Raw genomic sequence first — 288,358 nt, 5'->3', positions numbered from 1 at the left:
TTTTGCAAAAAAAAGAATCATACGAAGTGTTGGAAATCTGTCTGAATTCCACATGAAATGAGAGCCAAAGTGGTATAGTAATTAAGGCCCTGGACAAAAAGTTGTCATCCCATGAGTTCTAGTCTTCCCTGGATTGGACTAGTGTCTCTCTGTCTCTATCTCTCTATCTGTCTACTTCTCTCTCTCTCTCTCTCTCTCTCTCTCTCTCTCTCTCTCTCTCTCTCTCTCCCTCCCTCCCTCCCTCCCTCCCTCTCTCCCTCCCTCCCTCTCTCTCTCTCTCTCTCTCTCTCCACAATCTAGCCTTTGTCATCTAGCCTTTGTGAGAAAATAGGAGCCAGGACATTACATATACAATATTCAATTGTATAAAATAAAGTAGGATATATATCAAATAAATAAAGTGTGATGGCTAGTGCCTTGGTGGCCTTCCCCTCACCTTTTTAACTCCTGCTATTTTATCCCTGTTTTAACCACCTCCTATTGGAATACAACATGTATATGTTTTTAATGTTTTAATTAAACACCACTCAGAATCATTCTATGAGTGAAAAAGACAATTTCCAAACTTCATGTATAAGTAAATAAAAAACAATTAAATAAATAAGCAGACAGGGCTGTCCTGAAGCAAACTTCACCAGCTACCCAACCATGTTAAAGAGAAACAGAGCACCATTTCAATATGTGCCCTTTTGCTAAAATATCGGCGGAATGGGATTGCCTTTTGAACTCTTCCCAACCTTTTAAAATAGTATAACATAATTTAGTGAAACTTATTAGACCACCATCTGGGAGAAAATCCTAAAATGGTTATTAATCTAGGCTGCAAAGAAGCTAACAGCCCTACATTAGTATGATACTGAAGTATCAATGGGCTGGAAAATAATGGTATTTGAAAGAGTTTTTTTAATGAAAATATTCATTGCTTCATAAAGGGAAGTATATTTATCCAGACAGAACTTGTAGTTATTCCATTGAGGCTCACTCTCAAGTAAAAATGACATCTACAGTATAGCCCAGCATAAGATAATCAAGCAACGGATCTGCAAACACAGAAACAGAAAAACAAAGAAACAAGCAAAGCTATTACTAGAAGCCAGCATGGGTTTGTCAAAAACAGATCATGCCAGACATACCTTATTGCATTCTTTGACAAAGTGACTAAATTAATGGATCAGTCAGCTACTGTAGACATAGTTTACTTAGATTTCAATAAAGCATTTGACAAAGTAGACCACAGTGTACTTCTCGGTAAGTCAGAAAATGTGGGACAGACAGCATTATTACCAGAGGGATTCATAACTGGCTGATCAACCACATTCAATGTGTAATCCTTAATGGAACTCATCAACCTGGAGAGAAGTATGCAGTCTAGTCTAATGAAGAGAAAGATGAGAGGTGACATTAGATCAGTCTTCCAACATTTGAGGGGCTGTCACAGAGGAAAAGAGGTTGACTTATTCTTCAAAGTACCTCTTCAAAGAGGTTTTCAAAAAGAGATTGGACAACCATTTATCTCAAATAGTAAAGGGCTGTGATGGTGAACCTATGGCATACAAAGCCATGTCTCCCAGTACGTGCAGCCTTGCCTGTATGTCTTCCGGGTTTCTGGCACATATGCATGCATAACGATCAGCTGTCCTTTGCGTGTGCGACAGTGCCGAAAACCAGTATGTGCATGCACGCCGGCTAGCTGATTGTCAGGTGCACATGACAATCAGCTCAGCCTTTCCGGAGCGCGATAACTTCACACACGTGACAGTGCCGAAAACTGGGCTGTGCATGCATGCCGGCCAGCTGATCGTCAGGCATGCATATGTGCCAGAACCTGGAAGTTCAGCTTTTCCAGAGCGCAGCCACGATGAGCACGCACACACATGATGTTTCCATGTGATCTTTTTGGCACTTGGTGCTGAAAAGATTCATTATCGCTGGTATAGGGTTTATGCTTGAGCGTGTGGTTGTACTAGAAAACCTCCAAGGTCCCTTCCAACTCAGTTATTCTGTATTCTTTACTGTATAAGTAAAATTGCACAGAATTCTGGTGTTTGTTGGGGAAGTTAAGGAACATATTCTTCACTAAGAAAACTGGAGGATGTTCTGTATTATCATGGGAAAAAGAAAAGTTTTGCAAAGCCAGAAATGTGCCCAGTGTGCTTTATAAAGCTCGTGCAATTCCCTCTTCTTTTTCATTTCACTTTTAATCTGAGATGTGGGTAACAATTGCTATGGTTCATTTCCAGGGGTTTTCCAGGAACATCTCAAGTTATTATTATTATTTTTTGCTATCACAAAGTCATGGCATTCACTTCTTCTAATGAAAATATATGGCCTGCAAATTAGCCCAGATAGCCCAGTTGCAGCAGCCAGAAGCTAAGGGAGAAAGCTGTCTCGTACTACTTTTTAACTGAAGCATCTGCTTGACTTTAGCTCTCAATACTAAAGTCATATGTTAAAAGCCTATTCCTGCTTAAGAGGTTGCTCTCCAATACTTAGCCTGCTCCCCTTCAGTAAACACATCTTGAGAATTATTTTGCAATAATTATCTGTGACCTGCAAGTAGTTAGGTCTCATCCAAGGAAAACAATGAGGGTAGGATTATTACCTGATTTAAGGAACAGAATCATTTTAGTATTGGAGCTAAATTAGCTGCACTAAATTATGGTGCCATGTCCTTATAACTGACAATGGTCACCTGCTGTTCCTTTACTGCAACTCAAGGATAAAGCTATTTCATTTTTTTAAAGAAATGAACACAAACCCCTCCTGATAGATCAAGCAATATATTTTGGGCATGTAAAGACAATCAAAATTAAGTGTCCTTTTTCATAGAATATAAGGTCAAGTAGAATATTAAGCTTTTCATGGGAAGAAAATATGTCCTTGTTCTGCAGGAATTAAAAACATGGGCCTGAAAGGTCTTTCTGACTTTTAAGAAAGACAATAGAACTGTGGGCTTTATCTGTGGGAACAATAATTGCCATTTTATGGAAGCTGTTTCTCTGAATGGTTTTGGAAAGGTGGATAACACTATTCTCTTCACTAGAACTCAGCACCATTCATTGTTCCAAACTATGCTATAATCTTTAAATAATATTGTAACGGGCAAAGGTGATTTGATTTTTTAAAAAAGCTCAGTAATTGGAACATTTGTCCACTTATATTCTTCTTATTTAAACATTTCTTAATACAAAGCCTCTAAAATTCTATTGCAATGAATAAGTGGAGTTCACTGCTAAAAAGGAACAATACACATCCTTTCTTACAATTATATCTCATTGCATAAATCTACCAGACACTGTAGAAGCTGAACACAGAAGTATTTTGAGGACTAAAAAACAGTAATGATTGAACACTGCTTGGAATTAGCTCAGGCAACTGTGAATTTTCTCAGTGAGCTATCGTAAAATTTCCCAAGAGTTCTTGTTCAAGCTTGTGATATTGGTACACATGAAAAGGTCACATGCTCCTTCCTCATTGTATAACTGACTGGGAATTGTATTTCTAAATGCAGTCTGTATCAGTCATAGCAGAAAATTGCTTGGGAAGTCAATTCCCAGCTCCTAAAATAAATATAACTCAAAACAAGAGAGAGTTTTAGATACGAAAGGGAGACACTAGCTACATATACAACTGCAATAAAGTATATCATTACTGAGACAACCATTTGGTTGTGTAGCCTAGCTGGCAATGGAAATCTCACTGAGGAATCTCAAATGAAAAATAAGGGAGAAGCTGACAGAACTTTGTTGATTTCATCTCTGTTTCTTTGGCTTTGACTCATGAAGGAAACTTCATAAAGAATTAGTTTGGGCTGGAGAAAGAGCTGGAGAAAGAGATGTGCCAAGTGTTTCTTCTACTCTAATGATCACAGAGTTTCAGGACTTTGGATCAGCTGCCAAAAAGAAATGACAGTCTAGTATCACAAAGTTGTGAAAGCACAAACCCCCCATATGGAAAGGCCCACACAGACCCAGCAGTGGCATCCAGATGTTGGTATAAAAGATGGACAATATACCCAATAATCCTTAGTCAATAAAGTCATATCTATATTGATAAGTCAAATTTCTGGATAAATATGCATAGGATAACACTTTTGAATAATAGCTACAATTATTTTTAAAAATCACAATACATAGAGCACAAAGTATTATTTCATTCTGGACATCAAATAGTAATTAACTTTCATTATCTGACTTCCATACATCCCAATTTCTATGCTTGATCTTCCATTGAAGTAATCCTCCTTAGGTAAACAAGTTATTTGGCTGTTTTCAGCAAGTTTTCTACATAAAGTAAAACCCAATAACCAATAAATGATAAAACTGTGGGATGAACATAACTAACATTTTTAATGATCCAATGATTAACAAACTCTTATATCTCTATTTAGCAGAAAGAATGTATCATTTAAATAATGGGCAGCTCTTTCTGTTTCTTGAGAAGTGAATGAATTATTTTATTTTCTTTTGATTATATCTATTAAGTTTATTTAAGCTTAGTGACCGTAGAGATAGACCTTCTCTAAAATTATTTTCTCTTAGCTTTTGGTATATCTTCAAAAAGTTTAAAAGTTCTTGAAATTTTTAAAAATGCTTGAACACATGATCATCGTTATACCACTAATAACAATGACAGCAATAAGGTCCTGTTTTTTTGTTTTTTGTTTTTCTTATTTGCTACCTCCATTCTTTTTTATGAGTTCACTTATAAAAGTTGTTTCACTCACACCACAAAACTTACTGTTTCAGTAGATGGAATGCTGAAAGCCAGTTTTCTTCTATCTAGGCATGCTCCCGATGAATGAATTTCAATTGCCAAAATTTTTAGAAATGGCCTTGATGCTTGGGCATTGTGGGAACTAAAGTCCACAACTGCGAGGTGTTGGAGAAGGCTCTTCCATGCAACTCAAAAACCCTAAAAGCAGAACTAGCCTGACAAACTATGGAGATTCTCAGTCATCCAGGTCATGGTTGTCCGAAAGTCGCTTTTTTTTTTCAAGAAGCAACTGGACTTTTTGTTTTTCTTTGAAGACATTTCGCTTCTTATCCAAGAAGTTTCTTCAGCTCTGACTGGATGGCAGGAAATAAAAGGATTTATGTTCCTTGTAGACAGCTGGTCATTTGCATTCTTTTAGAGAGTCATTGAGGCTACTTGAAGGTGTACCTGTATGTCACAAGTAAATGCCTTATTCTCTAATAGGGGAATTGTATATACACGGGGTATCAGGGGTTAATTTATTCTTCCTCCCTTAATATATTCATATGTAACCACTCCCATCCTTTACTCCGCCTTGTTAATATAAAAGGGGATGTATGCACCTCCTCATTGCTTCTATCTGCAATCATTCAGAGAATTTAGAATGCCTACTGTAAATAAATAGTGTTATGTTTGAATACTTCATACTTGAATCATTTATTGAGTCTGATCCTTAAAATTACGCAACAATCTGGTAGCACAGGATGGTTTGATTGACTCAATAAAAATCAGATATGCCTAAGAGAGAAAACTCCACAAACAAGAGAGAAAGACCCAACACCAGGGCACACAATAAAGAGATGGAAACGGATCAAGAAATGATCGATGAATCCACAACTATAATAACAAAAGAATCTGAAGACTGCACTACAGACAACGAGGAGATGATCGATGAAACTGATGACCAGGAAGAGAACGAGATAGAAAACAACGAACTCAGATCAGAGATACTGAGACTTTTGAAAAACCAAAAGGATGACGAAAATCTCATCGCGAACCTCCAAGACATCATAAAAAACAGCGGAGCAGCGAGAGAAAAACACATCGTAACAGATGAATCTAAAGAACTAAAAATGGTGAGCGAATTGCCTGTAGATAAGAATATAACAAAAAAGAAGACTAACGGTCCAGCACAAAATTTTGAATGGCAGCCATCTTGGTTTCAACAGACCACTAAGATGAGCAAAGCAGAGCCAATCAGAAAACAGAATTCAAAATGTCTGGCGCGAAAAGCCCTACATAATGCAAAAAGCAAAAAAGCAAAAATCTACTCTTCAGAAGAATCTGATACAGACATCGAAGAAACTTCAATCGAAATGCAAATAGAATCAGCAGTGAAAACTCTCTTTGCAACATTCGGTCCAAAATTAAGAATCACGAAAGAATCAACGAAAGCTAGCAATCAAGGAATAAAGAAAAGACAAGCAAGCAAGCAAACATCTCAGAATCTACCCGCTTCTATCCAAACGACGAGAGCACCGACGCCTGAACCCAGAGAACCCTGTAAATACTCCCCCACGCCACAGACGATTCCAGGAACCAGAGACCTCAACAAGAACTATTTCAGCAAAAAAGAAACAAGCGCCAGTCGTCACCTGGACACCCAAGATCGAACCGGAGACCGAATCATCGGAAGAAGAACACTACGAGGGAGCTGCAGCAGCGAGAACCTCTCCCGACAGCTTCAGAAGCGAAATGAGCAACACGCATGCGCAAACACACACAGACAACTACGGAGGACATGAAGAACAGAGAGAGCCATTCAGACTCATTGCAAGCATACCCACAGGATTCTGCAACTATCAACATTTACAAGACCACGGACTACCTCCAGTTGTAAGTAATGGAACAAATAATATTGGGAACTTGCCTAATGATTTCCCAAAACTGAGAATAGATGGTATTAATTTGCAGGAATGGTGTCAACAACTTCAGGTTGTTTTTCTAAAAGAGAACTTATTATTCTTTATAACTAACCCTCCCAAAAGGCCTTGGACTCTAAAATTGGACTGCCTGCACCACAGGGCATTCTACTTATTAATATCCAGTATATCTCCTGCTATGTACCATAGTATTAAGCATAACTTGACTGTCTCAGAAATTGTTCAATGCATGTTTAAATTGTTTCATAGTGAAAGCATAGCAATTACTACAAGAATGTCTAAAAATTTCTTCTCAGCTAAGATAAAGTCTGGGGTTACCATAAGTGAACACTTGATATCTCTAAACAAAATCAGAGCAGAGCTACATTTAAGGAGAGAGATAATTTCAGATCAAACAATGAAAAGTGTTATCATTAATTCATTAGACCCATCGTGGGATAACTACATATCACATTTAGACACAATTAATTTAGGATACTTATCCATAGAGAATTTATCAAATAAGCTAATAGCTGAAGATAATTTAAGAAGGAGTCGCTGTAATACTCACATAGAACATAGACAAAGTAAGAGAGTAGTGTTTCAAGAAAAATATCGAGAATCAATTGAATGTCATAATTGTGGATCAAAAGAACATTGTAGAAGAGATTGCCCTAAATTTCTTAGAGAAAGGCAAAAACATGACTATAGAAGCAGATACCATAACAGACAATCATCCATTGATAGACATAGATATAGAAACTCACCTAATTATAGAGAGTATAGAGAGGGCAGAGATAATTCGAGAGATAGAAAGTCTGGATCACTAAATGGACTAAATAAACATAATATAACTAACATCCAGGGGATAATGATTGGCTCATTGATTCTGGGGCAACTAATCACACAACACATAACAAAAATATATTATCTTCCTTTATAGAAGATAAATTTGTAATTAAGGTAGCCAATCAAGAAAAAGTTCAAGTTATTGGTAGAGGAAATGTAAACTTACCCGGTCTAGGAAAAATAGAGGGGGTATTATTGATACCAGAAATACCTCATAACTTACTTAGTGCAATAAAACTAAGTAGAGATTCTGACATAAATATAGTATTCTCAAAGGGAAAAGCAACACTAGAGAAAAACAAAACAAGCTTGGGTAGTGTGATTATCAAAGGGGGTCTACCTTATTTAGTCATAAAAGAAAAATGGTTACACAATATTGATTCTAACATGGAAGATGACACTAACATAGAAAATGAAGACAATAGCAATAGTGATAATGAGGAACATGAAACAAATCCTAACCACAAAGACACATCTATTAATGACACATTCAATAACAAAAAACCTACAATTGGAAAACCAATCCACGATGAATGTGCACATATTTTACATAGAAAATTGGGACATGCTAGTTTTCCTGTAGTACAAAAAATGATTGAACATGCTGAAGGTGTTAAAATAAAAAATTGTAAAAATTATTTGGAATGCTCAGTATGTAAGTCCACAAAACTCAGAACTAATCCCAAGCCAAGAAAGGCAACAAGATCAACCAATCAAATTTTTGACCTGGTATATATGGATCTGGTTGGTCCATTAACCCCATCAATCACATATAGAAAACAATACTTTCTGACTATTGTAGATGACTATAGTCATTACGGATTTGTCTATACTTTGAAACACAAAGATGAAACATTTCAAAAATTTAAAGAGTTTTACAAACATGTAGAAACACAACATAATATTAAAATAAAACAAATCATGACAGATAGGGAGTCTGAATTCACGTCAAAAGAATTCTCCCAATGGCTAAAAAACAAAGGGATGCTACACTTCACATCTAGCCCTTTCTCTGCATTCCAAAATGGAGTGGTAGAGAGAAAGAACTCGACACTACAAATCATGATTAGGTGTACATTAGAAGATGCTGACTTAGGAAAACAATTCTGGTCAGAAGCATTACTATATTCCAATTATACACAAAATAGAACTTGGTCCAGCATCATAAACAAAACGCCATACGAATTAATGTACAATAGAAAACCCAAAATAACACACATGCACATATTTGGAGTCACAGCGGATGTACACATACCAAAACAATTGAGGCGTAAAGGAGAGAACATATCCAGAAGACTTAGATTCATGGGATACGAAACAGGTACAAAAGGGTATTTTGATTTATTGATAATAATAACAAATTCATAATTTCTAGAACAGCTGTATTTCATGAACAGGCCAATTGGTCTAAAATACATCTTAATGAAATATTCCCAACCACAAATTTAGACACTAAACATCAAGATAAAGTAGTTAGAGAAGAACTCAATCACAACACACATGGAAACAAAAGTAAAACATGGACAAATAGACACCACAGAATAAAAACAGATTCATTAACAAAAAAGGAAGCTAGATACCTACACGATAACGATAGCAAACCAGAAAAAACAATCAGATGTAACAGAAATCAAGTGCCAAGTAAATACAAGGATTACATAATGTACATGAATGATGAAGCATCAACACCAAACACATACGAGGAAGTATTAAAGCTCCCCATTGAAGAAAAGAAAAAATGGGAATTAGCCATGGCCAAAGAGATGGACAGTTTACAAGAATTAAGTGTATTTACACCTACCCCTGCACCTAAGGACAAAACTATTATAGGCACCAGGTGGATATTCAAAATTAAAAATCTGGAAGAAGGCAACACATTATATAAAGCTAGACTAGTCGCATAAGGTTATGCTCAAAAATATCCTGAAGATTACACAGACACATATTCTCCCACAGTAAGGACTGAGAGTGTTAAGACAGCTTTAGTTATAGCATCTGCACTTAACCTTGATGTATTTCAATATGACATACAGACTGCGTATCTACACGCAAAACTTGATAAAGAGATATATGTAAGAGCACCTCATAGCCAATACACAAACAAAAATGAAACTTGGTTATTGAATAAAAGTTTGTACGGATTAAAGCAATCTGGCAAACGTTGGTATGAATGTTTAGTCAACGTACTCAAAACTATGAATTTCAATGCCACCACTGCAGACAACTGTTTCTTTGTCAAAAAAGAGGGTGATTCTCTACAATTTGTGTTAATTTATGTGGAAGATATTTTATATATCGGTAAACATAAAGAAAAAAGAGATACATTTGTAACAAAACTAAATGAACATTTTTCTTTAAAATCATTGGGAAAGGTAAATAAATATCTTGGAGTTCAAATCAGTAAAACCAAAAGAGGATTTAAACTCTCTCAGAAAGATAAAATTATAGAACTCCTAAACAAATGTAATTTGAATGATGCTAAGACTTGTGATACTCCTATGCAAACAGATTTCCTAAGAAACATGGATGAATCATCCCCTGAATTTAGAGATAATACACTTTACAGATCAGTTATTGGTTCCCTTTTATATATTTCTAATTGGACTAGACCTGATATTGCTTTACCCCTTAATCTGTTATCCAGGTATGTTAGCAAACCCTTAATGTACCATTGGGAAGCCGTTAAACGAATATTAAGGTACTTAAAGCACAGCTTAGACTTCTGCCTACTACTGGAACCTAATAATGTTAAAGAGCCCGTTCTCACTTGTTACGCTGATGCGGATTGGGCAGGTGATACTAAATGCAGAAAAAGCACATCAGGCTATATATTTTTTCTTAACGATTGTCCAGTCTACTGGTATACTGGAAAACAAGATTTAGTAGCTACATCAACAACCGAGGCAGAATATGTTTGTTTATCTAAAGCCTCCAACAATCTTGTATGGTTTAACGATTTATTGTCAAATATTTGGAAAAATCCCTCATTACCATTTATCATACATGAAGATAACAAAGCTGCTATTGAGATATCTAGATCTGATGCTATTGGTCAAAGATCCAGACATATAGATATCAAATTCAAACACGTAAGACAATTATCTCAAGATGGATTTATTAAAGCCGTTCACTGCGAAACCTCAGAACAAATAGCTGACATATTGACTAAGCCTTTGCCATCTAAACAACACAAATATTTAACTTCTAAATTACAAGTTTTATATTGTTCTGAATCTGAATGTAATTATTGTTGTATATCGAATCGGCATTTAGAGGGGGATTTGTCACAAGTAAATGCCTTATTCTCTAATAGGGGAATTGTATATACATGGGGTATCAGGGGTTAATTTATTCTTCCTCCCTTAATATATTCATATTTAACCACTCCCATCCTTTACTCTGCCTTGTTAATATAAAAGGGGATGTATGCACCTCCTCATTGCTTCTATCTGCAATCATTCAGAGAATTTAGAATGCCTACTGTAAATAAATAGCGTTATGTTTGAATACTTCATACTTGAATCATTTATTGAGTCTGATCCTTAAAATTATGCAACACTGTATCCTCAGGGTCACCTGAGTCATTGACATTATCCTGCAGAAAGCACAGGTTCAACTTCTTAATGGCTCAGGTCACCCTGAGAACACAGATAAACCACCAAATAGCCTCAACAATTCTCTAAAAGAATGCAAATGACCAGCTGTCTGCAAGTAATATAAATCCTTCCATTTCCCACCATCCAACCAGAGCTGAAGAAGCTTCTTGGATGAGAAGTGAAGCATCTTCAAAGAAAAGCAAAAAGTGCCTCTTCCAGTGCCTCTTGGAAAAAATAAGCATCTTTGGGATAGCCTGACAATGTATAACTCATTTGAAAATCTACAGAGCACAATTTACAAAGATATGCAAGACATTTCACTGCTTGGTTACTCATTTTGAATGCAGAATTTAATTTCCTGAAAAAGAATTAAAACTGCTATTTCCACTTGGAAATTCAAAATTATGCTTTCAGTATGTTCTTGCAACTCTCTCTCTGGATGAGTAAAGTAGAAATACTGGGATTAACGTCTCTGTGTGTGAATTAGAATAAATCCAAAATAAACCTCAAGTTCACGCGCTTCCCTTTTTTCCCCCCTTCCCTTCAGCTGTGGAAGAACTGCTACTGAGCTTAATTTCGCTTTTACAAGAAAACTGTCTTGTTAAATTCATACCAGAAATTAATTCATATAACTCTCACATGAAGGGGGGTCGGGGAGAGAGATTTCTGACAAGTAGGTAAAACATATCATGATAATGATTAAACAACAGAAATAATAATGCAAATATAAATTACAGGAGTTTCTATAATGGACACGTGATTTCCCTCTCCACTCTCAAAATCATTTAAGTAGGAAGAATTATTGGCAGAATTATATACAGTTGTGAAAAAGAAATAAAATAACAGAAAAGCTTTACCAAACTAAATAAGGTATAGATGGTTCTCAACTTATGAACACAATTGGGACTAGAATTTCCATAGCTAGGAAAGGCAGTTGTTAAGTGAGTCACATTTAATTTTATGAACTTTTTAAGTGAATCATATAATTAAGCGAATCTGGTTTCTCCCATTGACTTCATTTGTCAGAAAGTGATTAGGAAGGTCACAGTGGAGGTCATATGATCCTAGGACACTGTAACCATCCTAAATACATGCCAGTTGCCAAGCTCTCAAAATTTAATCACATGATGATGGGGATGCTAGGACAACTGTAAAGACGATGAGCAGTTATATGTCACTTTTTTTAGTGCTGTTGTTAACCTTGAACAGTCGCTAAATGAATTTTGTAAGTTGAGAACTACCCGTAGATAGGAAAATGTATATATGTAAAAAGTAGATGAAATTCTCAGTTACACAGAAAACAATAAAGGAGAACAAAGAAATGTAGGAGGCTCACACTATCTAATATAAACTAATATAAATACAGACACAAAAAGTAATAAAGATATTCAGCTGAAGTAGTGACAACAGCTCTTGTCTCTACCCATGTTAGATTTAAAATAAGAGAATGGTTAATATATATATATATATATATATATATTATATATATATATAATAAAAGGAAAAACACTGCTAGGTTTCTGCCAAGAACACTAGAAGACAAATTTTGTAACATCTCCTGGAATAAAGTACAAGCCAAAATAGATTGATTTTAAATTCTAAAATGTAAAAAATTATACTCAGGCGAGACATATAGGAAAAAAGCTAAAATAATATAATGCAATCCAAAGGTCACTGACCAAGCAAATGAAAACTTTTAAAAATTATCCACAGAGTATAATGCAAATGTGGACACATTTGTTATCTTCAGTGAAGGCTGTTCTTGAAGTTATAAAAGAATAACAGAAGGAGGAGAAATCTAATGCTAAAAAAGCAGGAATGCTTTTGAGGCAGACTGAAGTAATGTTTAACACTGTTGTCAAGTGACAATATTAAGACAGATAACACAAATGAAACGTAGTCAAGCAGTGAAAAACTGGAGGAATAAGACAGCTTGGCAAATCCAGAATATGATTATTTCTCTTTTTTATCATTTGAAATTATTGGTGTGTCAAACTTTGACTCAGGGACATTTCATCACATAGTTCTTATGTTGCCGCCTCTTTGTCTTTGAAAGGAGTAAATTCAACACCAGAAAAATAAAATAAAATTATGATTTAGAATGTATTGCTCCAAAATCAACCATGAGGACTAGAAACTGTGATTCTAAGATATTCCCTTTCCTTCAATGGCCCTGTTAAGTGTTAAAACCATTACCGCTGTGCTCCTTTTTCATTAGGCACGTGCAATAGTACACTTTAATTATTGTTCTGTTTTACTTTATTACAATAATTACCTTTATATCTGGCTTTGCCACATAAAATTATACAGCATTCAGCATTCATCTTCTTTTCAAAATGAGTTCTTTTTCTGTTCTTAAATTAGAATGCTTATTTACCAGAAGAACTATTTCAAAGGGGAGGTTACTGGTTTTAATTTAATTAAGATATTTTGGCCTTCCTTTTAGGCTATAACTCCTTCCAAGATGGCTTAAAACAATGTTTCTCAACTTCCTTAAGCAAGGCTGGTTAATACCAGAAGTTGAAGTCCATACATCTTTAAGCTGCCAAGATTTAGAAACACTGCCCTAGAGACTATATAAACAAGAAAAATTCTCCAGAATTAGGAAAGTCTTATTGCTTTGCCAAGATCCTTCTTTTACATAAGTATTGGTCCAGAGTCTGTCCTAGATTTATTTCACTATGGACAAGTTGTTTGAAGCTGTAGGACTCATTACAATTAAGGACTTCTGTTTTCTATTCCTGGGAATTCTTGTATTAAGATCATGAACAGGAAATTTCTTGTCCTATAGATAGTGCTGAACTATAGCTCCCAACCAAAGCCTTTCTGAGACTCAAGAGTCTTGTAGAAAGAACATTAATCTGCCTTTTTAAAAAAAGTCATTGAATTTAACGTTACATTGCACAGTAGGAACCCAACATTTCTTAACTTTTTTTAATGCCATTAATGAAGAATTGAACAGCTAAAATTGTCTAGGTCAGAGAAAGAACTTGAGTTCAGAGAGGACCACTATCAAACCATGTGCAGAATCCCTTAATGTTCCAGACCAGAAATTGGTGCCAAGAATTTTCTTATTCCAGAAAGGGAAAGAGCTGTAGGGCTGTTTTATATATATTTTGTTTCCCCCAAAATAAGACCTTGTCTTATTTTATTTTATTTTTGCCACCAAAAAAGGCATCAGGTCTTATTTTGGGGGGGGGAGGAATGTCGTCCACTGAGTCACCTCACTTGCGTGTGTCGCTCCCAGCCTCCTCTTCCCTGTCAGAGGCCTTCAGGAACTTCTTTGGCCGGCAAGGCTTTCCTGAAGGTCTCTGAAGCCAATAACAGAGTTCTGGATCGATCTGTTATCAGCTACAGAGGCCTTCAGGAAAGCCTTGCCAGCTGCAGAAGAAATGGGCTGAGGTGTGAGAAGTCTGGCTGAAACTGTCTGAAGGAAAGTAGTAGGGCAGCTCCACATACTCCCATCCCCACCCTAGCTTAAGCTTTACCTGTGCACCCTGGAGTTGGTGGGGTCTTAATTAGTGCTTATTTGGGGGGGAAGGACTTATATTGGGTACACATGTAAAAATCCAGCTGGGACTTACTTTCAGAGTAGGTTGTATTTTTGGAGAAACACCATAGCAGTTTAGATTGTTAGATAATGTATTAAGGAATCTCTATTATTATGCATAGCTGAATATCTATGGAGATTCTAAGTCATCCAGATCATGGTTGTCCCAAAGATGCTTTTTAACCTGGACTTTCTGGTTTTTCTTTGAAGATGTTTTGCTTCTCATCCAAGAAGCTTCTTCAGCTCCATTATTATGGTTTATAACTGCAATAAAAGCAACTTACCTACTGAAGCCTCGTCCTTAAGTGTCCACTGTCATTTCCTGAATGTTGGTTGAGTTTCTAGACAAATTTATTGGATTAATATCTAACAAAGAATATCAAGCCATCTGCTATATTTAAATACTGGACCATACCATGCTCCATATGCAGGACCAGAATAATTGCTTCTTTCACTTCCTGAGAAGGTCCTGCTTTGAGAAGACCTATCTAGCATGTCCAGTGATAAGAAATGTTGGCCATTCATTTGGCAATATATGGAATATTGCAGATTCACCAGCCTTGCTAAAGATCAATATATTTAAATTATACTTCTCTGTGAACTGCTTTTCTACATTGTAAGTGACAGATGGTTAAACTTATTACTTCCCGACAAGTGCAGCTGTGTTTGTACCAGAGCTATCAAGAAAGAAAGGAAGAGAAAGAGTGATCACCTTATTGGGGATAGCAAGTTGTGAGGTCAGTGTTTAAATGTGACAGTGACTGTTTTGGAGAAACTGGCCAGGGGCATGGTGAGTTAGTGAGGAAGATAGACAACAGAATCCAAAGAAATAAAGACAAGTCAAAAGTAGTACAGGTCAAGAAAGGTCAGGAGACAGGAGGCCAGCATGAAATCTGAGTTTTACAAAAAAAAATCAATCAATGTCAACAACAACAAAAAACACGGTTCACACCATTGTAAAAATGGAATGAAGAGTGATACAGAATTAGGGCAATGATAAAAGAATGTTATAAGGCAGGAAGGAAAATTCAGTTCAGCATACATCCAGAGTAGTAAAATGGGCAGAAATTTGGATTTAAGTCATTGTTTAAGGCACTAATAAGAAAAAAAAAAGATTTAAACAAAACCTCTGGTTTTCAGATGCAAGGGTATGTGTGTTCATGGTAAGTATATCTCCAACAATACTAGCCCAGTGTATGTAATGTCACAGCCAAAATGCTCATAATAATTGTTCTAGCATTTTATTAGTCTCAGCCTCTGAATTTAGACCTGGTATTTCTTGTCTTTATTTGATAGATTGTCTCCTCCATAATAATTTTTTTTCATAACATTAAGGCCCAGGAACCTTACTATGACACTGATGTCTTCATCCCTTTGCCAGCTATTTTGCAATCAGCCAGGAATAAAGCAAATGATTTTGTTATAGGGTTAATTAGGCTTTTGTTATATTTATGTTGCTGCTAGAGTATTGTGATATGTGGGTAATTGCCGTTTTATGAAATATATATATTTTTTCAGAGACTGTCAAGGGCATTCAAAATTAGGAACAAGTAGCACTTTCTATACTGTATAAACTGATTAAACAGTGTGGAAGATGCATACTGATGATACCTTGCTCTTTATTTGTTTGTTTATTTTTATCCCACCTTTATTATTTTATAAGTAACTCAAGGCAATCAAATATATAACAGCATCCACTTATATACTGTATAGAGCTGTGATAGCGAACCTATGACATGTATGCCAGAGCCCTCTTTGCTGGCACATGTGCCGTCGCCCCTGGTCAGATCTCTGTGGCATTTCTTTTGGGAGCTTCTGTTTCCCTGCAAACGATGAAACAGAAGCTCACAAAAGAAAAAAAAATTATCTCTTGCCACACTGCCGGTGTTGGGATGCCCTGCCTCCCACCGGCTAGTTGGTCTTCGGGTCTCTGCTGCACATGCACGCATGTCTGTGTATGTCCGTGTCCACGCATATCCACACATGCACACGTGTGCATGTCCATGCATGCACGTATTTATGCACACCTTTCCATTTGGGCATGCGCGTGTGTGCAGTTTGGGCACTCGGTGTTTAAAAGGCTCGCCATCACTGGTATAGAGCATCCCCTGTAGACCACGCAAAAGCAACAACTAATCCAGAATGCATCTGTTTAAGTAGTTAAGAGCATTTTACAGTTCTGGACCTCTAAATTTATGAAACCATTTTCACCCAGCAGTTTTCTACCATCCAGTAAAATCAATTAGGAAAAGTACACCCATCTTTGAGGGATTGTGGCCATGCCTTTACGATAGATGTTCATCTCCTTTGGAACAGTGCTCCATCTGACATCAGGTCAATACCAACCCAGTTAGCATTCAAGAAAGCCAGTAAAGCCTGATTTCCCCCTTAGTGACTGATGGGGTATCGTTTCCCTGCAGGACATAATTGTTGCTATTAGTACTGTTCTTCTTGGTATTGTCAATGTCTAAGAAATTGGTTTCACTTGATTTTAGTGTATTTTTTCCCTCTTTAATTCTGTTTTACCTTGCATTCTCTAAACTGCTCAGAGACTTTTTTTTTAAAAAAAACTGGGTAGCTAACAAATTGCATAAACAAATTGATAAATATATAATATATCAAAGAAGAGTGATTAAAGTAACAGAGGATGGAGAGAATAAAGAAAAATTCCATTGTTTTGTATAGAAGCTGCTAGTAGGACCAGCTGACAGTTCTAACTGTGTAATTTCCCCTGAGGTGAACTGAAAAAAATGGACAGCAGAGAACACACCTAGAATCTACCAACCTGTTCAGAGGAAGCAGATGTCCCAAACTTGCTAATTGCAGTATTTTTTTCTTCTTCCCAGAAATATGAAAATATGTGCTTAAACAATTTGCTCCATAAATGCATGTTTACTTTGTAAAGCTATAAGCTGCTCAGTAGCTGTGCTATTATGTTCTATTAAGGGTGTCATTGGCTTCTTTAAAGAGTTGCATAGCCTATAATGGAAGCAGTTTCACAATGAATTCCATCAATTCCAAGGAAGCTGTTTTGTTCTAGTAAGTCTATTATCAGTGGTTATAAAAGAGCTCCTAAATATGTACTTGGCTGACAGATCATAATGACTCCTGCTATTCTATGCCAGCTCATGCGCTGCTGAAGAACAATTTCTCTCCTGCTCTTTCATCGAAGCTTTAAAGCTAACCACAGCTCAAAGACACAATTGTAAAACTGGTTTTGCATAATGCTGACAAATGAAATGAAAACGAAGGCTGGGGGGGAAAGTTTCGTCACATAGCCATTTTTTATTACTGCAATTTCAGGACAGAAGAACCCTGCTTAAAGAAAGTTCCTTGGTTAGTAAGAAACCATTTTAAGAATGTAGAAAGAACATTGGTAGATTAGGGAGAGAGAGAGAGAGAGAGAAAGGGAGAGGGAGGGAGGGAGGGAGGGAGGGAGAGACAGAGAGAGAGGGGGGTGGGGGGAGAGAGAGAGAGAGAGAGAGATCCTGAGATAGTGCAACTGTCATCAATGCAGTGCAACTGTCATCAGTTGTCAAATACCTGAATTTTTATCATGTGATCATGGGAATGTTGCAATGGTCATGTGTGTATGAAAAGTGGCCATAAGTCATTTTTTAGTGCCATTGTAACTTTGAACATTACAGTGGCACTAAATGTTGTAAGTCAAAGACTATGTAGTCCCTGTGCTTCGGTGAGTAAAACCTTCAAGAGATCACTCATTATGAGCTGCGGTAGCTCAGTGGTTAGAGTGCAGTACTGCAGGCTACTTCTGCTAATCACCGGCTGCCAGAAGTTTGGCAGATCAAATCTCATCAGGCTCAAGGTTGTCTCAGCCTTCTATCCTTCCAAGATCGGCAAAATGAGGACCCAAATTGTTGGGGGTAATATGCTGACTCTGTAAACTGCTTAGAGAGGGCTGATCCCGATATCCCGATCCTGGTGATTGCCTACATACCAGATTTAAGGGAGCGTGCAATTCTGAACTGAGGACTTCTGATGCAGTTCTGAGTTCTATTTCACATCCTCTTCTTTACTTCCTTTTTTACTACTTTGGGTGTCAAAGGCTATACAAAGTTTTGTTCTTGCACTTCTTCTATTCCACATCGACTTTCATACATTCATAAATATTTCACAAACCTCACCAATGATAAGCATAATCCTTCCTATTTCAATGGGAATTACATTAACCTCTCAAGAACAAACTGCAGGATGAAAAAACAAATTTTATCTACTCCATTTTTTCCATCTTAATATCCCACCTCTCATTTATTTCATAATAAAGTCTTCTTGGTACTATTTCTATTCAAAATAGAGCCCTCTCCTGATCTTTTTTCATCTCTCATTCTACAAGTCTACAAAATCATTCTGAAAAAGCATCCCTAATCCAACTTAAACTCGCATCAGACAAATCAAGTACTTAACTGAATGCTTTAAAAAGAAAGAAAGAAAGAAATGCTCATTATAGAAAATACTATATCTAAAAACGGGTATATAAAGTCTTTGTTAAATTTAATGGCTTTTTGTCTTTAAATGCTACTTGGCAACAATAGAAATGAGTACAGAAATTTCTTTTAAGCATACCCTTTCATACTAACAATTGTATGGAACTGTACCATTCTTCCATTTTGTGTTCTAATCCTCTTTTTTCTCTTTCTTATCTAGGCTCATTATTACTCTAAAACAAATTTCCTCAACTTGATGTCCTCCAAACAAATTTGGATTACAATTTGGAAGCTACTAAACCATGGGTATCTGAAAGAATTATGGAATTAACAAGGTTTGAGGGCACCAGATTAGGAAAATGTTCTTTAAGCTTTTTATGGTATCCTTTGTCATACTTTTTTCTTTCTCTCTTATATTTGAGATTACAGATTAAGTCACCTAGTCCAACCCCCCGCCCACGCAGGAGACCCTACACCATTTCTGACAAATGGCATTCCAATCTCTTCTTGAAAGTCTCAAGTGATGAAACTCCCACAACTTCCAAAGGCAAGCTATTCCATTGGTTGATTGTTCTCACAAATTTCTCCTTATTTCCAGGTTAAATCTCTCCTTGTTCAGTTTCCATCCATTATTCCTTATCTGGCCTTCAGGTACTTTGGAAAATAGTTTGACCTCTGTGGCAGCCCCTCAAATATTGGAACACTGATATCATGTGTCCCCTGGTCCTTCGTTTCACTAGACTAGTCATGCCCACTTCCTGTAACCATTCTTCATATGTTTTAGTCTCCAGTCCCCTAATCATCCTGGTTGCTCTTCTCTGAACTTTTTCTAGAGTCTCAACATCTTTTTTATAGTGTGGTGACCAAAACTTAGGTCTAGAAAGACCTAAGGCTTTCTAGAGTGGTATTAGTACCTCACTTGATCTTGATTGTATCCCTCTGATAAGGCAATTTAGGATTGCATTGTTTTTTTTGGCTGCCGCTGCACACTGCTGGCTCATATTTAGCTGGTTGACAACTAAGACTCCAAGATCCCTCCCACAGTTACTGCTATTAAACCTGGTTTCACCCAGTCTATATGTGTACTTTTGTTTTTTCTTGCCTAAGTGTAGGACTTTACTTTTCTCTACATTGAATTTCATTTTGTTAGATAGAGCCCAGTGTTCACTTCTATCAAGATCTATCTGGATCTTGAGCCTATCTTCTAGGGTGTTAGCTATTCTTGCCAGCTTAGTATCATCTGCAAATTTCATAAATTCCCCTTCTATTCCCTCATCTAAGTCATTTATGCAGATATTGAAGAGTACCGGGCCTAAGACGGAACCTTGTGATACCCTACTGCTTACTTCCCTCCATGTAGACTTAGACCCACTAAGGTCTACTCACTGAGTACAGTTTGTCAGCCAGTTGCAAATCCATCTGGTGGTGATGCTATCTATCCCATTTTTTTCTAGCTTACTAAGAAAATAGATTGTGGTCTACTTTGTCGAATGCCTTGCCGAAGTCTAAGTATACTCTAAGTATATTATTTCCTTCTCATTCCTGGAAAGACATGCAGGTACATCTTAGCATCTTTCATTTACTTGGTAGAATCATTTTCCATCCAGCATGTCTCTCCTTGCCTATGCAGTGACAAAATATATGATTCTAACACTGAAAAATGGACAGCATTAGAAGCTCATTGACCTTTCTAAGTAGCTTTTAGAAGCATGAAGACAGCTCATACATCATGACATCATTGAGAAATGATATGACTTACTACCTACATCATAACATCTGACACAAGTATATAAGTCGTGTTGTTTGGACAATGATGTCATCATGAAGTATATGTCATTATTTGCTCCTTCACTCCCCCAAATCTTCGTATTTTCCATTGTTTTGCTGGGATTGGGATAAAATATTAAATTAAAAATATTGGGACTTTTATGCCTGAGGTACTGTAACAATTTCAGTAAAGTTGTATAGGTATTAAAAGATTCAACAGTATGTTAACTGGGGATTAGGGAAACATATTACTAGAGTGATTTAAGATATTAAGGCAGGTCCCATTTCCTTAAAATGCAGCAAAATCTGTCAAAATATTGCATAAATGCATGAGTAAAATCAGTCATAACTTGAATCCAGCAAACTTTATTCTATATTAATTATTTAGGTGAAAGTAAATATAAACATCTTTTGTGTAGATTTAATAGTGATAAAATACCCCAATTCCTGTTCACAACTCATGATTAATAATGGTGTGATCCTAATAATTAATTAGTAATGAATAATTAATAAAACCTAGAGATATCTTCTCAAAAGTAGGTATGTATATATAAATGCACACAGACACACAAGGACACACACACACACACACACGTGTGTACGCTTAATCCCAATATAAGATTAAGATGTTAAATCTATTTTAGTGTTTAGACTAAAATTTTAATGCTGCAAAATAGCAGGAAAGAGTTCACCATTAAAATTTTTATTAATTTCTCAAATTTATGTGCTATCTTTCTTTCAGAAGTTCAAGAGTATAGTGAGAACTCTTCTCCAGATTTCTTCCTTTTTCCCACTGCACTGCGAGGTAAAATGGGATGAAAGAGTGATTGGCCCAAACCTATTTGGAGAATTTCCACAGCTGAGAGTAAACTTGAGATTCCTTCACTCCTATCTGAATAATTTAACTTTAAAAAAATTATAATAGCAATTCCACACATATTCTACATTTCATAATAACAAAAGTAGTATCCTGCTGGATCAGACCTCTAGCCCATCTCATCGAGTAATCTGTTCTCACAGTAGCCAACCAATTGCACAAGGAAATCTACTAATCTCCCAGTAGAGGGCTTTCAAAGGCAGAGACATTGCCATCATAGTTAATAGCCCTTGATCTGACTTCCATGAATTTCACTTTGATTCAGCATAAATAATCATTTTATTGTCAATACTATTTCTATAAAGATTAAGTCTAATCAATGTATGAACAATTTATGTATTGACTCCATTATATATGTCTTCATCAAGGACCAAAGAATCTTAGAAATATTGCTGTAAAATGTGTGCCTGCCCACAAATGGTCATTTTTTGTAAGATTAGTATTGTCAAGGCCACTAAATTTAAAATTTTTAAATATCTGACAAATCCTTTTGATATTGTATCAATAGCTCCAATTATAATTAGTATGACAATTTTCCTTCATAATCTTTCCACTCGTAAGTATTCTGTTATTTTTTTCCATGTTCTTTTCTCTTTTTTTTTCCAATTTCATGTTGTCATGTGAATTAACCATGCCTTCTTCTTTTTGGTAACAGTAATGTGTTATGTTCTATGTGCTTATCAGTTTGAATTTTGAAACCCACCAAAATTTGATCTTACTTTAAAAATTTCCCAAGCACATGATCCCTCTAGTTTCATGCAAATAATCAATCTGAATTCTTTAATTTTTTCAGAGGATAATAAGTTTTGCACTGTTTGTATTCTGCTTGAGTTATTCTGCTTGATTGTAAATGCCAATTTCCCAATCTATCACCATTGACCAGTAATTCTGTTTTCACTGAGCCTCAAACTTTCTGATATTTCTACTGACTCCTGTCATATTTAGGCATATGCCTAAAATATGCATTTGCATATTTGGTTTATGCAATCATGTAGAAGGGAATCAGACTACAGTATATTAAGATTGTTCTTTCTTGGCTTGCAATTTTCCAAAGACATCTTATCAATTAATTAAAAGCTGAACTTTTGGGGGGGGGGTTTGTTTTGTTTTGTTTTGTTTTTGCTGTTTGGGTATTTTCTCATGAATATACATATCCCAGGATAATGTTGCAGGATCCAATCTGCATTGGTCACTGGGACCAGAGATTTAGTCTTCCAAAATTTCAGATTCATGCTGAAGCCCATCCTCAGGGAACTTCTCTCCCACCAGAACATGTGAGAGAGACGTTCCCTGAGAATGAGCTCCAGCATGAGTCCAAAATCTGGTAAAACTAAATCCCTGGTCCCGGTGACTGTCCCAAATTGGATCCTGCAGCTTTTTTTTTTTTTCTGTTCAGCTGGACAGAGCTTGATTTCAACTAAATGTTGTTCAGATTGTTGTCATACCAGTTAGCAATTTGAAAGTTGTTGATTGGTAGATTGCCCTGGAATTGCCTGATGCTGCCCCTTTTATTGGGTCTTTCATGATCAAATAGGTTTTACCAGATGTTAACCAATCTTCAATGTCATCCTTCTTGCAGTATGCTGTTAAACTGTTTGACAATGAATGGGTGCTGATCAATTCAACCAAAACACATGCAATTCATCTTCACCTGACCAATCCTTGATTTCCCTTTTCTACACAATTTCTGCTGTTAGTACTAGTTCTTCCATTTTAGCTTTTTATTATTCCTATCCTCTTTTATTATTTATTTATTTGTATCCTCCAGCAAGAAGAGAAATCTGTCAGTCCCTCTTCATTCATTTCCCTAGAGGTGACCTTAGGCCACAACCAAACATCTGAACAATCTCAAACTCAGATACATTTGGCTACAGAGCAAAATTTCTTCAGCTTCAAGCTGTCTTTAATTGACAGATTTGGGTTACACTCTTAGGACATGTCTTTGTTATGGGCTGCTTGTTGTTTGTCCATAATAGAGGATGCTGGCTTATCTCCAGCTTCATTATCATAATTTATGGATTTGTATATGATAGGAGTTGGCAACTGGTTGCCTTGAAGCTCAATCCATCCCGAAGCGGATATTATTGTCCCTGCTATCCCTGGTTGCTACAAACGTTTTTCTTTCTTCTTTTTTCCCCCTCCTAGGCATCTTGCTCAGAGCAAAAGCAAGAAGCAATGTACAAAAAATTAATTTCTCATTCTCTCCCTGAACTTTTCAAGTTTAAATTCAAATTTAATAATGCAGATGAGATGGAAAGAGGGCATTTCTTTTTGCATTATTATCACAACCTTCCTTCCACCTGCTTGAAAAAGTAAAATGAATGGCAAATGCAGGAGCAAAGAGTTTTCTTTTCTGCACCTCATTTGATACTAATATTGAGCTGTAGGTAGCTGTCAGTATGAGTTAAGAAGCTGCATCTAATGGAACAAACCAGGAGGGAGTTCCAAACAATGCACAGAAATACAAGGAAATGCGAAAGATCTTACCACTTCAACTTCAGCTGGTTCTTAAAAAGAAAAAAAAAGTCCAGTTGTGGATCAAACTAAAAGTTTTATTCTGTGGGCTAATCACTATAGTGCGGGAACAGTAGAATTTGTCTAAATATGGCGTGTTCTTTCATTTTTTTTTTTCTGATTCATTTTCCTCAGTTGTCCAAATATTTATTTTTATTAAACTTTTGTTCATGCTCCAGAAAAATCTTTGATATTGTTGCTTTTTTAATCCTTTCTTGGAAGGCTTTTCTTGATTCTTGCTTCACAGATTGAGGTAGCACCTTGTCTCTTGTTCCCTCTCTTTAATATTTTTGGATGTGCTCTAGATAATTTCTGAGTGACCACCAGTAAAGCATTAGCTGAGCCTCGGTTCACTTAGTTTTTTTTTTTTTTTAAAGGAAACTCTTTTCAGAATCTTCTTGCCTCACTGGACCTCATTCTTTTCCCACGACCAAACAAAGCTTATATTGATATATCATCAGTAGGGAGGCCCTGATCAAGGACAAATATTGACATGTATGCCTATAGATGAGACATGACAGAGGATGGATTGTGTGAACTCAAGTCTGGAGCAAGAAAGTAGCAGCAAAACAAATTAGTTTTGTGATAATTTATCTCACTACCTGCCATGGGAGGTTAGATCTATATTTATTTTGTTGTCATGTATAAATACAGTTCAGTACTGTTCATACAGAGAAGAGCTGGGTTGGAAGCAAATTGGCTTTTAAAAACTGACGAGAAAAAATACAAAGCTAATTAACTTTTAGATAACAGTTGCTCATATTCTCAGTATGATAATATGAGATTCATATTCTCTCTCTCTCTCTCTCTCTCTCACTCACTCACTCACTCTCCCCTCCTTCTCTCTCTTTTTTTTTTTTTTTGTTGTTGCTGATTTGAACAAACCAGACATAGGGATTATTTGTAATTTTTAATAGGAAAGATCTCTGGTGTTTTACTTATCCCTGAACCTATTTGTTAGAGAATTACAATTAGTGAATTAGAAGAATCATCTTGTTCTTTTAAATTCAGCATTCATGGGGCAATAGTGTGGATTGGATTTTAAGAGTCCCAATATATCATGTGAAGTATGAATTCAACAATTTTCTGTCAATGCCTATAGGGCAGGCTTTTTGTTACATGCCTTTCTTCATCATTAGCAATGAAAACCTAAAACCGAAAGGAACTAAGTGAAGGTTTTCTTTTAAAAATTACAGGGATATTCCCCATGTGTAGCCCTCTAAAAAATATAGAGGCATTTCACTCAAATCAGTTGGTATGTTGAGAATATGGCAGTACATGATGAAACAACTCTGAGCCAAGCAGGGGACAAACTTTTTTTCAGTTTGATTCAGGTAAACAATTTTAGATAAGCCTTTACTCTCTAATCCTTGGTCTCTGAGGGCTCCAATGTGATGGCCATGAATTGTCCTTTTTTCTGCATGAGGATATTTTGGTGTTGTTTTCTTTGAAATAGCTTTATGTCCAGGAAGAGGAGGGGGGATGAGGAGACCAAAAACTTGCTGCTTCAGCACTTAATTTGTGGAGAGCTCTGTGATGGATGTGTTTTTTTCAGCACCTCCAGTGTTGTGGTCCTTAGGTTGTCCAGTACTGGTGGAAGGAAGGAAGGAATTTTCCAAGATCCCATCCAAATCTTATATTCCATGATCTTGTGATGCATACATAAGTAGGTTGTATGATGTAATTCTGAGTAGTCCAACTGATATTAGGGTTCTTGAATCAGGAAAAAATATATTAATACAACTCTGTTATATTTCTAGGACTGGAAGTTTTAGTCAAAGCCCCATTTTTTTTAAGGAAACCTTCATTTTGCTCACTTCTGTTCTTAGGTATTTCCCCCTTGGGCCTCTCATTCCTGGGCTTTAGATCTTTGCCCTAAAATTCCTGGACTGCTTCATGGTATCTTTGTACCAGTCCTGCAGTTTATTAGGGTTAACACCACTTTCCTATTGCAGATAAATTAGCTAGAAACGGCTGTAACATTGTAGTAATGAACCCACTTTCTGGGGTGACCATTGTCTATCAGGGGTGTAAATATTTTGCTGCTTGTTATCTATTACTGTGGATTGTGTGCCTTTGTTTTCAAAAAGCATATACAAGCAATGCTAATTTGTGTATTGGGGGCTCTCGATTTGTGATTTAGTTACAAGAGCACACCTCTTTCTGCAGAATGAAAAGGTTGAAATTTCCTACCTTGTGTGATAACTAATTACTTCATACTAGGAGAAAACAAATCTAATGTTTGGGTGGGCCAATCCATGGTTTGGTCAAACCCCCAGAGCATACCTTTACTGTGTTGGACAGTAATTGCTGTCCTCAAATTTCCAACAATTGGTGAATTCCCTAAAATTACGGGAATGAGAAGTTCTGAGTGAAGAGGAAGAAAAAACTATTTCTAAAATGAAACAGCTAAAGTCTGGGCAGCTTCAAGGAATGAGTTAGGGATGATATAAAGAGGACATGTCCCTCAAGATAGGGTAATAAAGCATCTTTGGGTTACTAAAGCAGGATATGTGCAAATTGTTTATTCGCTGCCTCATTTTAAGTACTGAAGGTTTATATCTTGCTGTGTTTTTAGAACTACTTGTCCTACAAAAACTTCATTGATTCTTTTCCTGACTGAATAACTTGCCAAAGCTCCAAAATACATGCCAGTGCACCCAAAGAATGCCAGGTTGAAAAGGTACCTTTTAAACCATTTAAGACAGCCTCGTTTTGTGATAACCAATCCATAATTATACGTGAATTATACATTTTGTAAAATAGTCTTTAAAAGTCTTTCAAAATAAGAAGGCACCTTACATTATACATGACTGAAAGAAGTACCCAATATTCCTCTGGTGGACCTGTTTCTCTCTTATCTCTGAAGAGAATGAGTTTTGTCACAAATTGAGAGAGGATAAGAAACATTGCCTTTCTTGTTCCTTAAATTTCCTGATACCAATTAAGCACCTCATTTGGAGCAGATCATGACTCCATCAGGGTTGTATTAGAATCCTAACTGGCAGAAATTCGGCAAGTACTTTTTTTGCTTTCCAGCCCTTATTTTTTTTTTTTTTATTCTGTCAAGCATATATAAGATAACAGATTTAAGTATAAACATGATTATGAATACAGGATAAGGATACAAATAAATGGGGACATTAGGACAGGGAGAGTAGGCACATTGGTGCGCTTATGCATGCCTCTTATAGACCTTTTAGGAATGGGGTGAGGTCAACAGTAGACAGTCTAAGGTTAAAGTTATGGGGGTTTGGGGCAGTGGTGAAATACTATTTTTTTTGCTACCGGTTCTGTGGGTGTGGCTTAGTGGGTGTGGCTTGGTGGGGAGGTCATGTGACTGGGTGGGCATGGCCAACTTTTTTTTTTTACTTTTCAAAGCATTTATATTATCTATTTGCCCGAACAGGTAGTAAAAAAATGCTTTAAAAAGTTGTTAAAAGGTTCCAATGATTGCACGGCACAGCTGTGATCGTCGAAACCTTTTTTTTTTTTACTTTTTAAAGCATTTTTTTACTACCGGTTTGCCCGAACCTATAGTTTTTATCACTACCGGTTCACCTGAACTGGAGTGAACCGGTAGCATTTCACCCCTGGTTTGGAGATGAAAGTGTCAAGTAGTGCATGCAGGCATTGACCACTCTGTTGTGCCAAGAATAGAATAGAATAGAATAGAATAGAATAGAATAGAATAGAATAGAATAGAATAGAATAGAATAGAATAGAATGGAATGGAATGGAATGGAATGGAATGGAATGGAATGGAATGGAATGGAATGGAATGGAATGGAATAGAATAGAATTTTTTATTGGCCAAGTGTGATTGGACACACAAGGAATTTGTCCTGGTGCATACACTCTCGATGTACATAAAAGAATCATAAGGTGTAACACTTAATGATAGTCATAGGGTACAAATAAGCAATCAGGAAACAATATCAATATAAATTGTAAGGATCCAAGCAACAAAATTACAGTCATACAGTCATAAGTGGAAGGAGATGGGTGGTGGGAACGATGAGAAGATTAATAGTAGTTCAGACTTAGTAACTAGTTTGACAGTGTTGAGGGAAATATTTGTTTAGCAGAGTGATGGCATTCGGGAAAAAACAGTTCTTGTGTCTAGTTGTTCTGATGTGCAGTGCTCTATAGTGTCGTTTTGAGGATAGGAGTTGAAACAGTTTATGTCCAGGATGCGAGGAGTCTGTAAATATTTCCACAGCCCTCTTTTTGACTTGTACAATATACAGGTCCTTAAAGGAAGGCAGGTTGGTAGCAATTGTTTTTTCTGCAGTTCTAATTATCCTCTGAAGTCTGTGTCTGTCTTGTTGGGGTGCAGATAAACAAATATTAAAACCTGTTAAAATAATAGAAAACCCCCTCAGTCCAGGCTAGGTGCCGCGAACAGCCATGTTTTTAATTCACAGCAGAAGGTGTGGAGGTCAGGAGCCAGCCAGAGCCCCAGGGGGAGTTGATTCCAAAGGGTGAGTGCACCCAGAGAAAGCTCTACCCCTGGGGGCCGCCAGCCGACATTATCTAGCCGATGGTACCTGGAGCAGGCCCACCCTGTGGGAACGCACCAACCAATGGGAAGCTGTTGCTGGTTGCAGATGGTCCGCCAAGTATCCTGGGCCTAAGCCATGTAGAGCTTTATAGGTCATTACCAGTACCTTGAATCTCACCTGGAGGGCAACCGGCAACCAATGCAAGCCGCTCAGGAGAGATGTTACATGGGAGTATCGGGATTCTCCCATCACAACCCGCACAGTTGCATTCTGTACCAGCTGAAGCTGAGTGGTCCACAAGGGCAGCCCCATGTAGAGAGCATTACAGTAGTCAATACAGGAGGTGACTAGCGCATGAGAAACTGTGCGTAGGACATCTTGGTCCAAATAGGGGCGCAACTGGCGCACCAGACGAATCTGGACATATGCCCCCTGGTCACGGTTGTTCTATATCTTCTAGACTCAACCGCAAATCCAGGAGGACACCCAAGTTGCGTGCCCTGTCTATGGGGGGTAAAACCTCACCCCCTATAGCCAATGATGGAACCTCTCCTTCGGACCGAGATGCTGGTATCCACAGCCACTCAGTCTTGGCAAGGTTGAGCCGAAGCCTGTTTCTCCCCATCCAGATCCGCACCGCTTCCAGGCACCGGGACATCACGTTGAGAGCATCACTGGGTTGGTTCAGGGTGGATATAAAAATCTGAGTATCATCAGCATATTGATGGTACCTCACCCCGAAACCACGGATGATCTCCCCCAGCGGTTTCATATAAATGTTGAACAGAAGGGGTGAGAGAACCAACCCCTGGGGCACCCCACAAGTGAGGGGCCTCATGGTCAATTTCTGCCTCCCTGTCAACACCGCTTGCGTCCGCCCCGAGAAGTAGGAGGAGAACCACCATAAAACGGTGCCTCCCACTCCCAACCTCTCGAGGTGCCACAGCAAGATACCATGGTCAATGGAGTTAGTAGGCCTTGTCCTGTTACTGGCCCTACCTCTTCCTCATAAGTAGATAGATTGCATAAAGACATAATATCTTCCTGAGGTGCTTTTCTGGAAGCCCAGGGTGTCCTTAAAAGGGGACTTATGCTAATCATAAATTAACAAGCTTATTTTTGTGACCTTAATTAGTAGCTGTTGCCTATAACTGACAATATTTTAATCAGTTTCAAAGTATCAGTTTTTGTTTGCTTCCTAAGTGACTAGGGGCTTGAAGCGATGAGTAGGCTAAGCAAAGCACATTCCTTTCAAAGTGTATTCCACATAGTGTGCCTGCTTACTCTCTTGTAATCCCTTTCTCTTCAATAAATGCAAATACAAACATTAATTCCATTCTTGCTTATTATCACTGTGCTGCAGTGAGCATTTCAAAGGACAGGAGTAGGGAAAATGGTAAGCTGAAGTAAAACCATAAGCATAGTCACAGTCATGTAGTTTTCCACTGACTGCATAATCTAGCAACCAAAATGCTGCTCCTAACTGTGGTCGCTTAACAAGTGCTCATAATCTTCCACCGAATCATCTCTACTCTTCCACAGTGTTCATGGCAAGAAATAAAAATTTATCTGCCCTCTTTCAGGCCTAGGCAAACCACAAACTGTGGTTGAAATAGGCATTGAGAAGGAAGCTGTAAAGTGAATTGTATCTATCTTGGATCATGGGTCCAATGCAATGAAATACAATAGTTCTGTTCAGCCAAATACGGCTAACGTTCCATTTTTGATATTCCATGTCTACTTGAGTTGGGCATGGGAACATGAGAGCTCTCCAGCTTCTGAGTGGGACAGGGCAAAATACACCCACCATTCCCTCTTCATTTCTAGTATGAAGATACTACAGTATGTCCTAAGTCCATATAGTGTTTTAATCTTTTTAAGTTTTGTCTCTTAGTCTATGGCTAAGGATATCCGACAATAACAAAAAAAAAAGAGCTATTATTGTGACCTCAGTTGAAATTCCAATGGATCAAGAGCCTACCTGAGGTATAATAATCAGACCCAAATGAAAGTTCAGAATTGTCCAGTCTGAGATATGATTTAAACTTTCATCCCAATTCTGCATGTCTGGACTATTTTGCCTTTGGGTACACTGGCAAGAAATTTTGGGAGGATGAAGTGTCTGTTTGGGGAAATCAATCAGAGGGGTTTTTTCTTTGCTATTTTTGTATGTAACATAAACATACTTCAGCACAGAGTTTCTCAAACTTGGCAACTATAAGATATGTGGATTTCAACTCCAGAATTCCCCAGTCAGTCATGTTGATGATCTTTGTGCTGACACAGGTCATCTGAAACATGTGAACATAGACTTTTAACTCTTCATTTGACTAAAGTCCAAATTAAAATCACATGGAAAAAGTCAATATTCCATGCATGCATTAAAAGAAACAGCATCAAATGATTATTCATTATTAAGCCCCTTCTTTATGAATTTTAAAAAAGAAAACAATATTTACAGGAATATTTGCTGTCCTCTGCCCTTCCCTTTGCAAATTAACTTTGAACATTAAACCTTTTTATTTGTTGAAACTGGATTTAATGTCTCATCTCTGGATTTTAATTTCTAATTTCTCAATGTCTATGTAGATTCTCAGTCATCCAGGTCTTGGTTGTCCCTAAGGTGCTTTTTCAAGAGGCAACTGGACTTTCTGGTTTTTCTTCGAAGATGTTTCACTTCTCATTCAAGAAGCTTCTTCGGTTCTGAAGAACCAAATAAGCTTCTTGGGTGAGAAGCAAAATGTCTTCAAAGAAAAACCAGAAAATCTCATTTCTCAACTTCTTTCAACCAACCTATATGTGCTTCTTAATTTATACCTGGCCTATGCAAAGAGTAAAGGGAAATTAAAAAGAATGGCTAGAATAAGAGATGCTCTGGGATGCTGAAGGCCATCTTTCAGATTATTAGTAGAATTCTCTTCTTTCTTCCTGGTGGGCAAATAATTCTTTCTAGTGATCAGAAATAGATATTTATCAATCTGCAACCTTGCCATCAATAAGCCTGAGATAATGATGACTGTCAGTTTGTGTTATTTGAGAAGCACAGAGAAGCAATAAAGAAACTCTTTATTGATCAGTTTAGGCCTGCTGTATCATTCATATTTCTATAATGAAATATATTTCTATAATGAAATTTCTATAATTTCTATAATTCAGGTGGCCTGGACCTATTACAACATCCATTCACAATACAGGACTGGGCTGTTTGCAGACTACCTTCTTCTAATGATATTAGCCCTCCAACAAGATCTAGTAGATAGGTTCTGTCCATTTTCCTTCAATTAGAGATTATCATCTACAGAAATCATGCCTTCTCTATCACTGCCATTCTTTGATAGAATATTTTAATATTCCCCAAGATATTCAAACAATTCCTGTCTCTTGGCTTTTAGAAAGTCAGTTAAGATCATCCTGCCATGAGAACAGACTCCTTATGTTTATCCTTCTGGACAATGAAATAATTGTAATGTTTCTTGAGTGTTAATTCCCAGTGTTTTATATGACTACTTATAATGGTTTCAGTTTTAAAACTTGATTTATTTAGCTGTCTATTTTAATATGTCACTAACAGTTGGTTGATTGGAACAGCTTATAAATCCCATGCATGTGTAAAAATCAATTAAATGTAGCAATTTAGTTTGCAATAATGGTTAGACTTACTTCCTAGATCCTCTATCTTTATGAGAAAACTTGGGCACTTTTCCTTCCCTTAACCATCATTCACTCTTTTCCTATCCTAGTGTAAGCTAGGTAGGAATAATGTCATTGAAAATTTCTTCAGTTTGGTTGATACAGAATATAGAAATCAGTCTTTTCACAGAGGTATACAGAAGGAAGGATGAAAAACAGAGGTCACTCTTCAGTCTTGCCCTGCTTGTCAGTTAAGAGCTTCTCAACAACTCTTAGAAGAAGTGAAAAGAGTTAATTGGAAATTGGTTAACAGTTTGATTTTTTCTTCTTCAGTATTTCCTTTCCCAGCCCAAATGTAAGCAATAACCACAGCCACCAATTTCCTCCAGAATACCTTCCTGGATGTCCATCTGGATGATTTTAATTTTGTATTATTTCATTCTTTAAAATGATTGGTGGCTAAACCTACACTCAGTTTGGAACTATAATCAATGGTCCAGAAAAAGAAAAAGAAAAGATGGAAGAAAGCCTGGTTTTAAGTCTGAAAATAATCCCAATGTCCAATCACTTTAATAAGCAATTTCTCAGCCTTAGTTGGCCTAATAAACCTTAAGGTAATACATTATATTTTTGAACTGAACTGCCCAGAGTCATTTATTGAGAAGGATGGCCATAGAAATTGAATAAGGGAAAGAAGGGAAAGAAAGAAAGAAAGAAAGAAAGAAAGAAAGAAAGAAAGAAAAGAAAAGAAAAGAAAAGAAAAGAAAAGAAAAAAGAAAAGAAGAAAAGAAAAGAAAAGAAAAGAAAAGAAAAAAAAAGAAAAGAAAAGAAAAGAAAAGAAAAGAAAAGAAAAGAAAAGAAAAGAAAAGAAAAGAAAAGAAAAGAAAAGAAAAGAAAAAGGAAGGAAGGAAGGATATGGGCAGTCCTCCAGTTATGACCGTAATGGAGCCTGCCCATTATGGTTGGAAATCAGGACAAACATAAATGAACTGCCTTAAATAATGGCCGACCATTCCTACTTTCCACAGTTCAATCTTTATACAAATGTATGGATTATTAAGTGGACCATGGGGTGCCTCAGGGTGGAGGAGATCCTGGAAAGCCTAGTGCAGGCACAAGTTCAGATTACTCAAGGTCTCCCCCACCCCCTGAGATACTCCATGCTTCCCATTCTTGGCGTCGCATATGCTCCTTCCCACTCATTGTTCATTTACCTTTTAATGGAGATATTCCTAGGTAGGCAGCAAAGAACTTCCCAAAGATTTCCGGGCTCATTTCTTCTATATTATTATTATTATTATTATTTATTTATTAGTCCAATTTATATGCCGCCCTTCTCGGTAGACTCAGGGCGGCTTACAATAGCAATAGCCTGCATACTTTTATGTATATACCTGCTTTTTTAGGACTTTTGGGCCCCCCTAGCGGAATTGTTCTGTACAAAGCTGGCTTATTGCTCCCACAATCCGGGTCCTCAATTTACCTACCTCGAAAGGATGGAAGGCTGAGTCAACCTTGAGCCTGGTGAGATTTGAACTCGCACTAGTTGCAGGCAGCTGGCAGCTAAGTGCTAGCACTTAACAGCACTTAGTCCGCTGCACCACCGAGGCTCCACCATATGACCTCCCTCAGGACCCAGCTTTTGCTGTGGTTATTTGGTGCCTGTTTCTGCCTGAGCTTTTTCTTCGGCTGCAGAAATATTTTCTTTGCTTGTTTGCTTCCTTTCCTTTTCAACCTGGAGTCAAAGTAAGGTTTTTAAAGGGAGAAAGATTGGAGGACAGATCTTCTTTTCCAGCTTTTTTAAAAAATGTCTTTATTGAAGAAATGTGGCTTTCTGAGGATGGAGAGGCTTAAAGTAAGGGAAATATTTTGGGAAGGTCATTTTGAAGCTGCCCGCTTTGCATTGCAAGGGCTGGCTTTCCAAAACTTGATGTTAGAAGAAAATGAAATTTAATTGTAAGCCAGGGTTATATAAGAATGACATTGCTTGAAGAAGAGGTAGTTTATTTGAGGGCATAGAAAACAGCACTCAAAAGTAGTTACAAATTTGGGATGTTGAGAAAAGGTGGTTCTTTCTGAGGAGTGTGAACGTACCACTTGAAATATTTGTTCTGATGAACCTGCAATTCCAGTGGAAAGGTTCTTATCTTACTTTCTTACTCTGCAGATATTTTCGCTTTGGTATCTACTTACATTCTGACTTTGGGATGCCACATTTGTATGCTTTGTATCTTGAAAAGACTTTGCCTATTTCCTATTTTTTGTGAATGGTGCAGTTTACTCTGTTTCATCCTGGCTGTCAATTCTCAACTGAAAAAAGTTTAAGCAATTCTCACAACATTGTAATATCTTTGTGTACAATATAGCTTCTTCTGGTTTCAGCTACTTGCAGGTTATGTTGAGGATTAAAGAAGTGTCAAAAATAGTGAACGAATAAAATTATCCCTAAATATAAATTTCATCTAACACTAAGAACAGCCAAGAGAGGGTTTGAAGTCTCCCAATGGCCAGCTGATTGAGGCAGAAACCACCAAAACAGCTTCCATTTCTCAAGGAATTATCAGGAGTGCTGAAAATCTTAACTACTTCCAGAGGCATGGGGAGGAGGAGCAAGTGCTGCAGGGATCCAGGCAGCGGTACTACAGCATTCCCATGGTCAGTTGTCAGGGTGAAGATGGGTGAGATCCATGGTCAAGAGCTCTTTTTCTGACTTTGATGTCCTACAAGTAGAACCCCACACCACTGCCTGTATAGCTTTCCACTTTAACACAGATGGCAGGTGCCCACTTTAACACAGATGGCAAAGATGGCAAGACACAGTAAAGGCAGGCATGAAAATTTGGTTGGACCCAGATGCTGCATTTGATCATCTATCCTTGCATCTGCAGGAATTACACTAGGAAGATGATGATGATAATGATGACGTTGATGACAATATATCAGGCATAATTGTTTATTCAATGAACTGCCATCAAATAACTAAACAGAACTACAAATAAAGAAAAGTTACCAGAACATTTTTTTGTTTATTTGCTGCTCATCTGATCTAGTGGTGACTCTAGGTGGTTCTCAAAGAAGTAAAAGCAACAAGATAAACCATTAAAATATTAAAACAATATTAAAATTGAAATGTATTTAATTTTTGGGGTGGTTGGGTTTTTTTTGTTTTTGTTTTGGAACTTTGATCTTATATATGTTGACAGCAGCAAGACTATTGTATGCACAAAAATGGAAGGACATTTCAATTCCCACTAGAGATGAATGGCTACAGAAATTGAGTGTTTTGATTAAAGAAAATAATATAAGTACTTTTTTTGCTATATGGCGACAGCTTCTGGACTTTGTGCTTGAGGTGGAAAAAAATAAAACTTTGATTATGGGTTTTATTGATTAGATTGATTTATTGTTATAGAAATGACTAATTTATATTATTATGGAAAAGTAAAAAGTTGAGGTTTGATATTAATGCTTTATTCTACTGCCATAGAGGGAGTCAGAAGACAACATATTTTTTTCCCATTCTCCCTCAAACCCCTCCCTCACTTTTCTTTCGCCTTCTTCCCCCCACTATGTCTTCCTATTTGCTTTTGTATTTTTGTATTTTATTCTATAATTTAATAAAATGTTTAAAGACTTGGGGGGGAAATTCATTTAAAATTAACAAAAATGGCAAGGAAGATAACAAGATGCACATGGTGTGGAAGTAGAGGTTTGGTCCATTCACCATCTCTGATATGACATACCAAAGTTACATTTACTTCTTCAAAATTTTCAGGTTTGAACTTCTTGTTCTCTGGTATGTGGTCCAACAGATTTCTAAAGGAACACCTACCATCCTGAAAAAAGGCCACCTTATTCTCATTATATTCATAGAATATAATGGAGCTAGGTTTAGACTGAGTTTATTTTTTATTTTTCTGGGTTACGTTCCATTTACTCTCCTGGTGTGCTTATATTCAAATCTATGTGGCTCCTTCTTCCATCGTAAACTTTTGTTCTTAAGGCATAAGAAGCCAAATGAAGTCAGTTCCTGATCAAGTCAGTTCCAGACCAAGCATATTTCTCTCATTTGCATTAGAGAGTTTATTTGAAAAATTTAGCTCTTTTTCATTGTGATTCAAGATGAGCTCACATTGAACTCACCTGTATCAACTCTAGCCCATTCTGTCCCATACTCCCTCTGGGGTCCCAGGAGGTTTAAAAATAAAAAACTGTTTGGATAATTATTTACTGTTTTATAACTTTAATGAAAAATACTAAGACTTACAGAAGGGAAAAAAGTAAATTATCATTAAGCTTGCAGCTAAGGTACGCTATCTCATTTTTCTCTCATGATAATCGTAAAGAAGATATATTTATCACCTTTGCACAGAGCTGAATTTTACTTCCTCACCCCTCTTTTAGGTCTTATCATGTCATTTACAAACATTTTATCTCTGTTGCAGAAAATAAATGAAATTCTAAACTTTTCAACAAAACGCCTTGATGAACTGGATAGTCCAAATACCGTATTTTCCGGCGTATAAGACGACTGGGCGTATAAGACGACCCCCTACTTTTCCTGTTAAAATATAGGGTTTGGGCTATACTCGCCGTATAAGACTATCCCTCTTCCAACGCACACCAAATAAAAATTAAAAAAACATCAACTGGCTCACCCACAATGTAAAAGCAGCTGTGCTAGACCCAAAATGGCCCCTGAAACAAGCAGGAACCTCACACAGCCCCAAAAAGCCCCAAAAAACAACTTTCACGCTTTACACACACACAACACAACACAACACAACACAACTGGCTCACCCACAATGTAAAAGCAGCTGTGCTAGACCCAAAATGGCCCCTGAAACAAGCAGGAACCTCACACAGCCCCAAAAAGCCCCAAAAAACAACTTTCACGCTTTACACACACACAACACAACACAACTGGCTCATCCACAATGTAAAAGCAGCTGTGCTAGACCCAAAATGGCCCCTGCAACAAGCAGGAACTTCACACAGCCACAAAAAGCCCAAAAACCCAACTTTCACACTTTACACACACAAAATTCCACATACAGCTTTGTGAGATTTTGTGTGTTTGTGTAGTTAGAGTGAAACACTACAGAAACACACTAAATCTCAGAAAGCTGCACAAATATTATTTTATTTTATTTTATTTTATTTTTATATGAAAGCTAAATTTAAAACTTCCTAAACTTTAAATGGCTAGGTCTAAAAAAGAACTTAAAAAAAACCCAATTAACTATTTTTTTTTAAAGATCCCAAAGGGGAAAAAAACTTACGTACCCAATAGAACAGGGGTCTCCAACCTTGGCAACTTTAAGACTTGTAGACTTCAACTCCCACAATTCCTCAGCCAGCTTTGTTTTGCTGGCTGAGGAATTCTGGGAGTTGAAGTCCACAACTCCCTGCCTGCTTGGTTGTAGGCAGGGAGTTGCTTGCTGATGGAATGGATTCAGGCAAGCGAAGCAAGGCAAGCAGCTAAGGCAGTGGTTCTCAACCTTCCTAATGCCGCGACCCTTTAATACAGTTCCTCATGTTGTGGTGACCCCCAACGATAAAGTTATTCCTAAAACCATCAAAAATATGTGTTTTCCGATGGTCTTAGGCCAGGGGTCCCCAACCTTTTGGACCTCAGGGACCACCAACTTCATAATTTTAAATTTCGCAGACCACTAATACGAATCCAGTGCCCCGCTTGCTGAAGCACCTGGACTCCCAGTACGGGATGGGGTCCTTCAGGCACTCTCCATCCTCTCTGTCTCTCTCTCTCTCTGTCTCCCACTCTTTCTCTCTCATTCTCTCTTTCTCTCTCTCTCATTTTTGCTTTCTCTCTCTCTCCCTCTCTTTCTTTCTCTCCCACTCTTTCTCATTCTCTCTTTCTCTCTCCCCCTCTCTCATTCTCTTTCTCTTTCCCCCTCTCTTTCTCATTCTTTCTTTCCCCCACTCTTTCCCTTTCTCTCCCCTCTTTCTCATTCTTTCTCTCTCTCTCCCACTCTTTCTCTCTCATTCTCTTTCTCCCCCCTTTCTCTCTCTCTTTCTCCCACTCTCTTTCTCTCCCCCCCACTCTCTCTCATTCTCTCTTTCTCTCTGTCCCCCTTTCTCTCCCCCCCTTTCTCTTTCTCCCTCCCGCTCTTTCTCTTTCTCTCTCTCCCACTCTCTCTCTCATTCTCTTTCTCTCTCCCCCTCTTTCTCTCTCTCCCCACTCTCTCCCTCTCATTCTGATTCTCTCACTCTGATTCTCTTTCATTTTCTCTCCCTCTCTCTCATTCTCTCTCTGATTCTTTGGTTCTCTTTGATTCTGTCTCTTTCTCTGTCTCTCATTCTCTCTCTCTCTCACTCTCTCTCTCTGATTCTCTCTGTCTCTTTCTCTCATTCTCTTTCATTCTGTCTTTCTCTCTCTTTCATTCTTTGTCTCTTTCTCTCTCTGTCTTATTCTGATTCTCTCTTTCTCTCTCATTCTCTCTCTCTCTCATCTCATGGGCCAGCCAGTGTCTTGGGGCTGAGAGGAAGTCAAGCATCTCCCTGAGAGACTGAGGGCCGGAAGAAGTGTGGGAGCGAAGCACTACTTGAACTTGTGCGGCATGAGCATTCGCCTTGGTATATTTGCGCCAGCCGATGGCCAAGGCAGCCCTCATCTGTCTGCTGAAAGTGCAGCATCAGGATTCTGCCTTGCTATATTTGCGGCGCAAGGCAGCCTTTGTTTCCTGCTGCTTGGGACTCAGAGCGGTAAATAGCGTCTGATCCGGAGAGCTGCTGGATTTTGCTCTCTAATCCGGATGCCAAATCGGCCCCCTGCAAACTCTCGTCTCTCGAGGAGCGCTCCCTGAAGCGGGGCTGGAAACTTTGGTTGGACTGCTTGAGAGGAGAGCTTGCAGGGGGGCGATCTGGTGTCTGCAATGGAGAGCGGCATCCGGCTTTTTCTCTCCGCTGTAAGAGCACTGTAAGAACGGCAGCCCTCATCTCCTAATGTTTGGGACTCGGAGCGGTAAATGGTGACTGGTCCAGGGAGCAGCTGGATTTTGCAGTCCCAAGCATTAGGAGATAAGGGCTGCCACTCTTACAGCGCTCTTATAGCGGAGAGAAAAAGCCGGATGCCGCTCTCCATTGCAGACATCAGATCGCCCCCCTGCAAGCTCTCCTCTCTCAAGCAGTCCAACCAAAGTTTCCAGCCCCGCTTCAGGGAGCGCTCCTTGAGAGACGAGAGTTTGCAGGGGGCCGATTTGGCATCCGGATTAGAGAGCAAAATCCAGCAGCTCTCCGGATCAGACGCCATTTACCACTCTGAGTCCCAGGCAGCAGGAAACAAAGGCTGCCTTGCGCCACTCCTGACACAAATATACCAAGGCGGAATGCTGCTGCCGTACAAATGAAAGTTGTGCTTCACTCCCACAGCTTCCAGCCATCGCAAACGCCGCTTCTTCCCGCTTCTGCCGCCCCCTCCCCCACCGCCACAACAGCACCATTCATTCCGGATGGCGAGGGCTGCGCTCGTTTTTCTGTATTGCACCACCATCAAAACCCCTGTGAAAGGGTTGTTTGACCCCCCAACCACTGAGCTAAGGTAAGCAAGCCAGGAAAATGCGCTGCGCACTCCCACCCTTTGCCTGCGAGCCCGGACGCTGATCCGGACGGCTGCAGAACGAACTGGGCACCGGCTGTCATGTCTTTTCTGCTGTGCGGGGTTCGGCACCTGGGCTCCCGGGGTTTAAGCCTCTGGGCCAGCCCGTGCTGCTCCAGGATGTTCGCTTCGGGCTCCTTGGAATCGCTGCCGGGCGGTTCTTCCCTTTGGGGCGATGGTGGGTGGCTGCGATCAGCGTCGATCGCTGCGCACTCCCACCCTTCGCCTGCGAGCCCAGGTGCCGATCTTCTTGGACTGCGGGAGCCACGGCGGTGCTGGCCGGGCTGGGTCTGGTGCGGTGGGCAGAGATGAAGGAGCAGCCTCGGCGGCAGCAGCAGCAGCAATTACAACGGGAAAAGCCGTGGGGAAAGGAGGACGAGGAAGATCTGGCAAGGCGGTGCGAGCACTTCATGGCTCCTCCGGTGAGCGGATTGCGAGAGCTGCGCGACTGGGGCGGAGACATGCGAAGTCGCATGGAGCTTCTCATAATGGAGACTCAGAGCCAGGTGTGCAAGGCGCTGGCCCAGGTCGACCGCGCCGCCGCTTTCACCGTGGACTGCTGGGAAAGGAAGGAAGGTGACCCGAATTCCGGGGTAGAGTGGGGACGCGTTCCTTTCTCGTGGGCCGCGCACTGCCTGGCACCTCTTGTAGGTTGGAACTAATTCAGAGTACAGCTTCCCCTCAATGTTGCCGGCGCTCCCAAAGTGTCATCGGTCAGCGCCAGCAACTCAGATTCGGGTACCCGGCGTATAAGACAACCCCCGACTTTTGAGATGATTTTCCTGGGTTAAAAAGTCGTCTTATATGCCGGAAAATACGGTAGCTATATATCGATGGCTAAACCTTGTTTTTTGTAGAAGACATAATAAATGTTTCATAAATATAAAGTGAAAATTGATTTAACAATCATATAGCAATAGCAATAGCACTTAGACTTATATACTGCTTCACAGTGCTTTACAGCCCTCTCTAAGTGGTTTACGGAATCAGCATATTACCCCCAACAATCTGGGTCCTCATTTTACCCACCTCAGAAGGATGGAAGGCTGAGTCAACCTTGAGCCTGGTGAGATTATGGCAGTCAATGATCAGCAGAAGTAACCTGCAGTATTGCACTCTAACCACTGCGCCACTGCAGCTCTTATAACCTATATCCTAACTGGTAGAATGTTTTCTTGGGATAATTAAATGTTCTACATTTGCAAAGTCTAAATACAGTAGTTCTTTGTTAACCTGCATTTCTGTCTGTTAACTGGCTCCTCCAGTTTGTGAAAGAAATATATTATTGAAACAGTGGAACATATTATCAGACTTTTTGTGCATGTCCAGCTAATTACCTATTTTAATAGAACCTTGTTTGTCTCCATCACATAATATAATTTATGTATGTATATCTTTCACAAAAGAAACACATGACAATAATTATTAAATAACGCAAAATAGATAACTCATTTCAAGAGCAAAGCACGCTCTGTATTTGTACTTGAAAAGCCACGTGATTTATTTAAGCAAATAATGAGCCAAAAAAAACTATCACATCTATTTTTTTTCTTTTGTTTAGATCGAATGGTTTTGACATTTTATTTTTATTTGGAATTTTAGTACTTATCCAAATACAAACAATAACAGTGGAACTATAGCCACCAAAGTTATGATTTGGTCATATAATCTGATTCAGACTTGGTTAGAAGTAGACTGAAATCAGTGGCACGTAAATTAATAATTAATTAAGATTCATTAATTCCAGTGAAGCTAAGACTATTCCAATCCTATACTCACCAATACAATTGTATTTGCAGAAGGTGTTCTTCCTACTACCAGGAACTTATAAAAGTAAATTTTGATTGTGTTGGGAAAAGGCATTTGAACAAAACATTTGTGCATTTAAAAATCCATTGCACAGCATTGAATACTTGGAAGTGAGCCATGAGTTATCCCACTTCTTCCTTTCTGTTCATTCATACAACCCACAAAAATAATTACTGTAATTGAAGGCTAATGAAAAATCACTTACTGGATTTACCTACCATGTGGTTGGCTTGGTTTCAGCTTTGTGCGCTATGCAAATCGAGGCATTACTTTGTATATCATAGTTCTGGATATGCACAGAGTATGAACTTGGCAATGTGGCTTATTCAACAAGCTATTGGGGCTTATGTAGCAAATTCTAAAGTGTTTAGTTTATTATTCAACAAACAATATAAACAACAGTAGTAGTAGTAGTTAGAACTTAAACCAATTACGCAGTATCTCTGAATCCTTGTTTAAAGTAATTCTCCAGTTGTTCCAGGCTTCTGATGGTCTGATGAAGTTGATTGCAAATTGAATTATTTGTCTCTCAACCCTGTTTTTGTTTCATCATATTACATATATTGCATCTTCATGGTTGCATGGAATATAAATGCAATATAGATAAGTATGCAAATATATTAAACCTATATTGTAAAACAGTAAAATAATTCTTTATTCTTTTTTTTAGTGTTTGTGAGATTTGGACCTGAAGAATTTCTGTACAATTGCTCAAGGATATTCTCAAACTACAGTTATGAGATAGTGAATTAAACCGCTTATCCACAGTCATAAAAATTTAGTTCTATATTCTACAGAAATAGGTTAATTGCTTCTAAAGGCATCAGCATGGGATTCACACTGCCACAATTCTGTGAATTGCAAGATAAGCCTGAAAGATAAACAAATTGAGATGTTTAAGGATATTAATGACATAATTATTTATAATAATGAAGATAAGCTTGTTGGACACTATTATTTTTAGTTTAAATCTTCTTACAGTTTCTAGTACATTAATGAGTATTCCTCAGATCAACAAATTTTCACTATTTTTTCTCTTTGACTAGATTTCCCTAATCTTCCTTTGAGCAAATGTATTAACATACCACTCTATGTCAGTGTTTCTCAATGTTGGCAATTCTAAGATGGGTAGATCTCAGCACACTATCTGAGGAATTCTGGGAGTTGAAATTCATCTATCTTAAAGTTGTCAAGGTTCAGAAACACTGCTTTATATACTGTTTAAAGGCATTTATTCGGAAACATCTTTCTAGCTAGTTCCCCAGTCAATATGTGAGACCCAGCATTCTAAAATCCTTCACAAAATGCTGGATCCCAGTGGTAAAATTAAACTGAACATTCAATATTACAAATGAGGAGGTCTGAAGCATCCATTGTTAGAACTGATGATTTGGTAGCAATAAATTTAAGTCATAATGAGATGGAATGCCAAATAGAGCTAAATACTGTACAATTTTTTTGGAAAATAGGAAAAATGGAACTTCAGTATTATAAAAAGATGTTTTATTGAGGCAACGAACTTTGAAATATCTCTGTTCTTCTGGAGCATGCAAAATACATTACTTATTACATATTCTTCTCTCTATTGTTCCTTATAAATGTGTCTTCTAGATGTGTTAATTCTAGAACTATTGATATTACCTTACTCATTAGAAATTCTGGAATTTGTAGTTCCCACACATCTAAAAGCACTGGTCTTTTAGAGATGCTGCAGTGGGTAATTTCCAATTAGGACGACATGTTAGCCATTCACACCAAACCCACCAAAGAATTAATTAATTAATTAATTACATTTATATACCTGCCTATCTCATATCCAATTCTGGACAGCTTCCAAGCAATGTGAATCTCCAGTTGTATTTCAAAACTTCACTTGGCCAACAACGACTTATTTTTGGACTGAGATTTTATTTTCCATACACCCCATCTTCCCTGTTACGATTTTGATTACTCTCCTATTTTAATTTCTTCCAGATTTGATTTTCCTTGTCAAATATTTATTTTAAGCAAGAGATCATAAATGCTGACATTAAAATGTTAACATAAATTAAAGCATTAAAGTAATTTTTAAAATGAATAGTCATTTAATACAGCTCCAGCAACAAAAAAAGTAAATACAATTGTAGAGATTCACCAAGCTGTAAGAGAACAGTTTAATATGCTTAATATAACTATATAGCTGCTTCTTCTTCTTCTTCTTCTTCTTCTTCTTCTTCTTCTTCTTCTTCTTCTTCTTCTTCTTCTTCTTCTTCTTCTTCTTCTTCTTCTTCTTCTTCTTCTTCCTCCTTCTTTCTTCTTCTTCCTCCTCCTCCTCCTTTCCCACCCCCTCTTCTTCATCCTTGTCCTCCTCCAAGTCAGTATTAATGTCTTGCAACTGTTAGAGTAGTTTTCTTGCTCTCTCAGCTGGCTCTCTGCCTAAGGCAGGGCTGAAACTTATGGTCTCTTCTAGACTTAACTACTATAGCAAACTAGCTCTCTGCTTCTTGCATAGAAACCTGGAATTAAGGAGTTGCAGATCATTCCATATGGTCATAATCTGTTCTGGAGGCTCCCAGGTCATTGTCATAACACTAAAAGGTGTCTCAGCTGGCCCTTGAAAGAGTAGGAGGTTTATTTGACACCACAATAAAAGGAAAAGTCTGTTGGCTGTGCTATTAAAAAGATGGATGTTTATTGCTACAATGAGCTTTTATGGGGACTTTATTTTTAATTACTCTTTTCTAATTCCAAAGTGTTTTGAAACACTAAGGTTATGTTTTGAGTCTCAGTTAAATATATGGGTAGATTTTATCAGCTAGGAAATTCTGGATTCATAATGAAAAAGCTTTTTGTATGGACAGTGCTTTTTTGCTCAAGTTAATTAAATATTTGAGGAGGAAATCAAATTATATGGGAGGATGGGCAAATTCCCTGCTTCTTTTATAGTAGAAATAATATGTCTTTGCTATGATTGTCTTTATATACTGAATTCAGGCAATACTCAAATGGGATTATTGTCTATGAATGTCTGCAGTCCATAGTATTTTAAAAAGTAAATAACATGTAAATATGGTGTTTTTAAGAGATTTAACAGCATCTCACAGTTAGGGGTGAAATCCAGCAGGTTCTGGAGAACCGGTAGCAGAAATTTTGAGCAGTTCGGAAAACCGGCAAATACCACCTCTGGCTGGCGATTTTGCAGTATCCTTCTCCTGCCATGCCCACCAAGCCATGCCCACAGAACCGGTAGTAACATTTGGATTTCACCACTGCTCACAGTGGCTTATTCTGTATCTGCAGAGACAATGGATAAATGTAATGTATATGTAAACAGGACGGGAAAATCTTATAAGGTGATCAATAGATGCCCAAAAGATTTAACTTTAGCTATTTCATGAATTTCAGGGAGAAGAGGGTAATTGAAAATAGGCATTTGGGTATTCTGGAAGTTGAAGTCTACACATATTAAAGTCCTCCTTTAATATAAATACATTTGATGTGAAAATTGGAACTCTGTTTTATTTGCTCAATACAAGCATATAGGCTCTAATGAAGCTATCCATCCCTGTACTTTTTGTTATGGGAAGTGGGGACCATGCATTCATTCTTATGTATGAATTAAGAACTTTCAGCAGGAAACCATTAGTCATGCTTGTAGCTAGCCTTCAACACATTTTCCTTCCTTCCTTCCTTCCTTCCTTCCTTCCTTCCTTCCTTCCTTCCTATCTGCCTGCCTGCCTGCCTCCCTTCCTCCCTTCCGTCCTTCTTTTCTAATATTGCCCATCTCAGCCAAGTGACTCTGGGCAATTCTAAAAGTATAAAATAGTTAAAACAATTAAAATGAATCCATTCAAAAATACATTCAAACAGCAGCCAAGATGATTATCAACTAAATCCATGAAATAGGGTCCTTAATACATTTCAAGCAAAATGGCCTGAATACATAACAAGTTTTTTTAAAAAAAACAATATTAAGTAAAACAAGGCTGCCTACCATGGGATACCTATTATGTATGTATAGAAGACATTCATAAAAACTTTGGAGTTCATAAAAAACAAAGAAAAATATTCATTTCTCTTCCACCATCACCACCATAACCACCACCAAAAAAGAGGCGGGGGGTGGGGAGCTTAATCAACATTGTCTGTTCAGGAAGGCAGAAATGATTACACAAAGTAATAAACAAAACTATTCAGCTTATCTTCCCTCCCCCCCAAAAAAAAAACTTCCAAGCAGAGAAACAGCAGGGGGAAAAGTGCTGTTTGAGAACAAAAGTCCTGCCAATTTGGAAAGTTTTAGAAGAAAAACAAGGCATAGGCATGGGTAATGTTGAGTAGAGGTGACAAGATAATAAGCCAGAACCCAAAAACTCTTATAGAATCCAGAGAGGACTGTTTGTTAGTGTTGTTCAAGGGATTTCTTTGTTACTCTGAAGTCATTTTCTCTCACCAAAGTTAACAGTGATATGCAAACTAACTCTATCTGGTATCTTTCAAGCCATAACTTTGGGACTTGGAAGACTCTTCTCTAAAGTACAATAAAGACCTTGTTCTTAATACACAATGGTTTGAAATATTCTTTTTAATTTGATGAACAATCCTATAGTTGTTCTTGTTTTTTTAATTAAAACCCTGTTTTGGAAACTTTGGGACACTCAAACTTTAGTAATGAATATGCTAAAAGTAGGTACAAGTTGTCCATGGTTTAAAGTCTCACATGATCTCACAATTGCAATCACCATATTTCTGACTCATCACTCCAGCCTGTAGATAACCCCAGCAAGCAATTCTTATGCTTGCTTTTTTAATATTTCTGACTTCAGAAGACTCTGGATTTCCATTGATTTTAGTAGAATTCATCTAAGACCAATCCTTCAATCTTAATTTAATTAGCCCTAACATATCCTCTAATGATCATTAGAGACCTATCAGAGAAACTGTCCAGCTCAGTAGCCCTGACCCAAAATTGGATATTAAAGACAGATCATGGAAAGTATTTCCATCAGAACATACACCAATCAATTGGAGCATCAGAACATACACCAACCAATTGGAGTAGGAGAAATGAAGTTCAGTAGATAGACCAGAAAAGAGAACCAACTGGTATAATGGTAAAGACATCAAGCTAGAAAGTGAGAGACCATGAGTTGTAGTCCCAATTTGGGCACAAAGCCAACTGCCTGATCTTGGGCCAGTCACTTTCTCTCAGCCTTGTGAAGAAGAAAGTGGCAAAGCACTTCTGAAACCTTGCCAAGAAAACTGCAGACTTATCTAGTCCAGAAGTGGCTACCAGAAGTCAACACTCACTTAAAAACAGAGAGAGGGGGGAGGAGGAGGGGGAGGGAGAGAGAGAGAAAGAGAGGGGGAGAGAGAGAGAGAGAGAGAGAGAAAGCAGAAGAAGAAACTTCTATTTCTGATGCAGAGCAAGAGAGCATGGTTAATTAGCATTTTCCCATTATCTAAGGATTGGCTAAGGAATATCATCAGGTGTTGATATCATTCCGTGTTTTTGCCTTTCCAAACTAGTTGATATTTCATCCTTTCAATCAGTGATCTCTTAAATATAAGGTGAAGGAAAGTTCCAAGTTACACAATGTCTGCATAAACTGGAGTACTACTTTCTTCATGAATCTGTTTTAATCCAGATACACTGAATGGTGCCTGATTATCCCAGTATGAGAGGGAACCAGAAAAAAACTTAGCTTTTCCCCTACTTTATACTGACAATCTGTGTAGAATTATCAAACGATTTAAAAGAACAAAGATTTGAAACCATGTAGGACTAAATAGAGAAGAATAATATCAGAATAAATGAGCCAGCTTTTTTAGCATAGCCAAAACAGTACAGCCCCATGCGGAGAGAGAAAACTACAATAATACACAGATTTAAGAAAAGTCATATGTTGCTTGACAGTTTCTCCATTTCCATTCATCTATTTTCATCAGAAAGTAAGCTGGCTGAAATAGTCTATCAAATAACTTTTTTCTTATCATGGATAGCCAGAGTTTCTTTTATGCTCACATATGCCCTTTTCAATTCCCTCAGAAAGATGTTTTTACATTGGCACTCTCTGAGACGAATATGGTTTCTTTAAAAATATATTTATATCTGCTATTTTAGCTAGATTACTTGCATCTCATGGTCATCTCTTTCAATTTCATTCCTCTAAATTCTGATAGGTCTAAATAATAGCATTATTATATAGCATTATCTTATTTTCAACCCACACCTTCCTGTTAATGGCACTTCATCATGTTACAATGGAGTATCCAACTCATTCTTTAACTTAAAAAGAGAATTTTTTTATGTTTTCTATGAATTATCTCTTGATTGTATTTTTTTTCTCCATGAAGCAAATTACTGGCACATTAATGCCCATGTGCGAATGCACATGCTTGATTTTCACACAATAATAATTTTATCTTTGCCCTTCTGAGGGTTAAGAAGCTCCAGGGAACCAGAATGAACATCCACATTTTTTTTCTTTTTCTTTTAAAGTTTCCAGTTTAGGTCAGAGAACTAAGAGTTCAGAGTGTTATTCTTAACCCTCAAGTGCCAATCAAGAGAAAACTAAGGACAGCTTTAAAGAGTTCTGAAGGAAAAATGTATACATAATGCATTGTTCCTAAAGCAGATTAAATTATTGGGTTTCTTCAACCTTTACAGTGCCCCCTTATAAATAATTTGAAGTCTGCAATCCAATCACTGTAAGATTTTGTCCTTATAGTTTATCTTCAGATTTCTTTTCATAGAATCCAAAATATATCAAGAAAGAGAATATTCCCAACTGCAGTAAAATATGATGTGAATATATAGTTAACTGAACTATGATCAAAATAAAGACTTATTTGGAAACTAACTTTTATCTTTGTTACTTTACTTATTTATCCATCACTCATTTTATTTTTTCCCTGATAAACCAAACCTGATAAATTAACTAAATAAATTTACCTACATAACTCTATAGTTAAGGTGAGTATTTTCCAAAAGGGGTTCCTGATATTTTTCACACTGAGAGGGACCATTTTTAATTTGGGCTGTCTCTTAAGAAAAAAATTGTCCTACTTTCCCTCCGGTTTTAACTATAATGGCCTTTGTCACTCTTCAGATGTGTTGCAACTTCATCTCCCAGAATTTATCAATTCCCATACTTGTTATCTAGCCTTAAGCAAGCCAGGAACTGAGTTTCTTAATATAAGAGATTTGAAGCTACTCAATGCTGAAGCATTGCATATGGATATTATTATTGCTATTGCTACCAATAGTTTTCTATAAAATACATCCTATCATTATCAATCATCATCATTATCAGGCATTTTATATAATAGAAATGCCAGATCATCTTTCTCTTCTTCCTGGACAGTAGACATATTAGCTGCTGTTTTGATCTTCTGAAGATACTTTCAGGATATGTCTTATTATATAGGCATTCCTTGGAAACAGGTTAATACTGGTGGGTGAAACTATGGTCTCTTGCATTGAAACTTTCACTTATTTCATTATGGAGAAGGAACAGACCTTCAAGCTACATTACATGATTTCTCCATATTTAACAACTGCAGTAGAATTGACAATTTATCATAACCTTAAAATAGACACTAGTTATCATATCAGAAAGCATATATTTAATGTTATGTTTTATCTGTACCTCATGTTATACTGGTACTATGATAAAATGCTTTCATCATTAAATTCTACACATTTTTGGCAACAAGTATTAAATATTTTCAGGCTTACATATTCCTTTGTGCATTCCTCAAAATATGCTATCTTTTTTCTCAGATGCTACAGGTAGTGCTCAACTTACAACCATTCACTTAGTGACCATTTTGAAGTTATAATAACATTGAAAAAAAATTGACTTAGACTGTCACAGCATTCCCATGGTCAGGTGAGTCAAATTCATGTGAACATCATTTGAGGTCTTCACACCAGCTTCTACCAAGCAAAGTCAATGGGAAAAGCCAGATTTGCTTAATGACTGTATTGTTTACAGTGAGTCACTTAACACCTGTGGCAAAAAAGCAAACAAACAATAACATCTACTGCAAGTCACTTAAGCAGCCTTGTTTAGCAATGGAATTCTAGTCCTAATTCTGATCATAAATCTCCCCATAATTAGGGATATTTATTTTTTCACTTTGGAAATGGGCAAGTGGGAAATTTCTAAGTTATTAGTAGAACCAGTCTGATATAGTTTTTAGGTGCTGCCCTAGAAATCAAGAGCCTGTGAATTTGAAGCCTCCTTTGGGCATGAAAGCCAGCAGGATGACCTTAGACCAGTTGCTTTCTCACAGCCCAATGCATCTCACAGCCCAACATACCTATTTTCCATGGGGAAATAGGGGGCAGGAATATTAGGTATGTTTGTTCACTTGAATTGATGAGAAACAGAGAATTAATTAATGGATAGATCTTTAAAAATAAAGTTAGAAATTTATTATCTAGCTAATTTTGTAAAATAATCTGCAATGTCTGTGTCCTTCAGAATGAAAAAATATATCATTTAAATGTTGTTAGAAAGATGCTAAATGTGGTATGCAAAAGTTTAAAAGATTGCATAGATTTTTTTTGTATTGAATTATGCCATTTAAGCAATCACCTACAAATAGGGAAAATAATGCAGTACTTTGTTTTCTTAAACTTTTATTAATATATGAAGTGGAAGGTTAAGTGGCAAGTAAATCCAAATATCTGATTTTCCTTCCTTTAACAAAATAGCCTTTAAAAAATGAGCTTTAGAAAAAAGCTTTTCCCCCCCTTCATTTATATTGATGGACTGAGACAGTCAAAGACAGATTGATCTTCAGAGCCCAGTAAAAATTAGAAATAAATTAATTAGAGTTGTCCAAATCTGAAAATCTTCTAATCCACTTAGATGTTTAATGCTGGAGGGAAAATGTATCTGCAGATGACTAGGATTACCATATCAGTATATAACTCTAATTGAGTAATTCACCAGTAACCATTCACCAAGTGGTTTCAAAAAGTTTTCGTTAAAATCCTCATATATTAAAAACAAGTAGTTTTCCTCTCTAAATTAATAAAAAAATAATACTATAGTGCACATCCAATATAATATTCTGGTTTTATAACCTAAAGCAAATGTAAGGGTGTGTGGATCAGGTCAGCCTCAAGAGCTACAAGGGCTCTAAAAATAAGGACTATGGAAGATATTTAGTTATTAAATGTTTAGAGCAGGGGGTGTTAAACTAGATTTCATTGAGGGTGGCAACAGGGTTGTGTTGTTGATCTCAGGGGGGAGTGGCCATGGCCAGGGTGTGGCCAGGTTGATGTCACTCGTGTCTGGGGTGCCTGTGATAGCCTGAGCACTCTGCCAGAGAAAACAGGCTCCCAAGCTCCGTTTTCAGCTGCAATGGCCTCCTTCAACGCTCTGCCAGTGAAAACAGAGCTCTGTTTACTGGCAGGCCAGTCCTTCACTGTTTCCAGGGCGGCCCCATGGGCCAGATCTAAGCACCCCTTGGGCCAGATCTGGCCCCTGGGCCTTGAATTTGGCACCCCTGGTTCAAGAGCATTCATCTAGCACTCACCACAAAAAAGTGCTTTCTTGGCCCCTTCTGTATAGAATATCATTCCCCCAAAAGTATAGTTGACCCCTACTCTGTGGCTTTTCCAAAAAGCCTTAAAAACATGGTTTTGTCAGCAGGCCTGGGAATAACAAATAGGAACAGAATCAATCCAGTGGCTGATTTGATTGTATCGTTTCTGGTGTGAGTTATTTTTTAAAATAATTTTTATTATAAGGTAGATTATTTTAAATTTTGTAAACTGCCTTGACGTCCCCTATGTGTAAGCAGAGTAGCTATATAAATTTGTGCAATAAATAACAATAAATACATAAATAGTTTAAGTAGACAGATGTATAGCTATAAATATTAATATAAATGTGTTTATAATGAAGCTATATTTCCATGACCAAAATCACCAGAAAGTGAAAATCTGCTTCCAGGTCAAAGTCAAAGTTCAGAACAATGCTTTTAACAATAAACTGTATTTTGAATTTTAGGGCTATTGCGTTTGTTCTAAATGTATATAACGTACACTTGAGTTCCCTTTGGGGAGTTCTTTGCACTATTGGATTTCTTGCAATATTTTGTGTGGGCAGCCTGCTCATCATGACAGATATGATGAGGTGGTGGTAACTAATGCCAAGTCAGGCATTCTCACTGTCCAGAAGGACTTTCCTAAACTGCTAATAATTCAGTTCATTCTCCCACATGGGTAAATTTCCTATGACTCTAATAAGTGCATATTAAATTGGGCTGCAAGAACCATATTCTACAGAAAGTCATACATGATCCGTCCCTCTCCCCCTCCCCTTTTTTTAATGTTTGACTCAAAACATTTACATAATCATGAATTTAAAAATATAGGATCCATAGCAACTTCTCCAAAATTCTGATAATGCATCACAAATTAGGCTATTAGACTTAATAATTCCCAGTAGTCATTATTAAAATTACTACCTGAAGACTCATAGTATCGAGTCCTCTTTCAGATTGTAAAAGACAGGTGAATTGAAGAAGGGGCCATGACACTCAAGGCAAGGAAAATCCAATGGATAATTAAGCTCACACAGGCCCTTGATATAGCTTGCACTGAATGTAAGACAAGTAGATGTGATATTTTACAGTTTTAATGATGGCAAAGAACCAATCTAACTTTACTGGAAACGTCAAGAATTGAATACTGGCTGGTTTTCTGGAAGCTAAGGCTAAAAATCCACTTCCAGCAATTCCAATGCATACCAAACAACATCTAACATGGTGGGTGATAAACAAAACCAATAGAATAAAAGCGTCAGCTGAAAAGTTGAGCCAAACCTGTAGGAGAGGCTCGGGAAATTGTGTCAAATCTTGGCTGCATTTCTCCCTTTGCTCATTTAACTCAGAAATGCAATGGCATGCTGTTTCAAGTAAAAGAAGAAAACCGCATTATATGGAGGCCACAGTGGGATATAATCAGGGGACAAGCAAAGAAAGAAATAGTTTATTTATGAAAATGAGCAGCAGAAACGAGAAAAAAAAAGAGCAATGGTAGAAACTAAGTAAGTGCATTGAAATGTAACAAAGAATAGGAAAACCTGAGGTGAGGCCATGGTTATTAAGAGTCCTACAAAGGATTCTGAAATATGCCAAGGTAAAACAAAGTCCTGGCTTGACAGTTTCACTTAGTTTAAGATAACTATACTGAGCCTAGCTCTTCTGTCAATGTTATATAATAGTATATATTTGTGCATAGCAACTCTGCCATTAATCAAGCTCTTTGGGGATAATGGATGTTGCGTCCAATAGTTCTGAACAACATCAGGTCAGGAAAAGATGCTCTTCAAAAAGGGTAATCAAAATCTATAAATAAATGTAGGTGTGTGATTACACAAATGGCATATACGAGATCATTTTGAACACTTCTGAAATAATAAGGGAAGAGAATGGAGAGAAATATAAAAGCATCTTCTATATAGTACTGAGAACTAGTTATTATGAATCATGCGATTGTTCCATATCATGAACAATCATGCAATGGTTCCATACCATGAACATTTCTTGAAAAACAGAAAGAAATTGACATCAGATCATTTTTCTTTCAACAAGTTTTAAATTGCTAAGAGCAGGTAGGGGAAACCAGAAATCACCAAACCCATGCTATCCTCAGAAGACCAATAGGAGAATGCAAAACCATCGCCTTGCTTCTTTACTCTATGCAAAAGAAAATGGACAATTATTTGTACGTCTTATTAGCTACTTGACTCCCAGCGACTCTGATTAGCTTATAATTAAAAATCCTCAAAACAATCATAAGTGGCCCCAGAAACATGCAACCAAGAAATTTTATTCATTAGGGACTTGACCTTCCCTCTGTCTCAGAGCCTAGAAGAGTAGCCAGATCTTTAATAGGTTCCTGAATATCATCAGGATCAAAAATACTCTACTGCTGTGGCAGAAGCACCAATGCACTTCCATTTGAAAGGATCAGCCAGTGATATCACTGTATGTCTAGTCTATATTGGAGTATGTCCAGTCCTTTCATGTTCCTGTTAAGTTGCCCACTATGATATCCATTCATGGTCATCCGCTTTTGAACTGCTGGGTTGGCAGGAGCTGGAGCATGTGATAGGAGCTCATCCTGTTGTACGGCAGCAACCCAGTCTCAAACGCGAGCCTGCCTGTCATCATTCCAGCATCTTAACTTCATGAGCCACCACATTCCTTAGGATCAAAAATAAATTGTTATTATCTTCTCCCCATCCACATTTTAGTATAGAGTTGTTGGGATGATAAAGAAGGTGAGGATCCTTTTCCGGAACTTTCTTTAGTTCTCCACAAATACCAAATGGATATGGTCATCAGCATGGCATCTCCCACGCCAAGCACAAAGACTAAAGCAACTCAACTTCTGGATTTGGTATATTTTCTAAAGCAGGGATATCAAACTCAAGGCCCAAGGGCCAGTTCCGTCCCATGGGGTGCTTATATCTGGTCTGTGGGGCTGCTCTGGAAACAGCAAATGACTGGCCCTCAATGCCTCTGCCAGAGAAAATAGAGCTTGGGAAGGCTGAATGCTGCCCTCCTGAGCACTGTTTTCCCTGGCAGAGGGTTGCAGGAGGCCATTGCAGCTGAAAACAGAGCTTGGGAGCCCATTTTGTCTGACAGGCCTTCAGGCCACCACAGGCACCCCTGACACGAGTGATGTCAAGCTGGCCATACCCATTCTCCCCCCCGAGGTCAAACACAACCCTGATACAGCCCTCAATGAATTTGAGTTTGACACCCCTGTTCTAAAGAATCCCACAGAAAAATGTTAGAAATTGTTAGCTGCGGTTTAGAATAACACACCGTATAAATTCTGTAACCAAAATGTATAGATTTATCAGGAACCTTTGTCTTTAAGGATAGTTAACAGGCAAATTCCTATATCTCCACAATAAGGACTAGCCTTTACTTTTCACCAGCTTCCTGGAGACAAAACTAGTTCACCTTTCTAGTGGGTGCGATTAGCTTGCAAGGAGAGAAGTTCTAACTAGCTAATAGTGCATTGGATGAATGTGTTGATGATATGTAAAACCAGGGGTGAAATGCTCCCGGTTCGGACCAGATTGCCCAATCCGGTAGTGATGGCGGCAGGTGGTTTGGAGAACCGGTAGCAAAAATCCCTGCACTGCTCCCCCCCCCCCCGCACCATGCCCAGCTGAGCCACACGATCATCAAAGGCTTCTCTTTTTTTTTACTTTTAAAAGCATTTTTTCTACAACCTCTTCCGATGAAAAAATACTTTTAAAAGTAAAAAAAAAAACGCCTCTGATGATCGCGTGGCTCAGCTGGGATCCTCAGAGGCTTTTCAAAGCATTTTTTTTCTGCAACCTCTTGGCTGAAGAGGTGGTTAAAAAAATGCTTTGAAAAGTCTCTGACAATGCCAGCTTAGTTGCCTGATCCTCAGAGAGGCTTTTCAAAGCATTTTTTAAAAAGCCTCTCTACAATCCCCGGTAGCAAAAATCCCTGCCCCCCACCACCACCCATGCCCACCCAATCGCCCAGTCACATGCTTGCCGCTTCTTTAAAAAAATGTTTTAAAAGTTAAAAAAAAGCTCTGACAATCCCAGCTGAGCCGCATGATTGTCAGAGCTTTTTTTTTAACCTATTCGGCTGAATAGGTTGTAAAAAAATACTTTTAAAAAAAAAGATTGCGTGCCACAGCAGATTAAACCACCACCACCCCCAGCGTGCACTGTTCTACTTACCCCATGTCTCTTTTTAGCGTGTGTGGTGCACACTGCACATGCGTGCACACAGCGTGCATGCGCAGCCAGCGAACCAGTAGTAAACTGGTTCAGATTTGACCACTGTCATGAAGTCATGGTGCCAGGTTTTGATAAAAGAACTTGGGGTGATCTTGTATGTGAGGAGCTTCTGCACAGGCCCTGGTAGAAATTGGTCACCATTAGGATATTTATGCTGTCACTATTATTTATGCTGTCATTATTAAAGGAGTTCTAACAGCTTATAAGAGATTTGGGTATCCTGTTGCTTGATATCTATGCTTTTAATGTTATACTTTTGAATATGTTTAATATTGTAGAAAAATACATCAGCACTATTAGAAAATTGGTGTAGTGTAGTGGCTAAGGCAATGGGCTAGAAATGGCAGGCTGTCAGTTCTAATCCTGCCTTTGGCATAAAACCAGTTGAGGGACCTTGGACCAGTCACTCTCTCTCTCTCTCTCTCTCTCTCAACCCTAAGAAAGAAGCAATGGTAAGCCGCTTCCAGAAAGCCATGCAAAGAAAACTGCAACCACATGCAATTGCCAGGAGTTAAACTGTTGACCCAGAGGTTCAACACCATTCTGTATAACAATAGCAATAGCACTTAGATTTATATACCACTTCACAGAGCTTTACAGTCCTTTCTAAGCAGTTTACAGAGTCAGCATATGGCCCCCAACAATCTGGCTCCTCATTTTACTCACTTCAGAAGGAGGAAAACTGAGTCAACCTTGAGCCTGGTGAAATTTGAACTGCCAAATTGCAGGCAGCCAGCAGGCAGCAAAGGAAGCTTGCAGTACTACACTCTTAACCACTGCGCCACCATGGCTCATAAGAAAACAGCACCAAATAAACTTAAGCAACTAAACCAGTGGTGGGATTCAGCCAGTTCGCACCACTTTGGGAGAACTGGTTGTTTACTTTCTGAGCAGTTTGGTGAACTGGTTGTTGGAAGAAATCATTAGGGCAGAGAACTGGTTGTTAAATTATTTGAATCCCACCACTGAACTAAACTAAATAAACTTAAGCAAATCAGTCAAATAGACATGAAGAATTGGGTCACGTATAAAATAATAAACAAAGGAGAGATAAACTATCTCAATAACTCTGTAACTTTTCATTTGTACTTTTTTTTTTTAAGATGCCTACCTTTCCTGCAGTGGGAACACCTCATCCAATCAGTATGCACCATGTGTTTGCTTGCATTGCACATGTGTAAAAGTTAATAAAAGACTCTGCTGATGATAGCATTGGCATCTGATCCTGTGGGATAGGACCAGTGATCACTGCTAAATAAGTTTCTAATAAAGAAAAAATTCTCATTACGTGCTGGCATACTTTTAATTGAATAAAGAAATCAATTTTTCTACAAGAATTGGTGTCAGCATTGAGATGGAAACTTTGATTAGTCAGTATCTGAGAGACGCGGGAATAAGGAACTCATGGACAATTTTGTCCTTCCTTTGTTCCAACTTTTCCCTGCGGGCCTCACCAATTTGAAGAGGGAAAGAGAAAGTACAGGTCATCCAGGAAAAAGATAAGAATATGAATACCTAGGCTTGTACCTGACAGATGACCCCAGTTCATTTTCCCTATTATATGGTGAGTAGCCTATTCAGAACTATGTGTTAATTACAAAAGAAAGAATATAACATACGCCCACCAACTATTTTGAAATATAATAAAACTGGTAGGTTGACTACTATCTTCCACATTTCCTTCCGAGGTGGGTAAAATCATAATCATAAGTTTATTTGTCAAGCATATATAAGATAATAGGTAAAAGTATAAACATAATTTGAATACATGAAAAGAATAAGTAAAAAGGAATATTAGGACAGGGACGGTAGGCACGCTGGTGCACTTATGCACGCCCCTTACAGACCTCTTAGGAATGGGGTGAGGTCAACAGCAGACTGTTTAAGGTTAGGGTTAGGGTTAAAAGGCATGTCAAAAGGCATTTGGACCTTCTTGGTTTTTCCTTGAAGACATTTTGCTCAGTGGTGAAATCCAAATTTTTTTATTACCGGTTCTGTGGGCGTGGTGTGGCTTGGTGGATGTGGCTTGCTGGGCGTGGCAGGGGAAGGATACTGCAAAATCTCCATTCCCTCCTCACTCCTGGGGGAAAGATACTGTAAAATCCCCATTCTCTCCCCACTCCAGGGGAAGGTTACTGTAAAATCCCCATTTCCTCCCGATCAGCTGGCCAAGTTATGGCCGCAGTTGAGATCAGACTTTGGTTGCTAAGCAACAGTCATTAAGCAAGTCATTATGTGATTGGACCCAATTTTATGAACATTTTTTATCACAGTTGTGAAGTGAATCATAAGGTCATTATGTCATAAGTTATATGTCAAGCATATATAAGATAACAGGTAAAAGTATAAACATAATTTGAATACATGAAAAGAGTAAGTAAAAAGGAATATTAGGACAGGGACGGTAGGCACGCTGGTGCACTTATGCACGCCCCTTACAGACCTCTTAGGAATGAGGTGAGGTCAACAGTAGACAGTTTAAGGTTAAAGTTTTATGGGTTTGGGGAAGAAACTACAGAGTCAGGTAGCGCATTCCAGGCATTGACCACTCTGTTACTGAAGTCATATTTTCTGCAGTCGAGTTTGGAACAGTTTACCTTGAGTTTGTATCTATTATTTGCTCATGTATTGTTGTGGCTGAAGCTGAAGTAGTCATTGACAGGAAGTACATTGTGGCAGATAATTTTATGTACTATGCTTAGGTCAGACTGAAGTCGGCATAGTTCTAAGTTGTCTAAGCCCAAAATTTGAAGTCTGGTGGCATAAGGTATTTTATTGCGGTTAGAGGAATGAGGACTCTTCTCGTAAAATATCTCTGGACTCTCTCAATTGTATTTATGTCCGATATGCAGTGCGGGTTCCAGACAGATGAGCTGTATTCAAGAATTGGTCTAACAAATGTTTTGTATGCTCTAGTTAGTAGTACAACATTACCAGAGAAGAAGCTATGCAAGATTAGGTTAACAACTCTTAATGCCTTTTTGGCAATGTTGTTACAGTGAGTTCAGGCACTTAGATCTTTAGAAACCTAAACTATCGGGGGCAATATGCTGAGTCTGTAAACCGCTTAGAGAGGGCTGTAAAGCACTCTGAAGTGGTATATAAGTCTAAGTCTAAGTGCTATTGCTATTGCTATACTCACATAACCACTGTGTGCACCGGCATAAGCTAGCTGCGTGTTTTTCCAGGTTGCATTCCACAATGGTGCAGCATAATTCTAGGAGAAGATTTAGTTTATATTTTAAGGGTTGCTGACAAATGCTGTGTTCGTGCTGACACATGCTCTAAACCACTTTTCCCTCTTCAAAAGCCACAGGATAGCAGAACCCTAGTGTTTAGAATAAGGCTGGTTTCATGAATGCTTAAAAACCATGAGAAAGGACATATGGCATATACAGTCAACATGGTGTGAATGAGAAAGATTTTTCCCAATGTCAATTACACTTTCAGAAGAGGGGGAAAAAATTTCAGACTGCTATGGGTAGGAAAGTGTTCACCCATCTGCTTGTACAACACTTTTTAAAATTTTGCATAGCATTAAAAATGTACATTAATTGCAAAATGCTGATATTAGTTCTGGCTTCTTCTGCTTCAGTTATGGACTACTTTAGGCACTACAAAGGCCTCTTCTCTTCCCACTTTCAGTAAAGAACATTTTAATTGTGTTCCACTGTTATGATTGTTTTTTTTAATTGCTTTACTTCTGCTCTAATGCTTTATTGTCTTATTCTTTCATAGCCATTTTTAATATTTGCATTTGGTATTAATATTGCATGCTCCATTGGGTGTATGCCTGGATCAATGAGCATGGTAAGGATGGAATGAATGAGTAAAAATAAACTGACATGAAAACCGCACTTTACAAAAAGTGTGATCTCTCCAAGAAAGACAAGAAAAGAGATTCTGAGAACACCAATTCAGGAAGGCTGCTTCAAATGACAAATATTTAACCTGACTTAACTTTATGGTGATGGTATACTTCTTAAGTAGCAACCTAGACAATACTTTTGAGCAGATGCAAAGTGCCGAAGTATATATGGTACACAGAGATGGTTTTTAGTATATCTGTATATATACTTGCAGCATTAAGCAACTAATTATTAAACAGCTAACTTTCAACATTAGGACTTCTGAGAAGAGTTTGGTATCAGAGAATCTGAATTCAAAGAAAACCTGTTCCGGGTGATCAGCCTGGGTGATTTTCATTTCAGAAATGAAAAGTCAGAGCTCTATAAAAATTTACAGTGCAGAATATTCCCTTCTCTTCCCCTTCATGATGTTGATTCTCATTCCATGGTTACCGAGCATATTTAGTCTTTATTGCAAAATTCCTATCTCTGCAGAGAAAGGTGCTCCCTAAAGTATTTTTTCCCTGTTTTCTACTTGTGGGCCTCTCAAACCTGTCAAACCCATACCATTTTGGCTACTTTGTTTTATTGATTACAGTTATATTGACTCATTCAATTATAAGGTTGCAGAGCTGGAAAGTCTATCTAGTCCAATTAGTCCTCTCTGATGCTCAAACTCAAATTAAAGCATCCACAGAAGGATGGATGCCTAACCTCTGCTTAAACACATCCAGTGAAAGGGAGGTCACCATCTATCTTTGGTTAACTGGGTTCACTGTCAAAGTGTTTTATGGGTGGAAGTTTCTGCTAGCATTTAATCAAGAATTAATGGACACAAGTTTGACATTAGGACTCAAAACAAGGGCAGAATAATAGCAGGGCATTTTAACCTTCCAGGACTTTCCATTACTGATCTCAAAAGTAGCTGCTCTGGAACAAAGGTTTCAAGCTATCTCAGGAGGTCTTTATACAATGGGTTTTTAACACTTCTACTTGTATAACACTATATTACTTGCTAGAAACGGGGAAACTATGTCCTAATCCCATTTTAGACATAAAGCCAGCTAGTGACCTCAGACCAGTCACACTCTCTCTCATCCTAGAAAGAAAGCAATGGCAAACCACTTTCTTGCCAAGAAAAATCAAGACACCCCCCCATACACATACACACAAAGATATTTGTAATTTGTCTCACACATAGCCTGTATCTACAAAACCACCTCTGCCCTTTTCCCCTCTATAACACCCCAGTTGTAATCCTACATCAGTTGAGCCACTCCATGCATCTGATGAAACAGGCTGTTCTTCACAAAGGCTTACGCCTTTTAATAAAATGTGTTGATCTGAAAAGATTTTACCTGGCTCCTGATTTTTAATCTATCTTCCAGATTTGATTTGATTTGATATGATATGATATAATATATATATGATGTGATGTGATATGATATGATTTCATTACTTTGTTTCCTGCACTCTGGAATAATAAAGAACAGCCCGTATTCTATCTGAAATGTCATTTCAGGTTGTTCTTATGTACTCTTTCAGTCTAACCATGCCCAGTTTCTGTAGTCGTGCTTGTCTCTAATCCTTTGGTCATATGCATTGCCATTCTCTAAACCTGTTCCAATTTCCATTGATGTTTTCTAATCTCATTCACCGCTCAGTTTAGGCCACAGCACCCAGCCATTTCTGGAGAAAGGAAAAGGAAAAGTAGGAATCTCCAAGGGGGTGGGAGATCTTAGCCAAATGTTCCAATTCAATATTGATTGTGAAAGAAGTAGAAAAACCTATTTGGGGGGTCTAGTTTTGGAAAAAGCGTAGAAGACTGATTTTTTATTGAAAAGAAAACATTGGCCTTAAAAGATTTTTTTAAAAAAACACAATTTGCTCCCTTAGGATAGTTGGATGGTTGCCTCTGGTGTTCTGAATTAGGCAGAAAAAAATGCAGCACAAGAAGGCTTGAAGCTCTTGATATGGCGACAAGTGAAAAGGATGAAGTGTTCTTTCTAAACTACTGTTTTTCAACCTCAGCAACTTTAAGATGAATGGACCTCATCTTTGTTATTTCTTCATTTCTGCCATTCTCTGCGGCCCTCTAAGATGTTCTCTATTATCTCACTGATCATTCTTTTTTCAAAGCAGATGGAAATTAAACTCAACCACCTACAATTTGGTGTTTATTTTGTATGACATTCATATCCATGAACAATGGTTTTAGTACCTAAGAGTACCTAAGAGATTGTTATTATTGGTTAATCAGCCAGATGTTTAAACTGGATTTGGCATTTTTATCAACCTTTCAAGTCTTTTTCAAGGGTCTGGGATAGGCTTATGTTCTTGTTTGGTGGTGTTAAATGTATCATCACAGGATGTAAACTGTGGCTAGCAAAGCTGTCTTTGCAATTGGTTGATGGTGAGTTTGTCAATGCCAATGGTGTTCAAATCATGCTTCAATTTTTGTGGGAGTATACCCAAGACACCTATTTCTATTGGTGTCTTTGCTTTCTTTTGCCACAGCCACTCTATTTCTATTTGCAGGTCTTTGTATTTTGTGATCTTCTCCAGTCTTTCTCATCTCGTCTTCTAGTCTTGAGGTACTGCCCCATCAATTGCCCAGCCTTTTTTGTCTTTCTTATCAACAATTGTTAAGTTTGGCTATTATGTGGACGATATCTGTTTGAATTCTAAAGTCACAGAGCAGTTTAGCTACTTCATTTTCTATTACTTCCTCTACTTTATGGTCCCACCAGTTCTTGCTTGCAGGCATATTTTTTTCAGATCTTCCAATGCACCATTGTTGCTACTTTGTCATGCCATTGCTTGTAGTCAGTCTGCCTGATCTTGCAGCACCTAACCAGATGATCCAATATTTCTTTAGGTTGTTTGCAGAGGCAGCATTTGCTGTCTGTTTCTGTTTTTCAGTTCTGGCTTTATATGCATTTGTTCTTAAGAATGGGTCTTGTACAGCCAGAATTAGCCTCTCATTGTAGTCTTTCTTCATCTTTCCTGCTGTTAGCCATTGTCAGGTTTTGTTATTGTCTGCATTGCTTGCTATTTTTTTAATTTACTGGTTATGTAAAATTTCATCTTTCATCTTACTCACTGTCCTTCAGATATTTTTCCAATGCCCTTTTTTCTTCTTCAATTATCTGATGTACTTGCAACATTCCATGTTTACCCATTTTCCTTGATAAATAGAGTCTGTCAACATTGCTGAAAGGATGAAGGCCATCATTCACTGTCATTATTTTTCTGGTCTTCCTATTCAGGGCTCTAAATTCTCTTTGGGTTCATTTTTCCATCTGTGTATCTAATGGCTGGAATTGCCCAGATGTTAATTGACTTGCTGGTATTTCCTTCACTGAATTTGGACTTTATTATTATTAAATTTATTTGCTGCCCATCTCATGGTTCAAGGTGACCCTGAGTAGCTTATGCAAAGTTGTATAAAAGATGGCTAGGGTCTATTTTCTGTCGTACCACAATGAACAGGAAAACAGGTTCCTGCTGAATGCTTTAAAAAAAATCTTCCTGAAGTTTTTTTTTTATTATTATTATTTTTTTATTTTTTTAATTTGATTTATATGCCACCCTTCTCCGGAGACTCAGGGCGGCTTACAATGCGTTAAGCAATAGCCTTCATACTTTTGTATATTTATACAAAGTCAGCTTATTGCCCCCACAAACTGGGTCCTCATTTCACCTACCTTAGAAAGGATGGAAGGCTGAGTCAGCCTTGAGCCTTGGAGAGATTCGAACCAGCAGTAAATTGCAGGCAGCTGTGTTAATAACAGAGTGCGTAGACCACTGTACTATCAAGGCTCTTTAGAGAAGTTTAGAGAAGTTTAGTATTTTGTCCATGAAATGAACTACACGGGAAGATTGTACACTCCCTTTCTTTGAATGTCTTCAAGAAAAGGTTGGAGAGCAATCTGTCCAAATCCATTTATCTGAGTTTACATAATGAGTTGGAGGTTGGAATTATGGTCCTGAATGGTCTTTTCCAACTCATTATTCTGTGATTTTTGCACAAAGACTGATGGTTAATTCTGAGTCTAGCATTAGTATATATCTGCTTCCCTCAACATTTTGGCCTCTGAAGCTGTTGAGCTGCAATATCCTGATCCCACAAGACAAATGGTAGCATACCTAGCTGAAGACGTCATAGATAGGCACATATTACTATAATGAAAGAGATTTTGTATTTTATAGCATTTTGCTTCTATAACATTTCTCCTAGCAATTATTATTAAGAACTTCTGGAAGACAATCCAACCATAATTATTTCCCCCCTCACTCTCTGCCAAGCCTAGCATTAAGCAAAAGCAAAGAATCAACCAATATCAAGTGACTGCAGTTCGTAGCATTTATTTAATTTTTATGCTACAATTTCCATGAGGGATTATTTCAATTTCTTCTTATAGGATACAGTTAGAAAGCAGTATGAGACTCTATCAACTGCCGCTATAGTGGGGTTTTTTATTATTTGGACAAGGACACTCTTTATTTCCTCGTAGATCTCTCAAAGGCCTAAACTAATTAGCACTTATTAGAAAACAAATTAGAATGCATTTCATTTCTCCATATGGCAAAAGTGCAAACTACAGCACAAGGCTAGGGTGGTGACAGAGCTAGCCTAATGACTTGCAATGAATAATTTATTTGACAAGTTGTGTCTTTCTGTCTGTTTTTGGATTGTACAAGAACAGATTATTTTAAGAAAAACATTCAATATTCAGAATGATTTAGCTGCTAAATTCATGCTAGCATGCAAATAAATGCCTACACATAAAGAACACTTACATATGAAAATCAGTCTTCATGTTTTCATTTGTATGAAATGTCATGTAAGATTATCCAAGGGATAAAAGCCTCAGAAGTGGTGCTTGACTCCTGAAATTAATTAATAGACAAGTTGTAATGTCACAAAAGAATAGAGGGGGGAAAAAACCTCAATCAGAATAAAGTTAATGTGGCTACCTTGAGATTAGCTATGATGCAGTGGTTAAAATTTTGGACAAGGACCAGGAAAATCCAGATTTGCATCCATCCTTAGCTGTAGTAGCTCCAGAAGTGACTTTGGACCAGTCATTTTTAATAGAATTTTTTTTTACTAAATTGTTAGAGGGGAAAAAACTCCTTTTTCTCTTTATGAAAAGGTGAGATACAATCAAAACAATTTCAGAAATAAAATAAGTCTATATGCCATTAATAGGAAGCAAAAGAACAAAGAACTCTGAGAAAAGAAAACTGCAACTTGAGGAAAATAATGGAAGACATAAATCTATGGGGCTGTCACATTCCACAAACTGAATGGTCATGGAATGCAGAACCTTATCCCAAACCTATAATTTTGCAATTGGACAGGATTACTCATCAAAGAATGTGAAAGTGAAGACACAGTTATGTAAAAAAAAAAAAAAACATATCAAAAACAGCAGTATAGAAAGGACAAAATTACCATAACCATGAATTATACATGTAAATATTGCTATAATTCAAATTTGGTACAGCCCAAGTACAATCCACAAGAACCTACATAAAACATACTGAAATGAGTGGGAGTTGTACCAAAGCATAACATACATCACCGTCATCTTCTTCACCCACCCACCCACCTCCTCCACCCCAGGAGGGTGGACAGAATAATTTCTAATGAAGCTAGATGTGAATGTGTAGTTTAACATTATGGGCAGGGCATTAAGTACATTGATCTTCCAGCACTTCCTAATTGTCTGAAGTAGAGTCTTGGGAATCTCCTACTAGTGTATGACTTCAGGTTAGAATTCAATTCTTGTTATGTTTGTTCGTTTATTTGTTTTGTTTTGTTTTTCACATTTCTAACCCATCCATTCCTCTCCTTGTGAAGTTAAAACAATCCAACACTCTTAGCAGTTTTGGGTTTGACTAGTCTAGAGAAAAGAAAGACTAGGAGTGATATGATAGCAGTATTCTAATATTTGAGGGGCTGCCAGAAAGAAGAGGGGACAACCTATTCTCCAAAGCATTAGAAGGCAAGACAAGATACACTGGATCAGTGATGGAATTTATTTATTTTTTTTACTACCAGTTCTGTGGACATGGCTTAGTGGGCGTGGTGTGGCTTGGAGGGCGTGGTGTGGCTTGGTGGACGTGGCTTGGTACACGTGGCAGGGGAAGGATACTGCAAAATCTCCATTTCCGCCCACTCCAGGGCAAGGATATTGCAAAATCTCCATTCCCATCCCACTCCAGGTGAAGGATACTGCAAAATCCCCATTCCCTCCCCATTCCTGGGGGAAGGATATTGCAAAATCTCCATTCCCACTCCACTCTGGGGCCAGCCAGTTCTCTAAACTACTCAAAATTTCCACTACCGGTTTTCCAGAACCTGTCAGAACCTGCTGAATTTCATCCCAGCACTGGATGGAAACTAATCAAGGAGAGAAGCAACTTAGAATCAAGGAGAAACTTCCTAACAGTGAGAACAATTAACCAGTGTAATACCTTGCCTTCAGAAGTTGTGGGTGCTTCATTATTGGAGGTTTTTAAGAAGAGACAGGATAGCCACTTGTCTCAAATTGTAGAGGGTCTCCTGCTTGAGCAGGGGGCTGGACTAGAAGACCTCCAAGGCCCTTCCAGCTCTATTCTAATTCTGATTCAATGTACAGTTCTAGAATAATGATAGCTGGAATTGGTAGAAAGTTTGTAATAACAGAATTTTAGCTGCCAAAAAAGTCAATGCTATCAAAAGGCTGCCTCAGAAGGAGAGTTTCAATATCTGTGAAATGATAGTATTGTAGCTTTATACTGCACTACTGAGACCACGCTTGGGATACTAGCAATAGCACTTAGCAATAGCACTTAGACTTATATACCGCTTTCAGTGCTTTCCAGCCCCCTCTAAGCAGTTTTATAGAGTCAGCATATTGTCCCCAACAATTTGGGTCCTCATTTTACCCACCTCAGAAGGATGGAAGGCTGAGTCAACCTTGAGCCTGGTGAGATTTGAACTACCAAATTGCAAGCAGCTGGCAGGCAACAGAAGTAGCTGAAGTACTGCATTCTAACCACTGCACCACCATGGCGCATTCTGATCAATTCTGTCACCATGATACAAAAAATATATTGAGACCGTAGGAAAAAGTGCCGTGAAGAGCAACAAAGATGAATAGGGGACTGGAACTAAACCATAATCAGTTAAGAGAAATAGGTATATATAATCTAACAGAGAGAGGTGTGACACAAGAGCAGTCTTCCAGTACTTGAAGGGCTGTCACAGAGAAGAGGGAGTAACTTATTCTACAAAGCAGCTGAGGACAGGAAAAACAAGTGGAGGATTCCTAAAGAGAGACCCAACTTAGAACTACAGAGAAATTTCCTGACAGTGAGAATAATTAATCAATGGAACAACTGGCCTCCAGAAGTTATGGGTGCTCCATCACTGGAAATGTTCAAGATGAGATTAGACAATCATTTGTCCATAATGCTATAGGATCTCTTGCTATGGGCAGAGGTTTAGACTAGACTAAAAGCCTCCAAAGTCACTTCCAACCTCTTGTTCTATGATATCTCCAAAATGTCCAGCCCAATTTAGTCAGATAGTTGAGTCCCATGAGAATAGGTTATGGTTGTTGTTCCATTGTCTTTTGTTATGGTTGTTGTTCCATTGTCTTTTGCTGAAATTTATTCTATTAATCATGAAAAATAAATACTTGTTTCTAAGCTTTCATTATAGTAGATGGGTGTAATAGAATTTCATAGTGAACAGACAATGAGTATCAAATAATCACGTACACCATTTCTTTTTTTTTTAGAAACAAACTTCTTTTTGTAAATTGGCAACATATGAGGATGTACATTATATAAGACCCCAAGTAAATTAAAATAGTCACCTGTCTTAGATTATGTTACTCAAGAGATTTTACTATTGACAGTAAACAGCTGAGCTCAATCTCTGGCTGCAGTGTGACATAACTCAGACTGTTGGAACACAAATATGTTTAATTCAGCCCAGTCCACCAGCAGTTTAAAGATACCATTACAATAAACTTTGGGCTGTCAGAATATTGCTCTTCTCCAATGATGTCTTTCATTAACCAAAAAAGTGGAACAGCAAAGTGTCTATTCTGATAGCTTTGACAAAGCACATATTTCACATCTGCTTCAAACAAGATGGCACGTATCACATGGCAGGGCCAACCTCATAGGACAATGGACAGAATACAATTAAATTAGAAATTTATAGACCAGTATAGACTATTTAATAATCATGGCAATCAGATAAAATGAGCTATCTTTGAACAGGTCAATCTGATGCCCATATGTTATCTATAGTATAATTATATTAAAACTCTGATACAGATATGACCTAATTCTTTTAATATAGGTTGAGCTGTGATGTTCTTGGTGCTCTCTGAAGTTAGTTGTTTGCTTGCAGACATTTCATAACTCAGATAGGTAACATTATCAGTGCAAGTGAGTATGGGGTTTCCCTGGCAGCTTTAGTAGGGGCATGATTTTCTGCTTCATAGTTCCTTGATTGGGGAAGTGTTTTCTGCTTGATTGTTTGCCTGTTGCTAATCCCTATTTATTTGGGAGTTGGTAGCTTTTTGCTTTCTTCTTAGGTTTTTTATTTTCTCTTTTGAATGGTGTATATTTCTACTTAAGCCTTCTATGTTTAGTTGCAGAATCTGGACCTAGGGTCCAATGTCAGCGAGTTCTTAAAAGAACTATTGTAATCTAGTTGCTGCCTCTGTAGATTTTGATCATGAGATCAATATCCAGTTCATCTGCCATGTGTGTATACTTTTAGCCTCTGTCTGGGGTTTACCATCATGGAGTAGTCTACACTTCATACCCATATGTATAATCATCCAATGCCATATGCTAAATTCATAAAATAAATAAATGGTGTGTAAATATGGTTTATTTCTATGTGTCTACTGTGTCTGATTTATCTGAATGTCAGATATTCCTTAGCATTTTTTAATTTAGCTTGGTCTAAGATCTGGATCTTTTGGTTTACTTAAGAAGTTTTGGAGGGCTTTAGTTAGTTTGTATGCTATAATGATGCCATATGGTTTTAATAGTCCACCAGTTGTTTCAGAGACATTTTTGATGTATGGTAATGTTGTCCTTTTCATAGCTTGTGTTGATTGTGCTTTAGTGGGTTGAGTTGTCAGGCACTTTTTGGTCAAGTTACATGGGGCCCATTTTGTTGAAAGATGTTGCCTAGGTGGTCTTTCTTCTTCTTCTGGTGTTCTGGATTGCTGCAGAGTATTTGTCCGAATAATATTCCTACACAGTTCCTCTTGTGAGAGGTTGGGTTTAGAAATGGTGCACTTTAGTGTCAGTTGTTTTTCAATAAATTTTATTTTCTAATTTCCCACTGTTTCCTCTGTTGGTGAGGATATCCAGGAAGCTAGTGTGTTGTTGTTTTCTTCCTCCCCTGTGAATTCCTTCAAAGAAATGTTATTCCTTTGAAGATGTTGTTGATAGTTTTATGTGCCTTTTCTAGTTTTCTTATTATGACAAAGGTATCACCTACACCAGATTCATACTTTTGGTGTCTGAGAGAGTTCTAGATGCTGCATTAGAGTCTCTGCTATGCATCATAAGAATAGCAATAGCAATAACATTTAGGCTTAAATACATCCCATAGTGTTTTATCACATTCTCTGGGCAGTTTACAATATAGAAGCATTATTTGCATATTGCCCCTAACTATCTGAATCCTTAATTTACTGACCACAGAAGAATGGAAGGCTGAGTCAACTTTGAGCTCTGTCAGGACCAAACTTTACACTGTGGGCAGAATTAGCCTGCAATCCTGGACATTAATCGCTGTGCCACCAGAATGGTGAATCCATGGATATTCCTTTGATTTGTTGAACTGTATGTATACCACACTCATATTCACTCACACTGATGATATTACCTAGTCACTAGTGGATACTGAAACAACTGCAAGCAAGCTCAGAGAGCATCAAGGAATCCACACAATCCATTTAGGAAATTAGGAAACTGTAAAGTTGGAGGAGGTACAGAAAGAAGTGGCCAAAATAATCAAGAAATATGTTTAGAACATATGGAACTGTTTGTTTAGGAGAGAGGGGGGGGGAAGGGGAGAGAGGGAGGTAAGGAAGACGGTGGAAGTAATTATAAATTAGTTTATTGAGAAAAGAGATTTTTAATAAATCAGTTTTCTTATGGGTGCTGCATGGTGAACCAGTTTGCAGTCCTCTAAAATTTCAGAATAGAGATCTGGAGTAAAGGAACAAAGATGTAAAGCTTAGTCTTGCTTTATCCTATGGCAACAGCTGTGAAATCTACTTTTCACACAGAAGGCACACAGTTTCATCTCAAATTATAGAATCATGGGGCAGTCCAATCACTTGTCCAAGGCAGGAGAAGTTATACCATCCTGGACAACAATGTCAAATCTTTTCTTAAAAACATCCAATGATGGACCCACAACTCAGAAAGGCAAGCTGTTCCAATGATTAATCATTCACATTAATCACATTGTTATAATCACTATATTATATTATAGTTTATATATTACATTTATATAAAATTAGGTCCTGTGAAGTATTCCAGCATTAATAAAATCATCCTATAAACAGTTCAAGTACTTAGAAAAATGCTACAAGTAAACTTTTAAAAAAGCAAATATAAAAACAATTTGTGCTAAGCAATGGATCTGCTTACTATGGTATTAAGCAAATTAGGCAATTAACTTACTGAACCACTCTGCAAGGAATACAAACATAGCACTAATACCCTTTAGTAGACTGCATAGCAATTCCTGAAATTGAGATGCCTGAAAGATGTTATACTCAGAAGAATTTAAAATTATTAGTTTTTCATTGGTTTGATGCCTGCAAACTCAAAGAATATGACTGGAAAAGGACAAAGGCAATGTTTTAGCAAATTTTGACTGCAATTTGAACTTCATTATGTCTCAACAATGTGCATAGGATAACAGCACTTATTCAGAAGTTTGAAAGAACAATTATAACTACATTTCAGTTAGTTCAAGTTGAATAAGAAAGAAACCTTACAACCTCAAAGTTTTAGGGATCAACAATTGTGAATCATAGTCCCGCATATCATAGTTATAGAATAGAATAGAGTAGAGTAGAGTAGAGTAGAGTAGAGTAGAGTAGAGTAGAGTAGAGTAGAATAGAATAGAATAGAATAGAATAGAATAGAATAGAATAGAATAGAATAGAATAGAATAGAATAGAATTTTTTATTGGCCAAGTGTGATTGGACACACAAGGAATTTGTCTTGGTGCATATGCTCTCAGTGTACATAAAAGAAAAGATACGTTCATCAAGAATCATAAGGTACAACACTTAATGATAGTCATAGGGTACAAATAAGCAATCAGGAAACAATATCAATATAAATCATAAAGATACAAGTAACAAAATTACAGTCATACAGTCATAAGTGGAAGGAGATGGGTGGTGGGAACGATGAGAAGATTAATAGTAGTGCAGACTTAGTAAATAGTTTAACAGTGTTGAGGGAATTATTTGTTTAGCAGAGTGATGGCATTTGGGAAAAAATGTTCTTGTGTCTAGTTGTTCAGGTGTGCAGTGCTCTAGAGGAGGGTAGGAGTTGAAACAATTTATGTCCAGGATGCAAGGGGTCTGTAAATATTTTCACAGTCCTCTTTTTGATTCGTGCAGTATACAGGTCCTCAATGGAAGGCAGGTTGGTAGCAATTGTTTTTTCTGCAGTTCTAATTATCCTCTGAAGTCTGTGTCTGTCTTGTTGGGGTGCAGATGACAGACTCAATAATTCCTCTGTAGAACTGTATCAGCAGCTCCTTGGGCAGTTTGAGCTTTCTGAATTGGCACAGAAAGAACATTCTTTGTTGTGCTTTTTTGATGATGTTTTTTATGTTAGTTGTCCATTTTGGATCTTGCGATATGTAGAACCTAGAAATTTGAAGGTCTCTACTATTGATACTATGTTGTCTAGTATTGTGAGAGGTGGAAGAGTTTCTCCTAAAGTCTACCACTATTTGTACGGTTTTGAGTGTGTTCAGTTCCAGATTGTTCCGGTCACACCACGAGGCTAGTTGTTCAACCTCCCATCTGTATGCAGATTCATCATTGTCTTGAATGAGACCGATCACTGTTGTGTCATCTGCAAAATTCAATAGTTTAACAGATGAATTGTTAGAGATGCAGTCATTGGTATACAGAGAGAAGTGGGGAGAGCACACAGCCTGGGGGGGGGGGGTTGTGCTAATTATACAGGTATCTGATGCGATTCTGCTTAGCTTCACCTGCTGCTTCCTGTTTGTTAGGAAGCTTATGATCCACTTGCAAGTGTGTTCAGGTACCTATAGCTGGTTTAGCTTAGTTAGAAGTGTGTCTGGAATGATGGTATTGAATGCTGAATTAAAGTCTACAAAGAGGACCCTTGCATAGGTCTTTGGAGATTCAAGATGTTGTAGGATGTAGTGCAAAGCCATATTAACAGCATCATCTGTCGATCTATTTGCTCAGTATGCAAATTGCAAGGGATCTAACATGATGGTTTTCAAGTGGGCTTCTTCGGCACTGGAATGATAGTAGAGCGTTTGAAGCAAGAAGGAACATAGCACATCTCTAGTGATTTATTGAAGATACGGGTGAAGATGGGGGCCAATTGGTCAGCACAGATTTTTAAGCAAGAAGGAGTTATCTTGTCTGAACCTGGAGCTTTTCCTGGCTTTTGTCGGTGAAATAGGTCTTGCACTTCCTTTTCTGTGATCACTAGGGGTTGTGAACCCAATGGGATGGGGTCAGTTGTAGGAGACTTGGCTGTTGTTGGTGTGTCTGAGATGGGGGTCGTGGAGATAGGTGGCTGTAGTTTTCTTTCAAACCTGCAGTAAAACACCTTTTATGGGTTACGTACAATATATTGCAAATACTTAGGAATTATCACCAGGAGAACCCACAATAGCACCCACAAGATAGCTTATCTGTGTCAAAATGCAGCACAGTCCCTGCCATGAACTCATGATGCCTAGATAGACAGCAAACATTTTTTAAAAAATAATTAAATGTACAGTGAATAGATATTATTCAACTAACTCTGAAGACGTTTGTGACTTAAACCTTATTTATTTATTCTAGATTGATTCAAAACATAGTGACTTTTTACAGAAATATTAATGTTAAGCAATTTAAAATCACTAAATAAATAATCATAAGAGGTATAGTATTAATCCAAATAGTCTCCTTTCTTTTCTAGTATCAAATTATTTCTGTATCCTTAATTTCAAAAAGCTTTGCATTAATAAATAAGGGATATCAGTTATGACAGGATGTAAAGTTTTCAGAGTTGGAGGATTGAGATATTGACAGGCCATCCTTCTTCCAGCAAGACAATGAGATATTAATGGGAATTTCAAATATTACTAACACTGATATTAATAATTATAGCCATAGTGGTCCATGAACAAGTCCAAAATCAATAGACAAGATTCAGCTTCAGGAGAGAACTGTTAATAGCTGCTTCTGAAGCATGACTTGAAATTAAAATCCACCAAAAAGGAAAAAGTGGCTGTAGTAATGATGCTACTGACAATCCTGTATAGGATTCCATGGAGAGCCATTCAAATGTCCCAAAACAAGTTCATTAGCAATTGGTGACCCAGCAGGGTGTCTAAGTGGCAACAAAGTCAAGTGATATTTTATTAGAAATAGATGCTGCTCTGCATTTGCACAACCTTCTAGAAAAGGATTCAATCTACCCCGTAAGACCTGGTCAATCTTCAATAGGTTTAGGACTCAACATGGGAGATGCACTAGTTTTCTTCATTTATGGGGGAAGCTCTCCTCTTTGGGATGTAGTTGAGGTGCTCCAAAGGAAACAATGCAACATATTGTGGAACAGTGTTGTTTGAGCACATATCAGGGAAACCCAAGAGATTTTTTAGTATGCAACTCCATCATTCAGAAGAGGTTGCAGAAATTGGGTTTGTCTAGTCTAGTAGAAAGAAGGATGGGGGAGGACACACATGATTGCAGTGTTACAATATTTGAGGGGCTGCCATAAAGAAGAAGGGGTTGTAGGAAGTCAGCATCCACCCCTCTCCTAGAAGAACGAAATATTTTGAGGAATATTTTTTAAAAAGGCAGAATATTATATTTTCCCAAAGGAGGAAATGGAGAAACATGTTTTTTAGAGGCAGGGAACTCAGTCTTTCTTAATAGCCCCAGCAGGTACTGAGGAGGCAGCTTTTAGAAGTGCAGATTTGGTAGTCCATTCAAGACAGGAAATTTTGAAACTCCCTGCAGCAAAGTCTGAATAAAATGGTAGGATTAGCCCTCACTCAAGACCCAAACCAGGACAAAGCCATTAAGCCACAATAGGAATTGCCTAACACCCTTTCAGAATACAAGCCTCTTCATTGCACCATCTCAAAGCAGTCCAAACGTCAACCAAACCTGGAAGCTCAGACACCTAGGGTTTGCATTTCCTCTTTTGCCTATAGAGCCAACTTTGGCCCATACATAACCCCTACATGACCACATGAATCTGACAACAGCCAATAGAATACATGTTCTTGCACAGCTACAGGAAGCTCAAATACAAAACCCAGAGAAGGTATTTTAAAAAGCCCATTCTCAACTCCATTTTGTCAGCTGCCCAGAACCACAAACCCTTTTCATCAATAAATGGACCCACTTTCCAATCAGCGTCCAGCCTCCATTTTGTGCCTTTCTCCCAGCTTGGAACTGAACCACATGGATATTTTTTCCCACAGAGTCAACTTATTTTCCAAAGCACCCAGAAGCAAGACAAGAAGCAATGGATGGAAATTAACCAAGGAAAGAAGCAACTTATAACTAAGGAGAAATTTCCTGACAGGAAGAACAACCAGTGGAACAGCTTGCCTTCAAAAGTTGTGGGTGCTCCAGCACAATATATATAGTCTACCTTTGAATTTGTAAATAGAGTAAATAGTTTAATATTTGCTCATTGAGAATGTAATTGCAATGTACTTTTTAACATTTTGCTATATGGCGAATGAATGAATAAATGAATGAATGAATGAATGAATGAACGAACTTAATATTTGGCTCCATCCCTAGGAAGAGATTTCAGTACTGAGAGTTTGTATTCCATTTTTTTAATTTCAAGTCCACACATAGGATATTTTTCATACTAACAACTGTTCAGACAACCTGTTTTATGGTTTGGGGAAAATGATATATAGGCAAACCTCAGCTCCCTTTTAGAACAATACTATTTTCCATTTACGTTTCTAGTTTCCTGTTTGTACATTCTGGTCAGACCAGTCTCGTATTAAGCTAAAGTGAGGAGAGTACAGGATTTGTAATCATCCTTAAAATGTTTCTTGGCCAGAAAATGCTCCCAATTTATATGATGCATTACCCATGCTATGTTCTAAAACACCGTGCTGGCCTACACACATAATTTATGCAAATTACAACCATATACAAATCCTATTCCTTGCATCCTGAACGATTCCTTGACCTTTTCCCCCCCTCTGTTGGTTTCTCTTAGCAAAAACATAGCTGCAACCTTCTTATCACCTCTTTTAACAGCATTTCCCTAATCCTTAGGCAGCATGTAAATCCTTTTCCTTTCTTTGAAAATGTTTTCCATATTACATCCTGCTTTCAGAGCTGTATTTCAAAGTGTCATTTTAATCCTTTCTATTTTAGTGATAACCTGGAATATTGTCCTCGTCTTAGGCATTCCAATCACATGCTGCTGTGCTGCATATGAAGCTTTCGAAGAGGAACAAATGCTTTGGCAAAATGAACTCTGAACTCCGGTGACATCAAAATTCTCACTGTGGATATATTGAATACAGCCTGAAAAGCTTAACTTAAGTTCATTAGTAACACATTTACATTATAGAATTTGCACTGGATTGCTTTTCAAATAAGAAGTTGGAGTTGGAAGAAGAGGGAGAAGAAGGAAAGAAGGCTAAGACATGAGCTAAGAACAGATGTTAAAAGCCCACCCAAAATAATTTGATATTTTGTGGGATACTACAAACAATATAAATACCATTATAATAACTATCCATGGGATATTGATTGATATGGCATTCCCTTGATTTGACATATCTGAATACACTCAGGTCATGATAACCCCTATAAAAGTTAATGTGCATTTTCCTTTTTAAATACCACTTTTATACTGGAGAACTAGTACCTGCAGTGAAATTGCTTTTAAAAAGTGAGCTTAATGCCCTTTTAAAATATTCTAAGAGTAGAAAATGAGATTATTCTTGATTGCTAGGAAATGAGAATTTGAAAAAAAAAATAATCTGATGTTATTTATAAATTATTTTTTAAATTTTATTAAAACTGATCAAATTATAAAATACCAATGAAAATAAAAAAATAGAGGGGAAAGAGGGGATGGGAAAGAAAAAAGCATAGGGTAAGGAGAAAGGAAAGCATTGACTTCCAGCTCCTTTTAACATATTAACATTACAGCCTCAACATTTTATTTTTACATACTTCATATTTAAATGCTTAGATGGAGAAAGCCAGTTTGATTCAGTGGTTGAAGCATCAGGTAAGAAACTGGAAACCATGTGTTCAAGTCCAGCTTAGCCATTAAAGCCAGCTGGAAGTATCAATCAGTCATTTTCTCTCAGCCCAACCCACCTCACAATGTTGGTGTTGTGGGAAAAGTAAGAAAATGAAGGAGTGGTAGATATGTTCTCTGCCTTGAGCTGTTTAAATAAAAAAAAAGAAGATGAAATTTAAATTAAATACTAATAAAAAATATGTCCTATTCATTTCCATAACAACAAACTTGTCAAATCATCAAAACTCAAAGTCAAAGTTCCATTTTTTTACCGTCTCAAAAACAAAATTCATAAGCAGTTTCCAAGTAGAAACAGTTTGATGTATTATTTTCTTTGAGTATAGCAATTAATTTAACCATTTTTGCTCTTTCTATTGGTTTTTTTCCATCATTCATCCATTGTGGGAATTAAAATATCTTTCCATTTTTGTGTTCTCAACATTTATTTATTTATTTATTTATTTATTTATTTATTTATTTATTTATTTATTTATTTATCAGCAAAGCTCCAGATTTTTTTCAAGCTCTTTGTCAATTAAGCCTAAACAAAAAGTTTCTGATTTAATTTTTATATTCATTTTAATATTCTGTTAAAATATTAATCTTACCCTAGCATTTCTTTGTTTTGTCACAAATGCATGAAAGATAGCAAAAAGTTTCTTCTTTGTATTTACATTTCCAACATACATTTAAAAAAATTCTGTACCTCTTTGATAATCTATCGAGTGTTAAATACCAACAGTACATCATTTTATAAAAATGGATACATATATGTACCCATTAAAAATCTCCTTGTTCAGTGGCATGTAATTTTGAATGATCACTGAACAAATGGTCACTGAACAAGGACCATTTGTATTTAAATGCTTACAATTTGCATTCTTACAACCTTTACATACATCAATGTGTGTGTTGCAATATTTTCAGGATCAGACTCAATAAAGATAATAGGAGTTAGAGCTTTAAATATATTTCTTTTTAATTATGATAGGCATTCTATATTCACTGAATATTCAAGGTAGAAGCGACGAGAATGGTGAGGGTGGCTCCTTATATATACAAGGGGTGGAGCTAGGAATGGGAGTGGTAAGTTATGAATACATTAAAGTCCAAAGAATAAGTTAACCTCTGATGTTCCATATATACATTATTTACACATTGGAGAATAAGGCATTTACATCTGACAAATCCCCCTCTAAATGCCGGTTCGTTACACAACACCAATTACATTCTGATTCAGGACAATATAATACATATAATTTAGAAGTTAAATATTTGTGTTGTTTAGAAGGTAAGGGTTTTGTTAATATGTCAGCTAATTGTTCAGAAGTATCGCAATGTATTGCTTTAATGAATCCGTCTTGAGACAGTTGTCTCACATGCTTAAACTTTATATCAATATGCCTGGACCTTTGTCCAATTGCATCGGATCTGGATATTTCAATGGCCGCTTTATTGTCTTCATGCATAATAAATGGTAAGGTGGGTTTCTTCCAAACATCAGTGATCAGATCATTGAACCATACAAGGTTATTTGCAGCTTTGGACAAACAAACATATTCCGCTTCTGTAGTAGAAGTGGCTACTAGTTCTTGTTTACCAGTATACCAGTAAACTGGACAATCATTCAATAGAAAAACATAACCAGAAGTACTCTTTCTGCATGATGTATCACCAGCCCAATCTGCATCAGCATAACAAGTAATTTTTGGTTCTCTGTCATTATTGGGTTCCAACATTAAACAAAAATCTAATGTACCCTTCAGATATCTTAGAATTCTTTTGACAGCTTCCCAATGATACAAGGTTGGTTTACTAACATATCTTGACAATAGATTGAGAGGTAATGCAATATCTGGCCTAGTCCAATTAGATATATAAAGGAGTGAACCTATAACTGATCTGTAAAATGTGTTGTCTTTAAACTCAGGGGAAGATTCATCAGTGTTTCTAAGAAAATCAGTTTGCATAGGGGTGTCACAGGTTTTAGCATTATTTAAGTTACATTTGTTTAGGAGTTCGATGATTTTATCTTTCTGTGTAAGTTTGAATCCCCTTTTAGTTTTGTTAATTTGCACACCAAGGTATTTATTCACTTTACCCAGAGATTTCAGTGAGAAGTGTTCATTTAACTTATTTACAAAGATTTCCCTGCTCTCTTTATGCTTTCCAATGTATAAAATATCGTCCACGTAAATTAATACAAATTCAATATGATCATTACTCTTTTTTACAAAGAAACAGTTATCAGCAGTGGTGGCGTTGAAATCCATGGTCTTAAGTACTTTTACCAAGCAATCGTACCATCTTTTGCCGGATTGCTTTAATCCGTACAGACTCTTATTTAATAACCAAATTTCGTTCTTATTAGTGTATTGACTGTGTGGTGCTCTTACATATATTTCCTTATCTAATTTTGCATGTAAGTATGCGGTCTGTATGTCATATTGGAATACGTCCAGATTGAGTGCAGATGCTACTACAAGGGCTGTTTTGACACTCTCTGTTCTCACTGTGGGTGAATATGTATCAGTATAGTCTTCTGGATATTTTTGTGCATAGCCTTGTGCAACTAGTCTAGCCTTGTATAAGGTATTGCCTCCTTCTAAGTTCTTAATTTTATAAATCCACCTGGTACCTATAATTGTTTTATCCTTAGGTGCGATCGCAGGTGTGAATACATTTAATCCTTGTAAACTTTCCATCTCTTTTTCCATAGCTAGTTCCCATTTTTCTCTTTCTTCATGTGGAAGTTTCAATACTTCTTCATATGTATTAGGTGTTATTTGTTCTCCATTCATATGCATTATGTAATCTTTGTATTTATTTGGTATTTGGTTTCTATTGTTTCTAATAGTTCTTTCAGGCTTGCTATGGTTATCATGCAAATATCTAGCTTCCTTTTTTGTTAATGTGTCTGTCTTTATTTTATGCTGACTATTAGTCCAAGTTTTGGTTTTGTTCTTACTTTTGTTAATATTTTGATTTTCTGTTGTTCCTTCCTCGCAAGATATCGTATCTTTACATTTATTAGGAAATATTTCATTAAGGTGCAATTTTGACCAATTGGCCTGTTCATGGAACACAGCTGTTCTGGATACTATAAATTTGTTATTACTATCAATAAATCTGTACCCTTTGGTTCCAGTTTCGTATCCCATGAATCTTAATCTCCTGGATACGTTTTCTCCCTTTCTCCTCAATTGTTTAGGTATGTGTACGTCTGCAGTGACTCCAAATATGTGCATGTGTGATAATTTGGGTTTTCTATTGTACATCACCTCATATGGTGTCTTATTCACAATACTGGACCAGGTTCTATTTTGAGTGTAATTCGAATAATGTAATGCCTCTGACCAAAATTGTTTGCCTAAACCAGCATCCTCTAATGTGCACCTAATCATGGTTTGTAGTGTGGAATTTTTCCTCTCTGCAACTCCATTTTGAAATGCAGAAAAAGGATTGGACGTGAAATGTAACATTCCTCTATCCTTTAACCATTGGGAGAATTCTTTAGACATGAACTCACATCCCCTATCTGTCATAATTTGCTTTATTCTGATATTATGTTGTGTTTCTATACGTTTGTAGAATTCCTTAAATTTCTGAAATGTTTCATCCTTGTGCTTTAATGTGTAAACAAAACCATATCGGCTGTAGTCATCCACTATTGTTAGGAAGTAACGTTTTCTATAGGTAATTGAGGGACTTAATGGACCAACTAAGTCCATATGTACCAAATCAAAAATATTGTTAGTTGATCTGTTAGATTTTTTTGGTCTGGGACTGGTTTTTAGTTTGGTGGACTTACATACTGAGCATTCCAAATAATTTTCACAATTTTTTATTTTGACACCTTCTGCGTGTTCAGTCATTTTTTGTACTACAGGAAAGCTTGCATGTCCTAACTTCCTGTGTAAGATGTGAGCACACTCATCATGAATTGGTTTACCTATTTTTGGTTTCTTTTCCTTGTATGTATTTTTGTGATCATGAGTTATTCTACACTCATCATTGTCACTGTTACTGACATTTTCATCATCTGCTTCAATACAATCTTCCATATTTGAATCAATGTTATGTAAACATCTTTCTTTAGTTATCAGATAGGGTAGACCTCCTTTTATCATTACAGTACCTACATTTGTTTTGTTCTTTTCTATAGTTGCTTTCCCCTTTGAGAAAACTATATTGATATCAGATTCTCTGCTTAATTTTATGGCACTTAGTATGTTGTGAGGTATTTCTGGGATTAATAATACCCCCTCTATTTTCCCTAGACCAGGCAAGGTCACATTTCCTTTGCCTAGTACTTGAACCTTTTCTTGATTAGCTACCTTTATCACAAACTTATCTTCTATAAATGAAGATAATATACTTTTGTTGTTGGTGGTGTGATTTGTTGCACCAGAATCAATAAGCCAATTGTTATTCTCATCCTGCTGTGTTCTGGTGCTGTCTTGTTTATTTAGCCCATTCAGTGACCCAGATTTCCTCTCTTTTGAATTTTCTCTACCCCCTCTACCTTCTTTGTAATTTGGTGGGCTTCTATATTTGTGTCTATCTGTGGAAGATTGTCTGTAATTATATTTGCTCCTATATTCTGGTCTATGTCTCTCTCTTGAGACTTTGGGGCAGTCTCTTCTACTATGTTCCCTGGATCCACAATTGTAGCATCTAAAGGCCTCATTATGTTTATCTTGAAAGACTACTTTCCTAAAAGGTTTGTGGTCTGTTTGGTTACTGGATCGATTTTTTCTTGAATTGTCTTCTGCTATCAATTTGTTAGATAGACTTTCTATGGATAAATATCCCAAATTAATGGTATCTAAGTGTGACATAAAGCTATCCCATGATGGATCAAGTGAATTGATAATAACACTTTTCATTGTTTGATCTGAAATCACTTCCCCCCTCAATTGTAGCTCAGCTCTTATTTTGTTTAGATTTATCAAATGCTCACTTATAGAAACCCCTGGTTTTACTCTAGAGGAAAAGAAATCCTTAGACATTCTTGTGGTTGTAGCTACGCTATCGCTGTGAAATAGATTAAACATGCATTGAATTATTTCTGATACAGTTAGGTTTGGTTTGATGCTATGATACATTGCAGGAGACACGCTAGATATTATTATGAAAAATGCTCTATGATGTAAACAATCTATTTTTAAAGTCCAAGGTCTTCTTGGAGGGCTAGTTATAAAGAATAGTAAATTTTCTTTCATGAAAATAACCTGAAGCTGTTGATACCACTCTTGTAAATTAATGCCATCAATTCTAAGTTTTGGGAAGTCACTGGGTAAGTTACCTACATTATTCTGTCCATTACTTACAACCTGGGGCAGTCCGTGATCTCTCAAGTGCAGGAAATTACAGAACGGCATTGGGATGCTTGCAATGAGTCTGCGCGGTTCTCTGGCCAGTTCAAGTCCTTCTGGGTCGTCTACGTAGTTTCGCACATGCGCGTTGCTCATTTCTTCTTTGGTGGCGTCGTGGAAGGTTCTCTCCCTTTCAGCTCTCTCGATCCGCTCCTCCTCAGATGAGTCGGTCTCTGGCTCGGTTTTTGGGGTTCTGGTGGTGGTGACGGTTCTTTTCTTCTTTTTGTGTGCGTTGGTATTCGATTTTGTCTGTGGTGTAGGGCGAAATCGGCATGGCTCTCTGGGCTCGGGCGTCGTCGCTTTCGAAGTCAGGATGGGAGCGTGCAGGTCTTGAGTTGCCGGTTTGATTTCTTGCTTCTTCGTAGATGTCTTGGTAATTTTCAGTCTTGGCCCAAAAGCAGCAAAAAGCGTTTTCATTGCTGATTTTACTTGAGATTTTGTTAAATCGTCTTCACTTTCTGATTTTGGATCATCTGAAGAGTTTGAGACTTCTTTCTCACTTTCTTCGTCTGATAGTGTTTTTCGCGCCAGAAATTTTGAATTGAGCGTTTTGATTGGCTCTGCTCCATTCTCTTTTGAAGTTCGTTGAAACCAAGATGGCTGCCATTCAAAATTTCGCGCGGGATCACATCTTTTCTTTTTAACAACTATTTTCTCAGTAGTCATCTCACTTACGATTTTTTGATCTTTGGGTTTTTCTTTAATGACGTTTTTCTCTCTCGCTGCTCCGCTGTTCTTCAGCATCTCCTGGAGGTCCGCGATGAGACTTTCATCATTCTTTTGGCTTTTTAGTATCTTTAATATCTCTGACCTGAGTTCGTTATTTTCTATTTCGATTTCTTTCTGGTCATTATTTTCACTCATTAGTTCTTCTTCTTCAGTGGTGTATTCTTCGGATTCTCTCGAAATCGCATTGGTGGATTCGTTGATCATCTCTTGATCAGTTTCTATTTCTTTGCTGTAGGCCCTGGTGTTGGGCCTATCTTTCTTGGACATTTTTAATTACTTATTGAGTCAATTAACCATCCTCTGCTACCATTTTGTTGCAATATTTTCAGGATCAGACTCAATAAAGATAATAGGAGTTAGAGCTTTAAATATATTTCTTTTTAATTATGATAGGCATTCTATATTCACTGAATATTCAAGGTAGAAGCGACGAGAATGGTGAGGGTGGCTCCTTATATATACAAGGGGTGGAGCTAGGAATGGGAGTGGTAAGTTATGAATACATTAAAGTCCAAAGAATAAGTTAACCTCTGATGTTCCATATATACATTATTTACACATTGGAGAATAAGGCATTTACATCTGACAGTGTGTGTATGTGTATATTTCAGAATATTTACTTTCAAAGTATATATTTCTCTACATATTTCTAAATGGTTGAAATCTATATTGTGATTAATTTAGTTCAGCAAAATTATATTCAACAAGCCTGAAAGCTCTCACTAAATCCCAAACTTCACAGTAGTTTAGAAGGTATAGATCAGGCTTTAAAGGCCATTAAATGGATGGCTGAAGTGAAATAAAGGTAAAGGTTCCCCTCGTACATATGCGCTAGTCGTTCCAGACTCTAAGGGGCGGTGCTCATCTCCATTTCAAAGCCTAAGAGCTATCGCTGTCCGAAGTTGTCTCCGTGGTCATGTGACTGGCATGACTAAACACCAAAGGCGCACAGAATGTTGTTACCTTCCCACCAAAGATGGTCCCTATTTTTCTACTTGCATTTTTTACGTGCTTTCAAACTGCTAGGTTGGCAGAAGCTGGGACAAGTAACGGGAGCTCATCCCGTTATGCGGCACTAGGGATTCGAACCGTTGAACTGCCAAACTTTTGATCGACAAGCTCAGCATCTTAGCCACTAAGCCATCATGTATACAAACACAAATACATACATACATAGAAATAAAACAACTAGCAATGATTCTGTAGTTTCACTTTGCTCGAGAATTACTGGCTAGGATGATTTTGAAAAACAAACTTTGCTTAGTCATAAAATAGAACTAGTGTTAGGATTAAACATTAGTATTCTGCTAAAGTATAAATAAGAAAAGAGCTTTGTAAGTGGAAAAAGCAAATACAAGAATATAATCAGTGCCCTCCTGGCTTAGACCCCTGGCCCTAGCAATCTAGCTGTCTGCTCTCACAGTAGCTGCAGAAGAAAGTCCTCTAGTCTCCAGCAGATGACCCTGCCAACAATTTTAATAGCCATGGATCCCCATGACTTCTATGAATTGGTTCAAACCTTTTTTGAAGTCAGCCAAGCTGGTAGCAGTACCAGTTATCACAGTACAGTGGTACTTTGGTGTATACCAAAATAATAGTACCAAACATTTTTTTTGCCATAAGGAATAATGCAATGAATTACAAAGCAGGCAACACTGACATGTTTGAGCTTGTGCATTGAGTACCAAATGAACAATGAATACCAGGATAAAAATTTTCATGCCAAAAATTCATTGAGTACCAAATTTGATGAGTTTCAAAGCAGCTGAGTACCAAATACAGGGTTAAAATGGTTAAAGCAGAGGAAACAAAGAAATACAGGTAAGGTAGAAGAAAGCTGAAAATGATAAGAAACTTAAAAGAAAGAAGGTGTTCTGAAAAGGTGCTCTTGAATACCAGGAAACAGAGCATGAAAGATGCTAAGCTAAAGGAATGTGAATAGGATATTGAAAGGAAAGAAAGTTATGATACTGTACATGAGAAACATCCTTTCCATGGGCCAGAAAATTAAAAATGTAGGAACTGATTTTAAAAAACCTAAAATACAAGACATCAAGAGAGAAATTCATGGTCTGGGAATAAGGACACTTTCAAATCTAAGCTGCTTCTGTTCTGTGCTCATGTCAGTTTGATTATAAGCCAGTTTAAGAAATTGCTGGATATACTAAATCACTTTGGATCATCTTGCATGATTCAGTTGAGGACTGCCACATTGTTCCATTGGACAATTCCCTGCTGTTATGCCCCTAATTTTTGTCTTCCAAGAAAGTCATTTTCCTGTAGGCATTTCTGGATAGAAGAAACAGTACAGCAGTAGGGTGAGTTTGAAAATGCATTGCTAGATGGACCATAGAACGTTGGTTAAGACATTAGGTTTTGTGCTTTATTGTTTCTTTGGGTTTTATTAGCATTGTGAGCTGGGAGTTAAATTTCATAAAATGACTATATATATATCTGCCAGAAAGGAAAAAAGGCCAGAATCGAGTGAATGTGATTCCACTGAGCTAGGGCTGCAGAAAAATCTTGGTTACGTAGGAAAAACCTGGCTAGTGAAAAAACACACATAAATCCTACAAAGAAGTAAGAAAATAGATATTGTAGCTTTACAGGGGGGATACATGAGATGTGGGTGTGGCTTACTGATGATGGCTAATGAGCCAGAAATAGATCTATATAAGTCTCTCACCTGGCAGCAAGAACTTGCTGGCTGCCAGAAAGGAAAAAAGCCCAGAATCGAGTGGATGTGATTCCACTGAGCTAGGGCTGCAGAAAAACCTTGATTACGTAGGAAAAACCAATGAAATCACAATTCACTAGTTTCTGGGCTTTTTTTCTTCTGGCAGCCAGCAGACCCTTTGCTGCCCATTGGAAGACTAAGATAGATCTATTTCGGCCTTATAAGGCCTCATCAGTTAGCCACACCCTCATCTCATGTATCCTCCCTGTAAAGGTACAATATTTGTTTTTCTTTCTTTTTCGTAGGTTTTATGTGTATTTCTCTTTAGCCAGGTTCTACCTACATAAACCAAGATATTATGCAGCCCTATATATGCAGCTTGTGTGTGTGTGTGTGTGTGCAAGTCTTGGTGTATTTGAGTCTTTTCCCGTGTAAGATTGAGAGTATCTTGGTGACATTTCGACGAGGTTCCACTCGTCATCTTCAGGCTGGTATCCTCGGCTTCGTGCATGTGCGAGCAAAGTGTGATCGGAGATGCCGTCTCTCTATAAATACTGGTGGGGAGGTGGGGAGTGCTGGCTTTGTTGTTATAAGCGGGTTGGTTGGCTGTGTTGTTACATCTTGATTAGTTGTTGGAGTTGATGTTTGCAGATTAGTCGGCTGTTTCGTAACATCCTGTGTGGCCGAGCTCCTAGCTGTGTGCCCATTAGGCTTTGTGTTGTAACGACCTGGGTAGTGGGCCATATCACAGCATCCTGAGCTCTAGTGTTGTGACATTCTGAGTCCTGTGCTGCAACATCCTGGGTAGTTGGCTGTGTTGTAACATCCTGAGTTCTGTGATGTATTGTCTTGAGCAGATGGCTGTGATGCAGCATCCCGGGCTTTGGTTTGGCTCAGAATATATATATATATATATATATATATATATATATGTGTGTGTGTGTGTGTGTGTGTGTGTGTGTGTGTGTGTGTGTGTATGTATGTATGTATGTATGTATGTATGTATATGTATATGTATATGTATATGTATATGTATATGTATATGTATATGTATATTCTGATGGCTGATTGCAAATCAGGGTATATATTATTAGAACCCTACCCTATTTAGATGTTTTTGAAGTAAAACTAAATAACATTCCAATAAACAAGGTTAATCCAAATGTCTCATCTGTATTTATCTTGTAAAATATTTATATTATGTTTCAGTGTCCCTATTTGGACAACAACCTCCCAAAACTACTGGCAAGTTTATTTGTTTGTTTGTTTGTTTGTTTGTTTGTTTGTTTGTTTGTTTGTTTTATTCCACTTGTAATATTTTTTTTCAGGGCTGCAAATATATTCAACAAAATTTCTCCTTCCATTTTCCTTTTACAGTGGGTTGGGCTAAGAAAGAGTGACTGGCCCCAAGACACCCAGCTGGCTTTCATGGCTAAAGTGGGATTTGAACTTATAGTCTCCCACTTTCTAGCTAACTACCTTAACCATTAGACCAAACTACTTCAGTATTATCAAATCTTAGACTTACAACAGTATATGAATGGGGGAGAAATGCCTAACATGGATATTATGTGTAGTTCCAAGGCATGTCACTCCAGTAGTCATTCTAGAAAAAGAGCAGCTCCCTATGCATACATACATGGACTTATCTTTTAAAAGCAATTACTTCCCAAAAGAAACTATAGCAATAGCACTTAGACTTATATACCGCTTTACAGTGCTTTACAGCCCTCTCTAACTGGTTTACAGAGTCAGCATATTGCCCCCAACAATCTGGGCCCTCATTTCACTGACCTCGGAAGGATGGAAGGCTGAGCCAAGCCTGAGCTTGATGAGATTCGATCTGTCAAATTGCTGGCAGCTGGTAATCAGCAGAAGTACTGGACTCTAACCACTGCGCCACCACGGCTCATCTATAAATATAATTGTTGTCATACATTCATTCACTTCATCATGAATTAGAGGATTGTAACCAAGTGCTCTCTATGCCTGTTCTGTCTATGTTCTGTTCTGTTCTTAAAATTATTTGGGTCTCTATGTTCTTTCAAGCAGACAAACACCTTCCAAGTGAATGTAGTCTAATGACAATTCCAAAAGAGTTTTCTACTCTAGAAAGCAAGATCCAAGGCTGTCTTAGCTTGAGATTGATTTCAGTATAATACTAAAACCTTCTTATCGCAGCAAGAATTGTATATGTGCAGCAGTGGAAGAATGAAAACACCCCTTTAGAGGAGGAGATGATAAAGAAGATACTAGAATGTGCAGAAATGGACAGACCAACACTGAGAATAAAAGATAAAGGTGATACCAGTGTTGGGTTGCCCCCGGTTCGGACCGATTCGCAAGAACCAATAGTAAAACCAACAGGAGGCTCCACCCACCACCCCAGATGTCATCATAGGCTATCTGCGCATGCGCAGAAGTTTGACACGCGAGCGAGTAAAGCAATTGCATGTGCGTGATCCTGTTGTGAACCGGTAGTAAAGGTAAGTAGAACCCACCCCTGGGAGATACAGAATACTATTCTAACATGGAATAGAGTCTACCAATGGTTAGAAACACGAGGTAGAAGTTGGAATGCGAAAGAATCATGTTAGGTGTACATGGAAAGAGATATTATCTTTAATATCGATATAGGAATTAGATATAGGAATTAGGTATTAGAATGATAGATAAGTTGACGTACTAGAATATGATGGTCAGAAATTATTGTAGCACTGTTTAAAATAATATATATGTTATTCTGTTTGTTTGTTTTTACTTTTGTTTTAGGGTAAGTGGAATGCCAGGACAATTACACTATTCAATATATTCATATGTAAACAATAAAAATATATCTTAAAAAAAACTTTTTTACTTAAGATAGTAATAACCAGTGGTGGGATTCAGCCAGTTCTCACCACTTCGGGAGAACCAGTTGTTAACTTTATGAGCAGTTTGGTGAACTGGTTGTTGGAAGAAATCATTAGGGCAGAGATCCGGTTGTTAAATTATTTGAATCCCACCACTGGTAGTAATCCAATTCCCAGTAGCAATTTATGGCATTTTCATACTATTTCCCTGCTGAAATGATTCAAAGGAGATCTTTCCACTGTTATTATGGCAAAATAGTGGCTGAAAGATTGTAGAAGTTGCTAAAAAGTGCTATTGAACGAACAGAGACTAACTTCTGTATTTAAGACATTAAGAGCCCGTGGTTTGGAAGTACTTGTTCAAACATATTGTCTTCTCCTTTTGTCATGACTACTTCTGCTCTTAAGTGAACCCTGGGCTATCAGCTGATTTTCCTTTGGCTACTACTTACACCACTGAAATTTGTATCCCAAATTCCAGTAATACTGATTTAGAAATTATGACTGGAGCTAAAAAGCCAGAAAGGAAACATGAATTTTAATAATAAGTGGGACTAGCAATGTGGATACAGGGCATTACTAAACAGTTCTGGAAATAAGTTTTGAGTTTCAGAAGGAAAAGCTAGAGGCTAATTCAAAGTACTTTATTTCTCACACGAACCTGGAGCCCTTGTAGCTATCTTCAAAAGGAAATCATAGCTATTACTTGGAGTGAAAAGGATGGGACACAGAACCTGTATCTTTCTCTCATGCTTGTTTCTAAATCTATATCTATTCCTCAACTGTTTTTGGATGAAATAACCTTTGAGTTTAATGTCACATGAAACAAACCTTGTTTTCAGGCTCTGAAAACTCAAAAGGTCCTGGATGTAAGCTACATATCAGGAAAAATAAAAATCAGCCCACAGTGGAAGTGGTAATGTAATCCTTGACAGTGTGTTCCTTAAAGTTAAACTCTTATCTTTCTGCAGCATTAGAATAAGACTTTGATCATTGATTGAGGGACTCCAGCTTAAAGGTAAGTTTAATGAATTTCTCCTTTCTCAAAACCAGTTTTTGGGTGATTGAATACAGTAGGTAATTAAATAAGCTCATCAGTTTCTAAATCCCAAAAACAAAATCATAATGAATAACCAATCAACATAATATATTAAATAATATTTGAAGCTAATTTGATTATAACATAATGAGATAATCATTTGATATGCAATACAGGTACTCTTCCATTTATGATTACAATTGAACCCAAAGTTTCTGTTGTTAAGTGAGACATTTATTAAGATAGTTTTACTCCATTTTACAACTTTTCTTGCCATCGTTGTTGAGTGGATCACTGCAGTTAATAAATTAATTACTCAACTGTTAAGTGAATCTGGCTTCCCCATTGACTTAGAGGGCTGGTTGGGTGGGCTTGTATGGGTTGGTTGAGGATTGATGTTGCTGGTTAGCTGTGTGGTTGATTTGGATTCTGAGGGGTTCTTAGGCTAGTTGTAGGTCAATATGTCAATATGTCTGTTGATGGAATTGCTTGTGGAGTACCAGCATTTGATGAACTCAAGAGCATGGTAGGTGGTGGCCAATTATTTTTGTGTTGCTCCAATCATAATGTGCTGTATGGTGTCGGAATGGGTAGAGATTAAGGATTTGGGATCATGTCATTGACTGCCATTATTCGCCACTAGTGCAGAACTATTGTAAATCAAGAACTACCTGTAGTTACAATTAGTCGTTTACAAGTTAACACAACAATCTTAAGCAGTTAATACTCAATGGGCAATTTAATACATTGAATTCAATGAATAAGTAATGGAAATGTGATGTGAAGATCTTTACCAAACTAATAAAAAGTTTAAACATGCTAACAGTTTTCATCTTAATTTGGAAATCTAAGTCCACACAGTTAGTCAGAGGCTGATTACACAGGGAAAGAATAGGAAGACTAATGGACTAGTTTAAGTGAAGAAAATGTGAGGGTTTTTTTTTTCCCCCCAGGAATTGAGTCTGAGAAAAAAAATGCAAGAAATAGATAAAGAAAACATTTCATAGCTTCGGAAAGAAAATGAGTGCTCTTCTTTTTTCATCATATGGTCTTCCACATCACCATGTGTGTATATGATGAAAGCTGTCTTAGCAACTTGGAGGATACAAAAGGAAAAAGGAGGAAGAAGAAAGGGTGCCATTTTTTCTAAAGGAATGCTGCTTGTTAGAAACAATGTTTTTGATTTTGGCCGTTGCCAGAATATTGAGGCTCACCTGCCCTTGAGCCAAGCCTAAAAGTGCAATTCAGAAAGGTAGAAGAGAGACCCAGTCCAATAACAAAGCAACTCTGCAGTAGAGTAGGATTACTGTTTAGCTGGCATACCGAGTACAGTATTTTCCTCTTAAATATTCAGTCTATTTATTGTTGAGTAGTGAATGAGTTGCCCAGTACATTTAAGTATTTTTATATAATTGCAGACAAAATACTCAGACATGATTATTTATATTCTCATAAAATGCAGTAGTTACAGAAATACGCTGTGTTTTGGGTAAAAGGAATAGTTGGAAATAGTGGAGAACCAAAGAACTCTACAATAACTATTCCCATGTCCTCTTTTCCTATGAGACATACATTTCTAAAATAAACTCTAAAATAAACTCTAACAAACTAACAAAGCCCATAACATAGACAAACACATAAACACATTTTGTTCAAATATTCTTAACCTTCTGAACATTTTATTTTCAGAGAATGAAAGAATTGCCTCCTTAAGCTTAAAAAAAAAAAAAACTACATGGTTCTTTTCCAGCATCAGCCTTCTCGTAAAACTGCTTTCTCATATTTTCATTCCAATTTAGTTGACACTCGTCAAATAGATTCAGTATTAGAGAGATAATTTAAATGATGGTCCGTCTCTGAGGAAAAGGGAGGTTCAGAAATGTGAAAAACAAATAAAGAAATTTAAATAGCCTGCTTAATTTTCTGCAGTATCTATGCAAAATTTGGGTAACAGACTTCATATGTAAAGATTTCTAATTTCTCTTTCAGATTGCAGGGAAATTACAGGACAATTGCACAGTGCAACTGTTTAGGAAATAGGGGTCTGGGATCCTTTGCAAAAGGAAATATGAGACATGTATAATTTTCAGAAGAAAATAGAAAGTAAAAAGGGAAAGAAACTGAGAATCTGTTTCTGGTTACTCTGAGTCCAATTCAGGGTGCTGGTTATTACCTTTAAAGCAGTGGTGAAATCCAAATTTTTTTACTACCAGTTTTGTGGGCATGGCTTGGTGGGGGAGGTGTGGCTTGGTGGGCGTGGCTTGGTGGGCATGGCAGGGGAAAGATATTGCAAAATCTCCATTCCCACCCCACTCCAGGGGGAGGATACTGCAAAATCCCTATTCCCTGCCCACTCCTGGGGAAGGATATTGCAAAATCTCCATTCTCCAAATTACTCAAAATTTCTGCTACCGGTTCTCCAAACTGCTCAAAATTTCCACTACCAGTTCTCCAGAATCTGTCAGAACCTGCTGGATTTCACCCCTGCTTTAAAGTCTTTCGTGGTATGGGCCTGTTACCTCAGGAATCATGTCACACACACCGCATGAGATTGGTCCATCTTACCCAAAAGGGAAGAAGGGACCTGCTATGGACCCTATTCGTCAAGGAATTCCATCTGGCGAGGTCCAAGAAAACAGCCTTTTCTGCTTTGGTTCCCTCCCTATGAAACATTGTACTTCTCAAAGTGAGATCCATTGTCACCTTCTTGGCTTTTCAGAAAGGCCTCAAACCTAACTCTGCCAATTGACCTAGAGCCTTGATGGATGCACGTCATACTGGAGTGGTTAATGGACTGAGACTTTATGCATATCTTGCTCCCTTCCTTCCCATCTGTATTAATAGTAAGTTAAAGTTAATTTTTTGTTGTTGCTGTTGCTGTTGTTGCTAATACATGCTTATAAGTTACCTAGATTTGCCTCTAGGCAGGATGGGCAGCATATAAATTTAATTAATAAATAATAAATAAATCTTAGATTCCTAAACTGTTCGTGTGAGATGGATGTGGCAACCAAGAAAAGATTCATTAAATTTAAATACGTGAAACTCCAGTACTGATACTGTATTAATCTAAAACAAGTGTATGTGGAGAAGAAGAAAATAATCCAGATCCTGAAGGGTACTTAACTGTCAAATAACAAGGCAGAATGTAAATCCACATCTTGTAGAGGACGACTCTTTTATCAATTTCACCCAGACAAAAGTTTTACTGCCAGTTTTCTCCAGATCTTCTGCAGCCTTGGATATTTGATTGTTGCAGTAGTGACAAGCAATTAGCTTGTACTTTTATATCTTGGATTGAAAGACAAGCATTTAAAAATTTAGAATCTACAAAGACAGAGTGAGAATGCACTGTTGATAAAAGAGGCAGTGAAATCATCGGGACTGACAAACCAGTGGACTATGAAGACATATACTGTAGTTCTAACAAGTCTGATTTTCTTCAATCCAAAATGGAATAACACTCTGCCCCATCAGAGTGTTTTTTGACTACATGCGGGATCCGTTGCACACTAAACTTGGTTACGTTCTAGGAAAGTACATTCCTCTGCCTCATTCTTTCTCTGTTATGGGTAAATCATTGCATATTTTGCCTGCCTGGATTCAGCTTAAATGTTTGAGACTAGACACTTTATTTCCTCTTTCATCATTGTTACTTAAAAGGTTTGCATCAGGCTTAAGCAACAACAGGTTGGCAGCAGTGCACCGTGAAGAGCCATTGGTCCCAAAAGTAGTTTTCCAGGATCGTTAAAAGAACTTATATTTGTATACAAAGCCAATTCTGATTTTTCTAAAGTTTGGTACTTTGCAGTCCACGCCAAGATCTTATAACTCTAACTTTACAACTGTAATATATACAGATATACAGATTAATAGAGTTGGAAGGGACCTTACAGATCATCTAGTCCAACCCCCCTACAGCATTTTTTACAAATGGCAGTCCAATCTTTTCTGGATTAAACCACATGAGAGCAGTTAAAAGAGTTCTAAAGAGTAAGTAGGAAGAGTAAATGCTTATGAAACTTCCCTCAAATTGTATTACATGATTATAAAAATCAAAATGACAGTACTTTGTACTATCATTTACATTTAAAAAAAATAATTACAGATAGAAATTACAGCTAAGGTAATAAAGCCACAGTGATAAAATAAAAACTTCTCTGTGTGTTTGTGTGTCTGTATATACAGTTTCTCTATATATAGAATAGTTTTTCAGCTATTCTGTTAGCCATCTGTCTTGGATTCTCAGAAGGAAGGACACGACAAGTGGCTGCTACCAGCAGAGAACTATGATCTGTCACAATTGGGTGACATCCAGCTAAGCCATTACATTTTCTTCCTTCGTAAGTCCAAGCATATAACATTATTCTTCTTATTGGAATAATGCCATGTCTTTGCATAACATAAGGTAGCAATCCCAGTAAACTGGAAACTTGCTTTGTAAGATTTTCTAAGATCCAAAGAATGATCTTTCTAAATCATATTCTAAAGTATTCTCTTTTCAGCAATGTTAGGCTACAAATATTCACTTCATAAATTTTAAATGTATAAAACCTAAGATTTGTTCAAATTGGAAACTTGAATCATAAGTTTCTGATGTAGAACTAGCAGGACACTCAAAGGTTAGAAGGGATGGTGAGTTTATCTATTATTAAAAGTTGTTAGAGCATGCCACAACAAAGCAAAGTCTCTCTTGCTTTTTTTCTGCATTGTGAATATGTATAGTTGAAAGTTATTCTTCACATGCTAGCTTACTTGTGCCAGATACAAGCGTCTCTAGCCAGCTGGTCATATTATAGATTCCCCCTCTACTATAATAGGCTATAATGGTTACCCTGCCCCCAGCCATTACAGGCTGGAAAAGGGTGGGAAAAAGAAACTCAGATGTTAACATTTTGAACATGAAGTTATATATAACTAGATTCTTATATGCTGATCCTAGTCATTACTAGGTCTATAGAGTAGTCCTGCAATAAAAGCTACTCAGGCAGAGTCATTGAGCTTCCCATGAGAGTTCTTAAGTGCAGTTTGAATTCCTAGGGAGAATTATTACAGTAACTTCTGACTATTTCATATATTGGAAATCATGAGAATTTGAGGTCAACTACTATTTCTCTTTTCAACCTATAAAAATAAGTAGGTTGAAAATCCATGCTGTACTACTTACTAACTGAATTGTAGAAAATTTAGTAAAGAGAATTCTTTTTGAAAACATTAAATTTCCATAGGAAATGGTGGGAAACAGTTCCACTCTTATCCACTACAAATATATTTAGAATGTATAGAAGCTATATGTAATTTTCAGGGATTTAGGTGTTACCAATATGCTTATGACAGCAGCTATAATCCTGGTCATCAGACTGAGACTATATCTAGAGGCTGAATGGAATGGATTGGAAGTTCATGAATGTTGGTTTCTGATTCTGGATAAGATTGAAGATCCCTTTTCATTGAAGGACAAGATATATATGGACAGGAGATACATATGTATTCCAGTGGTGGGTTGCCCCCGGTTCGCACCGGTTCTATAGAACCAGTAGTAAAGATAAATAGAACCCACCCCTGATGTATTCATCCCTTTTTCTTGAGATCCATTAGAGGCTTGTGGTGCAATTGGCCAATGATACTAGGTCCAGTAGATGCAACTCTTCTTAGAAAGGGAGTGCCTTATTCCAATTGGTGAAGTAGGTTCAGTTACCGGTGACAGCAGCTGCTACCTTGCTCACACCTTCTCATCCAAGCTGCCAGGTGTTGCTCCTGTTCTTTCTGTCACAACTGTGTAGCCTTTTCTTCCAATTCTAGTTATGCCTTGGCACTTGCAGCCATGGGAGCCCAGCACTGTGGTTCCCTTCATTCCAACCAGCAGCCTCTGCTAGCATCAAGAAGCCGGCATCCAGGTGGGAGGAGGCTGAGGACAGATGCAAGGGAACGTGCCACTTCTGGGCCAGTCCGGCTGGTGGGTGGACAAGCAGGCAGCCCTCAGGGGAGAGTGCTGTGCTGGGCAATGCGTTCCCCCAGTCCCAAGGTGGAGGGGAGCGCGAATGTGCGACAGGCACCTGGAGGCCCTGTGGAAGCCAAGAGGCAGGCCTGAAAGGCAGCTGAGGCTTGCCATCCACAGCCCCCCCTGAGGCCACCATTCAGCCTAGGATAATGGATCTGGGGTGGATTTCCCCTCCCTGCTGTTGTCCTTATCTTCCAGTTCCAGTCCATGGAGCTCACACTACTCTGCTCACCATGGCTGCCTGCAAAAGTAAGGCCCGCGCTCAGCTGAAGGTCGTGGGCTGGGGGGAAAGCCAGCTGGTAGAGGGGTAATGCAGGCAGGGCAGCCTCGTGTTCCCTGGCTGCTGGCAAGTGACACCCAGCAGCTGCTGTGAATCTGGGCAGGGGACGAGATGTGGGCTTGTGGGGGCAAGCAGCAGTGGCACACCTTCCTTTGTTCCCCAACCATAGGAGAAAGGGAAGAGCAGGCAGGGATCGGGGGTCATGGCCAGCCATGAAAGCCGAACCACTGCTCAGAGCAGAGCAGAGCCCGAAAGGCAGCTGAGCCTTGCCATGCCCCCCCCCAAGATTGCCCTTCGGCGTAGCATGGCGGGCCCAGAGAGGATTTCTCTTCCCACCATTGGCCTTACTTTCCAGTTGCAGCCCATGGGGCTTGCACCATTCTGCTCACTGTGGCTGTCCATGAAAGTAAGGCTTGCACTCAGCCAAAGGGTGGGAGCCGATGGGTGGGTGGGGTGATGGGGCGGGGTAGCCTTGTGGTCCCACGCAGGCTGGATTAATTGCTTCTGTGGGCCATATCCGGCCTGCAAACCATAGTTTGAGGACCCCTGCATTAGGGTTTTAGTAGGCCTTTAATACTATAGAACTTCAGAACTTGAAAGAACACTATTCTCAGTGTGTACCTATACGAGAGTAGAAGGGATGTCTTAATATCCCATGGTTGGATAAAATACTTTAAGTAGGGATGAAATAAAGGAGCTTCTTTATTGTAGCACCTTAGTTTTTTAATACACTTTCTTGGAGACCAGACTGGTCCTGATGTCATTTATCTACTGATATTACATATTAAATTGTGCTATTGCTCTCACATTCAAGATTCCACATTCACAGCCTGCATTTAGCTTCCATGACTTTTTTTTTTTTTTTGCCTTATCTTACTATTCCTTTTCAACAGCAAAGTTGCCTGGAGGTGAAGATGTTTGCCTCCCACTCAGAATGTTGAGAGTTCAAACCTAGGCAATGGCAGCTGTTTCTCTATAAGGGCTCAAAGAGAAAATATCTGCTGCAAACTCCACTTAGGTGTCGCGAAGGTGCCAGCCAGTAAGCACTCAGCTCCATCCAGTCACCTTGACTCCACCCCGATAAAAAGGAATTACAGGGTTACAAAATGAAAAAAAAATGCTGTTATTGCTTTTACTTAGTTTTATTCTCTTACTGGTTTTTAATGGATTGTAAGCAGTGGTGGGTTGTCCCCGGTTCACTCTGGTTCTATAGAACCAGTAGTAAAACCATTGGGAGGCTCCGCCCACTGACCCTGATGTCATCAGAACGCTTCTGCCCCATTGCGAACCAGTAGTAAAGGTAAGTAGAACCCACCCCTGTTTCTAAGCTATCACAAGATCTTCTTAAACTGAGACTCTGATTTAGTGTCACCTTTCCTAACGTGTGACATGACGCATAAATATTCAGTTCTGAGATTTGAGGTATAATCTTATATCAGTTTAGTATAGCATCCTAATCCTAATCTTATATTAGGAAGCACTAAACTGATGTCCTAACAATCTAACAATATATATGGTTACAAATATACATGCTCCAGCCATTATTAATTATGGCTAAATCAATTTATCTTTGTCAGCAGCTTTGGTTTTTCAAAGAAACCATTGACAGGATACATTCCAGCATCATAAAGGTGTGAAAATCCATTTTATGGCATTATGCCTAGAAGTAAAATATACCTATCCATTGTGCTACACGTTCAATGGAGACATACTTCGAACATTCAAGATATTTCTGAAACATCTTAAAGCAATGATGCTTAGATATTTTACAGTTTTATGGAATGGAAAAAATATAGTTTTGGCATAGACTATTGGTACAAAGCAATTTGAAAACACGACAGTATCACCACAAGAAATAAGGACATTTTTATTCTTCAATTATTATTTTTTATTTTTTACTTACTTGGTTTTATTTTTCTGGAGATATTAAAACAACTGGTCAATTTTGATCAAGTTCAAAATCCATCATTGCTTCTAAGACTTTTTTTAAAAAAAACACACACAGAGATCTTAATCTTTCTATGACAGGCATATTTTGGAAACTAGGAACAGTAATTCCTCAGTAAGATATGTTCATCAAAAATGTAAAACCTTATAAAAAATTCAAATGTTTTGGTGTAATAGAGACCCTCAGCTGGCATAATGTCATCCTCGGAATTTACATACTGTGATGTTATTTCTAGTGCACTTTTTTTTCCCATTCATTTACAGTGCTTCTGATTTCAAAAGTTCTCCAGGTCTTAAAAGGAACTATGGTAATAATTATTTTGATCTGTTATCACCTTGCCAGATCATGGTATTTCAGGTTTTTTGTTTTGAGTAAATTTAATTCCTTATCTTTTCAGCTTCATAAAACAGAAATTCATTTTGAACAATAAAGTATAAATAATGCATTTCTATTTTTGAATATGTTCTTGGATATGACTGCAGTGTATGAGAAAAGCAGCTATAATTATGAATGCAAATGATTTCACAGTTATTGCAACAGATTTTGTTTATATATGTTAAACTGTCTTGAAAAAATAGCCTGCTTTCACAAGAAGAGCTTAAGCATCTTTTTTCCCCCCTTTTTTTTGAGAGAGAGACAACACTTGAGTAACAACTATGAAAAGTAGGACATTTGCAGTAGGAAGGACTGAAATGTGCTTGTTTGGGTCATATATATGTTTCTCAGATAGTAAAACTGTTAACTTGAAAATGAACAGAAATGTTAATTATTTTAGGACCCATTATTGTCAGAAACACCATTCTATTCTACTTCTTGATGAAGTGTAGGCTGCCAAAATCAAAAATAGCTTACAACCTGAAAAACAAGGATTTGGGATGATTTTAACTCTTTATCACCCACAATTATTTCCCCAAAATTCTTGAATGATGCTATGTGTGTATACACAGAAATAATCACAATTATATTCAATGACACTTAGCATCAAAGACTTGTAGGTGTTCCAACAAACATTGGAGGTTTTAAGAACAGATTGGACAATGATTTATCTGAAATGGTATAGAGCAGTGTTGGCAAACCTTTTCGGCACGAGTGCTGAAACGGGAGTCCGCGCATGCACACAAGGGAGCTCTGGAAACCGAATGCCCGCGCTGGTCACCTGATCTTCCAGTTTCTGGTGTGCATGCGCATGCGAAGATTAGCTGGCCGGTGCTTGCACGTGCCAGAAACCAGAAGCTCAGCTTCCCTGCACGCGCATGTGCACCAGGGAGCTGCTCTTCCAGTTTCCGGTGCTCCCCCATGCGAAGACCAGCTGGCTGGCGTGCCAGAACCTGGAAGAGCAATGGGCAATGGCTGGCACGCCAAGAAAGATGGCTCTGTGTGCCACTTCCATCACATGTGTCATAGGTTCGCCATCAGGGGTATAGAGTTTCCTGCAAAAGGTTGGACTAGCAGACTTCCAAAATCCTTTCCAACTCTGTTATTCTGTTAAGAAAAATGCGTATAGGCTTTTAGATTAAATGGCCTCAATCCAGGGCAGTTCATTTTATAATTTTTTATTCTTCATAAATGTAGTAGTTAACTATCTGGTTATTAAGAAAAATTAAAAATTTGGTAGCTATGTTTGGAAGTGCTCTATGGTTGCATCCAAAGCTTTTAGAGTTCACCCATCTGCTTAGTGCCTCCAATTGGGCTTTTCCAGGGAGATTTCTGGGAAATTAGCATACTGTATTTTGTCTTCTCAATAGTGGCACTCCAGATATAGTATAATTTCCAAGGAAGTGTTTATTAAACTGTAGAAATTAGTGAAAACATACCTCTGTTTTTCTTAGCACTCCTGGGTTGCCACCATCACAGTTACCATATCACTATGTATTTTTATAACATAATTATGAATCTATTGCTGGCATTTAATTTTACTTTTGGTAGAACCTGGATGTATATTTTCCATTTCCTTGGACACTTTCAGCAAAGATGATCCATAAAAAATAAGATAATGGTTGACTTTTTGGCTTTGGAAACATATCACTACTGAGCTGCTTTGTCAAGGAAATTGTATATTACTTATGCACCTCATTCTTCAAGATATGAAAGTTTATATTTCAAAAGAAAGAATGTTTCATGTATTTTGGCTATCCCTAGCAATCTTCTTCCTGTTGTTTAACAGTAAAGAAGAAGTCTCAAAAATGGCATTCAAAGATTCAAAAAGAAGTAGTAGGCTGTAACTAAAGTGACCTCTTTAGCTTGTAAAGATAACAGTAATAGCACTTAAACTTATATGCCATCTCTAAGCGATTACACTTAAACTTTACAGCCATCTCTAAGCGATTTTACAGAGTCAGCCTATTACCCCAACAATTTGAGTCTTCATTTTACCGACCTTGGAAGGATGGAAGGCTGAGTCAACCTTGAGCCTGGTGAGATTCGAACTATCAAATTGCAGGCAGTCAGCAGAAGTAGCCTCTAGTACTGCACTCTAACCACTGTGCCACCGTGGCTCATAATAGTCTCATAAATTGTTTAAGAAATTAAAGGCACAGCTTATTGTCCATTTGAAAAATAAATTCTGTTGTTTTATCCAACAACGACATGATTTTAACCCCACCTGCCAGCTTAAGCTCACCAGTTGTTCTCGAAACTCAGCTTCTAAAACTGCTTGCAGACTGTTGCTGTTATTGGAGGATCTTGGATGATGATTCTGCGACTTTTCTTAACTTCCAAGAATCAAGTAGACAAATGGAAGCCTGTTTCTTCTGTTGTTGAGTTGGAAAAAAGACAATCCAGAGAGAGGAGATTCTCTGGGCATGACAGGTGCCTGCCATGTCTTCACAGGAAGTCCCGTGAAATTTAAAAAGTATGTTGTACTACTTCCTCTAACATCTATACCTAGCATGACATTGTAATAAATTAAAATTCTCATTTAATAAATAGTTTAGTTTTAATATGTTTTTCCCAACTAATTTCAAGTCAGAGGGATGAAGGCTGGAATAAATCTGTTTATTTAAGGCCAACACAGACGGATATGCAGACAAGTGACATATCATGCTAGCAAATAACACTAGTAAGAATATTTAAGGCCAACATATTTCAGTCCATTGCCCATTGCATAGCACTTTGTAATCATTTTCCGTTTCTAATTCACAAGCTATTAAAAAAATAATAAAGGTGAGAAATATGTTCCATACCAATAGTCAGTATTTAAAAGTGAATTTAAGAGGCATATCTACATGTTGGGCTTATACTGTAACCATTAGAGAATAAAATAGTAATATTCGTATTCAAGAACCGCATTGGATCATAACAGTTATTTGGTTAATATTTATATTACCACTTTTGCAAACTGTAAAAGCTGATTGTTCTACAGCAGAACAGTTCTACACACTTGAAAAGGAGGTGGAAGTGCTGTTTATTAAAGTAGCCCAAAGGTTTTAGGCTTCTGTGAAAACATGAAAAAACAGATGCTTAATCTGCTTGTTAAAGTTAATACTGTTTTTAGGTTTAAGCAGAACTCAAGTGAAATTGAGCTAGTAGGGTTAGCTTGATGAAGGACAACAAGCTCCATTGTTTAGGGTCAATCTTATATTCATCAGGATAAAAAACACAATAAACAAACAACCTGAAATGGTATACAGTTATACAAATGTTTGAAATCTTATACAAAATGTTTCCACGTTTGCCGTAGCTGGGGAGAACAGGCATTTGTAACCTAGGAAACAATAGCAATATTTGAAAAAGTGGCCATTCTCTATCTATTGATGCAAGTTTGGTTAACTACACGACAAGTTTCTACCTATTGTTGCAGTTCTGTTAACTGTGTGCCAAAAAAAATGAACTGCCATCATGTGTAATGTGTGAATATCACTGAATCTGTAATATTTTCAACAATTATGTGACATTTAGAAAGCATGTAATAAAGCATACAGTAATGGGACAGCAATTACTTTGAAACTATAGGAGACATGGTTGGAAGTCTCTTAATCTTCACTTACAGATCAACACAATAACTTTCACTGAGGGTGAAATTTAACTGAGGGCGAAAGGAGCCTGTAGTACAGTGGACTAAAGCACTGTTATTAACAACTGTTGCTTGCAATTACTGCAAGTTCAAATCTCACCAGGCTCAAGGTTGACTCAGCCTTCCATCCTTTCAAAGGTAGGTGAAATGAGGATCCAGATTGTGGGGGCAATAAACTGACTTTGTATAAATATACAGAAGTATGAAGGCTATTGCTTAACACATTGTAAGCCGCCCTGAGACTCCGGAGAAGGGCGGCATATAAATTAAAGCAAAAAAAAAAAAAATTAACAGAATAACACGGTTGAAAGGGACTTTGGAGGTCTTCCAGTCCAACCTAATCGCTGCAATCGTTCTTCATATGTTTTAACCAGAGGTGGGCTTCACATAATTTAACAACCAGTTCGCCCCAGCACCGAAAATGTGAGTGCACATGCATGCTTCGCTCGTGCATGTACCTTCTGTGCATGCGCTTTGCTCTTTTGCACGCACTTGCATGCATGCACACGGCTGAAAAAATGCAGCTAAATAGGATGGCATAGTGCTGCAGCGGGGGGCAGGGGCGGGCCCACATGCAGATCACAACTACAGGTTCACCTGAACTGGTCCGAACCGGCTGAATCCCACCCTTGGTTTTAGCCACCAGTCCCCTAATCAACTTTGTTGCTTTTCTCTGCACTCTTTCTAGAGTCTCAACGTCTTTTTTATATCCTGGCAACCAAAACTTGATGCAATATTTCAAGTCTGGTTTTACCAAGGCATTATAAAGTGAGATTAACACTTTGTGTGATCTTAATTCTATCCTTCTATTAATGCAGCTTAGAACTGTGTTGGGTTTTTTGGTAGCTGCAGCACACTGCTGGCTCATATTTAAGTGATTGTCCCCTAGGACTCCAAAATCCCTCTCACAGTTACTACTATTGAGCCAGGTACCACTATTCTATACCTGTTTTGGTTTGGTTTTTCTTGCCTAAATGTAGAACTTTATTTTTCTCACCATTGAATTTCATTTTGTTATATAGTGCCCAGTATTCCTGTCTGTCAAGATCCTTCTGTATCTTAAGTCTATCTTCTTTACTAAATTATATCTGCAGAATTTCACTGGCCCACAGAATTTCACTGATCCTGATAAATTTGTTTTTGACAAACCTATGTTGGCTTTTCTGGTTATAACTTTGCTTGCCTCTAGCTGTTTGCAAATATGTTGCTTGATTTTCTTTTCCAGAATCTTTCCAGGTATTGATGTCAGGCTAATTGGTCTCTAATTTCATAGATCTATTTTTCCCCTTTTTTGAAGATAGGAACCACATCAGCCCTTTTCCATTCACCTGGTAGTTCCCCGGTAGATCCAGGATCTTTGAAAGATATGATTCATTGATTCTGAGATCACGCCTGCCAGTCCCTTCAGAATCTTGGGGTGTAAACTATCTGGTCCTGGTGATTTGAACTCATTTAGAATAGATATATGTTCTCTTACCATTTTCTTGTTTATTTTGACTTGCATTCCTAATCTGCATTTTACAGGGATTTTTTGTTTTTTTGTTTTTGACATTGGGCTGCTTTTTTTTTTCTTTTGTATAAAGACAGATGCAAAAAAAAATAAGTTAAGCAGTTCTGCTTTCTCCCTGCTGCTAGTCAGCATCTTGCCATTTTCTCCCATTAATGGACCAATCATTTCCTTGATTTTTCCTTATTTGTTACATGTTGACAAAAGCTTTATTTGTTATTTTTGATTTTTGTCACAAGCCTTAATTCATTTTGAGCCTTAGCTTTCCTGATTTCATCTTTGCAGGCTTAGGCTGTTTGCTGATATTCTGCCTTAATTATGTGCTCGTCTTTCCCTCTTTTTATACTTGTCCTTTTTACTTACAGTTCATCAGAGAGTTCTTTGTGCAGCCATGCTGGTTTCTTTTGAAATTTCTTTTCTCTAATTTCTCAGATAAATCCTTCCTCTCTGCTTGGTTATCAGGACTTGTGAATTGAGTCAGGGGTGGGATGCTGCCGATTTAACAACCGGTTTGGTGAGTGTGTGCTTCACGCTGAAAATGAAGCATTTAGAAGCTCAGCTGCTTACCTTCCAAGTCAGCAACGGTAAATAGAACAGTGTGGGAGGGGGAATCAGCTGTGCCACGCGATTGAGATGAACTAGAAAGCAGGAAATAAAGGACAGGATAGGGCAGGGAAGGTGGGCGGGGCCAGCTGATTGTCAGAGCTACAGGTTCTCCTGAACCCGTCTGAACCGGCTGAATACCATCTCTGAACTGAGTGCAGGCATACAAAATGTATGCACATAGCCTTTATGTATGTGGTTTAGTTAACTATTGGCACTGTTCATCAGGCAAAATGTAGCTAAGAGATTAAGAATAAGATTGTGAGCCACCAGCTGACTTCATCTTCCATGTGTTGAATTAACACCTATTTATTGTGTGAATAGAGCTGCAATGTGAGTGGGTTCAGAGAGACCCAGGTGTAACCAATCTAGGGAATCATCATCACCTAACTGTAATTCAAAGGCTTAAGGGAGGAAAAGGACAAAATAAACTACATATTTTGCTAGTAAGGGACTTTTTTCCTTGTCTATAGTTGATTATGGCTGACAGCATTCTCATTTTTTGGATCAATAGGGCAATAGGTTAATATCATGGTTAAAGAATAATCATTTAGGAGCAGAGCTGCACTGCAGTAGTTGACAATGGCAAGAATAAGGCAAAATTTTATGATTATTATTTTTTCCCTCAGAGGACAGATAAATAATTTTCTGTGCTTTATTTTACATGCACAGTGCATGATATTTTCCACAAATGCAACACTGAATCTTTGAAATCACTTTAAATTTAAATAACATTGTCTTTTAAAACTTTTCAAGTTTTTTTTTAAAAAAGCTTTACAACTTTTCAGCAAGTGCATTATTTTTATAATTTGCATACGACCATATAGCAGAATAAATTAATTAATATTAACATTATTAACCATATGCCTGATTGAACCCTTTTCCCATTCAAAAAGTATTCAATGTTAATATTTGAAGACATTTTAATTGGAAACATAACAAATAAATTAAAATAGTATATGCAAATCAAGAACGGCATAGTGAGCCTGCATATTAGTAAAATAAAGTAAATAGGTGGTGAATGAGTTTGTTTATCCTTCATGTAGTGCAAAACTGAATTTTTTATGAACAATTATATATATTTGAAAAAAAGTGCTTGGAATATACTTCTAATTTTAAGGAAAGCAAAGCTTGAATAATAAAGCCAGGGATAAATCTTTGTTTCTCTCTGCTTGTTCTTTTTGATATTTTATTTATTATTTCAATTTATACAGTTGCCCATCACAAATATCCGACTCTAGATAGAAAGAAATTAAAAAAACAATGTAAAACCTCCCAACAATACAAAATCAATAATTTAAGAACAATAAAAACCATATAAAACTATACAACAAAATCCATACATAAGATACTCTAACATCCATCAATAACAATCATTACAACCAGGCTCTATTAAGTCCTAGGTCCCCATGGCTGTTGGCAAAATCATATTTTCAGGAATTTATAGAAAGCTAGCAAGGTTAGGGGCAGTCTGGTCTCTGGGGTGAAGAAGTTCCAAAGGAAATAAGTCACAACAGAAAAAGGTGTCTTCTTAGATCCTACCACACAACACTTCCTAGGTGATAGGACTCGTCATGCCTCTTCTGCTAGACCTGATGGGACATGTAGCAATAGCACTTGGACTTATATACTGCTTTCCAGTGCTTTCTGACCCTCTCTAAGTGGTTTACAGAGTCAGCATATTGCCCACAACAATTTGGGTCCTCATTTTACCCACCTCGGAAGGATGGAAGGTTGAGTCAACCTTGAGCCTGGTGGGATTTGAACTGCCAAATTGCAGGTAGCCAGCAGTCAGCAGAAGTAGCCTGCAGTACTGCACTCTAACCACTGCACCACCAAGGTTCATGTATGTTAAGTTCCGCTATTGGCGTGGAATAACGACTGAGGCAAGCTAACTCAAACACAGATGTTTATTGATCAACAACAAGCAACCAGAATGCAACAAGAACAACTTGCGACAGAACCGCTATTTATACCATCGGCTGTCAGAGATCTAGCCAATGGTTAATACTTATGCCTCCCACCAAAAGAGCTGTCATTTCGCAGCCAATCAGAGACACTTCCTGGTGGCAGGCGGCAACAGGCAGAGAATGCTACACTCCTTCCCCCTTGGCCTGGAGTCCCTGGTTCCTCAAGTGGCTGCGGTCTGACTTCGCTGGGAGACTCCACCGGTGGACTAACGACCGGATCCTCAGGTATGTCAGCCAACGAGAGTGCAGATCTAATTGCCCTCTCAGCCAGACCATTCCCAGCTGGATGAAAAGGGGCCACCGTGGCATGGCGGATGCCCAGTTCGGCCAGGAACACCTGGAATATGGCAGAGGTGAACTGTGGGCCATTATCAGAAACAATCAGGTCCGGCAGGCCATAGGTAGTGAACCACGTACAAAGGATCCGGATAACGGCCTCAGAAGTGGTAGAGGACATGCGTGCCAACTCGACCCACTTGGAATAAGCATCTACAGCGATTAATATGGTCTGCCCATGGAACGGCCTTGGCAGATCAATATGAAGCTGAGACCAAGGGCTCCTAGGTGTCTCCCACTCTCAGGCGGGAGCTTCCAGGGAAGCCGGGTGGGACTGTTGGCAACTCTGGCATCTACCTATCCACTCAGCTATAGACTTGTCCAGGTTAGGCCACCAGACATAACTGCGACCCAGAGCCTTCATGCAGGCAATGCCCAGGTGCCTGTCATGGAGGCTATGAAAAATGGGTGTTCACAATAGGTGAGGACCACCACCCTGCATCCCCACAGAAGGCACCCTCTCAAGACAGACAACTCATGCTGCCTCTTTTGATATGGCTGGAATTCCTCGGGTATGTGTTCACTAGGCCATCCCCAATGTACTCAATCCAAGACCTGGGCTATCTTTGGGTCTTTCTGTGAGGCTTTAGCTATGTCTACTACATAGCTCAGGGGCCTCCCATTCATCTACCAAGAAAATGGGAGCACCTGGGGTTGGGTCAGAGACAGGTAAAGGCAAGGGACAGCGACTGAGGCCATCAGCATTTCCTAGGGCCTTCCCTGGGCGGTATATAAGTTGGTAGTTGTATGCAGCCAAAAATAATGACCAACAAGACAGGTATGGTGGCATGATCTGGGGGGGAGTCTGTTTGTCCCCAGACAAGAGACCCAAAAGAGGCTTGTGGTCAGTGAAAAGTTGGAAAAAATGACCATATAAGTAATCATGGAATTTTTTGACTGCTGATACGATAGCCAAAGCCTCTTTATCCAACTGACTATAATTACGTTCAGCGGGGGACAAGGTCCTAGAGAAGTAAGCTATGGGAGCCTCCATCCCACTTGGCAGTATATGGCTCAGGACTGCGCCAACGCCATAGGGAGAGGCGTCACAGGCCAGAGAGAGAAGAAGACAATCTGAGTACTGAACAAGGATAGCATCTGACGTTAGGAGGTCCGAAACAGCTGTGAAAGCGGAGGCCTGCGCCTTCCCCCAGTGCCAGGGAGTTCTGCTGTCCAACAACCTGTGAAGGGGCTCAGCCACAGACGCCTTATGGGGCAGAAAAATACTATAAAAATTAAGCAGGCCCAGGAATGATTGCAGCTCAGCCTTGCATGTGGGAGTTGAGGCCTTCTTTATAGCCTCCACTTTAGAAGGTGTGGGGTGCAGGCCATCTGCATCAATCAAAAACCCTAAAAATTCTGTGTTGGAGACACCGAATCTGCATTTGGTTTGTTTTTTTTTTTTTAGTTTGAGGCCAGTTTGTCTGAAATGGGTCAGGATGAGGCACAAACGGTGAAGCAGTTGTGCCTCGCTGGTTGCGGAAACCAGAACATCATCGAAATAAGGTATGACCCCAGTATTCCATGCAACGAACACTCCATGAGGCTCTGGAAAAACCCTGGGGCCACACTTATTCCAAATTGGAGGCAGCGACATTTAAAAGCCCCTTGGTGAGTTACAATTGTTTGGGTGGTCGCAGTGGCATTGTCCACTGGAAGTTGCTGGTAGGCCTGGGCCATGTCCAGCTTGGCGAATATGGTGCCCTGACCCAGGGAATATAGGAGGTGCATAGTGAGTCCTCAACTTGGCTAAAAGAATGTCCCAAGGCACAGTAGAAATGAGCTGAGGTGCCAACAGAGCCCTAGCAGTTGTGAAAATCTCAGGGCCGCAGGAATTTAAGAAAGGAATTTAAGGCAGCCCATTTCCTTTCACTCGAGAGCCCCACATAGTCATTTGCCTGTAAGAAGCATTCAAAACGCTCCATGTAGGCATCCCAGGACTCCGTAGAGGGTTTGAAATGGGCGAACCTGGCCGGGGTGGACATTGCAACGCAGCAGGACAGAGCGGCTGCATACCTTGAGTTTTTCTCAGTCTCTAAACTTCATCGCCAGTGTTAAGTTCCGCTATTGGCATGGAATAATGACTGAGGCAAGCTAACTCAAACACAGGTGTTTATTGATGAACAACAAATAACCAGAATGCAACAAGAACAACTTGCGACAGAACCGCTATTTATACCATCGGCTGTCAGAGATCTAGCCAATGGTTAACGCTTACGCCTCCCACCAAAAGAGCTGTCATTTTGCGGCCAATCAGAAACACTTCCTGGTGGCAGGTGGCAACAGGCAGAGAACGTTACAATGTAGATGTGATTGGACAGAGGTGGTCCCTAAAATAGTCTGGTCCCATGCCAAGGGAAGGCATCGTTAGCATCCTGAATTTTGAAGTTCATTCTATCTTATTTGTGAAACATTTTGTGCTTCTTTATAAGAAAACAAAGTACAATTTTGTGTGCAGGTTTTTTTAGTACACACATCTTCAAATTTCCTTTAACATAATATTACACATAATTATTATTTTTTTTGTAATTCACAAATCGTGTCAAGCTTTGACATACTATATTTGTTTGAATACAAACATTCCATTGTATTTTTCTATAATAGAAAAATTTTACCCACCTCTAAAAATAAATAAATTATTTGCCTCTAACTCTAAGATTTTAAAATATCTTCTTACAGATGTATTTTCTGTTACTTCTATTTAATCTCGTACAGTTTGTAAAGACTGGCTAAAAAAATTCCTTAAGTTTTCTTGGCAAGATTTTTCAAAAGTAATTTGCCACTGTCTCCTTTCTAGGGCTCAGAGAAAATGACCATCCAAAGATCACCTACTTAGTTTTGTGCTTCAGGCAGAACTAGAACTCACTCTCCTAGGTTCTAACCTGATATCTTAACAATGGCACCAAACTAACCCTCTACCAGGGGTGAAATCCAGCAGGTTCTGACAGGTTCTGGAGAACTGGTAGTGGAAATTTTGAGCAGTTCAGAGAACCGGCAAATACCACCTCTGGCTGGCCCCAGAGTGGGGTGGGAATGGAGATTTTCTGGAATGTTTCCCCTGCCACACCCACCAAGCCACGCCCACCAAGCCACACCCAAAGAACCGGTAGTAAAAAAAATTGGATTTCACCACTGCAGCTGGTGCCATCAAGTTTTTTCTGCCCCCAAAAATATCCAAGGCAGGAAAAGAAAAAAAAGGTGGGGGGGAGGAAGAAGGAATTAAAAACAGGAATGGAGAAAAAATATTTCCCCAATTGTTCGCAGCTTGAGCAACTTTGGGAAAATGGGAAAGTTTCTCTGTCAGTGAGAGTCAATCAATTTTTTCAGCTGGGAGGCTGCTCCACCCCCCCCCCACCCCACCCCCCACAGTCCATTTTTAGCCTGGAGAGCTTCCTGCAAACTTCTACATTCGGAGTATAAAATGCACCCAAATTTTCACCCTCTTTTTGGGGGGTAAATGCATCTTATACTCCAAAAAATGCGGTACTAGTGGCTTCCCCCTGTTAGTGTTGATCAGTTGCTTCACAAAACAGTGTTTTGATTGGTGCCAGGTCTCTACAGCCTCAGGCAGAGAAGGGCTATTCTACACCCTTCCCTCAAATGTTCTTTAAAGCATTCCTTTAGGAACCTCCAACATGGCAAACTGTGGTTACTCATCCTAAAATGAATCCTCTTTATCTGGAGCTTCAAAGTTTGCTGTTTGCTAGGAAGATGTGTAGCTAAAAGTCAGTCTACATTTAGTGTACCTCTGACTTTGGGGATATTTCTTCATATATCGGTGCAGTTCACACCCCTTGCTCACTGGGTCTGGATGTCACAAAGCAAATCCCACATTTTGTAATTAACCCCCGCACCCTGTTTTGACTGGCAGAGTGTTGCAGGAGGCTGAGTGCTGTCACACCCCTGCCCATGCCCACCCAGCCAGTCATTAGGTCACAGAACCAGCTGTTAAAAAATTTGCAGCCCAACACTGGTCTTAGGTACCTTCTGATTCTAAAGTCTCCAAAACAAGGGAATTTGCTTAAATTGTGTGTGTGTGTGTGTGTGTGTGTGTGTGTGTGTGTGTGTGTGTGTGTGTGTTTCTCAGGAATAATGGAATAACAAAGGGATATCTGGAAGGGACATCTGAGGTCTTCTAGTCCAACCTCCTGCTCAGGCAGAAAAACTGAGGATGCCAAAATCTGAGTGGAGGGCCTGGGAAAGGTTTCAGAAGAACACTTAGAAGGGACTTTGGGGGGGACCCAATACCCTTTCAGAGAAATGGCTGTCCAGTCTTTTCTTAAAAACTTCCAGTGATCGAATACCCAGAATATCTGGGGACAAGTAGTTCCACTGGTTAATTATTCTCATTGTCAGGAAGTTTCGCCTTAGTTTTAGATTGCTTCTCTCTTTGTTCAGTTTCCATCCATTGCTTCTTGTTTTGCCTTCTGCTGTTTTGGAAAATATATTGCCCCTCCCTCCACTTATTTGTGGCAGCCCCTCAAAAGCTTGTTTTGTGACCTGCCTATCACGCTCTTGGGGAAAGCATGTAAACCATTTCCTCCTTTCATGAAAGTACATCTATAGTATGTAGATGGAGATAATAAAGTCGAAAAAAGGTGAACAACATTTTTACAAAACTATAGATATGTTGAGGCTGGGTGTGACAAGAAGTGGCTGAGAAAGGAGGGGCCAGGCGAGGCGCCCCTCATTATAAGTGATATCAAGTTGGCCACACCCACTAGTCACATGACCACCCAGCCATGCTCACCCAGTCACATGACCACCTAGCCACTCCCACCCAGTCACAGGACCACCCAGCCATGCCCACCCAGTCACATGATCACGTAGCCATACCCACCAAGCCACACCCGCAAAACTGGTAGTAAAAAAATTTGAATCCCACCACTGGTTATATACATATATGTATATGGGAATGTGTGCTAGTTATCTGGGTTTTGGGATTTCCTTTTATTTTGAGTTATTGAGATGTAGTCTGTGTTTTGGAGGGGGGGGCTGCGCCAAGGGAGGCTCATTCAATCTCATTGTACACATGTTGTGCATTGACAATAAAGATTTGATTTGATTTGTAAAATGGGACAAAATGCACTTCCTTAGCAGCAGAAATTTTGGGTTCAGTTGTAATCGTAAGTCAAAGATTACCTGTAGTATGATCTGATTGCTTCATTCAAGTCCACTTGTTCTCCAGCCTGAATTTATGCAGACTGGAAAGAGGCAATGGCTACATGTGTTATATCTTCTGAACTCTGCTTTCAGCTTTCTGTATCTTCATACATGCATCTGAAAAGGGCTATTTTTTACAACACGGAAAATAACAGCGTGGTTTTCATCAAGCCTGTCTCAGGTGCAGCCTCTGAAGTTTATTAGAACATTACTGAGATTAAAAAAAAAAAAAAAAAAAGAACGGTACTCTCCATGGATGACAAAACTTGGATCCAATCCATTGTAATCATTATTCTTGGGATGTTTTTAAATATTTCATGTGAGTTCCTTTTCTCAAATCCCCCCATTTTGGCTCTGATGGTTTTGCTAAAACTTTTCTGAATTGGGTATGCTTAGAAGCAAGTGATACACTTTTGACACCTCTTTCAAATCCTCAAAGTGCATTTCTTTTTTATTCTTTTGCTGTTTCAAAACCTATGCTTTATACTTCCTTGACAGAACTTGATCCAAAGATAGGTGAGGAATTTAATATTTATGGTTGGCCAATAATACTACCTCTAAGCCATGGACAAATAGCAGGAATTCTACTCTCTGCAGGATATTTAAACAAGCGCTAATAATGGAATAGTTGGATTTCAGACAGTATATAATTTTTTCAGATTCAGTCATTCAATGAAAGTTGTAAAGCTGAGATGATTTCTAAAGCCTAGGGAGGATTTCATTTTAAACCTAGCTTTATAATATACACTCCTAGTATCACATTTTTCCCTTTTTACAACCCACCAAATCAAATAAGTTATTCACTATCAAAGGTCTTATGGAGCCTGTCCAGATGGCCTTTCAGAATAAAGCAGTCTACTTGTTAGACATATAATTTACAAATAAGCCTCTTGAAGAGATCCTTCATTAAGCTAATAAGGTGTCCAGTTACACAGTACATAGAAGCTAAAGGATAGATAGCATTTTCATAAAAGGGAATAGCTTGTAGCTGCTATGGCAACCTGGATGATTCCCTCCATAAATTTTTCTTAATTATCCAGACCTCATGAATTCCTCAGTTTTATTGTCAAAAGGAAAAATGTTTAGAAAATTAACATAATTTCATATTATTTGAAATAAGTATTTTTATTAGTCCTATGTGGGAGCATGAATATAGTATCTATATTGGCTGCTCATTAAAGCATTCACATCTATTTTCAGGTTCATATCTGGAAAGAGATTCAATAACTTTAATTAATCACCAATCAGTGCTATGTTCATGTACCTACAAGCTGTGAAGTATTTTTTCAGAATCGAATCTCAGTCACCATACAAGCTTACTTATTTATTTTAATCCCACTCTTTATTTACATTGCCGGAGTAGTTTACAAAATTATAAAAGTTAAAAAAAAGCAAAGTCGATGCAAAAAAAATAAAAGTTGTAAAAAATCATAAACCAACAAGCAGGATTAAAATTACTTAAAATTACCATTTTTTAATGACTTGAAAAATGGCCTGCCTGTAATACAAAAATGACAATAAAATAAATGTCATACAAAATCCTAGGGTTTGCATACTAAAGAGGCCACTATAAAGGTAGAGGATGTTTGTGTGAATTCGTAATACAAATGCTGCAACTTAAATATCTCCAAATGCCAAGTTGCAAATATTCAATGAGAACATTAGTTTGATGACATCATAACATACTCTACTGGATTTTCTGCTGACTATTCCACTGCAAAGAACGGGCTTTTTGCTAGTCACCTCCTCAATTAGAGTATATCTTGGTATAAATACTCCTTGAAATGCAAGGAGTTTGGCAACTGTTCCAGATTAGGACACTGAAAATAATTACTTATAACCGGTCCTTGCACTTATGACTGTTGCAGCGTTCAGATGGTCGTATGATTAAAATTAAGATGTTTGGCAACCAGCATGTATTTAGGACAGTTGCAATATCCCAGGGTCATGTGATTACCATTTGTGACCTTCCCAATTGGCTTCCAATAAGCAAAGTCAATGGGGGAAGATGGATTTGCTTAACGACTACATAATTCATTTAATAACTGCAGCATTTGCTTCACAACCGTGGCATAAAATTGTGCATGACTCACTTAACAATTGCCTTGCTTAGCATTCTGGTCTCAACTGTAGTTGTAAATTGAGGACTATCTGTATATTAGTAAAATATCTAAAGAAAACCTGATAGTCCACAATTATCCCTTTGCTGATTTCTGTCTCCTAGTAGTAATTTGTTAATGAAATAGTAACAGAAAAGGTTTTGCCATCCCTGGAACCATAAATGATGAAGCCTGACCATTATTGCAATCTTGCCCTGACAATCATCATCATAACCAAAGCTTCTTTTCTATGTTTCCAATATAATGATCTCTTTAAACATCTCTAGTTTCTGGTTTTTCTAGAATATCTATTTAGGTGACTCACATAGTGAATGTAGAATAGTATCATCACTCTTCCACAAGGCATATCGGGTTTTGCTAAGTTTGTGCAAGAAGAGAATTTTTGCTCTGAAGGAACTTAATATCCATATCAAACCTTTCTCTTTGCAACTATAACCTCAGTTTCTCAGTTGTCAGAAAGGAGTAGTTGATATTGTCTTGGTCTTTGAAGCTAAGCAAGACTCTGTATGCAGCAAAGAAAATCAAGAGGATTTCAGCTTGACATGGAAAATTTTTAGATGTAACCTCCACTAGCAAGAGACAGGGGATCATATCATCTCCAATCTTTCTTAGCTCCTGGGATAGGATTCTTTCTTTATTAGCCATTCTTGTATAATTATTGAATTTTCAACCCTAACCAATCCTTGTTTAGATCTATGCATGACTTTCCATTTGTTATTTATGATTTCTATTACTTCCATTTATTCTTCTGTCTTATTGTAACTTGCATTTTGATCTTTAATCTATAAGAGCTAATTAATTCCATATTAGATTTTGATTGCTAGCTTCCCCAAAAGAAATCATTTGTTTGCTAGCTAATTCCTCCGAAAAGAAATGCTTTTGAACATTGTTATTCAGGATGCTTTTGTGTGGCTTTGTAAATTACTTTTCTTCAAAGTGATTGTTCCATGCACAGTTAATAGATAGATTTATAAAAATGAACTATTGCTGAAGAGCTTACTTACATGTCTGTCAGATTATCATCTGAATTCTAGTCATGCTTCATGAACAACTGCTATATGGCTGTGCAAAGCTTGGGTGAGTTGATTCAATCTAAGGGTGGTTTGAATCAGTAACTCAAAATGAATTGGTAGTCTGGATTGGAGCAGGCATATCATTGTTCTGACTGTTATTTTTCCCCCTAAATCAGGGGTGCCAAACTTGATTTCATTGAGGGCCACATCAGGGTTGTGTTTCACCTTGGAGGGTCAGGGGGGCATGGCCGAGGTTGGGGGTGGCCATTGTACACATGGCCAGCTCGAAGTCACTCATGTCGGGGCACTTGTGGTAGTCAAGTGCTAAGGCAGAACTTCCCTAAGAACCCTCCCTCACTCTCATTATAATCTCCTTCCTTCCTTCCTTCCTTCCTTCCTTCCTTCCTTCCTTCCTTTCTTCCTTCCCTCCCTCCCTTCCTCCCTCCCTCCCTCCCTTTCTTTTTCCTTCTCTCTTCCTTCTCCTTTCTTCTTCCTTCCCCTATTTCCTTATTTTTCCTTCTTTGCTCTCTTCCCATCTTCCCATCTTTTTCTTTGTCTTTCCTCTTTCCCTTTCTCCTTTCCTGTCCCTTCTTGCATGCCCAAATACAGAAAGGGAAACATTTCTCCTTTTGTTTTGTTTTTAGTTTGTTTTGCCAACGAAAATGGAGCTCGGGGGTTTCGCTCTGCCAGCAAAAATGGAGCTCGGGGGTTGGGGACGGCGCACTAGCAGAGGCACTACGGGCCAGTCCTTTGCTGTTTCTAGGCTGGCTCCAGAGGTCAGATCTAAGCACCCTGCAGTCTGGATGCAGCCTGCGGGCCTTGAGTTTGACACCCTTGCCCTAGGTGGTTGTGTGTGAGAGAGAGTGAGAGAGATACCTGGAAGCCATCTGCTTCTAAACAAAGGGACTGTCATGGCACAGATTGCCATCTCCTTTACAGACCATGAGATGGTCCTCATTGCTTCTGATGCTTCCCTTTGAAGAGGCAAAATGGAAAGTGATGCTTCTGGTGCTCAGAATGAAATGCCGATCTGAATCCTACCTGTTTAGAGAACACATATCAAACAAATGAAGTCTGAGACAGAGAATCATTGAGTCTCCCATAATTCATCAGAAGCAAACCCATTCAGCAGCTTTTTCATTCCCCACAATTCCACACGGTGCAGCCAGCTTCTACTGGTAGCATTCGGTAAGTGGGTCTAGCCATTTCATGTGAAACAGGAAAGTATACTCCTGCAAATGTACTCAAGTTCATAAATAACACAAACACACATTTAGTTGAAAAGCCATTTAATATCAGCTGTAATAAGTGACAGACAAATTATGATGAACACCTATTGAAGAAAATGAAATATGACTCCGAGAAATGGGAGCTGATCTGTAATGAATGCAGTACAACTGCTGTTTACCATGATTACTGTGTTCAATCTGAAGGGAATGCATTAAAACAGGTCGAATCATGATTATAGCTCCAATTTTCCTAATAAGTTTGTATCCCTTCTGGTATTATTATGAAAAATATAAAATGCTTGCATTTTTGTTATGTTCAATAATGGTACAATGTCAATTTATAAATGCACAAAGGCAGATAGATTATATTGATGCAAAGTTTGTTATCAACCCAACCAAACTCAGCCTTAAAGCAAAGGGCTTTTATTTTTTAAAGCCTATTTTTTTTTTAAAAAAAAAATCTCTTGTTATATATTTTATTTCAGGCTGAACAGACGCCTCTCTTTGTTATTAAGTCTGCTTTCCTGAAACACAAACATTAGTATTTAATTTCTTTTGCAGGCAGAATAAAAATTGATGATAATAAGCTAATTGTGTAAGTTAATTATCTAATTATCTAGGGCTGGCTCTTACTCCCTGTGAAGTCAAATGGGAATTTTGTCATTAGAGTAAAAGGAGACATATTGTGGTGAAATGTTACTGAACTCTACTAAAAAGTTAATGAAAATGACTGTATCTGGTGGTACCTGATACTGTAATAGTGTAGATGCTAAGTAAGCAACAATTGAAAGTCTCAGAATGGGAGAGTTTTCTACAAGTCATTCTGAGATTCTCAAGGGAGTTGAGTATGAAAGCATTAATATAGTCAGCAGCTGCTGGTAATAGTCTATTCTGATGCCACAGTAAAGCCGAGGCGTTGATGTTCTATATGGCTACAACCAAATCAAAATAATAGAAATTAAATGCTAGGAAAAGGTCTTCAAGGATCTAGGCATGTTTACTATTGAGAAGAGAATACTAACTGACTGCAGTTTTCATATAAGTAAAAGTAGCTATGAAGGGGTGAAGGCAAAAATCCAGTGACACACTTTAGCATCTCATAATCTATGAGCCACAACAGGGGTCTAGGCAGGGTATAGATAGTGTGATGATCCAGGACAAGGCACAGAGGCAACACAGTCAGCTGATAGTTCAAGTCACCCCTTTATTGCTCCAACTTTCCTTTAAACGTTACCACGTTATGGCAAGTCCCAGGGCAAAGTGGTCACACACACACACACACACACACACACACACACACACACACACTCACCCCTCCAGCAGCCTTTGGCTACATGTTGTCCAGCAAAATGCTATGAGCATAATGACTGCAAAGTAAGAAGTCCAGTTGGGCAAGGGAATAAGTCAATGAGTCCAGGAAGCAAAGGAACAAGGCAATTAATCCAGGAAGTAAGAAATAAAACAAAAAGTCCAGGAACCCCCAAATGTCGGCAATGGCACACAAAACTCCATGAATTTAGTGTTTGTTCCCACACAGTGTCTCCTTATGTCTTAATCCCCAGGTGTGCCTTGTGAAGAGGAGAGGGACACTCTCCTCCTGAGTTGTCAAGTTGGCCTGACAGATAGTTAACTTTGCCTGCTCTGCATCTAGGACATTGGTGTCAAATTGGCAGCCTGTGGGCCGGATGCGTCATGCACAGGCCACGGTCACCCCAGCTCCATGAAGGGGAAAAAATGTCATGATACATCAGTGACAGCAACATGACATGGCGAGTTTCACACCCGTGATCTAGGAGATTGCTAATGTGATGTCAGTCTCTTCTGCCTTTCTTTCCTATATACTCCTGGTAGGATACAGTTAGCTAGGAGCTAGGTTTTGTGGTAGCTCAGTGACTAAGATGCTGAGCTTGTCGATTGAAAGGTCAGCAGTTCAGCGGTTCGAATCCCTAGCGCTGCGTAACAGGGTGAGCTCCCATTACTTGTCCCAGCTTCTGCCAACTTAGCAGTTCAAAAGCACGTAAAAAATGCAAGTACAAAAATAGGGACCACCTTATTGGGAAGGTAACAGCGTTCAGTGCGCCTTTGACATTTAGTCATGCCGGCCATATGACCATGGAGACATCTTCGGACAGTGCTGGCTCTTCGGCTTTGAAACAGAGATGAGCACCGCCCTCTAGAGTTGGGAACTACTAGCACATATGTGCGAAGGGAACCTTTACTTTTACTTATAAAATATTTCCTGCAAATAAAGATTTGTTCTGTTATAGCTATGAAATGTGCTTCACTACTTCTTCCTTAGGCTAAATTCCCATTCTCAGGAATGCTCACACATTTATACAAAGATCTTCAACCTTCAGTTCACTGAAGGCCAAAATCTGTTCTCCATCATACCAGGAGACATAATAATGGATTAAATAACAGCAAGATTGGTTCTTGAAAGCTAAGAAACAGGGAAGTAGATCTGTTTACCTATAAAGATGGCAGACTCTTTTTCACTTAATATGTTCAACCAGGTCAAGCCACTTTACATGGGGGATACTTTAATTTGGATACCTATAAAGATTAAGTGTTTAAACTTCATGGCCCAAAGAATCTTTTCAAACCCAATGGTCTTTTCCTTACTATTATTTTACACTGCCTATCATATAATGAAGATAAGGGTCTTATCATCAAAGATGATAAGGTGTCTGGAGGCTAAGTCATACAATGAATAGCTATGGGAACTAGGTACGTTTAGCCTAATGAACAAAAGGCTTAGGAGAGAACCTGATACTTGAAGAGCTGTCATCAGGAAAGGGAATTGATTTATTCTCTGTAGCACCTGAGGGCAGGACAAGAAGCAATGGGTGGAAGCTCATTAACGAGAGATCCAACCTTGAACTAAGGAGAAATTTCCTGACATTGATAACAATTGATATCAATTAAACAATGGAACAGCTTGTCTCTCTGAGTTGTGGGTGTTCCATTGTTGGAGGTTTTCAAGAAAAGACTGGACAAACATTTGTCCAGGAAGTATAAGAATTCTGCCTTGGATAGGAAATTGGACTAGAAGACCTCCAAGATCCTTTCCAGCCCTATGAGTCTATGGTTCTATAAGGTCACAAAAGTATTATTGTTGCAGTAAAAGAGTAATTAAGGTAGGTTTTATATCATCACAGCTTTGGTTGGATGATATTTAAAGGAACACACTATAAATCCCTTCCAAATAAATACCCTGTGATTGATAGGGCGCTGACTATTGGATCACATTCTTCACTCCACAGCATTAGCATCTTATTAAATGCTAGAGTTGTAGATTTGATAGCTGTGGCAGATCACCCATTGCCCAGTTCTCCTTGCCCGAAACACAACTAATAATAATGTGCTATGGTAACAAAGGATTTTCTACCCACGACTGAGTGAATATATTTGTGGCTCATAAGATCCAAGAGCTATTGCATGAATATCTATTCTTTTATAATAACACACTGTATAACCTTTCAATGCAAGTATCTTAAGTTTATTTTCATTTATTTTATCTTTATTCCAAAATAGCATCAAATAAGTAAGATTTGTCATGATTAATCATCTGCCAAGCTTATTTTTAAAATTATTTTATTCTTAGCTTGTGGAAATTCATAAAAAGAGTAAACTTCAAATGTATTTAAACACATTGTTTAACTGATAAAATATCTTTGCTTTCATCTGCAGTTTTATATTACACAACGTAACTTAGGGCATTTGTTTTTAAGACTGAACTAAAGTTTCCAGGAAATAGGTTTATAATCAGAGGACAGAATAATGTTTTAAAAAAATTGTAAATATAAAAATCAAACCAGACAAAATCTGAACCAAAATAAAAGTCTCTATGCTCAGAACAGAATTAAATTACAGAGTAAAACAGAAGGTCAACTCATCCATGTTGTCCAAAATACAGGTACATAGAACAGAATATAATGTGCTTCTGTTAGGTTACTGATACAGATCAGAATTCCAATTCACTTGTACATGTTGATACAAGAAAACTTAGAAAAAACGTATATTTAATTCCAGAAAAATATATTTTTCATATATAGTTTCCCATGAAATTGTTATTTAATAATCAACATATTGATTCAGGGATAGTCTATTTAAATTTATTTACCCTAGAACTAGATAGTCCTTTTTCAATCTGAGGTCATATTTGACCTTTGTTTGACCACATTCAAAAGGGTAGGCAAGACATGTCAAAAAGGTAGACAGAGATGGGGAAAGAATTAAAAGCAATCATCATTAAATATTTAAAGAGATTTTAAAAATCAATTCAGTGTCTACTTATGGCAACAAATTGCATCACTAAGTTTTAGTAGTGGGGGAGTGGCTTGCGCAAACAGAAAAGACTATTATTTATGGTCTTACAGGTTCTCTCATTCACTGACTTTCCATTGACTGAATTTTGAACTACTAGAAGTCTTTCTATTGACTATTGATGAGACTAGCTGTGTCTTGATGGGCAAAAAGAGTCATAAAGTAAGATATTAAAAGGAAAAAGCTCTTTGACCATCACAAGTTATTGCTATGGCATGGGGCTACTTGACTTGGGTTCATCAAAAATGTATGTCAAAGGACCAGTGCAACATTCAGAATAAAAAATGTAAAACTAGAACTGTTGATAATGTGTCAGTTAACTTTACCAAGAATGATGGATGTTGGTAATACTGTACCTATACAATATATATTAATTCACTGATGACAGCAGGATTACATTGGACTTCTGAAAATCAAGTTTTAGCTTTCACTATTTTGTGAACAGATATCAGAGGTTAAATGAAAATAGGAGCATTTTCTCTCTCTCTCTCTCTCAATATTAGAATGGAGTCCATGGATTGTTAATCAAAACAGCTAGAATGGTGGGTGTGTCATTCATCATAACAGTTACAGTTATTTTGTAAAATAAGCAAAGCATCAAAGCATACAACCTATTAAGGAAACTACAATATTGTTTTGAAAAAGCAAGAAAAAAACTATTAACAAAGTACAGATGAGTTCTAATTTATTGTCCCTTGGCTTCATAGAGATAATGAGATAGAACGAAATTAACCAAAGAAGAAGAAAACCACGATTTTCATATGATAGGTATAACTTTTTAATACCAGCGACTTATTTTCCAGATGTCTGCTCACTAAGCAAAGCCACACTTAGAATAAGCCTCTGTTGCTCTTTAGCACACATATTTCCCAAAATTACTTTAAATATGCAATGCACAGCTTTAACCTTGCCTATGTTTTCTCAGGAATAAGCTGCAGAGAGTGCTAATTTAGCAATTATGAGGAAAGATTCAACTCATTGGTTTGTATTATGAAGCACGTTAACAGCTGGATTTTCACAGCGTGTTAACCCACTGCTAACTTATACGGATGTCATTTAAGGAAAACAAAGAAAGAACTTGATGCACTAGTTATAAAATATGCATTACCCTTAGTCCAGTAAATGTATAAGTATTGCATAAGATACGCTCAGGGACTGGCTAGAGATGAAGAGTAAGACAAGGCTGGGATGGAGTCTACCATTTTGTCTGACTCTGGTGCCAAATTTGACATGGATGAGCTCTGAGAATACAGTCGAAGATAGTGCAAAAGGCTGACAAGATAATGGTATTGAGCTAGCACAGCTCACAGTGTAATGGGCTGAGAGTCATTGAGGTGAGTATTTGATTGTATACAGTTTTCTTGGACGTCAGGAACAGGATCTTCTTTAAATGAGAAAGTGTCTATGAGCATCTTCAGATGTGCTGAATTTAAGATTGCACTCAAGAAGGAAATGAGCTATAGGATCCATATGGCTACCACACACAAATGAAAAACGTTGGTAGTTTCGCTGTCTATATTTGCCAACTGTAACAACTGTTTGAAAAGTATTTCAAACAAATTTATAACTTGGTGTGAATGGATAGAGATTTATGCTCTAGCTAGCCTAGAAAGTGAAGTGTATTCCAGACACAAGCAATTTTTTTCCCTACCATCCCCGCATAGAATTGGCTGATCTTTAAAAAATGCATACTTTCTGTGACCTGTATTAATATATTTGTCCCTCATTCGCTATATATCAGCAATGTTGTTCAGAAGGATGTAGGGCAGTGATGGCTAACCATTTTGCCATCGCGTGCCAAAAGCGGGGGGAGCACGGGGGGTCAGGTGCATGCCCATACCCATAATTCTTGCGCCCTGCCCCCCATGCATGTGCGCACGATCCCCCCCGTGCTCCACCACTTTTACCACATGATGGCCCGGTGGGCCTGGTAGGCCCATTTTTCGCTCTCCCCAGGCTCCAGAGGCATTGTAGGAGCCTGGGGAGGGTGAAAACAGCCTTCCCCACCCGTGCCCCAGAGGTCCTCCGGAGGCAGGAAACAGCCTGTTTCCCTACTTCTGGTGGGCCCAGAAGGCCCAAAAAATCAGCTGGCCAGCATGCACATGCATGCCAGAGCTGAGCTCGTGTGCCCACCATATGGCTCCGTGTGCCACCTGTGGCACACGTGCCATAGGTTCAACATCACTGATGTAGGGAATTGTAATGTAATTCCATGTTCATCATCATATATCACTTGAAGGAGACTATTCTTCCTTTTCCTACTAAGAATTCTGTGCAATAGTTGTGTTTGTTTGGATCAAATGCTCCATTATGGATTTTTTTTGGCACTGAGGAAAAAAATCTGCTATTTATTTACTTTTAGTCTTTTTTTTCTCTCTTTGAAAAGTGTTCAAAGGTGATAAAGTAAAACTGCAATAACCCATATCACTTCCAGAGCCACAACTGCTGCCAAATACTACTGTATGATTGACAAACAAGATTATTACGAATTGCAATTAGTTAAATAATTTTAATTTAATTTAACTTACTTCAAATCCATCTTTTAGTCTAGGCCACTGACACTTCACAGTTCTGGTTTTCCAGGTTTTTCAGGTGTGGAATCTGGTTAGCTTTCACTGCTACCCGTAAAAATTGCCCACCCATGATTTAACACTACCAAAATCATTTATTTGTTCCACCAAGTGCTGAATTGTCCAGTTCAAAGGAAGTAATGTATTTGTTCAGAAGGAAAAGAATCCCAAATTTAAGACTCTCAAAAATCGGAGGGGGGGGGAGGAAACCCTCATCTGCCAGAATTATACATACTCAAGGAATTCTAGGTTTTAGTGTAATCCTAATCCTAACCCTAAAGTTAGTTCTAAATTAAATAAAGTGAATGCATTAATATACTTGTACTTCATTTTTGTGAGTTTTATGACATTAATGCACTTTGCAGAGCCTCTAGTAGAAACTTTTAAAAAATCATTTCAATCCAACAGAAGGTTGAAAAGGAACTATGTAAAGAAGTTCAGGAATCTGTTGTCAATCTGGGTGTCTATGAGCAGAATAACTGTCCAAAACTGAAACTAAAAGAAACCAAATTTGGTATGATGGAGGAAACCAGCAAAAGAAATTATAGGTTTAAAAGTCATCCAGTTGTGAAAGAAAAAATAATTCCAGGAAAAAAATGTATTCCCCCAGGGAATTCTTATGGAAGAGGCAATAGCCACCGTGAGTCTTCGGAGAGGGGCGGCATACAAATTGAATGAATGAATGAATGAATGAATGAATGAATGAATGAATGAATGAATGAATAAATAAATAAATAAATAAATAAATAAATAAATAAATAAATAAATAAATAAATTGATCAGGGCTCAGAATGCTACTAAAATTCTCCATTCTAAGTTTCCTGCCTTCCTTCTGGACCCATGACCAAAAATCGAATCAATGCAGTTCATCTGTTTCCATCTGCACATAGAAGTGCAGATCAATTCAAGACAAGAGAGAGTACAAACACACCCATACATAAAAACAGGTGCAACACATACCTCTCACACAGAATCAAATACAGACACAAATACATAGCAGGGGTGTCAAACTCGATTTCATTAAGGGCCACATTAGGATTGTGTTTGACCTCGGAGGGCCAAGTGGGCGTGGCTGGGGTGGGAGTGGCCAGCTTGATGTTCTGCAGCCCTCTGCCAGGGAAAATGGAGCTTGGGAGGGCCACGTGCGGCTCTCCTGAGCTCCATTTTCCCTGGTAGAGGCACTGCGGGTCAGTCATTTGCTGTTTGCAGGGCAGCCCCGCGGGCCAGATTTAAGCGCCTTGAGTTTGACACCCCTATCCTATAGCCTTTGCTGCTGATGGAGCTAGAAAGAATTGTAGGAGCCATGCTCTGCATGCTTTTGCTAACTTGTTGAACCTGGGCAAGGAAACAACTAACAATAAATTAACTTCCTGATGCTGGGGAGAGCATTCATCAACACAGCTTGATTTTAGATACTGGTCTTAGTGAATCTTACAGGGGACTTTTCAGCCAGGAAATGCCATTATCATCTGCAGTTGTATAGCTTCAGCTAGGACCAATTCTCTCATCCAAATTCTGTGGCTTACATTCCTGATGTTGGAACACAACAAACAGAAACTGTCAGTCTGCATACAATACTCTCGTTGGACCTGAAAAAAATAGAAGTTTGATCCTGTCACCCTTTGCTAAATACATTAAGTACCAGTTGGGGTCTTGGGACACCTGTTTATGGCCATGTGTCATGGGTGATTCAGAGACTCAAGAAATCAGCAGGCTGGGTTCCCTAATTTCACTATTGTGGTTCTTTGGTTCTTCAGAGCAGGTAGCTATTCTGCTTTCCAAATGTGATGGCCTTAATCTCAGTTCTGTATTTTCTATTTCTTCTCTTATGTGAACTTACTACCAGACCAAGATGAAACTCCAGAGTAGTGTTTCTCAGCTTTAGCAACTTTTAAGATGCCTGGATTTCAACTTCCAGAATTTCCCAAGAATTGAATTATCAAGGTTGAGAAACACTTCTCTGGATTCACTGTACCCCCCCACTGGCATCCATCACCCCCTTCATCCGCTCCTTCCCTCTAGCAAAGCAGGAAGGCAGCACGCCCTCTGATCTTCCTCCCTCTGCTCTTCCTTGGTGTTTCTCTGAACATTTCTGCTCTGGATCTACAGTAATGTCTTGGAACTAGACCTTTTCTTTCCATCTCAAGTATTTCTGTTTAATTGAGAATAATTGCCAGGGCTAATCGGATTTACCTTTTTATGGTTTCACATTGTTTATTGTTTTATTGTTTCAACTTCCATTCTTCTATCCGCCTGGGCGCTGCCCTTCCCTAACTGAGGAAGCACTAAGGAAATGTGTGGCATTTCTCTCCGCAGAGCCCACCAGGAGTGCGAGTGTGTCTGGGGGTGGGGGGGGGAGAGAGAAATGTGCGCGGTGTCGCTTTGCCTTATCCTTGCTGTTTATGCTGACACAAACAGATTTACACGCGCGCACCCTCCACAGTGATCCGCCACCTCAGTTGCCATCGCGGGCGATATTCGTGTTTATTTGAAGGAACAGGAGGGAAGCAGCCACGAAGTGGGCTTGCGGAGGGAAGTGCTCAGTGGCGACCATCGGAGGAGGGTCCGTGAGCAGAACACGCCCGATCCCCGCGGGCCATAAGGCGCCGCCGGTGAGTTAGGAGGCGGAGGAGAGACTAAGGGAACAAACCTGAGGCAGGTGTGAGGTGCTGGAAAACTGCCAACGTACAAGGTGTAGGCGGCGGTTCCTCCCTCAGAGTACAAAGCTTCTGCCCCGGGGGTTTGGTGGGAAGAGGGGTGTTGAAGAAAACTACGAGCGAGCAATTGGCGAGGCTGCGAAGAGGCTGTGCGCTTTCAGGGTCGGGGTCAAAGCTGGAGGCGTAACCTAGGGGCGGATACCGCTGAACTGGGCTTGACAAGGAAAAAGTGGAAGGAGGACAAAGCGCAACAGCGCACAAGCTTGAGGCCAGGATGTTAATGCCCGCGATCGTCGAGATCGCTGTGGGGCGCACTGAGCTCTGAGTGGCTGGCAGGAGGCAGCGCATCCGTTGGTGAGAGCCAGACGGGCGCCAAAGATCTATAGGATGGCGAGAGTCTTTAAGATGCTGCACTAGAGCCGATCTTGCACACTCTTAACTACGGAGGGAGCGGGGCTAAGGGAAAAGAGACGCTCAGCCCCTTCAGGTAACGGGGCCGTTTTGACACCTTTGGAGAGCCGCGCGGAGATTGAGAGCTCGGATGAACCCCATAGCTGGCCCGGACTTTTTTTCTATTTGTACTGAGTAGCCATCTTACACCTGGAGGGGAAAGGAGATGACCCGCCGAAGGGCCACAAGGATGCCCTGAAATACCCGCGTGGGGTGATCGGCTGGCAGAGTAGATGGGCGTTTTGGGTTGACAGCAGTCAGCCAAGGCGAGATCTGGGAGCGGGTTACCCGCGTCTTCAGACGGGCGCTTCTAGCAGTGTCAGCCTCACTTCGCTTACCTGCTGCGCGAAGACCCCCTGCTTCTTCGGAGGCGGTCAAATAGCGGAGCAGGAGAAGGCGGCTCCTCATCGCCGGCGTACTCTTGCCCGCCTCCTCTTGCTTCGGCTTCGTGCGTCCGTCGGTCCCTCCCTCTCTGTCTCCAAGCCTCTCCACCCCTTTCTCCTTTTCCACCCATTCACCCTTAGAGTAGATTTCGGGGCTTTGGTGAATGTGGATTCTTGTTTCGGGGGGGGGGAAACGGACGGACGTGGGGGCGGAGAAGGGGTGGGGACTCGGGGCTTTGGAAATAGCGTCGGGTCCTCTCTTATTGCCACTGATTTGGGCTTCTTCTCCTTAGGCTGGAGGAAGGAGCTGCTTGGCACTTCTGCCAGCGTTCCCACCGCCGCTGCCAGCCGCTTGGATCAGCGCAGGCAGAGGCGGCGTCCCATTGCCGAGGGGCTTTGGGATTGCAAGCCCCCGCCGCGTTTGCAGGGCGCACGAGGCGTCAGGTCAGTCGCGAGCGAGCAAGCGAACGCGCGCCGGGTCTGGGCACTGGGCAAGTCTCGAGCTCCCCCGAGGGCAGATCCGTCTCCTTTCGAGGAGATCGCCAGGGTGGAAGGTCTTGCGCCCCTCCTTCCGCGTCTGGCGAGACGATCGGGAGGTGAAGAGGGCAAGAGGGAGGGGAGGAGAAGTTGGGGGGAAAGTCGCCTCTTGCCTTACCAACTGCTTTCTATTCCTCCTCAGTGCTAAAGGCAGACCCCCTGCTGACCCTTTCGCTGGGAGAGTTGAGCAACCGGCTTAGGAGAAGAAAGCGGCGAAGATTTCCGCGCGCTTCGTCCATCTGTGCCGCGGGTGTGACTTCCTCGTTAGTTTTTCCTCTGTTGGCTTTTTTCCCCCCATCCCATGTTAACCTCTATTTGAACATGGCAAGGACAGTATCTTCTGGAAATGGATTCAGTGTGGGAAAAAGCACAGGAAACCAGAGCTAAATGACAGGATGCGGGAGACTTAAGAAGATAGTCGAGAGAGAAAAAGGGAGAGAGAGAGAGAGAGAGAGAGGAGAGAGAGAGCGCCTTCTGCAATCGACAAGACTTCTGGTGCTACTACTACAATTGTTGTTCGGCTGAATCAGTTTTCTGTCTCTTTTTAACTGCCCGTGCTGAAGGAGGATTTAAGATCTGAGCGGAATTGTGTGGAGAGATTGGATAATCTTATTCCCTTTCTTCAGACCTCCTATATCCGAAGCAGAAGATGGCCTGGGTTCTACTTTTGCACTGTGCAGCCCTCATATTCACCCTTGGCAGAGCTTTGAAGAGTGGTAAGTGACTCAAGATCACTTTCAGGTGCATCCAGATTGCACTCTGCAAGTTGGAAGCCCCTTTGCCTGAGATGATGATGATAAGCCAACCATGAAACAGGTTTTAACTGTATTGGCTAGAAGGAAAGGTTGATGGATAACATGCTGGGTATTCATCTAGAATTACACCTAATCAACACACTTAGTCTGTCAGCCCTTCCTTTTTGGCTCCATACTCTAATGCAATATGTAACACTGGGCTTACGGCTTTCCATAATAGCCAATCATTTTAATGTTTCCTTCCCTTGGCAGTTGCACAAGATTGTCCAGAAAAATTAAACAGATGAGTATTTCAAATACCCAAGTATTGTTCACTACTGAGGAAATGAAAGCTAAGGGCGATAGGCATATATAGCTATATCTTTGCTAACTATGCAGGTAAAATTTTCCTCGTTTATACTTATAAAATGAAAAAAGGCTTGAATTTACAGACTGCTTGTCTCAATGCAAGGAATATAAAGCATTCTTCTTCGCAGGCAACAATTCTAAGAAAGAATTCCCTCAAATTGTCTTTGTAACTGGCCTTGGGGCAACTGGCCTTGAAGGGGCAGCTTCAAAACAACATGGGTTTCTGGCACAATGGTGGTCAGGCATCTGGAATATCTCATTATATTATGCATTCTTTAAAATGTTCTTACTTTAGCAGTGTCTGGCATTTAACCTGCATGCATGGAGTGGGGAAATACCTGGGTTTTTCCTCTCAGAACCAAGTCTGAGCAGTTATTAGCTAATTACTAAATATTAACTTCTTGCTTGACTAGGATTTCAATCAAAGTAATTAAATGAAGGGACATCCTCCTCTGTACTTCGGGTGGTATATTGTTTTAATAAGCGACTGCGTGTAGTGTGTGTGTCTTACAGGAACAGTTTTAAATCACATGTTATGAAGGAAATTAATCTTTTTCCAATATGAGCAAGTTGGCTAATTTGGTCAAAACTCAACAAGTTCTCTTGTCTGCTTCTTCAGTAACATTACAGTAGGTTCTGGAAATCAGTGGTGCTTTGGAATTAGATCTTCTCTTTCAGTTGTCAAGTCTTTCTTTTGGGGGATTACACATTCAGGCTTTGCATTTTCAGTTATACATGAATAGTACCGAATTTAACTGGGAGGTATAAATCAGAAGAGGCTCATTGAAAGCCTGGTGGAGTGAGATGTACTAAATGCCTTTGTGCCATCAACTAATATTCTTTGAAGAGCCCGATCTAGGAAGAAACTACAATGCTACCATTGAGTCTGAATAATTGTGGACAAAATATTTTTAGCCCCACTGAAGTCATCGCAGTTCCTTGGATCTGCAACAATTCAACAGACCTACAAATGCCAGATCTTCCTCTGTCCAGTTCAAGTGTCTGCAAAATTAATTCATTAACCCTATTTAGAGCTAATGGTCCAAAGTCATTAGAAACTGCTTCTCTTAATCAAGTAAGAGAGATTTCACAGAGCCAGAGAGTCTTAACAGCCCACATTATCTTATTATATTATCACTTTCCCAGGAGATAGCGATTAAAGTGTTATTGGTGGTGAGTCCACTAAATGTTTCCTGGAGTGACTCTGTCAAGTGATTCACTGGTTTATTTCAACCATTTCACATATTCCAGATTATGCCATGTTGTTTGCATAGTATTAGAGAAGACTTAGTGAAGCGGGATGGTTTTCTTCCCAAGTCTGCTACAGATGGCAAATCATGCCAGATTGTCTTTCCTGCCACATGCAAGAGGTTTGCACAGGAATATCATTGGCTGCTCACTTTGAACTCCTAAGGACAACATCTTTTGTTCTCAGGGAAGACACATATATGCAAACTGCCAAAGCAGGGAGAAATAGGAACATACAACCAACTCAAAAATCATAATTCGTTGAAGGAAATAAACCATCTCATTCTCTTCTAATTTTTGGCAGATGTTTCCTATAATTGCTGTGGTTGGTGAATTTTATGTACTCTTTCTTTCAAACTGACTAAATTCTGCACACCAATAATTTCACATTAAGAACTATTGATAACCAGATTTCTCTTAGAAGCAAGATTCCAACCTGTGTATGCCATTCCTGGGGAAATGTTATGCATTGCAAGCTACACATGCTTGGTTCGGTGATGTTAATGGAATATCAGTATCATTGCACTTAGGTTAGCGGTCCATAATTTTTAAAACTAAGCAGTGCAGACTCACAAGTAGCAGTGGCATTATTGACACTGGAGGTTCATGAGTTGTCTTTTCTTCCATCTTTATAATTCTATAAACTGTAGTTAATCTTAACATGAGTCAGACCACTTTTACTCAAGAACAACACATGAGATTCGAAAGACTGGGGAAGGCAAGAATTTTGTAATTGGAACTAAAGTTTGTTTTGTTTTCCTTTCCTTTCTGCTTTGCTAACCCTTATCTGCTCCCCAAGCAGCATAGGTGGGGGAAAACTTCCGTAATGGAGCTAAGTAAACCTTTGCTGCTTTAACAATGTGCTTTGTTGCTGGGTAGTCTGGATCTCTGGAGCACAGATAACTTCAAATTGCTTAGATTTAGTATCTGATAAACCAGAAAGAGAGGGATGTTGTAAACAAGCCAGATTGTCTAATGACAAAGAACAGGCTCATTTTCAGAAAGCTAACAGTAAGGGGGCGGGGGTGGGGGAGCAGCAGGCACTGTGTTAGCTTCAAGTTGCTCCCTGTGTAAAATTTAATATTTAATAGCATTGTAACTACATCATCTATAATTAACTACTTACTATATACTACTATAGTATACTACTATGAGTACTGTTAGTATTTTCTGTTGTGTAGTCATTAGGTAACAAAACCTTAATTTGGGTAAAAGATATTAGGTAAAGTTACCTGGTTCGTATGTATTTTTAAAAATGATCCCAAAGAAGATGAAGGTGATTCCACTATTTATTTTGTTTACAGAGAGAGAAAATTCTATAAACAACCTAATAAACAGTTGTGCAAGCTATGGGAAAGGAAATATATTAGCTTGAGTTGACCTGAATTGAAGTACTGAACGGCCTATTATTTATAAGATGGGTCGATCAAATGATGTGATTTCAATATAATACATGTATGTTTGTGTGTTTTAATTGCAGATCGATGTGGTGAAAACATAAAAATTTTAGAGCCTGGATATCTCACCTCTCCTGGCTATCCTAATAGTTATCACCCAAGTCAAAAATGTGAATGGTTGATTCAAGCTCCTCAACCACACCAGAGGATTATGATCAACTTCAACCCACACTTTGATTTAGAGGACAGAGAATGCAAGTAAGTGAAATTGATCTGTAAGGGAAACCACAGCACCATCTAGTGGACAAAAGTCATTCACGATGTCTTCTTCAAGGGGTGGGGAGTTGAAACAGCTGATAAGTGTGAAATTATGTGTGCAAAATTCATTTCTTTGTGATGTGACTTCAGATTGGACCATGTGTAAAAGCAAGTACATATTTCATAGTAGACACTGTCATAGTTATAATCTTAGAATCCATCTGCTTATTTTGTTGGGAACTTGGACCAATTAGCAGTTATTTCTTCTGAAACTTGCAGGAGGAAAAAGGCAATTGTTTCTTTTTTTTTAAAAAAAAGTTATAATTATGAAAAGAAAAACACAATCATGCTTTTTTAAAAAAGTAAGCTCACCTTATTGACTAATTGTAGTTCATTTTTTGTTCGTTTGATGGCAGTGATCATATTTATAACAAAGTGGAACAAGCCTTGGGTATACATGTCTGTATCGCTGTACACATATTTTAGAGATTTCCCTTATTATGATTAGAACATATTGGTGTACTGTCAAGAGAAGTATATTGATTAACAGAAATGATTTTTCAAAACGAATTGCTGAGTTAGCTGAGAATTTTACAATTGTACTGATAAGTATATAGTTTATAGAATGTAATGTACAAAATGCTTTATAGCGCTAACATCTAATGAAAAGTTAGATGTGGTTAAAGTGTTTTCACTGGTTAGGTCGCTCTTTATTACGGAAGCTCACTAGGTGGCTTTTGGCTAGTATTTCAGTTTTCTTGTGAAAGAAATTAAAATAATCACAGACTTGCACCTTAGAGAAACAGCACAATGTAAATGTAATAATAAATACATCAAGTGATCTCATGCTAAAGTAGCATTCATTCTGAGATCAGTATGAAATAATTTATTTAAGCAGTACTCTCATAACATTGACTGAAAGTAACGAGTTACTCTTTATTTTCAGTACTCCGTGTAAAAATGTACTCCATCAGAGAGTACTTGAGAACTAATTTGCCCTCTGAGTTTATATGTAAAAGATGGGCACCATTAGCTTCCAGATGTTGTTGAATGTTCCCAGCAGTCCTAACCCACATAGTCAGTTTAAGTAGGTGAGCAGAAATCGGAAGTTCATAGGTTGCTCATAAAGGTTTTGTTATATAGGATGCGTAATGTGACTTCTATATGGTGGTATAGTGGTGGCGCAGTGGTTAGAATGCAGTAGTGCAGACTAACTATGCATTCCACTGCCAGGAGTTCGATCCTGACTGGCTCAAGGTTGACTCAGCCTTCCATCCGTCTAAAATTAGTAAAAATGAGGACCCAGATGGTTACTCTTAGAGAGGGCTTTAAAGCACCGTAAAATGGCATATAAATCTAAATGCAATTGCAATGCAATGTGTGAATAGGCTCAAGTTCTTCCTGTGATATAGAATGTCATCCAATTGAGGTTATGAGTCTCTGTAATCTTTAAAAGACTCTATGGCATAAATTAATAATACTTCCATTGTTACAAATGGGATAAAAGATAATTATTTGTCATAAGCGAAACTCTTATCTTGTTTCTGACTGGGGACTATTTTTGTTGCTTTTGTTACAAAATCGGAGAACCAGATTTGAAAACTTATCATTACTGGATAAAGCGGTTAAATAAGGAAATGTTTAGCCTTAATTATCCTACCATTAATAGACCCATCTTTAGACAAAGTGAGACTATGGCCTTGAACAGTAAATGTTGTGTATTCTGAAGGGACACACAACATGATTGCCTTGTATTTTTAGCACAGGGAAGGAAAGAGATACCCTTTCTTCTATTGACCAATGGTTGGTTTTGTGAGCTTTTTTATAATTCACTCTACTATACATGGGGCCACCCTTGACTTGGAAGATACAACTTATCCAGAATGCAGTTCCATGACACATTGCAATGTGCTCTGCATGTGACACTTATGCTCTGCAATCTGTACCAGTTATCAGAAAGTTGCCAGGTGAAATTCAAGATACTGGTTGTCATCTATAAATCATTCACACGGCTCATGAACTCATTATCTACACAACTACTCTTCTTTTCTCCAATTGTCTTTGTCCTGTAAGATGAGATGGGATGGGCATGTCCCACATCCCTTCCATTAAAGAAGGATTGTGGGTTCCCAGAGGTGTGCCTTCTCTGTTGCCACTCCTGGCTTCTGGAATACCATTCTTCATAAGATAGATCATAGAATGATAGGACTGGAAAGAGTCTCAGAGGCATTCATGTCCAACCCCCTGCTCAAGGCAGGAAACCTTATTCTCTGCAGGTCAAATAGTTGTCTAGTCTATTTTTTAAAATCTCCAGTGATGCAGCACCCACAACTCCAGGAAGCAAGCTATTCCATTGATTAATTGTTCTCTCTGTTGGTAAAAATTCTCCTTAGTTCTAGGTTGCATCTCTCTTTTTTGTCCTGCTTTTTGTCCTGCCCTCTGGTGCTTTGGAGAACAAATCAATCTGCTGTTCTCCATGACAGCCCCTCAAGTACTGGAAGGCAGCTATCATGGTACCCCTAACTATACCTACTTCCCTTAACTGTTCATCATATGGTTTAATCTCCAGATTCCTTATCATCTTTGTTGCTCTTCATTGTACATTTTCTATGGTCTCAGGCCTTTTTTTGTATCGTGATGACCAGAACTGGATGCAGTATTCTGTGTGTGGCCTCATTAGTGGGATATAAAATTATATTATCACTTTTTGTGATCTAGATGCTATCCTTTTTTTCATACAGTCTAGGAGTGCATTGGGTTTTTTGGCAGCTGCAGCAAACTACTGGCTCATCCTTACGAAGACGTTGAACCAAGTGCTACCTAATCTATAACTGGGCATTTGGTTTTACTGTCCAAGAATGACTTGAAAACCTGGCTTTTTAAACAGAACACGAGCCAAGAAGTTTTGTGATCCTGCCAAGTGATGACTGATGAAGGTTGTTGATGGCCAAACTGATGTTTTATGTACTTCCTCATAGCATCATTTCATTTTTATAGCTTCTGCATTCTGATTGTATGTTTCTAAATAGTTTTTATCATAAGGCACCTTGAGTCTTTCTGATTTGGTGGCATTTTAAGTGTAATAAATAAAGAAAAACTTGTGTGGGAGGCATAATCTATATAGGTTGCCTCGGGAAGCAAGGGCCTAACTCATGAACAGACTGTTTCTTCTGACAAGGTAAGTGATTGAATGATTAGTGAGCAGGCACTGTAAAATAAAGCTACTTGGGTAGGGTATTTGGCAGGTGGAAGAGAAAACACCTTGATGATCTACATCTGATGAAAGAGAGCTTGAATCTGCCATAGAAGTAGCCACTGATATGTGACCACATGTGGAACCAAAATTTCCATTGTAAGTCATTGCGGTCATACGTCAACTCTCCACAAGACTGGAGTTGATTTTAATAACATTTTTACATCAATCAGAAGTTGTGTCACCATGGTCATTAAGCTAATCATGCAGTCATTAAGTGAATACAGCTTCCCCAGTGAATCCAACAAAAAAGTCGCAAATTGTGATCATGTAATCGCTGAGACCAATCATACATGTAAACCAGTTGAGAGTATCCAAACTGCGGTCACATGGCAGAAAGCTGTGTTGCAATGGTCATAAATGTGAATTTAAGTCGTAAGTGGCTTTTTTGAAGGTTGACGTAATTTCAAACCGTTGTTAAAATGAACGGTTATAAGTGGAAAACTACTTGTGTGGATCAATGGAGTCACAGTTGCTAAATGTGACCATTGAGATTTTAGAATGAGCTTTTTAAATAAATTTTTAAAACTCCTGTTCTCTGGGCATGTCTTTTTCCTGCAATTCAAAGAAGAAATTTACATTGTTGTAATATAAATAATTTAGTATTTATTTAGAAAAGCTGCTGGATGGCAATGTAATGGTATAGTAATTGAGATGTTATATTATAGCACCACATGACCATCTTGTAGTGGTAAAAAGTTAACAAACTTGGCTTGGTGTAGGTGTATTGCACCCATGGGCATAATGCATTTCTTCTTTTCTGCAGAATATTTGCTCCCTTTAGTGCATACTTTGAAACCTAATTAGTGTCATTTTTTTTTACCCCACTCTAATTGGGCAGTTTTGTTGTCAGGCAAAGGTAGGTAATTTTACAGCCAAAAGCTTTGTAGGCAGACCTATTTAAATCGGCCTTTCATTGTACAACTTAAATGCTTCCTGTGTTATTTTGTGTTCCATTTTAAATACTGACCCTTTGACTTTCACATTACGACAATTAAATTCAAATGAAAAGATATGTGTCAAAGGAGCAAATCTGTCAAAAAAAAATCATCTTCACAGGAAATTTTAAAAACTCTGTTTAAACCATAAAGAACCTCACACTTTTCAAAAATTGCTGCTATTATTATTATTATTATTATTATTATTATTATTATTATTATTATTATTATTATTATTATTATTATTATTATTGCCAGATTCTAGGTGGTGAAACGCTATATTAGTGCATTTGTCAAAAAGACTTGGGATTTTTAGCACTAAGCAACCTATTATATTGGAGTTCTAGGTTTTGGTTTATTATCACAGCTGTATAGATAAAAGATATAATATTGCAATCAAAGCAGTTGATGTTTTAGCTTCAAAAACCCCTACACATGAATGAATATATATATATATATATATATATATATATATATATATATATATATATATATATATATATATATATATATATATATATATATATATATATATATATATATACATATACACATACACATACACATACACATACACATACATACATACATACATACATACATACATATATACATGTTTTTCTTTCTTTTTCGTAGGTTTTATGTCTAGGTAGAACCTGGCTAAAGAGAAATATATATATACATATATATAGAGAGAGAGAGGTAACCTCAAACCAGAGATAACAAATTACTGCTTTTGATGAAAGAAGTACAAATAAGAGTTCGTGTTTATTGCTACATCTTAATTGCATCTGCCCCTTAATAACAGTTATGGAGACATTGGAAGGTGGTGGTAATTGTCACATTGAAGCTGTCTGAAGAACAGCTACAGCCCTGCCTGGCTCTGAGCAAACAAATTCAGGGGCCTACCCAACTGAGACTAAACAATTCTTTTGTTTTTATTTCAGTCTGGCTTCAGTAACAATCAGGGTGCTGCTTTTGCTGCTTCTGTTGTCTCCTTAATCATCTCACTTTAATGCAAATCTGTTTTCTTCCCTTTTAAGCCGCTTTCCTGTCTCCAGGAATTTGTATGTGAATTTCTTTCCATTTCACTAGCCTCTGTTCCTTGTCTGGGCCCAGCAGGCCTTTTGCAAGCCTCTCTTTGTGCTTATCTTTTTTCTTGCTTCTTATCCTTCTCCGCCCAGAGACGCCTAATCCCTAATAGGCTGCAGTCCTTCCCTCAGTTAGTATCCTCTACATCTTCACTTTTTCACCTTTTATTTCTCAGTGATGTCCTGATTTATACAACTGGACTTGCCCCATACTTGCAAAGGGTCATTCACCAAGAGATTGGTCTCCTTACAGTACAAGCAGTTAATTGAGAAGTTACAGGTTACAGGACCACACAGTTTTTCTGGAAAAGGAAAGGGGAAGAAACCTCTGTTATTTGTAAAGCTATGCAGCATTCTAAAGGTACAAAAGGGGGAGAAAAGCTTTGAAGCTGCTCCAATATCTTGTGAATTTCCAAAATGCAAGCTCTTATTTCTCCAAATGATCCATTTTCCTTTGAATTTTTAATTACAAATGCGGAGGACAGCTGGTTAAATTGCTCCCCCAAACATTTAAACTCAAACACCTTACCTTCATCTTGCAATCCTTATTATGTTTGAGGACTCAGAAAAAGGGAATTTATGATCTGGATCCAAAGTTCTGACATCAGCCCTCTCCTTGTTCATGTGACTTACTTCAGCACTTGGCAGCATGGCCATATTGACAGGCGTTTGCATGATCCCACAGTCACATAACCCCATTCTTACGATGGTTTTGCCAAAAAAACCAGCCCTTATTTCTGGTTTTTGGCAGTGCTCAACCATAGCCAACAACGGGTTCACTTAATGTCCATGGCATTATTTAACAAGCATGCACTTATGACTACATCACTCATTTAATGACTGCCACAAAAAAACGTTAAAGTGGGTCAGTCATGTGACCTACCAATTTTGCAACTACTACATCTGTAATGATCAAACTCCATTATGGTCATAACCTGAGGACTACCTGAATAGGCAGTGAGTGCATACAGTTTTTAGAATAATGATAGAGGTATCCTCAGAAAGATTTTTAAACGTCAAAATGTTGACCATGACTACACAATCAAAGCACCATCGCTGCCAATATCTTGAACTTTTTTTGTAATCGATAAGAGAGAGAGAGAGAGAGAGAGAGAGAACAGTAGAAATCAGATTGAGATTATACTTGAGATGTTTTAACATTACATTTTCATAACTACATTCCAATTTTGTTTCTTTGCTCTTCCTTAGATATTCTTTGGATAGAGTGTAATTTTAAAGACCTTGTGAAAGTTCCTATCATGCCATTTTTATGCAGAAAACTATGTTTATAATTGCCTTTGGGAGTAGAAAGCTATTGCTGTGTTTTATAGAAAATCTGCATAGTGTAATGGTTCAGGTGATGAATTCAAATCAGGGAGCTCCACTTCAAATCTGCCATCAATCATGGAAGCTTCCAAGATAACTTTCAACCAGTTGCCCTTTCTCAGCCCAACTTATCTCACAGGGATTGTTGTTGTGGGGTAAAAGGAAACTATAAATCAAGGAAAGAAGAACTGTTGGAAATAAGAAGAAAATTATTGCAGGAATGTTCTAAAAATTGTTCTAATCCACAGACTTGTGAAGCAAACTCCACACCTTAAAAATATAAATTTATAAATATAAATATAATACTGCATACAGTATTATAATGCTGTATTATTATTTTAAACAATGCACATTAATGTTTCAATTCAGTCATGTATATTTGTAATATATTTATGTTCACATTTGAAATTTGGTCTTAAGACAAGATGGTATAATATATAATATTTTTGTATTGATTCATTGCACTTTATTACCGTTGTTTATGAAGAACAAGAGCAAATGTATGTAGTTACAATCAATAGAAGAAAATATTTTCAGTGCTTATGTTTTCATGTTTGTGCCTTTTGCAAATATTTTGGGGGTACAGTTCTGTAACTTATAGGATTTGTTTTCTCTGATACATTAGCTATCTATATTCTTTTAAAACTTTATTCTTTAAAACTTTTTGTCTGAATAGTAAACAAGAATGTCATTGATTCACAGGCCTTTGGATTTATGGAAGTTTTCCGGTTTCCCAGCAATGCAAACTATCAGCATGATAATTTATAATGGCTTGTGACAAATGCTGCTGAGCTTAGAGGTGTGTGGTTACATTCAGATCAAATGTCATCAACTAGGGAGCAATAAAAATTTCACAGACACTAGGTTAAAAACATTAAGAAAATGGATGTGAAGTTTCAGACAACAAAGTTTTACAAAGTAGAATGGGATCACTAGTGGAAGTCAAACAGTGGGGTTTTTGCAAACAAACTATTCCTCCTGTTCCACTGTTAACACTATTGTTTTATAGGTAAAAATTATTAGTATTGAGATGGTTTAATTGACCGTAGTTTAGATACTCAAAAAAACAGCTCCTTTGTTTGACAGTTCCTAGATTTGCATGCCATATTGCCAGATAAGTTCATACAGAAAATTCATTTGGGTTTTGAAAATATTGAAAGTGTAACAGGAAGGGCTCAGCAGTTAATTGTTCCTTAAATTGGTTTTAACAAGGATAAGTTACATAGCTGAGATTAAAGCTATACAAGGATTGTAATCAATTATTATAGTTCTTTAAAAAAGAGCTATTATAAAATATGCCTGTTTATATATACATAAGTATATGGGTCAAAAATTTAAAGCAGATGCTGCAGTTAGAATTCTGAACCGGAAATCCACTCAATATCATTTACTGTTGGGCAGGAGTATGGATAACATAATTTTGCCATAAATCAGTCTGGAAAAAAAATTCTAGAACTCATAAAACAAGGTGGGATTTCAGACATAATGGAATCAGACGAAATATTATAAAGGTTGACACGGATAGCTGTGATGAACCAATAAACCTTTTCAGATTTACACTCTAACCAGACTGAAAATGAATTCCAACACTTGTTTATTCTTTTTTCAGCTTCCATTATAAATCACCTAATTATTCAGCCAGAATACTAAAAACTTCCCAAACAATTCTGTAATATGCAGTTGAAACATTGACTGATGAAGGCTAATCTGTATTGTTGATGTTTGCCAAGTTAAGATATAAGGATGTACATGCTTTTTTCTGTCTGCTGTTTTCCCTGGAGTAATTCTGAGGCCAAAATAGTTGTGGAATCAGAGCCAAAAGTGGATGGCTCTCTATATTACCTCTTTCTAAAAACTTATTTTCTGATCTAAAACTCTTATTCTTTGTTCTTTACTCATTCTCTTTCTTGCTCATATAGCAGCTATCAAACAAGGGACAGGTCATTCTTGTCAGAAATCCGAACAGCTTGGTCGGAGGATGTTTTTAAATTAGACATTGGCCACAAGAAAATATGATGAAAGCAACATGTTTCCTAGAATTATAAGTTCATCTTCAACAAGAACAGTATCACATATTTCCTTCTAGAGGACATTTTTACCATATTAAAACAGGGCTGGTCTGACATGTTACCCAGGGAGAGAGCATGAATAACAGATCAGTTTGAATTCCTTCATCTCTCATTTTACAAATTGAATCTGGGCTGTACATTTAGCTATATTCAACACATAGTTGGAATGAGCCCAACTCATCAGGCAATCTGTATAGTGCTGTCTAGTTGCCCTGTCCTTGCCATTTATTTACCACTACTCCAATTTATATGTAGTACACAAAATGTAATTAATGCCAGTCAACTTGATTTTTTTAAAAATAGGTCTTGTCAAACAAACCTGATTTCATGTTGTGATGAAATTAAAGTTTGGCTGATGATAGTAACAGAGTTGATATAATGTCTTTTGACGTGTCCATATGATATATAACAGCTGGTTAAACAACCATACTCAGTGTGTGTTCATTAATCAACCTGTTGGGCGGTCTCAAATTGGATGCTACAGGTCTCTTTTGTAGGGGTGTTTGATCCAATAATTTTATATACAATCTTCATATGAATGTGAAGAAGGGTTGCTTATCATATTTGCAAAAAACACAAAGCTAGGAGGCATAAACAATATTATAGAAAACAGATTTAAGATACAGTAAAATTCTGTCAAGTGGGAATCATATTTAAAATTATTTATAAGAAGTAAAACAGACATACTGTAAGCCTTTAGCACAAAGAGAGAAGATTGAGGTAAGGCATAGTTTGGAAGATATACTGTATTTAGGGCAGGGAATGTTCTAGATGTTTTGGAAAAGTAGCTAAAGATGGAATTCCTGAGAATTGGTCCAACACAACTGGCAGCATCAGAGTGAGGAAGACTTCCTTTATGGATAATAAATTCCATGTGACCCAATTTTGAGGGAGATGCTAAAAAAATTAGTGTAAATTTCAACTGAATTAACAAAACCATGATGTCCACATCAAAGGAAATAATAGTTTCACTGTATTTTGCACCAGCCAAACTAACTTTTATACTGCATGTTCTGGACATTTAATTTAAAGAAATGACAATCCGAACTGCACCCAAAGAAGAGGCCTCAGGATGGTTAGGCTGAGAAGTCTAATTTTTAAAAGATTGTCATGTAGAGGTAGTATAGAATTGTTTACTGCTATTCCTATCGTAGATGAGACTGGATGGGAATAACAGCCAACATTTTGTCATGCAAGGACTTATCTCTTTTTTCCAGATTTTTATCTCATGAGGTATTTAGGATAATTTGAGATTCTAGTGGATCATTATAAAGAGTATAAACATATTTGCCCTTGTTCCAGAGGATTCAGTTTGTCTTTTATAGACAAGTGTTTGTAAAGATATTTTAATTTTGGCGTGATTGTCTATGCCTCTGAGATTGAAAAGAACTGGTAATTGTATTGTACAAGTAATCCTCAATTTATTAGCACAATTGGGAGTGGAAAATTCATTATTAAGCATTAAGTAAGCACCATGTAATCACATTTGATTTAACCTTGGAACATAGAATAACAGAGTTGGAAGAGACTTTGGAGATCTTTTAGTACAACTGCTTGAGTAGGAGACCCTATACTATTGGACAAATTGTTGTCCAATCTCTTCTTGAAAACATCCAATGATGGAGCACACATAATTTCTGGAGACAAGCTGTTCTGTTGATTCTTCTCACTGCCAGGAAATGTATCCTTAATTCTAATTGGATCTCTCTTTAATAATCTTCCACCCATTATTTTTTGTCCTGAATTCAGATGCTTTGAAGAATAGTTGATCTTTCCTTGTAACAGTCCATCAAATAATGGAAGACTGTTATCATGTTACCCTAGTCCTTCTCTTCATTAGAACAGACATACTTAGTTCCTGTAACCTTTTGCCATGCCGTTTAATCTCCAACTCTTTATCGTCTTTGTTGCTCTTCTCTGCCCTCTCAACATCTTTTTTATATCATGGTTATCAGAACCAGACTATATCCCAAGTGTGGTGTTACCATTGTGATCAAGTGATCTTGATATTATTCTTCGGTTGATGCTGTCTAGGTTTGTATTGGCTTTTTTGGCATCTGCAACTCACTGCTGACTCATACTTAAGTGTTGGTTCACTAGGACACTTAGATCCCTCTCAGTCACTACTGTTGAGCCAGGTACCACCTATTCTGTACCTGTGCATTTGGTGTTACTTGCCTAAATGTAAGATTTAACTTTTCTCACTGCTGAATTGCCTTTTTGTTGGATAAGGCCTAGTATTCAAGTCTATTAAGGTTCTTTTGAAGAGTCTTTCTTCTAAATTGTTGGCTTCTTGTCTCCCCTGTCCCTTCCCCCAAGCTTGGTGTCATCTGCATATTTGATACTTCTCTTCAGTCCCTTTAGCTAAATCATTTATGAAGATGTTGAAGATATTGGGCCTAAGACAAATCCACTGCATGCTTGCTCCCTTTAGATGTAGTTCATTGAGTGCAGTTGATCTATCGGTTGTGGTATTGTCTATAAGTAAACTATGTCCACAATATTTTCCTGATCCACAATTTAGTTATTTTGACAAAGAAAGCAATAAAGGTTTACTTGACATAATATGTTATTAACAAACCCATGTTGGCTTCTAGAAATAGCTTTGCTTGTATCTAGTTGCTGGCAAATCCATTGCTTGATTATCTTTTCCAGAGTTTTTCCAGACTGATAGGTCTGTAGTTTCCTGGATCCATTTTTCCCCCTTTAATTGGATATTGGAACCGCTTTAACTCTTTTCCAGTCCTCTAGTAGTTCCCCAGTGTTTTAGGAGCTTTGAAAGATTTTGTTCAGTGACTCTTAAATGTAAGAGTTACTTTTTGCCCCATTCGTTAATCAAGACATCATATATCTGCAACTTGCAATATTCCCTACTGGCTTCCCCATTGACTTTGCTTAGTGGAAGCCAGCTGGGAAAGTCGCAAATGGCAATCATGTGGCTGCAAGATACTACAACAGTGATAAGTGTGTGGATCAGTCATAAATCCCTTTTTTTAGCATTGTTGTAACTTTGAATGGTCACTAAACAAACATTGTAAATTGAGGATTATCTGTATGCCTGGTTCTTGCTTTGAATAAACATTATTTTGTTACATATTCAAACACTGGAGTACAATGAAAAGTCTCTATTGTCAAATTATTTAAATAATGTTTTGCTAAGTACTCATACATAGCCTGAGCAATTGAAGAAGGAGTTAGACAATTGCCAAATATCGACAATTAAAGTCTTCTTCCCATGAAGACACTTATTTCATGTATTAAAAAATGCAACAACTAAGAAACATTTCAATAGAGCAGAAGTAATACTACAGAAACAAAGTTTAATAATACCCAAACTACTTCCGTTGGTATTTATGCATAGTTCCATTGATTATGGTAGATCTAAATTCAAATATATTGAAGAATTGTACTGTTAAAGTGTCTCCAGTTAACAGAGTTGGGAAACTTTGGTGCAGGTGGTCCTCAACATATGACCACAATTGGGACCAGAAATTCTGTTGTTAAGCAAAGTTGTTAAGTGAGTCATGCCTGATTTGACAACCTTTTTCCCATGTCTCTTCAATGAATTACTCTGTTAAGTGAATCGCGTGACCCTTAAGCAAATCTGGATTCCCCCTTTACTTGTTGGAAGCTGGCTGGGGAGATCATGAGTGGCAATCACATGATCATAGGATGCTGCAATGTCATAAAGCATGCCATTTCCAAAGCATCTGAATGTTGTTCACGTAACCCTGTGGATACTGCAATGGCTGCACATGTGAGAACCGGTTGTAAGTCACTTTTTTCAGTGTTACTCAGAGGTGGTATTCTTTTTGTTGGTATTCAGCAGGTTCTGACCTGTTCTGGAGAACCGGTAGCAGACATTTAGAGTAGTTCAGAGAACCGATAAATACTACCTCTGACTGGCCCTGCTCCCATCTATTCTCTGCCTCCCAAGTCCCAGCTGATCAGGAGGAAATAGGGATTTTGCAGTATCCTTCCCCTGCCACACCCACCAAGCCACGCCCACCGAGCCTTGCCACGCCCACCAAGCCACACCCACAAACCAGTAGTAAAAAAATTTGAAGCCCACCACTTGGCTACTGTAACCTTGTTCACTAAATGAATGGTTTTGAGACCCACCTGTTCTAAATTAGCATAGAGAGAAACATTTAAAATCAAAGTTTTGAAGTTTATAATATGGACTATATAAAACAGGGGTGTCAAACTCACATTGTCATCTCGTGACGTATCGCAATTTTTTCCCCTTCTTTAAAACGGGCGGCCATGGCCAGCACATGATGCATCCAGTCCGCAGGCCACGAGTTTGACACACCTGATATAAAACCTTGAGAACAAGAATTCAAAGAGCAGAACAAAAGGTTATAATGCTTCCCAAACCGAAAATCTAGTAATTAGACTTTTTCTTCTCCCATAATTACACTTTTTGGTGTTGATTTAATTTAAACAAGCTTTTCTTCCATGTGCTGGAAAAATATCTGCTTGTAACTTGTTGCAGTCTGTGCCTGTTAGTGATTATAATGCATTACATTGGTTAAAAAAATACAATGAATTTGTTTGTAGATTGTTAATATTCACTAAATGTTTTGTTAAATTCTCTTTAATTTTAGGTTCCTCTGTGTAAGTTTAAGGTAATAAGCACATAGACTTACAGAGTGAACATTGTCCATACACACACAATATAACTATTTCTATAGAAGTTCCAGGGATAAATCTAGTAATTAAGCCATAATAGTCATCTTAAGCTGATAATTAGGTTTAAAAAAGAACACAAGACAGGATTAGTGTTCAGATCATGTTCCAAATACTTCTTAATTGTCTGTTTGTAATCAATCCTGATTACAGGAGGCTGTGATTTGGCAAACAAAAAGAATTTCAAAAGCTTTTTCTATATTATTTTTCTATTTAGTTGGCTTGATTGTAATATTTAGCTTGGATTCCAGGGGCATACTATCAAACAAATTTGGCTTACCATCTCTGGGAATTTTTCAAAAGAACACTAGAAGTCTGCCTAAAGCTCGTAATTTTAAGTTTTTAATACAATATTCCTCAGAGCTTGCTGAAATGAGTAAGCTGCATTCCTATAGAATCGTACAAAGAACGCTGAAAATTGAAGTAGATCTTTGTGTTTTCTGCTCCCTGTGGCCTTCTAGGTTCATGACTTATTCATTGCCTGGTCTTTACTGTATTCTTAGTATTTATGAGTTCTTAAAGTTAAATAACAAAATAAGTATTCAGGAAGAAATACCAGGTTTCCTAACATGGGAAATAAATATTTGCAACTTTTAAAGAGACCGATAGTCTTTTCTTCAATTAGAAGCAGCAGCCATATCCATGGTAAATTTCCCCAGGGTACCACATGCATTGAGGTCATAACTCATTGACTGAATTCACATATCATACTTGGGGAACATGAAACAGCTTAGCACAGTGGGAGAAAGCACCTATTACATGAATGGGAGGCTGCATATAGTGAGTCTCTTCCGATCCCAATAAATAATATTAGTTAAGTCTGAAGGATGGATGTCCAGGTAGTCCACAGTGTGAAATATTCAAGAATGTCTCTATGAGAGATATAACTGATCCCGTTCAAACAGAATTAGCATTTACAACACCAATCAGAAAGGTTAAATCCATAAATGTGTATGGATACTGGGACTACAACAAGGCAGGCATGCTAAAGGTGTAACATATACACATTTAGATTGAAGCATATTTATCCAACATCAGATATTAATATCTTGGCATCTGTAGTTGCAATGTGCATGATAACATAATAGCTTATATTCAGTGTGTGTTTTGTCCCATTTTACAACCTTTCTTGCTGCAGTTATTAAGTGAATTACTGCAGTTGTTAAGTTAGTATAGTTCTGTGATGGCGAACCTATGGCACGCATGCCACAGGTGGCACACAGAGCCATATCTGTGGGCACGTGAGCGTTGCCCTAGCTCAGCTCCAGCGTACGCCAGCCAGCTGATTTTCGGGCCTTTCGGGCCCACTGGAAATCGGGAAATGGGCCGTTTCTGGCCTCCAGGGTGGTGGGGAAGACGATTTTCTCCCTCCCCAGGGTCCTAGAAAGCCTCTGGAGCCTGGGGAGGGCAAAAAACAGGCCTACTGGGCCCACCGTGTCATCACATGCCAAAAGCGGGGGTCGCGTGTGCATGCATGGGGGCGGGGCACATTGAATTATGGATATGGGCATGCGTGCACTCGACCCCCCCATGCTCCCCCCCCCCCACTTTTGGCATGCGATGGCAAAAAGGTTAGTCATCACTGGTATAGTTATTAAGTGAATCTGGCTTCTCAAACTACTAACTTTGCTTGACAGGAGGTCGTGATCACATAACGTCGGGATACAACAACTGTCATAAATATATGCCAATTGTCAAGCATCCAAATTTGATCATCTGACCATGGGAATGTTGCAACGGTCATAAGTGTGGAAAAATAGCCATTTTTTTTCAGCAACATTATAACTTTAACTGTCACTAAACAAATGGTTGTAAATTGATGACTACTTATATATGGTTTGGCTATTCATTTAGCAATATATACAGCACAAAATGTCTTTGTTCATCAGGCATATCGTCCAAATTACAGAGTGGTTTGTTTGTTTGTTTTTTGCGATTCTCATACAGCCCTTGGGATCTTTATCATCATCCTACAAACTTTTATTCATTTCTATATTCATATCTGGGCTCAAATCCAGAATGTCTTTACATATATTTATAACAGACATTGTAGGTTGTTCTGTTACAAAACAAGATGCCAAATGCATTAAGTAAATGCATATTTTCATGTCTCAAAGTCTTTTTGAAAACTAACATTCAAAAATAAAAGTCTTACATTGTATTATATGAACAGCTGCAGTTTGGGTTATATATACATAGACTTCAAAAAGAGATAGCACTCAATTGACTAATATAGGATTTAGGCCAAATGGTAACTTAGAAGCTTGATGATTGGGGTTGTTAACTTTAGGAAATATGTGGACATAATAAATACATAATATAAGAGCAAATTTTTATCAAGCCAAATATCATCATGAGAGCTAGAGTTATAAAATTTTCTGTTGTTGTTATATCTGTAGAAATGGCTATTGCTGGGGGAAAAATACAACTTTGAACTAAATAGCACCCTAAAATATGTTTTAGGCAGAATAGTGCAAGCTAATTAAAGATATTTTAGGATGCACTTCAGAGCACATTTATCTAGAAGCAATTCTTACCTAACTCAACCAGGACAATAACTGAGTTATTTAATGCAGTGAGCTTTGCCTTGTCAATAGTTTAAATTTGCGTAAATTTACATATGAATAGGAACATATTTAGTGGTGAAGAAAGTATACTTTCTGTGTTTTTAAATTATGCTTGCCCTTGTCACAACAGACAGCATTTTAGAAAAAGTATTCTTTCCAACTGAAAACCATTTCTAAGAAGCTGCTTGCTTCATATGTTTTTTGTGAGTATTTATTTACATTTGTTTTATGTTGGAAAAATAAGAGCATACCCATCTTAAATTAAAACAGGCCATTGGTCTATTTTTGTGGTAATTCAGGTCTTTAGACTGGAATCCAATGAGAAGGGTTGGGTTAAAGTGGTGATGTAGGATTGGAAAAATGCAAGAATCCTTTCTTAATCATGATGTTGGTCTAACTAATCGTGGTTAACTTCTTTAATCTAATTCTGCTCATTTCAACTCAGTAACCCTTTTTGTGTTAAGAAAATATTATAACTCCTCTGTTACTGTGACATTTGCATAACAGTAGCTGGGATAGAGATGTTAAATCTGGTTGCTGTGCGTACATGCTGATGCTTTAACTTTGTAAACAATAGTAAATTTTTTACGAAGTATATGTCACCAGTGAGACCTCACCGCAGAAGGCAATTGGCAACTGCCTTTTTGACATGGAGAGACAAGCAGCAGGAGAATTGGGTGCTGCAGTAATCAGAAAACTAGACTGAACTCTTGCAAAATTTCTGGTTTCAGGCAAAATGACAAACTGGCTACTTTATTCAATTTCAGTCCCTGATGTATTTCGAATGCCAAATGTGACTCTAGGTTGGTGCCTTGGTATGTTGGACCCCAATTAAAATTTAGAAATTTAGGAAGGCCCTTCATTTATGGTTTATATTATGTTGTGGGCTGCGGTAGGCAAGAACAGACACCATAGATACAACAGCATTTATTGACCTAACTGGAACAACTGCTGAACAACAGGCAAATTCCTGTAATTTATACTCTGGGCCCACAGAGCCTCAACCAATCATAATACTTTAAAAAGCCCACCCAAATATGAATGTTCTAAGTTCCCTTCCAAAACAGTTGAAGTTAACAGTTAGAGTCATCTAAAGGTTAGTTTCACTTTAGCAGGGCGTAACTATATATATTCAATACATAATATCCCTCCCCCTTATGATAGTTCTCACCTTCAGTCTATTCAATATTCAATAATAGTCTTTAAGGTAGGCTGGGAGCCCACGGATCCTGGTCGACTGCTGTAATGGAGAGTCCTGTTTAAGTGGAGCATTGTCCATCTCCACTTAGACGGAATCTTGATGGCCATTTTGGTCGCCAGTCAGTGGCGGCGGCTCCATAGCCCATGGTACCTCCGTTTCTCTGGAGGCAGCCACGGGTTGTGTAGGCAAACTTGGAGGAAAACAGTTTTCTAGTGGGTATGATAAATCCTTGGGATCCTTAACCGGCACTGGCCTGGCCTGATGATGCCATAACTTATCAATGTGGTGTCTGTACGATTATCCCCCAGAGTAACCTCGTATGACAATGAACCCATTACTGCTTGGTTACCCTGGCTGCCACCCAAGGTGCCTCACTCCCATACTTCCTGGCCCAAACCAATTCATCTAGCTGTAGGTTCCCGGGGGGGGAGGAGTTGGCTGAACCATCTCCACTGCTATTCTGTCTGGTTGGTCGAGCTTCATTATGAGCCGGCGGCCCCACCTCAGCTCCGCTGGGCTGCAACCTGTTGCTATACTGGGTGTTGTGTGTTGACACAGGAGGAGGTTCGCCAGGCAGTGATTCCAGACCCCGTTCATCATCCACTTGAATGCCTCCTTTTTGGTCCTGACCATTTGTTCAGCCTGACCATTGGTCACAAGGTGGAATGAAGTGGATGTTAATCATGTTGGCATTGAAGAATGACTGAAACTCTGCTGCCATGTGTGGCAAACAGCCGGCACAACTCTCAGATGACCCTGGTCATTGCCATCGATGAGACAATACCACTTCCAACCACTTGGAATAACTGTTCACTACTATCAGGATCATCTGCCCCTGGAAGGGGCCAGCAAAGTCAATGCACATGCGAGACCATGGGACATGCGTGGTCTCCCAGTGGTGCACTGGTGCTTGTGGTATCTCCAGTTGGGTTTCTTGGCAGACCTGGCAACTCCTTACTTGCTTTTATATGTCTTTGTCTAGGCCTGGCCACCACAAGTAGCTCCTGGCTAGAACCTTCATCCAAACAATTCCTGGGTGCCCTTTGTGTAGGGAATCCAGCACCTTGGATCAAAGACTGGGTGGAATGATGACACTGCTGCCCCACAACACACATCTTGGCTGACAGTTCATTTTTTTGAGAAGCGCAGCATTGAAACTCAGAGCCTGGCCAGGCCTCTGGCCATCCCCTTAACACCCAGTTGAGAACATGGCTAAGTGTTCTGCCCATGGTGGTTTGAGCTACAACGTCCCCTGCATGTAGGGGTGCATCAGGCAGATCCTGGATCACCAGAATACCACAAGCTGGGGCCATATCTGGTTCAATCTGTGGTAGAGGCAGTCAGCTGAGAGCGTCAGTATGGCTCATTTCCTTGCCCAGCTTGTGGACTAGCCAGTACGAGTATATGGCCATGAAAATGAACCATCATAGCATTTGCGGCAACAGGAACTGCGGTATCTGTTTGTCAGCTGTGAAGAGACCAAGCAGAGGTTAATGGGCTGTAAAGATGGTGACGGTTCATCCATATAAAAAGTCATGAAACTTCTTAATGCCAGCCACTATGGCGAGAGCTTCCTTGTCTATCTGGGCATAGTTCCTTTCAACTGGTGATAACGTTCAGAATAGTATGTGATGGGGGCCTCTCTACCATCTGGCATCCTGTGGCTTAGTACTACTCCAATGCTGTATGGTGAAGCATTACAGGCTAGTATTACTGGTAGGGTTTCATTGAAATGAGCTAGAAATGGAGTCCGAGGATAGCAATGATTTTACAGCTTTGAACGCTTTGTCTTGAGTGCTAGACCAGACCCAGGGTGCTTGTTTGTCTAGTAGGCAGTGTAATGGGCAGCCTTATGTGGTAAGAAGGAGTGGTAAAAATTGAGCAAGGCCCAGGAATGCCTGGAGCTCCCCCTTGGATTTTGGAATGGGGGCTTGCTGAATTGTCTTTAGCTTTGCTTCAGATGGGTGGATTCCAGCAGAGTCAATGCGGAAACCCAGGAATTCTGTGGATTCCACGCCAAACTGGCATTTTTCCCTCTTGAGTTTTAGACCTGCCTTGTGGAAGCATTGGAGTACTGTACGGAGACATTCCGCACAGATTTCTGCGCAATCAGGATGTCATCAAAGTACAGACAAACACCGGGAATATTTTTCAGTGTTCGTTCCATTATATTTTGGAACAGCCCTGGTGCTACGCTTACTCCAAACTGCAGTTGGCGCACTCAGAATGCACCTCGGTGTGTTTAGAGCATGTTTAGGCTTAACACAACTATATGTACATAATAGTTTATTTAAAAGGTTCCAAGATAAAAAAAGGATTTTATAAGAAAGAGAACCTGGAACATAGAATTGCACATCTTTTTATAGATTGCATAACAAAGATACTTCAAAGTAAAAATTGGTTGGATTAGAAAAATCATCTGTCTAGTTATATCATGAAAAATTAGACATCCAATACATGTAATGTATTGGATGTATATTAGACATCCAATATAATGTTGAAAAGGACATTGTATTCTGAATAAAAGTAAAAGAAACATTTGCAAAAAAAAAAACCCATCAGAATGGATATTGGTAAAGATACATTCAAATGCTTTTCCAACCACTGGGCTCAAATCCTTGCTTTGTTTGTGGAAGCTTGGAACAGCAGAAAACCAAAGTATTTTACTTAGAATGTATCAAACATTGGCCAGTCTTAGTTTTTAAAAGAAAAGGCTTTTTTACATTCTTCTTGAAATTTAAGGATTATGCAAATTATTAGCAATGCATTTGAAAAGAAAAAAGAAATAAGGCTAATTAAAATACAAGAAACCCATAGTAGTTAACCAGTGTAATAGTAATACCATACTGCAAGTATTGCAAAGTCAATATTGCATGGTCCTCACTTTTCATGGCTTCATTAACTTAACCAATTACCATTTGCTTGCTTCTAAGTTGTATTTAACTCTAATGCAACCAAGGAGATTCTCCAAAGTTATCACAGTTGTGTCCGACTTTGGCAACTTTAAGACCGATGGACTTCAACTCAGCTCCTTAGTCAGCCATGCGGGCTGGGGAATTCTGGGAGCTGAAGTCCACAAGTCTTAAAGTTGCCAAGGCTGATCTCAGCAGCTTACAAATGTTAAGAATGATTTATGAAAGATGTAGCCTAAGTTTGACTAAGTCAATTTTCAGCAAAAAGAGAAGCTTTTTTAAATCTAATTTAAAGCATGGACATAAATACTCATTTGAATGCTTAAATTCCATTTATTATGTCGCATTACAGTGCTCCCACCAAGTAGTTGTGGATAATATTTCCAAAGATAGTGAAATTAGAAGCAGAGTTAAGCCATAAATAGAATAGTTGCTAAATAGTTCCTTTAAAAAAAAATAAAAAAATTACATGTTCTGCTTTTTCAAATAAATGTAACACATTTATTTAGCTGTCTCTTCTATAAATAAACCAATTACATTTTCTAGCATGGTAATCATTATCTCTGGTAGCATTAAATCTCAATAGGAATACTTATTCAGTGTTTTTAGAGGCTCAAGGAAAATTCAGTCTCTCCTGAATATGTTCTCAGGAGATCACAATTTATTCCATTTCTCCTAATTTGGCCGTGAAGACAAGCTCTATAAGCAGAATGCAATAGTGAATATAGAACACTGAATTTATTACATGTGTGAATAGTCAGCATTAATGGTGCAGTAGAATTTGTTGCTGTTGTTCAGTTTGCTAAGTCATGTCCAATTCTTCACAATCCCATGAACCATAGCATGCCAGGCTCCCCTGTCCTCCATTATCTTCTATAGTGTACTCAAATTCATGTTCATTGCATTAAGGACATTATCTAACCATCTAGTCCTCTGCTGGTCTCTAGTCCTTTTGCCTTCAATCTTTCCCAACATCAGAATATTTTCCAATGAGGCTTCTCTTTTCATTTGGTCACCAGCCACTTCAGTCTTTCTGGATCTACTTGTAATTGCCCTCCGCTCTTTCCCTCTTCTCTGACCTGAAGGACTCATCTTCTGGTATCCTAACTTTTAGCCTTTTGGTACAGTCTGTGGAGTCTTCGTGGCAAGGATACTGTGGTGGATTGCCATTTCCTTCTCCAGTGGACCATATTTGCACAGAAATGTCCACTATCTATCTTGACTTAGCTCATACTTTTTTTGAGCTTCACAAGCTTCTTCACCACACCAAGGCAGTGTTCCAGAAAAGGGCACATTAGTATACACTAATACTAATTTGTATACTAATATATGCAAAGAAATAGCATGCAAGGTCCCAAGCATGTCCTACCTTGCAAATCACTGAGGATCCCAGATTCCTCTTCTGATGTAGCGGTGTAGGAATATTTTATTTATTTACATAAATTTATATGCCGCCTTTCTCTCTAAGGACTCAGGGCAGTGAACACAGGTTAAAAACACACAATAATAAAAGGAAACGTAATTAAAACCAATTTAAAACAGCGACAATAAAATAATAAATGGAATAATGGAAGCACAGAGACACTCCTTTTCTGTTTTGGGTAATAAGAAACCATTGAATCATGTTACTTAGGGCCCAGGAAAGAAGTTTGTAAAATTACAGCTCTGTTTGTCTTCAGAAAACATTTCATCTTATGGCAGCTCACAATTTTAGATCTTTTTAAATGCGAAACTATGAAAATATCGTAAGGGTTTTTGTTCAACTATTTTAGGGTCAGAAATTGTTATTCAATGGCCTTCCTGACCATTGAAAATGAATTTAAGAAGGGGGAAATAGAAACATGTTAATGCAAAGAGGGATAAAATGATGAAGGAACTAATCTGCCTTATTGTATACTCTTATGCTCATATTTGTTTTGGTAAAGGAAGTTTGAATTTGGTCATATTTTGCATTCTCCCTGATAAGAGGCCAAACTTATGAGGATACGCATGGAATAGCTATAGCATCTTCTGAATTGGGGTTCTGGGGAACTAGACTGGCTTGAAATGTGCAAGCTGATTTTGGGGGGGAGAGGAATCTTCCCAGTAAAAGCTTCAAATTAAAATAATTTGTATGAATTTAAAGGTACAATCCTAAATTGATCTAAGGGAGTTCAAACCAAAATTACTTTGCCTCCTTTGTCATCTTTATTGTTTGGCTGTTTGAAGGCTTCTTTTGCTTGGATGGATGTTTATAATTCCATTTTAGATAGCAGGATAACAATACAAAGACGAACAATACAAATTAAACAGACCTATACATACCATGAATATTAAAATTGATTTTATTTCTTTGCAAGGCATATTAATTTAATTTATTCAAGATGATAAAATTCCAGAATTATTATTTTTTCCTAGCAGAAAGTACATTTCATACTAAGCTACTTAAGAGTAGTAATTCTACTTTCAGAGTGGAATTGCTACTCTTATGCTCTGATTCCACCATCAATATCTTATGTAGGTGTGTGTCCTCATTTCTGAGTTTTTGGTATAACGAGATCTTAAGAGGGTTTATCCTCAATCTCATTTGAGCAGCAGTAAAGTTTAGTCATATGTTATTCTACCATTTGTTATCAGGAGCACCAAGTAGTATCAACACAGTGTCAAGCCATAATGATTACATGTCAAATTTAAAGCCTAAATATGCAGAAAATTATTATTGAGTTCTTCATCCTTGTATATTCCTGTATTACCATTGTCGTGTGTTGCTTGTATAGCACCTCAATAGTGTGACCTTGAATCCCCTTAATACACCGTAATAATATCAATTGTCTCTCATTTCATTAAGCTGAGAAACCTGAGAAAGGAAAACAAAGTACAAATCAAGATTTTAATCCAATATTTGAAAAAGGTTTTTAAGATACGGGCTTTTCCCAATTAAGTTTAGTTATGTTGAAATGAAAAACTATAATAGATAGATACACTGTGCTCCAAGCAAGATTGGTATTAGCACAGTGAAGCATTTCTTCTTCCTTTGCATTAGTCTCCAAATCTCTCCCTTCTCTTTGTACCCCAGAGGTTGAAGGAACAGAAAATCTAGTTATCTAGTGGCTCTTTGTGTGTGTCATTGATGACCTAGAGTTATCTCCCAAGACAGCTTCCAGATTTAGTACAATAAGAAAGGCATTCAGTCTTTAGATGTCTGCAGCTATGTTCTTTCCTCCCACTCTCTCCTCTTTGTATTTCTGAAAAAAGAAAAACTTATAGCAATTCTTGAGTACAAATCAAACTCAGATGAAAGAAACTTTCAGTGGCTGTAATAGCATCCCACATCTCTACCTCCCCCATCACCCCTCTTGATTGCTATAGACATCTGCCTTTGTAAACACCATGTCAGAGTCCAGCAGAGACGTTTCATATTCATTGTTCCTCCAAAATAAATAAAAGAGGCAGAGATTACATGAACTGGATAAAGACATCCCATTGCTAATAACTGAGCCATGTTTGTAATTGCTAATAACCAAGCTATGTAACAATCTAGGAATGCTATGAAAATGTTGATTTGGCCTGAATTAAAAGATACAGATGGTAACCCTATTGCATATTTCTTCAAAAATGAAGCTGAAATTTCAATGTGAGGTAGGGAAAGAGAATGTCATGATTTATGAACACACTCACATTTGTTTCTAGATTTTTTGAAATGGTACATTTATACTGAGATCTTTAGTAACTGATGCTAATTAATTCTGCATCAAAACTGATAGACATTATATTTCACTTTATTAAAAAGCAATGTGTCTACTGAATTATGTAGTGTTTGTGTAGTCAAGCACTGTTTTTATTCTTATTAATGTTATATTTTCAGCCTGTAATGATCGCTTGAGTTGTAATGATGATGCATTGATAGCACCAGTGGAACCTGAATGGAATTTTTATCCCCTTTTTAGCAATTTTTTGAGGATAGAATTTGTTAAAAAGTAAAATAATTTTTAAGCATGCTGTTTAAGCACGATTTCACTGCTTAGATCGTAAAATTATATTGGTCTAAATCTGTGGTAAGTATACATGTTCATCAACTCCCTCTTTTGGGGTCCATAGGCACTAAATAAATGAATCCATAGACCATAGCTTGTCCATACTCATTTTTTAGTTTCTCTAACATGAGTAGCTATCTGACATTTTAATTAAATATAATAAGCAGAAATAATAATGTATGACTTTTCCTTTCTGAGGAACTAGCCAAAAGGACCAAACATTTTTCAGGATTCCAAGAGATTTTCCATACTTTTCATGCAGCAATAGTAAGCAACATGCAACATAGTATGAATACTGGTGGCGACTTGAGGGTGGGGTTATGCCATCCTATTTAGCCACATTTTCTAAGCCACGCACATGTGTGCAAGCCGCACGCACAAGCAAAGAGCATGCACAGAAGGCAGCGTGCATGCATGAAAGGTGGCTGAGCGAAATGAGCATGCGCACACGCTCATATTTTCGGTGCACGGCGAACTGGTGGTAAAATTATGTGAAACCCACTTCTGTGTTCAAGGGCACAGCAGATCTCCTTGACATTATATGAAGTTATACTGATATCTCCATAAAATGGACTTTCAAGCCATTATTGTGAACGAATCCACTCCCACCTTTTTATTAAACTGTTAACACATGAACAGATAGATATACTTCACTGTGATTCCAGCAGAATCTTGAAAATGCCACGTGAAATAATACCTCTGCTACGAAAATCATAGAGGCCAATGTTTCCCTTTGATAGAATAGGAATAGAATAGATGAAAAACCATCCTGTCTCTTCAGATGAATTTCCTGTTTATCAAATATAAAATTCCTTTGAAAAAATGTCTAGACTGTTGGGGTTGTATTTACAAAACAATCCTGTGTTTATTCAGCAGTAAAGTTTATTTTATTCAATTAATGTGCTTTTTCTAAGAATCCTTGTGCCCCAGTTTTTTCCATTGGAATGTTCTCTAAATGTTACTGGAATTCATATCACATTCTTTATATTCAGTAAGCTGAGTACCAGGGAAGGACAACCTCTGTTCCCTGGTCTTCCTTATACAGCTGTCAGAATCATTTCTGATCTGTATCTGTCTCTTCAAATCAGTGCTGACTCCTGGAGATTGCCTGGATTGGTACCTACAATTTTCTTGACATGGAAGCATTTGCCATTACTTATTTTTTAGGTTTGAGAGAAAGTGATTGCCCCAAGATCAACCAGCTTTGTGTTTAAGGCAATTTACAATCTCCTGGTTTCTAACCATTTTTCCAAGAAGACTTCAGGAACTGTCCAGGCAATTGCCAGAAGTATTGTTTAAAATTGTAGAGAAATCAGATAAACAATTTTGTTTGGAAAAATTTGTGGGTTTCTTATACAGTAGTGCTTTTAGCCTAATTAGTTTATGATTGATTTTTGATTTCTAAAAGTGAGTCATATTCATGTGATATGCGCAAGAAATAAAATGATATTTTATAATTAATAATTTTATAATTGCTCTGTAAGCATAGTGGAACAATAGCCTAACTTTTCAACAGAATATTTCATTGCTTTTACTAAAGTCACATAAACTGAAAATGTAGCCCAAATTAACTAAGGCTCTTGCATTGACTATTCTCCTGGTTTTGACTTCATATGTTGTAATTTGTATTTAATGACATTTCTTCTGAACTCAGATAAGTAGGTTAATTATTATCATGTTTCCTAACTGAAGTTAGAATTAGCATGTTTTATAATTAAAGAACTTGCTAATAGAAAATGGAAATATTAAATTGCCTTTTCCAGATGGTTTGACATTAAAGAAAGGGGAAAAAATGCCAACTAGTTCTAAGAATTACTGTTCCAAAAATTATGTGATGCTAGCAACAATAGCGTATCATAAGAATATAGATGAGTTCAAACCAAAAGACCATTTTGTTTTGAACAGAATCCAAGCATATGTATTTGCCTCTGAGAAATTTAAAGGGATTATATGGACAAGTCCTTCTGGCATGTACTGTACACAGTACTGTACAGCACATAATATTCAGTATCATGTTACCAATGCTGTTTCACTTGGCTATCAGTTGAGGTTAGATAAATCAGTTAAATAGATCTAATGCTTTAACATTTTTATTTTATTGCTTTTACATTCAAAAAAGGACAAAAACAATAAAGCATACAACAAAGAACATAATACTATATATTAGATAGAAAATAACTCAGGCCAATTTTAGACCCATCATTATATTACATGTTCACTATACAGTCTTCTTTCCCTTACATTAATAAATAATTCATAAACAGAATATGGGCACGTGTTAATCCAAGAGCATAAATCTGTTGCCTTTCCAACTACAAGAGAGTCCTTGACACACAACTGAAATAGAGTCTGCCTATTATGGCATTAGGTTGTGACAGTTGTAAAGTATCACAAATTTTAATTCTAAAGTTTTGGAAAATAATTAATATCCATCTATAATGGTATCTGGAATTGGCCTTGGGAGATTGGGCCCAGAGACACTACCTAAGGAAGGGTTATATAAGAGACAGCATAGTCCACAGCTGCATAGTGGGTAGGCAAGAGAAGCTGTGATGGTGCAGTAGTTAGAATGAGGTATTGCAGGCTGCCCGGAGTTCAATCCTGACCGTCTGAAGGTTTACTCAGCCTTCCATCCTTCTGAGATGGGTTAAATGTGGACCCAGATTATTGAAGGCAATAGGCTGACTCTGTAAACCACTTATAGAGGACTGTAAAGCATTATGAAGTGATATATAAGTCTAAGTGCTATTGCTATTGCAATCAAAAGAGACATCCTTAAAAGGAAGACAAGGACAGAGACAGTGATTTGTTATTCATACTTACAAGATTCTGTTAATATAGCCTTATAATGAAGTAGAATTAGTCTATCAGATCATGTTTCCTTAGCAGTATTCTTAAACTGTTTCTAAAAGAAATATTGCAAATTTAAATAATCCAAAACACATTTGCCATGCCATAATAATTAATGAGTTTTAGATGCTATTAAAGAATCTGGTCCAAATTATGCAATTCAGAGACGTTTTAATTCAATGTGCTGCCACTTCACAATTATAGGCAATCCAAATTCATCTTGCAATAATTCAAATAGTTTAATAATTTGATTGGCAAAAAGCTGGTTCAAAGTACCATATCTGTAATGTCCAATAAAAAAATAAATGTTCTCCTGTAATTTTCAAACTCTTATCCTAGAAAACATATATCAAGAGTGAGTTTTATTTTTTTCAGGGTCATAGCATTCTGTAGAGAATTCAAAAGAAAATATATATATATACACCCATGATAACATTGAAAGTCAAATTAAAATCTTCAAAATCATCTGCTGGCCATAATTTAAATAAAATTCAGCAGGTTGTTCTTCCATTAGAAAAAATATGTTGATATCTTAAACTTTTAAAAATAACTTCAAGTATATCAGTCTTTTTTTTTTAAGTTTTATTGGATTTTTATTTTTAAATATACATCAATATCAATACATGAACAATGGTTATGTAGGAGATGCAAGATCATTCAATGAGGATGATAATATTTTATAGCAGAGGTCCCTAATCTTCCTTACTCCAAAGACCAATAGCAGGGGTGGCTGCAGCAGGGGGAGGGAATGGTTTCACACCAGTCGTGGGTTTCACCCGGTGTTAGAACCGGTTCGCTTCACACACGTGCTTTGCGCGCACGCCAAACTTTGCATTTCAGAACAGCTGAGACACGGCAATCTGCTTTGCAGCACCTATCAGCTGGACTAAAAATGAATGAATATAGGTAGGTATAGTGCAGGGGTGGGCAGAAAGGCCCAATGGACGGTTGGAGCGAACCAGTTCGCTCTCAGCTCACCATTGTCGCTATGGGCCCGCCCAAACCGGGGTGAACCAGTTGAAACCCACCATTGTTTCGCACGCACAATTTAATCCCACAGATGTGCAAATCAGCATGCTTTGCGCTCTTGCCCACTGTTTATGCAGCCCAGTTCTCAAAGGGCTACACACTGGTTGCAGTCCTCAGTCTGAGGGCTGAGGACTCCTGTTTTATAGGGTCTCCTCTATTCTGTGAGAGAGGACTTCTGCTTGACACTGATGAAGGTTACATGGTCTCTTTTCCAAACCAATGTTGGAAAAGCTGATTGACATGTACAGTTATGCAAAGATGAGAACTGATACTACCCATGCTATACTCATTCAATAACAAATATACTTCTGATTGAATCCAAATTTGAATTTGTTCCCAAGAACAGATAATTTATTCTAATGGTTGTTCTGATTGCTCTTATAAAATATCCTACAAGTTAATTAACTTTCATACTTTGTTATTACATTTACCTTTACATGATGAAAGCATATCTTCTGCTTTTATAAAAAAAAAAAAATCACAAGTGCTCTTTTGGAGTGATCGAGGATATCAATCAACTGTAAAACAAAAGACACAAAATAAATTGATTAGTAGTTCACAGATAGAAGGTATCTTAACATAGATTGCACCAGTTAAGTTTCAGATCCAAATTTGCATTGACTGAACTGACAAAGATGGTGAAAAGTTAATGCCTTAATAATAAGTGAAAATTTGAAGCTGCCAGGTTTATGGATTGCCTTGTACTTAAAAAGCTTTTAGAAGTTCTAGATAAAAACTGCTTGCTTGAGATGCCTAGGGATCATAGTCTTTGTAAAAGATACACATCATAACCCTCTCACCAAAAGTGCTATTGGAAGACTACGCGTGGTATTTAATCTATAACCTTCTATGTGAAGCACCCTACAGTGGTCCACAACACAGGAAATCAGGAGGCAAAATGATCAAAAGTCTGTTAAATGTCACGCAACAGGACAATGTTTTAGCCTATTACCCCTGATGCTCTCTTGCTTTCAATAATAGAAAGGCCCACACCTTGTACAGCCTTCCTTTCTACTTATGTTCTTTTTTTCTCTTTCAGTTTGTTTGGAAAGTCTGTTTCTGCTTTGCTATGTTGGAACTTCACAGTTCATGTACCTACCTATTAAAAAATGTATGCATACATTTGCAAATACATATTAAAAAATAGAAAGCTATGCCGATGATTAGTACTGAATAAAAAATACAAATTTTATTTTAAACCACTCCACTTCTGGAAGTCTATTTTTGAATTTTATATGCCTTGCTAAAGTATTATATAGAGATGCAACAGCAAATATGTTAGATAGCTTTATTTCTAATATACACATTTTTCTAGTAATTATTGCCTTGTTTCTTAATGCTAAAAATCAGTAAACTTCTCTCTACAAGTATTTCCTGAAGTTTGGTACAACCAACTACTTCATCTCATTTTTTGTGTGTCTGTGGTTTCATCCTATCATATTTCTTTGTGGGTCTCACAAATCTGAGGACAGCTGACCTTCATTCAGGGAAAAAAATACTTAAACTGAAGATCCAGAACATGGATTTGATCTTTATATATTTAAAAGAGTTCATTCCCATTGTCTTAGTTGATACTCTTTTGTATTGCAGGTAGTCCTTGATTTACAACCACGATTGAGCCTAAAATTTCTGTTGCTAAGTGAGACAGTTGTTAAGTTACTTGGTACCCCATTTTATGATCTTGCTTGCCACAGTTGTTAAATGACCCACCACAGTTGTTAAGTTAGTAAGCTGGTTTTAAATGAATCTAGCTTCCCTATTGATTTTGTTTATCAGAAGGTCACAAAAGCTCAAATGACCTCAGGATATTACAACTATCATCAATGTGAATCAGTTTCCAAGTATTTGAATTTTGACCATGTGACCATGGGGATGCTGCGATGGTCATGAAAAAATGGTCATAAGTCACTTTTTTCAGGGCTGTTATAATTTTGAACAGTCAGTAAATTAACTGTTGGAAATGGAGATCTACCTGTACTTGATATTTTGATTGGAAACTGGAGTGCTACTTTCTGCAGTGGTGTCTTAAGCACCACCAATTATTATCATTAAAATAAATTATTAAAAATCATTAAATAATTACAGCAACATAAAAAGTAAGAATCTAAATCTGGATATGTGAGATCTGAAGCATTTTACTCAACTAAATATTAATCTGCATGGATACATCTATGCTTGCATCAATGAGATTTTCAAAAAGTAGTTGGAAACTAGCTTTCAAAATGAATAGATATCACAACCATACCTTACAAAGGCACTGAATAAGGCCTGCGGTACTTACAATTTGGAGTTTGTTTTCTGAGGGACCACTTTTCTTGATCTGGATTTATTTAGTCAATAAGATTTTCAGGAGAGATCCTCTTTAAAATGTTTCTATACTCATGCTTCTTGGTCACGCAGAATATATTTTCCTGTGTCACTTCTAAATTATGCAGCACATTCCTTCTGCAGTATTGTTTGATCCGCTTTCTCCATCTTATGGAAAAAAAAAGTCAAACAATTTTAAGGAACAATCTATTTTAAGGAACAATCTATGTCTGTGTTTGGTATTTTTTTTTATTATTATTATTTGGGTGCATGTACATTGTCAACTATTTTGATCATCCCACATGACAAGACGTAAATGAAACAAGCACACAATAAATAGTAATACAAATAACCTTGTGAAGTCCTTGGTGGTCTCCGAACTTGGTTGTTTGCTTGTAGACATTTCATTACTCAACTAGGTAACGTCCTAAGTGAAATGACCTTGCTTTTTCTTTTGTAAATGTGGGAAGACTACTATTGTCAAATAGTATTGTATCAGCTTTGTGTATAGTGTTTTATCTTAATACTCTAGCATGTTTACTGTCCAGTTGTTAACAAAGATATCTTCTATTCATAATATTTTTCAAGCACTCAATCAGGTCTAAAACTGAGTAATAAGATAGTTGCTGAGAGACTATTATATACAGGAGTTGTCCCTTTATCATCTAAAATAAATTCCTATTTTCAAAGAAAGGCCGTTTTTTAATATTCTTTAGCAAAGCCAGATAAAATAAATATTGAATATGACTTTTTCTTATATGCATTAAAAATTTATTACTTTGGGACATTTAACTGAACTATAAGAAATATCAGGGTAGTCTTTAATTAATGCCGAGGTCACACTGGCCATTAAATGTGTTGCAAGATTGCAACTAAAAAATTTTTCCCTTTTCAAAAGTAAGTGAAAAGATCCTGAATCACCCATCTCAAACAAAAAGAAATTCATGAATATCCCTCTTTGAAGAGATATTATGTAGAAGTCAACTAGATTTAAGGGGTTTTAGTATTACAGCCTATATTCTCTACCCTCATAATTAAAACTCATGTCTATGACTGGGTGTACAATAGACATTTTCCAATATCTTGGGAATTACACAGCCAACTCTTATTAACACTAATGGGAGTTATGTGCGTAAGTCCCTGTTCATTTAGACAAGTCTGTGCCCCCAAGCATTTATGTGTTATGAAGAGATGTTATTGTAATGATGCTTATTATGGGCAGATTTGATGTAATTGGAAGGATGGCACTATAGTTAATGTCACAGACCACATTGACAGACATAAAGTGGCTGAACTGCTGAGCATCTCTTTGTTCTTTTTATTGAGTCTCGGTGTAAACAGAAATTTTAAAGCTGTATCTGCTGAAATTTCTTAGAATGTGGGCTGAATAGAACGACAGAGACATTATAATTAAATATTTGGTACCATTTATTTTTTATATGATACCTTATATAATGGACATGCCATACTGTTCTTAAATACTGAATTTCTTTTCAAGTCACCCAAGGATGAAATTCTCTGCTCTATATCTTGGCACTGAATTAAAGTGTCCTTTTTCACTGGGTATTTATGAATTGCCAGTCTCCCATAAGGAATATTTGACATTGGTTATTTATTTCTTTGTTTTATTATCTTTATTTCTGTCTTGGCTTTACTGCTTTTTAAGTATATTTCATTGATTCATATTGTTTGAACACTGTTAAATTACACATACACATGCGCGTGTGCACACAGAAACACATACACAAACCAGTTGCCTTTTATTTGTGAAAATCACATTTTAAGGTCAGATGCCACATTTTCTATTAATGTAGAGCCAAAACAAAATAACTGACATGTTTGGTTGATCTCCTTGTTACTTAAATTTTCTGAACAAAAGGGTCATCATGCAATATTGCTGAGCACATTGTAAGCCGCCCTGAGTCTCCGGAGAAGGGCGGCATATAAATCAAATTTTAAAAAAAAATTGTATGATCAGAATCAAGATGGATTGCCATATGGCTTTTATAATGGTATGGACAGTTTTGCTAAATTTTAAGATTTTCAGGAAGAAATAGGAACAACAACATCATATAATAAAGCTTTTTAAAAGTATGCATATCTAAAACAATATAGTAGTTTTGAGACAGGAATATGAATTTTCTTATAGATTAAGAATTTGTTAAAACACAAAAAAAGAATAGAAATCAAGCCAAATTTCTCCTCATGTTTCTGCCTACAATTCTCAACCATGTAGTTATCTTCAAAATATCTGGAGCAATCCAGATATGTGAAGAACTGCACTACATGACCAATTTTTTCAATAGAGGAAAGGGTAAAAGATAAATGAATCCCTGTGGATTTTACTCTGCTAGTTGTTTCCAACTATACGGGGTGGTGCTCATCTCGATGACCATTTCAAGGCTATTGAGCCAGTGCTGTCTGAAGACATTTTCATGGTCATGTGGCCAGCATGATGTAATGGATTGCTGTTACTTTCCCACCAAAGTGGTACTTATTTGTCTACTTGCATTTACATGCTTTCAAACTACTAGGTTGGCAGGAACTGGCACAAGAATGAGAGGTTCCCCCCAAATGGGCACTCATGTCATGAACCTGGGCTACTGGTTTCCCAGTTGACAAGATCAGTGTGTTAACCACTGAGCTATCATGCCGCCCCTGCAAAGGAAGAATAAACACAAAATTACTTCAAAAAACTGGGATGAATTAAAACTACTCAGTATTATGGGGTGGAGTTAAAATTTAATCTCAGGATCCCATCCTCATCCCACTGTATGCTTCTGAAAGTATTTCTTCTCATTAATATTTTTTTCTGTTCAATTTCTTTTGTCCAAGTCTTGGAAATTCCCTGGATAGGTTCCTGAAGGTTTCTTGGCAAGATTTTTCAGAAAAAGCTTGTCATTACCTCCTTCTTAGGGCTGAGAGAAAGTGACATGACCAAGGTCATCCACCTGGCTTCAGGCCCAAGGTGGGACTAGAACTCATAGACTCCTGGTTTCTAGCCTGATGCCTTAACTGCTATACTAAATTTGCTCTCTTGTCAATAATATGAGTTTATATATCAGTAATATTATATAGGTATGTTACAGATGGACCACAAGCAGTTAGCAATATGGTCATGCACTGAATTAATTCATCAAATGATGATTCTAAAAGATTCAGAAGGTAAAAAAAAAAATGAAACAGAATTCTTCCAATGTTGCCCAGATTTGAACTCATCTAAAACTTTCTGAGTAATGTTGAGAGAAGAAGGACATAAATACTATGTCTGTAAATTTGGAGAAAAAAAAATTCCAAAACTTTCCGTCTAAATAGGTAGAGGGGTCAGAAGTGAGGGATCAGACTGCAAAACCAGCAACATCACAATACATGTGTAATCTCTTTTATATATGCATCGTGGTAACGTGTGCAGATACAAAAGGGATGGAGATTATTCTAATGAAAGCAAGCAAGGTCCTATGAATGCCTTTAAAGGGCATATTAGTTTCTAATAACAGAGAATGGCATCATTGGAACTTGATTTTGAAATAATAATCCTAGGATTGTTATATGTTTGAAGTTCTTTACTAGCTCCCTCAAAGAAATTGGAGCTTGTCCTTCTACTATGCAAAGCAAAGAAATGTCTCAGTTTGAACAAAGCTAAAATCTAATTTGGAGAAGACTACTTCTGATCAATCCTTTTCCATATTTCTTCAAATCAGCCCAAGATTTATTCACTTTGCAAAACAGATATTAGGTCTTTCTAGAAATCTCACTGAAGACTTAAGCTCTGTGAAGTTGTGAAAAGAAATCATGGTAATTGATTGCACACTATTAGCAAAGAATGCTTAGAAAGATTCATACAGGTCTTCCTGGAATAATTATTGTGACCCCAAGATGGATCACAATATCTTTGTAAGATATAAATTCAAAACTTAAAAAAACAATCATGTATTGAAATATGTAAATCCATAATATGTTGTACAGTAATAGATTTGAGATTTATTGGGGGAGAAAAAGAAGTTCTTGTAGATTACTTTTATGTTTTCTTAAAACTTCAAAATAGTTCTACAGGAGTAGTTCTACAGGAGTTTATAAAAATTAGAGTTGATTTTGAAATTGCAACTCCTGCATTGTTTGTGATTTGCCATGTACCATATAACTTTAAAATGGGCTCATTTAAGTTCCTTAAGTTTTAACTCCAGAGAGGAAAAAAGAAAGAAGAAAGAAGAAATTAGTCTCCTTGGTTTTCTATTACCCAAGAGACCAAATTAAGTTTACAATTAATGATGACTATGTATATTTTATTGGTAAATGGGGATTTCTAAATGTGCCTAGAGAGAATGTTAACTGTTTCAGACATGCAATTAAGAACAGGATACTGTCTCTTAAATACTTTTTATGAAGGAGCAAGTGGGTTTTTCTCACATTGTAAAATTTCAAGACGAAATAGTCAGATAAACCTTCCATAGAATGAGAAAAGCCTGAAATGTCAGCTCCTAAAGTATGTGTACATTAAACAACAAGCCACCATGAATGTCTATTGTTTCTGAAGCTTAAAAGCAACACAAACTTGATTTCCTCGGTAAGCCTAAGCTGGATTCCGTAGCCAATATATTTTTAAAAATTATATTAAGCTGTATTCTTTTAAAAAATCTGTAATAGTGGAATAATAAAATAGAGTGTAATGATAGAAGGGGATAACTTTTTAATTATCATTTGTTTACTGTGAGCACACTGGCCCACATTAAAAATGGAATTCTGTTGCCTGCTATCAAGAGAAAGTCTATATCTAGCCAAACCCATAAATAAGACACATATACACATGCTATATACAGACATAAATATATACCTACAGCATATATGTGTGTGTATAAATAATATGTAATATACATATACATATATATATATATATATATATATGTATGTAGGTCTTTGGTTATTCGGGTTTTCTCCTGCGTAAAATTGGAGGTTTCTTGGCAACGTTTCGACGAAGTCTCATTCGTCATCTTCAGGCTGGTGTCTTCAGCTTCGTGCTTCTAGGAGCAATGTGTGTGATCGCAGCTGTTTCTTCCTTTTAACTGCCAGTGGGGGTGTGAACTGATTGGGTGGGGGCTTGGCTGTGTTCTGATTGGGTGGAGGTGTGTTCTGATTGATTGGGGGTTTGGCTGTGCTCTGATTGGATGGGGGGTTGGCTGTGCTCTGATTGGATGGGTGTGTGTTCTGTTTAGGTGGGGGCTTGGTTGTGCTCGGGTTAATTTGAGTAGCAGGGGGATTTGAGCTGGTGAACTGTGTTGCTGTTGTTTGGCTTCGTGTTTGTGGCCGTGCTACCTCTTCATGCTTCATGTATGGATTGGGGGGGTTTAAAGGGGCTAATGATGCAGCTGTGGTCTGGCTTCTGGTCCGCGGTCGTGCCTCATCCTCAGTGTGGGTTTGAATCTGCTTTCTGCGTGGATGTATGGTGGTTACATCCTGTGTAGCTCTCGTGAGTGTGGGTCTGGTGTCATTCTTTGTGTTAGGGACTCGTTTGTCAATAAGGGCGGGTTTCCAAATGGCTGGTAGGCGGGAGGTATCATCTCGTTTATTCATGCTGTGTGGACGTTTTTCTATCTCGATGGCTTCTCTGATTATTCTGTTGTTAAAGTGTTCGGTTTTGGCGATAGTTATATAATCCATACATGAAGCATGAAGAGGTAGCATGGCCACGAACACGAAGCCAAACAACAGCAACACAGCTCACCAGCTCAAATCTCCCTGCTACTCAGACTAACCCGAGCACAACCAAGCCCCCACCTAAACAGAACACACACCCATCCAATCAGAGCACAGCCAGCCCCCCATCCAATCAGAGCACAGCCAAACCCCCAACCAATCAGAACACACCTCCACCCAATCAGAACACAGCCAAGCCCCCACCCAATCAGTTCACACCCCCACTGGCAGTTAAAAGGAAGAAACAGCTGCGATCACACACATTGCTCCTAGAAGCACGAAGCCGAAGACACCAGCCTGAAGATGACGAATGAGACTTCGTCGAAACGTTGCCAAGAAACCTCCAATTTTACGCAGGAGAAAACCCGAATAACCAAAGACCTACATACAAACACCCGCGAAAACCTCAAAAAACATACACACACACACACACACACACACAAATTAATCATTGTCCATTTTGAATACATAATGCAAATAAGAAACTTGAGAGTTCACAAGGTTGATACTATATGAAATAAAACTGTGACTGAATCTTGATGTTCTGCTTTGGATACCACAAATCCTCTCAGAAGTTAACGAGGAAAACAGGTTGTGAATAGGATGTGTAGCAGTGGTGCAATTCCAATTTTTTATTACTGGTTCTGTGGGCGTGGCTTAGTGGGTGTGGTGTGGCTTGGTGGGCGTGGCTTGGTGGGCAGGGCAGGGGAAGGATGCTGCAAAATCTCCATTCCCACCCCACTCCTGGGGGAAGGGTATTGCAAAATATCTGGAGCCAGGCAGAGGTAGTATTTGCTAGTTCTCCAAACTAGTCAAAATTTCTGCTACCGGTTCTCTAGAATATTCTAGAGAACCGAATATTCTCTGAATAGCACCTCTGATTGTAACATCCCAGACAATTCCGTGGACCCTGCTCAAGCATAGTTTATATGCTATATCCTGGATGAACCAGCAATGATCTTTTCTGCCATCCTCACCACTCTCTGCACCGCTTTCCTGTCTGAAGCAGTAATGTTTCCAAACCTTACAGTAATCCAATATGACAGGATGCTCTCGATCATCCCTCTATAGAAAGTGATAAGGATGGTGTACTTTTCTCATGCAACGCAGAAAATGAAGGCACTGCTGTGCCCACTTAACCAGTGTCTCACTTTGATGCTGCTAACCACCTCCACAGGTAAATCAGTAATACATAGAGGTGTGTGGCTGTGCTGACTGATTCTTAGAAATCATGTAAGGCAGGGGTGTCAAATTCACGTCATCATGACGGTGTCACATGATATATCAGGACTTTTCTTCCCTTTGCTAAACCAGGTATGGGCGGGGCCAGCACATGACGCATTCAGCCTGCGGGCCGGAAGTTTGACAGCCCTGATGTAAGATATATTCAGCAAGTGTGTATTGTAAATATTAGCATATCTAATTTTAATCCTGTTAATTATTCCATTTTTATTTTAACAAATTATTTAAGTTCGGATGATTTACATAGATTGATAAAAAAAAATCAGACTCTATTTAATTAATCCATAAATTAATAACAAACTTTCCTGGGTGGATATAAAAATTCTATCAAAATAAAATTATTGCCACCTATTATCTGCCTTGAAGAAGGCAGATATTTCAATTTTTACTAAATGCAAATTTGCCAGAAGTTAGAAAAAGCAGAGAGCTAATTTGATATATATGTTATATATGAATTTATAACAGTTCATTTAGTAACCAAAGTTACAATAACACTAAAAACAGTTATGACCATTTTTCACACTTACAACTGGGCACGTGATCAAAATTTGGATGCTTAGTAATTGGCTCATATTTATGACAGTTGCATTGTTCTGAGGTTATGTGACCACTTTTTGTGACCTTCTGATAAGTCAGTGGGGAAGCCAGACTCACTTAACAACCATCTTACTAAGTTAACAAGTGTAGTGATACACTTAACAACTATGCCCAAGAAAGATCGTAAAATGGGGCAAAACTCACTTAAAAACCATCTCACTTAGCAACAGAAATGTTGGGCTCAATTGTAGTCGTAAATTGAGAACTACCTGTATTGGTGAAGGTATTTAGAAACCAGGAGACTGTGAGTTCTAGTCCTGCCTTCAGCATGAAGTCAGGTGTATGATCTTGACCCAGTTAGCACACATTCTTAGCGCTAGGAAGGAGGCGATGGCAAAGCACTTCTGAAATTTTCTCAAGAAAACTGCAGTGAGTTGTCCAGCTAGTCACCAGGATTGCTTGACTTGAAGGCAAACATACAGAGAGGTAAGAGAGAAAGGGAGTGAGAGAGAGGGAGAGAGAGAGAGAAAATTTCTATTGCAAATAAATATTTAAATATTTTAAAATCACCTAGAGTGATATATACATAGAATATACTAAATGTGTTTGCGAATTATATATTTGTAGGGATTATAGATATAGCCACTGGTGCGTTGCAGAAGGCATGCGCGGAAGCAGCACGAGCGGACAAGCGCCCATAAGTGAACTGGTAGCAACGGGTTTTGAAATAGCAAAAATATAGCATATAGCATATGCTTATGCAATTTACAGAGCTGTATCATCCATATCCATCCATGCTGCAGTTTTAATGGTGAGCTGGCACTCCACTGTAGTGTCATATTACTGACCTTAAGTAGCAAGCTACTCCTGCATTTAAGCTACTGGGAAGTTTTATTGGCCTTTGTTTGCCCCATTGCAAACACATACTTACTTCTTAAAGCTCATATAAATCACATGGTCACAAAATTCAAAAAAATTTGTGATATATGAATGATATATGAAACAAAGAGAGGTTGAAGTTGGGCTTAGTGGCTTTAGATTTCTATGGCATGTTTTATCGTAATATCAGTACAGTTATAATATTTACATTTTAGTTTAAACAGCACACACAGTAAAAGCAGCAGTAAATTTTACTGAACAGGATTAATTTTTATAGAGAAATTATGATGAATGCCATGTTACATTTAATTCTGCTTTAATGTGTGTCAGCAAGTTTAAAGCAGAGCATTGGTGTGCTGCAATACGTATTACGACTTTATTAGGAGAATTTAGATAATGAGATTAAGCGGTTGGCAGTGCAATCTTTTTTTAATCCGCTCAGATGAAGGTTTTACTTTCAGTGAGATTTACTTAGAAGAAAGTAAGGCAGCCTGTACTTGTGTAAGTGCTTATATGCATTTTTATGTGCAACAGGTATATTTCAAGTCAGAAAAGAATCCTTGGGCTTGTGGAATTTATCTATACTCATATTTAAATCCTGACAAAAATAGGGGATTATTTTTGCTGGAAATTACACTAAGAACTAAAAGTGACATTTGAAGTATCAAATCCTCTTCCATCCTCTGTGAAATTTCCCATTTTATTTCAAACATTGGAAACCTGAAAATTGTAAATTACAATTGTGGTATAGTAAAAGATGGCTGTGAAAATATCTACAGACCCCTCACATCCTGGACATAAATTCTTTCAACTTCTACCCTCAAAACAACACTGCACATCAGAACAACTAGACACAAAGACTGTATTTTACTGCATACCATCACTCTGCTAAACAATTAATTCCCACAACACTGTCAAACGATTTACTAACTGTATTACTATTATTCTTTTCATCCTTCCTATTACCTATCTCCTTTTCTACTTATGACTATAACCTTGTTGTTTGTATCTTTACAATTCAGATTGATTGATTGATTGATTGATTGATTGATTGAATTTATATTGCCATCTATTCGCCCATGGCAACTTATTTAGTTTCCTAGTATGGTTTTGATTGCTTATTTAGTATCCTATGACTATCACTAAATGTTGTATCTTATGATTTAAGATGAATGCATTTTATGATGACTATGATCATGATTTATCACTTATATATTTTATGTACACTGAGAGCTTATAAACCGAAGACAAATTCCTTGTGTGTTCAATCACACTTGACCAATAAAGAATTCTATTCTATTCTATTCTATTCTATTCTATTCTATTCTATTCTTATTCTGCTCCGCTCCGTTCCACTCCATTCCGTTCCACTCCATTCCATTACATTCCATTCCATTCCATTACATTACATTATGATCATAAGTTTACTTGGTAAACTTGGAAATTACAATCATAGTGTACTACTCCACTTTTTTATGCTGTTCTTCATTCCACAAAAATACATTTTTTTTCTTTATCTGGTCATAACATTTGCACTGAAGGAAAATGTGGAAGGAATGAGTCCTTGCATACTGTTGTGGCCCGCTGGCAGCCAGCGGAATTGGCAGCAGAGTCGGACAGTGAGGAGGTTGGGGAGGAATTTAGGCCAGTCTTGGGAGCTGGGGAAAGCTTGGACAAAGGCTCTGTTTCAGAGACAGAGAGGGAGCTAGACAACAGCAAGCAGAGGAACAGCTGGAGCCTGTTTCCAGTGTGCGCATGCGCAGAGCTGCCAGAAGACAAGAGCAACTCAGAAAGCAGGATCGACTTGGGAGTAAAGCCACACCTTGGAGGTTATTGGCCCCTCCCATAGGATACAAAGGAGGAGTGAACAGGGAGTGGGCTTTTGCAGGAAACCATTCATTCATTCCCTGACTCTGAGAGACTCTGTGCCAAGTTTTGCCTTGTACTGCATTTGGAAACAAGTTATGTGGCAGCTTGCCGAGCGAGATAAAGTGTGTTGATAAATATTCCTCTGAAAGACTGTTTGGACAGGCCTTGCTGACTGAACAAAAGTAATTCACAGTTGTGAAACTAAAAGAGGTTTTGCCAGGACCAAGACTCTGCTTCCTACTTTTTAAGGGAGCCTAGGTCAGAACACATACATCTTTCAGAGAAATACAGAGATCTGGTGGTGGTGTAAGTTTTGATCCATTTCCCAGAGAAGTTATTGTTTGTTTGTGTGTTTGTTTGTTTGTTTGTTTGTTTGTTTGTTTTTCAATTTGAACAGCCACCAATCTTAAACCAGTGACTCTGGGTGGTGAATGATGATTAAAATAGTTAAAATACAATGCAAAAATATAAATAGTAGCTAAAGATTATTATAATCTGTTGGTATCTATGTCACCAGACATAGACCCCAAGCCCAGGCACTTAGCCAGATCTTCATGGTGTCAGTGTCTCAGAACTGACATAGAAAAGGGAGGAGAAGCCTGAACTTTTGCCTGCTAAATCCCTTTGAAGATTATCCTCGGAGATGGGGAGGGGGGAGACATTCCTGTGACCTGACGAAGAAAGGAATCAGGAAAGTGACTTGGAAGATCGCCAATGAGAAGCATTGGGGATCGGAAGGGAGGGATTGGGGACAAAGGTCAGTACTGACTGTGAAGAGTCAGGATCAGGTTGCTATGCTCGAATAAAGAGAAAATTTCCTTAAAGATCGGCAGTTTGGAAGTTCATTTATTTTGAGATAGCATCGAAACCTGACACATGGCCTTCCAAAAGATTAGCAGGATCAGGGCAGAGAAGGCACACTTCCTGCTTCCTGCCAGCCAACATTTCTTGACTGATGGACCTGAAGGATGTCCATTGTACTAGATTGGATTGAAAAGAAAGAAGTTCTCACTTCAAGTAACCCAGACCCAATTAATCAGTGGAAGGACTTGTCTCTAGGAGTTGTGGGTACTCTAACATTGGAGGTTTAAAGAAGAGATTGAACAACCATTTGCCTGAAATGGTATAGATTCTCTTACTCAAGCAATTGGACTAGAAGACCTCCAAGGTCCCATGTTATTCTGTTAAGTCATGAAGAGCTTTAAAGATGACAGTCTGCACTTCAAATTGTACATGGAAACATTCTAGCAATCATAGAAAAGGACCAATACTTTTCAAGAAATATGGAACAATGTGGCTTTACCTACTTTTTTATATTCTCTATAAAAGTAATCTAGATGAAGACTAATATATTTCTTTATGTACTATTGCTATTGTGATTAAAAGTATCTGACCTTTAAAAAAAGCTTTGATGGTGAAAATAAATTTGCATTTCAAAGAACACTATCTAAATGTTGCAGACTGTATGAATGCCAGAAAAACTGACTGTAGAAGTATACAGAGGAAGCTATTAATTCATGCTAATGATGTATGCAGGTGGCCAAGTCTTTGTATATTCTGGGTCGGCTCACAGGGAGTTCATTATAGGATTTGAATCCAAGTAAAAGCTGTAGAGCAGTACAATCTTTTGTGTGCTTAGCTATTGGCTTTAATGGCCTATAGTGTTACTTGGTGGAATTCTTTATCTACCTATCAATCATTCTGCTCCATTTATAGATTATCGTTACCTGATTACCCTGGAGGGAAATTTCTATAAACTACATTATATAGCTATAATGCATGCTGACAGTTTGGCTCTTCTTGCCTTCCCAAACATGGATTGTAGCCAAAGAGATGATCGATGAAGCTAAATAAATAAAGAATTTCAAAAATCTGAAATGCATATGAGAACGTACAAAAGGCAGCAATCTTTTTAAAAGAAAAAAAAGTAATACCAATGTAATTGGCAGTTTTTCTTTGCTGATTTCTTAATTTGTGTTAGCTTTTTTCTGTGGTTATTTTCCTCAGCCAAAAATTTTTCTAAATAAGTAAGGAATGAGAAACACATAAGAGAGCCATCTCTGTTGAAACAAGAACAAGAGAAAGGAAGGGCAATGAACTTAAAACAAAAAGAGATTGAGCCATTTCCAGATATGGGGACTTCAAATCCCAGAATTCCACAGCCAATATGACCTTGGATAAAAATTTTGGGAATTGAAGTCCATACATCCAGAAGCTACTGATGCCGGGAAGCATTGAAAAATTCTTTCAGTGACCATTGGATTAGATTAGATGAATGAAAAATTAAATAGTAATTAATTTCACTATTTTAACAAAATTTAAAATAACTGTTATTAGATAATGCCGTGTGCTTTTTGAAATATACTGTAATATCCAATAACATCTAACTACAGTTTCAATTCTACTTTGAACTGCAGAAAATCGCCCAAACTAAGATTTTGCAGTGAACTGGAGAAGTAAACAAGTTGTAAATAACGCTTATATTTTCCAGATGGCACCTTCATACTTGGGTACTTAATTTGGAGTAATTAAAGGCATGTGAATTTCCCAGAATTTATCAGATTCAGTTGGAGAGCTCTTATCTACTCTAAACTGTCCAGTTTGACATTATTTGAAATGCCTACATTTGTGAGAATTTCTTATTTCATAAAAATTGAACTTTTCCCAAGAAAAAATACAATAAAATTTATGACTATCGCTAAGAATCTTATGATTATTGATGCATGTATTTTTTTATATTTATGTACACTGAGAGCATATGAAGCAAAGACAAATTCCTTGTGTGTCCAATCACACTTGACCAATAAAAAATTCATATCTACAGACCCCTCACATCCTGGACATAAATTGTTTCAACTTCTACCCTCAAAATGACACTGCACATCAGAACAACCAGACACAAGGACAGTATTTTACTGCATGCCATCACTCTGCTAAACAATTAATTCCCACAACACTGTCAAACGATTTACTAAGACTTTATTTCTATTATTCTTCTCATTCTTCCTATTACCTATCTCCTTTTCTACTTATAACTATAATCTTGTTGTTGGTATCTTTCATATTGTTTTATTGATTGATTGATTGATTGATTGAATTTATATTGCCGCCTATTCGCCCATGGCGACTTATTTAGTTTCCTAGTATAATTTTGATTGCTTATTTAGTATCCTATGACTATCACTGTTGTATCTTGTAATTTATGATGAATGTATTTTATGATGACTATGATCATGATTTATCACTTATATATGTTATGTACACTGTGAGCTTATACCGAAGACAAATTCCTTGTGTGTCCAATCACACTTGGCCAATAAAGAATTCTATTCTGTTCTGTTCTATTCTATTCTATTCTATTCTATTCTATTCTATTCTATTCTATTCTATTCTATTCTATTCTATTCTATTCTGGAAAATGGTGGTGGTAGAGCCTAGAGCAGAAATGTTTAAAACACATGAAACACATCTGCTATCATGGTTTTTCATTACCATGTTAAAGTTTGGTAAGTTAATACTTCTAACTGTAATGTGAAGGTATTACTGTATTTTATTCAAATTTCACAGTCCACTATACTTATTAAGGAGGGGAGGGATGGAGGGAGATAAGGAGGGAGGGGAAGGAGAGAGAGAGGGAGAGGAGCAGGGGAGGGGAGGACAAGAGGAAGGGGGTGGAGTAGTGGTTGCACATCAAGGTGGTCATCCAAGAATCCACAAATACATTAGTGTTCATAGATACCATACTACTTAATCTACGGTGCTTTAAACTTCAGTGAATGTAGAGCAGTGTTCAATAATTTTGGTGTGCTCCAGATGCTATTCTATTTAAGGATTACGAGGTTGGGGTCCAACACATCTGGAGGAAACCAGGTTGGAAAGATTGGCAAAGAGGGAGACAGAGAATGCACGATTGCCTGCCCTTTATACAAAACCTTAACTTTCCAAGTGAGAAAAGTTCATAGAAGAGAGCTTAGAGGAACTCTGTATTCTTTCATAAGTCTAGTGGGAACCTTTCCCAGACGTTGCATTGCTGAACCATAAAATTAGGACTGTCTAGTAGCAGCATGTTCACCCACTGATTGAAGAATAGGAAAATAAGGGGAGAGATCGCTATATTGCCCTTTAACTACTTTCCATATAATAACAAGGCATACGCTGCCTTGTTTTAAAACTCAGACATTTTTGCAGTGCTGGAGCTTTCTAAAAACACGGAAAACTGAATTCTCCAGAGAATCCAAGGAGTGCAAATGTGATTGCTTGGTTATGTTTATTTACCATAATCTGGGCATGAACCCAAGTGCAAACCACAAGTAGTTTAGATTTTGTTTCTCTTTCTTTCCAAAATGCCATTGCTGCTTATCACATAAAACACACAAAGCTTTAAGTAGTGCTTTGCTACATATTTGTATAGCTATGCTCTCATAGATCCTGTAGAGCTATAATGTTGTAAAATATTTGCCATGCCACTGGGTAGCAATAACTGAGCAATGATTTTGCTGGCTGAGAGAGTTACAGTTGCAGGCTCAGCCTCCTAGGATAGATGCCAACTCTGTCTGGGTATGTTGTTGAAGTGACACATTTAGTCTCCTTTGAGGAATGCCAATGTTTCTAATGCATCCCTGGCACAGCATTTTTTAACGACAAACTTATGGAGTGGAACTGGTACCAACTCCAGAGGGAGATGCAAGCTGCTTCTCCTGTCTTTTCTAATAATGCCACTACTTGCAAGTTAGAACCATATATTGTCCTGTTTTGTTTCTAAATCTTAAACTTTGTCTTCACAAAGTGTATTTTTTTTAAAATAGAAATATGGAGATGATCTGTATTTTGGAGTGCTTATGCAATAGTTTAATGTTAATTGACTAGAGGTTCATTCCTCATAATAAACATCAAGTACTAGTTCTGATTCCAGAAATTTGTAATTGTTGGATGCCATCCTTTTAGTATGAGAATCCTAAGCCATTGGCTTTTTTCAGTTCCCCTTTCCCTGTCCACATATTTGCACAGCTAAATGTGCCATACAACTGTCATGAAATGTTTGATTTTGTTAGACTAGAAACTGTACAGAATCTGTTGCAGGCAAGAGTATATTATTTGGGATTTTTACATCTGTAAAAACAATTTGACTATTTATACAGATGAATCTGAAGGTTGGGGAATCATCTTTGTTTTGCTTGTACGGTTGTGAAATTGCCAAGCATTATAAAAATCCTTCAACTCTAAATTTGATTTTTATTTTTCAAAAAGGCTATCACATGTAAAAATTCTAACAACAAATGAATACAAGTAACATTGCTATTATGTTAGAATTCAGGACACAATTTTGATTTTCAGTGGTTTACATGATTAAGGGGAAAAAATGCAAATTACTCTACTGTGGATATTTGAGCCTCAGCTGACAGATGCTTGTTGATGTATGAAAGAATACTCTTATTTGTCCTAGATAGTTGTCAAAAAATTTCTATAGAATGGATTCTGCAAATATTGTGCTGACCAACCTGACCGAGCATGCCTGACTTGGTTCTTCATGGCTTGGGCAGTGTTGGCTTGGGCAGGCCAAATGCCGTGGAAGTTTCCAGAGCAAGGCATAAAATAGTTGCCCCATTGGACATGCCAAACACCCAAGAAATTCTAGCAACATAATGCAAAGAAGTCACAAAACACCAAATGCTTAAGGAGACCCATCTGCCTCAGCTCAATCACCCTAGTCCAGCCACTTTCACTGTCCTGAAATCCCCCATGCCAGCCTGGACATTACAAGGCAGTTGCTGGTGATGCCAGGCCTTATTCTGAAGCCACTACATCAGGGATGGGTTCTACTTACCTTTAAAACCAGTTTGCAGTGGGGCCACGCCCGCTTGCTTAGTTTACACGCACGCACGCTCATCTGCGCAAGCTGACAACATCAGGGTCAGTGGGCAGAGCCTCCCACCGGTTTTACTACCGGTTCTATAGAACTCGTGCGAACCGGGGGCAACCCATCACTGCACTACACCATTCTCCAAATAACACAATGCCTTTTCTAACTCATATGTGGCCTTATCGCAAAGGTTTCCTGGGTGTTTAGAAAAAAATATATATTTGCATCCAAGACCAAAAACAATACGGGGAATAACTTCTCAAATTTCAAAGTTTCAAACATTAATCTTAGATAATATGCTTCCTATAATATATTCATGTGGGGTAAACTGTTGTTTCACTCGTTTCACAGGCATTAAAAAGTATTTAAATAATGCATATGGTACTAAGGTACATGGGGAGGTTCTGGTTATAAATCAATTGTTTGACATTGCTGGTCGTCGTCTTGAATATTTACTAGAATTATTCTTTTAGTGATTCTGCTGCAACCTTCATTAGCTATTCTTTGAGTGTCACTAGAAGGTCAAATGCCAGCCTTGACAATTTCATCTAGGAAACATAGAAAACTTGTAAATAAGATGAAGAATGTTAGTGTTATTGCTCCCAGGAATTTGACAGCACATTAATCAAATATATCTTTCTTCAACTGTTCTCCACTTGGCCTCCAAATGACCAACAGTTTAATATTTTCAGAGACAACAACTCACATAGTACCTATCAGTTAAAATGGAGCCATGCTGGTATTGAAGCTGTAGACATTGACAACACAACTCCTGAGATCTTTGTAAAGTACCAAAGGCTGAATTGTTTCCACTCAAATGGTCCATCCCAGGCCAGGGTCCTCTAAGTAATTAGAACTGCAACTCCTATCATTCTCCCAAAATTATGGAAGTCATGCTAGCTAGAGAATTCTGGGAATTATAATTCTAACCAATCTGATTCTAAATTGATCAAGACTGCTCTAAGCTCTGTTCCTGTTCCTAAACCAATATTTCTGGCTTGTTGCTAGAACCTGCATTTTAAAAAAATGCCTCTCCATACTTCTTATTGGATACTGATTCTTAAAATCGATATTTTTATTTTCAGGTTTCTATTTTATCCAGAGATAAGAGAAACTTTCCCAAAATTTCTCAATGCAATTAATGATAGTAACGCCACTCCTGGGGGAAAAAAAATCATTTCAGGTTGAAACATGGGGATCCCGGGATGCCGTAGGCTAATGGAAAAATAATTGTATGACAAGAGTTTCTTACATTCTTTCACCATCTTGCAATTAACAATTACACTATGTTCTAGTCAAGAAAAAAAAATCCCATTTAAAAGAATGTCTATTTTTTTGGTCTATTTGAATTATAATTGATAGAAAAGATGAAGAGAATTTTCTACTTGCAGGCCAGAATATTGTATATCATTATTATAGTGTAGTGTAATGTACTGCTGTATACTGTAGTGTAGCAGCTTTTAAATATTCAGTAACAGGGTATTTTATGTCACCTTATATTCTTTTTAACTAGAAGTATTGGGAAATTTGTGACCTTTTATATGTATTTTATATATTGGGTTATACATTGGAGCCATGGTGGCACAGTGGTTAGAATGCAGTACTGCAGGCTAATTCTGCCGACTGCCAAAGGTTCAATCCTCACCACCTCAAGGATGACTCAGCCTTCCACCGACCTGGTCGGTGAAATGAGCACCTAGATTGTTGGGGCCATTATGCTGACTCTATAAACTGCCTAGAAAGTGCTGTAAGGCATTATGAAGTGGTGTACAAAAGTCTTAAATCCTGTTGCTATTTCCCCTTCTCCCAAATCTATTCATAATATGGTAATCTTCAGGTAATGATTGTTTTAAATACTAGCTCATCTACTACTTCATAGAAATATTTCTGAAAATGTGAGTTAGGAGTGTGCTGAGTTAATTTCATTACGATTTTGTCACCAAGTAAGTTATTTATGGATAGCTATAACTGGGGGTGGGGGGGAATTATTATGCTTGACAGAATTGAGAGAAGCAAAAGGGGAGCAGAACAGAAAAGCTAGATGTACTCTTTGAGTTATGAGCATTTGTTTATATATCTTTCAGGAGTTGAACCTATCTTACAATTTTTAATTTGAAAATTCATTCTGAATTATTCCTAATCCATCAGATTAGAGTAGCATTATAATCTCAGATAGTTTTCGTTTCAAGCAGCTGATTGGCTACCTTTAGAAACTTGTTTCTTTTATTTAACTTTTCAATAGATATTTCACAATTTGGATAGAACCTTCCTGTAATCATTTGGCATTTATGAGCAATAAAAGAAGAGATAAAACCCTCAGATTTATTTGCATCCATAGAAATACTGTTCTTCTTATCAGTAAACTTGCAGCACCTATAATCTAAGGCATGGGATGAGCAAAACAATTTCCATTCACAGTATTTTTCAAGACAGAAGGGCAACTGTAGCATCAAGCCATTTTTGTAATCTCTTTTGTAAGCCAGCTTAATCACATGAAACATCGGCAAAGCTGTCTTCAAGAGAGCATTTCTTCTTTTTGTTCCTTTGTCTTTGAAAAAAAAAAAAAGCTTGTACACAAAGCTGATCAATGGCGACTAAAACATCAGTGTGGAAGACGAAATGCTGTTAGCACAATGTTTCACATATGTTAATGCTTACAGTGCCATCAGTGTCAGCTTTATTTTCAATTTGATATATACTAAAGCTGGCATACAAATTTAACTGGTGAGGTAATGTCATTTTTAATTTAGAGAGCCTTTAACTGTCCACTTTAACTAGTGATATCATCTTCATAGTGCTCTCTCAGGTCTCCTGTAAACATAAGTAATGGACCCCAGACAGTTAGGAACTTAATTGTTAAGGGTGGCAGTGATCATCATATCTTTTTTCCCCTATTGTTCACTTCAAAATTATCAAATACAATTTAAATTATTCTCATTTTTTTAAAAAAAAAATTCCTTATCCATTAATGTAATTGGGAGCTTTTTCACATATATAACAATAGATGAAATGGCCAGAACAAATTAATATAACATTAATTTCAGGTATAATAAGATACCTCAAACTGAATCTCAAACGATCCATCTGTTAAACTACTGAAGCTTGCAGATGATACAACAGTGATTGCTCTCATTTGAGACAACGATGAATCTGCATACAGACGGGAGGTTGAACAACTAGCCTCATGGTGCGAGCGGAACAATCTGGAACTGAACACACTCAAAAGTGTAGAAATGTTGGTAGACTGTAGGAGAAACCCACACATACTACCACCTCTTACAGTATAGACAACACAGTATCAACAGTAGAGACCTTCAAATTTCTAGGCTCTATCATATCTCAAGACTTAAAATGGACACCTAACATCAAAAACATCATCAAAAAAGCACAACAAAGAATGTTCTTTCTGTGCCAACTCAGGAAGCTCAAACTACCCAAGGAGCTCTGTTCTACAGAGGAATTATTGAGTCTGTCATCTGCACCTCTATAACTGTCTGGTTTGGTTCTGCAACCCAACAAGACAGACACAGACTTCAGAGAATAATTAGAACTGCAGAAAAAATAATTACTACCAACCTGCCTTCCCTTGAGGACCTGTATACTGCACAAGTCAAAAAGAGTGCTATGAAAATATTTACAGACTTCTTGCATTCTGGACATAAATTGTTTCAACTCCTCAAAATGACGCTATAGAGCATTGCACACCTGAACAACTAGACACAAGAATAGTTTTTTTCCGAATGCCATCACTCTGTTAAACAAATAATTCCATCAACGCTATCAAACTATTCACTAAGTCTGCTATTATTATTAGTCTTCTCATCATTCCTATCTCCTCCCAATTATGACTGCATGACTGTAATTTTGTTGCTTGTATTCTTACCATTTATATTGATATTGTTTCCTAGTATGATTTTATTGCTTATTTGTACCCTATGACTATCATTAAGTGTTGTACCTATGATTCTTGATGAGTGTATCTTTTCTTTTATGTACACTGAGAGCATATGCACTAAAGACAAATTCCTTGTGTGTCCAATCACACTTGGCTAATAAAGAATTCTACTGTAGTCTTGTCTAGTCTAGTCTAGTCTAGTCTAGTCTAGTCTAGTCTAGTCTAGTCTAGTCTAGTCTAGTCTAGTCCAGCAGTCACCAAGTGGTGGTCTGTGGACCACTGGTGGTCCACAAGAAAATTTTGGTGGTCCGCAGAAAACTTATTTGCATTTTTTATATTGCACTAAATCAGGGGTCCTGAAACTACAGCCCCTGGGCTGGATATGTGCAATGAACATTTGTGTTGCTGCAGAGAGTCTCCCACTTCAGGGTCTTCTTGTGTGGGTTGGAGGGGGGCAGAAAATCCAACTTGGAGTCTGCTTCGGCCTCCTGGTGCAGGGCTTTGGGCGAAGGCTGGAGGGAAACACTGCTGGTGGAGAAGAGCTGGAGGGCCTTGTTCCAGTGGGGCTACATTATGGCCTGGAATTGGCTGACCATCTCAGCCCGCTGAGCCTCCAGGCGCCGGTACCTGGCCTTGCACTCCTGCAGGTCTTTCCTCTGCTTGGAAAGCCTATGCTCCTAGTCCTCAGTGAGGTGCTTCTGCTGAGCCTCCTTCTAGGTCAGATCCAATTTGAACTGAGCCAGCTGTTTTGCCAACTCTTTCTCATGGTGGCTGCTTAGCTCCAACAACTGCTTCCTGTTGGGGTCCTAAGGAGCCCAGGCAGGCAGGGAGGGGTGAGTAGAGGCCGGCGAGGTGCCCCTTGATGTGAATGATATCGAGTTGGCCACACCCACCCCGTCACATGACCACCTAGCCATGCCCACCCGGCCGGTCATTAGGCAGATCATATTAGTGGTCCACTGGATTTAAAATTATTAATTTAGTGGTCCCTGAGGTCTGAAAGGTTGGGGACCCCTAGTCTAGTCCAGTCCAATCCAGTCCAATCCAGTCCAGTCCAGTCTAGTCTAGTCTAGTCTAGTCTAGTCTAGTCTAGTCTATAAAATAGGATTGTCCAAATAAAAATTCATTTCATTAATTTGAAAGACAATTCCTTAGGGTAACAAAAAAAAACCCTCTAGCTTCTCATTAGAAACAACAGCATAAAACAATACTTGAAATGCAGTTTCCTAAGAATGATTTTTTTTTCCTTAACAAGCAGATACAGACTCTTCATTTTTAATTAAATCAACATAAACATTTTGGCTTGATGTAATCAGCTTTAAAGACTACAGGTGTGTGGGTTTAATTGTATGCAAAGTTATGGACATACACACGTTCAGTTCACTGATCAATCTATGAAAATGAATAATGTGATTAAGGACAAATCTCTTAAAAGACTATAAACAAGAGATATGAAAACATGCTTAGCATAGAACGGTGATTTGATTCTTCCCCATCATTCTCAGATCTAATTAGTTGTCATTGTTTTTCATTTCATTTTGATAATTGCAGGTTTCAGCAATGAATTTTTTGGGGTGAGTTCTCCCCTACATTATGTTAGAAGTTGGGCAAGGATTATGCAGTAGAAAATGAGCCTTATCGTAGTATTATCCAAAGAATTATAATTAAGAGTTCTAACCATGGTACACATTCATTTAGATGCCATTAGCCATTGTCTCTTCCTGATATAAGCCTACTTTGATCTAGAAAGCAGCTTTATATAATTATGTTTGCATGAAAATGTAAAGAAAATTTACCCAAATAAGTTACAGCCTGATTAATTATGCTGATGAAATATTTCATAGCAACAGTGATGACCCACTAGAGCTAAACACACGTAATAAATTCCATTTAATCAATACAAGAGCTTAAGTCATACTAAAGTCAGAAACACAGACCTGGTAGATATGACTATGAAAAGCCAGAATCCATAGCTGCATTGAATTGGTATCAGGATTCTATTAGTGACCTAAAGATTCCCAATTAGAAGCAACACTGGGAAGGGAAAAAGAATAGTACCAAAACATGAAAAAATGTTACTACCTCATTGATATTGCCAGGACTTACAAAGGGGTAGAGTTTCAATGTCAATAACATACCGACCATTATTTATGTTTTGACCACTTAATGGTGGATGCCAGTATTCTTGAATTATCTAGATGGGACAGCTTGAATGTGGAAAATGTAAACATTCAACTATCTCTAACGGAAAGAGGTTAATTCACTTCTTAAAAGGAAGCAACTGTAAAAGCCCATAAAGGATTTGAAGTATGACTTGATGTAAATTCTGTAACATCTGTTCTACCTGGTGAGAGATTTTTCCCATCTCATATGGTTGCCATAACAACAAAGAAATACTTCCTGGCCAAATAGATCCCATTTCTAGAGAGCGCCTGACAACTAAGTGGAATGAAGATGGATATTTTAATCCAAGATAAAGACTGAAAGAGCGGGGAAAAAAGGTCAAAGGGAAAATGTTTTGAAGAAGAAAATTTTGGAAGACAGAGAAACAAGAATGAAACAGTTTAGAAGGGAGAGCAGAGGACAACAGAAGAGAGTGAAAGGAACTGAATCAAGAAGGAGTAATAAGTTACAGAAGAGAACAAAATGCACAGGAAGAGTAGAGACACAAAGAAGACAGCGAAGAAATATAATTCATATATTCCCATATTTATCTAATAGAAACATTTGGTGCTGTTGGTAAACTTAGGCTACTGATGTTCTACTTCAATGGAATTTAGATTTTGAAATTGCATAATAGAAAGAACATCGACTGTTTTGAACTGCGGTGTTGGAGAAGATTCTAAAAATGCCATACATAGCCAAAAAGAACTTTTAAAAATGAGTGTTTCTCAGCCTCAGCGACTTTAAGATTTGTGGACTTCAATTCACAGAATTTCCCAGCCAGCATGCAGGGAGGAGAATTCTGGGAGTTGATATCTTAAAGTATCTGAAATTGAGGAACACTGAAATAGATCATAGAACAAATCAAACCCATTCTCACTCAGGACACAAATAACCAGAGTCAAATTATGATATTTTAGGCATCTTCTAAACAACCTTGAGAAATTTGTAATACTGGGGAAACGAGAAGAAACGAGATGCCTTAAAGTGGATGGAGTCAATTACAGTGGCAAGTGTTACATGATTGGAAGATCTCAAGGACCAAATTATGGATAGATTAGCCTAGAGAAAAACTCTGTAGTTACTAAAAGTCAGTGCTGACATGACAGCACATAATCAATCAAACACTCAATGAGTAATGTTGGGAAAGTATCTCCAAATTAAGTTTTAATAAGATCTGAATTTCAATAGCTGGGGAGTCGGCCAGAGTTCGATATAAAATGGGAGGCTATAAAAATGCTTTAAATAAATAAAGGTTTTTAAAAGCCACATTTTTCTATAATCATTGAACATAAAAGATAGAATAACAAGATTGGAAGGGATCTTGGAGGTTTTCAACCACCTGCTTGAGCAGAAGCCCATATACCAGTGATGGCGAACCTTTTTTTCCTTGGGTGCCAAAAGTGCACTTGCATGCTGACACCCATAATGCAATGCCCCCCTGCAGGCTGACACCCATAATACCGCCCCCGTGAATGCACACGTGACCCTCCCTGCACTCCCCCACGTATGCACACACAACCCCCGTTTTTGTGCTAGCAGGCCTACCTGAAGCATCCTGGAACCAAAAATAGGGCATGGGGGGTCCCCGAATTCCCCCACCCTCCATGCATGCATGCATGACCCCCCCACCCCCATGCATGCATGCACAACTCCCCCCTCCAATCCCCAGGCATGCACACGTGCACGTGTCTCCCGGCAGAGACCCGAAAATCAGCTGGCCAGCGGGAGACACACAGACATGCAGAGTGGAGCTGACGTGGGCGTCAGCTCAGGTGCCCACAGAGTTGGCTCCATGTGCTACCTGTGGCACGTGTGCTATAGGTTCACCATCATGGCCCTATATCATTTCAGGCAGATAGTTGTCCAATCTCTTAAAAACTATGGAGCACATACAAGTTCTGGAAGCAAGCTGTTCCACTAATAGATTATTCTTACTGTCAGAAAATTTATCCTTAATTCTGCTCCTTAGTCTGCCATCAAGTGTTTTGGAGAATAGGTCAACCTCCTATTTTGTGGCTACCTCTTAAATATTGGAAAACTTCTATCATTTTATATCTAGTCCTTCTCTTTGTTAGACTAGACATACATAGTTCCTGCAAATGTTCATTATATGTTTTAGTTTTCAGACCCCTTATCATTTTTGTTGTTCTTCTCTGTGCTCTTTTTGGCATCTTAACATCTTTTCTATATCATGGTGACCAAAAGTGGATGCAGTATTCCAATTTTGCAATGAAGTAGAAAGCATTACTATCATTTCACATGATCAATACTATCACTCTGGTGATGCAGTCTAGGACTGCAATGGCCTTTGTGGCAGCTGCACCACACTGCTGCCTCTTACTTAAATGTTTGTCCACCAGGACAACCAAATCCTTCTCACAATTACAATTGTGAGAAGGCACCATGTGCATTTGATTTTTCTATACATGTGCATTTGGTTTTTCTTGCCTAAGTGTAAGATCTTATTTTTCTCAGCTCCGAACTGCATTGTCAGATGCATTTTTTTCATCATCCATCTGTATCAGGGCAGGGGTGTCAAACTCGATTTCATTGAGGGAGGTATTAGGTTTGTATTTGACCTTGGGAGGCCAGGGTGGATGTGGCCAGCATGACATCACTTGTGTTGGGGGACACCTGTGGTGGCCAAAGCTCTCTGCCAGCGAAAATGGGCTCCCAAGCTCTGTTTTTGGCTATGACAGCCTCCTGCAACCCTTCTGCCAGAGAAAACAGAGTTCAGGGGGGCACACATACTCCTTGCGAGCTCCATTTTTGGTTGGCACAGCCTCCTCCAACCCTCTGCCAAAGAAAATGGAGCTTGTGAGCTCCGTTTTCGCTGGGAGAAGCACCGCGGCCTTGACCTTCACTGGATCGGGGCCAGATCCAGCTCCTGGACCTTGAGTTTGAAACCCCTGGCCTAGGGCATCATGTTAAACCTGGTGATTCTGAGGATTATTACAATAGCAGAAAAAGGGATTAATTCACATTCCACAGTACAGCAGAGTTTTTTAAGATATAACTGTTTGGATCAGTGTTTCTCAGCTTTAGCAACCCTAACATGCTAGCTAAGGAATTCTGGGAGTTCAAGTCTACACATCTTAACATTTCTAAGGTTGAGAAATACTAGATTTAACTCCTGATGTCTTCATGGACATCTCTGTGAGGTTTGTTGTCATCAATGCAGAAGTGTGTTGCTTTACTTTTGTCTTTTTGGTCCAGGACATTAATGTTCTATTTTCTAAGGTTGTTCAATCTATAGTCTCCATTTCTGGGTCTTCCTGGCAATATTCCATACAAAGATTTATGAGGACTGACTGATTTAGCCTTTAAAGAACAGCCAGGATAAATGCCACTACCTCTTGGTATTCTTTATGGTTTTGCATCCAATTAACGTTTCAGAAATTTGGTAACCATTTTTTCATTTTTGTGTTTATGTGAATTTTGGTTAATAACTGGGGTCTTTAATCTTTAGTAACATAAATTCTCACTTATAATCTGCTATTATGAAATTATTAAATAATTGTGAAAAATAATCTTTTAATTTCAACTTTGGGAACTAACTTAAACCTGAATGGACAGTTTCAATCTAATTGGTCTGCAAGTTGACTTGGCAAGGAGCAAGTCCACATTTTTTTGCTGTTTTATATGTTTCTGTTATTTTACAATCTTTTGAGATTGATAAAATGGATTGTTTAATATACTCATGCAGCTGAAGCAGAGTTTCATTTTCATTGTTGCATGTTTCTTTTTTTATTATTTTATACATGTGTCTTGTTTGTGTGTAGGAGACAGAATCAAACCATTCTACGGAGCTTTTCAATCCTTATGCAAAATCCATTTTTATATTATCATAGTCATTTTAAGTAATATGATGTTTAAAAATACACAGATGTGTACAATTAAGAAAGTAGCAAAGCAATAAAGGTAGCATAATATGTGAAACTTCATTTATTATTCTGTGTACTATACACTTGCAGGATTGCATATCAGAATACAAGTATTGTACTTGTATTAAAGCCAAAATGATGTTTTAGAATTCAGGCAAGACCACCACCATTTGAAAAGAATTTAGTGTATTATGTATTGATAACAATGCCACGATAGACAAAGGAATGCAATTTAATAATACAGAATTGTGCTCACGAGTTTTCCTTTTTCTTGTTAATTGGTTACTTTAGCTGATATTGTCTGTAACCATAATGGTGCTATTCTTCCTAATAGTTCCATCTCGCCAGATGATGTCTACCGACATGATGTAGTCCATTTTAATTTTTTTTTCATTTTGCGCACATCTTTTAGGATAATACAGCTTTCAAACAGGCTAGCATTATTCTTCATTATCTGTGCTGTATGGTTGTAGTTCTTAAATTAATTAGTTTTCCTTTTTTTTCTTCCCTGGAAGTTAAAAGTTTTTTTTCTTCTTCAATTTATCTACCAGGTACGATTATGTTGAAGTGATTGATGGAGACAGTGCAAATGGGCGAGTGTGGGGAAAGTTTTGTGGCAAAATTGCTCCCCCACCTGTGATATCTACAGGACCATACCTCTTAATCAAGTTTGTCTCTGATTATGAAACTCATGGAGCAGGCTTCTCCATTCGCTATGAAATTTTTAAAAGAGGTGAGCAAACTGCTTAATCTTGTCATGCTAATTGTTTTTAATATGAAATATTGACAGTGGGATTGTTCAGTTTGAAGGTCACTATTACTTGGAGAGAGGGGAATTAAAACGAAATTTAATGTCAACTTAGTTTCTAGAACATTGCTTTCATAGGACTGTGGAAGTCAGTGAATCAAGTCACTAACTTTTGGTCTGTTCTGATACAAATATAATTCTTTTTTGCATTCTGTTCTCATAATAGCAAATTATGCTATTATTTGCTATTACTCTGGAAAGCTACGATCGTGATGAATATAACCTACTATTGCCTGTAATATGTTCACAAAGTTTTGTTACTAATTTGAACCTTCACGGGTGAACATCGATTTAGCAACTTTTGAATTTTAAATAAGTAGATCAACAAATTTGATGTTCTATACATATCTCTAATATAAATTAATAAGCTTTTTCATTTAAAAATAGTTACTGCATGTCAAAACGGTAATAAAAAATACAAACCTCTGAACCTGGTAACATAAGAGAAAGAGAAAGAAGTATATTTCTAATTTTATTGCTGATTTTACTAATGTTGTGATTTCCCAACCTTTTTTTACAATTAACTGTTTAGTTAAATATTTGTTGAATGCAAAAGGGCAGAATTAAATAATTAGCTTCATTTGAAAGTCCTGCTTAATTGATGCATCTTTTTCTTTGCCTTTAATATATTGGTTTTGTTTCATGTCTTTTTTTATAATATTACAAATATTTTCCCAATATGGGAACTCACTGTGTCCATTGTGGATTGAGAATGGATGGTATGTAGAACATCAGAATACTTTTTAAACATTTGCTGCTAGAAAGTTCTAGAAAGAGGGCAATAATCAACATAGACTTCAAACACCACCTGATTTGTTTCAACGAAGACAGATGAATGCAAGCATTTTTGTAAACAAAATACCACATGAATGGAATGTGAAAGTTTTTCTGCTCTGACAAAGACTGGCAAATGGCTTCTGTTCCATGGTCAAATTCTTTTTGAAGTAATTTTGTGAGTAAGGATCACAGTCACTTTTGGAATAAGCCTTATGTTTGCCTGGATGTAGAATGAAGAAATATTTCATTTTTCTGGCATCCAGGAACATGCTCTGAACAAAGCTAGATAATGAATAAAGTAAGACAACATTCCACCCTATTCCAAGATGTTAATTTTTATAGAAATATTTTGTTTTCAGGACAAAACATTTAGATACCTTACAAGTTGGATTATCAGTACCAATTAAACAATGATCTTTTAAGGCCTAAAGATCTAATGAAAGATCTCTGAAACCAGAGAATTTGCAGAAAGTGAACATTTTCAGTACATTTTTTTTTTCCTTGATATCTCAGTGACACTCAACAGTTTATTGATTTCCTTGTATGATATCTTAAATCTCCTTCAGAAAGACATTAGGTACATTAAGGCAACATTATAAATGAGAACTTGCACACTCAAAAGTCAGAATATTTAAAGTTATTGCCCCCAAAGTAATATTAATTCAGGTTTATGCCATAGTATGTCAAAATGGAAATGCTATTTCTAGGTTCAGGAATGAAGAAGTTCCCATACACATGTGTGGTCTGAAAATTACAGTTGCTGTAAAACCATTTTGGTTTAGTGCACTGGTGGGATTCAAATAATTTTATAACCAGTTCTCCACCCTAATGACTGGCTGGGTGGGTGTGGCCACAGTGGGCTTGGCCAGGAGTTGTGACAGACAGCACTTGGCCTCATGCACCTTCCTGGGAGCAAAAATGGGCCACGGGTAGAGGGAGGACAGACCACACCCACCCCACCCCATTTTGGGCCTAGTAGACCTCCCTACACTTACCTGGGAGCCCAAATGGGGCACGTGGGGACTTCTGGAAGGGGAGGGGTGGGGCTAGCCAGCAATTTAACAACTGGTTCAGTTGAAGTGGTGTGAACCGGTTGAATCCCACCACTGGTTTAGTGATTAAGTTTGATATAGTAGTTAAAGCACAAGGTTAAATATCAGCAGTTCTAATCCCACTTTAGATCCAAAGCTAGCTGTGTGACTTCAGGGCAGTCACTCTCTCTCAGCCCAATTCATCTCACAGGGTTATTCTTGTGGGGAAAATAGCAGAAGGAAGGAGTATTTGATATGTTTGTCACCTTGAATTATTTATAAAAATAATACAGATAGTCCTTAGCTTACAAAGTAGTTACTTAATGACCAAAATTACAGTGGATCCCCAAAAGACCCATTTGTAAAGTTATGACAACTGCAATTGCACGTGCATGCACAGACACACACATACACACTTATAATTGTAATTTGGTCATTTGGCAACCTTTACAGCCATTTGTGATATGCTGTGGGCATGTGACTGCAATATGAGATGCTTTTTGACAGTTTCTCAAATTTACTTCCAGTTTCCAGCAAAAAATGCTCACTGGGGAAAATTGATTTGCTTAATGACCACAGATGCCAAAAAATTGGGTGTGATCACATGATGCATCAATTTACAACCACAATAATTTACAATCATAATCCGAGGGTCAGTTATACTTGAGGACTACTTGTAAAAGTGGGATCAAAAAAAAATCTAAAAAATAAAATAAACTGAAATCTCTATCTAATATTTTAATATTAAATTGCAACAAAAGTGGGTACAGTGTGAATATGCCTCTGTGCATTACAGGACAATGAGATAGATAAATGAGAATAGAAAATTATCTTACACAGCTTGGGTGGCAAAGCTACAAAATCCTATCATTATCTGTTTCATCTCTATGTTGTTTACCTGTTCATTTTGTCCTGTGAATTGGACATTATAGCACAAATTAAGCTATAAGATGTCATATGGTTTTAACAGCTTTTTAGAATTCATTGCTGTTTTTAAAAATGATATCTTTAATTTATAGTGCTTTTGTGGTTCTAAATGTCTCTCCATCTAAGAATTTTCTATAAAATTCTATAATCCCCAACTGCAGCATAAATTTCACATGTTGCACAGGTAAAGTAGTTGAGTAGAAGCTCTCTGAGCTTGCTTGTTTTCTTGCAGATGTTTCCTACTCAAACTAGGTAATATCATCAGGACTAGCACTGATGATGTTACCTAATTTAGGTAATGAAACATCTGTAAGAAAACAAGCAAATTTAGAGATTACCAACGACCCCTCATAATTTTACCCTGTCTGGCTATAAAAGGAATTGAGGGCAAAAAAACAACTAAGAAAAGTAGAGGAAAAGTATAAATATATTGTTGTCAAAATATCGATGTGTCCATGAAGATAGCTGTAATCAGATTTGATCCAGTTTTGTTTTCCTTTACTAAGCTAACAAAAATAGGGCAAAATATATTGAAAACAAATATTTGATGAATCTCTGAGACTAAGCAAAAATTGAAACAAATATGAACTAATTCTTTTGTCTTGTTTGCTAACTTTGGATTGACGTGATACCGAGCAGGCAGGAGGCCGCATGTTCTGAATTATTTTACACCATTGCATATTGTGAGTTTATTTATAAACATATGCAACAGACTAGAGTTGTCACTAGCTTTATCAATGAATAGATAAATATGGCCATTTTCTTAGATTAGCCTTCATCAAAATTTAATTGTTGGAGGGAGGGAGGAAGGGAAGGAAGGGAAGGGAAGGGAGGGAGGGAGGGAGGAAGGAAGGAAGGAAGGAAGGAAGGAAGGAAGGAAGGAAGGAAGGAAGGAAGTTGCATTCCAGAGAAAGAGAGAAGGAGAGGGAGAGGGAGGGAAAGAGTGAGAGAGAGAGAAAGACTATAACTTTGTCAACAAGGAAATCCTATGTGTAGATATACAGTACAGAACATCTGTGGTGAAACACAGGCCTTAATATCTCTTATCATAGTGGAAAATTCTTTACCTGAAAATGTAGAAGGATTGGGGACATTTTAAACTATAGAACTATAAAACAGTATTTCTAAACTTGGTGGAGGCCAGATATATTAGGCTGCAATATCCATCATCCCAGTCTATATTGTTATGGGACAATAGATTGATCTTATTTTGAAGCTACCTTGGTGTATGAATGAAAATCAGATAACATAAAAGAAATTTTCTGAAGGCTGCAGCTGAGAAAGGAAAGATTAATTTTCTAATATATTTGTGGAATTCAATGTGACCCTACATTTGGAACAATTTGTTCCAAATATATAGTTGATCCCATACTTGCAAACCTTTAGAAAGGTGGTCAAGACCTGGCTTTTCTCTTAGGCCTTTGAGTTAGGTTGAGTGGAGTCCAAAATTGAATGAGTTGCAATATATTTTGGCCCAGTTGCCATTTTATGTTTTAGTTGACTTTAATGCATTGTAGTTATTGTCCTTGCTGTGGAAAGTATTTTTCCACCTCTTGTTCAATTGCATGGCTATAAAAATGAGAGTGAGTGAGATGAGGGAGGGAGGGAGGGAGGGAGGGAGGGAGGGAGGAAGGAAGGAAGGAAGGAAGGAAGGAAGGAAGGAAGGAAGGAAGGAAGGAAGGAAGGAAGGAAGGAAGGAAGGAAGGAAGGAAGGAAGGAATTTGCAACATAGCAGGAAGTTATCCTGATAGCATGAAACTTGGAAACAGACTCTCATTCATTCCCATATGGGGAAGTGTTTTTTCAAATCTACTTGCTGCCTCTTATAGGAACAGCATCTTCCTGTATGCATGTTTGCATCAATGTTGCAGTATGTGAATCAAACAGTGCATAGGATAGTTGTTTTCCTCATCTGTTGTGATTGCATCAGAAAAAGTTACTTCTGCAAAGAAATTAGAAGTCACAGAGGCAGTGGACATTGCCCATTCATGTGGGAAGTTTGTAGCGCTATAATAGAATTGCTTTGCACAATACTGAAGTTAGTTAGATTTGATCAACAATGCTAGTAATCAAACAATTTATCATACCTTCACTAACAGCATCACTTTACTGGTGCACCTGTGTCAACACTGCTCAGAATGAGTCAGTCACCCTTGATACAAGTACGAATTACCTTTCACATCTAGTTTGTCAAGAAGGCATAGGTCACATCTGGCAGACTTACTGAGCCACTACTCTAGGAATATGAAACCATTGTTCCATCGACCAAACACCACACTCCCTCTTCTTGCAAACATTCTGTTTTACCAATAAAGGGCTGTCAACCTGAAGATTTAAAGATTTAAGTTTAAAGGAACTATAATTATTTCCCCTGGGCTGACAATATTTCTGCAGTTTACACTTTCATTGTTCCCATATGACATTGTCATAATTTTTCCCTCTATTTGAGAACTGGCCCAACTTTACTTTTTCAGCTTGGTCTGGTAGAAAAATGGGCTTCATGTAATAAACGGGAATTGCAATGATCAGTATTAGGAACAAGTTAGCTAATATACGGATTAACGTGGGGCAAAAAGCCATGTTGCTTTTTTAAAAAAAGAGAAGTGGTATAATTTGTTTTCTTGCTAATGGTAAGATTCTTACAAAAGGGGATATATGTTATTGTCTCTTTTGTTGATGCAGGACCAGAATGCTCCAGAAACTTTACATCTATGACTGGTATGATCAAATCACCAGGATTCCCTGAAAAATATCCCAACAGCCTTGAATGTACTTACATTATCTTTGCACCAAAGATGTCAGAGATTATCCTGGAATTTGAAAGCTTTGAACTGGAACCAGATACAAATCCTCCAGGAGGCGCATTCTGCCGTTATGATCGTTTGGAAGTCTGGGAGGGTTTCCCGGAAGGTAAGACTCCCATACCCGATAGCTGCCATGATGTTATTGATGCCATGGTCAACAAGAGTTGGTTTAATCACCATTATAGTTAAAATTAGGAGATAAAGAGTATTTTAATATTAACCTTGAAATGTGTCCATTTCAGATTTCAAGGCATTAGGCTTTATCGAGGACAAAGAAGTCAGGCAGAAATGTATTGAGTTTCCTATGCTGTCCATCAAATGAAATGCAATTCTGCTTGTATTTTAATGTCGTTAAACTGACATTCAGCACCCTATGCTGAATATGGTCATGATAAAAGATTATAAGAATTTTCAAAAAATAATGGTATAAAGATTCAACGTTAATTCAATTATATATTATAAAGTGGTACAGAATTTGATCCGCTAACATCGAGTTCTGCTGTAACAGTAATCTTACATCAAATTCTTGCTGATGTGGGCTAAAGAGATAAATTTTACATGTTGTTAGCACTAATGGAGAGATGATATATGGTGTTATTCTACTGCTATTGGTTAAGTTTAGACTACTGGGAAGTGTTCTATAGGGAGTTAGTTTTACTCTCAGAAATTGAAGTTGTTGCAAATTGTGGCAGATATTACAATCTTTTGAAGCAATCATGTTAGCTGCCAATTGGCTGATGAGTCAAGATCAGGCTTTTGGTTTTGGCATAAAAGGACCCTGGGAATTTGGGACTGGTCTTTTGCAGGCCCAGTCCATCCCTGAAACTGATGGGGAGGGTTTTTTCCATGTGCCAAAAACCATCCAGTGCCAATTGTATATGGGTATGGTTGATCCTGTGGTATCCCTGAACTTTCTGAAGTAGTCTTTCCTGAAGCTTGTGAGGCATTTAATACTAAATATTTTAAATTTCTTTTGTATTTCTTGTATGAAGCCTGGATGAATGGTTTTAGTTTCTGTTTTTGTTTACTTATTCCTCCCTCCTGTTTTGTTGTATATGATTTTTCATATTATTTCTATTATAGCTGTTATATTTGTAAGCTGTTTAGAGATGTTTTTATATAGAAAGCAGTATAAAATATATGAAACAATATTATATACAATTATTATAATCATCCATAATGTCATAGATAACTCAAGGCCACTGCATAAATCCATGCAGTGGCCTTACACTGCATGGCCTATACACTCTTGGGCATTCAAGTACAAACATACACACATACAGAGAGAGGGGGGGGGGAGGGAATGAAAAATCCATTACTCCTCCTGTCCCTGGCCTGGGTTTCCAGAATATTCTGTATGATTCTAGGCGCTATGTTTTCACTTTCCTTGTTCCCCCTCATACTTGCCACATCACAAGCTACCATATTTTTCAGACTATAAGACGCACCTTTTTTCCCAAAAAAAGAGGGTGAAAATCTGGGTGCATCTTGTACTCCAAATGTAGCCCCGCCCAGCTTCTCAAACAGAGATTTCAGAGGCTGAAAAAAGCATCAGAAACGAAACTTCAGAAAAGAAGCCCCGAAACAGAGCTTCAGAGGCTTTTATTCTGAAGCTCTGTTTCGGAGGCTTTCAGAGGCAAGAAAAAAAATTTTTTCTGAAACAGTTTCAGAAGTTTTAGAGGCAGAAAAAAAAAGCAAAAAAAAGCAAGACACGGAGCTCACAATCAAGGAACTTGTTGCTAAAATTCACCTCTGGGAACAGTTGATGGGGGTATTCCGGGAGGCCTATCCACAGAATATTCTGTATGATATTCAGCTTTTTTCTTATTTTCCTCTCCAAAAACTAAGGTGTGTCTTATACTCTGGTGCGTCTTATACTCTGAAAAATACGGTATTAATTGCAAGTTGTTGCCAATATATTGTTCACACAATCCATTGTTCTTTCTGTTTTTCCTTACCACTATGGATTGGGATTACTTTTAGGAGGCCATAATAAAAACCAAGTGAGGGAAGAATACAATTAAAATCTATGAAACATTATTAAATTGAGGAATTCATTGTGAAACGCTTTTCTCATAGCTGTCTTAGAGGACTTTAAGAGAACTAGAGAAATTCATTGCAGATCAGTGGATATTAGCATTGATGGCTACAATATGTGATTATCTCCTGAATCACAGGCAACAACATACTCTAAGCAGCAATTCCAGGGAAATAAGTCAAAAAGAGATACCGTCTTCTGATCAATGCTTCTGAGGTACTTAAATACATCAGACTGACAACTGTCTGGTCAGCCGAAAGATGGATTAGATGGGTTTTTAGCCTGATCTGGCAGGACTCTTTATGTTGCTACACACAGCCAACTTTTTAACAAGAAAATGCTTACCCAGAATTTAGTTTCCTCATAGTCTCATTGAGATAAAGAATTTGTTTGCACACATACTAGAGGATTAAGAGCAATAACCCTTCTAAATATTCTTCATAAGATTTCTAGAATAATTAATTCCTTGGGATTTCTTCCAAAGATCAAAACTCTTCCTTTTCCATCCAAATTTAATTCAGATTAAGATGCTAGTCTTCTCCTATTGCTCTTGAGTGGAAAAACAAGTGGATAATTTCCACGTATCACAAGCTACCTCATTTCTCTTTTGGGGCTATTGAAAGACAATCTCGGTTATTAACTGGCATTCTTCAAGACACCAACTCTGACAACAGAACACAGAATCAAAACTGTAGATCAAAATTGTCAGAAAAAAGGCAGCCCTGTAATATTATCGTCTCCAACACTCCTGATGTCATAATGGTATGCAGACTTCATTGTTAGCTATCTTGGTGGTATCATTTCAATTTGTAGAGTCACTTTTTTGAATTTTCTCTCCGTGTAAAAAGTTGTATGCATGAAATAAATCTATGTATTATATACAGGTAGTCCTCTTTTAGCAATTGCAATCAGGTCCAACAATTCAATCATTAAGTGAAGTGGTCACAAATTGCAACTGTGCTTACAGTTTTACGCAGGACAATATATATATTAATTGATGGTGACAACCTATGAAAAGTTGTAAATATGTACTTTGCATTGGTTGCAAAGTTACTTTTTCGTCACGGTCATAATTGCAAATGTCACAGTCTGAGGCAGTCAATAAGCAATGATTAGCTTGCGGAATAGTTTTATATCTGTAAGAGACTTATATAAATGATTTAAATAGGAATCTTTTTTAAACAATACACACACACCCTTACCTACTTACAGGTTAAATTAATGTACAGCTAATCTTTGATTATTCACTTAAAAGTCAATCAAAGTTTAACAGATTAACAGAGTTGGAAGGCACCTTGTAGGTCTTCTAGTCCAACCATCCCGTCCTAAATTATAATGGCACTGCAAATCCTCACACTTTTAAACAACCATGACAGCATTCCCCACTGTCATATTGCCCATATTTGGACACTTAGCAACCGGCATGATTGCAGTGTCCTGAGATCACATGATTGCCACATGATTGCAATCTTTCTAATCAGTTTCCAACAAGCAATATCAAGGGGGGAAGCCAGATTGACTTAATGATCAGATTATTCACTTAACAACTGGGTGATTCACATCATGACCGTGGCAAAATAGATCGTAAAATCAAGCATCACACATTTAATAATGCTTCGCTTAACAACAGAGGTTCCAGTCCCAATTGTGGTCTTAAGTCGAGGACTACCTTTATCAAAAGTCCCTATTAGTAAGTAACAATGCAGCTGAAAAAACAATAACTAAAGGACTGTCTACTATTGAACTTGTCAGTATGGACAGCATGGTACAACAAAGCTAAAATTAATGTAGATTTTCCAAATCATTATGTTAAACATGCCATTCTGAGAATATGGAATAAATTCAAATCTAGATTGAAGCTGGAAAAATCTTTGTGACTCTCATCACAAGAAGCATTTTATAAACAATAGAAATGATAAGTAAGCATAAATGGTTAGTATTGTGATAAGCTAGAATTTTTTCATGGGGAATGTAAGATCAAACCAAATTAAGATCTGATAAAAGAATATATTTGTCAATGGTTTGCTTATACACAATTATCAGAAAGATTTAAAGTAGATAAAATACTTTAAAGTTTTGAACAATCTAACACTGAATTTGAAACAAAACTATATGCAAATTATGGACATATATTGCTAAAATGTACAACTTTTTGTTGAAATTTGAGACAAAAGAAAATTAAATGAAATTATGTATGATAAAAAGGGCTAAAACTTGATTACAGTACACAAATTGAATAATGGGAAAATGTGTGATTGAAAGGGTTAAAATTTACATTAAGCTCTAACATTAAATAAAATTTTAATAATTTTTTATAACTGATATAATGTTGATATTTGGCACCAGAGAAATTGTCTAGAATGTATGAAGGTACTTCAAATGTATGTGGAATATGAATAATAGGAAGAGACATTTTATAATATTTGATGAACATGTAATAAAGCCAAACATTTTTGGTTAGAAATATACTCACTAATTCAAAATATTTTAAAGTGAAACGAGAGGCTTTTCTTTTGGAAATAATGAACAGACAGAACAAAAAAATCATGAAACTTTGTTTTTATTCTATGACAACTACAACGTTATTATGTGCTCAAAAGTGGAAAGATTCAGTATTACCCACAATGCAGGAACAGTAGGTAAGGATGACCCCATTTGCAGACATGGCTAAACTTTACTGATTAATGAAAAGTCATATATATTTATTGCTAACAGAAAAACCTATACTTTTTTCATGAAGTATTGAACTGATGATTTTGATGATTAAGGAAAAAAAATAGATAATAGAAATAAGAGAACTTTTTTGTAACTATAGAGTAAGATAATTTTATAACCATGCTTGTATTTGCAAGCATGGTTATAAATCGGAAGCTACATTTTTATATTTCTTACATCTTTTGTTGCATCTTTTTCTTTTGTCATTTTCATTTTCTTTCTTCTTTTCCTTTGTTAGCTTTTTGTTAATTGTTATCTGCTTTTTCAAACTTTTAATAAAACATTTATGTAGTGTTTAACTTGTCGGTTGCAACAGCTTTATAACACAGTGTAACTATGCCTTAAATATAATAATTAGCTTCTCTCTGTTGCGGAAAGGTTTATGGTGTGAATACCTGCAATAATCTTTACTGCAATTGATATGTGGGAAAAAAGACTAGTTAGAAAAATTATTTGAAATATTTCCAAGTGATTAGCGTCAAGGTTATTTCCCCTAAGGTAGCAATTTTCTGGTTCAAGAGAATGATGGAGCTGAAACTATTATGCTCAAGTATTATAGTTTTTCTAATATATCATTGAATTTTTAAAAATGTCCTTTAAGCTGTAAACATTTTAAATATATATTTCTGTAACTATTTATCCATTATATCTTTTCTAGGATGACAATAGTTTTGAAATGTGCATTATTTAGCATGTGTAAGCATATAAATGTCACCTTTTAATACGAACCATTATTTAATATTCCATATTAACTTTTTCCATTAACTGATGACAATAAATCTACTGGGCATAAGTAGTATATTAACAACTAAATTGTACCTAGTTCAGAAATAATTTGAAGGAAGTGCTTCAGACCTTTCACAAGCTTGAGTACAATATCAGTTTGGCTATTCATTAAATCAGTCTATTACTTTTCAGCTGTCCATGTGATGATTAAAATTACACTGCTGCTTTAAGAATTACATTAACTTTAATTACCTGTATTTTTTTTAGATAGAGTTACTTTAATGATTAATAGAGAGGACTCTGCTCAAGTTCCAAAGCAATTCTTTTGAATTCTTTTTGTAGTATTCACAGCCCTATTAACAATAAATATAACATTGGACAATATTTTGCTATCATAGATTTTGGTCTCTTTGCCAAAGTATTTTATCAAAGGGACTGTATTCTCTTTTATGGCTGTAGAAGATTAACGTTGAATTTCAGAATGTTCAAAGAAAAGCTCAGGAGAAGTTCATCCTGGAAAATCGAACATTTATATGTTTTTATGGTTTTTGTGATGTGAGTCTTTATAAGATAGGCTTCCATCTGTCAAGGGTAGGCTTTGCTATTTCATAACAGATTCCCTTGCTTTCATAACTAAACAGCATGCCTAAATCAATTCATTAAGAACATTTCTTGCAAGTAGCTCAAGTCAATGCCACAAAGTGATATGTAACCTCGAAAATGACATTTTTGAGGTCAACAGCAATATACATCTTCTTTGTTAGTGTATAAGCTGCTTTTAACATACCATTGCCAATAAATTCATTTTATAAAACATTTTCTGGATATTGGCCATCCTACTATTAAATCAGAAGTCATAAGAGATACAAGTTCTATAGGCGAAAGGAAAGAAGGATAGTACTCCATAAAAGTGATTTGGTTTTTTTGTTGTGTTTTGTTTTTTATTCCAGAGAAGGAGGTAGCCTAATGGATGAGAGAGAGATGCTTTGAACAACTTACGTCTATTAGATTTGTCACATTTCCATTTATTTTAATAGGAAACAGAACAGTGGCTTCATCCTATTCCAGCAATTGGATTATTCCTGTGTGAAATCTCTAAAGTGTCATTCAATTGCTTAGCTTTTAGAACACCAGACATGTAATTTATAGGTTTATGCAGCATTTTGGAGTCTGTCTCCAAAAAGTACTTCAGCCCTCACAGGTGTGCAGATATATAGGTACTCCTCGATTTACAACTGGTCATTTAGAGACCACTTGAGATTATGACCAGCCCACCCAACAGGGACTTACAACACAGATTCAAAGTTCTGATGCTCAGGCCACCTCTGCAGATCAAACTTTGAATGCTCAACAACATGCTCATGTTTACTGCCATTTGCAGCATTTCACAGTCATGTGACTATGTTTTGCGATGATTTTACCATCGTACTTCTTGTTTTTGACAAAACCATGCCCATAATGAGCCATTGGTCAGCATAACAACCATGGCATTTGCTTAACAACTGCCTTGTTTGCCTAATGACTGCTACAACATAGATTGAAAACTCAAGTCAGTCATGTGAATGTTACATGACTGGTTTTACAATTGTTTTACAATTGTTATGACATACAACCACAATGAGCAAACTCTGCGTCTTGTATTATTTCCTATTCCTTCATGACAGACACCTGGTATTTAAGGCTGTCTATTTTCCTGCAGTGAAATTCATTTTTCCTATGGTTTTAATTTCTTATACCAAGAGACAAAGTAATGCAGAAAATGTGTTTGTCACTTGTGTTTGTCACTTTCCTACTCCTTAAAGTAAGATTTAGTATTTCCCAGTTACACAATTCCAGCTTTAGAATTGATGCTTTAAAAATGAGACCGAGTACTGTGTGTCTTAAAATGTAGTAATTTTTAGCAGTAATTTAAATGGGTCCAAGCTAATCTATAATTTCAGTTTAAACAGTTAAGAGTAAATGTGCTCTGCTGAAATCTATTTGACCTTTGGCTCACAAATTACAAGGCAAAGAAGGATTAATAGCAGCTTTCAGAAAAGACTGACACATACTAGCTAAGCAAGTAGTGATATAATCTCATAAATTATTGGTCAAGACATTTTCCCTGCAGTGAATCATCTGACTATGGTCACCTTTTACACTACATTAAGTAATTTATTGTCACTTGCAAGGGTTTGGGAGCCTGAAATTGAAAATAAAAAGAGAGAATTTTTCAAGTATGCTCTGTACTTATGTGGGAAGATTTTTTTAAAAAACCTGTTTTCATCTTGCTCAAGTCAAATCAATATTACATTATCTCAGTACAATAGCCTTACATGTTGCATAATAAAATCCCTTACCTCTTAATATGATATTCTACAAGGTTTTCATTTGCTGAATATACATAGTTATACAGGAGACAAACTGAACTGTGAAAACTGACAAACATATTCAAATGAATTAAAATTCAATTTTATAAAGACAATATTTACATGGAACTTTGAATTAGTTTCAAATAAGTTTGGTTTTACTACTTAGAGAAAACTTTTTTGGAGGGAATATCAGATCTATAGTCTAGAAACTGTAAAAGAAAGCAGCGGCAAATCACTCATATTGCCAATAAAACATGTGCCCATCAAGTAATCAGAATAAGTACTGCAGTACAATTTAATGGGACTCCTTTTTTTTCCCCCTAATTAAACTCTGTGGCTACAGTGATCAAAAGATTTAGTGAAAAAGAGCTAAACACAGATGTTTGTTCATTGAACAGAAGGCAGAAATACAATGAGAGGAGAAGTCTGGATACTGACTGGTTCCATGTTAAAAGCACAAAAATTCCTATATATTGTTTGTATGCACATACTGTAGATGTGCATGATTGACTCATACACATCTACAGTATGTGCATACATAGACATAGAAAAGAAAAATAAGCCACAAATGGGGAAAAAATTCTTCTGTAAACACATTGCCAATTACCAAAGTTCAGGGTTAGCAAATTCTTCAGAGCTGTGGTGGTGCAGTGGTTAGAATGCAGTATTGCAGGCTAACTCAGCTCCCTGCCAGGGAGGAGGGGTAATATGTTGACTCTATAAATTGCTTAGAGAGGCTGTAAAGCACTATGAAATGGTATGTAAGTCTAAGTGCTAAGTGCTATTCAGCTGGCAAAAATAAAACAAGTGCCACATATTGACCAAAATTTCTTTCTCTTGACCAAGTTTCTTTTTTTATATTATTTCTCTTCAGATTGTATAATATGTTGCCTTTTTTGCCAATTTTTTTTTATTCATAGCTATCACACAGAAAGCCCGTTTTGTGTAGTGATTAAAGGCTCCAGGTTAGAAACCAGAACATTGTTGAGTGCTGGTTCTTTCTTACACACAAAGCCAGCTGGTTTACTTTGGGCCAGTCATTCCCACTCTGCCCTAGGAAAAAGACAATGGCAAATCATTTCCAAAACTTTTATCAAGAAAATTGCAGAGACTTGTCCATGTTGTCTTCAGGAGTCAACCCAGATATTTTTCATATTGAAAAGGTGTATAAGCCTTTTAACATAATAATTTGATTTATTCATGGTAGATGAATTGTTACAAATAAAACAATGTTGTACATAAATAGGAACGGGATCCGGAATTGTTAATAGAAGCATGTTTTGTTTTTGTTAGTTTACTTACCTAACAGAGAACAAACTCTTTGTTACTTTCCTAAATCATGGCCAAAAAAACATTGCCATTAGAATAGAAAGTAGTAGAAGATTGCATTTGGTAACATTTATGAAAATTTGTAAGGGTTCCTCAAAGTGAAGGAGACCTGAGGAGAGAAAAAAAAATGAAAGCAGGTAGTGGATCGCAAGAAGGAGGAAACATAAAGGGTTATTTTGGAAAGGTTACTGCAGAGTTTGAAGGGAAGTTGTGAAGGGAAATAAGGCTTTATGGGTAAAGCTGTTGAGAGAGAAGGAAGGGACAAGTATATTGATTTAATTCTTGAGAGTGGAGAAATGATGATGGGGAAGGAACAGAATCTGTGTAGTGTTTGGCTCCAAGCCATATGGAAATTGTGGTAAGAGGCTCTTAGGCTTAGGAGCTTTAGCCAATCCTGTTATAGATTTTAACTAGCAAAAGATTTGTTGTTCTTAGCTTCCAGAGGCTAGTTCACTGGCATATATCTTCAGTGAATACCTCTATTATCGTAATGGAAAGGAAATATTTCATACTGAATGTGAATTATTTCTTTAGTGGCACATAATATGAGCAAAGGAGGAAAGCTTGAAGCTACAAAGCATGGATAGGGATAGAGCAGTGTTTTTCAACTTGACAAGTTTAAGATGTGTGGATTTCAACTCCCAGAATTCCAGGGAATGCTAATTCAGAATAGAATATATATATATATATATATATATATATATATATATATATATAGTAATTAAACCGTATTTTCAGGGATGACCATGAGATATACTCAGAATAGAAGATGATATGATCAAAGCTCCACCTGTTTTGTATAGGCACTGCATGTATGACACACATTTATTTATTTACCACATCTGTACTCTTGTTGGCTACCTAGTTATAAAATAAAAGATATATATATGTATATATATATATATATATTAAAAATCAAATGTACGGTATCAAGTCTGCAAAGCCTCAGAAAAAAATCAATATTCAGGTTTTTTTATGGAAGGCAGAGAAGTTTGGATACAAATAAATGTTAGAACAGGATACAAAAGAGCCATCATTGGAAAATGGCACTTCTAGACTTTGGCTTTCTTTTCCTCCCCAAAATGGGAACAACGAATCTTTCCCCAGTAAGTCTGGTGTACTAAAGATGACTTGGAAGCTAATAAGAAGCCAATGCAAAATCCAAAGAAGTGGTATAAAAACAAGCAGACACCATTTCCACTATCTTTCTTTTTTCTGTTTTTAACCACAATTTACAGACATCTGTGAGCATTATAAACTGGTTTCAAAATGTTGCACAGATGCACAAATCTATGGATAAATAGATTGAAAACAATAAAAGTTATCAATATTATTTAATGTTCCGGTCATTAAGCAACCACCATAGCTAAGCAAATGTGGCGGTCAATGGGCAGTTTTGCTAAAAGCCGGACCATGGCATTAAATGATGAAGATTGTGATCACATGATGATGGGACACTCCAAATGTCCATACATTTGAACCAGTGGAGGGTTTCAAAAATTTTTACTACCGGTTCTGTGGGTGTGGCTTGGTGGGCGTGGCTTGGTGGGCGTAGCAGGGAAGGATACTGTAAAATCTCCATTACCACCCCACTCCAGGTGACGGTTACTGCAAAATCCCCATTTCCACCCCCACCCAGGGAAAGGATACTGCAAAATCCCCATTTCCTCCTGATCAGCTGGGACTTGGGAGGCAGAGAATAGATGGGGGCGGGGCCAATCAGAATTTTTACTACCGGTTCTCTGAACTACTCAAAATTTCCACTACCTATTCTCCAGAATTGGTCAGAACCTGCTGAAACCCACCTCTGATTTGAACCAGTTGTTATGTACCTATGGGGGTGGGAGTGGCAGTCAGAACTCCAGAACCAGGTTGTAAGTAGCTCTGAGAAGCTCAATCATAACTTTGCTAAGTGGATGATCATTAAATCAGGGCTATCTGTATAGTTAAATTCTTCATAATTATTGGCTGGGTTTCCAGATAAAGTCAACTATGAAAAAGAAATGATGAATACTGTACTATAATCCCATTGAATCCAAAGCAAACTAAGTCAACCAAAACCTGATCTAACTGATCTATGTTTGATATCATCTAAATACAACATTTTTAATATATACATTGTGATTTTTAAGGAGGGCCTATTTTGGAGCAAGATTTGACTTGTTGTATTCCATGTATTTCTACCACTTGGCATATCATGGAGACGATATGCACATATGGTACCCCAGCCATCAAAAATATTGCTTATGTTTTGTTCAACTGTCAATTACATGCCCCCTTAGTAAGGCATAGATACTTATCATCTGTAATGGAAAAAACAGCCAATTGGAATTTCAATCACAGATTTTCTTATTTCCTCCTGGACTCTAATATATCTATTATAAGCAGAACTTACAATATATCTATTGTAAGCAGTTTATAATTAAGGCAATTAAGCAAAAAATCCAATACATCAAACAAATTGAGGTAACCTCCTGTAAGAGAGATGCATTTGCCTAACTACTTGTATTACGTATTTTATCACTGTATTTCCTTTTATCTGTTTTATCATGGAATCATATTGTGTACTTTATTTTATTTCTTCTATTGATGAGATAGTAAGAATAAACAAATAAAAAAACTATTCTAATCTACACAGTGAAAATTCTCTTTAAGAAATTCTTGTTCTGTGTATTTCTATTTTTTCTGTATTGCTTGGTTTAATTCTAAAAGATAAGATACTTTTTGTTTTATTTCAATTTAACTTTCCTTCTTGTTAGTTTTTCATTTAGAGTGTTTTATCTTCTAGATCTGCTTATGAAAGCCAAATCGTTTGTTCGTTCTTAAGTTTGTCCTGAAAAATGTTCCTTCATATTTATAATCATTTATCTTACAATTTATGACATCATACTAAAATACATTATCTGGAAATATATGTTGTTTATTCCTATATCTTCCATTATTAATTGAATTATAGTTAGATGGATTAATCTAATTTTGTTTGTAATGTCTTTTACCCCATGTTCATTCATAACTCCATTTTGTCATATTTGTCATAAATGTATAATTTTTAATTTAAAAACTTAAGAAAATAATATTTATGTACTTCCATAATTATACTTTTTGTATTTTATTTCAAAATGTCACTTTAATGTATTTCTTCTTAGTTCTCTAAGAATACATCACAAAATTCAAAAAAGTATGTAGATCAGAGTGCAAAAATCAAATTTATTTTATTAAAGATATCTAAACATATTTTTCAAGTATCTGTAACTGGAATATCATGAGAGCAATACTTTTGTTGCAGAGCTGAAACAATAGATTGTTTCCTGATTAATAAGATGCAATCACTGGAGGATACTTTCTACTTCCTGTCATATAGGTCTCTCTTCCTATAATCTCTTGAGTAACTTCTACTAATGCATAATTGTGTTGTTACAAAGATTTAACCATTTGTAGCTGGAAAGATTCATTCAACCCCTTTGTTCTTTTTATATATGTATTACTATCTTCCTTTCAGTTGGTCCTCACATTGGACGATACTGTGGACAAAACACACCCGGTCGTGTCCTCTCATCAACTGGCATTCTCTCCATGGTTTTCTATACTGACAGTGCAATAGCAAAAGAAGGTTTCTCTGCAAACTATACTGTGGTGCACAACAATGTTCCAGAAGGTCAGTATTTTAGTCATCCTTCAGAGTGCTGCATAAGATATTCTCTGTATCTTCTCTCCTGCTGAGTACTGTATGAAACACATGGAAACCATAGATAAATAAGACCTGTGTCCTTTTGCGTGCACATGTTTTTAAAACAACTCTTCTCATTTTCAGTGTCAAGAGACATATCCACCCCTATTAGTTCCTGTAAAAAGTCATTAAATTATAGATTTCCCCTACCCTTGTTGAAACTGAGAACATTAAATTTAAACAATGAAATCCAACTTAGATATAAATTGCCCAGGACTTCATGAATTATAATTATTTATGTATATGGTCTATTCTTCAAGTACATTGCAACCTGTATTTGGCATCTCATTGCTGCAACACTGAGGAGGAATATCAGTGAGATTGGCTTGCAAGATCAGCTTGTTTTTTCATTTATAGAATATGAATATAAGATTATGAGGATATATTAGGTATTAAGTTAGAGGCTTGAGCATTCTGATATGAGTAATGTGCTCCACTGCTTAACTAATATTTAACCATTAACTAAACCTAGACCCCTCATAACTCATTGGTCATCGCTTCAGAGATATTTCCTACCTAAACAGAGAAACAGAATGACCATGAATGGGGGGGGGGAAACAAAAAAACATTGGGAGTGGGAGAAACTTCCAATTTCCTGCTAGCTTTCCCTTGACTTTTCTTGTAGAAAGCTTGCAAGGAGTTTTGGAAATGTCAATCACATGACTTCAGATAATCAGGACAGCGCTGCATCTCTGAAGAGTCACAACTTTGCCAAATTTCAAATCATAGGTCCCATATTCTGTACACATTCTGTAAGTTAGCCCAGTTGAAGTACATTGATTCAAAAACTATTGCATTATGATGCACAATTTCATCCAATGAAGGTTACAAACAACCAACAGACGCAAGAGTTTTTTAATATATAGATTTTAATATAGAGTTTAATATATAGATTTCTCACAAACCTGTTTTTTAGTTTTCATGAATAAAAATAAGAACACGTATTATTTATGCAAACACATAACACTTTTCACCTTAAATCTGATTACTGAAACAAATGTGTTCATTTAAAGATTTTGTTAAATATGAAGATAGAAGGTAGGTAGATGTACAGAAGGTAGATAGAATTGGTATACAGATGCTACTCTCTTATTTAATAACAATTAAAATTAAATATCTTCAGAAAGTATGAACTATCAAAATATCATTCCATTCGTAGCCCAGCCAAAGACAGTGCAACTAAATACATGAAGCCATGAATAATATTAAAATAACAACAAAATGCTGAGATTCATAGGAAAACAGCATTTCTGACCATTTTCATTCTGCATGTAGGGGAACTTAGCTATAAGTAATTCCAAGATAGAGCTAAAGGTCAGAGTCAGAGAAAAAGAGAGGAAGGATCAGGAAAAAAGAGGAGGGGGGGACTTAAATTTAGAAATAACTGTCCAGGAAAAAAACAGCATAAGCAGGAATCCCTCTATAGTGAGACTAGAAATTACCACTCTAATAAAGGAGAATATTTGTCGGGATTGAAATGAGGGGTCCTTAGTTGTTTTCTTGCAAGCATTTCATTATCCAAACTAGTTACATCATGAAATGTCTCCAGGAAAACAACTAAATTCAGAGAGCACCAAGAACCTCTAATTACCACTCTGAACAGAAGATTATTCTACTTCAAAATTTGGGAATCTCTTAACAAGGACAAGTGATCTGTTGTCTTTCAAGAATTATGAATCCCATCTATTGCCAAGTTATCTGCACCTGACCCCAAATCTTTCGCTTGATTTGTTTGCTAAGCAAAATAATGTTAAAAAACAAAAAAAATGCTTATTCTCTGTTTTATGGAGATAATTCTTCAATTAATAAGCTTGAGGGCTCTTGATATGAAGCAGCTTTATAGGAGATTCCACTTTAAGTTTCAGGAGCTCTTAATTGCACAATACAATTGCAGCAGACAATATCTAAAACATATTTTCTATTTTCAAAGTAGCAACCCTGCTACTTTGGTACAATCAGTTATAATTTTTCTCTTTGGCTTTTTAAAAATATTTCTTTCAATGGGAAACATTCTGACCAACCAGATCCAATTTGATCTTTTCTAATAAAATTTCACACATGATTTAAATTGCAGTTAAGATTAATTATATTCATCCCTTTGTTTGTCCTTTCTTATGTTATTATACCATTTATTGCTACAAAAATGTTTTCTTTGTATGAATTTAATGTTTGTTATAAGGACTAGAATGAGATGAGGTAAAGTGTGTGTGAAGAGCAGATAGATAGGTTGTAATGCAAAAAAATTCTAATCAAAACAAATACATCAAATACAGAAATTTATTCAAGGTGAATTGGTGTACCTTAAATAGGCTAATTTACTGAATGCATCAAAACTCCAGACCCATTGCTCCTCTGGGATTGAAATTTGGCAAAGTTGTGGTTTCTTCAGCATGGTCACATGGCTGTACTACCACCACAATCAGCCACAGTCATATAATTGTCATTGCCAATGATAATCTGCCAGCTTCCTACAAGGAAAGTCAGTGGGGAAGTTGAAAGTTGCTCCTATTTCCACTTTTCGTTGCCCTCTTATAGTCATTCTGTTTCTTGGTTTAAGTAAGGTAATGTCTCTGAAATGATCACCCAGCAAGTCATGGATTGTCTAGCATAATCCTGAAAGCTGAAATCAGAACTTTCTGTTGCAGAACTTTATATTGCAGCGGTTTCTTATTTATAAGGCAACATAATAATACTTAAGTATTCCTGCCTAAAAGGGATGCAATAAGAATATCATTGCTTGTTGTTGTTTTTTTGCTCAGACTTCCAGTGCATGGAACCACTTGGCATGGAATCTGGTGAAATTCATTCTGACCAGATTACTGCCTCTTCCCAATATAACCCCCAATGGTCATCTGAAAGGTCCCGTTTAAATTATCCTGAAAATGGATGGACGCCTGAAATTGATTCTACTAGAGAATGGATACAGGTAAGAAAAATCAAACCATGTTTATAAAAGGCATACAAATGTGTTAGCAAATTTTCAAGGATAGCAAACAGACTAATTAAAGTGATAAAGAAATTTTTCAGAATGTTTTTTTTTCTTTTTAAAAACAATATTGGGGGTGGGGGAAATCTATAGAAAATATAGATTCTGTGTCTGAATGTCTTCACTCTTTACATCCCCTATTAGGTTTATATCACAAATAAACTAATTCTCAAAGGTATAGAGGGAAGAAGGTCAAGAAGACTCATTCTTTTCCTTCCTGATTTTTTTTTCAGTCTTCTAAGCACAAATATCAGATTTTGTTTTAATGGGAAAAGTCAATATTAGTTTAACAGGCACTTAAAGTGAAATGGTCTGATGAAACAGGCTTGGTAATGAATGATATTCAAGAGTTGCTTAGTACATGGATACACAACTGAAAATTTTACTTGTGACCTATGCTTTTCACAAAATTAGACCAAAGTTGAAATTGTATATACTTTTTTTGTATACTAGAATATTAGACTTGTGTCCATGACACCGAAGTGGAGCCAAAGAGGAGCTTCTTTTGTAAATTTAAAAATGAAGCATGAAATGGAACACTAAAGCCCTGTTCATCAGAGGTGAAAGAAAATGTTAAGAAGTAGTTAATGAGCTGGTGCAAAGTAACCTACATTCAGTTTGGCAAAAACATTTGCACTCTGAAAGAGATGTGGTTAGCTTTGTCAAGGCAAAAGGACAATGCATTTTTTCTTAATGAAACTATGCACTTTGCCTTAAGTTACTGTGGGTCATTGCTGTGAGAGAAAACTTCTTTCTGCCTTTTCTGCCAGACCTTTCAAAAACATTTTCCTAGCTGAGCCACTTCGGTAATATTATATGATTCATTCTGCATCATGGAAAAAAATGGGGCATGCACCCAAACATTCTAAATTAAAGAACTTCAACATGTACTACAGGGTTGCCCCACAGTGTCCAGCCAAGAAAAGCTTTGGCAGTTTTAGCAAACTAGCAGAGTTTGCAGTCTGTGAAAAGTCCCAAAGTGCTTGCTAAAGCCATCTAGAAACATTTTGGATGGAACCATTGAATTTTTTTGCCTTGAGTGTCCACCACTGAAGGGTTTTCTCAGTCTCCTATAATGCAAGATCTGTAGGAGAAAGCTGGAGGGAGTTCTAGAACAAAGCAGCACAAAGCAACACAGTTGGTTTGCTTTCATCTAGAAATAGTAACCCACAATGTATCATAAAGAAACTTCTGAGGGGTACCATATCACTTAGTTTCTACAATCAGGCCTGCATGGTTTTGTGCAGACCTTGGTGCATATGTGTCACCTTTCTGCAGGAGGTGCATTGCTTGCTGATTTGCTTCCAGGTACCATTTGAGGTGCTGGTTGTCACTTTTAAAGCCCTTAATGCCTTGGGATCAGGTTATCTGAAGGATCATCTCTTGCCAGCCACATCCATCCGTGTTCTGACCCAGTTCCCCAAACAAGACAAATCCTCTGTAATTGAAGCAATGATTCCTTTATTAGGAGCGCCAGCAGCCCCGGCAAAAAGTTTCTCTTTCACTGCAGGCTAACAAGTCTATCTGGCAGGGAGATGAATATTTGTCTGCCACACCTATTCATCTCCGCCCACTGCCTTTTATCCCCAGAGCTAGGGTTGGGCTTCACTAGCAGCGGTGGCTCTTCCTTCCCAAGGATTGGCCCATGGATGCTGTCCTCTCCTCTGCCTTCTGCACATCTGTGCGTCAGGCATTGTACCCAGCTGTTCCTCCTCTTCTTCATCAGCCACCTCCAGACCTAGGGACTGTTGACTCTCCATCTGAGGGCTGACGGCCGGCCGGGAAAGTGGTTATGGGATGCATGTGAGTGAGGTATGTGAGAGATGAGGGAGTTTTACCCAGACAACTTGCATCTCTCTCATTTTTTGTACAACTGAAAATGCAAAACTTTTTTTAAATCATTTATGGCAATAAAAACCTATTGGGTAATTGCTGTAGAGCTGAATCAAAGTAATGCTACTAAAGCACCAGATCTTTGTTTTTAAGACTCTGATGAGAATTCATTAATTAACAGAATATTTTTTCTCTTGCAGTGTTTAATTAGAACTTTCACTTTCCTCTTTAACTGTGATCCAAATTCATCTGAAGACAATAGGATCTAAAGCAAAAACTTTCACATTTGTTAGAATACTAACGTAGTGTTGAAAACTTCCAGTAGTTTAAACAAATAGGCCAATATTCGTGTTTTTATTGTTTTCCATAGGAAATACCTAACTGACATATAGGAATAATGCATCATTAGTCATCAATAAGAACATTCATATCCAATGTTTCCTTTGAGATTAGCTGTCTGCAAGAAAGCTTACAAACTTTTTTGAGTAGTTATCAGCATGTGGAAGAAAGACAGAGGAAATCTTTCATTCTTTAACTTTTAGTCCACAATGGGACTCTCAAATGTCCAGCTTTTGAGACCTCAGCACAGCCTGAGCAGTTAAAAATCAGTTAATGGCAAGAAGTAAACATATTCCCACTTTGGTGTGGCAAACCAAAATCACTTAATTCTGATTCCTAACGAATAAATAACAGGAAAATTCAACAAATCTTGCCTGTAAAGAAAAATAAAACGCACTTTTTATTGTCAATTATCTCCACAGATTTGCATTTGTATTGTTATCTTTTCATCCAACTTTTTCAAGAGGAAAAAAAAACACATTCCAAAAAAACCACTGATTATTCATCACCTTGATAGTTTTAAATTTTGGGATTTTTTAAAAAAAATATTGGTGGGTTGTCAATTTTCCCTCATAAACTTATGAAAAAGCTTCAGATGGAGCAATGGTGGAAGATTTTATTGAGCTGGATTTACTAACAATTGCTCTCCGTCCAGGTGGGAGATGGAAGGGGCGCATGGGTATTTCATAGTTAACCTGTTATTGTTTGTCATTTCTTACCTTGGTTGGCCAGAAATAATTACCTTGGTTGGCCAGAGATAATTATTTCTTACCATGGTTCAGATGGTGGAAATGTTTGATTATGAATGGAGAATGGCTGTTAGTCTGGGATTGGGATACAGAATGTAAGGCAGAAGTCTCTTTGATACCTGAAGTCCATCTTTTAAGAGGTAGGTTTTGCTTGTGGGTATTTAGGAAGGAATGTATGACAGGGAGGTTAAAAACAAGCAATAACATGCCAGTAGTGATGGTTAAGGGAGGAGTGGCATGGTGTCCTAGTGATGAAGATGCTCGCCTTCCCTCAGAAGGTTGAGAATTCAATACTAGGTAGCAGCAGATATTTCTCTTTCAGAACACAAAGAAAAAAAAATCTGCTGCAAACTCTGCTTAGGTGTGGGGAAGGGCATCCGGCCACTTAATGTTCAGCTCTACTTAGTCACTCTGATTCTACCCCAATTAAGGAACTACAGTATTGTAAAAAGAAAAAAAAATAATGGTTAAAGGAGCTATGCCGGGAACTGGAAGTGGGACAGGCTGTTTGTGTGGCCTTGGTGTTTAGAAAAGGTTTTGCACTCCAACTAATTGAATTAAACCTTTTCGCCTGGTCAGTGGACTTAGATGGCCTTGCCAAATCAAGCATTCATGATTTAATGGGTTTCAAAGATATAAATAAGCACAAGATAGCCAATAAAGAGATAAATGCATAAATAAATGTGACCAAGAATAATTGAGAGTGGTAAAATAAAAAATTAAACAAAAATTAACATTTTAAAAATAAAACAGCAGGTTTTAAATAAACTCAAAGAGCCATGTAAACCAGGTTCAGCAGGTTCTGACAGGTTCTGGAGAATCAGTAGCGGAAATTTTGAGTATTTCGGAGAACCGGCAAATACCATCTCTGGCTGGCCCCAGAGAGGGGTAGGAATGGGGATTTTGCCATATCCTTCCCCCAGGAGTGGGGAGGGAATGGGGATTTTGCAGTGTCCTTCCCCTGGAGTGGGGTGGGAATGGGAATTTTGCAGTGTCCTTCCCCTGGAGTGGGGAGGGAATGGAGATTTTGCAGTATCCTTCCCCTGGAGTGGAATGGGGATTTTGCAATATCCTTCCCCTGGAGTGGAATGGAGATTTTGCAGTATCCTTCCCCTGCCATGCCCACCAAGCCACACCACGCCCACCAAGCCACGCCTACAGAACCGGTAGTAAAAAAAAAATGAATTCCATCCCTGCATGAAATTATAATTCTTAGATTGAAATATTAGGAGGAATAATCAAGAATACTACTCATTGGAGTTAAAATCCAGAAGGGTTACTGCAAGTTTACCAAAACTGAGTCTGTACACCTATGTATGTTCTATTTATGTTTCAGGCCTTTTCAAATTGGAGTAGAATATTCTTTTTTTTTTTTCATGTTACCTTTATATTTAATTAGGAGCAAGGGGCTATATAGCTGAAGTGCAAATCTAATTGCCCCTCATTAACATATAGTTTTATGAGTAAAAAGAGTATAGTTTTTCTAGGTCTGTAATCTAAATAACAAACATGTTAATAGGTACCAATGACCAACAGCGCTAGTTCTTAAAACCAGTAAGAAGGCCAACATAAGGGTTCCACATCTGTTTTTAGTGAAATCTATTCCTGTCTGTGGTATTTAAAATCTAAGGAACTCCTGTTATTGTTCAATTAGAATCCCAAAGGAGTAAAATGTTAATCAAATCCATAACATGCAAGGATTTTATTATTATACTTTCAATACATTCCTTTTAAAATGCTGGCAGATTTTTTTCCTCTGGCAGCAATAATTAAATTTTTAAAACACATTTAGTCTGTACATTTAGAACCAGTAGTTATATTTCAGAAACATTGTATTTAAATAACCAATAATTTAAAAGTCTTCAAGCAAAACCTGTATGTTTGTAAACATAGTTAGCACCTTCTACTTCTTGAGTTTTGAATTGCTTTCTTACTGCTTTTTTTTTAGCAATTTCTAGTCATGACCTTTGCTTATCCACATTTCCTTGAAAAGGAATATAATCTGGAAGAAAATTATATAAAAATTGAAAATTAACAGCTTGTATGACTGCATGTGCTCACGCAGAGGAATCACAAAGTACACAGATGGCAAGAGAATGCATTACTTATTATGCCGATTATTATACTGAATTGAACACATAAGAGTGTAGAAGAGCTACTCCTGTGGTCAGATTTGTGTATGAAATCAAAATAGTTGTTCTAAATCTCCTCTTTATATATACAGATCACTAAGTCATGTTGATGCATGCTTGAAGATTCCAGACTAATTATAAAGTTGTTTGCTTATAAACCACTTTTCAAGCAATATTTTTCCTGGGCAGAAAGTTCAACAAAAACAATCCACATTTCAAAATAAGATAAAATAACTATTTATTTAATCAAAAGCAAAGACAGATTTTCAGCAGGGCTGATGTAGTAATAGTTGTAGTAAACATTGAATGAAGTGCATAGAAAAAAACTTAAATATTCAGAGTTATAGTACTGAAATGGTGACCATACTCATTGATTAAAAGATGGATGGATGGGTGGGTGGGTGGGTGGATGGGAGGAGAAAGAGAAAAAAGAGAGACAGGCTAACTTTACTATTGAGTAATAATTCTAAACATTGTGATCAACACTTTTGGAGATAAGTATAAATATACATATTCGTATATACATACATATGGGTTATGTTTTGAAATATGAGCAAAATAAAAAGGCATCCTCTGGAATTTCACATATCAACATCGTGCTAGTAACTAATGAACTTTTTAAAAGGTATAGTCAAAGCAAGAGGATGCTGAACTAACAAAGGAAAAAGGGAAACAATGTTTTGCAGATGTGTTTACAGGTTACGGCTGTGTACCAGACCAGTGTCAAATAAAGCTGGAACCAGATGTTTAAGTACTTTTCCTTGCATCAAGAATGGTTCCCATTGCTCTTAAAAAGAAACTCAAGAGAGAACTTAAGCAAGGAAACACATGGAAAAACTGGTGAACATAAATGCTAAATTCTGAGGTGGCAAAGAGAAAAAAAAATAACTCATTACAAGTTTGTTTTATTGCTAGAGATTTAACTCATTGGAGACCATTGTCACATTCTTACAATACATTACAGAATAGGACACATTTGTCTAAAGCCTATTTTATTTTATTCTCCTATATCACATTCCGATTACTAGCAACCAAATAAGGAAAACAGGAATAGTCAATGCTTGCTTTTCTAGATTATTGTTTGAATGACAACATCAAAACATCTACAGTCATTATCATTATGTCTTAAAATTGATGTGTGAAATGAAAAGGTACATACTGCGTTTCCTCGAAAATAAGATCCTGTCTTATATTTTTTTTCAACTCTGATATAAGCGCTTGGCCTTATTGCCTTGCGCTCAAAAGCCTGATTGGTCTTATTATCAGGAGATGTCTTATTTTGGGGGAAACAGAGTATGTCATGGAAATCCTGAGATATTAAAGCTTGACCCAACAAAAGATCACAATAACACCCTAAAAACACTTCTAAAAAGATGTAGACATTGAATCTAATAAGACGCAGATTCAGCCTCTTATGTGCTGGATAGAAATGTTCAGTATATGTAAATTGTATATTTGATAACACACAGGCTGTTGAAAGTATAAATCAAATGCAGGCGTGCTACTAGCAGAAAAGGAACTTGGAACACTTAAGTCCAAATAAAAGCTGGTACCATCACAGAAATGTTTATCTACCCATGTTGGCCCCAACATTGGCACAAGTGACTCCATCATGAGGAAGCTGTCTGAGGAGGCAAGGAATGCATTTGGAATGAAACTGAAAATAAAACTTCATATGGATTGAAAGAAATAATAACCAGAACCCCAGGATCAGCCTGAAAGAGGTGCAGTACTGCAAAAGTATTTATTCGCTTACCCATCTACATGCAGTCAGATAAGTTAGCTGGGGGAAACTGGTTAAATAGATCAGCTGATTATGAAAGAAGGTGATTGATAAGTGTGCCCAAACCCTTAAGCTTTTCCAGCTACAGAAATGAGCCTATTGTGAGAGAAGTGGCCCAGAGCTATTTACAGGTGGTCCTCAATTTATAATCATTCATTTAGTGACCATTCAAAGTTACAGCAGCACTGAAAAAAGTGACTTATGACTGATTTTACACTTACAATCATCCCAGCATCCCCAAGAACACATGATCAAAATTCAGACTTGGCAACTGACTCATATTTATGAAAGTTGCAATGTCCGGAGTCATCTACAACCTTCTGACAAGCAAAATTAATGGGGAAGCCAGATTCACTTAACAACTGTGTTATTTACTTTACAACTGCAGTGATTCACTTAACAACTGTGGCAAAATTCACATACAAATGTCTCGCTTAACAACAGAAATTTTCAGCTCAGTTGTGGTTGCAAGTCAAGGACTACCTGTATTTATTTAATTTATGTAATCATCTTACCGATAGTATATGACCGACTATATATGACCAATATAAAACAATTTCTGTATAAGAAAAATAAGCTAAAACATTTATCTATAGTTACAATGGTCACTTCCATCAATGACAATCAATACAGCCATTGCTTAGGCTGTACCACAGTTATTATATCTTGGATAATAGTAAAATAATAAATACATATACTGGGCCTTTCTGCTATAGGTGATAGAACCATTTCCATGAGCGTAATAATATCCATTCTTTCACTAAACTTAAACAAGTTTGAATAAACATTTAGAAAACCCTCTCAGACAAACAATTACAACCGAGTCACTCAAATCACTTAAAAGGTTGTTTTAGAAGGATTCATTCCGTGTCTATTGATGACTCAGCATATCACATGAAGTTGTAATGTTGCTTAATTCATCATGTGAAATCAGCCACTCTAATTTGTAAACCAAAGTGTATTCCAAATCCATCCAATTGCATTTTATTCCATAAACATAGTTAAACAAAACCATAGTTTAATACAATATATAAACTCAGCCAATCATTTTCTTAGGCTTCAGCTGTATAGTTATAATTTAATGCAAATTTAGAAACAGGAAACAGGAATATAAACATTTTTGGACAAAAGTCAACACATAAACAAATTATTTGCTTTAAAAACAATGCATTCAGTAATTTTGGCACACAATTTTGTAAAATGAGCAGGATATGCGTCTTCCCCAATATATGTTCTATTGTTTGGAGAAGTATTCCAAAGGGCATACTTTGCAAGCAAAATTTATCAGGTGGGCAAATTTCTGGTGAAAGGCTAAATATAATATGATATAAAAGTTGGTAGCTAACTGCTACAAATCAGAGTAGACTAAAATGGGCAGCCCTTTGGGGACAAAAGGCACATTTTGACTTTTGAGAAAATCATATATGCTGCCAACTGCTGGCAAGGAGTGTTGCCCAGTCACGAATAGCCACAAATGCAAAACATTCATTGACAATAACAATATATAAAATTTATATGCCACCTGATTTTCAGAAACTCTGAGTAATTTTCAATTGTTGCTGTAATTATGGAGAAAGCTAACTGGTGAGAGTACTCCTTACCATTTTATCTTTGCTTCCACCCCACCCACCCACAAACACATGGGAACTCTTTCAAGTGCTGGCTTGCAGCCACCTGCCGTTATTATTTTACAGGGATTATGAAATTAGAGGCTAGCATTTTTGAGTTTTCCATTAAAAGAAGTCTTAAAAATAAAATCAAATAGGTTGCAAAGCTTGGCAAGTTTCAAATGAGTTGGTTGAATTATATTGCTTGCTAGTATATTAAAAAATATTCAAGGGCCTACAGTCAAGAGACAAAGCAATGAATTATGGCCACAAATGTCTTGGGGAAAAGCTTCTGAATGCAAATTGATGAGCCCCTTCTTTTCTGATGAACTTACAAAACTTTGTGTGAATGTCACTGCTGCATTTGAATGAATGTTGCCCCACCCCCACCCCAATATTTTATGGAACCCCATTTCATGAAGGACCTGACAGATAGATTCTACATTTGGAGTCCACAGCACTGAGCTGAATGGATGGATGATCTGGATGTAGTAGAGGATAACTTCATTTGCCCTTACCTAAAAAACCCTGGAAAAGTATTCAACCCATTTTGTTGTTCAGGGATAGGGGGAATTGCTCTGCAGAAATGAAAGAGTTTGCCCATATTGTGCTCATAGCAAAACAAAATGCCTGTTATAATTTCCAGGAGTGATAATAAAAAATGAAATGTCATAAACCGAATAGAACACTTGGTTTATTAAATGTGGATCTGTAGGGAGATTAAATAAATTGATTGTGAATTTTTGTATTCAAGACAACCTTTCAGAGGGAAAATAATCCTAGAAAATGGCTTTACCTTAGCTGCACTTTATTACCAGTGATTGTTATAGAATGGTATTGGATACATGTTCCTGAAAGCAAAAAGAGAGAGAGAAAGAAAAAGAAAAAACAAACATTCACTCCAAATTTTCATTGCCTGTCCCTCAGGCATATGTACAAGATGTTTAGATAAACTCTCCTATAAACGCCAATCTAAACAACTGCCTGAAAAGAAATATAAACTTGCTGTAAAAAATTATGTGTCATTCACCAGCCAATTTATATATGAATGTGTGTGTGTGTGTGTGTGTGTGTGTGTGTGTGTGTGTGTGTGTGTGTGTTTCTGCCTACTATGGAAACAAACATTTGTACAGATGTTAAGGTGGGATGCCATATGACAAACTGCAATTATTTTTAGAACATCTTTTTCTTAACGGATTTTGCTTGGAAATCTTGCTAGAAAAATCCTTTCTACATCAGTGCATATCAATGTTCGTTTTTCCCTCAGTTGCAAAATGATAAATATTAAAAGAATAGGGTGTTGTTTCATAGGTTGAGTGAAAAAGGAAGTGAAGTCCATTTGGAAGCATCTGTAATACTATATCAAAAAATCAATTCAGAAGTACTTTGGAGCTCACATGAACAAAATTCACTCTGCTATTTGTTGTAACAATCTACCTTTCGGTTTCTACCTAAACCAGAAGGCATATGCTCATAAAGTCTCATTAACTTCTTGAAGTAGTGTTATAAATAGAAATAGGTAAAAAGGTAAAGGTAAAGGTTCCCCTCGCACATATGTGCTAGTCATTCCCGAATCTAGGGGGCAGTGCTCATCTCTGTTTCAAAGCCAAAGAGCCAGCGCTGTCTGAAGATGTCTCCGTGGTCATATGGCTGGCATGACTAAACACCAAAGCCGTATGGAACACTGTTACCTTCCCACCAAAGGTGTCCCTATTTTTCTACTTGTATTTTTTACATGCTTTCGAACTGCTAGGTTGGCAGAAACTGGGACATGTAATGTGAGCTCACCCCATTACACAGCACTAGGGATTTGAACCGCTGAACTGCTAACCTTTTGATCAACCAGCTCAGCATCATAGCCACTGAGCCACCGCGTCCATAGAGATAGGTACACACACCTAAATATAATATTATTATATTATTAAAATTAAATATTATTAAAATTAAATAATACTATTTATGAATAATTATTTAATAATAATATTAAAATTAAAATATTAGAGATAGGTACACACACCTAAATATAAGATCACATTACAAGTTGTGTACAAATATTAGTATTTAATTAAATATTAAATACTAATCAACATTGAATTGATAGCATACAGTGGTATTACTAGCTTAGCTTCACCAGGCTTCACTAGGCAGATATATAACACTTCATTTTTCATGCTGCTTTTCAAACAAAAAAATATTATGGGAAATTCTGGTCAACTTAGAGGGCCAACCTAGCTGTTCATGTACTCATAGTAGATTAAAAAAACAATTTACAATGGTTTTCCAAAAGATACTTTTCCAAAAGGCAAGTGGACTTTCTTGTTTTTCTTCCTTGCAAAGATTTTGCTTCTCAAGAATATAAATCCTTCCATTCCCCACAATTCAGTTAGAACTGAAGATGCTTTTTGGATGACAAGTGAAAAATTTTGAAAGAAAAAACCCAAGAAAGTCCAGTTGTTTTTTGGGAAAGCACCTTTGGAATAATCATGACCTGGAATCTCCATAGAAATTTACAATGGGCAGCGATTGCTTTATTTCATTTTTCATGTTGTCTTTATTTCATAGAGCAGAAAAGTTCCTTTAATAGTAGGCAAAAGTATTATATGTCTGATTTCTAAATAAAAACTGACTTCACACATACTACTTATGGATATGATCACTCTTCAGTCATACATTTAATCAATTTCCTACTCCGTGATATTTTTAAAAATACAAAGTACATTTAAAAGACTTTAGATGCTGTGGCAAAAATTTGGGTAAAAGAACTCTTGGACCATACATTGTCCATGTCTTTATTCCAATTTGATGAACCATGATTTATTGACTCAATAGAGAGTTAGATCAAGGTTGACTCAGCCTTCCATCCTTCTGAAGTCGGTAAAATGAGAACCCAGATTGTGGGGGCAAGATGCTGATTCTGTAAACCACTTAGAGAGGACTGTAAAGTACTGTGAAGTGGTATATAAGTCTACGTTCTATTGCTATTACATAACTTGTTAAACCTTAGATTAGAATTTATGAAATACAGTGTTTTAAGTTTATCAACTGTGCTAACCCTAAAATATGTCACATTATGCCTAGGGGTAGTTAAGCTAATCAACATGATTGTTAAGTGAAACATGTCCTCATTAAATGAATCTGGGTTCCTATAATTGATTTGGCTTTTTGGAAACTGGCTGGGAAGATTGCAAATGGAAATCATGTAATCCTGGGTTGATGCAATATTATAAACCCAAACCACTTGCCAAGGGCCCAAATTTTGATCCTGTGACTATAGGGATACTGTAACAATAATAAATTCAAGGAGTTGTTCTAAGTCTTTTCTTCCAGCATCATGGTAACTGACTGAACAAATGTTAGAAATTGAATGCTATCTCTATTTGAATTGAATTACTTACTTTAATGGACAGGGAGCCTATTCATCGAACTTCCTTATGGGTGTTTAATACCTGTATCTCTTCCATGGGACCTGGGTGAGGCCAGGAAATGTTGAAGCTTTTTTAAAGAACCACATAAATGTCCCATGACTGCTGCAGTACTCGTTTCAGTACATTTCTGAGAAGCTTTTTCTGTTTGGAGTCCAAATAAAAACTCAAATTAAGCTCAAGGGAACTTGTTTCTGTGTAAATAAGCATACAAGTGCAACTTTCATATTGCTAAGCCAAAAAGAATCTCTTTTGTCTGTGTTTTATGCTCAGAATTTGTTATGCAAGCAGTGTTGGTGCTACATATTATCACAAGATAAAATATAGGTTTAATTATATTGTAGTGCATAGAATCCTGTATTTCATTCAAATAATAAATAAAATGGGATTTCTGTTCTTCTAAAACTTAAACAGTCATGTCATGAATTGATAAAGTGATAAGTGAATTTATCCATTAAAAGATGTATTACCATGACTTTGACAAACCCAGTTTATTCATGCTTTTCAGTACACAAGCCATAAGCAGCAAATCTATTGCTAGCTATCAGCAAGCTATGTGGCTCCTGTGAATTTTCAACATTCATTAAAAAAAATGGCAGAGTGGCTAAAAGAAATTGGAATCCAGCTAACTAATCCTACAAAACTGTGGAGGGCCACAGGCTTTTTTAAAAAAAAAAACTTGTTGACTTTCCTTATCTGAAGGAATGAAGAAATTGAATAGGTGCTGTATTTCCCAGTTTGCAGGTAGAATAATGAGGAAATTTGTCATGCTGTTCTTGAAACAAAAAATTGTAGCCCTAAGTGATGGATATAAGCAAATCTGACAGGATAAATTGTTGGTGATGAGTTTTCTAGTAACAAAAAATATTTTTTGAACAGAGAGGATCACAATCTATATTAGACAAGCCATAAAGTAATAATGAATGTACTGGAGCCGAAGAAGGTCAGAGAGGCAGCAGAATTCAAAATTGATAAGAAAGCATCTTCTCCTTTGCAAAATTGAAGCTCTCTTATATATTTTGCCTAGACTAGTTTGCAGGCTGTATGATGATATAGGATAGAAGGGTTCAGAGGCCATGTGAGTCATTTTGTCTCTACCAGGTCCCATTAAGTTTCTTGTTGCCTGGTCATTCTATGTCTACATCCATGTGTTTTCCAGCTTTCTTTTATTCCTCTGCTGAACTTTGCCCTTTTTACAACTCCCTCATAGGGATGGGGGAATAGGAGGTCAAAAGGATCTTTGCTTGAGTGAGTTAACTACTTGCCCTTCCAGAATCAGTGCATTCCACTGTCCCTGCAAGCTTTTTCTTGCTTTTGTTGTTCTTCTCACTTCCTTTCATCAGAGGAATCAGGAGAGAAAGAGATGCAATTCCATCTTAGATGAACCTGAAACGGTTTAGTTTTCTTCCAGTTTAAAACATTCCTGAAAAGGAATTCCTCGTTTTAGATTTTACATCTGCCCGACAAACAAAAGTCCCTTACAGCTTTGTTTTTTAAGAAAGAAAAAAGAAATATCCCACACTGATTAAACGAAATCCATCTCTGTTGTCTTTTACAAAAGGAACCAGACTCAGATGGGATGTTTAAAGTGAACATCTGACAAGCAGCTGGTACCTATGTAGCTTGTTGTTTCTCTTTTGCATGGCCTCCTGTGCTGAACTCATTAGATCAACTTTATTACTTCTGTAGTATGTTCATAATTTGCTTCCTTATGCAAAGATGCAGCTGGATTGCAGATAGAGATCCTTGGTAAATTTTACTGAGATCATATTAACTCTTCAAAGAACATTGAGCATATATTCCTTGGTCAGCCATGAGGAGTAATTGAAGTATTGGATTAAGACAAGGAGACTTAGATTCAAGATCATTCATAGCAATTCATGGGCTAATTTTAAATCGGTCACTGTCGTATTCAATTTACCTCACAGGATTGTTGAAATAATAAAGTGAAGGGATATTCTCTTATGAGTTACTTGAGCTTTGGAAGAAATATACTATATAAATAAAATAATCCAAATATAAATATATGAACTGAATTTCTGGAGTTACCAAGCAATTTTAAATGTCATACTTCTTTTTAACAGTACAGAAAGTTTCAAAACATTTCCTCCTGCCAAGAACTTACTACCCAGCTTTTAGTTCCAAAATATTGGAACTATTTTCAGTGGCAAAACTGTGTGAAAAATAGTCATTTATTTATTCATCGCAGCTTTACTTTCATAAAAGCACCCATATGTTTTTCAGGAAAACACTCACCTAGATAGACTGTATACAAAGACTTTGTTTTAGCACCTTTAATTTTGATAGAAAACTAAATTTGATAGAAAACTAAATTTTCAGTATGGATATTCTTGGACTAGAATATCCATACTGAAAATTTAGTGAAGAAGGGAAATGGATACATAAACATCTGGTTTTCTTGGATAAAACAGGAATGAGCTGGATGAATAAAATGCCTGCTCTCTCTGCTTTTAACATGTCCAAGCAAGCAAGTTCATGAGAGGTAGGGGTGTCATGATTTCAGAACAGGATTCCCTACCAGAAGAACTGACTAATGTCTCAACAAATCTATAGAGATTCTCAATCATCCAGGTCATGGTTCTCCCAAAGGTGCTTTTTTTCCAAAAAAAACAACTGAACTTTCTTTGGAAATACCATGTAGACTTATAGCACTTAGAATTATATACTCCTCCATAGTGTTCTACAGTTCTCTGTGAGCAGTTTACATATGTCAGCATATGGCTCCCAACAATCTGGGTCCTCATTTTACCAACCTCAGAAGGATGGAAGACTAAGTCAATCTTGAATCGGTCAGGATTGAACTCCCGACTGTGGGCAGAGTTTGCATGCAATACTGCAATCTAACCACTGCGCCACTATGGCTCCTGAAGAAACGTCTTGGGTGAGACGTAAAAACATCTTCAAAGGAAGAAGAAGAAGTCCAGTTGTGTTTTGGAAAGAGCGCTTTCGAGACAATCTAATCAAACCCAAGTAGGAAGCTTGGTAAGAAGTCCAACAGGCCACAGGGGACCAGTTATCTTCTCTTGTTTATTCATTCACCCAAGTTTCCTGAAAAGGGTTTGTTGTAATTATACTGAGCTTCAAGTCTGCTTGGCTTTGCCTGGCTGAATATTAAAATGCATCAATTGTTTAATGTAGAGAATACAAAATTAAAATTATTATTAGGATAATAATTTGAAAAGACAGTATTTCTTGCCAGCAATCAGAATCCCTTGTAATCACAAGCAATGCTTGTCTCCTACAAGAATGACTGGCAGAAGGGCTGCAAAAGTAGGGGAGGATATGGAAGAAATCCAAAAAGTTTGGGACATTTGTTTCTTAGTTTTGAGGATTTTTGAAAGCTCCAATTTCAAGAGCGCAATTCATTACGAGGCTTTCACGGTTCTATAGTCTATGGACTCCGTTCCAGAAAGGTTTTTGTACTGGCTGTGCTAAACATTCCACTGCATTTGAAACTACAGGATTAAGTAGTGGTTTAAAAACAAATCTAAATCACACAAAAAAATATATATTCTAAGTGTTAATTAAAAGGAGTTAGTTTCTGAATAAGCTATACTTGCGAAGGATTTCTAAGAACCTTGGAAGAGACTGGGGAGTTCATTCATATTTCTTTTTCTGTTGACCTAGTGATTGTGAAATATCTTAGGTGCACATTTGCAAGCTATCTCATTGCCAAAGCAAAGCTTTTGGCTTTGGAACAGGAATATTGTATAATCAGCCATGCTCCTTGCAGACAGAAAGCAATCTTTTTCAAAGATGCCAGCAGTAATCAGCTTCTGTTCCTAACGCAGAATAACTTTTCAATTGCATAAAAAGCTTTGGATTACAATGTTCCATGTTGTCATAGAAATGCGTTGATTATGCTTTCATCTCCAGATTTTAAGATGTTACCAAACAAGAGGTGAACCACAAAAAAGGATATCTTTTATGACTCTTTTGAAAGTATATGTTGATTATATATGTCCATAAAGATATAATTTAATGGAATACCTGAAGGGCATTTCCAATTTGGTTGCAAGGCTAAGCAAACAGTGCCATAAATGTAGGCTTATGTAGGTTCCAGGGGATATATTATATACTGCATATTTCTGAACCAATTTTATTTTTCATGGCCTACGTGTAAAAAAGGAATCAGAGCTAATATATACCAGTGATATTTTTACCTCCCAAGATAGGAATAGCATTTTTTCTCTTATTCTCTTCTTTCACATTTAATTTTTTATACTTTCCATGCTGGAACAATTTTTATGCTGAAATTTGGAAGTATCTCAAGCCAAAATGCGTAGTGTATGAACCTGCTATACTGAGTCCTGTTTGTCTCTTCGTATCCGAATGTTGATTGCCAAGTTTTATAGCTACAGCAGATTTTATTATTCAGAAACAGAACCAGATGGAATGCCAGTTCAAAGAACATGTCAGAATTAAATATTTCTCTTTTTAATTAGTTGCTTCTGATTTATGCAAGAAAAAATTAACATAAGACAAGGAGAATGTGCCATACATCCAGATGTGACAAGGCCTAGACAAGCACTGTCTTTTCCCTGTCAAAAAGATAGGTTCTCTTGCCCCCCCTCACAATTTGGGGAGGGGGTGACAGGACTTATAAGTGTGGCATTGACAAATGGCAAAGACCTGCCTTCACTCCATAATGGCAACATTTAAAAATACTCACCATTTTAATTGAAAATTAGCATACCTTTTACAGGGGACATAATCTATCATTTCTGTAGTTTAGGTTTTTTCTGCCGTAAACAGTATTTCATAATCCTTTAGACTTCAGTCAACTCAATGAAGGAGACTTGAAGGGCAGTTACTTCTATCAAGTGGCACTTCTTTAAAGATTTAGTGTGCAAATATCTTCCGTATAGCAAGTATGTAAACTAGAAAAGCTATACATGTTGCAATTCCTCGATCAACAAACTCATACAGCGCAGACTAAGGTCCTTTCATGGGAGCTCCGTCGGTGATTTAGGATGATTCATTTTATCTCACAGTTTGTACTCGTTTAGCGACTGCCCCGTTTGATCATCATTTGCAGTTATGTCAATGATGAAAAGGTAATTTTATCACCAATCCTCACATTTACAACCTATGCAGGTCTGTAAAAGAAAAGAAGGTATAAAGCAAAGGAAGCTTTGCTTTATAGCAAAGTAATTAAGATTATAACCATAGTTATATGATTATAACTATAGTAAGTAACTATAGTTAGAAGAAATAAGATTATAACCATAGTTTCATTTAGCAACCATTTCATTTAATGGTTGCCAGTGTCAATGGTGGTCACTAAACAAGGACTATATTAATAACTGAATGACAGCCCACCCTTCTCTATCAAATAGAAGTGAGAAAAGTATCCTACCTGCATTCAGTATTCAGAACTTCCCCAGTTGTAAGTAAAATGATAATTTTATGTAATTTTTTTATTTTTTTAACCCCTAATTGAAAAAAATGTTGTTATGATTATATCCCTTTTGGAATAAGGAAGTCAAAAATATTGAGAACAGGGACTCAGGTAATCTTATCTATAAATGGTTGCCCCCAAGGGGTAATCAAAGGGTATTTTTCCAATTACTGGTAAAGTGCTAAGGAAATCAGTAAAGAATGTCTGCTATTACAGGTAGTCCTCATATTACAACCATTGGTTTAGTGACCATTCAAAGTTACAACAGCTCTGAAAAAAAATAACTTTTCACACTTATGACAGTTGCAACATCCCCACGATCCTGTGATCAAAATTTGGGTACTTGGCAACTGGCATTTATTCAGTGTCTCAGTTTTATGTGATCATGTCTGTTATCTTCCTAGCCACCTTCCAACAAGCAAAGTCATTAGGAAAAGCCAGGTTCATTTAATGACTGCATGATTCACTCAGCAACTGCAGTGATTCACTTAAAAACTGTGGCAAGAAAGATTTTAAAATGGGACAAAATTCACTTGCCTTGCTTACCAACCGAAATTTGGGGCTCAGTTGTGGTCATAAATTTGGACTACCTGTAATTTTCCACTCTTGTCACTGAGTAGCATGACTATTGTCTGTTGCTTAAAATCTGTTTATTAAAACTCATAACCTTTCCAGCTTGCTCTCTTTTAGCTCATCTAATACTGAAAAAAAAGTATTTTTTTTCTCTTGTTGACTTTGCGGGATGTTTTATATTTTTTTTACTCAAGAGAGATAAGTTCTCCTTACTACCCTCCCCAGGTTCCCTGGAAGGTGAATCTTTTAATGGAAAGTAGAAGTATCTTATCTTTTCTACATAAATGGCATGCTACAGATATTAAGAGCTTTGCACAGTCTATGTGCAAAGTGATGGCGAACCTATGGCATGCGTGCCCAAAGTGGCACACGAAGCCATGTCGCCCAGCACATGCAGCCTTGCCCGTTTGTGTTCCGTGTTTGTGGCGCACTTGTGCGTGCGATGATTAACTCTCCTTCGTATGTGCAGTAGTGCTGAAAACCGGTGTGCGCATGCACGCCAGTCACCTGATTGTTGGGTGTGCATGCAGAACCCAGAAGTTCAGCTTTTCTGGAGCACGATACCTGCGTGTGCATGGCAGTGCCAAAAACCAGCCTGCATATGCGTGCCAGCCAGCTGATCATCAGGCACTCATGCATGCTAGAACCCGGAAGTTTGGCTTTTTCAAAGTGTTGCCCCAACGACGTATCCACATGACCCAAAGGTTCTCCATCACTGGTTTATAAATTCACATATCACTCTGGCAATACATATTCTAAACTATTGTGGGACATTTACTGTATGTTTCCAAGTTTATTTATCTAAAAGAACAAATGTTCTCCTGGCTTTTAAATAAGGGCATAAGAAATTGTTTCAGAATAGCACATAGAATTTTAAATTGTTAGGCTTAATCTAGGGAAGTTTATAAAAATGAGGGTTGTGACAAATGCATAATTTCCCCTATTCGTTTCTGAAATGCTAGGAATAATAAAACATCTACTCTTTTGTTGTAACAAGTGTTAAAAGAGATTTTTCTTGAACTGGACCTTCTGAATAGGTTATTCTGATTTCTGCTATGGATGACTGATCTGGGAAAGATACATTGGCTCAACTAGCAATAAACTGCAGTTACATATTACAGTAGTCCGTGATGTGTTCTGTTTAGTCATGTCTTGGCATAATGTGTGAATTTAGCCATTGTGGTTTACAAACCATGCTTTATGGTTTTGTTTTATTTCCAAATTAGGCCATTGTTGTTTAGCAAATTACAATGTATACAAATTATGGCTTAGTACAATGCATGAAAGCAGCCAGAGGTATGTATATGACTCTGGCAGTGGCCCTGCAGGAGACCAGAACATATTAATATCATGTGACTACTGCATCCAACTGCTAAATCAGAAGGATAATATGCCAGTTTATTGTAGAATATTGTGGAAATAAATACTCTATGAGGATTGGAACAGTCAGGGATGTTTTAATACAGAACAGGTCTTGCTGCATAAGGAAATGACACAATTCTCTTAAAATATTGACTTTTCAGCATCTGGGGTCAAGTGACAGATTATGTAGTTTTCCAAGCTGCAAGACATGCTCACAAATAAAATGCTTCCTGTTAATCAAACTCTAGCTCTTCATCTTTTATTTTTGCAGGCAACAGTACAAATAAAGCTATAGCAAAAGTGTTAAAAGCCGGGCATCAACAGTTGCTCCCTTGCCACAGCAGTCTCAGCTATGTTTTATTATGCATGACAGATTTTCATTTTCAAAATGAGTTCTTTGCATTTATGGTGCAGTTGTGCTTGCATGATTGTAGGAAGCAGGGAGATTCATTTCACACTGTGTTGTGCTCACAGACTGTTTAACCACCCATTTGGCTGTATGATTTACTGCACAGTAGCTAAATATACTACTTTACTCTTGCTAAATTGACTCTGGATGAAGCAGGAACTTCAGACTTGAACAATTGGGTTGTCCACTAAGCTCAGTGCAGCCCACTGACTACCTAATGGTTGATTATTCATTGCCTTGATTTTTTAAAAAAATTCCTATCACATAAAAAAAAAAATCCCTGAAGTTTATTTAGTACTTATAAGACAGCCTTCTAATGGTGGTGGCCTTCATTTGCTTTCTTGCATCACAATATAAGCAGACCTTTCGATGTAGTTCTGCCTATAGAACAAATTAAAACTTGAGCTATAAAAATATATGTACAAATTACCCAGAGAAAAACAGAAAGTTCTTTGCTATAAAGAGACATTAGTCTCTTAGTGCCATTTGTTCTAGTTGGAGCCCAGTTAAAACAGAAATGTTATCTTGATTTTCCATTTACCATTTTTTTTACCTGATCCTGTATTCTATCAATAAGGTGTTTATTCTGCTAGTTCTTTTACTATTTTTTAATGACTGGTAGTAATAATTTTAGGATGTAGTACATATTCATTTGTATATAAATTATATACATACATTTAAACAAACAAGTTAAAATTGCAAAAAAGTTAAATGGAACATTAGTGGACTCAGTTGGACAAAATATATTCACTAGGTCTTCATTTTTCTAAAGAATGGCAATTTTTTAAATATGAGGTGAGATGTATATATAAAGACAGTATTCTCCAATTTAGTAAACTATATGCTATTAGGCAAAATTCCTCATAACTGAATCAAGCCAAAAAGCATGATTAGTTCAGCCAGCATTTTGCAAGAAGTATTTTACATCAATACTGTGGCTAACTACATTTTAATCCCCAAATATTTTGATCTTTGAAAATGGTATGAAATCCTTACCTCACAAGCACACTGGCCCACTACAGCCCATTGGATTAATGGTTTTTAATAAAAGTAAACATGCAGTTTTCTGTTGCTAACAAAACAATCAGGCCATCTTAATTCTGTGTATACAATCAGGCCATAACAGGAAAGAAAATGTCATCAGATTCTGTTTGCTTGATGTAGAATTCAACGTAGTGAAGGAAGAAAATATTGAACAAAGAAAGCTCTTAATTTTGAGGATGAAGAATAAAGGTGTTTTTAAATTGGGCTGATACTATAGAACTTTCAAATATCAATCTCTCAGTCTTCTCTTGCACACATCTTTAAATCATGCTTTTCTGCCAGGTTATTTGATGTTCAGCATCAGATATACAGTCTTTCATCACTGCATTCCTATATTATTCATCTTAATGTGAAACAGATGTTTTTCCTGATAAAAAGGCCTAGAAAAGAAGATAGAAAAAGTCAAAAGAAAGGTAGGTGGGAAAGAGGAGAAAATAGCTGCCAAGCAATTATTTTGCTACCATAGTTAGAGATTTCCCAAAACCTGAAAAACGGTATCAGATTTTTAAATGCCCCCTTGAAAGAGATAGAAAACCTTGCTTCTGATCTAATAGCCTATAGCAGCAGTCGGTTTCACATTTTTTTACCGCTGGTTCATCGCGCTCACTTTCCGCACGTGGACCCGGCCTTCCATCCATGCATTTTGTTTGCGCACATGCCTTCTGCACATGCGCCCAGCCTCAGAACTGTTCTTAAATAGGACAACATGGAGCCTGGGCAGGTAGGCGGGCCCACCCATGATTTCCGCTACCAGTTCGCACGGACCAGTATGAACCAGCTGAATACCACCTCAGGTCTATAGATAATAGAGAATCAGAGTGTTCACTACAGTCCACAGTTAAATCTTATGTAGATAGCTATAACATGCTGATACCATATACAGATAGTTCTTAACTTACAACCATTTAGTAACTGTTCAAATTTTCAACAGCATTGAAAAAAACTACTTAGGACCGTTTTTCATACATATGACGACTGCAGCATAAGGGCTGTGGTAGCACAGTGGTTAGAATGCAGTACTGCAGGCTACTTCTGCTGACTGCCAGCAGCTCAACAGTTCAAATCTCACCTGCTCAAGGTTGATTCAGCGTCTATCCTTCCGAGGTTGGTAAAATGAGAACCCAGATTGTTGGGGGCAATATGCTGACTAAACGGTTGCTTAGAGAGGGTGGTGTAAAGCTCTGTGAAGTGATATCACTCTGTGAAGTGATATATAAATCTAAGCGCTATTGCTATTCCCTAGTCATATGATCAAAATTCAGATGCTTGGCATCTAACTCCTATTGCAATGTCTAGGGATCTTGGGATCACCTTTTGTGACCTTCTGACAAGCAAAGTCAAATAAAAAGCCAGATTTACTTAACAGCCATGTTACTAACCTAACAACTGCAGTGATTCATTTAACAAATGAGGGGAGAAAGGTCACAAAATGGAGCAAAATTCACAGAACAACTGTTTCTCTTAGCAACAGAAATTTTGGACTCAGTTGTGATTGTAAGTGAGGGACTATCTGTAGTAAATATTTGTAATGATAGACTAAATAGATTAAAGAGGATTTTTTTAAAAAAGCTGTACCCCAGTTCTAGTCAACTTCCCAAGTGAAATTTGTTTTGCTTTTTTGGCTTTTTAAGTGTTAAGAGCTTTTACATCATTCAAGATGTTATTCAATCTTGTTGACTTAGATGTTGCTTTCCTCTTTTTATTTTGATATTTTATTTTCTTTCTCCTCAGTTGAGGAGTACAGATGGATTCAGCATGGACTATCCAAGGTGGCATTTTGTTGTGTTGTCCTTCTGTTGAAGGACAGCATTGAGAATCAGCTGCTCCAGTAAAGCAAATGCATCATTTAATTACTGAGTATCAATGCAATTAAATCATTGGACAATTGGACTCGGTTTCAAGAGCTGTTTTCCTCTTCCCTTCACAGAAACTGGGTTTTAATTTGTAGAACTCTTATTATGGGCTATTTGCCTGACTGTAAGTACTATAAAGTACTTACTGGTTATTTAAGAGAAAGGAGAAAAAGAAAATAGGAGTTGTTTAAAAAAAAAACCCACCCACATGAAAATCCCATCTACAGACATTTTAACTCACTTCAAAGAAACTCAGTATTTCAAACTTGAAGGAGTTGGGGTTTTTTTATTGTTTGTTTGACATGTCTTTTCATTCTTTAAGTCCAATTGGTTTCTAACAGCCCTTCAGGTTGAAATTTCATATTTAACTAGACATGATGGAAATCCCAAATCAATACCACAGTATCTGGGAGACATATCACTTCAAGTTGATCTGGACAGTATCCCTAACTTTCTACCATAGGCTATTTTTCTTTCAGTATAGCAGTTTTCTTTTCCTCTATGCTCAAAATATTTTGAATAAAAAGCATTCTGATTTTGATTACATACCAACAGAGGTGAGAACCCCTTTTCTATCAGTGCTCAAAATAACCTGCCACCCTTATGCCTTGTGAAAAGAATGTGTGAATGCTGTGTTTTTCCATCATATGTGGGGGGGGATGGACGAGAGAAGGATGTGATTTTGATTATAGGTAATTCTTGTTTAGTAATCCCCGCTTGGATGAACAACTGGGTCATTAAGTGAAGCAGTCACTAAGTGAAACCACAACTTGCTTCTTATCATACTTTTCTTTTTTTACAGACCTGTGAAGGTCATAAATGCAAGGATTGATCGTAATGTTATTTTTTTCACCACCATCCTAATTCCAGACATATATTTAAACTGTTCAGCATTTCCAAAACTTTAGACAAGCAGAGCTTGTCTAAAATCAGAACTGGGAACAATGCTTCTCTCTCTGATCTCAAAAGCTTTGCTCTGTAACTTTTGTGCCTCAAGATTCTTAGTTTCCTAGTGATTGTATATTATCTAGGTAAATCTAAATAGCAGCCTGTCTATCTTCAACAGGACTTCCTTCATATTTTCCCTAAGAGATTATGTTGATTTAACCCATCCATCCACCCACTCTCTTTGCTTTTGGATGTATGACATGCTTCCAGGAAAAAGGATGCTTGACGGACACTAGAGACATGCAATCTGCATCCGGCATGCCTCAAAATAATTAAAAAGGTTGACGTGTGGTGGATATTTAAGACAAGCAGTTTCAAAGCACCCTTCTAATGTCTTGGTACTGTTTGGAGAATAATCTCCTAGAGAATTTCACCATGAACAAAATATAAGCCTGTAGATGCCATATTTGTAAGATAAGAAAATATTTTATTTTACATTATCATTCTACTTCAGTTATTGGTAGGTATGTATTCCCAGTGTAGTCTTATGCCATTTTAACCAGTTTGATAAAAGGATTTGGGTTTGCAGTAATGGAAAAGATTGGATTTTTTTGGAAGAGGGTATTTTATTTTGATTTTGGTTTTTTTCTTCCTAAGTGATTATTTAATATGGAATCCATGCAGATTGTAAATTAGCGAAATATATATGTTTTGAAATCTTCCAATTGCAATAACATGCTGAAATATGCAATAGATAAAGATAGATAGATAGATAGATAGATAGATAGATAGATAGATAGATAGATAGATAATATATAAATAAATGATATATAGGTAGATATACAGATATGTATATAGATATAGACAGAGATATATTGATAGATATAGGTATAGATACTGGTATATATAGATAGATATAGATATATAGATATAAGTGAATAAAAATTGTATGCATGTAAGCAAATTAAATTCTCATGAATACAAAATTGGAAATTTCTGATTTTATCATAGGAAAATATCTTATCAGCCTGCTGAAATGTTGCTCAAATGGACGACTGGATGTAGGACATTTTTGGCTGTTCAGACCATATACACATTGTTTACCATTCTTCCCATTCAAAGTTAACAATTGCATGCATTTATATATTGAGGAAATATATTTTTATTGTTGGAAGATATAGACTACATTATGCCACAATAATATTACCAGAACAAGATCCTGAAGCAGATATCATAGTTGAATCAACAGGAGGACCACTAGCAATAACAGGATTATCTTATCACATCCTATAGAAGCAAAGTGTTACTTGTTCAGCATATGAGACAATAGAATATAGATTACATGTAATTTGTTCACTTCTCCCCCTACCTCTCCTTTTTCCTTCCCACAGGTAGACGTAGGCGTTCTCCGCTTTGTAACTGCCATTGGGACTCAAGGGGCCATCTCCAAAGAAACTAAAAAAATGTATTTTCTGAAAACATACCGAGTGGATATCAGCTCCAATGGAGAAGATTGGATATCCATTAAAGATGGAAACAATAAACCTTTGGTAATATTTTTCATCTGTATGATGTTCTTGACTATTTACAGACTTATAAAATTCTTTATTTAGTTACAGTTATCAGTAAAAGGCGTCCCTGCAGATTTTACTCCGCTGGTCGCTGCCGACTGCATGGAGTAGTGCTCATCATCATTTCAAGGCCATTAAGCTAGCTCTGTCCAAAAATACTTCCGTGGTCATGTGGTCAGCATGACATCATGGACTCCTGTTACTTTCCCACCAAAGTGATATATATTTACTTACTTGCATTTGTATGGGTTTGAACTGCTAAGTGGTCAGGAGCTGGGGCGAGAACAGGAGGTCATCCCATCATGTGGCACTCAGCCACCACACTGCCCCTGAGCCACCACACTGCCCACAGTTACTAGTGTTTAAAACAAAATACTAGGTATTTGAGGATCAATTATACTTAACCCAATGGTGGGTTATCCCCGGTTCGCACCGGTTCTATAGAACCGGTAGTAAAACCGACGGGAAGCTCTACCCACTGACCCCGACGTCACCAAAACACTTCTGCGCATGTGCAGAAGCTTCTGCACATGCACAGAAGAGCGCACGGCCCCGCTGCGAACCTGTAGTAAAGGTAAGTAGAACCGACCCCTGATTTATCCCTATTGGTCATTTTACTAATCAGTCAAAAGCAATGTGACAATAAAATAATCTCAAGAGACAAATTCTAATGCACTGAAATAAGTCTTATAGGTTTTTTCCCCCAATCATTTATGCTTTTTTCTTGTTATTGCTGTATCACTCATTCCTAACTTATAGGCACAAGAATAACGGAATAATTCTATAATAAAATGCTTCATTGCTGCAGCATGGAAAACAAGATTAAATCACCAAAATGAAACACTTTTTAACCCATTAATTGTAATTGTATTTGAATGCTTCCCCAAGCTAAACATCCTTGAACTTGTCTGGATTATCTCTAATTTTTTTAAATTTTAGGGTGTTTTTTTGAGATTTTGTTTTTCACTTCTGTTAGACTGCAGATGGTAAAAAAAAAATCCATGCAAGGTAATAATATATATCATACCCAGTAAATGTCTGAAGCATGAATAAAAAAGTCATGTGTTTCCCAGTTAATTATGAGTCCTTAATATGAAAATATTGAAGAAGTCTACAGAATGGTACCAACTCAAAGTTCTCATTTTCACCAATTTAGCATCATGTAATTATATATGAAGTTGTGCGCTGGTGCTTGCTTGTCTTCTATTTTATCAACAAGTAGCAATCTTTTAAAAATTGGAGAAAAGGAGATACCGCATTGAAATGTTACATCAGATGGATATATTGTCCTCCGTTTGATATAGGTTCCATAATATTTAGCAAAATTGGTCGGTCAAAGCTTCGTATATTTTCCCAGATATGCCTTATTTATTTTGGAAATACCTTAAAAGTCTTACACAAACCAATCTTTGTACTTCTGCTACACTTCCTTTATCATGGATAACAGATAACCACTTGGCTGTTTCATCCTGTTTGTCTGAAAGACAGCCAAACTTTACCACAGGCCTTGGCCTAACTTTCCTGTGCAATTAATATTAATAAGTTAAACAGATGGTTGGTACTAAATACAGTTAATGTTTGCAAGAGATTCCTGCTGATCTTCCATTACTACTTCCTTCCCATTAAAAAAAAAAAAAGACAGAAAGAGCAATTTTTAGCAAGACTTATTACGAGGGAAAGGAAGACAATAATGTTTTAATTGTCCTAAAATGGATACATAGACATTTCTAGCTGTCCAGTCCTAAGAAAGTAGAAACAATTGAACAATTAAAACTCATTTATAATGGATAAATAGCAGCTAAAATCAATATTACAATTGATTGCATTTTAGCTACTTACACGCACAGGTTTAAATGACATGGTCAACTTCCTTTACTATATTCTGCTCTAAGAAAATACAAAGCAGGAAAGTTGGGGAAAGATTTAAGAAATTACTACCCAACAACGGAAAAATGCCTAATATCAGGAAATGGAGACTTTGCATTGTCTAATGAAAAAGGAAATTAGTCACCTTCCTTAAACTTAGTCAATGGAGAATTTGATTTTCTTATAGGCGTATTCCTGTCTGGGTTGTAAAAAGCCAGACAATAGCAAAAAAAAATCTAAATTTGTTTGTTTGTTTGTTTAAAACATTTATATAGCGATCCATCTTCTAACCAACTCTAGGCAACTCCCAATCAAAAGCTAAACCAAAAATAAAATCATACTAAAATTATAAGACTAAATATTAAAATATATCTTTGCTTCCATCTGCTAATCTTCTGGATTTTTGCATCCCAAATATACACCTTATTATAATAAACTTTCTTAATAGAGCAGAATAGATGTTATCAGTCTTTAAATGCCTTTCTTGATTGTTTAGAAAAATTTTTGTGAGAAACATAGAAAAATAGAATACTTAGATTATACTAAATATTGGAAGTATTATAAGAAAACTACGTATTCCAATTATTCATAAGAAAGCAAGGCAGCCTCACCTTCAATGAGTCAATACAATATATCCTCATCTTCAATGAGTCAAAAAATGTGTGTCCTTAGCAGTAGAAATCTTAATCTTGCTATGTTTTATTCTATAGTTTATTTTTTTATTTATTTTATTTTATTAGATTTCTATACCGCCCTACTCCCGAAGGACTCAGGGTGGTGCACAGCCAGACAATAAAAACACATCCATACAAAATTTAAAAGTAGAATAAAATCAAATTAAATAGTTTTGGCTCCGACAAATTTAAAACCCCGAACTGATTAAAACCAATTTTAAAATTGAATATATAAGATACTAAAAGATATTTAAAAATTGAAAATATTTTATGAAAGAGAGAGAAAATTAGGCCAGGCCTGCCTGGTGAAATAATAAGGTCTTTAAGGCGCAGCGGAAGGTGCGCAGATCCGGGATCCTCCGTATCTCTGGGGGGAGCTCGTTCCAGATAGTAGGTGCCCCCACAGAGAAGGCTCTCCCCCTGGGGGCCGCCAGTCAACATTGTTTGGCTGACGGCACCCAGAGGAGCCCCTCTCTATGGAAGCGTACCGGCCGGTGGGAGGCTATTGGTGGTAGTAGGTGGTCCCGCAAGTACCCAGGTCCTAAGCCATGGAGCTCTTTAAAAGTGGTAACCAAAACCTTGAAGCGCACCTGGAAGACCACCGGGAGCCAGTGCAGCTCGCGCAGGAGAGGTGTTACATGGGAATGCCATGTCGCTCCCATTACCACCCGCGCGGCCGCACTCTGCGCCGGTTGGAGCCTCCGGATGCTCCTCAAGGGGAGCCCCATGTAGAGAGCGTTGCAATAGTCCAGGCGGGAGGTGACAAGGGCATGAGTGACCGTGTGTAATGAGTCCCGATCCAGAAAGGGACGCAACTGGCAAATCAGGTGAACCTGATGAAAAATCCTCCCGGACACGGCCGTCAAGTGCTCTTCTAAAGACAGCCGTGAATCCAGGAGGACACCCAAGTTGCACGCCCTCTCCGTGGGGGCCAATGATTCGCCCCCAATAGTCAGTGATGGCACCAACTGACTATATCGGGACATCGGAAACCACAGCCACTCGGTCTTGGATGGGTTGAGCCTGAGCCTATTCCTCCCCATCCAGATCCGCATGGCCTCCAGGCACCGGGACATCACTTCAAGGGCATCGTTGGGGTGGTCTGGGGTGGAGATGTACAGCTGGGTGTCGTCCGCGTACTGGTGGTACTTCACCCCAAAACCATGGATGATCTCGCCCAGCGGCTTCACATAAATGTTGAACAGGAGGGGCGAGAGGACCGACCCTTGTGGCACCCCACATATGAGGGGCCTTGGGGTTGACCTCTGCCCCCCTGTCAACACAGACTGCGACCGGTCAGAGAGAAAGAAGGAGATCCACCGCAACACAGTGCCTCCCACCCCTAACTCTTCCAGCCGGTGCAGCATGATACCATGGTCAATGGTATCAAAAGCTGCTGAGAGATCTAACAGGACCAGGACAGAGGAGCATCCCCTGTCCCGAGCCCTCCAGAGATCATCTACCATTTCTGTGCTGTACCCGGGCCTGAAGCCCGACTGGAACGGATCTAGATACGTCATTTCATCCAGGAGCTGGGGGAGCTGTTGCGCGACCACACTCTCAACAACCTTCGCAACGAAGCGAAGGTTGGAGACTGGACGATAGTTTACCAACATTGCCGGGTCCAGGGAAGGCTTCTTGAGGAGAGGCCTCACCACCGCCTCTTTCAAGGCAGCGGGAAAGTCACCCTCACCCAGTGAAGCATTTATAATCCCCTGGAGCCAGCCTCGTGTCACTTCCCGGGAAGCCAGCACTAACCAGGAGGGACACGGGTCCAATAAACAAGTGGTCGCGTTCAGTCTGCCCAGAATCCTGTCCACGTCCTCAAGGGTCACAGGCCCAAACTCATCCCAGATAACATTCTCAAGACCTGCCCCTGTCTCTCCCCCTGAGACTACCCAGTCGGAGTCCAAATCTTCCCGAATCTGAGTGATTTTGTCATACAGATACTGAACAAAATCCTCGGCTCTACCCTCCAAGGGGTCCTCCTGCGCTTCCTGATGGAGCAGGGAGCGGGTCACCCTAAAGAGGGCTGCCAGGCGGTTATCTGATGACACAATAAGAGCAGCAAAATTGCTACATTTCGCTGCTTTTATCGCCACTAGGTAATTCCTAATGTGGGATCTTACTAGTGTATGGTCAGATTCAGAAAGACTGGCCCTCCAACTACTCTCTAGGCGTCTTTTCCGGCACTTCAACTCCCTCAGCTCCTCGGTAAACCAAGGAGCCAATTGAGATCGGCGCCGGGTCAGAGGCCGCAAAGGCACGACCCAATCCAGAGCTTCAGCAGCCACCCTATCCCAGGCGGCCACCAGGTCTCCAGTCGAGGCGTGTGTCAGAACCTCAGGAAATGGCCCAAGCTCCATCTGGAATCTGTCAGGTTCCATCAGGCGCCTGGGGCGGAACCATCTTACCGGCTCCGCCTCCCTGCAGCGGGGTGCAGCGGTTTGAAAGTCAAGACGAAGGAGAGAGTGATCTGATCATGACAAGGGTTCAGTGACTATATCCCCTATCTCAAGATCCCTCAACCACTGTCCAGAGACAAAAACCAGATCCAGCATGTTTCCCCCTGTGCGGGTAGGGCCATGAATTAACTGGGTCAGGTCCATAGCTGTCATGGAAGCCATGAACTCCCGAGCCATCTCAGACATCTCACTCACGGACGGCAGGTTGAAATCCCCCATGACCATAAGGCTAGGGGTATCAACCACCACCGCGGCGCTGACGTTGAGTAGCTTGGGCAGGGCTGTTGCCACGTGGCAGGGAGCCAGGTACGTGATCAGCAAACCCATCTGAACCCCATGACCCCATTTCACAAAAAGGGATTCACAGCCGGCTGTCTGAGGAACAGTGGCCTCCCTCGGTCTCAGACCTTCTTTAATGATAACCGCTACCCCCCCGCCCCTCCCCTGTGACCTCGGCTGATGGAATGCTTGGAAACCTGGTGGGCACATTTTGATGAGGGGAACCCCCCCTCCTGGCCCAACCAAGTCTCCATAACACCTGCCAGGTCTGCACCCCCCTCCTGAACAAGATCATAAATTAGGGGGGCTTTATTTACTACGGACCTGGCATTGCACAGCATCAGCCGAAGGCCTGGGTCCTGAGGGTGTATGCAACCTGAGGAGCGAGTAGAGCCTTGGGGGCCGGAGCACACCACCGCTCGTAGACAGCGAGTGCACACTCCCCTAACACGATATGGCCCCGTGCTCCCGCCATATCTACCCCTCCCACCTACAGTACTGATGTTCAAAAAACAATGTTGTTAAACTTTATCTAAGTAAAAATTGTCAGTTATAAATTACCATATGGAACTGCAAGAATTCAGTATCCTATATTTACTCTGGATTACTTCTGTAGGAATGTGATCATTTTTGGATTTATAATTATTACTATCATTGTTATCGTCAATCATTTTTGCGATACAACTCATATATTTATATGAGTAAACAAACACAGTTGAAATGTTTTTAAGGAATCTTTTAAATGTTTTCTCTTTCTATAGCTGTTCATGGGGAACACCAACCCAACAGAGGTTGCTTATAGATCTTTTCCCAAGCCAGTTCTGACACGTTTTGTTCGAATCAAGCCTGTAAACTGGGAAACTGGAATATCACTGAGATTTGAAATCTATGGGTGTAAAATTACTGGTAAGGACTATGAAGAATTTACATTATTTTTTGTTTTTAAAGGAGTGATTGTCAGGACTGATCCGCACTTTTACCTATATTCCATCTCAGTCCAGCTTGACAAAGAAAAGGGAGGTATGGAATGGAAATCAAGGATGGCGGAAATGACATTCATCTTCGTCAGTTCCCATGAGACATTGCTCCCCGCAAAGGACACCCTTACCAGATGTCCCAGCATGGCTTGCTGGTTCCCATAACAAAATGAATAGAAATTATTGGTAGATGTAATGGACTGTGGGTGGCCCGTCAGGAAAAGAGGGATTAACTATCCTTGTTTTTGCGCACAAAACGCAGAGTTGGTTTTGCTTCTTCTGTGCCAATGTGGTTTACTCAGTAAAGTTTATACTCTTGGTAAAATAATATCTCAGGAGTTTCTTTTTCTGGATTTGCCAGCTGGACAGTTGACATGATATCATTACATATTTCCAGGTAAATAATTCCTGGTTATCTTAAAAAGACAGCAAATTGTTATTGTGATTTTCTATTTTTTCAAATGTGCAAATCAATAGTTGTCTTTTGAGTTACAACCACCTTAAAATGTTAATGTGCTTGTTAGTTAGCACTGGGAAAATATTTAAAAAATAACTGTATACATATAATGTGTATATATTCATAAGATGTTTTATAAGGCATAGACCATATAATGGGCCGGCACATAAGTACATGCACACACAAACACACACACACAGAGGGAAAGAACGAGTGACAGAGAGAGCCGGGGGATGGGGCTAGCATATATGACCAGATATAAACTGCAAAAACAGAGCAGTCACTAGATGGAGTAAACGGCTACTCAAAAAAGTAGATTCTGTTGCCATTTAGGGTTTTTCTGAATTTGTGCAGATTAAACATGTAGAGTACTTGCAATACATGAAAGTCCATGAAACCAAATACTAACTTTGTGAATTACGAAATGAAACCATGTAAATAAAACCACACAAACAATGCAGAGGCCACTTCAACATCTTAATGTTTATCCATTAGTATAAGGAGAAAGTTAACATTAGACAGAATCCATCATTTATCCTATCTTACATAAGAATAGAATAAATAATTTAGTTACTAATTTCTTTTCAGATCAAACAGTCCAAGGCTTTGGAGATAATGCATACAGAAGATTAATAAAAATGATTTTAAATGTTTGTGCTAGTCTACCAATCATCTAGAGTCCTTCTTCTTGTAAAATATTCCCATTCAGTTATATGGACAACAAGAAATAAAGGTCTTGTTGCATATGGACGGTATATACTTCCTTATGTCTGAGTGAATGCAGAAATGTAAGCTTTTTACTTGTCATATCTATTATAATGATATGTGCATTCACATTGCATTATTCAGATAAAGAGGGTGTTTTAGAAGCAAGGAACAAGCACACAGATTAATTAAAAGAAAAATTTATTACGAGGTTAATTCTATCTTTCTAACTAAAATAAAATCCATTAATCTGAACTATTTCATTAATCAGATTAATTGCATATTTCAAAACTGTTGCAAGCGTATTTTCCAGTGTTTCTGTCTTTCCAAAAAGAAACAGCTTTGATTAGGAAGGAAAATAACAGGAAGAGATGAATGGATGGATGGAGGAATGTGGTACGGATGACATAATCTATTTTTATCAAACCATATAATCAAAAATTTAACACAATGCAGTTACCAGCAAAAATACTCAGGAATGAAAAAAAAATCCATCTCAAATATCTTCATTAATACTGAGAAGTTCTACCTTCCAATTTCCTGAAAATATTCTACGAATTAAAGAAACTTCTGATGTGGAAGGGTTTCCTCTCCCTCCACCTATTTTTGGTGTTTTCAGAGTGCTTTAGAATTATTTTTAAATTTGTCCTGGTGGTACTTTTGAATCAACATCATCATTGTAAACTGGCCAAAGATTTTATTGCAGTTGGCTTTATCGGTACTATTGTTCCTTCAACACTCTATTCCATTACTCTGTAGCCTTCTTGGTTTATGACCTGTATTTTACTGATGGCCAAATGCTAATCTCTGGTTCATTTATCCAGACTGAAGGCCAATCAATCATGTAGAGTCAAAGAAAGTGGAAATTTGTCACTTTATTTCTGATCAGAAGGAGCTTCCTCTGCTGAATTTAGCAACAGCAAAAGCAAAAGTATAAGAGGAGTTTTAAGTAAGACTTGCATTCTATTTTTATACCCTCAGCCAAAAGAGATTCAAAGCAGAAGTTCAATCATTGGTTATAAATTTCATTTTCTAGAGTGCCTGTAGAACTAGATGTGTTTGCCAGGTTTTTCTTAGCACAAGCTAGTTTTTAGCTTGCAAATAATTATCTCCAGAGTTTCATCTGAACCCACCCACCCACCCACCCTGTGCCCCCAGCCCAAGCCTAATAGCATGTTGCGTTCTTTTGTTCCAGGTTTATTGCAACAAGTATATGCTTTCCAAACTAGATAAGCTGCTGCTATCTCCGTGTTCTGAGTTTCTATGCAGACAAGAAGAAAATAAACTGAAAAGAATATATTCCTTTTTGAATGAAGTGCTTTCAAAGTTGGAATTTGGATCCTCAGGATCTCATTCCCCCCTCTTTTTTCAAACAAATTGAGTGAGAATGATTAAAATTTGCAGAAGAATGTTTTGGCTCAGTGACATCAGTCAAGAAAAGATTTGGTTAAGCCTAATGAGTCAATCTATGGCTCTGTAACACAAGATTTTCGAAATGTGTTTTATTGGCTATTCTATTTTAGTTCACTCAATAATACACTTCTTTGCAGATGATGGTAGCAAAGCTGATAAAAACAATGATAAAAAATCGTTAATACATGAGCAGTAAAACTATTCAGAAGTGCTATGCATATAGGTATAAGAGCCTTGGTGGTGCAGTGGACTAAAGTGCTGTTAAAGTAGCACTTAGCTGCCAGCTGCCTGCAATTACTGCAAGTTCAAATCTCACCAGGCTCAAGGTTGACTCAGCCTTCCATCCTTCCGAGGTAGGTAAAATGAGGACCCGGATTGTGGGGGCAATAAGCTGACTTTGTATAAAAAAGAACACCGCTTAGGGAGGGCTGAAAGCCTTTTTTTTTTTTTTTTTTTTTTGTATATACAAAAAAAAGTATGAAGGCTATTGCTTAACACATTGTAAGCCGCCCTGAGTCTTCGGAGAAGGGTGGCATATAAATCGAATCAATAGATAGATAGATAGATAGATAGATAGATAGATAGATAGATAGATAGATAGATAGATAGATAGATAGATAAATAAATTAGGGATGTATATACAAAACACTTATGTACTTTCTTTTGCTTTGGTTTAGATTATCCTTGCTCTGGCATGCTGGGTATGGTGTCTGGACTCATCACTGACGCTCAAATTACAGCATCAAATGAATTAGATCGGAATTGGCTTCCAGAAAATGTCCGTCTTATAACAAGTCGTATAGGATGGGCACTGCCACCCCCGATTGGTCATACATATACAAAAGAATGGCTTCAAATAGACCTTGGTGAAGAAAAGAAAGTCCAGGGCATAATTGTCCAAGGAGGTAAACACAGAGAAAACAAGGTCTTCATGAGAAAATTTAAAATTGAATATAGCTACAATGGATCAGACTGGAAATGGATTATGGATGCCAGCAAAAAGAAAGCCAAGGTAAATTTATAATCATGCATGGTGAACAGCACAGTTGGTGCTATTTATCTCCAGGATTTTTGATCTGCATGCAAAAGGCTCATTTTTGGAATGTGGTATTTGGTATTTTATTTAGTATCAAATAAAAATAGTCGCTATTCCTGTAAAATGCTACAGAGCTGCTGCAGTTAATGTAGAAAATAGTGATACCATATTTTTCAGACTATAAGATGCTACAGACTATAAGACACACCTAGCTTTTGGGGAGGAAAACAAGAAAAAAAATCTGCCTCTGCCTTTCAGCATCCATCTGATATTCATTTGGCCCATTCACTGCCACCCGTTTGCCACAACCCATTCGCTGCTGTGGCCCATTTGCCAGAGTCTCCGCAGCCCGTTTGCCATGGTCTGTTTGCTGCAGTCCATTTGGCGTGGCCCATTCAGCACAGCCCATTCGGCGCAGCCCATTTGCTGCCGCGGGCCGTTCATCACCACCTCATTCTAGAACAGCTGATTGGCACCGCAGCAAGCCCCCTCCCCCTCCCGTGGCAATATTCACTGTATAAGACACACAGACCTTTCCACCCACTTTTTTGGGATGTGGGGGGAGTGTGTCTTATACTCCAGTATAATCCTCTAGTATATACGGTATTTTATACCTAGAAAACTTCTATCCATGAACTAACAGTGACCTAGCTGTTGCCCAGCTAATCAGGAAAATCATTAGTTCAAATGCTTTTATCTGAACTTCCCAAAGGCTCTATTGAGTCAAGCTTAATTTTTGGAAACTACAAGGATGGGTTTTAATATTTTCTCATATTGTGGATATGGTTAGCCACTGCCACTTTGAAGAGTTTTGCTATTATTTTTATATTTTGTAGCGTAGTCTGTAGCACTAAGACCATTTGGTGGTCTCCTGTCCAAGTATTAACCCTCTCTCATCCTGGTTAACTATCACGCCCTTTGTCAATGTGAAATGTATAGCTCAGTGGTGGGCTATAGATAGTACTTAGTACTGGCGACTGGCTCTAATTTACAACTGTTGTAGCATTTTGTGGTTACCTGACTGCAATTTTCTACCTTCCTTGTTGACTTCTGATAAGCAACTCAATTACGGAGGCCATTACTGCGTAAGTCACTTAACAACTATGGTAAAAATGTTGGTAAAATTGATCATGTGATAGCTCAATGGCCATATTTCTTAGCAACTGAAATTCTGCTCCCAATTGTTGTTGTAAATTCAGGACTATCTGTTCTATCTTTACATGCAAAGTTTCCCACGTTTCATCTCTTTGTTCTAATATGGAGCTTTAAAAAAAATCCATGATGAACTATTACTTGGCCATATTACTAGTATCAGGCACAATATAAAGCAGTTTGCTAGAACTTCAGCCTGTCCAGAAATTGTATCCACTTCTTAATTTCTATAGGAAGAAAGGCAATCATGGATCTATTTTCAAATGGCCTTGAACCTGAAAATAATGGGCTCATCATAAAGTGTAAAAAAATAAATAATTCCGGCAATGGGATCTCACATTGTCTTTTATTAGAAATGCAGATTGTCCTGACATAGCCGTCTAAATGAAGCAGAAATAACATTATATCTTTTTGCTGTGACATACCTTGGGCTACTTAGTCTTCTGGTATTAAATTTAGAGCATTTGTTCTTACTGTCAAAACTAGCAGTCCTGGTAAAATGAATGCTGGCAGACATATTATGTCCATTCAGAGTCTTAATTTCGTAGAAAAGTGAGCTTTCAAAATCTACTTTTAAAAAAAAATGTTTTATAGCATGCATAATCCTAGTAAATATTCAGAATATTTAAAATTGTTCTGTCTGTGGGAAAGTTGGATAAAATCCTGAGATATTAGAAAGCTAGGAGAATTTAAAATAGGACTTAGGCATTTTTAAAATATTAATTAAGCTTTGCTATATGTAATGCTGACCACACTGATTAAAAGAATAAATTAAAAGCAAATATCTTTCTTGAAAAGAAACAGAATTTACTGAGTACATTCTTAGATGGAAAGCACCATATGATAGATTTTTACCTATTCATATTGCTGTAATAATCAGCTGAACTGCTATTTTTACTTAATAACTTTGCTCCTTTTTTTGTATGACATATTCAAACCAGACACACCAAACACTATTCATTATTATATTTTATTAGCTAAATAGTAATTAAGGATGGATTCCATAGTAACAAGAATGGGTCCCTATAGGTATCATAAATAGCCTTTTCTTTTATAGAACTTATGTATTTATTTTTATTCATATCACTCCTTTTGTTAGGAACTCAAGGTAACATACAGAGAACTCATTATTTTTCTTCACAACTGTCCACCTGTGGGTTGGGTTAGGCTGACTGGTTCAAAGTCATCCTTCCAGAAGGAATAATCTTGAGGAAAAAGGGGAGACCCACTACCAAGACAAAAGACAAATAAAAGAAATCAGAGCCAGAACAATATTCTGAGAATTGGAGTGGATTTTAATTGCCATCTGGAAGGAAAGGAAGGATACTGTGGTACCTCATCCATTTCAGTTATGACAACATAACTACAGATATTGGGGAAGTGTCTACAGTAACTAAAAAAATCATCAACATGATATAATTTTACTATCACATCTTGCAGGAACTTTTAAATGTAGGAAGAAAGGTAGCTTTGGATCTAGAAAGCTTCTCTTCATAGCAACTCTGCATATTACAGAACCTTAAAAAATAGCAGGAGCACTAGCAGATTTTTCCCCTTTTTGAGGAGTGGGGCAGTAGTGGGTTGTCCCTGGTTCGGACCGGTTCACAAGAACTGGTACTAAAACCAGCGGGAGGCTCGCCCACTGACCCGGACGTCATCATAGGGGATCTGCGCATGCGCAGAAGAGCACACGGGTGCGCAAGCAAAGCAAGAGCACAGGAGTAGGAGTGATGCAAACCGGTAGTAAAGGCAAGTAGAACCCACTCCAGGAGTGGGGTTGAGGGAACATATGCAACTGGCATTATGATTGATTTTTTTACTTTCCTACGATATTGATAAGTAGATAGAGTGTTTCTTAACTTAATTTTTGTTCCTTGTTTTCAGCTTTTTGATATTGCAGAAATAAATATGATTTAAAATCTAGATTGATTGGTAACCATCTTATTAAATTATTATCTGATTTATAGACTGTATTGGAGATATTTACCAAGGTCTTCTGAAAAACTGATAGAGAACACTGGGACCCAAATATCAGGCATATTCATTTAAGAAAAGATAGTCATTCCTTCCAAACTGTACAAATTCTTTTGTTTCCAGCCCTGCTTTGGTACAAATACACATCTCAGTAATAGCACACACAGTTGCTTTCTATCATTTCAGCCAGAAGTACACAATGAGAGCAATAATTTATGTATAATTATGACCTTGATGCATTCCAGAGCTTCCTTTCTCTAGAGTAGCTGCTACCACCCATATAGCAAGCACTGTTAAATTTCAAAAGGAGACAGATTTATCCAGAATGCTTCAAAGAATACTAAACCCTAATCTGCTGCTTCTGTCCTTTCTCCTGCTTAATTATATATCCCACCATTGAAGACATCCTTCTGTATTTTAATGTCTGTGGCCAAAAGATGAATGGAAAGAGATCTCTGAACTGAAAAGAATTGCTTTTTTAATTCCTAAATAAACATTTCATCAATAGAGACCCCAGTGAAGTTTGTTCTACTCCTATAATAAAAATAGTGATTAGCCTTAACAGTCCCTATGATACTTAATATATTTATTTAGGATAAACTGGGTGAGTATAATAAAAATTTCATGTCCCACACATCTGACATCTGAAGGCTACCTAAGAGAGCATTAAATTTCTATTGAATTCTATGCCTATTTGTCAGTACACTGTTCTGAACAGGTCATTATTATATTTTACTATCTAAACAATAATTACGGATGGATTCCAGAGTTACAAGAATGGGGCCTACACTGTAAACATTCTTCCATTTATAGAATGCATTTATTTATTTATGTATTTACTTTTAATCATATCACTCCTTTTGTTAGGACCTCAAGGTAACATACAGAGAACTCATTATTATTTTTCTTCATCAGTATCAACTTTGAGCCTTGGTAGCACAGTGGACTAATGCACTGTTATTAACATCTGCTGCTTGCAATTACTGCAAGTTCAAATCCCACCAGGCTCAAGGTTGACTCAGCCTTTCATCCTTTCAAAGGTAGGTAAAATGAGGACCCAGATTGTGGGGGCAATAAGATGACAGGTTATTGCTTAACGCATTGTAAGCCACCCTGAGTCTTCAGAGAAGGGGGGCATATAAATTAAAGCAAAAACAAAAACAAAACTTTGGGGTAGGTTAGGCTGACTGGTCTAAGTAATCCAGCATAATGGGCAGAAAGAATAACCTTGTGTAGCAAGAGAAAGAGCCACTACGAAGACAATGGCCAAATAAAAGAAATCTGAATCTGAGCCAGAATTGTAATCTGAAAAATCACCTCAGACAAAACGCTCCCTAATTCTCATGAAGGTAAAAGGGTGGGGAAACACATTCAGAGTTGCAAGATTCTGTTGCTGTAATCTTGAGTAGTATTACCTTCCATGACTTTGACTTCCTAGGCTGGTCTACTTTGAAAGCCTGCAACCAGTGAATTTCTGAGAGTGAGATAAACTTTTTTTTTTTTTTAATTTGATTTATATGCCGCCCTTCTCCGGAGACTCAGGGCGGCTTACAATGCGTTAAGCAATAGCCTTCATTCTTTTGTATATTTTATACAAAATCAGCTTATTGCCCCCACAAACTGGGTCCTCATTTCACCTACCTTAGAAAGGATGGAAGGCTGAGTCAACCTTGAGCCTTGGAGAGATTCGAACCAGCAGAAATTGCAGGCAGCTGTGTTAATAACAGGGTGCACTAAACCACTGTACTATCAAGGCTCTTAAACTTGTCTTTATCCAAAGTCTTCATCACACACGTAGCACACTTTTCTCATGGGACTTTTACGATAGTTGAAATTTGAATTGTACTATGAATAATGATGACTTTTTTATATATAAATAGTTGTACCCTTTGATGTATTTTCTAAATGTTCTCAATATACCAAACACTTCTCTTTTTTAGATTTGAGCAGGAGATCCATACCTTTGAGCACAAAAGGATTTATTTTTGGATAAATATGTGTAAAGTTTATACATAGAACATCTACTCGTGCTGTTATAAAATATATGGTTTATACCTATAAATAAACACCAGGCATAGAATGCTGAAGAGATATATGAATGCACCATTCCTTCAAACATATTTTGACAATTTTGGCACTCATGAACTCAAAATAGGCTTAATGAATGAATAAAATCATTAATAAATGTGTTCCTCACATTCACAGAAAGGAAAATAGACAAGGAATAGATAGGTGACCAAATCATACTGAGGAATTTCTAGATAACAAATAATCTAAATCCCAGCCATAAATCAAAAGCCAAAAATGCAATACTATATATGAATAGGGTTGACCTAAATATTTGTGCAAATGAAATTTTAAAAGGGCAAGAAATCTTTCAACTTCTGAGACATTCTTTTGAAGCACAAGTAATTGGCCCATTCAATTTATGCATCATTCTGATTCGCAAGAAGGCTTTTTCTTCCAAAGAAAAATTTATGTGCTTAACTAACTTCACTATAGGAAGTTCTCAGCTTAATGATCAGAAATGTTTATAATCATAAGTTGGAGCCCTTATGTGGCTAGAAGTAACTTCCCAGTCTTTTTTGCAGAAGTCATTAAGTGAACACTGCAGATATTAAGCAAGCGCTTCAGTTGTTAAGTGAAGCCACTCATTTGAATGAGTGTTTTTTGCTGCAAAAAAACTGCAAAAATCATTGGAAATCATGATCAACTGATCCACCCAACATACAGTCATGGGACCATGGAGGGGCCTGCATGTCCATTTATGCCAACAAGGGAGCACTTTATGAGCTGTAAAGCACCCATTCTGTGCCTGTCATAACTTTGAATGGTCATAAAATGTCTGCTCATAAGTTGAGGACTACCTATGGCTAGTCAAGGAAGAGAACAGAATTATAAAATAAATGCTTAATTTAACACATAAATTAGATATATTGGGTGAAAATTCTCTATACTTTGGTTACTGTCAAAAACATTCTACATTTAATTGAAGTGTTCCTGCCAATATCCCTGACACAAAGCAATTTTCCCTTGGAAGCATTTCTCAGTGGTTTCCATAGAGCTAACATGAAAACTAAATCAGGCTTGAGTTGTAACAAAGCTAGTAAGAGGTCAGAAGTATGAATCAAGATGAATATGGTTGATTTCCATGTTATGGCATTTTCACAAAAATCATTTGAATAATATAGTAGTTTTATTCTCATCTTTTCAGTGACAGCTTGAACAACATATATTTTGTGCTAGTTCAAAAATTCTTTATTACATATCATTATCTTCTATTGTAGGAAAAGTTAGGGATCTACCACATGATTGGCTTTAAATAGCTATGCTTCCAGGGGCAGGTTGACACTTAAAATTAAAAAGTCTGGTCTTCAGAATAATTAAGTTCTGGTTGAGATTTGTGCTATTAATACAATGAAAATTAATGAGGTCCAAATCAAATATTTCTATAGTTGACTGGTTTTCCAAGCAATCTCACAAATACTGTAGCTTTATCGTATTACAAGTAGTTTATCTTTCTTAGATTTAGTTTTAAAGACATCTGTTATTTTACAGCAGCTATTGTTTCTAAAGTTTAATTTGCATACTTGCAATATAACTGTAAGCATCAGGATAAAATTTCTCTCTTGAAATTTTCCCTTATAACTACATGAATGGTGACTGACATTTAGAAGAAACCCTTCCCTGAATATATCATGTATCATATATCATATAAATTCCAAATGTAAGCTTCATTAAAAAGATTTCCTATTAAAACATTTGACTTTCCTACTAGTCCTGATGGATAGATTTCTGGAAAACAAGACATGAAACTTCTTAGAGAGTCTTCAACTATCTTTTCTTTCTTTTATTTTCTAAAGAAATGAGCCTCTTTGAACAATCAGAACTGTGATTACTGTTCAGTTGTTAAGCAAATGGTGGGTGGGGGTGCTGCCAGCTGGCTAAAAATAAACCTATTTGTGATTGTTAAAGCAGCACAATTTTGTATGTATGCTCTACAGATTTTTGAAGGCAACACCAACTACGATACTCCTGAACTTCGCACTTTTGACCCATTGACAACCAGATTTATCCGTGTTTATCCAGAAAGAGCCACACATGCTGGATTGGGACTAAGGTTGGAACTACTCGGTTGTGAAATTGAAGGTAATTGCATAATCCCTGATAAATCTGTGTCATTGATTCCTATAGTGCAGATCTATTGATCCTCCATTAGCTTTTAATATTTAGTGTGATTTTTATAAAGCTTTTCCTATCTTCAACTAGCATATTATACTTTTGTTTGATGCCAGCAGAATTCAACAAATTATGCAGCAGTATATGTAAAGTCTCCTCCTCCTCCTCCTCCTCCTCCTCTTCTTCCTTCTTCAAAATGAAAAATGAAGACATTAGTAAATGAAGGGGTCATTTCAATATGATTAATCCATTTAATTACAATCTCCTATATATTTGGATTAAGTTTTCTTAAAATCAAAGCCTTTCTTCAGGCACACAATTAATACATTTTATTAGATCTGTGGATTAGAGATATGCAGACTTTCCCTGCAAAACAAAGTGAAGTGAAAATTCTGGGAACAAAATTTTCTAAAGCATATGTAAAGTTCAAAGATGGGGCTACTCCCTCCAAAAAAACTCTTCCCTTGCATAAACCTGAGTAAATCTGATTCACATATTTAATCAAAATGAAGAACATTGAGATCAGAGTTTCCTGCTTTGATTAAGAAAAATGAGCACTGTTGTTCACCATATCTAGCTTTCGATTTCTAAAAACTCATTTAGAGACAGCTTGTCCATGTGAGCTATAACTGACTTGATTCAAAAGTTTCATATACAAATCAATTTCTCCCATGAAGATCCTGCTCCTGTAATGGTTTCCACGTTCATTTAATTGTCAGTACATCATTTTGATGAGGAATACCAAAAAACCCAAACCAACAAAATCGCAAGCAAATAAAATCCTCGCTAAAATGGAGAATGTGGCTCCATGTGGAAAGCTCTGCAGACATACCATGAGGTTGTCTTATTGTTTTTATTGTCTAAATTTGTAGATTCTGATATAACTTCAAACTCTATCCAGATAGCTTGCATTAATTTGTCTTAAAATGACAATATATCAGTAAGGATCAGGAACGGTGACTTTGAATTTGATTTGTGTCATCTGCTACTGGTGGAGTTTTGACCAAGTATGAATCTTGAAATAACATTACATTCTATATGCGACTGCTTGAGGGCTCCTGGATTGGAGCTGAAAGGCAAAAGGGAAGCAGTATGCTCCCTCCGATATTGGAGTAGACCAGGTGCTTCAATAGAAAAACACTTAATCTCTCCCCTGGCTCAAGCTGATAAAGAGAGGAGAATTTGTGGCTCAGAGGTTAATACAACTGCCTAATATGCAGGCAGCCCAAGTTCAAATCCGAGTAAGGGTATGACTAGGAGATGAGAGCTAAATAGCTTGAAATAGATCTATACTAGTGTCCCTTTATTTCTTTATCAGCAAATATAAATTTGGTATAAAATGGTTTGTCGTCAATGCAACTGTTTAAGAGCTCCTGGATTAGAGCTGAAAGGCGAAAGGGAAGCAGTATGCTCCCTCCCATATTGGGGTAGACCAGATGCTTCGATAGAAAAACACTTTTACATACATACATACATATATATAAACCATAATCTTTTCTTCCATGTATGAGACTGTGAGAAACAAAAGCATTTGTTAGAGTTTAATTTCACAAAAGAAATTATCCACCTTCCTATTTCCTATCTTTTGCCCTCGTATAAGAATTGTCCAAATGGAAATTTGGGGAGATAAAAAAGGAAAATCAGTAAAAAGCATCATTTTAGTTATTAAATCTTTTTAAAATAATTTTAAATTATTATTTTTATTTTATTCAAAAGAATTATTCTTTTAAATAATTCTTAGTATTTTCACTTCAAGACTTCCCCAATCCTATACTAGTACTGGGACTGTGATGCTCACTGTTTCCAGGTAATGTGTATGCATTCTAATACATTAAAAAACTCTGTGTTTAGATCTATCTGAATCAAGCTGGGATTTTTTTTCAGTCCCTACTTCAGTCCCAACCACTGCTGATACCAGTCCTGTGGATGAGTGTGATGATGACCAAGCTAACTGCTACAGTGGAACAGGTGATGACTTCCATTTGACAGGTGCAGAAACCATCCACATTTCATTCCAACTCTGTTTTCATTCAAATCATTTTCACAATGCCATACTTGTTTTATCTTTATTACTTACTAGAAAAATTATGACATATTCATGCATAATCTGCAACAAGGTATTGAAGTTAATATTCATACTTAAATATACTTGCTCTGATATATCTGTAAAGTTGAGCACTTTAATATGCCTGCCTTTTAATTCTTTTCATTAATAATTTGATTTAAATCTGCTTGATTAGATATGTAACCTGAGTAGATTAATAAACTGAAAATACTTCTTAATTGAGGGATGTAGACAAGTATATGTTGCCTATAGGTAGCCTACAGATGAGATATTTTAGCTTTCCCAGAGCAAATGTATGCCTCAAATATGCCCAAACAGATCAGTACTATTACCTAGCATGTATAACTAAAGTCATGATACATAGTTAATTTCAATATCTGTGACCTATCTATGAAAATAGGAAGGTTAATAAAGATTGCAAGGAAGTGATGGTATAAGTTTAGTTATGAATGAAAGGAATAAAATGTATGTTAAAAAATATTATTTGGTGTCATTTTGGGTTGTATTAGATACCAAAGAATATTGATAATGGAAAAATCATGATAGATTTGGGGAGAAATTATGCAATAAAATAAAAATGAGAACAAGGGGAAAAAACCATTCTATTAAGCAACTTGAATAGATTAATAAGAACAAGATAAGAAAATAAAAAATAAACAATCAGGCTACTTGGAAACCAAGAATAAATTAAAAGGGTGACTATCTAACAAATAAATATTATTTGTTACATAAAAATGCAAGTAATAAATAAATAAATAAATAATATCTGTCTAGGAAAAATTCTTTGTTTCAAATGCATGGTTTAAACATAAGTCTATAAGTCATACAATTTTAGAATTGTGAGCTGCCCAGAGTCATTCGGTTGAGGTGGGCAGCTATAGTGAATGAATGAATGAATGAATGAAGTAAAGGAACAAACATAGATCTAAAAACAATGAATGGATGAAATATGGATTTAGATATTGAAGGTATGATACAGTGAAAGAGACTGTGGATGAGGAGACTGTGGATAACTGCTTATAACTGCTGCAAAAATGATGAGAGAAATGTAGAGAAGAAAAGATAGTTGCAAAAATGTTGACAAAGAGCAAGGACATATGAAGATGTGGAGAAAAAGTGGAGGAAATTCATAGTACAGAAATCATGCTAGAAGTAAATGAAGAGACTGAGCCAAGTAGGTCTAATAGAGTGATCAGATTTAAAATTAATTATAGAATAAGAAATAGTAATTTGTCAAAGATGAAATGAATGGTAAAAAGTCCAACAAAAAAAACCAAGGACAAGATATTCATAGGCAAAGCAGGATGAGTTTTTTAAGCTACACCCATCCGTTGTACTCAGGGATGTTTTGAAGACTCTAGAAAACGAACATGATAACACCGTAACTCAATAAGTGTTAACATGTAATGCCTCTATGAAAAGTGCAGCTTCATTGTATATTGCAGTGAGGAATATGTTATCTGAAAATTAATGTATCAAAGACCAAGGCTGATGTTTTTGACAGGGAAATCAAGTGAACAATTACAAGTTTTACATAAATAGCTTAAGAAACTACAGAAATATTCTACTATGTAGCAGGTAAAGATGAAAAATGAAGATGAAAAGGCAAACATGAAAAAAAAGTATGCATATGTGGGTAATTTCGTGCCATTTTATTTTGCTGAAGTTGATTAAAACACAAACAATGGATTAGAATTAAATTGTAAAATACATGTTAACCAATTGCAGTACAACGTTAGCCCTAATAAAAATCCTGGGATTTATTGTTTAAAACACAATGTGTAAATAAGAAAAGAGAAAGAGATATTTTCTTCCCCCTGAAACAACCTTTTAATACAGAAGTATGCTAATCACTTGTAATTTAACTGTCTTAGCTGGATTGCTAAGTAGGCTAATGCAATCTTGGCTGCAATCCAGTTTATTTATAACATGGGGTAGTTTTCTTCCAAATTCCATTTAGCAAAGACATTACAATTGGAGCAAAGAAAAGGGGGGGGTTCCTACTTTTTCCTTTTCATTAATATTTAGCCTAAACTGGAACTCAGTGGTAGTCTGTTCTTCCTACTTCAGAGATGCATTTAAGTCTCTACAGCTCATCTAAGCATTAGCAAATTAAAAGAATCTGCAAAAATCAGAGAGCTAAAATAGTGTCTGTTTCTTATAGAAGCTACACTTTGGTTAGCTGATGAAGCTGTTTGGAATTTTCTTATCTCATAAAACTTTGTATCTGATTTGTTAGTTAGGATTTGTCTGTTAATCAAAGTGATGACCCTACCAATAAGTGATTTCATTTTCATCCTGATGAGTTATTGTCCAATTATAATTAATAAAGTAATATATAGCTGGACAGGTTAATATTTATTCTTTCTTACATGATAGTGCAGCTTCCAACATCACTAAATGCTTATATTCTCTTATAATGTGTTATTCATTGAAGGCATAGATAGCCCAAATAGACCCAGTTGTGGGGGCAATAAGCTGACTTTGTATAAATATACAAAAGGATGAAGGCTATTGCTGAGCACATTGTAAGCCGCCCTGAGTCTCCGGAGAAGGGTGGCATATAAATCAATTTTTTAAAAAAAGATTAAAAAAAAATAAAATCCATTCTTATTAGGCATCACATAGCAATGATGCTTGGTTTCCCTCTCCATCCCACCCAAAATTTTATGGAAACAATTAAAATGTATTAAATAGTTTGAACTACTTTTTTAAAAACATCAAAGTTAAGCAAGCTCTCAACATTCTCAGTTCCATAACATGGATATTATGGTATTTTTCTCTGGAAACATTCCATAAAACAATATACTACATGAAAGAATTGTGCCTGTCACTTTAACATTTTCTCTTCAGCACCAAGACAAAGGAATGGGATTAGATATTACACGTGTGTCAAACCCGATTGTGTCACGGGCCGGATCGTGACATATCGTGACATTTTTTGCCTTTGCAGAACCAGGGTTGGCGTGGCCTACGTGTGATGTTTCCAGCCCACTGGTCGTCAGTTTGACAGGCCTGAATCATTAGAGAGACCTCTTTCTAGGATCAATCAAAATCATACTCGCAGTATTTCAACTTTTCTTGTGCCAATTGTTTTTGCTTAGTTCTCTTAAATCATTATTGTGCAATGGATTGTGCAATGGAAGAATAATGATAGAATCTAACTAACAATTTTAAATTCAATGTGGGGAGAAAATGAAAAAAATTGTGTTATATTCAAGATAGCGTGTTTTTCAAATAAAGTGTCTCTTGGGAATATATATATATATATATATATATATATATATATATATATATATATATATATATATATATATATATACATACCCCTTGATGATTCAATTTATAAATAAGATGATAAATGGATGGATTTTGACTTTTCTTTTTGTGTGCGTGTGTGCGTGTGCATGCAATTTTTTTTTCAGGGAGTACCACAGCTACAATCACGGAAAAACCAGTACCAACTGATACTACAGTTCAGCCAGGTAGGCTATAAAAATAATTGTCTCTGGATAAAGTACACTACATTTCTGAATTGTGTGTTGTGTCAACAACAATTTAAATGAATTGCAGGGTCTTCCAACTTGCCTTCCTTCAAAGTGTTTGAAGGATAATGGAACATCTGAATTCTAAGCTCGGTTCACGAAACGCTTTCCTTCTTTTATCCAAATGTGTATGCAGTAAAGAATGAGTGTTGATGTATGCCAAGTTGTGACAATAGTATGAAAATATTCAGCAGCTGAATTGCACACTGTACTTTCTGGGAGAAAGATGATATCTTGTGTATGATACATTATGTGTTTGCAAACCAAAGGGAGAAAGTCCATGGAGAACAGGAGTAAAGTTCAGGCTATTTATATCTGCCACTCTTCTGGAAAAACTTTGCCAGGTTTATTTTTTCCCCCTCCAATCATACAGTTGGCAGTTTTACAATATTCTTTCCTAGGTAGACTTCTTTGAAAGATTTTATGCAAATTGCTTAAACTTGAGCAGAGGCAAAACAAAAGTTATTACTGGCAGCTGGTCCTTTCTCCTCAATCAATACAATAGCTAATAGTGGTTGGAAAAGCTCTTAATTTGCAGTTTCATTGGGCTATTTTATTATCCTGCATGGGAGAGAGAGAGAGCGATAGAAAGATCCCCCCCTCAAATTCTCTAAGTCTGATCAGCAGTTTTAAATGCTTTGTGTTAATAATTGTAAAAAGGGGGAAAGGTCACTCCTCCCGTTACTCCCATTTCCTTTATTAAATGACAATCAGGCACAGCCTGAAAAGTAATTTCACAGGCTATGTGTCTTTGTGTATGCCTCTGCCATACTGAGGCTTTGCTATAAGCAAAAATTAAAAAAAAAATGAATGTATCAATAATGAAAAAGCTTCCATAAAAGACAACAGTGTGACAAAAAGCAATCAGAGTAAAGTAATTAATTCCGAGATTTTGTCTCTTAACCTCTGAATTTCCTTGTCATAAAATGTTTTCCATGCTTTAAATTAATTTTTCTTCCTCCAAGTTTATTCAGTCAGCATATACTATTGTGAGCAGCATCCTGTTTTTTCTATCTTCATAGTGTTAAAAAAAAAAAAAGCTTTGTTGAAACATTACTTTGAGGGCTATTTTTTTCTTGGCAATAATCTTAGATTCAGTATTGTTTGATTTCTTTGTATCTTGAAGGCTTGTCTATGGAGATTCTCAGTCATCTGGGTCATGGTTGTCTCAAAGGTTCTTTTTCAAAAGGTGACTGGACTTTGTTTTTTTCTGAAGACATTTCACTTCTTATCCAAGAAGCTTGTTCAGTTTTTCAAATCTTCTTCAGAAGTACTGAAGAACCTTCTTGGATGAGAAGCGAAATGTCTTTAGAGAAAAACAAAGTCCAGTCGTCTTTTGAAAAAGAACATTTGGGATATCTTCAAGGCTTATAAACAGAAACTTATAATAAGGTATTACTATTGGTTCTTATTTTTATTGGTTTCTCATTGGAATATATATGTTTTATTCATATTTCTTAAGCAAAGAAAGATTTGTGTTTCTTTAGAAATGATTCCACTTTTGTGCGATCCCTGAGCAGTTTTAGGAAAATAGAAGTAGGACCAGGGGTGGGATTCTATCAGTTTGGGCTAACCAGTAGCTCCGATGATCAGCTGGGAGCGAACCGGTTTGCCCCAATGATCAGATGGGCCCGCCTACACTATTTTCCTACCTTTATCTTTTCAACTGATTCACGCAGCAGAGCAGATTGCTGCGCCCCAGCTGTGTTTCTCCTCCGAAGAAACACAGAAGTGAAGATTTCTTCAAAATGTGCACACACGAAGTGCGCGATCACCAAACTGGTTGTTAAACCGGGAGGAGCCCACAACTGAGTAGGGCTGTGAAGCTAATCTAACTCTGCATCTAATCATGACACATGTAAAAAAAAACCCAAAAACCAGGCAGATCATTGTGGCTGACAAAACTAAGTTTGCTGCATCCATTGTCAGCCATTCAGTCGTGTCTGACTCTTGGTCATTCTATGGATCAGCATTCTTTTTTTTTTTATTGCAAAAGTTTTACAATTACATTTTCACCCCTTTCCCCCCCCACCAGCCCCCCCCAAACTTCCCAACCTCCCTAACCCTCCCTAACCCTCCCCTCCCCCCAGACTTCCCTATAATATACTCATAACTGGTAAAAAAAAAAAACACACACAAAAAAAAACCCCTTAGTATGACACTTATGTGTAAACTTGAACCCCTCCCTCCCCTGTATAATTTTTCTTTTTACCTCATTTCATTAAAATATTTCTAATACATTATTTTCAAATAAAAGCTATTTGATACTTTCTAGTTTGATATTTGTTCTGAACATATTCTATCCACCTTTTCCATTCCCATTCATAAGTCTCTTGTGAACAATCTTTTAAGTATGCTGAAATCTTCGCCATCTCTGCAAAACTGGCCATCTTCAAAGTCCATTCTTCAATAGTGGGCAAAGCTTCATTTTTCCAATATTTGCCTATCAACAATCTTGCTGCTGTTATCATATACAATATCAATTTTGTTTCACCCGATGTAAAACCCTTAACTATACCCAATAAAAACAATTGTGGAGAGAATTGAATTTTTTTCTTCAAAACATTCTGCATGACCCACCAAATTTTTATCCAAAAAGCCTTAACTTTCCTACAGGTCCACCAAACATGATAATACGTAGCATCCAAACATTCACATCTCCAACATTTTGGCTGAACATTAGGGTACATACATGACAACTTTTTGGGATCTAAATGCCATCTATAAAACATTTTATAGAAATTTTCCCTCAGATTCTGCGACTGTGTAAATTTAACATTCTGAACCCAAATTTTTTCCCATGTTTCCAACATCACTGGTTCTTCAAAATTTTGTGCCCACTTAATCATACAATCTTTAACTAATTCAGTTTCTGAGTCCCTTTCTAGCAAAACATTATAAAGCCTTTTGATATGCATTGGACCTTTCTCTTTTATATGTCTAACCAATTCTTCCTCGTGCAACATAATACCAGTTTTTTGGTCCTCCTTCCATCTCAATTGTAATTGATTATATTGTAACCAAGTTAAATTAATCCCTTCGTCCAACAGTGTCTGCAATGTCTTCAGCTGCCATTTGCCCGCATCTGTAATAAGAACCTCTTTGTATAAAAACCCCCCGAGTGACATTATATTTGTATTCCACAAAGTATGACCAAGATCCAGCCATAGCGGTATTTTATAATCCCATTTGAGTCGGTGCTTCTTCCAAACTCTCATCAAAGAGTCTCTAAGTATATGACTTTTAAATACTTTATCAACTTTGTCATCATAAAATAAGTAAGCATGCCATCCAAATTCAAGATCAAAACTTTCTGCATTCAATATTCCAGCCTTTTTACTTCCAAACCAATCACTTGTTAAAGTTAAAGCTGCTGCATCATAATATAACTGTAGGTTTGGAAGTTTAAGACCTCCTCTTTCTGGAACATCTTGCATAATTTTCAATTTCACTCTCGGCTTTTTCTCGTTCCAGACAAACTTATTGAGTCCAGTTTGCCAGAGTTTCAATTGTTTATCACTTTTAAGCACCGGAATCATTTGAAACAAAAAAAGAAATCTTGGCAAAATGTTCATTTTAACTGCTGCTATTCTTCCAAGTAGAGACAGTTGCAGTTTTTTCCAAGTCTCCATGTCTTTCTGCACCTCTCGCCACAATACCTCATAGTTATTTTGAAACAATTTCATGTTTGATTCTGCAACCTGAACTCCTAGATATTTTACCTTAGGTACAGTCTCAAAACCTGCCCTCCTTTCAAGCTCATGTTTACGATCTTGTGTCATGTTTTTAGCTATCATTTTAGTCTTTTTTGAATTCAGTCTAAAACCTGAAACTTTACCATAGTCTTGTATAATGTCCTTCATCAGGATTATTGATTCCATTGGTTGGGATAGGGTAATAACCAGATCATCTGCAAATGCCTTTATTCTGTAATCCTCTTGCCTAATCATTATACCTTTCAAGATATTAGAGTCCCGTATTGTATTTAGCAAGACTTCTAGTGTTAGAATAAATAAAAGTGGGAACAACGGACATCCCTGTCTTGTTCCTTTTTCAATGTTAAACTCTGTTGTCAAACTTCCATTAATAATAATCTGTGCCTTTTGCTCTTGGTAAATTGCTGAAATCGCCTGTATAAATTGATCCCCAAAATCCATCTTTTTTAAAGTCTTTAGTAGAAAATTCCAATCCACTCTATCAAAGGCCTTCTCTGCATCCAAAAAGACCAGCACTGCAGGAATCTGTTTATTCTTCTCAAGATATTCCAATAAATCTATTACTTGCCTTACATTATCCTTCATGTGTCTGCCCTCGATAAATCCCGCTTGATCATCATGAATCACCTTTTGGATTACTGGCATCAACCTGTTGGCTAATACTTTCGCATAGATTTTATAATCTGTATTCAGAAGAGATATTGGTCTATAGTTCTCTGGTTTTTTAGGACCGACTTGTTTAAACGTCATCTTCATCTTTCTGGAGCAAAGAGCAGAATAATCGAAGGTCATCCGAAAGCTTCGATCTTGCTCCCCCCATGGCTCCAGTCTCTTGTGCAGTACTCTTAACTGCCTTGTCTTGTCTTTCCTGTTGTTGTTGTTGCTTTTGTTTAAGTAACTTAGATTGAGCTCGAGTTATGCGTTGATCCTTAACTTCGATCATCCGAACCGGGTCCAAGATTGGAGAAGATTCCAGCAAAGGCTCATCCAGAAAACCTCCTTCTGCGCCTTGCATTTCCTCTAATTCCTGCTTAGACTGTTCTTGCAGTTCTCGTTGAGGTTGCTTCTCATCACTCTCCTTAATCTCCAAAACTGTAGATGTACGTGGGGATGATGTTCTTTCCTTAAGAATAGTAGTGTAAAAGTGCTCTGCCTTCTCCACGGTATTCAAACGATATCTTTCTACCTTGTATCTGAAAATTATACCAGCTGGGGCGTCCCACCGAAATGGTATCTGTAAATTTTGCAATTCCTTAACAAGAAAGCCAAAATCTTTTCTGGTTTTCAGCATTTTAGAAGGTAATTCTTTATAAATTCCAATTCGTGAGCCCCCCACTTGCACAGAAGTATAAAAGGATTTTTGCAGGATGTCATTTCTTATTTCTCTATCTGTGAAATATATGACCACATCTCTGGGCAATTGTCTTTGTCTGGCCACCCAAGAATTCATTCTGTAAATTTTATCTATTTTGTGAAAAACCACATCAGGATTAACTTGTAAAATCTTGGCCAGGGCCTCAGAACAAACCTGTCTCAAATCCTGTCTTTCCTCTTCTCGAATTCCTCGAAGCCGTATGGCAAACTCCATTGCCCTGAATTGTACCATCACAATCTCATTTTCAACTCTTTGCATTTTATTGTCAACATCAGCAATTTTATAATCATTGTCTTTCATCTTAACATTAACTTCTGATTTAAGTTCTTCAACTTTAGAATCAACTTTCACAATAAATTCTGCCAGGCCAGACGCCACTTCTGATATTTTTTGGATCACCTTGTTTTGATTCTGTTTCACCATATCTTTAACTTCATTAATTTCCTGCATAAATTCCTGATGTGATTTTTGAAGTTTATCATCTATCTCCTGTTGAGATTTTTGAAATTTATCATCCAAAGTTTTAGAAATAAATTCTTTTAAATCTCCCACATCAAAATCTTTTTTCTGAGTCTGTATCTGTTGTACTGGGGGAGGCTGTGCTTTATGTGTGGGAGATCCACCTCTTGTTGCCTTCGCTTCCTGCTTCTTTGAGGCCATCCTGCCACGTAGGCTGGTTTTACTAAAAAGGGAAGTTCTTCTTCCTCTCCCACCTCCACAAAGACTTCTAAAAAAGTCCCCCAGATTTAATCAAATAAGAACCAAAGTAAAGCAAAGTCCAGTATTGAAAAAGGAGAAATTTCTCTCTTATTTCTCTTGTTACAAGCGAAGCAACTTCGTAGCAGTTTAAAAACTTTGTAACAAAGCAAGATGAGTTCAGCAATCCACACTCGCCAGCTCGTTAACTCTAAGGCTAAGCGCCATGTTTTTACAGTTCACTTTCACTCATCCGCATTTTTTCACTCAGATTAGAAAGCCAAGAAAACTCTAATACTTGCGATTCCAAGTTTCAGGGTTCAAGTAACAGTATGCTGCTTATTAAGGCTGGTTCCTTTTCTTTCAGTTTAAAGTTTCCTGTAGCCGGCTTGTTCTGCAGAAGCAGAGTTGTCCCACGCCGCCCGGAGTTCCAGCAGGTTGAATGGGAGCCGCTCCTGTTCCCTCCCCAGAAACTATTCCCTGGGGGGGTTGCAGGGGCTCAACCTGTGCCCTGCGATCTCTCTTCAAAAATCCTAGAGATTTTTGAAGTTTTCGAGCCGCTTCTTAGTCGCGAAGCGGCTCTACAAGCGGCGGGGCTGGCGGAGCTTCAAAAGGCACCGCCGCCGCCGAAGACAAGGAAACCGGAAGCCTCTATGGATCAGCATTCTTCATGCCCTCTTGTCTTGCAGTACCTCCTTCAGATATACCATTTTATCCTGGTGTCATCCTTTATAGTGTCCAGCCAAAGTCTACTAGGGCAGGCCCTTCTACTTTTTCCAATCCCAGCATGATTGATTTTTTTAAGTGAATGAGCTCGCATGACATGGCCAAAGGAAAACAGCCTTTATTTGGCAATCCTGTCTTTGAGTAATATTTTTGGTAAGTCTTGGTCTAGGACTTCTTTGTGATTTTTGCAGTCTATGGGATGCATAATAGTCATCTCTAGCATCACAATTTGAAGGCATCCACCTTTCTCCTGTCTGCCTTTTTCAGAGTTCAAGTTTTGGAAGCATAAGTAGCAACTGGAAAAATTATTGCTGCTGCCACCGACGATCTCCCATCGACCCGTACGCTCCCACAGAGAGGGCCTCCTTGGGGTGCCATCAGCCAAACAGTGCAGGCTGGTGACCCCCAGGGGGAGGGCCTTCTCTATGGGGGCACCTACCCTCTGGAATCAATTGCCTCCAGAGATAAGGAAAATCCAAGACCTCAGTGCCTTCCACCGTGCCCTTAAAACCTTCCTTTTTCAGCAAGCCGGGCTGGCCTAATTTTTTAAGTGTTTTTAAGTGTTTTGTTTATTGTTTTTAATTAATGGGGCCAAATTTATATATGTATATTTTAACTGTATTTTAATATTTGTACTTGATGTTTTTACTTGGCTGTTCACCGCCCTGAGTCCTCAGGGAGAAGGGCGGTATACAAATTCAAAATAAAATAAAAAAAATAAAAATAAATTGCGTTAACTAATCTGCATTTGGTTAGGAGGCTGCTATATTTACTTTTCCAGATGTTATTCATCCTGGACATTGCAGTTCTTCCAAGGACTATATGCCTTCAGATCTCAGGATTGCAGTCACCACATTGGTTGATTTTAGAGCCCAGAAAGATGAATTTTGATGGTCTCATTGTCAGGTTGTACTATGACCTGTGTGTTCTCTTCAACCATCATTATTGCTTAACGCATTGTAAGCCGCCCTGAGTCTCCGGAGAAGGGCAGCATATAAATCAATTTTTTAAAAAAAAATAAATCTTTTTTTGCTGATATTAAGGTACAATCCAAATTTTTCACTTTCATCTTTGAATCTCAGGATTAGCCACTCCAGATCTTCCTTGCTTTCCACAAGCACTTCATTCCTGCAATTTTCCCTGCATTACTAGAATGGAAAGTATAAATCCTAAAAGATTTTTTTTAAAAAGTGGAAAAATATCCAAATCACTCCTCTACCCCCATCTTAAAAACCCAAATCAAAAAATCATGACCTCACCAATACTATAATGTTAACTTTTTCATTGTAACTCATAGTCAGTCACAAAATCAAATAAACTAAAATCAACCCACAGCTATAAGGTTGCCCACTTCTATTACAGAAAAATCAGTCTGTGTCCTTCTTTGTAAATAGGCTATGATAAAAATATCAAATTGATATCTCAATCAAAGCTCCACCTGTACTTTTATGTGTATTACATTTTTATAAAGCATGAAAACAGGATAGTACCATCATGATGTCCCTCTTAAATTTTCTGACCAGAGTTTTGCAGACTCCTGGTTGTAAATATCACTAAAGTATTCTCCAGAGCCTTGACCAACACCAACATTCAGAAGCATTGATACCTTTTCAACTCTTCAAAGTCCGAATTTAATATCTAATGTATTTAGAATTTAATATTTAAAGTATCACAGGGAATACCATGGCTTTCATAATTCTGATATTTATAGGGTATTTGTAGGCATTCAAATATCTTTTCCAAGGCCTTGGGCTGGCTACCTGTATCAAGTACTAGTGAATGGCATAATCCTTAATTGTTTGTTCTTTTTACTATTGAGAGTTGATCTAAAAGAGAGTACTTACCATTTCAATATATTTATTATCAGTTTTAAGGCTGGATGTCCCTAGTTTAGTCTTTTTTATATTTAATTTTAGCCCTATTTTTAATGCAATGAGTTCCTTGACTTTTATTATCCCAGACCCTCTGCATTTTTGATTGTCAGAATAGTGTCATCAGCATAGTGCAAGTTATGAATATTTCTTTCTCCAACTTTAAAATCACACTCATCTTCTTCCAATCCATCTTCCCTTAATAGATATTTGGCATATAGATTGAATAAATATTGCTTTACTTTTTTGGCAACCATTTTGCCATTTTGGAGCCATTTTGTCTTGCCATGTGCTGTCTGTACCATGGCTTCCTGACAGGTTGCAGATGAGCATCTTGAGATGTTCTAGAATTCCTTTTTTTTCCTAAACTCATTCCACAGCTTGAAAAAATACACTCAATAGATCATCTTTCTGCAATCAATGATGCACATAAAATTCATTTTTTTTATTATTTGGCTTTCTCTGTTCTCCAGCAATAATATCATGTTAAGCTGTCATCTGCATTGGATGATCCTTAGTATTATTTTGCAAGGAAAATTAAGGGTATTATACAATAGTTTGCACATTTTGTTAAACCTCATTTTGGAGGGTACTGTAGACTTGCATTTTTGGAGAAGGGAATTAAATTCATTCAACGGCTTGCATCTACAAAGCTTGGAACATTACATTTCAAACCAGTATTTCTCTGTTTTGGCAATTTTTCTGGGCTTCCCCATGTTGGCTAGGAATTCTGGAAGTTGAAGTACCCACATTCTCAAGTTGTCAAGGTTGAAAAGCACAGCTTTTGGCTATTAGAGTCTAGTTGGATTGAAATGCTGTATGAATTTAGTTTAAGTAATTAAAAAAAAGTAAACTTAACATATGCCATTCTGATGCTTTGGTTTCCCTATCTTACTGTCTCAGAATTCCTATTCAGTTTAACAGAATATGGCTACCAAATCTGAACTGCAAAAGTTTGTACAACCAATGGGTTGCAAAAATTTATTTTTTCCTACATCTCTTTGCTGCCATCTAGATTTATCTAGATTTTTCCAACTCAGATCTTACACTCTCAAACTCTTTAACCTTAATGTACACTAGACCAATCAATGTTCTCCATACTACTAAAAGCATTTCAAAAGTGGAGTTTGCAACTGCACCTAGGCATGATCCATTCTTTTCCATGACTTTTCAGCAATTACAATGCCTGTTAAAAATGAAATATGTCACAGAGGTGACTATTTTGAATTACGTCTATTCATAGTCAGACTTACTCTGGTGCTTGGTAGCTTGATGGTTCCATTGTTTCACCATTACTTCAAAACTGGCTATGCATCATATTCCTTTACTTGCAGCAAAGCTGTCAAAACATATCAAAACTGGGTGGGCCAAGAAAGACGAATGACATTGCAAAGGGCTTGGCTGGCTGGCTGCTCATGTGGAGCATTAATTGTTCCAGCTGTGAACAAGATGTGGCCAAGAAATGCAGCTGTTGGCTACTCTCATAGGCCAGATTTGTTTTAATTACACAATAGCATGTATGTCTGTGCTTTCAAAGAGTCTTATAGAGATTTGGATGGTGAGATTTTGTCCTCAACTTTAATTTAAACAGCTTGTTAGGCATCTATCGTGCTGCTGCATTTGCTGCTTATCTGGAAAGCTGCAAATATACAAACTGGGTGGTTTGTGGGGGTTTTGTTGTGGGTTTTTATTTTTCTTCTTGTAATCAGGAAGCAAGATCGGGGCTGTATGAGAGTATCCCAGTTGTATTGGCTCAGGCATCAGAAATGATGAATGAGAGAATATATGTCTGGAATTGCTTGGGAATGCTTTATACAGAGTGAAATAATTTGGAAGATTGGAACATGGCAAGTTATTGCTAACCCAAACTGGCATTTACTGACATCTTTATGATACTCTAAAAGAGAGTGGAAGGCAGACTATGTCAGCCTCTCACAGACAGCAGGGACTCCTGTATAATGCTGTGTATAGCAAACATTGGCATATGCATCATAACATACATTCCACTGCAGAACTTGGAATAAAATGTTTTCGCATTTGTTTTAAAATGCTTAGGTGGGTGTATCAGACATCAGTTGCTTTCAAGTGTTTCTGCTGTAATCTATACTAAAATTAACAATTGCATCAATATACAACTAGATATGAGCCACGATGGCGCAGTGGTTAGAATGCAGTACTGCAGGCTACTTCTGCGGACTGCCGACTGCCTGCAATTTGGCAGTTTGATTCTCACCGGCTCAAGGTGAGAATCTCTCCAGCTTTCTGAGGTCAGTAAAATGAGGACTCAGATTGTTGGGGGCAATATGTTGACTCTGTAAACCACTTAGAGAGGGCTATAAAGCACTGGGAAGTGGTACAGAAATGCTATTACTATTGCTATACATCAATACAATATATGCAACCATTTGAAGTTACTATGGCACTGGGGAAAAATGACTTATGACCAGTCCTCAGAACTATCACAGCATCCCCATGGTTGTGTGATCAAAATTCAGGTCCTTGGCAATCCACATGTATTTATGATAGTTGCAGCATTCTGAATCAGTGATCACCATTTGCAATCTTCCCAACTGGCTTTTGACAACCTGTCAATGGGAGAAGCCAGAATCACTTAATGGCCGCATGATTCACTTAGCAGTTGCAGTGATTCACTGAACAAGCATGGCAAAAAAAAGTCATCAAATTGGGCACCTTTTACTTAACAACTGCTTTGCTCAGCAATAGAATTCTGGTTACAGTTATGGTCATATGTCAAGGGTTACTTGAATAAAGCAAATGATATTCTTTTACTTAGAGAAAGAATTATGCCCAAATGTAAGCAATGGATACAGACTTTCTGAATTCATATAGAAGCTATATACTGGTGCAGGCTTGAAGTATACTTAGCAACTCAGTATTACAACTTTCTAGTAAATAGTCAGCTCTTCTCTTTTTTTCATTCTGCTTCTCTCTCTGTCTCCTCTAGTTTTAAAGTTTAAAATACTCTTAAAATGTTCTTATGTAACTAATACAGCTGTGCCAACCACAGTTGATAGCACAGTATGACAGAAATGCTATCAGTATCCTACCTCATTCCTGTTAAAATTGCTGAATTTTCACTGAATGCTTGAAGCCAAAATATAATCCAATATAACAGCAACATAATATATCAAGCATGAGCTCCTCAGTTCTCCCATAATATATATAGGAGTTGCCTTTCTTTTTTTTTCTTTTTTTAAAATTAGGGAGATAGATAGATAGATAGATAGATAGATAGATAGATAGATAGATAGATAGATAGATAGATAGATAGATTTAAAAGAATTGAATTGAGTTAGTTGAGTCTTCAGGCCTTGACAGGCCTCATTATTTAGAAAGGAACAGTAGAATTAATTCATTTGGAAGTTATCCAGGGTTATGGGTGGACACTTTCTTGTAGTTCATCATCATAATAAAAGAATTTGGCATATTTTGAAACTATGGATTAAAGCAATCTTCCCATTATGTTGAAAAAGTTTATTTTTAAATTCAAATTCCAAGTTCCCCTGAAAAATAATAAACAGTTTCATATAAGACTATTTGGCAGACTGGGAGAAGCTGAAATCAAAACATGATCTCACCCTGACTAAAAGAAGTTGCATAACACCATACTTTTCATGCTGTACAAGGAACTTTATAGTCTGCTTGGTTGGCTGTCAGCCATATTGTCTTTTCTTCTTATCCAAAACTATTCGTATAACTGCTGCCATCTTCTGGGCCAATTGAGGAGCATATATAGATATATAGATATAGATAGATGATAGAAGATAGATAGATAGATAGATAGATAGATAGATAGATAGATAGATAGATAGATAGATAGATAGATAGATAGAATATCTTGATATATATTGATCAGCACTGGCAATATATTTATACTTCACAAAAGCAGAATAGATAAGTAGTCAATTGATTCAACATTCCCAAGTGGAAAGGATTATATTCATTTGGAACTAGTTCATAATTCTTTTCAGTTTTATTGTGAAAAATGCAAAGAAACCCGCAATTAGCAGCAAAGGGCTGTCTAGCTAGACCTACTGATTAGTAACTTGTACAAAGTGCAGGAAAGGATATATCTTGCTGGAATTAATTCAGTATGTAGAACTAACATCTGCATTTGGATGAGTATCAGGATCCAGATTCAAGATTCCAGATATGAACTCCATTACCTGATTCTGCAGTTCATCAACCTGTTTCATACATGAATGGAGATGCAATGGGGAGATGCAGAAAGTCTAATGAAACCAAAACATAACAAATCATTCTTTTAATACAGGGAATAGCCTTTCTGGAATGCTGTGAAATCCTTGAAGTAGAAGCTCAGGAAGCAGATGGGGGAAACAGATTATTTAAATGTAGAACAGGAATTCATATATTGTGGAGAGCTTTCTTTGGTTGCCAGACAGGTTCTGAACTCCATCAGGAAATTCTCTTAATATAGTTTCCACATGTGGAATATCCCTTTATATCAAAAGCAGACGTGCAGGGAAAACTTTGATATATATTTGAGAGTCTCCATTTGTGCAGTAAGATACAGAAATGAATTGGAGGATTGCATAGAGTTTTAAACCTTACTTAAAATAAAATACTACATTCAAGATGTATCAAGTGCATGGATTTGCTTTACTATGGATTTGCTGCTTGTCTAGTCTAGAATTGTCTGCAGACTGATAGAAGCTCTTTGGGAATTTATCAAAGCTTTGATTCTTTCTTATGCTTTGCTACCAGATATTTTTAAATGAAGATAACCAAGCATGCAGATTGCCAGAGTTGGCAGAACATGATACTTTGTACCTTTATCGCACTGTCTGCATAAGAATACTATGGTTGGTAGTATTGCCAGAATAACTGTCCAAGTAATTTTGTTCAGAAGCTTGTCATTGATATCTTGGTTCTGAAACAGAAACAAAGAAAATATATTGTTCATTCATTTATATAGATGTTGGTGCATAACCGTTTGGGTGCAGAAGAGGATATAATACATATCCAGTTTCATAAGATCCATGAACTACATCTATCCAGCTGATGAAATGAGCAAAACTTAGTTAGAAACCATAGCATATTTATAATAAAATTATAAGTGGAAAAAAAAATCTTTACTAGCAGATCCAGTTTACATAGGAAAAATGCACTTGGATGATAGTGGGCTATTCCTTATGGTTAGGTTAGTGTCATATACCAGTTCTTTTTAAAAATAACTTTTATTAACTTTTATCAGAATATAAAAATACAGAGAAAAAATTATACTTAGAAAACAAAGACAAAGAAAAAGTTCAGAAAGAGGAAAAAATGTGATTTCTGAATTTTTTTTCAGGGTAATAAAATATAAATACAATACAACCTCAAATTTTTGCTTTACAGATCACGTCAAGCTATTTATAAAATAATAAAACCATTTTAATTATCAAAACCTAAAATCCAGGTTTCACTTTTTTCCATTTTAAGCAAAAAATCAGTTTTCAAGTAGAAACAAAACAGATAAGTTCTTTTCTTTAATTAAAACAGCCAGTTTCCCCATGTCTACTAACTCCATCACTTTTATCATGTACTCTTCCATTGTAAGAATTAGTGCTCTTTACATCTTTAGACAAATAAGATTCTTGCTGATGTCAATATATATAATAACAAAGTTCCAAAAATTTTTTCCAGTTTTTTGTCCATCAATCTTCAAAAGAAAACTTCTAATTTCAATTTTATATTTTTTTAAGAATCTTCTGAATTAAAATAAGAACCTGGTCTCAGTATTGGTACCACCCACCAGTTTTTGGATGGAGCAGGCAGGAAAATATGTCAGATTAAAATTTACTGTCCCATTTATGATTTCTATTCAGGCTCAATGAAAGCAAAGGTTCTATATTTTATGTGGCTGCATCCAAGGCAGGATCTATTTCATACCATGGCTAGATGAAGTGGGGGAAAACCTTACATGTCCCAGGTTATTCAAACTGTAATTTATTGCCATATCAATGGAAGAGGTCTTTGCAGTCTTTTACCCAGTTCTGCCTCTTGAGCCATGCAACACTGACCATTCCTCTGGAAGAGTTTCAGCTCTAGCAGTTTCCCCTGGTACTGATGCCCCAATATCCCCGGTATATAGTAACATGCAGACTTAGGAACCATGCAGACTTAGGTAAGTTTAAACTTCAGACTTAATGATCTCATGGAACAGGTTCTGTAGATCAGTATTTCTCAACCTTGGTAAATTTAAGATATGTGAACTTCATGCTGGTTGGGAGATTCAGGAAATCAACCCATTGTATATATGTTTAAGTTGAAACCTATGGCTTTAGATGGTCATATGCATGACTCCATTTATTTCAACATGGGGCAAACCAGTTCTGATAGTGTTTGAAAGCCTTCTTTAGTTGAGTGAGACCTTAGGCTTAATGTTATGCCATGGTGGCTTTGCTGTTAAGAAGCTGTCTTTCTCATGTTATACATTTATTCGGGCCAATGCCATATGGGAATGCTAAAAAATGGTAGAAAACCCATTGATTCCTTTTCCACTCCAGCACAGTGCTGTTGCTATTTAATGCCAATCACTGCATGTAAGTCAATGCAGTAGCTATCAGACGAACTATTCTAACTATGTTAGAATTATCTTTAGTTACATTTTTGAAAAGAAGTTAAAGTACAGTAATAATTTCACAAATCACATCTTGTTTTCTTGCAGCCATCCATTATTCCATTACTGAAGAACTTCCAGCATATGGTTTCAACTGTGGATTTGGCTACAGTTCTCAAAAGACAATCTGTCGCTGGGAACATGATGCGCAGCTGGACTTGAGATGGGCAGTACTCACCAGCAAAACAGGGCCCATTCAGGACCACACAGGTAAAGTAGGATTAACAACTGATCCAGTGACAAATGGGGAAAAATAAATATTGTGTTTAAAATAAAAGATCTGCCAGGACTAACATTTACAGATAGTCCTTGATTTACAACCAGTTACTTAGTAACCGTCTGAACTTACAACAGATCCAAAATAGGACTTAAAATCCAGGTACAAAGTTCCATTGATCGCCCTCCTCCATCAGGCACATGATTGCACTTCAAGCATGCAGCAACACAATCATTTGCAGCATCCCACAGTCACATAACCACCCTTCATGACGGTTTTGCTGAAAACCAGACCTTCCAGTTTCAGCAAAACCAAACCATAGCAAACAATAGGTTCACTTAAACAGCTGACGCATTTGCTTTATGACTGCTGTGTTCGCTTAACAACTGCTGCAAAAAGGTTGTAAAATCGGGTGAGTCATGTGACTGACTAGTTTGATAACTTACGACTTTTGGGCAGGCCCCATTACAGTTGTACCTTGTATCTGTATGTCAATTCTGCTTTGCTTTGATAAAAACAATGGTGCCATTTCAAATCCTGTCCTAGAATTACTAGATTTAATTACTGTGCATAGTTAACCTGGTTTTTTTAAGTGTATGACTATTTTCTTAAACTTGCATGATCACTTAATTTCAGCTACTTACTTCTAAAGGTGTTTTTAGAAGCTTTGTTATCAGGTGGAAATCTTCATATATTTCATAAATAAACCCTCATATATTTCATAAATATTTCACAAGAAGAGTCCTCCACTCTTCTGCTCGCAACAAAATACCTTATGCCACCAGACTTGAGATTCTAGACTTAGAAAACTTAGAACTACGCCACCTTCGGAATGACCTAAGTGTGGCTCATAAAATTATCTGCCACAATGTCCTACCTGTCAATGACTACTTCAGCTTCAACCACAACAATACACAAGCACACAATAGATACAAACTTAAAGTGAACCGCTCCAAACTCAATTGCAGAAAATATGACTTCAGCAACAGAGTGGCCAATGCCTGGAATGCACTACCTGATTCTGTGGTTTCATCCCAAAAACCCCAAAATTTTAACCTAAGACTGTCTACTGTTGACCTCACCCCATTCCTAAGAGGTCTGTAAAGAGCGTGCATAAGAGCACCAGTGTGCCTACCATCCCTGTCCTAATGTTCCCTTTATTGGTATTCATTTTATGTGTCCAATTCATGCTTATACTGATATATATTATCTAAAACGTACTTGACAAATAAATAAATATAGTGAGATTTTAGGCCTTCTAACTTTCTGTTCTTCTGAGGGCAGAAACCTTTTGAACAAAGGGTGACATTGTGACCCATGTTTCAATTATTCATTTTCTTTTTTCATTTATGTAAATATCAGAAGTACTAGCAATGAACCTTCCTTACCCATTTCCATTTTCTACCCCCATCCCCATTTTACTTAATGAGAATGACAAGGAAATTGGGCTCCTTAAATTTAGAGACAGTTCAATTGAATTTTGAGACAAGTCGGTTTAGTTTTTAAGGGATAGGAAAAAAACTTTAAATACTTTGACTATGAATGGCACAGTACAAATAAACGGCATCAAATTAAGCAAAAGGCAGTTAGCTGAAACGAAGGCTGTAATAATGAGAAAAATTGATGCTAAGTAAAATGAAATGACTCAGTGAGAACTGACATTGAAGGGAGGTTAAAAGCCACGTTAGCCAAGGACTGACAGAATCTAAAAGGCATGCATACGTTCAGCTGTAATTAAGACAAAAAAGGCAGAGTTCTTGACCCAGAATTGCAATAATATTCTTGAAATGAAAAATATTTGAACTTTGCCATGAGTGTCTAGAGACAAGCACGACTTGTCCTCTCACTGAAGGGTTGTGGAGGGGGAATTATATATCTTAAATGAGATTTTGTTAGGAACAGATATTCAATGCTTTCCACATTTCTAAACCATAATCTGAAAACAGATGCACAAGGAGTTTTACACACATACACACACACACATACACACACACACACACACCCTATATACCTGATATCCTCTTTTTTTTTTTTTTTGCTTAACTATCTTCAGCTTCATGGTGCCGCTACGTAAAAGAACAAGTCAATTGCTATTTCTGCACCTCTTTACATAGAATAGCCATTTGACATTTTCTCTCTTGAAAAATGGTTTGATTATATATGGAAATGAATAAATGAATTGGTTGATTAGCAAAGAGCTGTGAAAGCTCATTCCCAAAACTGCAGGCTGGAATGCAGAGAGACAAAAGTGGAGTGGAAAATCTACCCTCACATCTAAATCCCATCAAATATAACTGAGCCGGAATATACACCAACAACAGTTAAAGTATCTCTTTAAGGCCTGGAAATATACCAGGTAGCCATGATCCCTCCTGCCTATTCCTAACCTATCCAAACCATTGGTTCTTTTGATTTGGGCTGGTGAAAAAAAAAGAAGTATGGTGGCTCGGATGGTTAGGATGCTGGGTTAGCAATCAGCAAGCTGGCATCTGAGACCCATATCTTGCTGTGTGGCGGATGAGCTCCTGTCATTCGCTCCAGCTCTTGCCGAACAAGCAGTTTGAAAGCATGCAATTGCAAGTACCTCTTTGGTGAGCAGATTAACAGGGACATGAAAGGAGCTGCCAACCGGGCAACCCCAGGGCAACGGTGATGTCTCTGGCTAACCCTTTCAACCCAGAAGCGCCTGGATGCTTCTGATCCAAACACAAGTGCAAAGAGAAATTCTGTGCATTACACAGCAAATGGAAGGAGGATGTTGATGAAGATGGGATTTTTGTACTTCCCCATATGCCTGGGGTGATCCAAAGACATGAATTTGTGTTCTGGTGGCAACATTAACGATAACTTCCATGGTTTCCCTTGCTTTAAAGTACAGACAAAGCTATGGCTAAAGTATTCTTCAGTCCACATTTGGAAGCAAACTAATCACTTTCCAAAGTAATGTGAGAGGGATAATTATCTGCTCTTCTACTTGTTTAATGTAGCTTCCCATTCAGTAACTTACTACAGCTCCATGCAAAGAGTATATTTTATGACAAATTGCATTTCAAATACGTACATATTTTATAAGTGTTCTACTATACAGCACAAGAAATACATACAGCACAAATGAAAACTGAATGGGATGAATTGATCTGAGCAGAAACACATCTTAATATCTCCACTCTTACTACCCAGCATATTGTTTCTTAAGAATTTCTCCATGCTGTTACTAAAATGATGCCTTACATTTAGAAAATCAGGAATGTTCGTGCCTTAGTGAATTTCAGTTTGTTGGAAGAGGAAGGTGAGACAGGCATACCCATACATGCCAAGATATTTCTCAATAAGCTTTTCAGTTGCAGCTCCTTAGAAAAAGCCTATTCGTGTTGTAATGCTTGAAGTTTATCAGATTAAAGGGAGTCAAAACTTGGTCATTGTGTCTAATGAAGTGTTTTGTCACAATAGGAGATGGCAATTTTATTTATTCCCAAGCTGATGAAAACCAGAAAGGCAAAATTGTCCGCCTCATCAGCCCTATCATCAACCTGCAAAATTATGCCCTTTGCATGACTTTCTGGTATCATATATCGGGCCCTCATGTCGGCACACTAAGAATCAAACTGCGGTACCAGATCCCTAAAGAATACGATCGGGTCTTATGGACACCAAATGGAAATCAGGGAAACTGCTGGAAGGAAGGCCGGGTTTTTCTGCACAAATCTGTGAAACATTATCAGGTAGGCCAAGAAATTTAAGCATAAAAGGGGGCTGGGTCAATAGCATTCCATGCATTGTGCATGACTGAATCCCCACGTTAAGTTACCTTTCGTGGGGAGAAATGCTATAGGGATAAAACAAGAACTAGAGCAACAGAGACCTGAGTTTCATTAAGATACCAATGCAGTGAGCACAGGATCCCAGCCAAAGCAAAATGGGACCCTTGAGCTTAGGTGAGTGAGGTTTATTTAGAAACAGACAAAAAATATGCTAGATCAAAAGGATAGCAGTAGTCTTCCTCCTCCTCTTCTCCTCCTCCTCCTCCACTTCTTCTCCTCCTCCTCCTCATCTTCCTCCCTGCTTTCCCATCCTTCTTCCCCCATATCCTTCTCCTCTTTTTTTTACTGCACTGCTGAGAATACAATTCAGACTTCTAAACTTCAGTTTAGAAAAGTAAATCTCAGTGGTAATTGGTTTAAGTGTTGAAGTGGTTGAAGTGAACCTCCTGCATGCAAAACAAAAGGTCTCTAGCTATAATGATATGTAAGAATGAGTTTGGAAAGAGTGGGGGGGAAATAAATGCTGTCTTGGAAACAGCCAGATAAGAAAGGGCATAGCCCACAGCTGCATAATGAGCAGAGAAAGAGGTTCAGCAGGGACACACACAAACACACACACACATACACACACACACACACACACACACCCCACAAGTTCTTAGGCTGCAAAAGAGACAAGGTGAGATTTGTACTTTCAGACTTGCAAGATTCTGTTAACACAACCTTATAATAACATAGAATTGGTCATGTTTCTTGTCTGGTCTGCCTAGAAAGGCTGACACCTGCTGATCTCCTGCATTCCTTTCCATAATACATACTTCACCTGCTCCTTCCTTCATGCCCATTGGAGTCCTGGTGGAGGGACCCATTGCTGTTGCCATAAGTCTGAATCAATTATTTGCAAAGCGCATTTGTAATTAAACATAGATCCTCAGGTTTCCCTAAATCCATAGGTTGACTACCCCTGTCTTAAAAGGATCTCAGGAGTGGGAAAGGCCCAAGGATCTGCTGCCAATAAAGGCTGCCAATATGGATGTTTATTTCGCTTAATATGAAACAGCTTCCCAATGTGATGCTTTCCTGGTGTGCTTGGGGGACAGCTTCCAGAGTCATGACATTCAAAAACTGTGCTGGCTAGAAATTCTGAGAGTTTCAGCATGTCTATGAAGCACTAGGTTGCAGAAGACAGACATAATCATATCATCGTATCTAATTATATTTACACAATCTGTGTTTGGGAGAAGCAAAGTCTGAATTATTCACTCCATATTAAATATGAACTTGCCATCTATACCCTATGGCATCAAATCTACAGGTGAATGCAGTTCTGCTCTCATTTTCTTTCTTATGTCGTTTGTTTTGGGAAGGGGAATCCTTTATTTGAGCCAACTTACTTATAGTTTAATACTTTATACATAAATCTACATTCATCAAAAATAAGCCAAGCAGAAATACAGAATTATAGCAATAGCTAAACATCTTAACATATTTGAAGAATCTCTTTGAAGGCCACAGGAGGCTATCTCCCAGAAGAGGGTCTTCCACTTCAGGAGACTCCTTATCACCAGCACCATCCATCAGATGGTGAGACACCTGTACTTTAATCATATTTTTCATAAGACTTTGGTTTAACCATTCTGGGTATTTTCATTTGAAGCTTGAAATAACTCTTCTTTCCACCATGATTTGTAGCTCACCTGTATATTGGGAAACCTCTTTTCTTTTCCTGATCCCTCTTCCCCTTTCACTAAAGTGGTGCTCACATTGGGACTATTCCAATTCATCATGGCCAGCTTGTTGCAGGCAAAAGTTACACTAATATCAAATAAATGATGAAATAGAATCATTAAAGAAAGGATGCAAAAGGACGGACAGAATGTGAATGGCAAAAATTAAAATATTTTTATTTTAAATAATTAAATAGAATTGTTAAATTGTGTCAGAGTGAGTTGCCAAATGGCAAACTGGCCATGGTGAGTTGTCCTGCAGTGAGTTGGCTGTGGCAAGTTGTCCCATTCCCACTCAACATTGGAGGTCAGTAAAGCTCCAGAGCTTTTATTTGTTCTTTTAACTTAAAAGAAATGGGAGGCAAGCTCATATAGGTCCCACATGTATTTTTAGTAAATAAAATAATGTGTGAGAGTATCTCAGTGTTATCTTCACACTCAGTAAAAAAAATAGAGGAAAATTAAGTTGGAGTTGCAAAAAGCACCCCAGATCACTAAGGAAAGGAATGAACAACCTCACTTTGCCTTCTGGTAAATCCCATAGCAGCCATTTTGACAGAATATCCATCAAAAATGCCCGCAATCCCAAAGGATAATTTAATCCACCACATGATAACAGAATTAAATAAAGGGGAACATATTCCTTAGTAGCGACTTCTGTAAAAATTTCTCAATATCAGTTATGTTGGGAATATGCAAACATGTAAAGATTATATTATAACTGTATGGATCTCTGAATGCTGATTTACCTCACAACAATGCAATCTGTTTTACACTTTACCCCTGAAGGTAAAATTGCACTTTCTCTGAAAGAGTTGTTTCTTCATAAAGTGATACTTTCACATGACATCTTGAGCCTTGATAGATAGCAGAAGATTGGTCTCTTCAATGTATGCTTTCTTAAAAATCCAATAACTAGTTTTTGTTCTGGCCATTAGAGTTTTAAACAGCAAAATGTAATTTATTTTCATCAGGTAATGGTGGAAGGAGAAATTGGAAAGGGAAAGGGAGGAGTTGCAGTTGATGATATTAACTTTGACAGCCACATAACACAGGAAGAATGCCGAAGTAAGTATGACTTGGTAGTAAATATAAAATTTACCATCCTGAACACTGGATTCCACCGGTGATTGTTATTGTTGTTGTTACATTTTTATTTCCACCTTTTTAATAAATACTCAAGGCAGAGATTCTATCTATAACATAAAAGTTATAGCAATTTTGTTAACAAATGTTGGATCCTATACATCAGTAGTTGATTTACCTTTATTTTTTTTTCTTACCATGTGTTTTTCATATTTCTCTTTTGAATAAGTTATCCCAAGAACTTAGTTCTGTGCAAAAATAGGTGATTTCAGTGAGTTTAAACATGCTTGATTTGGGTAGTTTAAGTTTAAATAAGCTAAAGTAAGCTTCAAAGCTGACCTGGAGTGTGGGACACCCTAACTAAGTCTGCTTAAAATAGAAATAGGTTGACCATTCATAAAAGTATTAGTTGGTGCAGCTGTAACCAATGGTGGGTTGCTCCCGGTTCTTTAGAACTGGTAATAAAAGCAGCGGGAGGCTCTGCCCACCTGCCCAGACATCATAATTGATGATCTGCTCATGCGCAGAAGCTCACCCGCTCCCATTGCGAACCAGTAGTAAAGGTAAGTAGAACCCACCCCTGGCTGTAACCCTATAATATTAATGCCAATCCCAAAATGGACTACAACCCTTTAAATAGCTTCTTTGGCATGGACCCCCAAGATTTAACTCAAGTTTTAAATCATAAAATTTCTTCAAATCTGCCGAGAAGTCCACAGACCACAAGTTTAGAACCACTGGACAACAATAAAGTCATTCAACACTACAAAAAATAAAACAAATTAAAATTATTATAATTGAAAGTTTCAAAATAGTTTAGCCTTGAAGGTCTGAATGAAAAGATTGATACTAAACTTACTATAGGTACTTATTATACTTACCTATAGGCTAATTTTGGAATTAATTTCACATGTTTTTGGTCATTCAGATCAAAGTCTTACCAAATAAGAGTTTAAACAGCAGGTTTCTGTTCTAATATCCTTATATATGCACTGCAGTTAACATAATTATTTTTCATGGCTAAAGGATACTTATGACTGATTAATAGCATTGGTTTTCAAGATTATAAATGGAATGAATGAAACATGCTAATTTTATATGTGGATTTTCATTTCTCTGAGACAAAAATCCCCTGCTGATAGCACTAAAACTATGCCAAGCTATGGTAGAGAGAGGGCTTTTTTTTCTTCTTTGCTAATTTTGGAAAAATCAGGTTAATGAACAATTCCATCAAACCAACATAATCATGCTTAGAAAAGAAAGAAAAATTCTCAGTATCATTATTGGCAGCATGATAACCCGTCACTATTTGTCATTATAATAATCAATGTCAATTTTCTTTGCTTAACAGAATCAAATGGTGCAAGGAGTGAAATCGAGCCAGATATTAATCAAACAGGTAAAATATATATTTTAATTAAAAATTAACTTGATTTTCATGTGGATCTTAGTAACATTTGAGTTTATTTTTAACTTATGTAGATGACTGATTGTGCCGTCAACTTGATGTTGTTTCTTAGCAATCATATAGATTTTTTTTCATGACATAATCTGTCCCTAACCTGGTCCTTCAACTCTTCCAATGGTGTATGCACCACCACTGCAAGTAGGTCCATTCACCTTATATAGGTGACCCAGTCTAATAAGGTCATACAGTTATTAATAACATGCTTGTTTACCTACAGCGCTCAATATTGTTTACATGTTTTGCATTTTTTTATGAAAGAGAGGAATAACTGTAGATAATATAGTAACCAATGTAACTTACAGTGTAAGTTTTTTTAAGAGGATTGTGTCAAATTCATAAATATCCATTGCTTACATTGTTTTTACCAAAATAGCCATGTTCAAATATCTATGGGGATTCTCAGTCATCCAGGTCATGGTTGTCCAAAGATGCTTTTTCAAAAGACAACTGGACTTTGTTTTTCCTTGAAGATTATTTCAGTTCTTATCTGAGAAGTTTCTTCAGTTCTCATCCTAGAACTTCTTCAGAACCTGAACCTTCTTGGATGAGAAGCGAAATGTCTTCAAGTCCAGTTGCCTTTTAAAACAGCACTTTTGGGACAGCCATGTTCAAACATATCAACAGTTGCATGCATATCAACACTATGCATTGCATAGTGTACAATGCACTACAATGCATTGTAGTGGCCAAGAGGTATTTTCCTTACAACTGGTCTGGACAGTGGTTCTGATCATTTTAATTCAAACTTTTTATTCTTCAGGAAGAAACATTAAAAAATCTAATTGCAATCTCTCCAACTCTCCCATAATTGCATTTGAGTAAAAGGGGGACAAAAGATGAAGTGAAACAAAGCTTCCTATCACGTACTTTAAAAGTCTCCTAAATCATTTATGCAGAAGATTCTCTATCACCTAGAACTGGAATTCTTTAGCCTGAAAATACTGAACATCTGACATCAACTACTGCTAGTTCCTAAGCCTTTAGAACAAGAACTATTTCAAAGCCATCTCTGCAAGCAATCAGGGGCAGACATCTGGTAAAATTTGTGTTTTCCAGCTGCCTGCACCAGGAAGGAAGGAAGGGAGGGAGGGAGGGAGGGAAGGAAGGAAGGAAGGAAGGGAAGGAAGGGAAGGAAGGAAGGAAGGAAGGAAGGAAGGAAGGAAGGAAGGAAGGAAGGAAGGAAGGAAGAAAGAAAGAAAGAAAGAAAGAAAGAAAGAAAGAAAGAAAGAAAGAAAGAAAGAAAGAAAGAAAGAAAGAAAGAAAGAAGTGACTCCATCAATTTTTAGCTTACTACTCAGGGGATGCATCTTTTAATAGGTGCCTACGCTTGCATTAGAAGTAGATGTGATTTTTATATAAAGTTCTTTACATTGATGCAGTATTGAAATCAAATATGCATGGGGGGAATATTGCTCTAAAACTGCTTTTTTAATATTTTGACTTATTCTCAGGGCATTTAAGAATTTATTATCAAAGTATTCTTTGTGATCTTTGTGAACTTACTTTGGAGAGTAAGGCAACTTTGGCAGAAAGGTTATTGTTTAGATTATACATCTTTCCATAATTTTGAAGTTGTCCTCCAATCTATATTTCCAAGTCTGAAATGACACATGAAGATGATTACAAGAGGTTAAGGGCTGCAGTTTGCTGGATAAATTACTGCATAATGAAGAATAAGATATTCTTATGGGGAGCAAATTCTATTTCACAAAATCAAATGTAGAATTTTTTTTGCAGTGCTCTATAATTTGAGTTTTACCTAGTCTTCCTGTGTCTTGAACAGGACAAAGGCAAAGATAATTTTTTTCCAGTTTTTGGAAACAGGAAAAAAGATTTCTCTGTTTCCATTGAGTGGAAACTGGAGATGAAGCATTTTCTACAACCTAGTCCATAACTCCTCTTCCAGTACAGATGTATAATGTAAAATGCAAAACCAAATATCAGCCTCTTAATTCAATGCCTAAATTTTAGGCACTATGTTTAGTGCATAAATAAGGATGAAAATATATATTCTCAGATATTATGAAATATAGCAAAACACACAAACACACACACACACACACACACACACACACACACGTACAAGAGAAATGAAAAGGCTTTCAATTCAAAATCAGTGACCTACTTAAGTCATAAACTTACAGCATAATCAAACAATACCACTTAAGTTTGTCTATCTTCTTTTATTTATTACTGGGTCCTATTTACCCAGCTTTGACTACACTGCCATGCCATGATTTCTGTGTCTCTTTGTTCTTCTGTAGAATTTACTCCTGATTACCGTGAAAATGGGGAGCCTTATAATGACAACATCTCCCGGAAGCCAGGCAATGTGCTGAAAACACTTGACCCTATTCTTATCACCATCATCGCTATGAGTGCCCTGGGTGTGCTGCTGGGCGCCATCTGCGGGGTCATTCTGTACTGCGCCTGTTGGCACAATGGAATGTCCGATAGAAACCTATCTGCACTGGAGAACTACAATTTCGAACTTGTGGATGGTGTCAAATTAAAAAAGGATAAACTGAACACACAGAATACGTATTCAGAAGCATGAGGTAGAGAAGGAGGAGGAGGAGGAGGAGGAAGAGCTCAAACATTTCAAACAATTGAGACAGAAAGACTTATAGATCTCCCTTTTCTGTACAGGCTGAAAACTGCGTTGAAGACGCTGAGCCAAGCTTTTCTCAGGAGCTTCAGTGGGTGTACCAGATATTCTAAGACATGGACAACAATCTGTGTTAAACAATCTGAATCATGTACAGTCTACTTCTGTTTCTGTTTTAATTTGAACTATTCAAATGCTGGTGTTGAGACCAAGTATGATTGACTTAAGAGGGGTATTCTGTTTTGGTTCTGCCTTCCCCCCCCACACACCTTCTTTCTTCTTCCCTTAGCCCCTCCATTCTTTGTTTTCTTTCCTTCTGTCTCCCCTCCCCACCCTAAGCCCATAAGTACTTGTTTTTTTACTGTGCAAAAATCCAAGATGCTGTCAAAACATGTAATTTGGCAGGAGTCCATTGGATGGACATCCTGTTTGTAGCTGAGTGCCCAGAAGGAAGAACATCAGAGTAACAGCAATTTAATGGATTCCTGATACTGTATTTGTGTATAATTGCTTGTGTCGTGCATAGGCAAAGGAGAGTTAGGGTGTTTGTTTTGGGGGGGTGGGGAAGTACTGTACGGTCAGTACTGGTATAGTGTGTCAACTCTGTTAACCAAGCAATACGGTCAGAATTTATTGGTGTTTCTCAGTGTTGTACTCCACCTTTGTGCTTGTGAATTCCATACAAGAAATAAGTGCCATCACCTACAAACAATTGGCAAACCAGGCGTCCTGCATTGAATTATTGAATTATAATGAGAAAAAAAGCAAAAGTCCTTGGCACTGGCTCGTTTATGTCTTCTCAAGTGCCTTTTTGTTGTATTGCTCCTCATTGCTTTATCATCAATTCCTTCTTTGTCTCTCCATCCTCCTCTCTCTCTCTCTCTCTCTCTCTCTCTCTCCCTCCCTCCCTCCCTCCTCTCCCTCTCCCTCTCCCCCTGCCTCCCTCCTTCCCTCCCTGTCTCTCTCTCTCTCTCTCTTCCTTGCCCTTTTTCTTGCTTAGCACCACTGACTAACAAGAAATTATATTTTGGCATAAGTAAAACCTTAAGAAGGCAAGGGCGAACAAAATCTTGGCAACTTGCAGCTAATTCCTTCTCTTCCTATTTTTCAATTCCATGTTGCTGAACCCCCTTTTTCTTAAGTTCTACAGTTTTGCTCCTGTCCTTCTATCTTTTATTGTTCTTTCATACAGAATGTATTTTCACATATAAGGCCTCTTCGTCTTTTGCTTTTCCCCTCTTTTGTCTCTGAATAGATTGTTACATAAGCATTTGCCATTGTCAAGGTAAGGAAAATGCAACTCTAGTTTGCTGGTAATGGCAAAAAAAGAAAGAGGATTTTGTTACATTTTTGTCTTTTCTTGTATTGCTGTATTTTAAGATAAGGGATATGTCTTAATGTTACCTTCCAGAGTTGATCTTTGGGTTTCTTTTTAGCACCATTAACTGACATTATCTTTTTTTTCTCTCTCCTTTAGTAAGCCATGAAGTAAGTCTTTTAATTCTGTCCAAGATGTTCATATAAATCGATGGCAATGAGAATTTGTTGTTGATGTTGAAGAGCAAAGAGTGTTTTTCCCATCCATATCCTAGATATCCAATTTAAGGGTAATTGTTTCTGCACAGGACTCATTCATGCTAATGTAGAGGCATACTAATATTGCTACAAGTAGTAATGCATTGACTTTGCTAATAATGGATTTGCTTTAAAAAAAATCATTGTATAACGTATCCTAAACTGGATTTAAAATGAGTGCTGTTAACATTCTAATGAGAAGGAATTGGGGGCCTTGTTCTCCTTCCATTCACTTAACAACAGTAGCCATGTTTTAAGAATTAAGTCAATCTCCAAAAGACACAGTTAACTCTTAAAGATCTTAAATCATAACAAGCATTCAGGGCACCATAAACTGATTTTGTCACATTGTTTTACGTGGTATTCAAATGCACCTTTGATTAAAAACAGCTGGTTTTTAAAAACCACACCAGAGCAAATGTTTAACAACTCTGCTCTTGTTGTAAATATGAGTTATCATCCAAAGAAGGTTTATTGAAGTAAAATATCTACCATGAAAAAGAAAATCACAGTGACAAAAGAGTATATGAATCAATTGTTTAGTTATCCAATTTACACTGTAATTGAATGCTCTACTAGTTAATTATCCCAAAGAGAAGATCAAATGCAAATAATTTTTACTGCACTTCTTTCATGTATATTTAGTTGCATCATGTATTATGGACTCTATGTCAATAATCACATAGGCATCTTAAGATCTGTGACAAAAGTGCATACAAACATTATTTAAGAGGGGCAGATTTCATTGCAAAAGCATGTACTTTCTAGAACTCAAAAAGTAACAGATACAATATTAATCTTGGTATGGAAAAAAAGGATTTTTAACAATTTGTGCACATATCAACTGCCTATAAATCAGACATCAGGTAATCCTCAACTTACGACCACAATTGAGCCAAAAATCTCTGTTGTTACATGAGACATTTGTTAAGTGAGTTTTGTCTCATTTTATGATCTTTCTTGCCATAGTTGTTAAGTGAATCACTGCAGTTGATAAGTTAGCAACATGGTTGTTAAGTGAATCTGGTTTCCCCATTGACTTTACTAGTCAGAAGGTCACCAAAGGTGATTACATGGCCTTGGGACACAGCAACGGTCATAAATATGAAACAGTTGCCAAGCATCTGAATTTTGATCACATGAGCATGGGGATGTTGCAAAGGCCAAAACTGTGAAAAACAGTCATAAGTCACATTTTTCAGTGCTGTTATAACTTTGAATGGCCACTAAATGAGTTGTTGTAAGTCGAGGACTACCTGTATTAGTCTATGTAACTCGGTATTGACTATTATAATGGGCAGCAATTTCCAGGATTTTTCAAATTAAGTCTCATCTTTCTTCATTCACTTGTATGAAATGTTTTTAAAACTAGATATGCTGGTGACTGAATTTACGTATGTAAAGATGTGCTCTAATATTGGTCTTTTATTACCATTCAATATCATCAATTCATTATTCAACTCTTCAGTTACTTTCAGTCTATTCTGTAAAAATCCTCTTTACTGAAGACCATTATATTTAGGCTGATACTGGATAATATAAAAGCTGCATCATTGATTCAAGCATGTGAATAGTCATATTATGCTACTTTAAAACAGCTGAAAAGCATACATGCTTTTGAACTATCCCTGTCACCATTCTTGAGCTGAGTACAATCCATACCATCACCGTGTTTACTTAACACAAACAAATGTGTTAGGCATTGTAGAGAACCCAAAGTAGGCATTTTCACTACATCAGAGGAACTAATGGAGAATTTGTGACTGCCCAAATGTTGGATTCCAATTTTCATTAACCTGAATTAATTAGACTAATGATGTTGTAGTGCAGGGGTGTCAAACTCAAGGCCCATGGGCCAAATCTGACCCATGGAATGTTTAAATCTGGCCTGTGGGGCCAACCTGGAAATAGCAAAGGACTGGTCTGCTGTGTCTCTGGCAACCAAAACACGGCACAGGGGCTGCGTGCGCCCCCCTGTGCCTTGTTTTGGCTGGCAGAGTGCTGCAGGAGGCCATACAGGCTGAAAACGGGGTATGGGGGGCACTCATGGCCCCCTGATGCCCCTTTTTGGCCAGTAATGTGCTGCAGAGGCATCCATCCTGTCTCCACTGCCCCCTGGCTGGCCCGCAGAGGAGAACTAAATGCTGATCTGGCCCTCAAAGAAATCCACTTTGACACCCCTGTTGTAGTGCAACTTTCAGATTACAACAGGTAACAGCTCTCACATTCTTAAATTAAAGGTACAGTCCTGTTAATCTTTATTCCCAATATGTCACACTGTATTGAGCAAGATTTAAGGAAAATACGGTCCAGTTGCATACTTATATGAAGAATGCAAGCACAAGCATTGTCTTCTGATAATATAAACATGATAGCATGAACAAGCCCTGCAAATAGCTTTTATTTTTTTCCCTCTAGCTAAAAGGAAAATCACATTCCTGGAACTCTAGGCTAATTTTAAATTATTTGACTTTGTTTAAGTGACTGTTGGTTAGTTGTTTTCTTGTCATTGGAATATATAAGTTTTGGTCACAATCCACCTGATATCACCACTGTGAATCCTCCATTAGTTTCAAAATGTGGTAGTTAGCTTAAGCCAACGAAGGTATGTAAGACAAAAGCGTAGCCCATTGCAAACTTTCATTTTGTAATTCCATCCTAATGCTTGCTCTCCATGCAAAGAAGAATCTGTGACCAGGCATCTGGTAATTGTAGTACTACAACATAATGGAAAACAAAGTTCAGAATGTGTGGTGTGTTTTTTTTTAGCACTGAGCGAATATGCCGGAGCAGATATGTGAACTTAGTCAGACTGCTAATAGTATAAGCAAAGTAAGGAAACCCCGGTGATGTAGCTGTTTAATCCTGGAGCAGAACACTGGGTTCTGATGTTGTCAAACAGAAATTGAATGAAAACTGCCCTTCAGCAAAAGAAAAAAAAAATGAGACTGCAACTTTAAATGAAAAAAAAATTCTTGCACTGAAAAATATATTTAAGAATTATATGTTTATAAAGTTATTAATTTGTAAAGGCAGTGTTACAAAATGTTCAGTTTATATTGTTTTAGATTGTTTCATAATTTTGAAAGTGTAAAATAACATATTTTTTCTTTATCAAAAAAAAACCTATAAAATTTCTTCTGTAGTAAAATGATTTCATTTTACTGGTATATGATTGCTTCATGTTTTGTATCATTATAAATTTTGTGCAAATTTTTTTACAGAAATTTTTTATTTTCTATGACAATATGACACTTTTAAATTGTTATTTCAAAATGAACAGCAAAGCCTTAACTTTAAATGACGTTTGTATTCTCGGACACTGAGTAGCATTAAAAAAAAAGGATTGAATTGTAATTTAAATTTGCAGACAATGACTACTACATTCCAAAGAAACAGTTGAATTAAACATTTTCATAAAATACCCATACATTCATGACTTTTATTATCCTTACAGCTCTGTCAATTTAAAAAAAAACCATTAACTTTAAGACATTCTTAAAGAAACACATTCTTTAAGAAACACAATTGTAATGCATATACTGCATATCCTAAACCAGCTGGCAATGAATATCATATTCAAAATTTACATTCAGGACTTCCAGAATATTCCATAAGATATTACAGGACTGTCATTAGTTATCAGATATTGAAGTCAAAATTCTTCATTGGAGCTCAGTTATATTGGGGGCTTTGCAGGGATAGCAGATACATTTTAAAAACATCTCTCATAAAATGTTTTCTATGAGAAAAAAACTTCTTCTTCCAAAATGGTTGCCATCATAGACATAATCACTTGGCAAATGTCTTACTTATGTTTTTGTTAAGCTTATGAGCATTTTCAAACAATGCAGCCACCCATGAATATATATTTGTGACTCGAAAAAATTATGATAAAGAAAAATGATGCTTCAGTCTGGCCCTTTAGTTTTCAGCCTTCTATTTATCTTTTAGGTTTTTTTAAAAAAATCTAAATTACCATTAGGCCAGGGAGCATGATGAATGACAATGAAGATTGGTAGCTACGTTGGTACCACACTGTCTAGTTCTGACCAGTTATGGATTAACCACTAAGAGAATCAATAACAGAAGTAGGACATCAAGAGAAGAAGAGTACCACAGAATTCTTATTCCTAGGTATCATGCCCCTAACTTATTTTGCTTTACCATCTTTGGTAGAGTGTTAAAAAAATTTTTTTTAAATATGATTAAAAATAGCTTTCAATAAAGTTTTGCATTTGCATTTTCCCTTTATAACAATTTTTATTAAAAATGCATTTAAACTGTTGAAAATTCGCATATTTTGTTGTTGTCCTGGTTATAGTAAATAATGTGTTAATATTGCTTACTGCTATTTAGTGTTAATAAAGTTTTTAAAACGGTATTTACTTATTTATATAGTTGTGGGGAATAGCCTGGAAAAAAACTGATTTTTTAAACTTTTATTTCACATTCAGTACTTCAGCACTTATTGAGTCTTAATATTTTGTCAGTCAAGCAATGGGAAGGCTGAGGGGGGTTATTGTTGGGCTGTGTCTTAAGGTATCAGTGGCTGTAATCCAACTTCGCCTTGATCTCTGAAAAACAACACCATCATAGCTATACATTCTTTGACTGGGCAGTCTAGATAAACAGTAGAATTGACAAGGAAAGAGGTAGCAGACTGACAAATGAAGAAAACAGTGGCCAGATAGCACGAGAGCAACATGGTCAAAATCAGGTCAGATCCTAATGAGTTTTTCTTTATAAATTTTATCAGATTCACGTGGAATCTAACTGGCCCTATTAAACATGGAACTGCAGTATTATTCTCTGGTCACTACTCCACAGAAAATGGATGAACTG

General features: G+C 37.4%; 1 protein-coding gene and 2 long non-coding RNA genes across 11 annotated transcripts; 1 reads left to right on the top strand and 2 right to left on the bottom strand.

Moving 5' to 3' along the window:
• Positions 1–43,268: 43,268 nt before the first annotated feature.
• Positions 43,269–64,320, bottom strand: LOC148114375 (uncharacterized). The gene is made up of 2 exons (XR_015734110.1): positions 64,231–64,320; positions 43,269–45,053 (listed from the first exon to the last, which is right to left on the bottom strand). It is a non-coding gene; the product is annotated as an uncharacterized LOC148114375 (long non-coding RNA).
• A 60,274-nt stretch (positions 64,321–124,594) lies between these two features.
• NRP1 (neuropilin 1) lies at positions 124,595–287,897 on the top strand. Of its 9 annotated transcripts, none has more exons than XM_087893002.1 (19): positions 124,595–124,891; positions 125,531–125,681; positions 125,917–126,490; positions 129,606–129,780; positions 186,603–186,784; positions 192,277–192,504; positions 205,057–205,212; positions 208,044–208,210; positions 233,078–233,236; positions 239,303–239,447; positions 242,771–243,105; positions 250,260–250,404; positions 252,286–252,423; positions 255,925–255,984; positions 271,120–271,281; positions 274,739–275,010; positions 277,751–277,844; positions 279,214–279,261; positions 281,595–287,897. In XM_087893002.1, exons 3-19 carry the CDS (start codon positions 126,424–126,426, stop codon positions 281,885–281,887), a joined length of 2,826 nt encoding a protein of 941 aa, XP_087749128.1. In that variant the 5' UTR covers positions 124,595–124,891; positions 125,531–125,681; positions 125,917–126,423; the 3' UTR covers positions 281,888–287,897. The 9 variants fall into 9 exon arrangements, with proteins under 9 accessions (XP_087749128.1, XP_087749133.1, XP_087749129.1 ...); XM_087893003.1 differs by lacking the exon at positions 125,531–125,681 and having other exon boundaries at positions 124,635–124,891; positions 281,595–281,888; positions 281,980–287,897; XM_087893009.1 differs by lacking the exon at positions 124,595–124,891 and having other exon boundaries at positions 125,172–125,681; positions 252,319–252,402; positions 281,595–281,888; positions 281,980–287,897.
• On the bottom strand, positions 269,051–277,605 carry LOC148114374 (uncharacterized). The gene is made up of 2 exons (XR_015734109.1): positions 277,526–277,605; positions 269,051–269,340 (listed from the first exon to the last, which is right to left on the bottom strand). It is a non-coding gene; the product is annotated as an uncharacterized LOC148114374 (long non-coding RNA).
• Positions 287,898–288,358: the final 461 nt, after the last annotated feature.

Source organism: Pantherophis guttatus, chromosome 4, assembly GCF_059756535.1.
Source record: "Pantherophis guttatus breed Tessera chromosome 4, ASM5975653v1, whole genome shotgun sequence".
NCBI lineage: Eukaryota > Metazoa > Chordata > Lepidosauria > Squamata > Colubridae > Pantherophis > Pantherophis guttatus.
The sequence above is the reverse complement of the archived record's forward strand: the minus strand, read 5'-3'. Positions and strand labels throughout refer to the sequence as shown.

Bases quoted from the DNA above. Each gene is read 5' to 3' on its own strand.
- NRP1 (XM_087893002.1), top strand. From the start codon at position 126,424: ATGGCCTGGGTTCTACTTTTGCACTGTGCAGCCCTCATATTCACCCTT. The intron at 243,106-250,259 runs GTAAATTTATAA...TATGCTCTACAG, and splicing joins CCAGCAAAAAGAAAGCCAAG to ATTTTTGAAGGCAACACCAA. The intron at 277,845-279,213 runs GTAAGTATGACT...TTTGCTTAACAG, and splicing joins AACACAGGAAGAATGCCGAA to AATCAAATGGTGCAAGGAGT.